The sequence below is a fragment of the Leucoraja erinacea genome, chromosome 5 (assembly GCF_028641065.1).
Source record: "Leucoraja erinacea ecotype New England chromosome 5, Leri_hhj_1, whole genome shotgun sequence".
Taxonomy (NCBI): Eukaryota; Metazoa; Chordata; class Chondrichthyes; order Rajiformes; family Rajidae; genus Leucoraja; species Leucoraja erinaceus.
In genome coordinates this window covers 10,052,870-10,341,227 of record NC_073381.1, presented here as the reverse complement: position 1 = coordinate 10,341,227, position 288,358 = coordinate 10,052,870, and the positions used below count along the sequence as shown (strand labels likewise).

The window sequence follows — 288,358 nt, the reverse complement described above, 5'->3', positions numbered from 1 at the left end:
TCCAAGATTAAACTGAATCGCCAGAAATGTGCAGAGCTTGAAAGTTCTAGTTGTGTCACTTTTTATTCAGTCCTGAACCAGGTACAAAAGTGCATCTGCATCGATAACGTTGTTGTGCTCACATTGGTTATCCCTGTGAGAAATGCTGAGGGTTCACTTTCGCACTTTCCTGAACTGAGTTGTTCATATCAACTGAACAAGACCTTGTTAGATTTCATCCATCTCTGCATCTCCCATATTTCATTTTCCAGTATTTGTACTCCTTTTCAATGGGGTTCGGTTTACTAATTGGAGGGTAGGAGGGTTGTGCGGCTGTAATCATTTGGTATTGATGACAGTATTATTTCTTTTATTTTGGATATGCCAAACCAAAGATCATCTTGAACAGCACCATCGATCATCCCAGATCAAGAGTTTTTGTAGAACTGGCCATACTAAAATGATGCCTAACTATCCAAGCACAGGTGATCTTGAGTTCTGTTTGGTTTGTGGATTTAGTGCTATTTTTGTTTCCTGTCTTGTTGCTGTCTTGTTAGAAACTCAGAACAGCAGAAGTCATCATGTAAAAGTGAACATATGAACACACGCATCAGTTAAAATACAATTAAACGGATTAATTAGAAAAACAGTTCGAGCAGTGGTAAAGAGAATCTTTTCTTCACAATAAAAGTTGATATGATCTTGAATACACTTCCAGGGAGGATGGCGGAAGCAGGGTTTAATAGGAACCTTCAGAAGGGGATTGGATAAATGTGTAATGCAAAATGTGCGGTGGTGTTGGGGAAGAGGGATAAATTGGATATTTCTCAAAAAGCAGGAACAAGCACGATGGACTGGATGGACATTTCCTTTTAAGCCATTCTAGAGTTCCCATTGCTCTGAAACCCTCCTTTATGTAACTTTAATGGAAAGACAATAGAGAGGGGAATTTAGCAGCCATGATGTTTTTTACTGAATGGCTAAACCAAAATGACTTCCTTTATATGTATTTGGAGACCAAAACTGTATGCAGGTGTGGTCTCACCAAGACCCCTTACCAGGACCCCTACATTTAGGTATAAAATCTGCAGTAGAACCTCCCTGCTCCTATACTCAAATCCTTTTGCTATGAATGCTCCTATACTCAAATTCTTTTGCTATGAATAAGGCAGAGCAGTCTCCAGCCAGGCTCTGCAGACCCTGATGTAGTCATTGCCTTCCTGCATGTCCTCTGCAACCTCCCGTACACTCGAGCAGCCTGCAGTCAGGTTTACTGCACCCACTAAGATGCCTATGCACAGAAGCACATGCGCTGACAAAGGCAGGATCAAGAGGCAACAAAAAGAGTAATAAGTAGATACTTGCCTAACCTTTGTCATAATTTAATGCCCAAGGATATCTTGTATTGTTTATTTGGTGTGGTATTGTGTTCGATTATTGGGAACGAGTTGATCAGCAGTAGATGATAGGTGGGATGGGAATTTCAGAGGATGGGAAAGTAGAGGACTGTTCATTGGAATCAAGGCCGATAAGTTGTTCACTAACTTGCCGGCCAGATGTGATCTCTCGATGTTGCATCTCCCTCCCTCTCACACTTACTCCTGCCCCAACACTAGATTAATACATCTTTTAATTCCTGCTCTGCATTTTATGGCAAGCTGTCTCCAAAACCACCCAGTTATTGTTTCTTAACACCCTTAGCCCAAGCAATTGGGTTACAGCTGGAAACATGGCTTCTAATGTATGAATCGTCTTTTGTGATTGAAATTCTAAGTGATAACCAGAGGATGGACTTTGTCCTCCAAATCTTTACGCCATGGTCCGATGTCCTCAAGATTTTGGACACACTAGATTGTCGCAGGATGGAGTCCTGACTGCTCTCTGTAATGCTGTGAAACACTGCAATGGAATAGGTTTGGGATAACTGTAGGCTTGAATACCCAGACACATGCTTTGTATCTGCCCTTCTCATGGGCTGTCTTCACGCAGTGTACACTGAAGTAAATTGATTTCAATTGAATTATACTATCAAAGATAAAACACATGCTGTATAAATATTGAGGTGAAGGTCATGTAATATCAATTTAAAAGTGATGAGATTTATTTAAATAATCTGCCGTGGTTGTTTTTACAATCCATTAGATCTGCAGCAGTGGAGTTATTTAACACTGAATGATCTTGTCAGAGAAAATTAAAATAATAAGTGATTCATTTTTGGAATAACCTATGCTCAGTGCAGCCCGAGATATGCGCAAAGTAAAAGTACCCTAGAGTATAGCTGTTTTTTTTGCTGAAAGCATTATATCTTTCGTATTTTTCAATTCATATAGTGCATACATGAATTCATTATCTTTTTATTCTTGCACTCAACAGACATTTTCAAATTACCTTTTTTTTTTACATTTAACGTCCATTCCAACTCGGCTGCACAAGCAGGGAAGTGTAGGAGTCCAAAGGTTTTATAGTTGGAGATTCAATGGTATGGAAAACAGGGAGTTGCTCTGGAGTCACATATGTTTAATTCAGATGTGTGTTGCCTCCTTTGTATCAGGGTCAACAATGTCACCGAACAGTTTATGGCATTATAGCCAGGGTAAATAGCATGTGTCTGTGCACCATTCTGGTACAGATGCAGGATGAAAGAGGAATAAGATCCTGTAAAATGAAATCAAAGAGCAAGGTAGCAGATGAAAGTGTTGGACCTCAAAGGCTGTAATCTCTGAATTGCTTCCATTGTCATGTGCGAGTGAGTAAAAGGATAGAATGACTCGGATAAATGTGTGTAATGAAATGTGTTATGATCTGTAAAAAGAGGGCTGTAGATTTCTGGATCATTGGGACCATTTCTGGGGAATGTGGGACCTGTACAAGATGTGCAGGTTGCACCGGAACTGAAATAGGTCAGTTGCAATATTGTTGCAAATGTCCTATGTTCCATGTGATACCCTTTTGAGGACAATAAGGGGAAGATGTGCATCATGAGAGGGACCTGCTCAGTATTAAAGAATAGGTGCATGATGCCTAACAGCCTTAAATGGAGGATGGGCAGTACCCGACAGAGGTACACAAAATTATGAGAGGCACGGAGAGCGTAGATAATAAGGCACTTTTCCACATAGCAGAGAGCAAAGATCTTATAACTCCGCTATAGGATCGTTGGCAGAAAGTAGGTGTTTAGGTTAAGGGATAAGAGATTGAGTGGGACCTGAATAAAAAAACATTTTCATCCGGAGGGTGGATGGAGTGAGGAACTTTGTATTGTATTGTATTCAAATTTATTGTCATTGTCTCAATTTGAGACAACAAAATGAATTTCCCTTACAGGCAGTATCATAAAAAAAAATGATCATTAAAAAAATTTGTGATGGTGGAAAACAGAACATGTGGATGGTGGGGGCAGATACTTACACCAACATTTTGTTTCCACAAGTATCGACACCGATAGTACCCACAACTATCGACACCAATACAGGTAGTACCCACAAGTATCTGGACAAGCATTTGAGTTGTCAAAGCTTAGAAAGCAATGGAGCATGGTAAATCAATTCAGACAATCAATGATTGCCATGGACTTGGTAGGCAGAAGTTCCTGTGCTGTATGACTTAATCATTTTTCTTCTGAATGGTGTTGATGCTGTTTATAGGAATGTGACGTAATGTTGCACTGTGGAATTCTCATTTCAGAACATTGGAATCACTGCAGCTATCCACTCCCTTTAGTTCCCTTCCCCTACTCGTTATGTGTTTGGACTTAACAGAGGCTTCTTGTTGCCGTATCATGGTCTATCGCTTATATCTGCAATTCTTCCATTCTCTCTACTTACCCATCCATGAGATGGAGGTCCCCACATACACTGCTGTAATCAACCACTCTAGGGTGTTGAATATTTTCTTTCTATAAAACAGGTACACCATTTGACAGGCAAAGCCCCTGTCTGTGACTGTTTTAATTTGAACAAATGTTCTTTTGTCCATGCTGCACCTCCAGTGGCACAAAGGGACATTATGAATTCTGGGGAAAGCGTACAAACGTGTCCTTATGATAAATGGTGCTGCATCTGGTCTCCTATTGTCAAACCCTGTGCCATTAGTTTCATTTTTGACAACAGCTGTCTGTACGGAGTCTTTACATTCTCCCCGTGACTACTGGGTTTTCCCAGTCTCCTCTCACTCTCCAAAAACGTACAGATTTTGTAGGTTAATTTGGCTTCAGTAAAAATTGGAAATTGTCCTTAAACGTAGGATAGTGCTAGTCTACGGGTTTCGCTAGTTGGCGCGGACTCGGTAGCACAAAGGACCTATTTCCGCACTATATCTCTAAAGTAAACTAAACTAAGTTACACCTTGAATTTGGCACAAGCTGGAACCTCAGCCTGTGCCTGAGCTCTCTCCTGCTTTGGATATGTACCTGCCCGTGAGGGAAAGTGAAAGAGGATGATCAGGGAAGATGGTCTTCATGATAGAGTGGGTTGAAGGACATTATTCCTGCCGCCTCCTGTACCTAGAATCAGCAGCTACCAGTAATAGTGCCAGTAGTTACAGATACATCTTTGAAACTCGCTAGAATTTAGAAGATTGAGGGGGGATCTTATAGAAAGTTACAAAATTCTTAAGGGGTTGGACAGGCTAGATGCAGGAAGATTGTTCCCGATGTTGGGGAAGTCCAGAACAAGGGGTCACAGTTTAAGGATAAGGGGGAAGTCTTTTAGGACCGAAGATGAGAAAAACATTTTTCACACAGAGAGTGGTAAATCTGTGGAATTCTCTGCCACAGAAGGTAGTTGAGGCCAGTTCATTGGCTATATTTAAGATGGAGTTAGATGTGGCCCTAGTGGCTAAAGGGATCAGGGGGTATGGAGAAAAGGCAGGTACAGGATACTGAGTTGGATGATTAGCCATGATCATATTGAATGGCAGTGCAGGCTCGAAGGGCCGAATGGCCTACTCCTGCACCTATTTTCTATGTTTCTATGAACAGTCGTGACATGGCATCTTTCATCTGCATTAGGTGGGAAGGTGGTGTATGATTTTGCAGGAAACATTGCAGGAAATCCAGTAGCACCTCATTCTAGCCATGACATTTGGTTTGCATCAGGATGAGAGGGTGGTTATCACAAGGAATGATTGTGCATGTGCAAGATTATTTTGATGTTTCCCCTGGGTTATATTGAGGAATGCATTGCATATTTTTGCCTCATTAAAGGCTGCTACTTAACCTTGATATATTGACTGAATGCATCTTTTTGACCCTCGCTGAAGCTTTAAAATTGAGATATGGCACAGTTAATGTTCATGGATGCTGATTAGCTTGTAGATTGAGGCCTTCGTTCTGTTACTTATTTGTGTAAACAGAAGTAAGGCCTCAGTGATGTAAAGTGTAAAGTTTTGAGCACTAAATCCACACTAACAAACAAATGCACTGCACAGTCAGAGGGCCATCTCTTCGATGAGATCTTAATTTAAGGTCCCGTCCCATTTTTCAGGTAAAAGTGAAAGATCCCTCAGCTCTATTTTGACGAAGATCAGGAGAATTCTCTCCAAGCCAATATATAAATTAAATATACTAATAATTAATCTTATGTTTGAACTTGCAGTCATTGTCTTTCTCAAAGTTACGCTAATCACCACAGAAGTATTGCAATGTCTGAAATGCTTCACAGTCACCTTGGCATTGTGAATGTCACCAGTCTTTACTTTTCCTTTCCACTTTTATGCAGAATGTGTAAAAATACTACCCTCAATAGTTCCCCATTGCTGAGATTATATTGAATACACGCAGGAAACATAGAAACATAGAAATTAGGTGCAGGAGTAGGCCATTCGGCCCTTCGAGCCTGCACCGCCATTCAATATGATCATGGCTGATCATCCAACTCAGTATCCCGTACCTGCCTTCTCTCCATACCCTCTGATCCCCTTGGCCACAAGGGCCACATCTAACTCCCTCTTAAATATAGCCAATGAACTGGCCTCAACTACCCTCTGTGGCAGAGAGTTCCAGAGATTCACCACTCTCTGTGTGAAAAAAGTTCTCCTCATCTCGGTTTTAAAGGATTTCCCCCTTATCCTTAAGCTGTGACCCCTTGTCCTGGACTTCCCCAACATCGGGAACAATCTTCCTGCATCTAGCCTGTCCAACCCCTTAAGAATTTTGTAAGTTTCTATAAGATCCCCTCTCAATCTCCTAAATTCTAGAGAGTATAAACCAAGTCTATCCAGTCTTTCTTCATAAGACAGTCCTGACATCCCAGGAATCAGTCTGGTGAACCGTCTCTGCACTCCCTCTATGGCAAGTCTCTTGCACAGCAGTCCCCACTTCTGTTGGCCTTTATTCTAACGCGAAGAGTGAGTGAATTATAAATTTATAATGTAATAAACAGAGAAACAGAAAATGGGTGCAGGAGTAGGCCATTTGGCCCTTCGAGCCAGCACCGCCACCCAACATGATCATGGCTGATTATCCAAAATATATACCACATGCTTGATTTTACATTCTGACAGCAGAAGTCTTGTTCATTATTCAGGGGTGGTGGTGGAGGCATATAGGATGGTGGCTTTTAAGAGGCTTTTAGACAGGCACATGCAAGTGCAGGGAACAGAGAGAGATATGGGTCATGGACCAGCAGATGAGATCAGTTTTAACTTGGCATCATGTTCAGCACAAGCATTGTGGGCTGAAGGGCCTGTTTCCTGGCAGTACTGCTCTATGTTCTGTTGTCTTAACGGGTTACATGGAGAGCTGAATTGGATTATCATTTCCATGGCACATGCCCCAATTTGTGGATTTAGACAGCTTCTACAATTATTCACCTCTCATGGAGCCAAAAAACCCAGAACAGAACCAAATGAATGACCAAACAAACTTGATATAGAAAGTTAGAAACACAGAATTGCAGTTGCTGGTTTATACCCAAGGCAGACACAAAATTATGGATTAACTCAGCGGATCAGGCAGCATCTCTGAAGAAAAAGGATGGGTACCGTTTTGGATCACTACTCTTCGGTCTGGAGAAGGATCCTGCCCAAAACATCACATATCCTTTATCTCCAGAGATGCTGCCTGACCCGCTGAGTTACTCCAGCACTGTGTTAATCTTCGAAACAAACCATATATTTACTGAAGGTGCCTTTGATCTGCTAGTTCCAACACCTACTACAATGGATCACGTGTGAATCGGTGCATAACTTCATGTCATCATGTGGCTCCAGTTCAGTGCGTTCTGATTTCAGAAATCGTGCTCAACTTTCACTTTTCTCCAAGAACTATCCCTCTTTTTCTCCAAGAACCATTGCCTCTTTGGGTCTCCAACAGACCAATAACTATTTAATGCAAGAGTCATCCTCTAATTTGGTGTCTTGCTTACCTGATCTCCACCATAGAGGAATTGCCTTTCATTACCCAGACCCTTATCTCTTGGAGAAAACTTCCCTGCACCTTGATCCCTTAATGCAAGATGCTCCTTCAAACCTACTACTATTTGTAAGTTTATTGTGACCATTCTTAATTTCACTTCCCAAATTTTGACATTGCATATTCAAGGGAGGAAGCTTCAGTATATTATGCTACAATAACGCTGTGAAGGTTGTAGAGTGAAGATTACCTGCTCAATAGATCCCTTATTTTTAATATACAACTAGACCAAGTGGGACCCGTTGGGTCCCTGTCACATGGGAGGCCTGGTGCCCCAATGCAACGCGTTCCCTCAACGCAATATTCCACCACTCACCCACAGCCCCCATGGAAAGCCTGGTCCCCCAACGCAACCCTTTCCCCAACGCAAGATTCCACCACTCACCCATTTGCCCAAAGTAACCTGTTTCCACCACGCATGTGTTACCCCAATGCAACCCGTTCCCCCAACGCAATATTCCACCATTCACCCATAGCCCCCAACTGCGCAGGCACGGCTCTTTTCCCCGTATCCCCCAGCACTCCCTGCCCCTCCTCTTCATCCTCCTTCCTCTTTCCCCTCTCTTTCTCCCCTCCCCAATCCCTCCCTCACCTCTCCCTCCCTCTCTTTTCCCATACCCTCAATCACTACCTCCTTCCCTCAATAACTCCTCTCCCCTCCCTACCCCCTCCTATCCTTCTATCCCGCACCTCCTCCACTCTTCACCTCCCTCACTGCCCACCTTTCCCTCTATTCCCCACTCCCTACCTCCCACACTCCTTCCTCCTCTCCCTCTATTCCCCCAACTCCCCCAGTCTTCCTCCTCACCTCCCCCACTTTCCCCCCCTATCCCTCCCTACCCACTCCTCTCCCCCACCTCCCTAGGATCTTGAGAGTGCCTTTCCTCACCTTCCTTGCGTGCCCAGAGCAGTAGCGGCGCCCTCAAATCCAGGCTCGGCGCACAGACCTCGGATCCTCGGCGCGGCCTATCACCGCCCTCGCAGGACACCGCGAGGGTCCGGAGCAGCGGCAGCAGCAGCTGTCGCCCTCAGAGCCAGTCTCAGCGTCCAGGTCCTGGACCCTCGGCGTGTCCTCTTCCCACCCCCGGAACCGGCCGCAGACGCAGCCCCAGCCTCAGTGCCAAGGCGCCGGTGGATAATGGCGAGGGGAAAATATATGGCGATCCGAAAGTGTGCAAAGGCGACGCTCAGGACCCATGGGGTGTCAAGGAAAAACGAGAGGGGCGGGACAGGTGCTGATGCTGGGGTTTTTTTTGTCAATAATGTCAATCATTTGTAAAATATAACTTTAATCTGAATGAAACTTGACACAAACCACCACAGGACAATTGTAAGCAAGGTGGTGCAAAATATTTAGCGCTATCATGTACCATTTTGGCATAATTCCGGGATCACAATTATAGACAGACAGACACGCCCACATGCATAGAAACATACAAGATGAGAGTTTTAGTAATATATAGATGTTTTTTATACATATTGCAATACACCATCAATTCATTCTTCAGAGGCATGATGCTGAGGGTTCCTTTTACATGGTTTTGGATTACCTGTTACTGGTTAATTAGCCACATCCTGTGGTTTACACTATGTAGAGTAGGAGATTTCATGCTGTGTTGCCCAACGGCACAGCGTGTTAATATTTTTGCATATTTGGCCAGCACACTATTTTCCCAGAAATGTTAAAACCAGATTATAGGAAGCTGTGAGAAAGATACACGTGGAGACTTCATCCTGATACAATCGTAAACTAACATTCAAAAATGTAATATTTACTGAACAAAATAAGAAGCAATTGCAGTAAACCTGCAGTTTAAACATCCAACAGATATTAAAGGGATAAAGGCAAGTATTAACATTTTTCAAGAAAAACATTTTATTTAAAAATCTAATGCTTGTTAAGGTAATTGTTTGTCTAAAATTATTGGCCCACTGAAACCTCGTGCAATGTTCCGTTCTGCAGTTTTGCATTACTTCAATTTGCCAAAGAGAGCTAATCCCATTGTGTAATCCATCACATTAAGGGAGACTGGAAACAGCAGTCTATTTGCAAGGGTCCAATGAGTCTATTTAACATACTCTCTTGCAAGTGACAGTAAACAGAATTCACGATTGAAAATAAAGCAAACACTCCCGAGATAAGCCGAATTATCTACTCAGCATGACGTACGTGATATCGGCAACAAATGCTGGTTTTGCTACTGATGCCGATCTTTGGTATGTACTTAAAAAGGTAAAGCACAGTTATTAGATCAATAACTTCACAAAAATGCAGTGAATGGACAATTGTAATGCACATTATATCAATCCTATGCATTTGCAGTGTTTTAAGTTCCAGGCACAGAGGATGGGGTATTATTACCCAACCATTCATTCTAGCCGGGAATATTGGTAGCATAATAAGCAATTATTTTCCCTTGATCATTAATATCAGAATATTACATACAAATAATTTATCTCGCCTTGTCCCTTCTGTACGACATATTTAAAGAGTAATTGTTTCCCACTACCAGGAGTGGATAAGCAACTGATGCTGGTGAAGATCATTAATGTCCCAGCCTTTATAATGAGAATTATTCATGAATCAAGCTTAGTTTCCTCAGGCTTCTAAAAAAAATCCCCAGGCTTTCATCGTTATTAAATTAGATGGCAGGTTCAACATCCTTAAAATCTCAGTGGCGTACAGTGCAGGACAAGGTGATCCTGCCCTCTGCTCGCTGCAGGACTCATTCCATAAGCCTGGTTTTTGTGTGACTCTTTGCGGTTAAGTACAACTCCATGTAAGAGATTATCTACAGAATCAGCTTTTCAGAGAATTCCCCGAATAAGAATATACTCTTTTCTTGCGCCAGCTGGCCAGTTTGTCAGAGCTCTTTAGACCTTCCATTATTGACCCATTCACCAGGGGGAATAGTGTAATCTGCTCTGACAAAATGTCTTGCTGTCCTGAACACGATATCAAGTTATATAGAAAAGAACGAGTCTCAGTACCAGCTCGCTACTGAAGTCCCTCATCCCTGATAACATTGTGGAATCTCTTCCTTGCACACGGTGTTGCAGTGCAAGGTGATTCTGCAGAAGTACAGGCTGCCCCCATGAAGTGAGCATTGGTCAGTAAAGTTTAGTGCTTAGTGTAAAGGTTTCAGTATGGTTTGAAACGCAGTTGTCTTGAAGGCATTAGGTTTAGGTTTACTATTGTGGCACATACTGATCAAAGCAGATAATACTGCACTCAAATGCAATTAAGCCCAAGTGAAGTACAATAGGCAGAGCAAGGGGAAAAATACAGAGTGCACCAAAGGGCAAAATACAAAGATACATTAGATTTTGACAGAGATTTTACCGTCAAAATATCCCATGCACGCATTCTCCCACATGGCTGAGTCCAGAGTCATAGAGTCAATTAGCACACAAACAGCCCCTTTGGCCCACCAAGTATGTACTGAACATCAAGCAGCTCATTACACAACGTCTACATTAATGCCATTTTATTTTCCTCGCATACCTCCAGACTCCACCACTCACCTGCATACGAGGGATAAATTACAGCAGCTAATTAACCTTCCAATCCACATATCTATGGGATGTGGGAGCAAACCAGGAGGAAACCCATGCAGTCAAGGGAGAATATGCCCGTCTCCACACGACAGCTCGGAGGTCAGGACTGGGTCCGGGTCACTGGGGGCCGTGAGGCAGCTGCTCCCAAGCCCTTCACTCTGCCATTGGAGTGAGAAATCTTCTGGCCTTTGCATTGGCAGCGATCCAACTCTGCTGAGATATTTCAGTGCCTCTGAGCTTTGATTGGCAGCAAGCCTCAGGCTGAAAGAGAAACGCTGGAAGAAACGTGAACTGCCTTTAACTTTATTATTTTACTTTCTAGTTCCTCTTGTGGCACAAATTGCAAATTTGCAAATTGCAAATGCACTGCCCATGATTTATTAATACTAAAATTCATAGTCAGCGGGCAAGCCTTGGGGTGGGTGACATGCAATCAGTAAGACCAAAAGCACCATCACTACTTGAGTTTAAATAGATAAAAATGATCGAAGGGTGACAAGTCTCTGAAAATTACTACCCCAGAGGGTTGTGGAGGCTCGACCAGCAAGAATATTTAAAGAGATGCACAGTGGTGCAGTGGTAGAGTTGCTGCCTTACAGCACCGGAGACCTGGGTACGATCTTGACTACGGGTGCTGTCTGTATGGAGTTTGTACATTCTCCCTGTGACCGTATAGGTTTTCTCCGGATGCTCCAGTTTCCTACGTTAATAGGTTAATTGGCTTTGATTAAGGATTATAAATTGTCCCCAGTGTGTAGGGTAATGCTAGTGTACGGGAATCGCAGGTCGGCGCGGGCTCGGTGGGCCGAAAGGCCTGATTCCGCACTGTATCTCTACTAAACTGAACTAAGATGATGGATACATTTTTAGAAGGGTCAGGGAATGGTGGACAGTGGAAAGCTGACACACACAGGAGGAGTTGAGACCTGGGGCAGATCAGCCAAGATCACGTTGAAAGGCAGGACAGGCCTGAGGAGCCAGGTGTCTAGAAACATAGAAACATAGACAATAGGTGCAGGAGTAGGCCATTCAGCCCTTCGAGCCTGCACCGCCATTCAATATGATCATGGCTGATCATCCAACTCAGTATCCTGTACCTGCCTTCTCTCCATACCCCCTGATCCCTTTAGCCACAAGGGCCACATCTCTCTTAAATATAGCTAATGAACTGGCCTCAACAACCTTCTGTGGGAGAGAATTCCAGAGATTCACCACTCTCTGTGTGAAAAATGTTTTCCTCATCTCGGTCCTAAAAGATTTCCCCTTTATCCTTAAACTGTGACCTTCCATTCCAGCTTCCTTGTGCTCTTGAACACTTCCTTTAGACAACGTTTCCTGCCAGTGTAAGGCCCAGTTGAGTAGAACACAGGATGATACGGGATCACGCTGTATGTCTCCTTCTCTGGCTGCACACTTGAGGTTGCTAAAATATTTCAACTTAAAAAGAATATGCGAGGGTCACAGGATAGAAACATAGAAATTAAGTGCAGTAGTAGGCCATTCGGCCCTTCGAGCCTGCACCGCCATTCAATATGATCATGGCTGATCATCCAACTCAGTATCCCGTACCTGCCTTCTCTCCATACCCTCTGATCCCCTTAGCCACAAGGGCCACATTTAACTCCCTCTCAAATATAGCCAATGAACTGGCCTCAGCTACCCTCTGTGGCAGAGAGTTCCAGAGATTCACCACTCTCTGTGTGAAAAAAGTTCTTCTCATCTCGCTTTTAAAGGATTTCCCCCTTTATCCTTAAGCTGTGACCCCTTGTCCTGGACTTCCCCAACATCGGGAACAATCTTCCTGCATCTAGCCTGTCCAACCCCTTAAGATTACGACATTCCTGTTTTATAAAGTCTGATGGCTGGCAGGAAGACAGGCAAGCAGACTATTGATAAATAGGTGAATAGATGGTGCTTAATGAAAACGAGCAGGCGTGCAACTCTTCTGGGAAAGGTGTTTGTGAGGTGAATGGATGCTGGCATGGGTTACTACAGTGAACCAGTAAGGAAGCTGTGGAAACGTTGAGTACAATGGGTAAACAAAGGTTCTGTTCACCACAACTTCTGTTCCTGGAACAGTATAAGTTACATCCACCATGGATGCTTGTGGATGGGGTCCTTCATGGGAATCCTTTATAATTCTGAATGTTGTATCTGAAGGATTGTAAATTTACATCTTGAAGTGGGTTGGAGAAGGTGGGGTGAGGGTTGTAGTCACTGTTATGATATTGTAACTGCATAATATCATCAAACATTATTTATATCCAGCCATGTTTCTAGGCTTCGAAATAGTAGTATTCCTCAAAGACCATGGACTGTTACAGTTAAGCAGAATGTTCCTCTGTACATGCGTGTTTAACATATTTCAAAGTAGCCGAGGCTGAGGAGTGACTTTATAGAGGTACATTAAACCTATGAAGGGCAAGAGAAATGTGAACAGTTTATGGTGAGGGGCAACTTTTTCCACACTGAGGGTGGTGTGTATATATGGAATGAGCTGCTGGAGACAGTGGCAGAGGTGGGTACAACTATGACATGCATAAGATCATGTGATAGGTGCTGAATTAGGCCATTCGGCCCATCAAATCTTCTCCGCCATTCAATCGTGGCTGATCTTTCTTTCCCTCCTGACCCCATTCTCCTGCCTTCTCTCCATAACCTCTGACACCCGTTCCAATCTATCTATCTCTGCCTTAAATATATCCACTGACTTGGCCTCCACAGCCTTCTGTGGCAAAGAATTCCACAGATTCACCACCCTCTGACTAAACAAATTCCTCCTCAACTCCTTCCTAAAAATAATTTAACTGACACCTAGTCTGGTACATGGAAGGGAAAGGTTTCATGGATAGGGGTCAGGCGCAGGCAGGTGGGACCAGCTCAGAGAAGCAACTTGGTCGGCACAGACATGTTGGACCAAAAGGCCTGTTTCCGTGCCGTATAGCCCTACGGTTCTGTGCCTCCTGCTTTAGAAGGAATTAAGAAAATCCAAGTGTCAGACATTGCCTGTGAAGTTGAAGGGCTTGTTCCATGTCAAGGCACGGAGTTAGACTGGTGTCCTCATCACACACAAGAGAAGATCACTCCTGGGTTCTGCAAGATTGCAAAGCATTTGCTGAATGCGTGCATTGTGATAGTTTTCCTCAATCAGGCACCCGGTGAGTGACTGGGGAGTGCAAGCAGTCAATCTCCATCCCATATGTAAAAACATATCTCTGCGCTTCCCAGCTATCAACGCCATCAAAGGATTTCATTCTTTCTGAATCATGTAATAAAACTGTTTCTAAATGAAATAATCACATAGTTTCAGTTAATAAAATTACTGAGGTTTTTACAAATTAGTTATAAAAAAACACATAACTTTTACAAATGGATCGTACCTTATTTTGCTCTTTCTTCCCTGCAATCGTTGATCCTCATTCGCTTGGCACAGAACAGATCTCCAGTTAGGAAACGCCAGCAGAGGTTGGTTGGCCAGGAAGTTCGGGATTTCCACGTTTGCAAAGGAATCCCAAATCCTGCTGACTCCCCGCTGAGCAATGCTCGTAGTTCCTTGCAGGATTGCCAACAGAATCTGAGCCAACATCCACAGTGGGTTTCAAGCTAATCAGTGTATCAGAGCCAGTATCCTATTGAAGCAGCAGCAGCAGCAGCTTTGGGTTAGAAAGGCCATGTAAATTAATACTTGAATTTGACCAAGTTTCCGATTGAAAATCGTAATAAAATATGCTAATTCATAAGTTCTTCTTTAAAACTTTCAAATTATATATTTATGGCCAAACCATAAATTGCCAAAATGTTCCCTTCTAATTTTTATATCACGCAAAGGCTGGGGAGCCCTCGAGCGTTAATTTTATTAGTATTTTTAGATTAATTATTTTCCACTGATAGAATAGAACTCCTGCACTTTGTGTCTTCTTCTGGGAAATTCCAGAGTTAGGAATACAAAGGTTGTGTATCACCATCATGATTCTCAAATTAATTATTGTCTCTTTGGGAGACAAGATCACTAAAACGGTTGCAAAGCACTCTGGAGGGGTGGGTGAACAGCAAAAGCTCAAGGTCCTTATCAGTAGTTGGATGAAGTTCCAAAAACTGCTTATGCAGTAAAGTCACAGTTGTGAGAAACTATGCCAGTTCAAAGTGAATTCAAGAGAATATTTTAGTCAATAACTCAACCTAAAAGTAGTGAGGCAAATCTGTACCTTAGAGCAGTACATTTGGTAGAGGGGATACCAATATCAGCGCAGACAGAGGGTTCAGGAGGAGATAGTGAGTCTTGGGAGGAACAATATTCCCGCAGATAGGAATGGTAATAGTCTCAAAGTGGCATGGATGATGGGAAGCAAACAGGGTAGCATTGGACATAAATCTTGTGTCTGAGCATTCAGAAGTGCAGAAAGCCTCGATAGATTTTAAAAAATGCATCAGACATTAAAGAGGGGATTAGTAAAGCCAAGCTTGAAAAATATATTGTCGACTAAAATAATTTACAAAATTCCAAAGAGCTAATAAGCAAGAATATAGGTAATGAAAGAATACAGTCTATGAAAGACCAAAATTGTAATGTTTGTGGAGGTAAAATATATGTGTGTGGTTCCTGATGAATATTTGTGATCAGCTTAATAATAGAATGTGGTAAAGGAGGAGTATTGAGAAATACTGGATGAGATGAACACACAAAGAAGGAAAGTATTAAGGCATTTAGCATCTTTGAAAACAGATTGGATGAAATGTATCTCAGCCACTGGAGGCCATGTCCATAATCATCCCAGTTGCTCTAGTTACAATTGTTGCCAGGAGACAAGAAAATAATTAACCTAGTATCATTGCTAAAATGGAGTAATGGATACAAAAGGCATTTATAGGACAGTCATATGATATCAGTGTAAGCAACTTATTGAGAGTAGTCAGCATGGCATTAGACTATAGACACTAGATGCAGGAGTAGGCCATTCGGCCCTTCGATCCAGCACCACCATTCAATGTGATCATGGCCTCTCGATTTGTTACTAACACCTATGAGAGAGAAGCGAGTGTCACCAAACTTCTGAATTCTCTGGGGTGGAACCCACTCCAAGACAGACGTGAAGTTCACCGTTTGACCTGTTTTTACAAAATGTTAAATGGTCAGCTCGACATATACTACAAGACCTACACCAACCCCAAACCAATTAGGAGCAGACGAGGGCATTCGATCCAATTTGTGATCCCAGCTACAAAGACAGATGTGTATAGCAATTCATTCTTCCCCCGCACGGAAAAGCATGGAATAATCTCCACCCTACTATAGTTACCCAACCAGATGCAACTAAATTTAAATAAGCTCTTTCTTCCCAATAACCCTTTCTGGCTTAATTCCTCCCTTCACCACCTCCAGTTTAAATTCCAGTTGGAAAATTTTGGAGGACCAAGTACCAAGAACCAAGAATCAGTACCCCGTTCCTGCCGTCTCCACATATCCCCTGACTCCGCTATCTTTAAGAGTCCTATCTAGCTCTCTCTTGAAAGTATCCATTGTTGAGCCAATGATTGCATATTTTGTGGAGGTTTGATAAAATTATGAGGAGCCTGGCATTTCTCTAAGTAGAGAGGCCAAAACCCAGAGGACGGAGATTCTATGTAAAGAGACTAAAAGGCAAAATAATTAAAGCTGACGAGTAATTTTCACCCTAAAAGTGCTTCGATTTCTAATTTAAGTATCAAAATGCAGTAACAGGAGAAAGTTCAATTGTATTAAGAAGTACTTGAATGAGCTAAAGAGCATTAAACTAAAGGCTACAGGCCAAGAATTGGAAAATGGAATCAGGCCAAAATGCCTTTTTATTGAGTGTGGACATGAGTGTGGACTAACTGAGTTCATTCTAAGTTGTAAATGCTTGTATTTTGAATTCTGAAATGTGTTCAATATAGAGAGGCTTGTTGAACTGATAGGCTGCGGGAGGATCACAGATGATAATCAGCTGGAGACTTCCTTGTCCATGTATGACAATAATCCCCCTGCAGGAACTATACATCAGGTGCATCAGTGCAACTCCAGGGCCAATAAAATCATGGGAGACCCCTTCCACCCCTGCAGCGGACTGTTCCAGCTGCTACGGTCAGGCAAACGCCTCCGTTGCCATGCTGTGAGAACGGAGAGGTTGAGAAGGAGTTTCTTCCCAGAGGCCATTCGGACTGTAAACTCCTATCTCATCAGGGACTAACTCTACTGAACGTTTTTCCTTCCAATATTTAATATGTAAAATAATATGTGTGTGTTTATGATTGTGTTTATAGTTTGTTTGTTTGTTTGTCCTTGTGCACAAAGTCCACGAGCATTGCCACTTTTCATTTCACTGCACATCTCGTATGTGTATGTGACGAATAAACTTGACTTGACATGACTTGACCTAATGTACTCGCTAGAATTTAGAAGATTGAGGGGGGATCTTATAGAAACTTACAAGACTCTTAAGGGGTTGGACAAGCTAGATGCAGGAAGATTGTTCCCGATGTTGGGGAAGTCCAGGACAAGGGGTCACAGTTTAAGGATAGGGGGAAATCCTTTAGGGCCGAGATGAGAAAAACATTTTTCACACAGAGTGGTGAATCTCTGGAACTCTCTGCCACAGAAGGTAGTTGAGGCCAGTTCATTGGCTATATTTAAGAGGGAGTTAGATGTGGCCCTTGTGGCTAAAGCAGTGGTTCCCAACCTTTTTTTTGGCCATGCCCCACCTAATCACCTCTAAAATCCTGATGCCCCCCCCCCACATGTGGTGATATATAATTGTGCATGAAGAGCGATGGCGCGGTGATTATGTAATAACTACACAATAAAGACCTGTTTTACCCCAAAAAAATTATTTACTCAAAATAACATCTGAAACATAAACTACATATGTTTACCTGATGGAAAATCCCAAAAAATAAAAATCGAAAATTTGGACCCAGACCTCCTCAGTCGCACTCAATTGCCCCCCTTAAAAATCAAATTGCCCCCCTGTGGGGCGTACGCCCCACGTTGGGAACCACTGGGCAAAAGGGATCAGGGGGTATGGAGAGAGGGCAGGTACAGGATACTGAGTTGGATGATCAGCCATGATCATATTGAATGGCGGTGCAGGCTCGAAGGTCCGAATGGCCTACTCCTGCACCTATTTTCTATGTTTCTAATGCACGAGATGCCATGGGGTGTGGAGTTAAAGCCAAGGAAACCATCTTGATCAGATAATACTGCACCGCAAGTCAGAAGATGCCCAGAGTTATGGAATTAGACTTGGTTTTTGACTGTAGGGTTTGAATTTTTACGGTTGACTATATCAGACTGCTAATTGCTTAATCATGGGTCACCTATGACCATTTTGATACTTCCCAGGTGTTAGGGAGGAGGATATTGAAAGGTACACTGGACATGATAGCTTTTTGGCCCGTCTGGAATCTAGGCTGATGGTGAGTGATTTACCCAGCTTTCTCAGCAGTTTTACGCAACGGAGTAGTTTGCCTCGTCGTTTCAGAGGGCACTCTTCTCTTCCAAGTAAAATTGCCACTTGGTTGGGACAATATTGCTGGATTTCCCATTGCTATCGGCTCTGCCTGGTGACACAAACTTACTTTCTAATTTTCAGCATTTCTGTAGCTCAGAAGCAAATGTGTGTGAAAGAAAGGGGAAATCAGGCACTTTTTTAAATGCCCTTATGCTTGCACTTTTCCTTTGAGCTGTTCACAGCCCTATCCAAAAGATTCATCATCTATGTCTGGATATTGGAGCAAGCCTGGGACTTTGGCAGCTTTATTTCCAGCATTCTGGTGTTTACAAGAATGGTAATACAAGAATGGTAATCCAGACTGATTCCTGGGATGTCAGGGCTTTCATATAAAGAAAGACTGGATAGACTCGGCTTGTACTGAGTGGTGGTGAATCTCTGGAACTCTCTGCCACAGAGGGTAGTTGAGGCCAGTTCATTGGCTATATTCAAGAGGGAGTTAGATGTGGCCCTTGTGGCTAAGGGGATCAGGGGGTATGGAGAGAGAAGGCAGGTACGGGATACTGAGTTGGATGATCAGCCATGATCATATTGAATGGCGGTGCAGGCTCGAAGGGCCAAATGGCCTACTCCTGCACCTAATTTCTATGTTTCTATGTACTCGCTAGAATTTAGAAGATTGAGGGGGGGTCTTATAGAAACTTACAAAATTCTTAAGGGGCTGGACAGGGTAGATGCAGGAAGGTTGTTCCTGATGTTATGGAAGCCAGAACAAGGGGTCACAGTTTAAGAATAAAGGGGAAGTCTTTTAGGTCCGAGATGAGAAAAACATTTTTCACACAAGGTAGTTGAGGCCAATTCATTGGCTATATTTAAGAGGGAGTTAGATGTGGCCCTTGTGGCTAAGGGGGTCAGGGGGTATGGAGAGAAGGCAGGTACGGGATACTGAGTTGGATGATCAGCCATGATCACATTGAATGGCGGTGCAGGCTCGAAGGGCCAAATGGCCGACTCCTGCACTTATTTTCTATGTTTCTATATTTCTAATGGTAGTCGAGGCAGATTTCATTCTAACATCCAAACGGGGGCAGGATATGTAAATGGAAGAAGTACGTTGCAGGTATACGGGCTGAATTGCCCTCACATATGGCCAGTACAGACTCAGTACGGAGTGGACTGGCCCCCTTCTGTGGCATGTTGCAATTGTATGTATGTTGGCTTCTTTTTCTTTGACCATGGTCATATCGGAATGTACTGTAACTATATTGGAACACACAGTGTCAGATCTGTACCAATTTCCACATAGTGAAATTTAGCCATCATTGAATAATAAACCTTGTAAAATGACATTATGGTGAAATAAGATGTGAAGTAAGTAAGAACTACTGCAATCCTTCAATTTCATGTTCTGTCAACCTGTTCTGTGTTATTTGTGTTCCTTAACTTCCGGCTATTAAATTGCTAATATAAGGAGAGGTATATATTAAATAAATGTGTTCCATCTTAATTTATGGGATTAAAGATGGATTTAAATTCAAACATTAACATATGAAGCATTATATTAAGCATCATCGATTAAAGTGACCAGAAGATAAATCTGTTTTTTGTTTCTAGCCACCAACCAACATGTTCTCACATTGTAATTCCAAAGGCAACCCCTGTACGTGGCACAGTTACATTCTAATTATGAGATTACTGTTAAGTATTAATGATCATTAGCTTGGAGTTATTGCCTTCGTTGAAGGAAAATGACTTGGTGAAATAAAATGAAACACAACGTGACAGTATGTTTAATGCACGAGACCGAACCACAAGGTCAATTAGAGGAATTTAGCAGTTGTTGAATTTTCATTTCTGACTGGTGATTCTTTGACCCACAGTCCTTCACAAGGATATGGGAAGCTGTCGAGCTGCTACCATTACAGGCGGCACCCTGTCAAGGATATCTCTGAACGATGATGAAGATGAGAAAGGGATGAATCCCAAAGGCATGAATTTTTCAACCCTCCCAGGAAATATGATTTCTAAAGTTTTGATACAACAGCCACCGACTATGCATGTGCCAATTGGAATGAATGAGTTGACTGAGCAGTGTATAAAGAAGGACAACTGTGAACTGCGACGGACAGTCTACTTATGCACTGACGACAATCTACGAGCTGGGGACGCTGAATTGGCTCAGGCCCAAGAGAGGATGATGGAGAGTGACTACATTGTCATGCCAAGAGGCTCTGCAAATGTCCAACCTATCATTAAGGATGAAAGCAAATTAAATATCAGCATGGAAGGCATGCCACACGATAGGTTAATGCATTTTAAGGTTAACCCTGAATTTAATACAAGTGCGCCCATGATGGATCACATCACCTTCAATTTAGATCAACATCTTGCCGCACAGGAACACAAACAGAATATACCATATGAATCCCGGTCAGCTGCAAAGAACTTCATTGTTTCAGAACTTGATGAAAATAACACTGCATTATCAAGGAGTGAAACAGGTTCAACAGTATCCATGAGTTCTTTAGAGGTTAGTAGGTCTGCATCAGAACAACACAGAAAATGTGAAGGTACACCATAATGCTGGAGAAACTCAGCGGGTGCAGCAGCATCTATGGAGCGAAGGAAATAGGCTACGTTTCGGGCCAAAACCCTTCTTCAGACTGAGTCTGAAGAAGGGTTTCGGCCCGAAACGTCGCCTATTTCCTTCGCTCCACAGATGCTGCTGCACCCGCTGAGTTTCTCCAGCATTTTTGTGTACCTTCGATCTTCCAGCATCTGCAGTTCCTTCTTGAACACAGAAAATGTGTGTTGGTGATGTCCGTGTGATGATCTCCCATTGAAGTGGGTTGTTTGATGTGCTTGTTTGTAGCAGATAATGTGTTGTGTCATATCATGGTGGTTGCATTTTAATGCAATATAAGCTCTATTTTAGTCGTCAAAGCCCTCGGAATGAGATAACCAAGTAAACTCTGTAAATCTTTAAATAACGTTTGCCAGAACTGACAGTCAACATTTCACCTTTTCTAGAATTATGTCTACATATTTCCATTATCTGTAATAGCATCGCTTCTGAAGTGGCAGGTAAAGAACACCATGTGAATGCATTAACTATCATCCACGAATATTGCCAATAGAAGTACACTGACTCTTCTAAAACAGACAGCGGATTAAACAGATTGGGTAACCTGTGTCAGATCATTTAGGACATCTAGAATTTAGGAGATTGAGAGGGGATCTTATAGAAACTTACAAAATTCTTAAGGGGTTGGACAGGCTAGATGCAGGAAGATTGTTCCCGATGTTGGGGAAGTCCAGGACAAGGGGTCACAGCTTAAGGATAAGGGGGAAATCCTTTAAAACCGAGATGAGGAGAACTTTTTTCACACAGAGAGTGGTGAATCTCTGGAACTCTCTGCCACAGAGGGTAGTTGAGGCCAGTTCATTGGCTATATTTAAGAGGGAGTTAGATGTGGCCCTTGTGGCCAAGGGGATCAGAGGGTATGGAGAGAAGGCAGGTACGGGATACTGAGTTGGATGATCAGCCATGATCATATTAAATGGCGGTGCAGGCTCGAAGGGCCGAATGGCCTACTCCTGCACCTAATTTCTATGTTTCTATCATTGTTGGAGAAGGTTATCATGGGTTTTCTAAGTGTAATTGAATTAATCAAAAAAAGGATGAATTGAAGATGGCAGAAGACCCCAGGGTCTGAGCTGTACATGGTGGTTCCCTGTAGGCCTAACCAGGAACCTTCAACTGTCCAACCAGCCCATCCCTTGCTACGACACAGGAGGTGGCCAAAGGTGGGATTCCCAGTCCAAGCCGGATTCTAGTTCCTAGACTATTATATTTAATACCATGCCTACTGTTGGTCTTCTGTAAGCCTAGACCTTGAGTAGACCTGGTTCCCCATAGCTTCCTCCCATCCCAAGAGTACAAGTTCAGAATTAAGACTTTCTCCTTATCGGGTTCTGGCCATCAAATATGTGTGCAGGCTTCTTCCCTGTCAAGAGAACATGAGGTGGGAAAAGATTACAACAGAATATATTATAAATTGTAGAGAATAGCTTGATGTTGCATGTTATCATCTGTACAAGATGTTTAAGGATCAAATGCGATAGTTTGTACAAGTTATTCAATTTGCAATTTTAGTGTGCACGGGATACCTTTAAATCACCTGTTTCTGGATTGCGGGGTTATTGTGTGGAGAGGTCTAAGAACTGCCTGTGGTTCCGTGTAGTCCCCCTGTGAGTCTGTGGAAGCTTGCGAATCCTACACAGACGCAGAGGTCTTGATCCTGTGCACAGCCATTTGCTGGGAGTTTCTGATTGCACTCCGGCACTGCCTCCTCATGGAGTCCAGTGGTGGAGTGTGCACTTCCATAGATTCCCAGCACCTAGATAAGGAACTGCGATTGTGACCCCTGCCTACTGTAAGGAGAGCAGATGCTCCCGTGATGAAGGGTAAGTGCATGATAATTTACCTTTGCAACATTTTAATTTTGAAATCAAATTGAGTTCATTGCCGTTGCTTTCCTCGATTCTGTTTATTTTTACGTCTTTAAAGGTTTGTATGTATTTTTAATTGCTTCTGAATGTCTGCGAATGACTTTAGCTCTGGCCACTAACATGTGGGTACGTCTTCCATTTAGCATCATGGGTGACTCCCTGTGTTGCACTGGGCTCTATTCTGGGCTGAAAGCTGGTCTGAGCTGGGGCCTATGCAGGGCCGGGCTATGCTATGACTGGGCTGTGAGAGGTGCTAGGCTGGAACATGCTGAGCTGAGTTTAGTGGAGGTCTACAGGGCTGGATAGAGCTGTGCTAAACTGAACCGTGGGCTGTGCGGGGCCCTGTGATACTCCAGACTGAACACTATCGCCAGTGTGTGGAGCTCCGTCCGGCGCGGTCAGTTTGGCTTGGAAGCCGCGGGCTCCGGTGGGAAGGCGGCCGTTCCTGGCACCTCAAGCCGCTGGGGGTTTTCCCGACGCCGGAGTACCATCACCCGGCGAGAACATCGGGCGCCGTGGCGGCGACTGTGGAGGCCTCAATAGGCCCGACTTTGGGTGGACAAGAGAATGGGGACTGGACTTTGTGCCTTCCCCCACAGTGGGAATCACTGTGGGGGGATGTTTGATGTTTGGTGTTGAATTTCTTCATGAATACTATGTTGTATTTTTATTAGTGTGCTGCAAGGACATCTGAATTTCCCCTGAATAAGGGGATTAATAAAGTTTAATCTAATCTATTGGGCTGTGTAGGTCCAATACTACAGGGATCCAATGAGCTGTGCTGGGCACAGTGCAAGGCCAGACTGGTGTATATTGGGCTAAGCTGGGTATGGGCAGCACAGTGGCACAACTTTAGACTTGCTGCCTTACAGCGCCAGTCTCAGGTTCGGTCCTGACTATGGGTACCGTCTGTACAGAGTTTGTATGTTCTGCCTGTGACCACGAGGGTTTTCTCTGGGTGCATCGGTTTCCTCCCACACTCCAAATATTGCGCTGGGTCCATTGCTTGATCAGTATGGTCTATATTGGGCTGTGCCCTGTTATGAGGTTTGTAGGTTAATTGGCTTTGGTAAAATTGTAATATTGTCCCTCTTGTGTAATCTAATGCTAATGTATGGGGCGATCGCAGGTCGGTGCAAACTCGATGGATCGAAAGTCCTGTTTCCACGCTGTATCTCTAAAGTCTGTGCTAGGCTGCACTAGTCTATCTTTGGCTATGGTGGAACCTGTGCAATATTGGAATGTGTGTCGGAAGGAATTGCAGATGCTGGTGTAAACCGAAGATAAACACAAAAAGCTGGAGTAATTCAGCGGGACAGGCAGCGTCTCTGGAGAGAAGGAATGGGTGACGTTTCGGGTCGAGACCCTTCTTCAGGGATGTGTGATGGCCGTTGTGCTAGGCCAGATTAGTCTATATTGTGCTGTGCCCTGCCCGGGTCCAGGTTGGACTGCTTTAAAATGGACAGCGCTGGACCTTGTATTAGGCCAGACTGGGCTGCACTAGGCCTGTGCCAGACCAGACTGGTATATACTGGGCTGTGCTGGGTCTGCGTTAGATCAAACTGGTCTATTATTGGGCTGAACAGTTATGAGGTGTGCTGCAATGGGATTTGGGACCTTAGCAATCAACCAAGTTGAGAGAATTCACAGCAGAGGACTCACTCCATTTAGGCTGTGGGCCGAGGAGCTTTATTCTGCAGTTTTGTGACCCAAGTCACCAAACTACATTAAATTTTCACATATTGTGTAAAAAAAATTATATAAATCACCCCTGAAACTCGATATGAAGAAGACTTGCACATTTTTATTAAATTAGAGAAAAAACGGAAAAATCTCGGGTATTTTTTAGTCCAATCAAAGAACGTTTAACATTGAGTTGTCTGCCAGTTGGCCAATCACGCGCTTTGTTTCAGGCTAGCACACAAAATGGCTGAGGGGGCTTCACTGATGCCTGTTTTACTGGAGATTCCGATTTGTTGTTCTGTGGAATAAATGTCGTGGAATCTTGCAGCAGGTAATTGTATTTAGTGGGAAAAGCATTAAAAAGTGAAGCCGCGGTCTCAATTAATAAGCAGCCGATTCGCGAACGCGGAGCCGCGGATCATCTCAGCGGGCGGGGGGGGGGGGGGGGGGGGGAGGCTGTACATAGTGCATAGGAGAAAAACGGAGGGATACCGATCGCTATTTATAGGCTTCCATTGCAGTGAGAAATGGTCAGATATCCCTCCGTTTTTCTCCCGTTATCGGGGTCTGAAAACGGCCGCTATAGACGGCACTATGTACAGCCTTCCCCCCCACCCTGCCCGCCCGCGGAGATGATCCGCGGCTCCGCGTTCGCGAATCGGCCGCTTATTAATTGAGACCGCGGTTTCACTTTACCGCGAGTACCTATGTCCCGCGATCGGAGCACCTTTTCCCGGTAAGTTTTCGCAGGCAGCTCCGAGATTAGCTGTTAAAGACTTATTACTCTACAACAGGCTGGCATTAGTGACAATGTTTAATTGACTGCGTTATTGAAACATATAGTATAGGCCCTCAACTTCATGAATGAATGAAGTAAGTGAATGAATGAAGTAAGTGAACGAATGAATTTATTCACATTATAAAAGGGTGCAATTAAATTAATTAAACTCCATACAGATAGATTTTCATAAATTCAGACTTTTCATCTTACCTTTTAGTTAGAGTTGGTTCCTGACTGTCTTAATCTTTGTGTTCCAGGACCTCAACAGGGGCTTTGCTTTCAAGGCTTTCTTCCAATTCTTCAACTTAGCAGCACTTTCTTCAGCCTTATTAATGCTTTTCTCACTAAATACAATTAACCTGCAGCTTTCCACAACATTTATTCCACAGAACAACAAATCGGAATCTCCAGTAAAACAGGCATCTGTGAAACCCCCTCAGCCATTTTGTGTGCTAGCCTGAAACAAAGTGCACGATTGGCCAACTGGCAGACAACTCATTGTTAAATGTGCTTTGATTAGACTAAAGGTTACCCGAAATTTTTCCGGTTTTTCTCTAATTTAATAAAAAAATGTGCAAGTCTTCTTCATATCGAGTTTCAGGGGTGATTTATATACTTTTTTTTACACAATATGTGAACATTTCATGTAGTTTGGTGACTTGGGTCACAAAATCCTATTTCTAGACACATTTTTGATGCTCGGCCCACAGCCTAATTTAAGAGCAGGTCTATTAGTGGGCAGTTGAAGAGCAGTAGGGACAGCACAAGACTTAGTGTACGTTTGCACATTATTAAATCCTGCTTAAGTTTTGATTGTACTTGGTGCTTACGGATGCATAGAAACCATTTGAATAATTAATTGCATCTTGTGTCAGGATTGTTAATTCTACAGATTATGGAAGTCAGTAAAACCAAGAGATTCAAGTCAGTTTATTGTGTCACATGCACCGGATCTGAACCAGAACAACGAGATTCGTACTCTCTGCAGCACCACAGGCACATTATACACGACAACAACAACAAATAAATATACAATAAATTATTTGTTATTCTCAGTAAACCAAGCCAAAGATCCTATAGTAAGCAAGATAGACCACTCCTTCTAAATGCAATGGGCTGACGTGTAGTACGCAACGGAGCGGAACGTGGGCCTTCTTTTCATCCATTTCAGTAACCCGACTAGACTCGCAGTGTAATCAGCGTTGCGGGGGAACAGTTTGTGTTAATAAATTATAATTCTGAAAATGAGAAGATTTTTCCCAAATAACTTTTATTTTTACGAGGATGTTTCCGTAACCGGCTTCCGTCTCCGTGGGATCTTTGGTGCGGAGATGGAAGCCGGTTACGGAAATGGGGCCGAAAATTACCCATGAATCTGCCCATGACCGTACTACGTCTTTTTTCGTCCAGTGATCTATCTTGGTTGCTATATTTGAACCAGACCATGATAGCACTACAATAGTGCAAAGCCTGTCGTGGTTTGGTGCTGAGGAAGGGTCATGGTTAGGATTGTGCAGGTGATTCAAGAATCTGATGATTTACGGGAAGAAGCAGTTCTCAGCCTTCTCTACCTTCCAATGGTGGCACTTCTTGAGTGCTGAGAACTATATTCTACACTCAGATAGACACAAAATGCAGGAGTAACTCAGCGGGACAGGCAGCGGCTCTGCATTCCCTCTCTCTCTCCATCCCTACCCCATCTACGTCACACCAGCTTTCATTCTCACCTAGCTACAGCTTTATCCCTTTATCATTGATACTTTTTTGCATATCTTTCATTCATTTGTTCTATATCTCTCTGCATCATCATCTATATATCTCATTTCCCTGTCCCGTGATTTTCAGTTTGAAGAAGGGTCTCGACCCGAAACGTCACCCTATCCTTCTCTCCAAAGTTGCTGCCTGTCCTACTGAGTTACTCCAGAATGTTGAGTCTCTCAACAGTTTAAACGAGCATCTGGGGTTCCTTCCTACACTTACACTATATTCTGCACTCTGTATTTCCCACTTTGCTCTATCTATTGTACTTGAGTTTGACTTGATTGTATTTATATGTAGATGATCTGATCTAGATAGCATGGAAAGCAATGCTTTTCACTGAACCTCGGTACACCTGTGCCTTTTTTATGAAGGGCGGCACAGTGGTATAGTGGTGGAATTTCTGTCTTCTGTGCCTTCCAATGGTGGCAGCAAGAAGTGAGCTTGCCAGGGTGGTGTGGGTCTTTGATGATATTTTCTGTCTTCATGAGGTAGGACATTGTATAGATCATTACAATGTTGAGGAGATTAGTACCCTCGATAGACCAGACAAGGTCTACCTTCACATTCTGTAGCCTCCTTCGTTCTTTGGTATTTGAGTAACCAAACCAGGCCATGATGTAATCAGTCACTATCTCTCTACCATATACCTGTGGAAGTTCAACAGAGTATTCAGCAAGGTTACACAGAAAAGCTGGAGAAACTCAGTCAGCGGGTGCAGCAGCATCTATGGAGCGAAGGAAATAGGCAACGTTTCGGGCCGAAACCCTTCTTCAGACTGATCAGGGGTGGGGGGTGGACGGGGACAAGAAAGGGAAAAGGAGGAGTAGCCGGAAGGCTGGAGGGTGGGAGGAGACAGCAGGGGAGCTGAGGAAGGGGAGGAGACAGCAAGGACTAACAGAATTGGGAGAAGTCGATGTTCATGCCCCCGGGGTGCAGACTCCCCAAACGGAATATGAGGTGCTGTTCCTCCAATTTCCGGTGCTGCTCGCTGTGGCCATGGAGGAGACCCAGCAATATCTCCGTGAACTGACAAGTAGAAGGGTTGGCGAGATTTCCTTGTGATTGCATCAATGTGCTGGGCTCAGCTGTAGGATAACACCAACTGGGGCACTTAGTGCCAATGGGGCAAATGGATATCCTCTGTTTGTATCAAGAGGGGAGAGAGCATATCAGAGTACCTCCAGGCTGATGAACATTTGCTTCCAACCTCAGAGCAATGATAATGGGCAGCTTCAGTCTGCTTGCTAATTAAGATTTAAGTTTATTATTGTCATGTTTGGTTTAGTTTAGTTTAAAGATACAGTGTGGAAACGGGCACTTTGGCCCACCGAGTCTGTGCCGACCAGCGTTCCCCATACATCGTCCCCCTACAGCTGTGTAGGTCCATCCTACTACACCCTAGGGATAAGTTACAGAAGCTAATTGTGCTACAAACGTGTACGTCTTTGGAATGTGGCAGGAAACTGGAGCACCCGGAGAAAACCCACACGGTCACAGGGAGAATGTGCACAGGGAAACTGCAACATCTGGAGAAAGCCAACATAGAAACATAGAAAATAGGTGCAGGAGTAGGCCATTCAGCCCTTCGAGCCAGCACCGCCATTCAATATGATCATGGCTGATCATCCAACTATGTATCCCGTACCTGCCTTCTCTCCATACCCCCTGATCCCTTTAGTCACAAGGGCCAGATCTAACTCCCTCTTAAATATAGCCAATGAACTGGCCTCAACTACCTTCTGTGGCAGAGAATTCCAGAGATTCACCACTCAGGAATCAGTCTGGTGAACCTTCTCTGTACTCCCTCTATGGCAAGAATGTCTTTCCTCAGATTAGGAGACCAAAACTGTACGCAATACTGTACCCTGTACAACTGCAGTAGAACCTCCCTGCTCCTATACTCAAATCCTTTTGCTATGAATGCTAACATACCATCTACTTTCTTCACTGCCTGCTGCACCTGCATGCCTACTTTCAATGACTGGTGTACCATGACACCCAGGTCTCGTTGCATCTCCCCTTTTCCTAATCGGAGACCATTCAGATAATAGTCTACTTTCGGCACGGACTTGTAGGGCCGAGATGGCCTGTTTCCGCGCTGTAGTTGTTATATTGTAATTGTTATATGGTTACTTTCCTGTTTTTGCCACCAAAATGGATAACCTCACATTTATCCACATTATACTGCATCTGCCAAACGTTTGCCCACTCACCCAGCCTATCCAAGTCACCTTGCAGCCTCCTAGCATCCTCCTCACAGCTAACACTGCCCCCCAGCTTTGTGTCATCCGCAAACTTGGAGATGTTGTATTCAATTCCCTCGTCCAAATCATTAATATATATTGTAAATAGCTGGGATCCCAGCATTGAGCCTTGCGGTACCCCACTAGTCACTGCCTGCCATTGTGAAAAGGACCCGTTTACTCCTACTCTTTGCTTCCTGTCTGCCAACCAGTTCTCTATCCACATCAATACTGAACCCCCGATACCGTGTGCTTTAAGTTTGTATACTAATCTCTTATGTGGGACCTGGTCGAAAGCCTTCTGAAAGTCCAGATACACCACATCCACTGGTTCTCCCTTATCCACTCTACTAGTTACATCCTCGAAAAATTCTATAAGATTCGTCAGACATGATTTACCTTTCATAAATCCATGCTGACTTTGTCCAATGATTTCACCACTTTCCAAATGTGCTGCTATCCCATCTTTAATAACTGACTCTAGCAGTGTCCCCACTACCGATGTTAGACTAACTGGTCTGTAATTCCCCGTTTTCTCTCTCCCTCCCTTTTGCCTTCTTATGAGTTTACTCTTTTCTCATGATGTTAGCTGGGGAATTGACATTGGCCAGACCATGGGGTAAACTTACCTAATCCCCGTCAAAATGGTGTCATGGAATTTTTTTGTCACCAACTCAGCCAGCAGATACCGGGTGCCCTTAGACAGGGCAGCACGGTAGCACAGAGGTAGAGTTGCAGTCTTGCAGTGCCAGGGACCCGGCTTTGATCCTGATTTTGGGGAGGTTGTTCCAAGATTTAAACCCAGCAACAAATTACAGGCTACATATTATTCAAGTACGATTGTGCTTGGAGGGGAACCTGATGGTGACGGCGTTCCAAGGCATTTTCTGCTTTTGCCCTTCTTGGTTTTGAGCCAATATGATCAGGAAGTACTGCTGCAGAAGCCTAGGTGAGGAACTAGTGCCTATCTTTAATAACTGACTCTAGCAGTTTCCCCACTACCGATGTTAGACTAACTGGTCTGTAATTCCCCGTTTTCTCTCTCCCTCCCTTTTTAAAAAGTGGGGTTACATTAGCTACTCTCCAAAGGTAAGCATGGGAAGACTTGTGAAGATTTTTCAACATGATGAAAAATGTCCACAAGAGCCCCGAGTCCTGACGAGTGGCCATTACCGTAAATCTCAGAGTTCGTATCAGGGCAAACTCTTGGAATGAACTTGTACCGTGGGACAGGGGTTTGAGGGGAAGAAGCTGTTTAAAGTATAGTAGGGCACACTTTCAAACTTCTGTCTTTTCTGCCAGATAGGAGCCGCAAAGGAAGTATAATAGAGGATGGAGAATGCATTCTTTTGGGGCACAGGCGTTGAGAATTATTTTGGAGAAAGTATTGTCACCCACCTTCACGTATTGTAGTCTGTGGGTCAGAAAGTCAAGGATCCAGTGGTAGAGGGGTTGCTGATTCCTAGGTGTTTGCAGGAGTTTGGAGATGAGTTTGGATGGGATTATGGTGTTAAGGTGGAGCTATAGTCGATAAATAAGGTACTACACATAGGTGATTCCGAGGCCCTGGACACTCTGGTTTCACAAAAACTACACCATGGTCTTAGGGATTCTTGCAGCAAAGGAGACGCACATCACCCTGGACCTAATCACAGATACTTTCCAAGATGCTACCGATTTCCTGAATGGACACTTCCTTATTGCAGGGATTATGTCTGATTGTTAGATCACATCTTTCAACGGAGCCAAAATGACAATAGGCGGGTGGGTTATTCACAAACCCTAGGCCAGACCCTAGCTCGGCCCTAGCCTGCCATTACAGAAATATAACAACAAAGTAATGATGTCTTGGAGCCTCTTCTCCAACTGCGAGTCTCACCTGCGGGCTTCAGCACCTTCTTGCTGAAGTTTGGTCCAAGGCTGTGATGAGTTCTAAAGCCTTATGTGGTATTATTAACTTCCAGCTCTTGCTGCCTGTTTCAGTGTACGTAATCATGTTCCTGGCCGGGAGCTTTGATATTCTCGTCAACACTCATTTATCAAGCCAAGGTCAACATGTCATTTATTCATTCGTTGCTTGTGGAATTTGCACAAATTTGCACCTCTGGGCTGAAATAAACCATTGCTTGCTAGCTTTCTGTCTTGTTCCTGCCTCATCTGCCTCTGTTCTCTTGTATCAGCCTCTGCTGTCTCCTTGTCTTGTACCATATTCTGTTGTCTCCATGCTGGTTGCACCACCCTCCACTCTCTCCTGATTTCTCATACGACCCTGTACTGTCTCCTGACCTTGTACCTTACCAGATGCTGGTTTATACCAAAGATAGGCACAAAATGCTGGAGTGACTCAGCGGGTCAGGCAGCATCTCTGGAGAGAAGAAATACGTGACGTTTCGGTTCAGAATCCTTCTTCAGCATTTTGTGTTTATCTGCTGTCTCCTTTATTATCTGGTACCACCCTCTACTTTCTCCTTGTTGGCTGGTACCACACTCTTTTGTATTCTTGTTATTAACCATCCTCTGGTGGCTTCTCCCAAGTTCTACTGTCTATGTGTTCTCTTCTGCCAGTCTCTGCCGTCTCCTTCTTGTCTTGTACCACCTCCCGCTGTTTCTGTGTTGCCTTGTACCACCCTCTACTGTCGTCTTGTTTTATACCAGCCTCTGCTATCTTCTTGTTTAAGAAAAAACTGCAGGTGCTGGAAAAATCAAAGGTTGTCAAAAAATGCTGGAGAAACTCAGCGGATGAGGCAGCATCTATGGAGAGAAGGAATTGGCGATGTTTCAGGTCGAAACGTCGCCAATTCCTTCTCTCCATAGATGCTGCCTCACCCGCTGAGTACCTCCAGCATTTTTTGTCTACCTTCTGCTATCTTCTTGTTGTCATGTTCCAGGTTCCACTGTCTCAGTGTTCTCTTGTAACAGACAGCACTATCTACTTGTTACTTTGTATCAGCCTCTGCTGCCTCTGAATAGTTGTACACCTGGCACTGCCATCTGAAGAAAGATCTCGACCCGAAACATCACCCATTCCTTCTCTCCAGAAATGCTGCCTGTCCCGCTGACTTACTCCAGCATTTTGTGTCTACTGCTATCTCCCTGCTGTTTAGCCAAATTTCTGGAGTGCACTTTGGAAAATGGCCATTGCCATACTTTGCCCAGTAACCAGCCACAACTTTTACAGAGCTAGGCAGGCTGCAACATTAATGTTCCTTCAAACGTTGCCAGCAAATCAGGTGACTATAATGTTAAAGGCTCCTGAAACCCATTTGTTGAGCGGATGTCACCCACATCCACTGATATGAGGATTCCATTGACTTCCAATGCAGAATATCCAGCCACATCTTTATGATGTATCCCTGCACTGTTCTGATTTTAGTGAGGTGAGAGGAGGAGGAGGTGGGGATATTTCACACAACGTACACTTCACTTGTGCACTCAGCTGCTCTCAATATCTCTCCTCCCATGTCCAGTAAGAGAAGGTTCTTGTTGGATTGTAAGGGTGCTCATTTTAAGCCTGCTAGTGCCATCCATTGGTCTCTGCTCAGACTGTTCCACTGCCTGATGTCTTTTCCCTGGCTCCTTGCAGGCCTGAGTCGGCTCTCTTTACCAACTTGACACGGCGGTCTTTTGCAATTCTTCCTCTAATCTGCTTTCAGCGGTTTATTATATTAAATCCCCCATCAGACCTTTAATCCAGGTTTTCATACACTCTCTCGGGTATCCTCTGAGCTTCTAACAACTATAAAGACTTAATACATCATGATCGACAGCCGTGGTATTGGAAGATTAAGTCGTGTAATTGGAGTGACCAAATCTCCTTTCCACAGATAACTCGGTTCAAATAGAAAATGCTGATGTCTTCCCCTACTGGTGCAATCAGAGAACAGAATAGGCATAGGGGAAGTTGCAGAGACTGGTCAAACACGCTGCATCTCTGACCAGACGTGTACAGTTGTGCTTGAGATCAAGTTGAAAACTGCCGGGAGCTTTATTTTCAAAATGATTGGCTATGTTTATCCTCAGTATCATTGTGCCAATATTTCACAATAAGAAACAATATTATTATTAATAACTGTGCACAATTTTCTGCAGCTGTCAAGAAGGTTCTCAGGCTTTGAGTCTGCTTGTCTACAATGGACTTGGAGAGCAGAGATATGGACTAGGGGGTAGAACCTTAGCCCTCTCAGTAGCACCTAAATAGAACCATATTGTTGTTGATTCTTCTTCTGATGTTTAGTTCTGTTAACTAAATCTCTGGCGTAAAGGAGTGCAGGTCACCTGTACTGAAAGAAAGCTGACCAAAACCAATTTCTGTCTGAGTGCTGTCTAGAGATGTCAGCTGTGTTATGTTGAAACATATTTGAAATCACTGTTTCTCAAAAGGGAATTCTGGAATCCCTGTACATGGCCTTCGGACTCTGCTAAAAGGTTTAAGCAGCGACTACAAAATAGACATTGTAACGGCAAGTTCCGTCACCATGGGTCTGCGTGATGTCGTCTTGGATCTGCGTTCTGCGAGTGATGTACCCCCCCCCCCACCTCTCCCTCCTCCCCCCCCCCTTATTCAAAAGACAAGCCCTCTCACCCCACTATTATCTCTCCCTCTCTCTCCCCAAATTTCAAACTCTTACTCCCCCCCCTACTTTATAAATGATTAACCCCCCCCCCCCCCCCCCCCCCCCCCCCCCCCTCGCCCCCCACCCCCCCCCCCCCCCCCCTCCCCCCCCTCTCATCCAGGGTTATAGGCCAAATTGATGGGTCATAGTTCCACATTCATTAGATTAAAGTCCATTTTCCTGGGTTATGTGTAGGAAGGAACAGCAGATGCTGGTTTAAACTGAATTTAGACACAATGCTGGAGTAAATCAGCGGGACAGACTCGCAATGTTATAAAATTTTGAGATTTAAAAAATCAAGTCTACAATTTATCCCATCAGATAAAGCATGAAAAGTACACAGCTTATAATAAAAATCCAAATTAAAATTAAAAATTTAAAAGAAAAGATAACACATGAAAAAAAACTTTAATTTGATACCTAATTCACTTTCATATCTTCAGTATTAAAAAAATTATTACCATTTTCATACTCGGAAATTAGCATTTTGTTCCCTATTGCTTTTCCATTGACTTAACACAAAAGCTGTGATCGAGGACAGTCAAAAGCCCATAACTTTCTTTAAAATTAAGAAAACTGAATGAAATTTTCAGTTATTATAGATTGAAGCAGTCTGAAACAAATATGAAACATCTTACTTGGATGACCTGAAATTAAAGCATATAATTAGTTAGTTACCTAATTGTAGCTAATTACAAAATTGACCGTTGTGACGGAAATAGTAATAAACCCCCAGACTGCCTTGAAAATTCAAAAATGTAAGTCCGTAACAGATAGGTATAACCATATAACCATATAACAATTACAGCACGGAAACAAGCCATCTCGGCCCTATAAGTCCGTGCCGAACAACTTTTTTTCCCTTAGTCCCACCTGCCTGCACTCATACCATAACCCTCCATTCCCTTCTCATCCATATGCCTATCCAATTTATTTTTAAATGATACCAACGAACCTGCCGACACCACTTCCACTGGAAGCTCATTCCACACCGCTACCACTCTCTGAGTAAAGAAGTTCCCCCTCATGTTACCCCTAAACTTCTGTCCCTTAATTCTGAAGTCATGTCCTCTTGTTTGAATCTTCCCTATTCTCAAAGGGAAAAGCTTGTCCACATCAACTCTGTCTATCCCCCTCATCATTTTAAAGACCTCTATCAAGTCCCCCCTTAACCTTCTGCGCTCCAGAGAATAAAGACCTAACTTATTCAACCTTTCTCTGTAACTTAGTTGTTGTTGAAACCCAGGCAACATTCTAGTAAATCTCCTCTGTACTCTCTCTATTTAGGTAAATAAATTACAATTTCTAGCAATAGACCAAGTCTTTATGGAGAAGATCATTTGCTAGCTGGTACATTGGCATATCATAATCAGTAGCATCATCATACTCCTCAGATTGTAACCAATAAGCAACTCTGTACACCATGTTTTTCCTCAACTTTTCAATTTTGGCATTGTAAACTACAAGTTTTTGCTCTTCAAACCACTCATGACATGCCTTTCTGCCCACTACTTTCCCATTAAGAATGTCCTGTAGATCATCACATTTGGAGTAGTCCAAATTCGGATAATCTTTGCGAATGCTGTCAAAATCAGTCTCTTTTGCTGGGCATTTGGATTGACAATTTTGCATTTCTTCTTCGGAGACATCTGTTTAAAATGTAAAGAAAAAAAACACTGAACAGCATTAACAGAAACAAGTTATTATTTGCAGTTTTAGGAAAAAAGGTAGAAATGATAAAGTTAAACACTAAAACAAATAGTAAATACCCAACAAAAAAATCATATTCATAATTTAATTGAATTAATCAATTCAATTAAATTAATCTAATCAATTAAATTCATCTAAATTCAATTACTAGATCTAAACATCTATCCATTTCTTAAGAAAAGGCTATTTTTTTTAAATAGCCTAAGTACCCAAATAACAAACTAATCCCATTCACACATGAATTGATAATATAACATGATTTTTAAATCTCACTGTCATGAACTTACATGCCAATTGGAAGGAATTTAATGTTTAATTCCCATAAATTAATCTAGAAACATCCACTCTCAATATAATCAAAATTATTATTTTTTGCACAATACATGTGACTAAAACTGTTGTGGATATTTAGTATAAAAATATTGATTATGGATAGACAATTACACAAAATATATACGATTTATGACATGATTGTCCAAAAAAAAAGATAATTTTAATCATCTTGCCAATGGGTGTTTCTGGAATGTGATCGATTGGAACATTGCCTTTGCCGTGAATTTTAACCCCATATCGGCAGGCAAAGACATGGCCAAATCGTTTGATGACTAAATAACATTTTGAGTCGTAAAATTAGACTAAAGCCACCCCAAGAAGCAAGATTATATGTGAAATACACGACTTACCCTTTGTTTTGTCCTGATATTACGATCCGTCACGTTGAAGGCGTTGAGGACGTTCAAAGTGTTTTTTTACTTTAATCCAAATATTAAATTGTCCAGCAAATAAAAAAAAGTTTTCACGGGAACTGAAGTACGATCAATTTTTCTTCATTGACTAGCAGCCCGAGGAAATCCCTCTCCGACAAGCGATACAAACCTGCATTTTAATCTCCCCCCCCCAAAGGTGCCGTAGTCTAGTCGCACACACAGCCAGTGGCAGATCTGCAGCGCCGCTGAAGGTAGGTTTTGTAACATCGCTACAACATCTCTGGAGCGATGAAATGGGTGACTCTTCTTCAGACTGGGCTATCACTGCTGTTGTACCTGATTTTCACCAAATCCTTCAGAAAGTCAGGGTTCCCCAAACACCAACTGAGCTAATCAGACTCCAAGGAGAATGTGATTTATCGCACCAGATCGTTTTCTAATTTGGGACTCATGAGCAAAGTAACTCTTCTGCTGTTGAGGTCTTGGATTTTTCAGAGTGAACCCATTGTTTTTTATTACTAGAAGGTCTGCCATCTTGTTGTCAGTTGATTGGGCTTCTAGGACCTTGAGTCTGAATAAAGTGGGGGTAATTTCCCAATCAGAGTAATGATACTGAGAGAATGGTACTTTACAACTTGGTTTCTTCATATCACAAAGATCTGGTTTTAGTGAGTTTCATAGTTTAATTGCCACAGAGAGCTTCTCAAAACATTTCCTGATTCACGATTCTGCGGTTAATCAATCCATATCGGAGAACACTCCCAATTCAGCTGTTATCAATTCTTAAGCTTTTTCACTGAACTTCACAGACCTAACTTTACTTACATGTGGCTTGTTCAAGTTGAAAACACTATAAATTTATTGGTCTACTTCTGTTCTCACTGTAAAGTTGCTCATATAAAGTTGGCTTGTGTTTTTATCATGCTTTTAGCTGTTGGCCAGTGGCGACAGAACTATCGAGCAATCACTAACCCATTGCTAAGCCAAGCAAAGAACTCCATTACTTTTTTTATAGATTGCCACAAAGAATCAGAGAATGTTATGCAGTTGTTTCCTACATCAAGGTCACTGTTCCCTTACACAGTTAGATGACTTTCATGAATGCTAGCATCTTGAAACCTTGCATCCAAGGTAATTTTGTGGCCTGGGGTGCATGATGTCAGGGAACTGGAGAATGGTCCTCTGCTGCTTGCATTTATGGAAATTTGGGCAACGTCGATAGGGGAGAACCAGTGGATGTGGTGTATCTGGACTTCCAGAAGGCTTTCGACAAGGTCCCACATAAGAGATTAGTATACAAACTTAAAGCACATGGCATTGGGGGTTCAGTATTAATGTGGATAGAGAACTGGCTGGCAAACAGGAAGCAAAGAGTAGGAGTAAACGGGTCCTTTTCACAATGGCAGGCAGTGACTAGTGGGGTACCGCAAGGCTCAGTACTGGGACCCCAGCTATTTACAATATATATTAATGATCTGGATGAGGGAATTGAAGGCAATATCTCCAAGTTTGCGGATGACACTAAGCTGGGGGGCAGTGTTAGGTGTGAGGAGGATGCTAGGAGACTGCAAGGTGACTTGGATAGGCTGGGTGAGTGGGCAAATGTTTGGCAGATGCAGTATAATGTGGATAAATGTGAGGTTATCCATTTTGGTGGCAAAAACGGGAAAGCAGATTATTATCTAAATGGTGGCCGATTGGGAAAGGGGGAGATGCAGCGAGACCTGGGTGTCATGGTACACCAGTCATTGAAGGTAGGCATGCAGGTGCAGCAGGCAGTAAAGAAAGCGAATGGTATGTTTGCTTTCATAGCAAGAGGATTTGAGTATAGGAGCAGGGAGGGTCTACTGCAGTTGTACAGGGTCTTGGTGAGACCACACCTGGAGTATTGCGTGCAGTTTTGGTCTCCAAATCTGAGGAAGGACATTTTTGCCATAGAGGGAGTGCAGAGAAGGTTCACCAGACTGATTCCTGGGGTGTCAGGACTGTCTTATGAAGAAAGACTGGATAGACTTGGTTTATACTCTCTAGAATTTAGGAGATTGAGAGGGGATCATAGAAACTTACAAAATTCTTAAGGGGTTGGACAGGCTAGATGCAGGAAGATTGTTCCCGATGTTGGGGAAGTCCAGGACAAGGGGTCACAGCTTAAGGATAAGGGGGAAATCCTTTAAAACCGAGATGAGGAGAACTTTTTTCACACAGAGAGTGGTGAATCTCTGGAACTCTCTGCCACAGAGGGTAGTTGAGGCCAGTTCATTGGCTATATTTAAGAGGGAGTTAGATGTGGCCCTTGTGGCCAAGGGGATCAGAGGGTATGGAGAGAAGGCAGGTACGGGATACTGAGTTGGATGATCAGCCATGATCATATTGAATGGCGGTGCAGGCTCGAAGGGCCGAATGGCCTACTCCTGCACCTAATTTCTATGTTTCTATGTTAATCAGCCTCCACGCTGAACTGGGGCAATACCCTGTTAATCCTCTGCATCTTTTCCAGTTTAATGACATCCTTCCTATAGCAAGGCAACCAGAACTGTACATGGTGCTCCAAATGTGGCATCACCAGCGTCTTGGACATAGTTTTACATAATGACCCAACTCCTGTACTCAATGCCCTGATGAATGAAGGCAAGCATGCCAAACACCTTCCATGCCCAGTCTACATGACTTGAAACTTCAAGGGACAATGTACCTGTACCCTTGGGTCTCTCTGTTCTGCAACACGCCTCTGAGCACTACCATTTACAGTGCAAGTTCTGCCCTAGTTTGTTTCACCAAAATACAAAGTTTGAATTTGCCTAAATTAAACTCTATCTGACATTCCTTGGCCCATTGGCTCAGTTGATGAAGATCCCATTATAATCTTATGTCAAGTCCTTCCACAGATGCTGCCTGACCCACTGAGTTCCCCCAGCAGATTGTTTGTTGCTCCGGAGTCCAGCATGTGCAGCCTCTTGTCTCTACATCTTAATTTGTCCCCTCTCTGGCCCAGAAATGTTGAAGCTCATTGTCAGGGTCTTATGCGACCCCTATATTTAGTAAGGGGGCACCTTTGTCCAGAGGAATTGTTCACAACATACGATGTTCAGGATAATAAGGTAGTACTGATAAAATAAATAATGTATTTCAATCGCAAGTTATTGGGTATTTTTAAAGTGGACATTGACAGATTCCTGATTAGTACGGGTGTCAGGGGTTATGGGGAGAAGGCAGGAGAAATTGGGTTGAGAGAAAAAGATAGATCAGCCATTATTGAATGGTGGAGTAGACTTAAGGGTCTGTCCCACTGTACGAGGTAATTCAAGAGCTCTCCCGAGTTTTAAAAAAATCGAACTCAAGATAAGCACGTAGAATGTACGTCGCGGGTACATCGGAACTCAGGACGTCTCTTAGCGGCTCGTAACGCTAACGGCAGGTACTTGGGAAACGTTGTAAGCTCGTGAAGATTTTTCAACATGTTGAAAAATGTCCACAAGAGCCCCGAGTACCTACGAGCGGGCGGCTATTACCGTAATTCTCCGAGTTCGAATCAGGGGAAACTTGTGAGAACTCTTGAATTAGCTCGTACAGTGGGACAGCCCCATTAATGGGTCGAATGGCCTAATTCTGCTCCTGTAACCTATGAACGTATGAAACCGGAACTTTATCCAATTCTCTATCTCCATCAACTGCATAATTGGAATGTGTCTGATACGGTAACCTGTTTTAACATTGCACCAGTGAAATGTATCTTAAAATACATTTTAACAAATGGGGCGAAAATTAGAAGATCAAGTTGTTTTTCAAAATCATTGCACACCTAAACCCATCTAATGAATCCTTTGATGTTTTGCAGAGAAGAAAGTCTCGTTATTCAGACCTGGATTTTGAAGTAAGTTTCGGGGGCCAAAAATAAAATGAATCTAAAATGCACAACACTTTCATTTTCCTAAATGGATTCACCCATACAACTAACCAACAATTATGTCAATCTTTGGTAATTCAGCAATACTGGTCAATAGGGAGAAAGAAAACAGCCTTGACCCCAGCTCCCAGCACCTCCCCAGCGATTACTCTGAGTGCACACAATTTCCCAACGACTTTTCAACAAGTATTTGAATGTCTGGAAGGTTTTTTTATTGCTTATTCTTCAATTTCCAGTATTGGTTCTTTTCCATATAACCATATAACAATTACAGCACGAAACAGGCCATCTCGGCCCTACAAGTCCGTGCCGAACAACTTTTTTCCCTTAGTCCCACCTGCCTGCAATCATACCATAACCCTCCATTCCCTTCTCATCCATATGCCTATCCAATTAATTTTTAAATGATAAAAACGAACCTGCCTCCACCACTTCCACTGGAAGCTCATTCCACACAGCTACCACTCCCTGAGTAAAGAAGTTCCCCCTCATGTTACCCCTAAACTTCTGTCCCTTAATTCTCAAGTCATGTCCTCTTGTTTGAATCTTCCCTATTCTCAAAGGGAAAAGCTGGTCCACATCAACCCTGTCTATCCCTCTCATCATTTTAAAGACCTCTATCAAGACCCCCCTTAACCTTCTGCGCTCCAGCAAATAAAGACCTAACTTATTCAACCTTTCTCACTGAGTATATCTGTGATTCAGACTCAAGGACTAGAAATTCATCCACTCTCACTTGCACTAAACATGCAACATAGTGGGGCAGAGTAGTGTACAACAGTCCCAACATCTAGTCCCACTGAAGTCAGTAGAACCAAATCTTAGTGGCAAATTGCCACTCTCAATACAACTGTCCTGCATACTTAACACAATCATGCCTTCTCATCATTTGGAGATAACACAGTCAAGGTTACACCAATTTTTTTACAAAGTCCGTACATTGACAATGCGTGTGCACTTATTAAAATTCATCGTGCGATTATTATTTTCTAATGTATGTTCCTGACATTAATTGTTATTTAAATATATTTCTTTACTTGTTCTCTCGGAAACTTTGCTGCAAAATGAGCGGATTTCCCATTTTTAATTACTAGGCTCATTCCTGTAATTGCATATTTTTGATTTGTACAATTTTTCATAAGTTCACAATGGCAAATGGTGTAATCTGATTTGGTTCGCAGAAAGTCATGCACACAAGAAAGCGGCACATGGAACTCTTTCAGGAACTCAATCAAAAATTCCAGACTTTGGATAGGTTCCGTGAGCCTCCAGGTACAGGCAGTGTGGTGAGTACAGATTTGTTTATGTACAGGACGACTGAAACAAGCTTTTGCAATATCAGAATGTTACAACACATCATGTACAGATGTATTCACTGGTTGTTTTGCTTGCTTCTAAAGAATGAGAAAACATGGGCCATGTCAGCAGCTATGTACGAAAGGGGTAGTGGAAGTGTAAGTATTGCAGCTCAAGTGATTCTGTCTGTTTGTATTGAACGCATCACAACCATGTGTGCATGTACTCCATCCCATCATAACTACATTATGCATCTCTGCTTCCCATCTTCCATACTTGATCTAAACTGGGTGCAGTTAGTTCATTAATGTGGAATAAAAGAATAGTTCCAGTAGATTTTTTTTTTAAGTTTTGTTTATTGTCACGTGTACAGTGAAAATCTTTTGTTGCATGCTATCCAGTCAGCAGAAAGACAATACATGATTCCAATCACATTTACAGTGTGTGTGAGTACATGATATGGGAATGATGTTTAGTGCAAGTTAAAGCCTGCAAAGTCCGATCGAGGATAGTCCCAGTCCCAATAACCACAGAGCTATCAGGTTGTTTTGAATGCCCCTCCAGGACTTTGAGAAAAAGAGTCTATCACCCTTACCTCAAACTGGCCTGGAAGTTATTCCAATGCAATTGACATTTAATTTCCCTCTGAAGTGCACAACCAGCCTTGAAGGCAGCCCACTGTTGTCTTCTCTAGTGCAATTCCCACAATACCAGCTTAGCTACCCAAGTGACATCCTGTTAATCAGTAAACCTTGATAAAGGGGCAGCAGAGGCAAAGGTTGTCTGGGGAAAAGTGGGTAAACACAAAAAATGTGCCAACATCAGTTTACATTCATAAAAACCTTTATGCAGTATAACTGGAACTTTATCAAAATGTTGTGTCAAAGAGGGAAGTTCGAAGGGACACCCCAAAGGGTACATGAGAGAGGCAGACTGCTTTACCATGGTGCAAGGCAGTAATGATCACTCCCCTTCTATTCACTTCTATGATTTGGTCTACCAGCAGGCACTTCAAAGCTGGAGAGACACCACCAGTTTGCTCCATATCTACAAAAAGATAAGCAAGCCCACATCATCACCACACAGACCCTAAATACATTCAGTTAGGCTTCAATGAGCTGGCTACAGAATCTGCATGCTCAATACCAGACTCCTGAAACAGACACCATTCTGAGCCCTATCACGAGAGGAGATTACTGGACAGTCAAAGGAAGATTCAAGAAGTCCTCAAAGCCTCCTTGGGGTAGTGCAACAACTACATTATCTCTTCTGTGAATTTCTGATTCATCTCACTCCATTTGGAGAACTTTCAGGATGGCACTGTGAACCTCAAGTGCTTGGAAGTACAGAAGGCCTGTAGAAAAATGCACCACGTCGCAAACAAAAAGCACCAGGGCACCTCCTGCCCCATGATCAGTGGAAATCTCTGCAATTCCTATATGGGTTCATCAGTCAACATTCAGCCAACAGCACTGGAGTGGAAGCAAGGCAACCGTAGTCCTGAGGGACTGCATAAGCAGGAGATGTTGATGTAGAAAGGAAATTCCAAAGCCTTTGCCTCAGTAGCTGCAGGCACAGATACCAATAGAAAAGCACTGGAGACCACAGCTGAGGAACAAGGATATGTTATACAGTTGTGGGATTTCAGAAATAGAGAGGGTAAGGTTATGAAGGGATTTGAATATTGGAATAAGAATTAAAAAATTGAAAACATCAGGAACATTCCCACAGGACACAAGCAGTGCACATAATTGTTTTAGCGGTACAATAGAATATTTGGTTAACCCCCACATGTTGCATCATTGATTCTTGTGGCAATTTGTTCCTTGAAATGAAATGATTGGCTGCTGGTTAGTTATTAGCTCCTTCAGCAAACACGTGGTTTGTCCAAGTTACAAACTTGCTTCACACACCACACAAACCTCAGTCCTCAGGGTTCCCTTCAGCAGATGCAAACAAACTGAAGCAACTAATAAATACAATAGTAATGCCCCTGTCCCACTTAGGAAACCTGAACGGAAACCTCTGGAGACTTTGCGCCCCACCCAAGGTTTCCGTGCGGTTCCCGGAGGTTTTTGTCAGTCTCCCTACCTGCTTCCACTGGCTGCAACCTCCGGCAACCACCTGCAACCTGCGTGAACTGCACGGAAACCTTGGGTGGGGCGCAAAGTCTCCAGAGTTTTCCGTTCAGGTTTCCTAAGTGGGACAGGGGCATTAGACACAAAGTGCTGGAGTAACCCAGTGGATCAGGCAGCATTTCTGGGGGGAAAAAAGAATAGGTGACATGTTGGGTCAGGACCCTTCTTCAGACATGCAATACAATGCATTTATTTTGACTAGCCACCCACAGGTTTCAAAGGGAAATCAATGCCCTTGGTCACACGTGGAGACTGTCAGTGAATAGGAATGCTTTTCTCCCTGTAGATTTGTAAGATTGCAACTGTGTATTTTTTGTTATTTTAAAGTTGGGGTTAATGGAATTAAGTCGTCATCTGTCTGAATGGTGGTACAGAGACAAAGGCAGGAACAGCCTAATTGTATTCCTGTATTATGCCCCACACACCATTCTGGAAGGAAGACTTGTGGGGCACTGAGCCACCTACACAATCTATTGTGATTGACTAGAGAGAAAGTGAACCTGAGGCCCTTTCATGCAGCTGCAGCAGTTGATTTGCTGCGAGCATTGTTTCTCAGCCATTCTGCAAAGTGCAATCCTGGAATCTCCAATGAGGCTTCTACGGGGGGAGGTAAATTAAGTCTTAATTGCTGAGCAGTGCTCTTGCTTGGTATCCGATACATAGCTTGCAGACATGAACGCCACTAGTTGAGTATAGAAGTTGGGATGTAATGTTAAAATTGTACAAGGCATTGGTGAGGCCAATTCTGGAGTATGGTGTACAATTTTGGTCGCCTAATTATAGGAAGGATGTCAACAAAATAGAGAGAGTACAGAGGAGATTTACTAGAATGTTGCCTGGGTTTCAGCAACTAAGTTACAGAGAAAGGTTGAACAAGTTAGGGCTTTATTCTTTGGAGCGCAGAAGGTTAAGGGGGGACTTGATAGAGGTTTTTAAAATGATGAGAGGGATAGACAGAGTTGACGTGGAAAAGCTTTTCCCACAGAGAGTAGGGAAGATTCAAACAAGGGGACATGACATGAGAATTAAGGGACTGAAGTTTAGGGGTAACATGAGGGGGAACTTCTTTACTCAGAGAGTGGTAGCTGTGTGGAATGAGCTTCCAGTGAAGGTGGTGGAGGCAGGTTCGTTTTTATCATTTAAAAATAAATTGGATAGTTATATGGATGGGAAGGGAATGGAGGGTTATGGTCTGAGCGCAGGTATATGGGACTAGGGGAGATTATGTGTTCGGGACGGACTAGAAGGGTCGAGATGGCCTGTTTCCGTGCTGTAATTGTTATATGGTTATATTATTATATGGTTAGACGCACATTCTAACTGGGTCTGTAAGTGCAGCTGATGACGGGAAAACTGCATCTCTGTGGATAAATGCACTCCAATAAACAAAAAAATGTGGATTGTTACTTTTTAAAGATGAGAAAGCAACAACTGAGACTATTTTAATTGTATAAGCAGTTTATTAGACAAGGGAGTCATGGGGAAGGGGAAGATGCAGGAAAGTGGTACTAAAGCCAACATTGAAGCAGCCTTCCTGTTATATAATGATACAACATGGGACTGAAGGGGTCTACTGCTCCGATTCCTGCATCCTTGCACAACGGGCACACACTTTTATGGCTTATTATCATAGACAAACATCCAAAGGTGCCCTACTGGATCATCACAAACAAAATAAAAAGATGCTGTGCCACAGAACCTTGTAGTTACACTCTCAATTTTATACACTAAAATGGTTAACGTATTTTAAAAGACTGCAAATTAATCTTGCCTGCTGCCTCTTAGGAAATTGATGTGGTGTTTAAGGAAGGCATTGCAAGTGGAAAGTGATGAATTTGGGGGTAAAATACCACAAGCAGGCAGTGAAGAAAGCGAATGGTATGTTGGCATTCATAGCGAAAGGATTTGAGTAAAGGAGCAGGGAGGTTCTGCTGCAGTTGTACAGGGTCTTGGTGAGACCACACCTGGAGTATTGCGTACAGTTTTGGTCTCCTAATCTGAGGAAAGTCATTCTTGCCATAGAGGGAGTACAGAGAAGGTTCACCAGACTGATTCCTGGGATGGCAGGACTTTCATATGAAGAAAGACTGGATAGACTCAGCTTGTACTCGCTATAATTTAGAAGATTGAGGGGGGATCTTATAGAAACTTACAAAATTATTAAGGGGTTGGACATGCTAGATGCAGGAAGATTGTTCCCGATGTTGGGGAAGTCCAGAACACGAGGTCACAGTTTAAGAATAAAGGGGAAGTCTTTTAGGACCGAGATGAAAAAAACATTTTTCACACAGAGAGTGGTGAATCTGTGGAATTCTCTGCCACAGAAGGTAGTTGAGGCCAGTTCATTGGCTATATTTAAGAGGGAGTTAGATGTGGCCCTTGTGGCTCAAGAGATCAGGTGGTATGGAGAGAAGGCAGGTACAGGATACTGAGTTGGATGATCAGCCATGATCATATTGAATGGCGGTGCAGGCTCGAAGGGCCGAATGGCCTACTCCTGCACCTATTTTCTATGGTTCTATGTTTCTACAAGAGTTTGTGGTTGTTGTAGCTAACGGCATGGTCACTATTGATGGAACAGTTAGAGAGAGTGCTGAGATGGAGGAGGGCATGAATGAAAGGAGAGACGAGGCCACAGAGGTATTTTACAACATCAAAATGAGTTTTTTTAATTGTATTGGCTGCCTGTCTGAAGTGATATTCCTTTGATGATACTTAAACGTTACAGCAAACTTTGTGAAGTTAAAATCAATAGGTACCACTAATGCTGCATTCATGTGTTTTTTACAGGATAACCCAACACCCAGCAAGCATGAATGGGACACTTACAAGAACCCTAGTGACTACCAACACTATTCGCCAATGAATGTATTGGATACAGACACAAAAGAAGCATTAGAATTGAGACAAGCTGAATGGGAAAAGTGTCTCTCTATACCCTTAGATGTGCAGGAAGGGGATTTTCAAACTGAAGTTTAAATTCAAGTCAATTATAAATGAAATCTCTTGCACTTGCACTTCAGAAATTTTTACAAAAAACCTGGTCTGTACGTCTGGACTCTCTTAGAGTAATTTAGGGACTTTATGCACCAGGAATAAGATGTCCATGTCTTTAACATTTCTCACTACCTTATTTAGTGAGAATACAAGATGTACAATTATTACCATCATGTGTTGTACGTTAATGTGGAATGAATTTGTAAGGTAATCTTTATAGATAAACCTCAAGCAAAGATACATGTTGTACTAGCTTCATTTGGTTTAGTTTTAAAAAGAAAACTTCACCATGAAGCGCAATGTATATATTTATGCAGTTTTTAAGATTTATAACAGTCTGTTTGGCCATTACTACACTTTTTACTTTATAATATAAAAGCAAACAATTTTCTGTCATTTAAATGAATGGTTGTTGAGCTACGTTCTTCATTGCTTTCAATGCAATAAAGTAATACTCTCACTTTTATATGAATAATATATTTCACATCTTTATTATTGCAGATCTCACACGAAAGCACAGAAATAGCTTTCTTGGCTGCAAACGTGTATAAAATATTTAAAATGTTGTATGGTGTAAATAAATTTTTGTCTACATATTAGTTTCATCTACTTCCTACATTTTATAGACCAGTCCACAGTTGATGCAGTTCCCGGTGATGTCTCAAATGTCCCTCAGACATTGGATGCAGCAGATATTGCACACTATTTTGTTTTAAACTTCAAATTCAGGTCAGCCTGAAGACCACCAGTGTACACGGGTTCCAAATAATACATGAGCTCTCAGAAGCTTCCTCAGTTTCTCGGGGTACTTACTGCTGCTGCATTTGCTGCTGTACTTACATTATTTCAAAATGGACATCCTTGGCCATACTGCACTATTCATGAAGTGAATTGAGTTAGATGTAGCTCTTAGGGCTGACGGAATCAAGGGATATGGGGGAAAAGCAGGAAAGGGGTACTGATTCTGGATGATCAGCTATCAGCATATGGAATGGCGGTGCTGGCCCGAAGGGCCGAATAATTACTCCTGCACTTACTTTGTTTCTAAGCACTGAGCTATATTAATACACGGTATCTTAATGTGAAAAATAGCTGACATTCATACCTACTTCATAAATGGCCACTTTCACCATTTGCCGTTTCCCTTCAGTCAATTTGACCTTGGTGACTGTAGAGAGTGTTAAGTTGGGTATTGAAGATGCTGGAACAGGTGGGAAGGAGATAAGCAGGTTTACCCCTAGTGGAACAGTGGGCCAATGCATATTGTGTGGCTGAGCCATTGTCAATGGCTAGAGGGTGCAGCTACGTAGCAGTGGCACTCAGCATCTTAGAGCGATAGACCATGGACCAGGCCCTTCAGCCCTCTGAATCCATGCTGACCATCAAGTATCCCATTTTACTCATCACATTTTATTCTCCCAACCTTCCCTTTGAGGAGATGGGACAAGAAGATGTCATTCTGCAGCCAGTGAAGATGGATATTCAATGTGTGTCTTAACTACAGTGGACTTCAACTGTAATCATAGTTTATATTGTACCTCTCTTTCTCTGAAGATTGATTTGCTACTCCGGGGTTACTGATGAGAGTTGGGACAACCGCTCCTATCAACTGCCTCTCGCCTCTCCATTGTCAGCTTCAAGCTGTGGACACAACTATCTTTCCTTACGTTATTAATGGTTCCCTTTGTTCATAACCACCATCGTATTCTTTAATCATCATCTTGACAATGGCCACACTCAACCTTCACTTCTTGCCCTTCTCCCCTTGCTCAACACCCCCCCACTCCCCTCTCCAAATGCTGTGTTTTCCAACAATGGAAAGCAGACACAAAATGCTGGAGTAATTCAGCAGGTCAAGTTCAAGTGAGATCAAGTGAGTTTATTGTCATGTGTCCCTGATAGGACAATTCTTGCTTTGCTTCAGCACAACAGAAAATAGTAGGCATTGACTACAACACACATGATAATGGGTTATTAATGTTCAGAGTTTTGTCCGAGCCAGGTTTAATAGCCAGATGGCTGTGGGGAAGTAGCTATTCCTGAACCTGGTCATTGCAGCCTTCAGGCTCCTGTACCTTCTACCTGAAGGTAGCAGGGAGATGAATGTGTGGCCAGGATGGTGTGGGTCAGTGATGATACTGCCAGCCTTTTTGAGGCAGCGACTGCGATAAATCCCCTCGATGGAAGGAAGGTTATAGCCGATGATGGACTGGGCAGTGTTTACTACTTTTTGTAGTCTCTTCCTCTCCAGGGCGCTCAAGTTGCCGAACCAAGCCACGATGCAACCGGTCAGCATGCTCTCTACTGTGCGCCTGTAGAAGTTAGAGAGAGTCCTCCTTGACAAACCGACTCTCCGTAATCTTTTCAGGAAGTAGAGGCGCTGATGAGCTTTCTTGATAATTGCATCAGTGTTCTCGGACCAGGAAAGATCTTCAGAGATGTGCACGCCCAGGAATTTGAAGCAGCATCTCCGGAGAACGGGTGACGTTTTCGGGTGGGAACTTCTTCAGACTTCAACCCTTTTTCTCCTGAGGCGTTGCCTGGCCCACTGTAATGGGAATCTGAAACACTCCACAAGAATGATATGGGACGATTTTCAAGACGGGCTGGTAGGTTTGTTTCCTGTCGGGTGAAGGCAGTAAGAGCATGGTTGCAGAACCAAGCTGGTTAAACTGAGTTCAGGCCCCAGATCAGCTGAAATCCAACTGAGTGATAGAGGTAGCGACAGGCAGTGACAGATTTGGACTTGAGGCCCTGGCATTTAAAGCATTCCAGCCCAAGCTGAACTTGCTGAAAAATAAGGCTTCGTTTGATTTAACATCGCAGCAATGTCATTTTTTGTTCAAACATACAAATCTGAGCACATAAAATAAGGAGTGTTGTCATTTTGACTTTGATTACAATTTCTGTTTATTTTTCCAGGAAGCCTGACCCTCCAGCCCTTGAGTGCACAGATCCCTCTGGCCTTTGCTAGATGGCCAGTCTCAGACTGAATGACCTTGTCATGTAGTCTGTGCTTCAGGATCAAACTTCATCCCGGTAGTCTGTGTGCATGCTGCTCACAAATGAATGTTACTGTGTTTTTGTTCTATAAACTTATGTTCCAAACATCTCCTCCTGCACTCAGACTGAAGTTTCTCCCCTGATGCACGTTCCTTGGTAAAAGACCTACCTCGAATGGTTACACAGGATAGTTCACCCTGTGCTTGCCACCAGTTAACACAATTGCCTCCAACAGTATTCAACAATTGTGTTTTCTCTGCTCCGGAAAATGTTGTAAAATGCTCAGATCCTGAAAGCAATACCATGCTGAGTTTAGTTTATTATCACATGACTTGGATAGGCTGGGTGAGTGGGCAAATGTTTGGCAGATGCAGTATAATGTGGATAAATGTGAGGTTATCCATTTTGGTGGCAAAAACAGGAAAGCAGACGATTATCTAAATGGTGGCCGACTAGGAAAAGGGAGATGCAGCGAGACCTGGGTGTCATGGTACACCAGTCATTGAAAGTAGGCATGCAGGTGCAGCAGGCAGTGAAGAAAGCGAATGGTATGTTAGCTTTCATAGCAAAAGGATTTGAGTATAGGAGCAGGGAGGTTCTACTGCAGTTGTACAGGGTCTTGGTGAGACCACACCTGGAGTATTGCGTACAGTTTTAGTCTCCAAATCTGAGGAAGGACATTATTGCCATAGAGGGAGTGCAGAGAAGGTTCACCAGACTGATTCCTGGGATGTCAGGACTGTCTTATGAAGAAAGACTGGATAGACTTGGTTTATACTCTCTAGAATTTAGGAGATTGAGGGGGGATCTTATAGAAACTTACAAAATTCTTAAGGGGTTGGACAGGCTAGATGCAGGGAGATTGCTCCCGATGTTGGGGAAGTCCAGGACAAGGGGTCACAGCTTAAGGATAAGGGGGAAATTCTTTAAAACCGAGATGAGAAGAACTTTTTTCACACAGAGAGTGGTGAATCTCTGGAACTCTCTTCCGCAGAGGGTAGTCGAGGCCAGTTCATTGGCTATATTTAAGAGGGAGTTAGATGTGGCCCTTGTGGCTAAGGGGATCAGAGGGTATGGAGAGGAGGCAGATACGGGATACTGAGTTGGATGATCAGCCATGATCATATTAAATGGCGGCGCAGGCTCAAAGGGCCGAATGGCCTACTCCTGCACCTAATTTCTTTGTTTCTATGTACCGAGGTACAGTGAAAAGTTTTTGTTGTATGCCTATCAGTCAGCGGATAGACAATACATGATTACAGGCGAGCCATCTGTCATATTCTATACAATATATATTAATGATTTAGTTGATGGACTTAAAAATAACACTATCAAATTAACAGATGGCACAAAGCTGGGTGGCAGTGTGAACTGCGAAGGGGATGCTAGGAGGTTACATGGTGACTTGGACATGTTTAGTGAGATGGCAGATGCAATATAATGTAGATAAATGTGATGTTATCCACTTTTGTGGCAAGAACAAAGAGGCAGATTATAATATCAATGGTGTCAGATTAGGAAAAAGGGAAGTGCAATGAGACCTGGGTGTCTTTGTACACCAGTCACTGAAAGTAAACATGCAGGTACAGCAGGCAGTGAAGAAAGCTAATAGCATGTTGACCTTCATAACAAGAGGATTTGAGTATCGGAGTAAAGAGGTCCTTCTGCAGCTGTACAGGGCCCTGGTGAGACCACATCTGGAGTATTGTGTGCAGTTTTGGTCTCCTAATTTAAGGAAGGACATCGTTGCTATTGAGGGAGTGCAGCGTAGGTTCACAAGATTAATCCCCGGGATGGTGGGAATGTCAGATGAGGAAAGATTGGACAGACTGGGCTTGTATTCACTGGAATTTAGAAGGATGAGAGGACACATAGAAATATATCAAATTATAAAAGGACTGGACAAGCTAGATGCAGGAAAAATGTTCCCGATGTTGGGGGAGTCCAAAACCAGGGGCCACAGTCTAAGAATAAAGGGGAGGCCATTTAGAACTGAGATGAGAAAAAAACCTTTTCTCCCAGAGAGTTGTGAATTTATGAAATTCTCTGCCACAGAGGGCAGTGGAGGCCAATTCACTGGATGAATTTAAGTTACATAGAGCTCTTAGGGCAGTGATGGAAATGGGGCGGTACGGCATTCCCCTAGTTTTCAATTTCCAGCGGGTTTAATGAGTACTGCAGAAAGATTCGAGCCGTTTCTCACTTTATTCAACTCGGACGAAAACGATTAGTTAACGGCCACTGTTAGCACTTGTTAACAGCCAGTAACTAACAGTAGTTATACAATGTGTCATCAATACATCGATCCACATTCCTCAGTAAATGTAATTGTGTTTTAACACTGTGTTCCTTTAAATAAAATGGAAGGGAGAATTTCTTAAACTTACTGTCAGGGCTACTGGACGGTGAGCACAGGCTCAGGTAAAGTCACATTATTTTATTTATTTATTTATTTTTTTTTTAAATCTTAATTTATTAGAAGCAAATGTACAAGAATAAAACAATCGGCATATAAAATTATACAGTTAATGTACAGCTTCAATTTTAACTTTTTAACTTTAAAATAGAGGTAAAGAAAAGAGAAAGAACAAGAGAGAGAAAAGGTGAGAGGCGCAAAGATAGGACCCGTAGACTACCCACGTAGTGTAGCCAACGCGTGGGTAAAAGAAAGAAAGGGAAGAAAATAAAGAACAAAAAGAACAACAGGAATTATTTTATTATTCCATGTTATTTTATTTGCCTCCGTGCCTCTCTGCCTCCGTTCCTCTCCCCCGCTCTCCACTCTCTGCCCACTCTCCACCCCGCTCTCCGCCCCGCTCTCCGCTCTCTCCCCCGCTCTCCACTCTCTGCCCACTCTCCACCCCGCTCTCAGATTCAGATTCAGATTCAGATTCAATTTTATTGTCATTGTCAGTGTACAGTACAGAGACAACGAAATGCTCTCCGCCCCGCTCTCCGCTCTCTCCCCCGCTCTCCGCTCTCTCGCCCGCTCTCCGCTCTCTCCCCCGCTCTCAAAAACACGATGATGTATTTTGGAGAAAGGAGATGTACATTTTAAAAATCAGGGTTCAGATATATGACATGCTACATTTTCAAATGGGAAATAATGCTTAAGAAGCTAATAGAAAACGTGTATAAATCATAGGTTGTGCCATAGTTAGAATATTGTGTTCAATTTTTCTGGAACGATATTTCCTTCGGCTAACAAAAATAATGAATAATTAGTCTGAGTTAGTCAATTAGTTAATGGTGCAGTAACGCTTGGCTAGCAATCACTGTTGAATGATATTCGATATACTAGTTAAGAGGGAGAAGGATGAGTCAGAAAACAAGGCTCTAAATTTAAGTAAACTTTGGGAAAGTGAGGCAGAAGAGAAGACTATGCAGAGCATTGACAAACAATGTGAAATATTCCAAGATCTTCTTGGTAATAGACCTGTACATTTTGAATTGAATTGAAATTATTTGTCATTCACAAATGAATGAAAAGAAATGAATGTTATCCCTAACAACTAAGTTCAGGTAGATAGTAACATGGATAAGGGAGAGCCAGTTGTTGTAGTGTACCTGTACTTTCAGAAAGCCTTTGATAAGGTCCCACACAGGAGATTAGTGGGCAAAATTAGAGCACATGGTATTGGGGATAGGGTATTGACATGGATAGAAAATTGATTGGCAGACAGGAAACAAAAAGTAGGAATTAACGGTTCCCTTTCAGAATGGCAGTTAGTGACTAGTGGGGTGCCTCAAGGCTCAGTGTTGGGACCGCAGCTATTCACAATATATATTAATGATTTAGATGAAGGAATTAAAAGTAACATTAGCAAATTTGCAGATGACACAAAGCTGGATGGCAGTGTGAACTGTGAAGAGGATGCTATGAGGATGCAGGGTGACTTGGATAGGTTGGGTGAGTGGGAAGACGCATGGCAGATGCAGTATCATGTGGATAAATGTGAAGTTATCCACTTTAGTGGCAAGAACAAGAGGCAGATTATCATCTGAATGGCAGGTAGACACAATGCTGGAGTAACATAGAAACATAGAAATTAGGTGCAGGAGTAGGCCACTAGGCCCTTCGAGCCTGCACCACCATTCAATATGATCATGGCTGATCATCCAACTCAGTATCCCGTACCTGCCTTCTCTCCATACCCCCTGATCCCCTTAGCCACAAGGGCCACATCTAACTCCCTCTTAAATATAGCCAATGAACTGGCCTCGACTACCCTCTGTGGCAGAGAGTTCCAGAGATTCACCACTCTCTGTGTGAAAAAAGTTCTTCTCATCTCGATTTTAAAGGATTTCCCCCTTATCCTTAAGCTGTGACCCCTTGTCCTAGACTTCCCCAACATCGGGAGCAATCTTCCTGCATCTAGCCTGTCCAACCCCTTAAGAATTTTGTAAGTTTCTATAAGATCCCCTCTCAATCTCCTAAATTCTAGAGAGTATAAACCAAGTCTATCCAGTCTTTCTTCATAAGACAGTCCTGACATCCCAGGAATCAGTCTGGTGAACCTTCTCTGCACTCCCTCTATGGCAATAATGTCCTTCCTCAGATTTGGAGACCAAAACTGTACGCAATACTCCAGGTGTGGTCTCACCAAGACCCTGTACAACAGCAGTAGAACCTCCCTGCTCCTATACTCAAATCCTTTTGCTATGAAAGCTAACATACCATTCGCTTTCTTCACTGCCTGCTGCACCTGCATGCCTACTTTCAATGACTGGTGTACCATGACACCCAGGTCTCGCTGCATCTCCCCTTTTCCTAGTCGGCCACCATAAATAGTCTGCTTTCCTGTTTTTGCCACCAAAATGGATAACCTCACATTTATCCACATTATACTGCATCTGCCAAACATTTGCCCACTCACCCAGCCTATCCAAGTCACCTTGCAGTCTCCTAGCATCCTCCTCACAGCTAACACTGCCCCCCAGCTTAGTGTCATCCGGAAACTTGGAGATATTGCCTTCAATTCCCTCATCCAGATCATTAATATATATTGTAAATAGCTGGGGTCCCAGCACTGAGCCTTGCGGTACCCCACTAGTCACTGCAGCGGGTCACTAGTAACTCAGCGGGTCAGGCAGCATCTCTGGAGCAAAGGAATGAGTGAGGTTTCGGGTCAAGACCCTTCTTCTGTAGCGTGTCAGGATAGGAAAAGGGGAAGTACAACGAGACCTGATTGTACTTGTACATCAGTTACTGAAAGTAAGCTTGCAAGAAGCAGCAGGCAGTGAAGAAAACTAATGGCATGTTGGCCTTCATAATGATGGGATTTGAGTATAGGAGCAAAGAGGTCCTTCTGCAGTTGTTCAGGGCCTTAGTGAGACCACACCTGGAGTATTGTGTGCAGTTTTGGTCTCCTAATTTAAGGAAGGACATTCTTGCTATTGAGGGAATGCAACGTAGGTTCACGAGGTTAATTCCTGGGATGGCAGAAATGTCATATGATGAATGAGTGGAACGACTGGGCATGTATCCACTAGAATTTAGAAGGATGAGAGGATATCTTATAGAAACATAAAAATATTAAGGGATTAGACATGCTAGATGCAGGAAACATGTTCCCAATGTTGGAGGAGTCCAGAACCAAGGCCATAGTTTAAGAATACGGGGTAGGCCATTTAGAACTGAGATGCGGAAAAACCTTTTCACCAGAGTGTTGTGAATTTGTGGAACTATCTGCCTCAGAGGGCAGTGGAGGCCGACTCATTCAAAAGAGAGTTAGATAGAGCTCTTAGGGCTAGTGGAATCAAGGGATATTGGGAGAAGGCAGGAATGGGGTACTGATTGTGGATGATCAGCCATGATCACATTGAATGACTCGAAGGGCTGAATGGCCTACTCCTGCACCTATTTTCTATGTATCTGTGTAAAATGCTGGAATAACTCAACGGAACAGGCAGCATCCCTGGGGAGAAGGAATGTGTGACGTTTCGGGTCGAGACCCTTTTTCATACTGATGTCAGGGATGAGTGGGACAGAGATAGAATGCAGTCGGAGACAGTAAGACTGGTGGGAGAACTGTGAAGGGGGAGGGGATGGAGAGAGAGGGAGAGCAAGGGCTATTTGAAGTTAGAGAAGTCAATGTTCATACCGCTGGGGTGTAAGCTTCAAAAGCGAAATATGGGGTGTTGTTCCTCCAATTTGCACTGGGCCTCACTCTGACAATGGAGGAGGCCCAGGACAGAAAGGTCAGATTGGGAATGGGAGGGGAATGGTGTGAATTCACAGCTTTATCCTGCGCTACTTAATCCAAGGGCGAGCGGACAGACGGACGAAAGCAACGATCATAGTGGAATAGATGACATTTGGGGTCGAGACCCTTCTTCAGACTGAGTCAGGGGAAAGAGGAACAAGAGATATAGATGGTACTAAGGACAAATGAATGGAAGATATGCCTATATCTCCTGTTTCCCTGCCCCTTGACTGTCAGTCTGAAGAAGGGTCTCGACCCGAAACGTCACCTATTCCACTCTATGATCATTGCATTCGTCCATCTGTCCACTCGTTCGCGCGCCCTTGGATTAAGTAGCACAGGGTAAAGCTGTGAATTCACACCATTCCCCTCCCATTCCCAATCTGACCTTTCTGCCCTGGGCCTCCTCCATTGGCAAGAAAACAGCTATGACATATAATACACAATAAACGATATTATAAATACACATTAAACAAGTTATGCATTCTTGTACTCTCACATGGGTATGACCGCACATAACCCCCCCCCTCCCCTCCACCCCCTTCTTTCCCAACCTCAGCCTCACGGACCTTAGAGTACCCCTAGTTCCTAAAACCCATTTTTATCATTGAGAGCTAGCAGAATCAAGGGGTATGGGGAGAAGGCAGGCACAGGGTTACTGATTGGATGATCAGCCATGATCACAAGGAATGGCGGTGCTGGCCCAAAGGGCCGAATGGACTCCTCCTGCACCTATTTTCTATGTTTCTATGTACAGATACATGATAAAGGGAATAGCGTGAGTAATGTTTAGTGCAAGATAAAGCCACTAATGTCCGATCAAAGACAGTCCGAGGGTCCCCAATGAGATAGATAGTAGTTCTGGACTGCGGAGCTATTATGTGGACACACCAAGATTTGAATGGATAAATTTAGCAGCTGTGTTCAAGGTCTGATTGATCTCATCTCTGCCAATTAAGTATGCACTTAAAAACTGATAATTAGAGCTGTTATTATTATTTTCATTTAAAGTTCCAATAGACAATAGGTGCAGGAGTAGGCCATTCGGCCCTTCGAGCCAGCACCGCCATTCAATGTGATCATGGCTGATCATCCCCAATAAGTACTCAGTTCCTGCCTTTTCCCCCTATCTTTAAGAGTCTTTCCCCCGGCTCAAATTTCACAAAATAAACGCTCACCTTAACAAAGACAAACACTGTGGATATTGCAAAACTGATACGAAAATGCTGGAAATACTCAGCAAGTCGTGCAGCAATGAAGGTGATAAACGCGGCTAAAGTCCAGGTCAATAATGTGCATTTGGTTAAAATGTCTATTGTTGGATGAATCTTAAATTCACACTCCTCAGTTGTCTGTTTCCAGTGCAAAGCAAAGAACTTTGGAGTGTTAGTTTAGTGCCCCGCTAGTTGACAGTCTCCCAAGGCTATTAATTTTGAGCACTCATAACACATTCGTCAGGGTAGTGTTGGCCTTAGCTGGTTGGAAATTGGCATCTTGGGAACAGTGCCCATTTATAATTAACGTGACTGAGAAAGTTCTGCTCATGATTGTTTTCAGATTGCTGAACCTTGAACCGGTCAATTTGCCTGGTAAATCATTCCCAATGCTTCTTGGTCTTTGAGGAAAGAGATATGTCCTGATATATTTCATTCAAGTAAATAGTAATGCATGCTTCACTGCCTCACAGTCCCTGCATTGCACTGTGCAGCCTCTATGTCAGAACAATCCAGCTTGTCCCAATCCCCTACTCTGCAAATCATTCCTTTCAAATAGCGACCCACCTCTGTTTTAAATGCTACCCTCCGACAGTGCTCCCCAGATCCCAACTATTCATTGCATCAAATACAATTTGCCTTGTTATGACTCATGCCATCCATTTGGGAGAATAGTTAAGAATTTTCCCTTTTATCTTGGCCAATAGTTATTCTTATGTCACAACATCACTAGAATGGTTTTCCTGTCTATTAATCATTTGGCCTGAATATTTGAATTTCCCATGAATAAAAGGGATGATATGTTTCCAGCCATTCCAGTGACTGCATGTAAACTATTTAAGGACCTGTGAATGCTTTAGAATATTTTCTGGAACCGTTAAGAGGACACTCCCCAGGTTTCTCCATTAAACATATTGCTGTACTGTAACAATTAATGCCCTGGAACATCCTTCAAACAAGTTGGGCGGCAAGGTGGTGTATCGGTAGTTGCTGCCTTACAGCACCGGGGCACGGAGTTTGTACCTTCTCCCTGTAATCGTGTGGGTTTTCTCCAGGTGCACTGGTTTCCTACCGCGCTCCAAAGACGTAAATTCTGAGTTATTCCAGCTTTTTGTGTCACACTCCAAAGACGTACAGTTTTGTAGGTTAATTGGCTTCAGTAAAATTGTCCCTAGTGTGTGGGGTGATTGTGGTAGGCTCAAGGGCCTGTGTCCACGTGTACCTCTAAAATCTAAACACAAACTCCCAACAAAATGTGGGTGTAAAGTCACAATTTGGCAACCTTTACTATTGCTGAATGCTTTAGGCTACTGGTCAAGTAATTCGTTTTTTACCTTTTCCAATTGACAAAGGGCACAAACTGTGATGCAACACCTCATTGTCAGCTGCTGTCTGAATATTTATGATCTGGAAAATGACGGTTTTTATCAACTCCCAGAATAACCAACTTTCACTAACCCAAAATGGACACAGGTAACCACAAATGCTGGATTCTTCAGATTCAATTCAGATTCAGATTCAATTTTAATTGTCATTGTCAGTGTACAGGAGACAACGAAATGCATTTAGCATCTCCCTTGAAGAGCGACAAGATTCTTGAGCCAAAGAACAAAGTGCTGGGGGGACTCAGCGGGTCGGGCAGCGTCTGTGGTTTGGAATGGATAGTTGACAATTCTGGTTGGGACTGATGAAGGAGGAAGAAAGCTGGGGGTGGGGTAGATGGGGAAAAGGGCAAAGCCTGAAGTGATAGCTGGATACAGGCGAGGGGAGATGTTTGCCTGATGGGTGGAGTAAGTGACAAACTCTAGAGTTGAAATGGAGACAAAAGGGTGTCAGATAAGGAAAGGAGAAGAATGAAATGTAAAGCCAGAGGGAGGGATACAGGTGAAAGGGTGTAGGATCAAGTAAAAGGAAGTAGGAGACTCTGGGATCAGAGCAGGGTGTCTGGAGTGGGGGCAAGGGAAAGAGAGGTGAGGGGTAGGAGGATATTACTTGGACAGAGAACATACCTCCTGTGTCCATTGTTCTTCACCAATCTTTCGACGTCCCTCAGACCACTGGAACACTTTCCCACCTCCACCATCACATTATCACAGTAACTCGTATTTAGCTTGGGCAGCTTACAACACAATGGTATGACTTTTGACTTCTCTAACTTCAAGTAACCCTTGCTCTCTCTCCGCCACTCCTCCACTGTAGTTCTCTGACTAGTTTCACTGTCCTCCCGATTAATTTTACTGTTCATAAGCCTCATTGTCAACAGTGAACCATTCTACATTTCCTTGATCCTCGTCTGTTTTGATCTGTCGTTTTCACACTTCACCTTTCCATATCTCCACTTTCCCTCTCCCCTGTCCCTCAGTCTGAAGAAGGGGCTCGACCCAAAACATCACCCATTCCTTCTCTCCAGAGATGCTGCCTGTCCCGCTGAATTGCTCCAACATCTTGTGATTATGTTCTGTATAGTAACACTTGTATTGCTGCATGTAACATTAAGAGCTGGCTACCCCGTATTGCAAAGGAGAGGCCAATTGCTGGTAGCTGCGAGGATTTGGAACGAACAACCCTGCACTGTGACTGCAGTTGCACATGGATCCAGACTGTCCAAGACTTGTTGTTTGGTTCAGTTAGTTCCCCTCACAATCCTCTGAACCTTAGAGACTACAAATCTCGAAAATCCTTTTTTTTTCCCCCTTCTCTATGACAGTCTTGTAGTATAGGTGTAGTGATATAGATATGCCATTTATTGTCACTATACATGTACAGTGAAACTGAAAGCTGCTCGTACTCAGTGCATACATACAATTTAGCACAAAAAACAAGAAACAGAAAAAACAAAAAACAGAAGGGAGATGGGGGGGGGAATAGGTGCACAAATTCTGCGGCGCTACATACATATATACAGATGGAAGTCCGTGTTGGGCAGTGTAGTCAGTGCATGTGTGAATTTGAATTTATAGTAGTTATAATTCTCGGAAAGCAACTATTCCTGAGTCTGTTTGTCCTGGATTTGATGCACCTATAGCGCCTTCCAGAGGGCAGCAGGTCGAACAGTCCAAACGCAGGATGGGAGCTGTCTTTGATGATATTCTTTGCCCTGCTAAGGCAGCGGGAGGTGTAGATGTCCATCAGGGAGGGGAGAGGGCAGCCAATGATCCTCTGTGCTGTCCTAGTTACCCTCTGAAGCCTCTCCCTGTCTGCCATGGTGCAGCTGCCATACCATGCTGTAATGCAGTATGTCAGCAGGCTCTCGATGGACGAGCGGTAGAAGGTCAGCAGCAGGTTAGAGTCCAGGTTGTGCTTCCTGAGGACCCTCAGGAAGTGCAGCCGCTGCTGAGCCTTCTTGATGACCGCTGTCGTGTTGTCCGTCCAGGAGATGTCAGCAGCGATATGGACGCCGAGAAACCGGAAGGTGTTGACCCTCTCCACACACTCGCCGTTGATGTGTAGGGGGGCTAAGTCGGTGCTGTGCCTCCTGAAGTCGACAATGAGCTCTTTTGTTTTCCTGGTGCTCAGAGCCAGATTGTTTTCTGAGCACCAGGTTGTCAACTTCAGGACTTCCTCTCTGTAGGCTGCCTCGTCTCCCTTTGAAATAAGTCCGACCACAGTAGTGTCGTCAGCAAATTTGACAATGCGGTTGTTGTTGTGGGCCGGACTACAGTCGTAGGTGTAGAGACAGTATAAGAGGGGGCTTAGCACACAGCCCTGTGGGGAACCGGTACTCAACCTGCGAGTGGAGGAGAGGTGGGGGCCGAGTCTCACAGTCTGGGGCCGGTTAGTGAGGAAATCCTTTATCCAGGCACATGTGACAGTGGGGAGGCCGAGAGTGACCAGTTTACCAATGAGAATGTCCGGAATGATTGTATTAAAGGCTGAACTAAAATCCACAAAGAGCATCCAGACGTAGCTCTGCCCCTGCTCCAGATGGCTCAGCACAGAGTGGAGAGCTACGGTAATGGCGTCTTCTGTGGATCTGTTTTGGCGATAGGCGAATTGGTGGGGGTCGAAGTCTGGTGGTAGGTAGTCCTTGATGTGCTGGAGGACCAACCTCTCGAAGCACTTCGTGATTACCGGAGTGAGGGCCACAGGACGGTAGTCATTAAGGCTGGTGATGGTAGACTTCTTCGGCACAGGGACGATTGTGGCTGATTTTAGGCAGGACGGAATAACTGCCTGGGCCAGGGAGAGGTTGAAAATTCTGGTGAAGATGGCAGTGAGCTGGTGGGCGCACGCTTTGAGCACCTTACCAGGGACTCCATCTGGGCCGGTAGCCTTCTTGGGGTTCACTGCCAGGAGCACCCGTCTGACATCGTGCTCCCTGACAGTGAGTGGAGTAGTACAGGAGCTGGGTGAGGGTGGAAACAGGGCTGTAGCAGGTGAGTGCTGCTGTTGTGATGTTTCAAAGCGGGAGAAGAAGCAATTTAGCTTTTCTGCCAGCGGCACACTCAGGTCTTCTGACTTTGTGGCACAGCCTCTGTAGTTGGTAATGTCTTGTATGCCCCGCCATACCTCCCGTGTATTATTGCTGGACAAGTGGGACTCTAGACTTTCTAGACTTTCTAGACTTTCAGAAAGCCTTTGATAAGGTCCCGCACGGGAGACTGGTGACTAAAATAGTAAGATTAAACGAGAACTTACCAGTTTGAAGTTTGATCTGTATTTTATGAGGAGTTACGATGAGGGATTACGTGAAGAACCCCGCTTCCACGCATGCGTGTCATTCTTCAAAGCAGCGGTGTGAGGTCACAGGAACCTATAATGATCTAACATAGTAAGATTATCAAAGAGATACCAGTTTTTGATATGATCATAAGAGGGTGGGAGCGGAGGGCACGTAATCCCTCATCGTAACTCCTCATAAAATACAGATCAAACTTCAAACTGGTAAGTTCTCGTTTAATCTTACTATTTTACTTCGGAGTCACGTGAGTGACTTCGTGAAGATTTCAAAGCTCTGTGACCTCATGCCGTGGAACGAGTCCATGCTTCACAACTGCCTTGGGTATTGGGAGAGAGCATCATTAGTAATTTTAAAACACAATTATACAAAGAGTTGTGTGGTATAACGAAAAAATATATAGAATTTTTTTAAATTTGAGAATCATAGCCCTGTAACCTTTCGGGCAAATTATTTTGTTGAACGTAAAATGTTTTCTGAATACAATGATGGCTCCAAAAAAATAACTGGTTTATTATAAAACCTGTGGAAAACCCTTTTGGATGACCATCCTGCGATTCTGAGGATTTGGTCTGTGGGTACCTGTACAATTTTTGCTGCGGATGTTGCTGCAGCCCTGGTGGAATGAGAGTTAAAAACATTAGTGTCTATTCCTGCCATCTTTAGGACATATTTGAGCCACCTTGATATAGTTTGAGTCGTGACCCTTTCATGCGGTTTCTTGTAAGAGATAAACAACGCCATTCTCTGACCTCGAATGCTCTTAGTATATTCTAAGTATTGTTAGATGTGTCTTGCTATACACAGTCGTTTGTCATATGGGTATAGCATAAATTCAAACACTTGACCCGATGAACCTGGTCTGTTTTCTTTTATTAAATCCTGTATGACCAACACCAGTTTCTCGGGTGAGATGATCTGGGAGTCCAGGCTCAGTTTGCTTAATGGCTGGACTCGTTGTGCGGTAAATAACACCATGAGCATAACCATCTTCCTGGTCCGTTGCTGAAGTGACAATGCTGTTATGAGCTCCAAGCTCCTCAGCATGTTGAGAAACGACACCCACGTCCCAGATTTCGGAGTACCTGGTTTTCTTACCAGGGGTGCGTTCCCACCGCGTGCCGCTCCGTTCCTTGTGATAGGTAATTGGAGAGTGCACTTGTGGCACTATTGATGGCACTGTAGCTCCATCGATTATCATAATGGAGGCTTGTTAAAATTCCAATACGGCCAGAATGTTCTTGGCCTTTTGGTCGAGGTTGTTGTCCAAGCAGTATATGCCCCATTTCTTGATGTGTCCAAGGCTTCCGTGTTGACAGTCTTAGTGCAGATGAGATGAGATTCATCGTCCTGTCTGACAGCCCAATGCCGTGTAGTGGGTCTTTTAGACTCTACAAATCAATAAATCCATAGTCTTATGGCATGGATGACTGCCTCCAGTCACTGGATAAATTAATAATTTTTGGCTATGTTCATTAGGGAACATGGTTCTAACACCATCCCCTGTATGACCGAATACCATGATTTAGTAGGCCAGTCGGGTACTCTGAGAATTCCAGATGCCGAGTGTAGTTGCATTTTCCCTAGTACCCCATTGATGGGGCCGAACGGGGGAAATACATCACCCTATGGCTTTGTTTACATAACAATGCCAAGCTGGTTTTAGAATTTTTGTAAATAATATTGGGGCTGATGATTGCCCCTTTTGTAAGCTCTATATTGCCAAAGTTCCTCTTTTGAGAAATGCCTGCCATATAGAAAAACCCAGCTGACACCAAGTCTTTATCAGTAATAAGAGTATTCATCTTAAAATGAATATCTTGAACGAATGTGTTTAGGGTTGAAAAATCAATGATATTCCTGCAACCCCACTCTATTTTATTTTTAATAAATATGTTTGATACAAATTCTAATGTTCCATGAAAAGTATGCTCAATCACACCTTTTGTGTACAATTTTTGTAGCACCATGTGGGTTTTTAGATTGTTTGGTTTATGTAAGTACAAAATGCCATTCTGGTGTATGTTGTACTGTGGTTATTGGGATGAGTAAATCCTATCAGATAACCCTGAATACTGCTGAGATTATATGAATCTGTAGTGATTATATACCATACATAACTGTAGTGTTGCAACCTCCCCTCCCCCACCATCGTAGGTCCCTTTTTAACAGAAGAAACCACACCCACCTATCTCCATGGTTACCGGTGGTTGTATTATTTCCTTGGTTTTTTGAAAAAGGAGGTTCTGGTTTGATATCTCTTGTTCGGGGTTGTGTGGGAGGTTGAGGCTTCCGCATCTTCCAGGGTGGCCGCCCTGGCCATACCCTAAAAAAGGATCCTGCGGGTTATATTGATTTCTGGCACTGCCACTGGTATGAGCCACATTTTTTATGGCCTTGCCTGTGGCTGGTATCGTGCTCCAAAATAGGCCCTTGCGCTGGCCTTGATGAGCCCCAGTGTCTTGGCTTCGTCCACACATGGTTCTTTGTTTGCAAATGGTAGCATTTTTGGGGTCCCAGTGCTGGCTGAATGGCAGCCTTCCACATGTAGTTCAGGTCATATTGCATATTACTAAACAGAGCTAGTGCGTCTTGATGGTCTTTGGTTACCTACGTTTAGTCCAGGGTGCAGGTGTATGCTATGATGCCTTCCGTCAATCCCTTTAAGGTTCTCTGGATCTTGAGGTCCTGGTTCCTGATGTTCGTCCCCATATGCTGCCAAATGCATTGGTTTACACTGGGCACCTGTAATGCCTCACCGTTGCCAGGTGGCAGATGTCTGGCCAGTCTCTGTAAATATTTCTTGTTGGCGTTTGTGGCCTGACATATAGTAATACTATTGCCATCCTGGATCCAAGTCTACCCATGTTTGACTTGGTTAAAGTAATCAGCCACCATGTCCAGCAGAGTCCCTGCTGTGTTAGGATCATGGGACGCTGTATTACCAGGCTCTGGCCCATCAGGGTCCTGCCTACTCTTTTTTAGAGTTAGAGATCTCTAGGGTCCCGCACGGGGTACCCATGTGGGGCTTAACTGCTGCCCACTTGTCTTTTGTTCTGCGGACCCCTCTTGCAGGTCAGCCCAGAACTGACCCATAGTGCTCCCCTCTGATGGGGTAGAAGCATTGTGCAGCCCTCAAAGAGGTACTGCTGTGGGTTTATCACGTTGGAGCAAGGCTCCATACACCGCTTCTCCCTGCTCCAGCGCTCTCGGGCGCTGGTTGCCGGCGGTTATGCAAAGTCGGACCCTTCTGAGTCCACTACCTTGTTTGATTTGTGTCTAGCCTTACCGCTCGGCCGCATGGATCTGGCCTGTGCGGGGCCGACATCGGGCACAGCTGATCCCACTACGGTTGATCCAAGTGCCGCTGGCTGCTGCTGGCTGCCCGCTGTTCCACGGTCCTCCTTCTCCAGCTTTGTCCTTCCTTCCGTGGAGTGGATATGGCCGGTGTGGAGGACATCTGGCACAGCTGATTCCATCTAGCCCATTTTCTTTGACCCGGCTCCAATGCTCTCAGCGCTCCTGGCTGCTTGTTTATCTCAGACCCCTGGGACCGACCCCCATACTGACGGTACTGGTCCCTTGCGGTCGTTGCAGCCGGTCAACCCCACTCCAATGCCCTCAGTTCTGGGCATTCCTGCTTATATGGTCCTTAGATAAGGGACGTATTAGATATTAAAACTGATAATAAACAGATACTATACTTGATCTTAGCCAAAAGGCCAAGAAGCGATCTCTGTAACTAAAAAACCCGCTGGGACCGACCCCGGTACTCACAGTACTGGTCCCTCGCGGTCGATTGCAGCCAGTCAAGTCCACTGCAATGTCCTTGGCCTCGGCGCTGGCCGGTAGCGCTGCTTGGCGCCAGACTCGCTTCCAAAGCGAGACTGGCATACTGGTCGAGAAAATGAATTTTTCTCCTGGTGCGGGAGCGAAGTCGGGCACAGGTGTTTTCCCTCTCTGGGAATCGATGTGCCGCTGCTGCTCCTGCCGCTGCTGCTGTTCCTGCCGCTGCTGCTGTTCCTGCCGCTGCCGGCTGCCGTTGCTGCTCTCCTGCCGGCTGCCTGCACTGCGCGGTTCTCCCGCCGGCTTTCTGCAGCTGACATGGACCCGGTCCATGTCTGCACTGGACCCGGTCCATGTCTGCACCTAAAGGGTAAGTGGAAGGAACGCAGAGTCTCTTACCTGCTGTTCCCGACTTTCAATTTACTCCTCGAAGTCAACGACTCTGATTATGCCTTCCTCTCCCGACCAGCCGTGGTCGGCGCGGAGCGAAGTTGGGAGCAAAATTCGGGAGGGAAAAACAGGAGCAAAAGTCGGGCCCGGGGGGGTAAGTCTGGCACAGTTATTCCGATTACGGGAGTTCAGCCTGTTCCTGCTGTCTGTATTCCCCCCCCCCCCCCCCCCCTGCCTCTGCGGTGCTCCAGCGCGGTCCAGCGGGTCCAACGCGTAGTCAGTGATCTCGGGCACCGACCGCTCGCCGCTATTTTTAGACCTGCGGAACCCCCGTTAACGCGCCAGTTCCGCACCTTCCAGCCCCTCGGACCCATGAAATATTAAATCCACTAAATGACTAGTGGGGCTGTTTCCGAATTGTCGGGAAAAACTCTGCTCCAGCGACCGTTGTCCTGGAGCTAAAGTCGGCTCCGTTCCTGTTTAAAAATAAATTAACGGGCCCCGGCCGCTGCTGGCTGCCTGCAGATCTGCAGACTCTCCCCAGCCAGCTTCATCAGCCTTCTTGATAAACAAGGGTAAGTAAAGAAAACAAAGTTCCCTTACGTACCTGTTGCAGGTTCCCCTGCCGATTTGGAGGAACGTCCTTCCTCCAGCGATGACGAGTTCGAATGCGTGTAGCGATATGCCACGCATGCGTGGAAGCGGGGTTCTTCACGAAGTCACTCACGTGACTCCGAAGTAAAATTAGAGCACGTGGTATTGGGGGTAGGGTGTTGACATGGATAGAAAATTGTTTGGCAGACAGGAAGCAAAGATTAGGAGTGAACGGGTCCTTTTCAGGATGGCAGGCAGTGGCTAGTGGAGTGCCGCAAGGCTCGGTGTTGGGGCCGCAACTGTTTACCATATATATATTAATGATTTGGAAGAGGGAATTAGGAGCAACACTAGCAAGTTTGCGGATGACACAAAGCTGGGTGGCAGTGTGAACTATGAAGAGGATGTTAGGAGGTTGCAGGGTGACCTGGACAGGTTAAGTGAGTGGGCAGATGCGTGGCAGATGCAATATAATATAGATAAATGTGAGCTTATCCACTTTGGCAGCAAAAACAAGGGGGCAGATTATTATCTCAATGGGGTTAGGTTAGGTAAGGAGAGGTACAGCGAGACCTGGGTGTCCTTGTACACCGGTCATTAAAAGTTGACGTGCAGGTACAACAGGCAGTGAAGAAAGCTAATGGAATGTTGGCCTTCATAACAAGAGGATTTCAGTATAGGAGTAGAGAGGTTCTTCTGCAGTTGTAATCTGAGGAAAAATATCCTTATGATTGAGGCAGTGCAGCGTAGGTTCACGAGATTGATCCCTGGGATGGCGGGACTGTCTTATGAGGAAAGATTGAAAACACTAGGCTTGTATTCACTGGAGTTTAGAAGGATGAGGAGGGATCTTATAGAAACATATAAAATTATAAAAGGACGGGACAGGCTAGATGCAGGAAAAATATTCCCAATGTTGGGCGAGTCCAGGACCAGGGGCCACAGTCTTAGAATAAAGGGGAGGCCATTTACGACTGAGGTGAGAAAAAACTTTTTAACCCAGAGAGTTGTGAAATTGTGGAATTCCCTGCCACAGAGGGCAGTGGAGGCCAAATCACTGGAAGGATTTAAGAGAGAGCTCTAGGGGCTGGTGGAATCAAGGGATATGGGGAGAAGGCAGGCACGGGTTATTGATTGGAGGCGTCAGCCATGATCACAATGAATGGTGGTGCTGGCTCGATGGGCCGAATGGCCTCCTCGTGCACCTATTTTCTATGTTTCTATGTTTACCAGGAATCTGGTAGATGCCCATTCCACTATTTCTGTGGCACTTATCTATTGTCTGAGGTAAGGAGATGCAAAATGTTGAGAAAATCACTTGTGCTAAATGCCAACATTTCATTTGCCTGAGTCATAGACAGCAGGGAAATAGTTTCTTCGGCCCAACAATCTTCACAGTTGAACTGACAATCCATTTAAAAAAAAACAATTTCTAGGCCAGTGAGTGTTTACTAATCTTGCAGCAACGCCCATCCGGCTTATTACCTAGGTTTTTCTCTTCACATTCACACGCATTTACATTTTATGTTAAAGAAGAATTATATTGCATTTACAGCAGTTCAGCTGGCCATCCTCATCGCTGTTCTCTGCCAGTGAATATGTTTAGTTTAGAGATACAGCGCGGAAATCATTTCGGCCCACCAAATCCGTGCCAACCAGCGATCCCCGCACACTAACACTATCCTACACACACTTGGGACAATTTACAATTTTACCGAAGCCGAATGTTGTTGGGGTGTGGGAGGAAACCGGAGAAAACCCCACGCAGGTCACGGGGAGAACGTACAAACTCCGTTCAGACAGCTCGCGCAGTCAGGATTGAACCCGGGTCTCTGGCGCTGTAACGCAGCAACTCTGCCGCTGCGCCGCCCCCCGTTCTGCTCTGACCTTCATCTCAGCAGGTTCCACTTCGTACTGTTTACTTACACCCGCTTTCCCTTCAATGCTGCTCGCCTCAACTCCTCCTTGTACTATTGTTGAAAATTCTCTGCAACCTTTGGAAAAGTGGTTTCTCTTCACGAAACTAAAATTGCATGCTCTTCCCAAGTGAGGCCCGATAATTGCATTCAAATCCGCAGAATAAACTCCACAGGCAAGTACTCGACAACTCTGTGTACAAAGGCCAACATTCTTTGATTTCTTCTGAACTTTGCACTAACTTTGAACGTGACAGCCCAGTTGCCCCTGAAATCTTCCAAAGCCACAACTTTTACTTTCAGATTTTTTTGTTGTCCTATTTGTACTTTCTCCAAGATACAATGATTTTCTTTTTAACAGTCTTTTTCTTGCCGTTCCCAAGGCACTCGTCACACACCCTGATCTCTTATCAAGTGGAAATCGCTTTTAAAACTTGGGGGGGGAGGGGGGGGGGGGGACACAATGAGGCCTAACATCTAGGACAGGGGTCGCCAACCTACGGCCCACGGGCTGGATCCGGAACCTAACCAGAAATAGCAAAAGGATTTGAGTATAGGAGCAGGGAGGTTCTACTGCAGTTGTACAGGGTCTTGGTGAGACCACACCTGGAGTATTGCGTACAGTTTTGGTCTCCAAATCTGAGGAAGGACATTATTGCCATAGAGGGAGTGCAGAGAAGGTTCACCAGACTGATTCCTGGGATGTCAGGTCTGTCTTATGAAGAAAGGCTGTATAGACTTGGTTTATACTCTCTAGAATTTAGGAGATTGAGAGGGGATCTTATAGAAACTTACAAAATTCTTAAGGGGTTGGACAGGCTAGATGCAGGAAGATTGTTCCCGATGTTGGGGAAGTCCAGGACAAGGGGTCACAGCTTGAGGATAAGGGGGAAATCCTTTAAAACCGAGATGAGAAGAACTTTTTTCACACAGAGAGTGGTGAATCTCTGGAACTCTCTGCCACAGAGGGTAGTCGAGGCCAGTTAATTGGCTATATTTAAGAGGGAGTTAGATGTGGCCCTTGCGGCTAAGGGGATCAGAGGGTATGGAGAGAAGGCAGGTACGGGATACTGAGTTGGATGATCAGCCATGATCATATTGAATGGTGGTGCAGGCTCGAAGGGCCGAATGGCCTACTCCTGCACCTAATTTCTATGTTTCTAAATCATCCGGTCCGCAGGCGTATTTGTTTTCCAATCCGTTTTCGTGACCTGGGAACTGCAGCCAGACCTGGGGCACGCAGGCGAACTGGGGCTCTACAGCCAGACCCAGGGCAGGCTAGCCGACATGGCCGCGCAGGCAACCTGGGAACTGCAGGTCCTGTGGCCCACCGTGTCCGCGCCAACCAGCAATCACCCCGTACACTAGCACCATCCGATGCACCAGGGACAATTTACCGAAACACTTAACCTACAAGCCTGTACGTCGTTGGAGTGTGGGGCATGCAGGCGAGCTGACCTGGCCGCTACAGCCAGTCCCGGGGCATGCAGGCGAGCAGGTTAGCATGCAACAAAAAGCGTTTCACTGTACCTCGGTACACCTGATAATAAACTAAAGTAAGCTAAACTATTGCACACCAACAATAATGGTAGGTATAGCTAACCGTACTGTAGCCATTTACTGCCCGCTGGTCTGGCAATACAGGTCATTAAATGATGGCTCCACCCAGACACTGCCCAGTAAGGTCCAGCTTTCATTTATAACCAGTTATTTAGATACAATTTCCTTAAAGATTAAACTGCAGTGACCATGACAAATGAGAATGATCCCTCCACCAAGGCCAATGCTTCATCTTGCTCAAGTGCTGTTAATAGTCCTATAAAAGCTGGAGGTGACAGATTTATCGTTGAAGTTAACTGATTATTTAGCACAAACCATGAGCAGTGCAATAAACTCAAGTTCATCAAAACTGTCTCCTGTAATTCAGCCGCAAGCTTATGTCAGTGTGGAAACATCCTTATGCCCCTGTCCCACTTAGGAAACCTCTGGAGACTTTAGATAGTTGCAATTTCCCACCCAAGGTTTCCGTGCGGTTCCTGGAGGTTTTTGTCAGTCTCCCTACCTGCTTCCACTACCTGCCACCTGCAACCTCCGAGAACCGCACGGAAACCTTGGGTGGGGCGCAAAGTCTCCAGAGGTTTCTGTTCAGGTTTCCTAAGTAGGACAGGGGCATAATTCACAAAACGTAATGTACTTTAAACATGTTATCATGTTGCCTATGAGTTGCAAACATCCCAAAGCCGGATAAACATATTTTAACCAACTAATGCAAGGAGCTATATTATTCAATTCGAATTAATTCCACCTACCAAATATGGATGTCAGGCATGATTTTCCCATTATGAAGTTGTTTAATTGGATTATTTTATTTACAATGACAAAATTTAAAAGACATTTGGACATGTACATGGAGAGGAAAGGTTTTGAGGGACATGGGTCAAACATGGACACATGGGATCAGCTTAGATGGGTCTTGCTCAGCATGTGTTTCCCTACTGCATGACTCTACGATTCCATGATTATTCAAATGTTCTTTCATTAATAATTGATTCTACCATTGTTCCATCAACAGATGCAATTGGAAAAATCATTCTTTTGTTAAATGCCTCTCAGCATTTTTGAACAGGGGCATCACATTAAGGGTTTTCCAATCCTCAGGTACTTTACCAGAATATAAGTTTTTTTTTAAATTATACGTGCACTATCAAGCTAATATCTTAGTACGCATTTCTTTAAGGAACATAGGATGCATATCCTCCTGGCCAAAAGATATCTCTGTCTCCAGACCCTTTTGTTTGCTTGGACTAATTCTCCATTGATGGCGATGGTGTATGATTCCTCCCCACCATTATTCAGAATTGATAGAATGTTAACAATATCTTCTATAAAAAGTAGTGGTGTTGAGAAGAGTCTGAAACTTTGCACTCTGAAAGTTAACGGCAAGAGAGTTTAATTAATACATTTACCAGCAGTGGAAGAATGGAATTCTCACTTGCTGCAGGACCATTAACACAATAAATACACAAAATAAATAAAGTATTCAAGAATACAATCGATTAATAATCAGTGACACCATGTAACCAGACTATTATGGTGCAAAACAATTGTGTACATCGATAGGTGTACACAATGCACCTCGAGCCACAGGAGAGTAATTTATGTTGTCCTTCTATTTGAGAAGCGAAGAAGAGAAAATCCAAGGACTTCTAGGCTGGTGGGCCTCACATTGGTGGTAGGGAAGCTATTGGAGAGGATTTTTAGGGATAGGATTTATCCCATTGAAATGGATTAATTATTGACAGTCAGCATGGCTTTGTACATGGCAGATTTGTGGAAGTGATCGATGAGGATAGGGCAGCAGATGTTGGCTTTCTGGATTTTAGTAAAGCAATTGAAATTCCATGGGGGAATTTAGTAAAGTCCCCCAGAAGTTAGTAAAGTCCCACCAGGAGATTAAGATGCACAGGATTAACAGTGACTTGCTTGCATGGATTCATAACAGGTTCACTGATCGGAGGAAGAGGAAGGACAATATTTAGGCTGGGGGCCATGGTGCAAGCAGTTAGTATGCTCTCTACTGTACATCTGTAGAGGTTTACTGAAATATCCATCATCATATCGACTCTCCTCAATCTTCTAGGGACATACAAGATACAAGATACATTTATTTGTCACGTGTGCCAGATGGCACAGTGAAATGTGATTACCATACAGCCATACACTAAAATAAAGAACACAACACACGATAGATTTAAACATAAAACATCCCCACATAGCAGAATCAAACGGTGAGGGAAGGCACCAAAGTCAGTCTATTCCTCGATGTTCACCCGTGGTCGAGGCCTCCGGAGCCCTCCACAGTTGCCGCTACGGGCAGCCTGCCACTCAGGCCCGCTTGCCGAGATGTTGGCTCTCCGACGTCGGGGCTGGAGGCCAACCTCAGTGCCTTGGACCTCCAAAACGGCCGCTTCCCACCGGAGTCCGCAGCTCCCGACGTCCCCAGGCCGCGCCGGGCGGAGACTCCCGCTGGCAGCCCTCGGCAAAGGGCCCCAGGGACTCTGTGATGTCGGTCAGCGCCGCCCGCGCTGGGAGCTCCGTGAACCACAGCTCTGCGATGTTGGAGCAGTGGGCCCAACCCTCCGGAGCTCCAAAACGGCGATTCAAGTAGTTATCACCCGCTCCGCGGTGAATCCAGCGCCGCGCCGCCGCTGCCGAAGCTCTGGTCCAGTCCCAGGTCTCCGGTAGAAAAGGCCGCTCCAATCCAGCTGGTAGGCCTCGAGGTGGGGGGCGAGGGCGCGACTCTGAGAAATAGGCGCATCCTCGCCAGGAAGCGACTGGGAAACGGTTTCCCCCTTACCCCTCCCCCCTCCCCCACATAGAAAAACTAACGAATCCCCAAAACAAAACTGTTAGACAAACATTGATGAGCTTTCTTTGTGATGGTATCATGTTGAGCCCAGGGGGGATCTATAGAGATATGCACGACTCTAGCCACCTAAGGAAGAATATACTTGCAATGAATTGAGTGAAGGAATGGTTTACCATCTTAATTCCAAGTATGCTTGTCTTATGTATCTAAGAGATTAAGCTGCCAGAGCCCAAGACTAATATCACTGTTCCAACTTCATAACAATGTTTTTGATGTATTTCATGAATACTAGATGGTACCAAGATAAAAGATTATATTGAATGGCAGACCAAGATGCAGAGCTGAAGGGCCTGCTCTTGCTCCTTTAAGAATTTCTATTTCTCCATTCTTCCATTCATTTCCCTTGTTATTCTTCATTAATCACACTCTTGTCAGTGTCATTGACTTATCTGCATGCCTTTGTAGACACTTTGTAGCCTCTGCACAGCTTATTTCCCAGTTTCTACATGGTCAGCAAGCTTGGGCACATTATGTTGTAACCTCTTTCCTTTACTATTGATACATTTGCACAGAGCTGATGCTTTTGGCAACTGACGTTCTAATCAATCATCCATCAATGGTTACTGTGGCAGGTCTAATGAAGAGTAAAACATCTCCTAGAAGCAGTGACAATATCATGATAGAAATTTGTATTTGGTTTTAGAAATCGAAATGGGTCATAAACCTTCAAATATGACTTAAATATCGGGATTATAATGGAATAAGGATAGAGTTGGTTGCGATGGACTAGGCAGATAGCTTAACAGGAAAACTATTGTCTGAAAAAGGGTCTCGACCCCAAAATGTCACCCATTTCTTCTCTCCAGAGATGCTGCCTGTCCAGCTGAGTTACCCCAACATGTTATGCCTCTCTTCAGTTTTACAGTTCTTTCATACACAAAACAATAGGCAAGCAGTGGCAAATATTTAAGGAGGTAATTGATGAACTCAGCAAAAATGTATCCCAGTAAGAAGAAAATATCCCAAAAGAGAAATTAACCAAAAATGGTTGACCAAAGAAATCAAGGGAGATATTACCGGTAAATTGCAAGAGAAATGTAATAGGACTTAAAATGTTTTGTGATGTTTACAAAGATTGGGGTAAATTCAGTATCCACCAAAGGAGGAGAAAATGGTAAGGAATAGAAAATAAACTGGGAAGAATAAAGAATATAGAAAAATAAGTGTCATAAATATATATAGAAAAAGAAGCATGAGTCTGAATTAACAGAGTGAATAGGAGAATTATGTCAGTAATGAGGTTTCAGGGAACAGAGAAATAACGGAGGAGTTAACCAAATATTTTGTGTCTGCTGCTATTTACACAAAGGCTCCATTCTCCTATTTTTTATTTTAAAAGATGGTAACATCATCTTATCACATCTGCGGCACCCTTTCAATAACTCCCACCATTTTCATCTGCATGTTTCTTAGGTGCATCCAAGCTATTTCTTTTCTTGATCATGGGCTAAGATCCAGTCTCTCCGCCATGTTATCTCACTCTTTATTACTTCAGCCATCCCTCCTTCACCATTTTGCACAGCGACACTAAAAGTTAATGTAATAAAAGTTCATCTCAGTTTTGCTGGTAATTAAACCCAGTTCTCCTGGTGATTTTTTGGTGCACCCTTTGAAACAAGCCTATTATTCCTTGAGGAGGTACTACAAGACCACACAGTGTGCTCTAGGTGTGGTCTCACTAAAGCCATCCACAACATCAGTAAGATCTCCTTACACTCATACTTCAACCTTCTTGTAGATGTTTCGATCTCTGCCTGATCCAATGGGTATATCCAGCATTCTGTTTCAGACTTCCACCGCCTGCTATTTTCTTTATAGACAATAGACAATAGGCACAGGAGTAGGTCATTCGGCCTTTCGAGCCAGTACCACCATTCAATACGATCATGGCTGATCGTCCCCAATCAGTACCCCGTTCCTGCCTTCTCCCCATATCCCCTGACTCCGCTATCTTTAAGAACCCTATCTAGCTCTCTCTTGAAAGCATCCAGATAATCTGCCTCCACTGCCCTCTGAGGCAGAGAATTCCACAGACTCACCACTCTCTGTGAGAAAAAGTGTTTCCCCATCTCCATTCTAAATGGCTTACCCCTTATTCTTAAACTGTGGCCCCTGGTTCTGGACTCCCCCAACATCGGGAACATGTTTCCTGCCTCCAGCGTGTCCAAACCCTTAACAACCTTATATGTTTCAATAATATATCCTCCCATCCTTCTAAACTCCAGAGTGTACAAGCCCAGCCGCTCCATTCTCTCAGCATACGAGTCCCTTGTAAACCTTGTAATTAACCTTGTAAACCTACGCTGCACTCCCTCAATAGCAAGAATGTCCTTCCTCAAATTAGGGGACCAAAACTTCACACAATACTCCAGGTGTAGTCTCACTAGGGCTCTGTACAACTGCAGAAGGACCTCTTTGTTCCTATACTCGGCTCCTCTTATAAAGGCCAACATGCTATTCGCTTTCTTCACTGCCTGCTGTACCTGCATGCTTACGTTCATAGACTGATGAACAAGGACCCCCAGATCTCGCTGTACTTCCCCTTTTCACAACTTGATGCCATTTAGATAGTAATCTGCCTTCCTGTTTTTGCTACCAAAGTTGTATTTCATGATCCCAGCATGTTTTTACCTCTTTTGCTACTCACATGTTATAGCAATGTTACAAAATTTTGAGATTTAAAAAATCAAGTGCAATTTATCCCATCAGATAAAGCATAACAATAAGTTTAATTTGACACCTAATTCACTTTCATATCTCAAGTAATAAAAAAGTTATGGCCATTTTCATACTCAGAAATTAGCATCTTGTTCCCTATTGATTTTCAATGGACATAACAAAAAAGCTGTGATCGTGGACAGTCAAAAGCCCATAACCTTCTTAAAAATTAAGAGAACTGAATGAAATTTTCAGTTATCATAAATTGAAGCATTCTGAAACAAATATAAAATAATCTTACTTGGATGACCTGAAATTAAAGCATATAATTAGTTAGTTACCCAATTGTAGCTAATTTGAAACTTCAATTACTAGATCTAAACATCTATCCATTTCTTAATAAATGATTAACATTTTTAAATAGCCCAAGTGTCCAAATAATATTCACAAATAATTCACAATAAAACATGATTTTTAAATCTCATTTACATCAATTTATAGGCCAAATGGAAGGAATTTAGTGTTCAATTGCTGTAAATTAAAGTCAATTTAAATCAGCTTTTTAGTGGGTTCCTGTGAACGCGCTGGTTTAGAACGTTCACATTGCGCTGGATTTGTGCCCTCAAGTGCCCAGAAAAATACTGCGGGATATAAAGAGCCCAAAATGAACTACTCGCTATAGAAAACTTTATAGACAGGGTTATACACAAACCCCATTTAATGTAAAAATAAGGTACATACCTTTAATTGTTTGCTTTATAAAACCCTGGGGCTGCGAGAGGTTGCGAGTTTAGAGAGTGATTTTTAAACTACTATAACTATTATACAAGGCCATAAAAACTAATAATACCTTTTGCGACGGGGTCTTTCAGCGATTTTCCGTTAATGATTTACTAGGCTGAACATTTTCGATTGCAACAGCCTAGTAAAAATCGCGTTTTAAACCCGCCCCCTCTAAACAGCGCCAGAATCGCGCACAAGGGGTAGGGCAGATTGAGCCACGATTCAGGTAGGTTTTGTAACATACCTACATGTTAACTTGACATCACCATAGGCTGGACAGTCTGCATCCTATTACCTCACCAATCACCATATTATCTGGAAGGCTACAGGCTCATTATTTACCACTTCATACTGCTTCTTTATCACGGCAAATAAAAAACAGAAAATTAATAGAAATTAAACAACTAGATATTTAGTGTGAATTCACCCCGTTTCTCATCAAAATCCAAGTAAACATGTACATAAAACAAGAATACTAATACTACAAAACGAAAATACTAATATGCTAGGGGCAAGTTTGAGATCAAGAAGGAGGTGATGATGGGATACTTGAAGAGCATTAAGCTGGATAAATCCCCAGGGCCTGACCGGATTTATCCCAGATTATTGAGAGATGCAAGAGTGGAGATTGCGGGGGTCAATAATTGACAAAGATCTTTGTATCTTCTCCAGCCACAGGCAAGACCCCAGAGGACTGGATAGCAGCCAATGCTGTTCATTTGTATAAGAAGGGAAGTAGTAAGAATTCAGGGAATTGTAGGCCAATCAGCCTCACGTCACTGGTAAGCTATCAGAGAGGATACTTCAGGATATAACTTATTTCCATTTGAAAGACAATGGACCAATGGATGTTATACTGGCTGATATCTGTGACCAGTACAGTTTTATAGCGATCTGTGCCGATACCTCTGTTATTTGGTTTATATATATATATAAATGATTTGGACGTAAATGTAGATAGGTTGTTTAGTAAGCTCACAGACAACACCAAGATTCTTGGAGTTGCAGACAGTGAGATAGGCTGCTGAAGTATACATAGGATATAGATCACCCTCAGAAATGTCGCAGAAATGGCAGATGGAGTTTGATCCGAGCAAATGTGAGGTGTTGCACTTTGGGAGGTCAAATGTAAGGATGCAATTAATGGCAGGACCCTCAACAGTAGTAGGAGTCCAAGTTCATAGCCCCCTTGAAAGTGGCAACACAAGTAGATAGAGCGATAAAGAATGTAAACCGTATGCTTGCCTTCTTTGGTCAGGGCATTAAGTGAAATGGTCAGGAAGTCATGATGCCACTTTAAGACTTTGGTTAGGCCACATTTGAAGTATTGCGTGAATTTCTGGTCACCCCTTTGCAGGAAGAAGCTTTGGAGGGGATGCAGAATAGAACAACTTTGTTCTCTCTGTTATAAGGCTTCTGAACAGTCCTTCCATAAGCTAAGGTACTGTCCGATTCACTTTTACACCATTATAGACATTGGACTTTGTGTATGGAACTAATGAGCTACAATGCTGAGAACTATATTTTATACTCTGTATCTTCCCCCATTGTCTATCTATTATACTTGAGTTTGATTTCATTGTATCCATGTATAGTATGTCTGACCTGTTTTTGTATAGCATGCAAAACAAAGCTTTTTAGTGTATCTTGGTACATGTGACAATAATAAACCTAAAGCTATTAGCTATCAGGAGAGTTTGGAAAGACTCGGACTGTTAATTGAATTGCCAGAGGTTGGACGGAAACCTGATATTATAACATTATGAGATGTCTAGATGGGATAGACACTGACCTTTTTCCCAGAGCGGAAATATCAGGGTAAGACAGAGGGTATAACTTTAAAGTGGGTGTCGCAAAGGTTAAAGAGATGCATGGGGCATTTTTCTAAGCAGTGGGTGGTGGGTGCCTGGAAAGCTCTGTTAGTGATGGTGGTGGAGGCAGATGCAATAGTGGCTTTTAAACGGGTACGTGAATACGAGAGCAGGCAGATGAGATTAATTTTTCTTGGCACCATGTTCTGCATTGGCATTGTGGGCCGAAAGGCTTGTTCCTGTGCCATACTACTCATAGACCTATGTTCTAAATATTATGCTGACTTATTGCAAGAAGGTTGAAGTATGAGTATATAGCTATCTTGCTGAAGTTGTGCAGGGCCTTACTGAGACCACACCTAGAGCACACCTAGAGTACTTCCTCAAGGAATAATAGGCTTGTTTCAAAGGGTGCATCAAAAAATCACCAGAAGAACTGGATTTCGCCAACAAAACTGAGATTAATTAACAATGAAGGGCCTGTCCCACGAGCATGCGGCAAGCGCGACCAAACCGGAAGCGGGGGCCGCGTGGAGGTTGAGTGATCCCCGTACAGGGCCTGTCGCACCAGCATGCGACTGCATGCGGCGAGCACAACCAAACCGGAAGTGAGGGCCGCGCGGAGGTCAAGTGATCCTCTACGAGTTGACGTGAAGTTCGAGCGAAGTCCGTGGGAAGTTCGCGCTATGTGTACGCCGTCAAGATGTTGTGTATGGCGTTGAGACGGCGCTTACGGCCTCAATGCGGCTGCGGGCTGGCAGGCCGTTGCCGCGCGGAATTTTTGAACAGTGTCAGTTTATCAGAAACCCCGTGCGATGTCGGGACCAGCTCCGCACAACTCCATACGGCTCCGGCAAGCGAAGTGGGACCGGCCCCGCGAGGCCATACGGCTCAGGCGACCACGTTAAGTAGCGCTTACCGCATGCAGTCGCATGCTCGTGGGACAGGCCCTTAAGAGTGTAGCTGTAATTTGAACATGAGGCTATGGCAAGCTTGTAGCAGCCAAGAGAGTTTTAATTTACAGATACAGCATGGAAACAGGCCATCCGGCCCATCGAATCCACGCCGACCATCAATCACTTGTTCACACCAGTTCTCTGTTATCCCACTCTCTCATTCACTCCCTACTCACAAGAGGCAATTTACAGATGCCAATTAACCTACAAACCCACACGTCTTTGAGTACCCAGAGGAAACCCACGCTGTCACAGGGAAAACATGCAAACTCTACACAGACAGCAGCCTAGGTCAGTATTTAACCCGGCTCTGTGAGGCAGCAGCTCTACAAGTTGCAGCACTGTGCTGCCCTGGAGTATTTCCTTGGTTTACAGAATTTATGGTTAAGACTTTTTTATTTTTTTACTTTATTTATTTTATTTTTATTTTTTATTTTATTTATTTATTTAGACATGGAAATATCTCTGGTCAGGGGATTGAAAATATTTCTATCAGTCGCAATTAAGCAACCAAAGGAGAAATAACACCAGATTCCTTAAGGAGAGAATGAGTGGACTGAAAATTGTATCAGAGCTTACTACCAAGTGTGCACCAACCACTTTAATGTGTTAGGAGCATCATGTTCGTGATATCACCCAATAACCAAAAATGAGCACCTTGTGTCCATCATCCCCTCAGCACACAGAGATGAAACTGGACCACTCAGTTTCACAAGGTCATGTTCACGTGACGTTTCTACATCATCACACCAGATCGATCTGCACGGGTTTTACAGCTGTGCTTGTAGAATTTTAATTAAAATAGAAAGCACTTTTATTTAACAGTGCTTTATGGCCATCAAGAAATGAACATTACTGGCAACACACTGGGTTTTACACACTGGAGAGTTTAGCTACCTAAGGAATAGATGAGTTTTCATAAGCATTAACTTTAAGTATTGAATCATATTAGCCTGTGTGATGGCATAGATGGCCGGCAATGGTGATTTTGGCTGTTGGGCATTTCATCCCCAAAATAGTCATGACTGCATCAAGGAGTTGTGGAGTGAAGCTGCAGATCAAGCAAGAGAGAGTCCACCCAAGCAGACAGAGACAGATGGCTCTCATTGATCCAAATGTGGATTAAGGGGATCAGTGTTGCAAGATTGGGAGTAGGACCCTGCAAACCGGAACAGCCCTGGCCAATTGAATATGCTGTAAAGATATCTGAGATTCGCACTTATCCTTTAACAAGAAAGTTCGGTATTTGTGCCAAAGAAGCACCACCACACTTGATTTATTTGTTTTAGGAAATAGCTTTTTCAACTTAGACTCAAACCCTGGTGACACTTTTTTGGTCAATAGCGGAACTTTCATTTGTGTTGAGGGTTCAAATCCTACTCCCGGGACATAATCACGCAATCTACGCTGATAGAAACATAGAAAATAGGTGCAGGAGGAAGCCATTCGGCCCTTCGAGCCTGCACCGCCATTCATTGTGATCATGGCTGATTTTAGTCACCAGTCCCCTATCAATAACCCGTGCCTGCCTTCTCCCCATATCCCTTGACTCCACTAGCCCCTAGAGCTCTATCTAACTCTTTCTTAAATCCATCCAGTGATTTGGCCTCCACTGTGGCAGGGAATTCCATAAATTCACAACTCTCTGGGTGAAAACGTATTTTCTCACCTCAGTCTTAAATGACCTCCCCTTTATTCTAAGACTGTGGCCCCTGGTTCTGGACTCACCCAACATTGGGAACATTTTTCCTGCATCTAGCTTGTCCAGTCCTTTTATAATTTGATATGTTTCTATAAGATATCCCCTCATCCTTCTAAACTCCAGTGAATACAAGCCTAGTCTTTTCAATCTTTCCTCATATGACAGTCTCGCCATCCCAGGGATCAATCTCGTGAACCTACGCTGCGCTGTGATGTTGTAAAGCAGCACTGAGGAAGTGTTGCACTGCCAGGTCATTTAAGGAATATGGCATCTCATGTTTCGAAGAGGATCAGAGTTCTCCAGTCGTACTGATGTGCGTGGGAACAGCTGCAGTGCCTGCTGCACAACTGTGCCATCTTTAAAGATAATTGATGACGTGAGGGGGGGGGGAAGCAGCAGGGAGATGTTGAGTGTGAGTGTGGGAGAGGAGTGGAGGTCTGAACAAGGGAGGTCCAAGGATAAAGGGAGGGGCAAGAGGTGTATGCGAGGGGGTGTGACGGAGGGTGGGAAGCAGAAGGCATGGAGGGAATGTGAAGGAGGGGAAAATGTGGGAGTGTGAAGAAAGGAGAGAGGCAGGATGTGAGGGAGAGAGAGGTGTAGGGAATGTGGGAGAGGAGCTGGGATGTGAGAACAATGCATTTTTAATTTAGGGCCACTTGCATCCAGGATATGAATGTGCATAGAATTCACTGGAACTAGAATCCATTGGAACGGAGACGAGGAAACACTTTTTTTTAGAACGGAGATGAAGAAACACACTTTTTCTCACAGAGAGTGGTGAGTCTGTGGAATTCTCTGCCTCAGAGGGTGGTGGAGGCAGGTTCTCTGGATGCTTTCAAGAGAGAGCTAGAAAGGGCTCTTAAAAATAGCAGTCAGGGGATATGGGGACAAGGCAGGAACGGGGTACTGATTGTGGATGATTAGCCATGATTACATTGAATGGTGGTGCTGGCTCAAAGGGCCGAATGGCCTACACCTGCACCTATTGTCTATTGTGCACATGTACAAGTCATTGGTGAGGCGGAGTTTAGAGTATTGTGCTCAGTTTTGGTCTCCTTGTTATAGGAAAGATTTTGTTCAGCTGGAAAGATTGCAGGGAGGATTTACAAGAATGTTGTCAGGATGTGGGGGGCCTGAGCTATATGGAAAGGTTGAGCAGGCTGGGACTTTATTCCTTGAAGCTCACAAGGCTGAAGGGTGATCTTATGGGTGTATAAGATCACAAGGGAAATAGATAGGGTGAATGCACAGTCCTTTGCCCAGAGTAGGAGAATCAAGAACCAGAGGTCATAGGTTTAAATTGAGAGGGGAAAGATTCAATAGGAATCTGAGGAGCAATTTCTTTCATTCAGAGGGTGGTGGGTAAATGGAACAAGCTGCCAGAGGAGGTAGTTGACGTAGATACTATACAGTCATACAGTGATACAGTGTGGAAACAGGCCCTTCGGCCCAACGCGCCCACACTGGCCAACATGTCCCAGCTACCTTAGTGCCACTTTCCTGCACTTGGTCTATATCACTCCAAACCTCTCCTATCCATGTACCTGCCTAACTGTTTCTTAAACAATGGGATAGTCCCAGCCGCAACTGCCTCCTCTGGCAGCTTGTTCCATGCACCCACCACCCTTTGTGTGAAAAATACACCCCTCTGATTCCTATTAAATCTTTTCCCCTTCACCTTGAACCTATGTCCTCTGGTCCTCGATTCCCCTACTGTGAGCAAAAGACTCTGTGCATCTACCCGATCTATTCCCCTCATGTTTTTGTACACCTCTATAAGATCTCCTCTCATCCTCCTGTGCTCCATGGAATAGAGACCCAGCCTACTCAACCTCTCCTTATAGCTCACACCCTCTAGTCCTGGCAACATCCTCGTAAATCTTTTCTGAACCCTTTCAAGCTTGACAATATCTTTCCTATACCATGATGCCCAGAACTGAACACAATATTCTAAATGCTGTCTCACCAACATCTTATACAACTGCAACTTGACCTCCCAACTTCTATACTCAATAATCTGACTGATGAAGGTCAAATTTGCAAAAGCCTTTTTGACCACATGCACCTTCAAGAATCCATGCACCTGTATTCCTAGACCCCTCTGCTCTACAACACTACCCAGAGGCCTACCATTCACTGTGTAGGTCCTGCCCTTGTTCGACATCCCAAAATGCCATACCTCACACTTCTCTGTATTAAATTCCATCAACCATTCCTCAGCCCACCTGGCCAATTGATCCAGATCCTGCTGCAATCTTTCACAACCATCTTCATTATCTGCAAAACCACTAACTTTAGTATCATCAACAATACATTGCTCTGTATAAACCATATAACATATAAACCATATAACAATTACAGCACGGAAAAAGACCATCTCGACCCTTCTAGTCCGTGCCGAACACATAATCTCCCCTAGTCCCATATACCTGCGCTCAGACCATAACCCTCCATTCCCTTCCCATCCATATAACTATCCAATTTATTTTTTAAATGATAAAAACAAACCTGCCTCCACCACCTTCACTGGAAGCTCATTCCACACAGCTACCACTCTCTGAGTAAGAAGTTCCCCCTCATGTTACCCCTAAACTTCAGTCCCTTAATTCTCAAGTCATGTCCCCTTGTTTGAATCTTCCCTACTCTCAGTGGGAAAAGCTTTTCTATGTCAACTCTGTCTATCCCTCTCATCATTTTAAAAACCTCTATCAAGTCCCCCCTTAACCTTCTGCGCTCCAAAGAATAAAGCCCTAACTTGTTCAACCTTTCTCTGTAACTTAGTTGCTGAAACCCAGGCAACATTCTAGTAAATCTCCTCTGTACTCTCTCTATTTTGTTGACATCCTTCCTATAATTAGGCGACCAAAATTGTACACCATACTCCAGAATTGGCCTCACCAATGCCTTGTACCATCCTCAGCCATCCAGAATTTTAACATTACATCCCAACTTCTATACTCAATGCTCTGATTTATAAAGGCCGGCACATCAAAAGCTTTCTTTACCACCCTATCTGTATTTGGTATTCTCGTCCAAATCATTGATGTAGATGACAATCAGTAACGGGCTCAGCACCGAACCCCGAGGCACACCACTAGTCACAGGCATCCACTGAGAAGCAACCTTCCACCATCACCCTCTGCTTCCTTCCATGGAGCCAATTTGCTATCCATTTAGCTATCTCTCCTTTGATCCCATGCGATCTAACCTTCCAGAGCAGCCTACCATGTGGAACCTTGTCGAATGCATTACTGAAGTCCATGTACATAACATCTACAACTGTGCCCTCATCAACCTTTTTGATCACGTCTTCAAAAAAATCAATCAGAAGGAGACACGACCTCCTTCGTACAAAACCATGCTGACTATCCCTAATCAGCCCTTGTCCATCCTATATATCCAGACTGTATATCCTATCCTTCAGAAAAACTTACCAACTACAGATGTTAAGCTCACCGGCCTAAATTTCCCAGCATTTTCCTTGAAGCCCTTCTTGGGAAGAGGTACAACATTTGCCACCCTCCAGTCTTCTGGCATCTCTCCTGTATTTAAGGCCGACTCGTAAATTTCAGCCAGGGCTCCTGCAATTTCCTCTCTAGTTTCTGAAAAGCACGTTTTTTTCTCAGGATTCTGAAAACCGGTGAGCTGGATCGACCGTCAGCGCGGAACACACACACACACACACACACACACACACACACACACACACACACACACACACACACACACACACACACACACACACACACACACACACACACACACACACACACACACACACACACACACACACACACACACACACACAAAGCATTGCAAAGGTGGGGGCCAGGGAAAGCGGAGGAGCGCTGCCTGAAATTCACATGGTGCAAAGCCAAGGTGATACTAAAGCTCTAACTTCCCGTTTCACGCTCTCTGATCTATGTCCAAATCACTGCTTTAACTGGGCTGTAAATGGGGATGGACCGCTCCAAGTCCTGCACTGACAACCAATGTTGATTTAGGACAATTCAGCTGGAGCTTTTTTATTGCTGTGGATTAGCAGGGCATGAAAAGAAAGTCTTGTGTTTCAACCACATCCTTCATGTCCTTGGAATGTTCTAAACTGCTTTACAGCCAATAAATGAAAATATATTGGGTTAAGCTCCGCCATTCTTAATCTGCAGCAATTTACTGTCAACTTCTAGGCTTCAGTGGAACTGAAGGTTGCAAATCTTTGTGGACAACAAGGAATCCTGAGAAACAAATGTGCTTGTGTTGGTAGCTACAGTGAGGATGGAGGCTGTGGAAGGAATGGGGCAGGCATACTTTAAATTCCAGATATAATCTCATAAATTGAATGACATTGACACTCCCAAGACCACGAGTTGATTAATCTTAGCAACGTTAATACACGTTTAGCAATTGGGAGTTTACACCTAATTCCCGGGGCAATAAATCAGGCTCCTAATTCTTAATCATAATGGCAACATTGTCACTGTGGATGGATCGATTGTAATCATGTATTGTCTTTTCACTGAGTGGTTGGCACGCAACAAAAGCTTTTCACTGTACCTGCGACAATATCTGACAATAAGCTAAATTAAACAAAAACATGTCACGGGCAGCGACAATGCTGTTATAATAAACTCCCATGTTTTCATTGAGGGGAGCGGCTCCAAACTGACAGCAGAGGTTATTTACGCTGCATTATTGGCACCATTCAAGAACCATGACAAATGTTCTTCTGAATAAAATATTGAAAGTGAATAGGTATCCAGTTAGATTTAGCTTTTAGAGCTAATGGAATCAAGGGTTATGGGGAGAAAGCAGGAACGGGCTACTGATTCGGGATGATCAGCCATGGTCATATTGAATGGCGATGCTGGCTCAAAGGGCAGAATGGCCTACTATTTTCTATGTTTCTACACAGCATGAGATTAAGAAGGGAACAACATGTTGGGTTTGGAATGCAAGGACAACGATCTGAGAAGTTTGTGAGGAAACCAGGAGTGTACAGTTTTACCCGGAGCAGAGTGATCCTGACTGCATTTCCAGACCTCGTAGCACAAATAGAAAATGTACATAGAATTTGCTCCAACATTGCTGACTGTGATACAAACAACTCAAACTCCGTTCTATATCAGACTATTTCAGACTGAATGCTCAGAATTAAAACTGATTTAATTTTCAGTGACTTTTCAGCGGACTGTCTGTGACCTTCAAGCTCGGGGGCACTCGCCTGAAAAGCGGCGAGCTGGATCGACCGTCAGCACGGAACACACGCACGCGCGCACGCGCACACACACACACACATCGAAATGGTGGGGGCCAGGGAAAGCGGGGGAGCGCTGTCTGAAATTCACATGGTGCAAAGCCAAGGTGATACCTGCGATGAATAGGAAGGTTAAAGATGGCTAGCACAGTATATGGTAAGTCCTATAAAAGAGCGGGAGGGGGGACGGGAGAAGGGGCGGGGATGAGAAGGGGGGGGAGAAGGGGGGGGAGGGGGGGAGGGGGGGGGGAAGGGGGGGAGAAAGGAGGGGGAGGGGGAGGGGAAGGGGAAGGAGGGGAGTGTGTGGGGGGATGAGGGGAATGGGAAGTGGGGGAGGAGAGGGGGGGAGGAGGGGGGGGGGGAGAAGGGGGGGAGAGGGGGGGGGGAGAGGGAGGGGGAGAAGGGGGGGAGAGGGGGGGGGAGAAGGGGGGAGAGAAGGGGGGGAGGGGGGAGGGGGAGAAGGGGGGAGAAGGAGGGGGAGAGGGAAGGGGAAGGGAGGGGGGAGAAGGGGGGGGGAGAAGTGGGGGAGGGAGAAGGGGGGGAGAAGGGGGGGGAGAGAAGGGGGGGAGAGGGGGGTAGAGATCAAGGGGGAGGGGGGGGGGAGAGGGAGGGGGGAGGAAGGGGGGGGGAGGGGAGAAGGGGGGGGGGGGGGGAGGGGAGAAGGGGGGGGGGGGGAGAGGGGGGAGGGGGAGGAAGGGGGGAGAAGGAGGGGGGGAGAGGGAAGGGGAAGGGAGGGAAGGGAGAAGGGGGGGAGATGGAGAAGGGGGGAGGAGAGGGGGGGGAGGAGAAGGGGGGGGAGAAGGGGGGGAGAAGGGGGGGAGAAGGGGGGGAGAAGGGGGGGGGAGAAGGGGGGGGAGGGGGAGGGGGGAGAAGGGGGGAGAAGGAGGGGGAGAGGGAAGGGGGGGGAAAGCAAGGGGGGAGAAGGGGGGAGAAGTGGGGGAGGGAGGAAGGGGGGGGAGAAGGGGGGGAGAAGGGGGGGAGAGGGAGGGGGAGAGGGAGGGGGAGAAGGGGGGGAGGAAGGGGGGGGGAGGAAGGGGAGGGGGGAGAAGGAAGGAGTGGAGACACTTTTAAGAAGCCAGACACCTTCTAATAAGCCAGAGATACACAGCTGTGAAGTTTAGCGGGCATTTAACATTACCAGTTGGTTTTCCTTGGTTCTGAAAACTCGTGCTTGCGATTTTTTTTGTCCCCAATGAGCCAATTAAAATGCCCGGTCAGCAAAGGAGATTTCCTACGGCTACCTCAACTGCCTACAACGACATGGCGACCCCACTTCCACTGCACTACGACTTCAAAAGTATCGATTTTCTCCATGGCGACCAATTTTTGGTCGCAGAAAATTTTTCAACACGTTGAAAAATGTTGCACGACAATACGGAGGCCGCGAATAGTTACCACCATGCGGGAACTCCTCGCAACCTTGAAGGAGACTCGCCAGAGACCACCTACGAACATTTGGCGACCATGTGGCGAGTGTAGAGTCTCCTGAACTCGCATATAAGGTCGCCTAAGTGGAACAGGCCCTTTAGGGTTCAATGCATCTGGGGGTATCTTTCTGGATTCAAAGCTTCTGCCTAATGGTATTGGTCTACACGACTTGCTAGATGCCAAAAACGCAAAGACTCAACAAATAAAAACACAACTCACGTTTGAAGAAGGGTCCCAAAAAATCTCTTATCCACCATTCTCCAGAGATACTGCCAGTCCCACTGAGTTGCTCCAGCTTTTTGTATCTGCTTTGTAAATCAGCATCTGCAGTTCCTTGTGCCTATAGTATTTGTCGATAATATTGCCAGCTTTATTTTCCACATCTGAGATAAGCCCACACTGTGGAGGGTGCAGAGTAGATCACTGGGCCTTGACGTGCTGCAGGAAGCCTGGTGGGCTGTTGTGCTTCTGCTGACACTAGCCCTTCCAATATACCCCACACCGCAGTCTTCTCCCCGAAAAAAAATGCACCACTTCTCCTCCAAGTGTGGGCCCAGTTTTTAAAAAGTGTCGATGAAATGTGGCAGTTTCACCTTGCTGCATCAAGTGTTGCGAACCTCAGTGACTACATTTTAATCTAATTTCCAGTCAAGTTCTTTGCAGAATGTATGGAAAATAAAGCTGGGCAATATTATCGACAAATACTATAGGCACAAGGAACTGCAGATGCTGATTTACAAAGCAGATACAAAAAGCTGGAGCAACTCAGTGGGACTGGCAGTATCTCTGGAGAATGGTGGATAAGAGATTTTTTGGGACCCTTCGTCAAACGCGAGTTTTGTCTTTATTTGTTGAGTCTTTGCGTTTTTGGCATTAGGCAGAAGCTTTGAATCCAGAAAGATACCCCCAGATGCATTGAACCCTAAAGGGCCCGTCCCACTTAGGCGACCTTACATGCGAGTTCAGGAGACTCTACATCACCATCTATGGTGGTTGATAATATGGAGATGAGGCAGGATAAATAATTCTCAGCACCAGTCAATCAGGTTGGCTATGGCATTGTCACTGGTGACAGTTTTAAACCACGGAGCGCTGGTTACCGAATCCAGAACGTACTTCTCCCAAACTTCTCAGATGAGAAAACAACGTTGATAGAACATCGTCTTATGTGGTGTAATGCATAGAGTAAAGTAGTTATCAGCCAGCACCAGAGACCCGGGTTCAATCCCCACCTCCAGTGCGGTCGGAGTTTGCACATTCTCTCTGTGACCATTTGGGTTTCCCTGGTTACCTACCACATCCCCAAAAGGAGCAGGATGATAGGTTAATTGCCAAAAACAATTGTCCCTAGTGTACAGGACATTGGTGGAAATATGTGGAGATTTAAATGTGTGGAGATTGAAAGTGGGATAACATAGAACTTGTGGGAACGGGTGATCGATGGTGGGCGTAAACTCCGTGGGCAGCAGGACCTGTTTCCGTGCTGTATCTCTAAACAAACACTTCCAAGGTCTTGCTTCCCACTGTTTCATTTCCATCTCCTTACTCACATCCATTGTTTATTAATCCCCTCTTGCCACCAGCCCTGCCCTGTCAAAACCTGAATTCCTTTTCCTTGCCTCCCCCCCCCCCCCCCCCACTACCTTTAGACTTTAGAGATACAGCGCGGAAACAGGCCCTTTGGCCAGCGCCGTCCAGCGATTACCCCTTACACTAACCCTATCCTACATATTAGGGAGAAATTACATTTTTTTACCTAAGCCAATTAACCTACAAACCTGTACATCTTTGGAGTGTGGGACGAAACCGGAACACACAGAGAAAACCCACACGATCAGAGGGAGAAAGTACAAACTCTGTACAAGTTGTACCCATAGTCAGGATTGAACCTGGGTCTCCAGCGCTGTAAGACAGCAGTTCTACCGCTGTGCCATTGTGCTGCCCAGCACCGGGTTCCAAAAGATCACTCAATGGCTTTTCCTTCAACAAAGTGTGGGCCTTGCAAACAGGATTCCATTACAGTTTTGACCGTGTCCACTGCCCAGGGCTCTCAGCAGAACACTCCTCATGTTATGTGTCGGAAGGAACTGCTGATGCTGGTTTAAACCGAAGTTAGACACTGGGACTCGAAACTCAGCGGGACAGGAGGCATCTCTGGAGAGAAGGAATGGATGACGTTTCGGGTCGAGACTCTTCTTCAGACGTTATTTCAACGTTGAAACAATTTACACTTAGAGAGTATTCCTACAGTTCCAAAAAAATCTACAGATTTTTGCTACTTTGCTACTTTGCATGTGGTTCATTTTCTACACAAAGAAAATATTTTGCCTCTTGGAAGGTAAAGTGTAAAAACATGTTGTATGATGCACAGTGTGAAATATCAAATTATGTTAATGTTGTTGGTGATGTATTTGTCTTATGCTGCGTACAACTTCCAGAGCAGGGGAAGCAAGACCACAAATCAGAATATGAAGCAGGGACTAGAGATATTTTTTTTAATTGGTAAAGGTTAAGAACTGTTCATTGCTGGAGCCACAATTGTTCACCATATTCACACATGATATAGATTCATCAATTAGAAGTACAACTAATTAGAGAACTCAGGCAAAATGCTAAACGTCTTTAAGGGTGAACAATATTCAAAAGAGTGATACTTTGGCAGGAACATTAGAACATACTTAACTTTGTGACCCTGCAGCTACATTCAACAGGATTGTGCTGGATTGAGGTATATTGTGACTCCATCAGCCACTGTGTAAGTATTGATGTACCTTTAACTCACGTGTTGTATTTGTCTGAAACTGGGCTAAAGACTAGAGATTGTGCCCTCAATACAAATGCACCGAATTACTAAACCTTTAAGAGGGAACTGCAGATGCTGGAAAATCGAAGGTATACAAAAATGCTGGATCAACTGCAGCATCTGCAGTTCATTCTTTGTCTACTCCACTGCGAAATCTCCTCAGGTTATCTCCTCCTACTTTGAAGAAGTTCTCCTCCTCCAAAGACGCCTATTTCCTTCGCTCCATAACAGAATGTCCCAATTTTTATACATAGTGTCCTGACTGCTGAAGACCAATGTGCCAGCTTGAGGACAGGCGTCAGACGCTATGGAGTAGTGATGAAGAGGTGGGGCCTGGTGGACAGCGCCTCCTGCGAGTGTGGGGACCCAACACAGACAGTGGAGCACATGGTCACCAGTTGCCCCAAACACCGGCCACTGAATGGTGAACGAGGTCTGATTGACGTGGACGATGACACGTTGGCGTGGCTCGCCTCAACGGAGCTGCAGGTCTAAAAGACATAAGACAGAAGAAGACCAATGTGCCAGAGCCTCTTCACCTCACTATCGACCTGCGATGCCACTTTCAGAGAACTATGTCCTTAAAGCAAAGAGTTTCTTATCTGTACCTTCACTGAAAGGTTTCAGAAGCGTTAATGTTTCTTGCAGATAATCAGCAAAAGTCTTCAAATAATATTCGATTTAAAACACGTCTCCAGTAATTTATATCTTGTAAATTATTGCCAGAGTTGCTCACAACAGCGGTCAGAAGATTAATCTTTATTTCCTGAAGGCTCCCAGAAGATTCTGGAGAGTCGGTAAATCTATTTCAAACCCTAGATAATTTTAATGAGCCAGAATGTCATTTGCTGTCTGAAAAAGCAAACACGGCTGAGCACTCCCCGTTCTGCCTACTGTGACTGCAATACTGCCAATTGTGCCCTCATTTTGCTCACAGATAGTGACTGATGTTCCACCCTGCTGAGCAAATTAGGCATTGGAGTAAATGAGAGATATAACAGGCCTTTCAGCCCACTGATCCCACACCTACAATCAATAACCTATTCACACTAATCCTACCCGAGACCATTTTTATTCTTCTCACAATCCTGTCAAGTCCATCTCCACCCCCACGCAAAATATTCTACAACTTTTGTACACACTCAGAGGAATTTAGTTTAGTTTAGAGATACAGCGCAGAAATTGGCCTTTTGGCCCACCGAGTGTAAGGAATCGGCGATCCCCTGTACACTAGCACAATCCTACACCCGAGGGAAAATTTACAATCTTTTAGCAAAGCTAATTAACCTACAAACCTGTATGTCTTTGGAGTGTGGGAGGAAACTGGAGATGCTGGAGAAATCCCACGGGGTCACGGGGAAAACGTACAAACCCCATACAGACAGCACCCGCAGTCAGGATCGAACATGGGTGTCTGGCACTGTAAGGCAGCAACTCCACCGCTGCCGCCCACTAGTGTGAACAGGAAGTTGGTGTTGTCCGATCCTTCAACTCACTGAGTTGATGCTTACCTTGCCTCTCTGGGCCAGTATAATACTATCATTGCCAAGTGTTAACCATACTCAAATCTTGCCTATGTCTGCAGGAGGAGCCACTCCGACAATCCACATCACCACCAAATGTGTTTTTTAAAAGCAACTTCAATGCCGCATTGATGGCAGCCTCTGCCTACAGTCTGTATCTTTTTTTGTCTTTTTTTTATTTTTTAGTCAGTTTTAAAATTTTGTTTTGGAGATTTCTTTAGCTTTTCTATGTGGGAGAGGGGGGTAGGGTAAGGGGGAAACTGTTTCCCAGTCACTTCCTTCGAGCCTGGACCGCCATTCAATATGATCATGGCTGATCATCCAACTCAGAATCCTGTACCTGCCTTTTCTCCATACCCCCTGATCCCTTTAGCCACAAGGGCCACATCTAACTCCTTCTTAAACATAGCCAATGAATTGGCCTCAACTTCCTTCTGTGGCAGAGAATTCCGGAGATTCACCACTCTCTGTGTGAAAAATGTTTTTCTCATCTCGGTCCTAAAAGATTTCCCCCTTATCCTTAAACTGTGACCCCTTGTTCTGGACTTCCCCAACATCGGGAATAATCTTCCTGCATCTAGCCCGTCCAACCCCTCAAGAATTTTGTAAGTTTCTATAAGATCCCCCCTCAATCTTCTAAATTCTGGCGAGTACAAGCCGAGTCCATCCAGTCTTTCTTCATGTGAAAGTCCTGACATTTAAATTTTACACCAGATTCCCAGGAATCAGTCTGGTGAACCTTCTCTGTACTCCCTCTATGGCAAGAATGTCTTTCCTGAGATTAGGAATATCCCATGATTCCACTAGCCCCTGGTCACACTAGCAAAATCTGTTAGTGTGACTGGCAGATTTTGCCTTTAATCTGCAGGTGGAGGAAGAGGAACCGTATAAGTTGCACCATGGGTGTGGGTAAAGGCCCAACACAGCGAGCGAAAGCTAACTGGCGGTGATCCCCAGATGAGATAGAACCTTGCGATTATGTCAAGAGCAAGATATCACCCTGAGCAGAACTGGCGATGAGCAATACTTGCTCCCTAGTGTACTAGATTTATTTGTGGTATTTACTTCTCAATATCTTAGGGAGCTGGATATGTCACATGTACATTGCACAGTTGACCCACACTCAGTCATGTAATTGACATGTATAGGCACAAGGGGCTATGTGCACACAAGAAGCAATGAGGTTAAGTCAGTCCCAAAGATTTTTCTTTGTCAGTTACATGTGGAATTGCAAGGGATCCTGGAGTGTCTCTTTGTAACCAAGGCAATAACTCATTGCCATAGAGACGGAACAGTCACTACTCAAGTGGGTTGCTTTGACCTGCGTGATGCTGAGCTTCCTGAGTGTTGTGAGACTAGCACGTCACGCAGGCAAAGGGAGGCGACTCTGTCACACAGGTGACCTGTTTCATGTGGAAAGGCGCCTACTGCAGAACATCCAGGTTTGGACCAACTCTCGTTGCCACAGTGTTTATATCGCTAGCCCAGGGATGTTGTGATCCCTGCATTTTGATACTGAAGGATCAGTGGAGCCATGGATTGCTGTGTGGACCTGATTGGACTCCAACTTGTTAAGATGGTCAATGCATGGCACGTGTGGTGCAGATATTTAAGCACCTAAGAACATAATTTGAATGTAGATGTTATGGAAACAGAAACATAGAAATAGGTGCAGGAGTAGGCCATTTGGCCCTTCGAGCCTGCACCACCATTCAATATGATCATGGCTAATCATCCAACTCAGTATCCTGTACCTGCCTTCTCTCCATACCCCCTGATCCCTTTAGCCACAAGGGCCACATCTAACTTCCCCTTAAATATAGCCAATGAACTGGCCTCAACTACCTTCTGTGGCAGAGAGTTCCAGAGATTCACCACTCTCTGTGTGAAAAATGTTTTTTTCATCTCGGTCCTAAAGGATTTCCCCTTTATCCTTAAACTGTGACCCCTTGTCCTGGACTTCCCCAACATCGGGAACAATCTTCCTGCATCTAGCCTGTCCAACCCCTTAAGAATTTTGTAAGTTTCTATAAGATCCCCCCCCCTCAATCTTCTAAATTCTAGCTAGTACAAGCCGAGTCTATCCAGTCTTTCTTCATATGAAAGTCCTGACATCCCAGGAATCAGTCTGGTGAACCTTCTCTGCACTCCCTCTATGGCAAGAATGTCTTTCTTCATATTATTGTGCATAAACCCTTCAATTAATTAAATTAAATGCAAGTGATTAAATTAGCAGGGAAAAAAACAATTTCAGGAGGATATACATTTTGAACACCAGAAATTAAGTCTATGTGAGGCCCATTATGCCCCATTATGATTCTTGACAGAACGCTTTCATCTTGATGATTCAAAGCTATGTTCAGCTTTCTTTCAAAGACGCGTTGATCATGATCAATATTGAGATCCACTTTGCTCCTGAGATGGAGTTATCTTTCTTCCAGCTCTCCCTGATAATGGACCCCTCATCCTGCTGGTCTCCCTTATTTCTGCTTTACAAATAAGTCTTGCGTATTTTAGAATTCTACTCAGACACCATTTCAGTCATACTGCTTCACACTTCTAGTGCCACTCTTCGCAGCCCATGTACTCACGTAGCAATGACGAGCCCTTCCCCAGCTAGACTTTTATCTTCCATCCTTCATAAACTTGAGTTGATGCTGAACTTTGCTGCTCATATCTTAACCCAATACAGCTTCCAACTCTCTGCTCACTGCCCTGCATCTACTCGGTCCAGGAAAGCTACAGAATAACAACCTTACTAACTTCTGGAAAGAGGTCAGAGTAATGAATAACAGCAAAACACCCCTACCGTCTGACATTGAAGGTGTTAGTAGCCCAGAAAAAATAGCTGAGAGTTGGCGTGAGCACTACTGTAACCTTTTTAACTGTGTTAAAAGTAGCCCAGTTAGAATCAATCATGAACATATTGATCTCTCTGTAGATATGGTAGTTAGGGCAACTGATGTCTATGATGCCATTAACATGTTGGATAACAACAAAGCCTGTGGTATGGACTGCATTACTGCAGAACATCTAAAATATGCCAGCTATAAGCTCTGCCCCTTGCTTTCCATGTGCTTTAATGGTTGTCTGGTTCATGGTGTCTTGCCAAATGATATTATGTCTGTAATGTTAGTGCCTGTGATTAAAGATAAGGCTGGTAGGCTCAACAGTATTGATAATTACCGACCTATTGCATTAGCCAGTATCTTATCTAAAGTACTGGAGAGAATACTGTTGACAAAGCTAGAAATGTATGTCCTTACTACTGACAATCAGTTTGGGTTCAAAAGAAAACATGGAACTGACCTGTGTATCTATGCTCTTAAAGAGATTGTGTCCAGGTACTCGAGCCTGCATTCATCTGTATTTTTATGTTTTATTGATGTGTCCAAGGCATTTGATAGAATCAATCATGAACAATTGTTTGTAAAATTGCTAAATAGAGGTGCCCCTAAATTCTTAGTGAGAATTTTAGTGTTTTGGTATGCCCATCAAACGTTTCAGGTTAAATGGGACAATGTTGTATCTGCTCCATTCTGTGTTAGTAATGGAATGCGGCAAGGAGGAATTTTGTCTCCTATTGTATTTAATGTTTATATGGACGAATTGTCAAATCAGTTAAATAGGCTAAAAACTGGCTGTCTTGTGGGCAACACTATTGTTAATCATCTGATTTATGCAGACAACCTGGCCCTGCTCTGTCCATATAGCGCTGGTCTGCAGCAGATGTTGAAGGTGTGCTCTCAGTATGGCCTTGGTTATGCCAGTAAGTATAACGCTAAGAAAAGCCGCATAATGGTAATTAGAAGCGCTGAGGACAGGGAATCAACTTTTCCGACCTTTTATTTGTCAGACAGTCCTCTTGCAGTGTGTGAGGAAATTAAATACTTAGGTCATGTCATATCTGATGACTGGAAAGATAACAAAGACCTCTACCGACAGCGCTGTAAAATTTATCTTCAAGCCAACATGCTTATAAGGAAGTTTTATATGTGCTCTGACCATGTGAAGTGTTCCCTGTTCAGAACCTACATCACACCGTTATATACTGCTCAATTGTGGTCTAATTATAAGAAAAAGAGTATGCAGAGGCTTAAGGTAGCATACAATGATGCAATGAGGTTGCTACTTCGTGTCCCTAGGTGACATAGTGCCAGTCAATTGTTTGTGTCCACTAGAGTGCCAACCTGTGAGGCACTCTTAAGACAGCTGATGTTTAGTTTTATGTGTCGCCTGGACAAGTCAGAGAACCACATAATTGAAGCCCTAGTCAGCCCTCTGAAAAGCTGCTATAGATTCACTTCTAGGCTAAGACGGCATTGGTGCACTAGCTTATATATATTTTAGGCTAATATGCAATTTTTTAATGTATCTTTGTAATTCTGTGTACTGTTTAATGTGTTATATGTACCCGTGTCTGAAATAAAGCTTTAATAATAATTTAAAAAAAGGCAAGGATTTATATATGTCAATTTTATTGTAAAACTCTGCCAATGCTTTTCCTCGTATAATTCAACCCTACAACCTTCTCCACATCTCCACTGTGGCCTCTTTCAAGTTACGGATTTTTTTAGTCCAGTATTAATGAAGGTGTCTTTTGGGCACAGCTGTGAATCTGTGCAGTGAATCTGTGGAATTCTTTGCCACAGAAGGCTGTGGAGGCCAAGTCAATGGATATTTTGAAGGCAGAGATAGATACATTTTTGAGCGGTACGGGTGTCAGGGGTTATGGGGATAAGGAAGGAGAATGAGGTTAGGAGAGAGAGATAGATCAGCCATGATTGAATGGCAGAATAGACAAAGAGCTGAATTGCCTAATTCTGCTCCTATCACTTATGACCTTAGGCACACTCAGTGGTCAGTACCTTTATATAGCTAACCATCACATCATCTGTTAGACTTGCTCTTGAAGCATCTTGCGAATATATTTTTCTGCATTAAATGCACTAAATAAATGCATTCCGTTACAATTGCTGTAAATTTCAATTTGATCTGGTACTGACATTGACATGAAGCCCAAGAAAGCCTCTACTTCCTTAGAAGACAACATAAATTGGCATATCCCTACGACTCTTACCAATTTCTACAGCTGCACCTTAGAAAGCCTCCTATTTGGATGCGGCACATCTTGGTGTGACAAATGCTCTGCCCAAGACGGCAAGAAACTGCAGAGTTGTGGATGCATTCCAGTCCATCACATAAACCAGCCTTTCCTCATCGACTCCATCTACACTTCATGCTGTCTTGGGGAACGCAGCCAAAATCATCAAGGACCACTCAAAGCCCAGTCATCAGAAGACGTCAAAGCTTCTAAGCACGTACGACCAGAATCACAAACAGCTTCTCTCCCGCTGCTAATATTGAACGGAAATCTCACAAGTTAAGGATTTCCTTAAGGATGAGCCTGCAGCACTATTAGCCGTGCCACCATGCTGCTATTCCTGCTCCTGTTTCCTTTCTTCTTTGACCAAGGTCATGGTCGTACTGAGCTCTGAGCCGATGGTTCTACTAGATCCACATTACAGATCCATTGTGTCCGAACCATCAGATTCATATGTGGTTCAATCAAATCCTCTCTTACCTTTCTAAATCCTTGGTGATATAAAATGAAAATTAAAATAAATAGCTGGTACCTGTACTAGGAATCTGAAATGAAAGCATAAATGACTGGAGACACTCAGTGGCAACTATGAAAGAGAAACAAGAGACAATATTTCAGCTCAAAGACCTTTCATCAGAACTGGTTAAAAGTGACAATTTGAAAGCAATTCCCACATCAATATCCATACACTGATGCTTCGCTGTTTATTTTTGTGTCCTTGCCTGTTTTATTGCCTCCTAAATACATTCCCATCTTCATCAAAGAAAATATCCTGCCAAAAGTTATGACATGAAATAGCACTTCATAGAGTTTCTCAACACAATTGGCATGGACAAGAGATTAGTTAGAGGGATGGAATCAGAGACTATGCACAAAGGGGTCATTTTCTAATGTTAAGTGAGGCTGTCACAAAAATCTGAATTGCACACTGTCAAAAAAAATGCATGAGTGAGTTAGGTGAATAGGCAGATTGTTTTATATACATGTTTGCTGATACAAAGCAAAGGCCAGATCTGATAAAGACTAAACAGATATTGGATGTACGGACATTAAGGTGGCAGTTGACATATCTTGTAGGAAAATGGCAGTTTATTTGTTTTGGTAACAGAAATAGTCAACTAAAATATTAAACGACAAGAAGTTAGTGGCACAATGGCACACCTGGGAGAGCTGCTGACTCAGGTTTAACCATACAACAAACCATATATTTCAGGTGCTATCTGTGTGGAGTTTACACATCCTTCCTGTGCTTGCGTGGGTTTCCTTCAGGTGCTCTGGTTTCCTTCAACTTTCCAAAGACGTGTGGGTTTCTAGGTTAATAAGGCTTTTTAAATTGCCCCTAGTGTTTCAGGATGTGGATATGAACGCGGGTTAAAATATAACTACTGTGTAGAGGTGTTCAGTGTAGACTTAGTGGGCTGAAGGGCCTGTTTCCATGCTGTATATTTTGTGAAAAAGGCTTGGTGTCAGGCGGTAACTCACAGTGCAGGATAACTGCTCCCATAGCCCCAAATGCCAATCTACTATATGATCATTCATGACCTCCAGGAGGTTGGTGTTGGGAGACTCTGTGATAGTAATGTCATTTAATGCTAAGAATGGGCGATTTGGCTCTCTTTATTGGTATAGCACAATTGCCTGGCATTTTTCTGGTGCCCATGTCACTTGCCCCATTTCAGTCCATGCCTGAATATAGTTGAAGTCTTGCTGTTTGCAAACATGGACTTCATTTGTTGAGAAGTTGCAACTTAAATTGAACATTCAGTAATCATCAGTGAATATCCCATTTCTGACCTAATATTGGAAGGAACATCATTGATAAAGCATCTGGAGATGGTTGAATATTGGACACTGTTCTGTAGAATTCTTGTCATCATGTCCTGGAGCTGGATGATTGACCTCTGCCAAGAACAACCATCTTCTTAGTGCAAAGTGCCCAACATACCTGGCCAAGTGCTGAAGACCTGAAAAATGATTGAGTAACTCAGCAATTCAGGCATCATGTCTGGAGAAAGGGAATAAGTGACATTTCAGATCCATCAGACTAAGAGTCTGCAGACCTGTGCAGATCAACTGGCTGGAATATTCAAGGACATCTTCAACCAAAGAATATCAGATTACCAGACTGGTTCCTGGGATGTCAGGACTTTCATATGAAGAAAGACTGGATAGACTCGGCTTGTACTCGCTAGAATTTAGAAGATTGAGGGGGAATCTTATAGAAACTTACAAAATTCTTAAGGGGTTGGACAGGCTCGATGCAGGAAGATTGTTCCCGATGTTGGGGAAGTCCAGGACAAGGGGTCACAGTTTAAGGATAAAGGGGAAATCCTTTAGGACCGAGATGAGAAAAACATTTTTCACACAGAGAGTAGTAAATCTCTGGAACTCTCTGACACAGAAGGTAGTTGAGGCCAATTCATTGGCTATATTTAAGAGGGAGTTAGATGTGGCCCTTGTGGCTAAAGGGATCAGGGGGAATGGAGAGAAGGCAGTTACAGGATACTGAGTTGGATGATCAGCCATGATCATATTGAATGGCGGTGCAGGCACGAAGGGCCGAATGGCCTACTCTTGCACCTATTTTCTATGTTTCTATGATTCTATATTTCTATCTATTGTTCCAGTGGCCACGAAGAGCAGTGACCTCTCTCAATGACTACCATCCAGTAGCACTTACGTCCATTGTAAAGAAGTACTTCAAGAGGTAGGTTATGGCGCAAATCGACACCTGCCTTAGAAATGACCTGAATATGCTTTGACTTGCCTATTGTCACAACTTATCAACTGTAGATGCTATTCCATTGGCTCTCCACCCTGCTGGGGGCCATCAGGATAATAGCATACTTCAAGCTGCTGTTCATCGACTATAACTTCAATACAATCATCCCCTTTAAACTTATCACCAAGTTCCATGACCTGGGCCTCCGCACCTCCCTTTGCAACTGATACTAGACTATCTCATCATCATGTCACACTCAATGCAGATTGCGTCTCCTCTTCACTGACCATCAACACACGTGCACATCAAGGCTACGTGTTTAGACTTTAAAATTTAGGCTTTAGAGAACCAGGGTGGTATCAGGCCCACCGAGTTCACACCGACACTAACATTATCCTACACACGAGGGACAATTTTACATTTTTACCAAAGCCAATTAACCTACAAACCTGTACCTCTTTGGAGTGTGGAAGGAAACCAGAGATCCTGGAGAAAACCCATGCAGGTCACGGGGAGAATGTACAAACTCAGTTCAGACAGCACCCGTAGTCAGCACCTATAGTCAGGATCAAATCTGTGGCCCTGCTGCTTTAAGGCAGCAACTATACCGCTGCGCCATTGTGCCGCACTTTGTGTACTCTTGGGAAAAGGAGAAGTATAATGGGATCTGGGGGTCCTTGTATGCAGGTACAGCAGGCAGTGAAGAAAGTGAATGGCGTGTTGGCCTTTATAACAAGAAGAAACCAATATAGGAGCAAAGAGGTCCTTCTGCAGTTATACAGAGCCCTAGTGAGACCACACCTGTAGTATTCTGTGCAGTTTTGGTCCCCTAATTTGAGGAAGGACAATCTTGCTATTGAGGGAGTGCAGCGTAGGTTTACAAGGTTAATTCCCGGGATGGGGGGACTGTCATATGCTGAGAGAATGGAGCAGCTGGGTTTCTAAACTCTTTAGTTTAGAAGGATGAGAGGGCATCTCATTGAAACATATAAGATTGTTAAGGGCTTGGACATGCTAGAGGCAGGAACATGTTCCCGATGTTGAAGAACCAGGGGCCACAGTTTAAGAATAAGGATTAAGCCATTTAGAACGGAGACGAGGAAACACTTTTTCTCACAGATAGTAGTGAGTCAGTAGAATTCTCTCCCTCAGAGGGCGGTGGATGTTTTCAAGAGAGAGCTAGATAGGGCTCTTAAAAATAGCGGAGTCTGGGGATATTGGGAAAAGGCAGGAACGGGGTAATCATTGGTGATGATCAGCCATGATCACATTGAATGGCGGTGCTGGCTTGAAGGGCCAAATGGCCTACTCCTGCACCTATTGTCTATTGTCTATTGACTCTTTAAGGGTCTTATTTGACTCCATATTTCAACAACGTGTTGGTAGCAAATCTGACTATAATAACTATGCTCTTAGAGTGGATTAACGTGAAAGAAATAGAAAAAGATAGACTGGTGTGAAATACGGTAAGCTATTGGGTTAGATGGGTATAAGCAGAGGGGAATGGGACTAACGGAATTGCTTCCGTGGCCAGTATCATTGCCTGAGGGGCCAAATAGGCACCTCCTCTGTGGCTGTAAGATTGTTATCAGTCATTGACAACTAATTGTCAAATATACTTGAGAAATGCTTGTTGCTGACGTGGCTTTTTTCTATCACATTAAACAAAAGCAGAGATGACCTTGGTGGGTGGGTGAGCGAGTGGAATTTGCATACTGGTATAATTTGTTTATAACCATATTGGTTGTAAGCAGCTGATATCTGTTAATAAGTGTTTGTGCATGGAGAAGCTGTTTGTTTAATTATCAACCTCAACTGTGGGGCTATAAATTGATTATCATGTTACAAAATGTGTTCGGGGGTATAGTAATTTGACACCAAAAATGTTTGCAAAATTATCTATAATTTGCATTGTGCAGTACTTGCAGTCTGTAGCTGTATTAAAAAAATAATAATTTCTGATAACTAAATGGCCAAATTATGACCATTACATTTTTTGGAAGAATCATATCAATCTTGTCACTATTTCATTGAAATACATTTCTTTCCAACAACATATCTAATTGCCTCGTACAATTGTATCCTGTGTGCTTCAGTAGTTTTCCTTATTAATTCACCACATAACCCTCAGTTTGAAAATCGTTCTACCTAATCAGAGGAAGGCAGGACATTTAAAAACATATATGCAGATTCAAAAATCAGTCCGAAGAAGGGTCCTGACCTGAAGCATCGTCAGTCCATTACATTCACAGATGCTGCCTGTCCCGCTGAGTTCCTCCAGCACTTATTGTCTTTCTCAGAAATAAACAAACCGAACTGCTTCACATAAAGAACAAATAATTAGTTGCCACTGACGGAATATGCAGCCCTTCTACAAGTACACATGAAACAAAACTTGAGGCAAAAAACAAAGTGCTGGAGGATCTCAGCAGGCAGGCAGCTTCTGTGGAGGGAATGGACAGATGATGTTTCAGGTTGGCTTCCTTCAGACTGAGATGCAGGCAGAGTGGTGCTCTGCGGAGGTAGGGTCACTCTGATGGCAACATCAGATCACTTCCCTCATTGCTCGCATTGGGGGTTCTGGAACCTAATTGAATGTTCTCAAATGGATTGAGTGCCAGTAAATGCTTTTTTTTCAGGATATACATAAACAAAGAGTATTAAACCGGTTTCAGGCTTCACTCAGAAATATAACCATATAACCATATAATAATTACAGCACGGAAACAGGCCATCTCGGCCCTACAAGTCCGTGCCGAACAATTATTTTCCCCTAGTCCCATCTACCTGCACACAGACCATAACCCTCCATTCCTTTCCCATCCATATAACTATCCAATTTATTTTTAAATGATAAAATCGAACCTGCCTCCACCACTTCCACTGGAAGCTCATTCCACACCGCTACCACTCTCTGAGTAAAGAAGTTCCCCCTCATGTTACCCCTAAACTTCTGTCCCTTCATTCTCAAGTCATGTCCTCTTGTTTGAATCTTCCCTACTCTCAATGGGAAAAGCTTGTCCACGTTAACTCTGTCTATCCCTCTCATCATTTTAAAGACCTCTATCAAGTCCCCCCTTAACCTTCTGCGCTCCAGAGAATAAAGACCTAACTTATTCAACATTTCTCTGTAACTTAGTTGCTGAAACGCAGGCAATATTCTAGTAAATCTCCTCTGTACTCTCTCTATTTTGTTGACATCCTTCCTATAATTGGGCGACCAAAATTGTACACCATACACCAGAATTGGTCTCACCAATGCCCTGTACAATTTTAACATTACATCCCAGCTTCTATACTCAATGCTCTGATTTATAAAGGCTAGCATACCAAAAGCTTTCTTTACCACCCTATCTACATGAGATTCCACCTTCAGGGAACTGTGTACAGTTATTCCTAGATCCCTCTGTTCAACTGCATTTTTCAATTCCCTACCATTTACCATAAATAGAGAAGTGGATTAGTTCAGTAATAGCTGTCCTATTTCTTTACTATCAGTCAAGAGAGGTCCCTCAAAGGTTGCCAATGTTGAGAAGCTAAGTGTATTTATTGCTCATGTCCAACAGCATGCTGGGTAAATGAAGAGAGAGGAGTTCAAGTGTTAAAATGGATGAATCTGTTGAGTGACTTCAAAGAAAAAGTATAATATAAATGTATTACGGGTTAATAAGAACATTTATTTATTGAAGGACTTATAGCAGGCATGTAAAAAAGACAATGCTACGTTGGCCATAGGAGATTTCAACATGCAGGTAGACTGGAAAAATCAGGTTGGTACTGGACCCCAAGAAAGGGAATTTGTATAGTGCCTCCGAGATGGATTCTTAGAGCAGCTGGTAGTGGAGCCTATCAGGGAAAAGGCAATTTTGGATTTTGTGTTATGCAATGAACTGGATTTGATTAGGGAACTCAAGGTAAAGGAGCCATTAGGAGGCAGCAACCACAATATGATACGTTTTATTCTTCAATTTGAGAGAGAGAGAAGGTGATATTGGATGTGTTGGTATTACTGCTGGACAAAGGGAACTATGGAGGTATGAGGGAGGAGCTGACCAAAGTTGACTGGAAAGCAACCCCAGCAGGGTTGACGGTGGAACAACAATGGCAGGAATTTCTGGGAATAATCCGGAAAATACAGAATCTTTTCATTCCAAATGATGAAGGAAGAAAGATTGTAGGGGGAGAAAGAGGCGACCGTGGCTGACAAGGAAAGTCAAGGACAGTATGAAGCTAAAAGAGAAGGCGTATACCATAGCAAAGATTAGTGGGAAGCCAGAGGATTGGGAAGCTTTTAAAGAATGACAGATGGTAACTAAAAAGAAAATACGGGGAGAAAAGATGAAATACGAAGGTAAGCTAGCCAACAATATAAAAGAGGATAGCAAGAGTTTTGTCAGTTATATAAAGAGCAAGAAAAAGGCAAGAGTGGATGTTGGACCGCTGATAAATGATGCAGGAGAAATGGTGCAGGAGATAATGGGGAATAAAGAAATGGCAGAGGAGTTGAATAACTTTTGCATCAGTCTTCACCGTAAACGACACCAGCAACATGCCTGAAATTCAAGCGTGTCAGGGGGTGGACGTTAGTGGCGTGGCTATTACCAGGGAGAAAGTGCTTGGGAAACTGAAGGTGGATAAGTCACCTGGATCTGATGGACTGCACCCTAGGGTTCTGAAAGAAGTGGCTTTAGAGATTGTGAAGGCATTGATAGTGATATTTCAGGAATTACTAGTCAGGAGTGGTTCCAGATGATTGGAAAATTGCCAATATTACCCCGCTGCACAAGAAGGGAGCAAGGCAGAATAGTGGGAACTATAGGCCAGTTAGTCTGACCTCGGTGATTGGTAAAATTCTAGAGTCCATTATAAAGGATGAGGTTACAGAGTACTTGCTTTGTGAAGGGGAGGTCTTGCATGACATATTTGCTGGAATAGAAACATAGAAACATAGAAATTAGGTGCAGGAGTAGGCCATTCGGCGCTTCGAGCCTGCACCGCCATTCAATATGATCATGGCTGATCATCCAACTCAGTATCCCGTACCTGCCTTCTCTCCATACCCTCTGATCCCCTTAGCCACAAGGGCCACATCTAACTCCCTCTTAAATATAGCCAATGAACTGGCCTCGACTACCCTCTGTGGCAGAGAGTTCCAGAGATTCACCACTCTCTGTGTGAAAAAAGTTCTTCTCATCTCGGTTTTAAAGGATTTCCCCCTTATCCTTAAGCTGTGACCCCCTTGTCCTGGACTTCCCTAACATCGGGAACAATCTTCCTGCATCTAGCCTGTCCAACCCCTTAAGAATTTTGTAAGTTTCTATAAGATCCCCTCTCAATCTCCTAAATTCTAGAGAGTATAAACCAAGTCTATCCAGTCTTTCTTCATAAGACAGTCCTGACATCCCAGGAATCAGTCTGGTGAGTTGGATGATCAGCCATGATCATATTGAATGGCGGTGCAGGCTCGAAGGGCCGAATGGCCTACTCCTGCACCTAATTTCTATGTTTCTATGTTTCTATGCCCTCTGTGGCAGGGAATTCCATAAATTCACAACTCTCTGGGTGAAAAAGTTTTTTCTCACCTCAGTCTTAAATGACCTCCCCCAAGACTGTGGCCCCTGGTTCTGGACTCGCCCAACATTGCAAACATTTTTCCTGCATCTAGCTTGTCCCATCCTTTTATAATTTTATATGTTTCTATAAGAACCCCCCTCATCCTTCTAAATTCCAGTGAATACAAGCCTAGTCTTTTCAATCTTTCCTCATATAACAGTCCCGCCATCCCAGGGATCAATCTCGTGAACCTACGCTGCACTGCCTCAATCACAAGGATGTCCTTCCTCAAATTAGGAGACCAAAACTGTACACAATACTCTAGATGTGGTCTCACCAGAGCCCTATACAACTGCAGAAGAACCTTTTTACTCCTATACTGAAATCCTCTTGTTATGAAGCATGCTGTTTGGCGTAAATTATGTGAAGGCCTGTTGTACTGATTGAGATAAAAGAACCTGATCGCATTAATGTTGTGTACAATAAAACACCTTAATATTTCATACTTCGCTTAGACCTTTCAACATTGACCTGGATTTGGCAGCAGCAATGATGGCAAAGCCAATAGTTTTGGCATCAATACTCTGCAAAACTGACAGGGTCTTTTAAGATTTCATAAGAGATTTTAAAACATAGAGCAGGAGTAGACTAATTGGTCCCTCAAGTCTGATCCAACATTCAGTAAGAAAACGGCTGATGTAATCTAGGTCACAACATCAGTTTTTCAAGCTCTCTCCCTATAGATCTCGGCTTCGTTACAGATCAAACATATGAGAAAGACACTGACTGCTGGTGTAACTCAGCAGGTTAGGCAGCATCTTTGGAAAATATGGGTAGGTGGCGTTTTGGGTTGCAATCCTTTTTCAGATTGAATACAGGGGCAGTGGGAAAGAAAGCTGGAAAAGCGTGTGTGGTGGGGGGGGGGGGGGGGGGGGGGGGGGGGGGGGGGGGGGGGGGGGAGGGGGGGTTTGCAGGAATGCAGGACAGAGCATTCGCCATAATAGGTGAACAAAATCGAAGGAGTTTTTTTACCTTCATCTTTTAAGATTTTTTGACTGACTTTATAGACAATAGACAATAGGTGCAGTAGGCCATTCAGCCCTTCGAGTCAGCACTGCCATTCAATGTGAGCATGGCTGATCATCCACAATCAGTACCCAGTTCCTGCCTTCTCCCCATATCCCCTGACTCCGCTATTTTTAAGAACCCTATCTAACTCTCTTGAAAGCATCCAGAGAACCTGCCTCCACCGCCCTCTTGAGGCAGAGAATTCCCCAGACTCACCACTCTCTGTGAAAAAAAGTGTTTCCTCGTCTCCATTCTAAATGGCTTACTCCTTATTCTTAAACTGTGGTCCCTGGTTCTGGACTCCCGCAACATCGGGAACATGTTTCCTGCCTCTAGCGTGTCCAAACCCTTAACAATCTTACATGTTTCGGAATTATATGTTTTATGTTATAGCAGAATTAGTTTTGGGAAGCCAACATCATCAGTTCAGGAACAACGATAGTTGTGAAGGATTGCCCTTCTGTCAATTTCCCAGCCTCGATCACAGTGGGAAAACTTATTTATATAGATGGTCATCTACTGCTGAATTACTGGTACATAGTAAGAGCTAGAGATGGCAGTTGAATAAGTTTCCTCAGTTAGCTGAACTTGGAGGCTGTTGCAAAATGCTCATCTCATTATAAGTTCTCCCAGGTATCCGTATTGGTGCAAGCAGATTTTCGTGGGAATTGATCAATGATTGGAGAAAGCACATTTCCAGGTTACAAAAATGTATGTTTATTGTAATAAAATACGGGCAAAAGAATTAATAAAGCAAAACATTTACACAAGGGTGGTGGTTATATGGAACGAGATGCTGGAGAAGAGAGTTGAGGCAGGTACTATCATAACGTTTGAGACATGCGAGGACAGTGAAGGTTTGGCCTGAAGGGTCTGTCTCTGTACTACAGGAGCAGTTTCAGCAAACAGATTGGAGTTTGTTTGCCACTCAGGCCACCTTTGACTCTCAAGTGGCCATTAATACATACACCTCATCTGTTTTGGACAACATAAAATCCTGCAAAGACAACGTCACAACCCACAAACAAATAAAGACATTCCCTAATCAGAAGCCGTGGATCAGCAGAGAGGTCAGACTCTTGCTGAAGGCTTGCGATGCCGCATCTAGATCTGGTGACGCTGAGGGATACAGCTCATCCAGGGCCAACCTGAAAAAGGGAATCAGGAGCGCAAAACTCAAACACAAACGGCAGATCTAGGAGCATTTTCAAAACAACTCCGACACCAGACGCATGTGGCAAGGCATCAAAGTCCATTAGCGACTACAATAAAGTTAACACCCCCCCCCCCCCTCCCAGGCAACGCCTCCCTTCCTGACGAGCTAAACCATTTCTATGCTCGTTTTGACCGGGACAACAAAACATCAGCCATCAAAGCTGCCCCACCCCCGAATGAACAACCCCTCAGTCTCTCCACCTCTGCTGTACAAGATGCACTGAGCAAGGTGAATGAGCACAAAGCTGCCGGCCCCGATGGCATCCCCGGGCGTGTGCTCAGGGCATGTGCTGGACAACTATCCCTGGTCTTCACTGACATTTTCAATCTGTCACTGGCCCAGGGTGTCGTCCCTACTTGTCTCAAGACCTCAACCATTGTGCCAGTGCCCAAACAGTCAGCTTCAGGGAGTCTCAACGACTTTCGCCCAGTGGCACTCACCCCCGTCATGGCTAAGTGCTTTGAGCGACTGATCTTGGCTCACCTCAAAGCCTGCCTCCCCCCCACACTGGACCCCCATCAGTTTGCCTACCGGACCAACAGGTCTACAGAGGATGCCATATTTGCAGCCCTTCACTCTGCCCTGACCCACCTGGACAATAACAACTCCTACATCAGGCTGCTGTTCATTGACTTCAGCTCCGCATTTAATACTGTCATCCCCGCCAGTCTGATCACCAAACTGAGCGGACTTGGCATCACCACCTCCCTCTGCAACTGGACACTGGATTTCCTCACCAACAGACCCCAGTCTGTTAGGATCAACAACCTCACCTCCTCCACTCTAACACTGAACATCGGCGTGCCACAGGGCTGTGTGCCACAGGGCTGTGTGCTCAGCCCTCTCCTCTACTCCCTCTTCACCCATGACTGCGTCCCTATATATGGCTCCAACGCCATCATTAAATTTGCTGATGACACCACGGTGGTAGGACTGATCAGTGACAACGACGAGTCAGCCTACAGGGAGGAGGTCCAGCGCCTGGCAGCCTGGTGTGCCAATAATAACCTCGTCCTCAACTCAAAGAAGACGAAGGAAATCATCGTAGACTTCAGGAAGACCAGAGGTGGCAGACATATCCCCATCCACATAAACGGGACTGAGGTGGAGCGCGTCTCCAACTACAAATTCCTCGGGGTACATATCTCAGAGGATCTGTCCTGGTCCCTCAATACCACCAAACTGATCAAAAAGGCGCAGCAGCGCCTCTACTTTCTGAGGAGGCTCAAGAAAGCCCACCTGTCCCCCCAGATCCTGACCAACTTTTACCGCTGTACCATCGAAAGCATCCTGACCACCTGCTTCACGGTATGGTACAGCAGCTGCACCGCAGCTGACAGGAAGGCACTACAACGGGTGGTGAAAACCGCGCAGTACATCATCGGTGTCCCGCTCCCTGCCATGGATGCCCTCCACCGCAAACGGTGTCTGAGACGGGCCGGGAAAATCATCAAGGACCCCTCACACCCTAACCATGGACTATTTGCCCTCCTCCCATCAGGGAGGCGGTACAGGAGCCTCAGGTCTACCACAAGCAGGCTGAGGAATAGCTTCTTCCAAAATACCATTACCCTGCTGAACTCACAGGCCCGACACTAGCTATCTTTTATACTCTCCTATCTGTATACATTTATTTGCCTATGTACCAGTTTCATTCATCCACATTGTACATATTGATTTAACCAGTATTTTTACTACTTTGCACTCTGATTAGATGCTAAACTGCATTTTGTTGCACCTGTACTCGTATTTGTGCAATGACAATAAAGTTGAATCTAATCTAATCTAATCTAATGTGGACAGGTACATGGATAGAATGGGTTTAGAGGGAGATGGGCCAAGCATGGGAGGTAGGACTCGTGTAGATGGGACATGTTGGTTGGTGTGGGCGAGTTGGGCTGAAGGACCTGTTTCCATGCTGAATGATTCTATAACTCTAAATCCCATGCCCTTCTGCTCGTCAAGGCTTCACTGATACAAGCAGCGGTTGGAAGCCATGAGTTTCATGGCCTTCTGCCCATCAGGGATTCCGGTTTGAGATGGCTGGTCTGAAGAACTCCAGGGTCCTAGCACTGGTCAGGATGATGGTCTATGTGATTTCCCGTGAGCTTACTAACAGCTCAATGAGCTGTGCTTCTTCCTTAATCCACAAACAACAGTCAATATTGTTTTAAAAATCTAAGTATCTTGCATAGTGACAGGAACAGCAGTTATTTATAACGTTAGGATTGAGCTAATCTCCAATGGCTCAGAGAAAAATGTTAGCCTTGTTTTACCACTATATTCCTTGAGGCTGCATGTTCTGAGGCCTTGGGATTTACTCATTCTTTCCAGTGTGCCCAATTATTTTCCTGAGCACTTAATTGATTTTCTAAGTGAGCCTACTTGCTTGACATAGGGAATATTAGCAGACAACCCGATTTTAGCTGAAGAGCCTGTAATAACCTTTAAATTACAATACCCCCATCCCTTCACATTTCATTGGCATTGACAGAAAATGTCAATAAGTCTGAAGAAGGCTTTCGGCCCGAAACGTTGCCTATTTCCTTCGCTCCATAGATGCTGCTGCACCCGCTGAGTTTCTCCAGCACTTTTGTCTACCTTCAATGTCAATAAGCGAGTTTGGTATTCTAAAAAATGCAAGGAGTCATGGGATTTGTCAAAGGTCACTCGCTATATAGAAAAAAGCTAACAAAACGCTGACTGCATAAACTGTGTATACATTCTAATCTTTATTCATGATTTAGGTGTAAAAATATATTTAATCAGAGCAACGGGGGTGCCAGGTAGCAGGAGAGTGGGGTGCAACAGCGAGGTAGAGGGGGCAGTTGCTAGTGGGAGAAGGGGGGGGAGACTGGACAGGAGAGACATTCTTGGCAGCAGTGCGCACACAGACCCACGCCTCATCCACAGCCAGGATCGAACCCGGGTCCCCTGTGCCACAAGCGCTGTCAAACTGCCACTAGACTGTCTTCGTTTTCTGCACTTTGAAGCTTCTTTATCCAAGATTCTGAAGTCTGCTTCTGAATGGTTACTGGGTGCTTTTAATCTCCCTGATATAGATTGGTCCACCAATTCTCTTTGTACTGGGGGAAGAAATACCGCATGTAGCAAGATTATGTTGGATTTGGCCAATGATTTTAACCTCACTCAAATGGTTGATAAACCCACTAGAGACATAAATATATTTGACTTGTGTTTTGTCAGCCATCCGTCCTTTGTAGAGAGTTGTGATGTGACATCAGGCATAAGTGACCATGATGCTGTTATGGTCCAAGCCAAGATGACAGCCAAAGAAGTTGGACAACCGAGAAGGAAGATTTTCCTCTACAAAAAGGCAGATTTCTCTTCCATAGATGAACTCATATCAGAATTTAATGGGAAATTAACAGATTATGTGGCAGCAACAGACATAAACACAGTGTGGTTAGATTTCAAACAAGTTCTTGTCGGGGCCATGGGCCGTTTTATTCCGTCAAAAATGTGTTCCGCCAGATATAATTTACCGTGGGTAAATTCATCAATTAGGCGTGCAATTAGGAAAAAACAAAGGCTTTATAACAGAGCACGAAAATCTGGGTCAACTTCCGCATGGACAGATTTCAAGAGATTTTGGCGTGCAATTGACAGACAAATCAGGAAAGCGCATAGAAACATAGAAACATAGAAACATAGAAATTAGGTGCAGGAGTAGGCCATTTGGCCCTTCGAGCCTGCACCGCCATTCAATATGATCATGGCTGATCATCCAACTCAGTATCCCGTACCTGCCTTCTCTCCATACCCTCTGATCCCCTTGGCCACAAGGGCCACATCTAACTCCCTCTTAAAAACCAACATCTCCAGCCTCAACGACTACCGGCCAGTCGCACTCACACCAGTGGTGATGAAGTGTTTTGAAAAACTGGTCCGGGGTCATATCACATCACTTCTGCCCCGAAGCTTTGACCCCCACCAGTTTGCGTACAGAGCAAATAGATCCACAGAGGACGCTGTAGCCACAGCTCTCCATGCTGCACTGTCTCACCTGGAGCAGCGGGGGAGCTACGTGCGGATGCTCTTTGTGGACTACAGCTCTGCTTTTAATACCATCCTTCCCCACAAACTGGTGGACAAACTGGGGGACTTGGGACTTCCACACTCCACCTGTACGTGGATAAATAGCTTCCTGTCGGGTCGCAGCCAGAGAGTCAGAGTGGGCCATCACACATCCACGGCCCTCAGCCTCAGTACCGGCTCTCCACAGGGCTGCGTACTGAGCCCCCTGCTCTACACCATCTACACACATGACTGCATCCCCGCCCACCACACCAACACCATTGTCAAATTTGCGGATGACACTACAGTGGTGGGACTCATCTCCGGGGGGGACGAGTACGCCTACCGGGATGAGGTGGAGCAGCTGACAGTGTGGTGCGAAGAAAATAACCTGCTCCTCAACACCTTAAAGACAAAGGAAGTAATAATAGACTTCAGGAAGAACAAAACGGACATGGTACCATTGACTATCAGAGGGGACTGTGTAGAGAGGGTGGCGGATTTCCGCTTCCTGGGAATCCACATTGAGGAGGACCTGACGTGGAGCGTGAACACCACTGCGCTGCTGAAAAAGGTCCAGCAGAGACTGCACTTCCTGAGGGTGCTCAGGAAGAACAACATCACTCAGAGACTGCTGCTGTCCTTTTATCGGTGCTCCATTGAGAGCATACTAACATACTGTGTATGCGTGTGGTACACCAGCTGCACAGCGGCTCAGAGGAAAGCGCTCCAGAGGGCCATTGACAACGCCCAGAGGATTGTCGGCTGCCCTCTCCTTACCTTGGAGGACTTACACAGTAACGCTGCACCAAAAAAAACCAGAATATCATAAAGGACATCTCCCACCCCGGACACTCCCTGTTTGAACTGTTGCTGACAAGGACAAGGAAACAGTACAAGGACAAAATGTAGCCGCCAAGGAACGCAGGGGCGATACAGACTAAGGGACTGTGGTAACTGTGAAATCGACAGAAGGATGGAGGGTTGGGTGTGCATGCGTGCTGTGTTCGTGATATTTATTTAGTTGTTTATCTTTATTATTTTACCGTGTATGTATCGTTAGCTTTTAGAAATGTTTGAATGCTGCACTGACTGGCTGACATTTTAAATTTCGTTGTACATGGTCCATGTTACAATGACAATAAAGAAACTATTCTATTCTATTCTAAATATAGCCAATGAACTGGACTCGACTACCCTCTGCGGCAGAGAGTTCCAGAGACTCACCACTCTCTGTGTGAAAAAAGTTCTTCTCATTTCGGTTTTAAAGGATTTCCCCCTTATCCTTAAGCTGTGACCCCTTGTCCTGGACTTCCCCAACATCGGGAGCAATCTTCCTGCATCTAGCCTGTCCAACCCCTTAAGAATTTTGTAAGTTTCTGTAAGATACCCTCTCAATCTCCTAAATTCTAGAGAGTATAAACCAAGTCTATCCAGTCTTTCTTCATAAGACAGTCCTGACATCCCAGGAATCAGTCTGGTGAACCGTCTCTGCACTCCCTCTATGGCAATAATGTCCTTCCTCAGATTTGGAGACCCAAACTGTATGCAATACTCCAGGTGTGGTCTCACCAAGACCCTGTACAACTGCAGTAGAACCTCCCTCCTCCTATACTCAAATCCTTTTGCTATGAAAGCTAACATACCATTCGCTTTCTTCACTGCCTGCTGCACCTGCATGCCTACTTTCAATGACTGGTGTACCATGACACCCAGATCTCGCTGCATCTCCCCTTTTCCTAGTCAGCCACCATTTAGATAATAGTCTGCTTTCCTGTTTTTGCCACCAAAATGGATAACCTCACATTTATCCACATTATACTGCATCTGCCAAACATTTGCCCACTCACCCAGCCTATCCAAGTCACCTTGCAGTCTCCTAGCACCCTCCTCATAGCTAACACTGCCCCCCAGCTTAGTGTCATCCGCAAACTTGGAGATATTGCCTTCAATTCCCTCATCCAGATCATTAATATATATTGTAAATAGCTGGGGTGCCAGCACTGAGCCTTGCGGTACCCCACTAGTCACTGCCTGCTATTGTGAAAAGGACCCATTTACTCCTACTCTTTGCATCAAGTACACATCCATGATATGATAGGGGAAAGTTTAAAATCAGAAGACACAACGCCTTTCTGGAATTACATCAAGAAGATGAGCCAGGAAATATTTGGAATCACAAGCCTTAAATCGATGGGGCGGACAGTACCTTGGAAGCAGACAAAGCCGAAGTGTTAAACCAGCAGCTTTGTTTGTTTTTTACTGAAGATAACCTAGATGAATTCCTGTCATTGAACTCACAACAAACTCCAAAAATTGCAGATCTAAAGGTAACAACGAATGGGGTGCAGAAATTATTGGAAGAAATAAAACAAAAGAAGGTATCAGGGCCAGACCCGATTTAAAGAATTGTGCAGCAAGCTTAGCTCCAGTCTTCCAAAAGATTTTTCAGAAGTCTGTGGATAGTGGAGAACTCCCAGAAGATTGGTTGAATGCTAACATTGTTCCCATCTACAAAAAAGGAGATAGGATAAATCCTGCAAATTATCGCCCAGTTTCACTGCCCTCCATACCATGCAAGATTCTCAAACATATAATCCACCGACATATTATGGACCATAATTACTTGCACAAGGTACTAACAAACCACCAACGTGGCTTTAGACAGGGTCGATCATGTGAAACCCAACTGGCCAATGGGACTCATCAATGAGTCAAGCCAGGTCACTCGCTAACAAGGTTCACACTGACCTGATTATATTAGACTTCAGTAAGGTTTTTGATAAGGTTCCCCATAAGAGGCTCCTGTACAAGCTCAACCATGTAGGAATAGACGGCAACCTCTTAAAATGGATTGAGATCTTTTTGACAATGAGACACCAGCGAGTTCTCTTGGAGGGAGAGACGTCTATTGAAACTTCTGTGACATCAGGTGTACCACAGGGAACTGTCATGGGTCCATTGCGCTTCCTACTGTATATCAATGACATTCCAAATGCAGTTTTGTCCAGAGTTCGACTTCGCAGATGATGCCATAATTTATAGAGAGATTAAAACACCAGTAGGTACACAAAAAGGCTGGAGAAACTCAGCGGGTGCAGCAGCATCTATGGAGCAAAGGAAATACGCAATGTTTCGGGCAGAAACCCTTCTTCTTCGGCCCGAAACGTTGCCTATTTCCTTCGCTCCATAGATGCTGCTGCACCCGTTGAGTTTCTCCAGCCTTTTTGTGTACCTTTGATTTTCCAGCATCTGCAGTTCCTTCTTAAAACACCAGCTTGTCCTTACAGAAGGATCTGGATGCTCTCTGCGAGTGGGGAAAAACCTGGCAGATGTCATTCAATACAACCAGATGTCATACCATGCATGTCTCACACAAGATCAAACCTCCTTTATCGGAATACAACATGGGTAGCCATACATTGCTTGCTGCCAACCATCACCCATATCCAGGAGTTGAACTAAGCAATGATTTAAGTTGGGTGACGCATATTAATCAAGTGGCCAACAAGGCAAATAGAACTCTCGGCCTTCTCAAGAGAAATTTTCACGCATGTAGAATGCCCTGGTCAGGTTCAAATTGGGGTATTGTGGAGCCGTATGGGATCCTTTCAACAACAACAACAACATCACCCTGGAGAAAGTACAACGCCGAGCAGCCCGCTTTGTATGTAATGACTACAAGCACAAATTAAACGTGAATAATATGCTGACTTCTCTCGGATGGGATATCCTAGAGTTCCGCAGAATCAGGCTAAGACTTATTGCAATTTACAAGGAGATTCACAAAATCACTCCTTCAAATCTCCCGTCATCCCAGAGCAGCGACTGCCATGAAACAAGACAAAATACCGGTCGCTACATCATCAGCTCGCTAAATGTCAATAAACGTTGCTACCAATATTCCCTTTAGTCAAGGACAATAAGCGAATGGAATATGTTACCACCCAACACATGCTCTGCTCCCGATGTTAAGTCATTTAAAAAGGTCAACCAGATCTCCTCAACTTGGTCAAAAAGGCCCACTTCAAAATGTAATCACTACTCTACTCACTCCGATCTGCATGAGATAACCACTGATGAGGTGTTTGCGCAGTAGTCAACCAGACTAAATGCCACCCCCCCACCCCCCCCCCACCGAGACGTCTGGATCGACGGGACACCGGCCTGTAGCAGCAGCCCCCAACCAGCGCGGAGAAACGCCAACCCCAGCTCGACTCCACCTGCCCCGCCGGGCCAACCGACAGCCCTGGACCGATGATAGGCGCCCAGCCCCTGCCGGCACCGAGGATGCCAACCGACATCCACTGGGCAAGGCGAGAGGTGCAGCTGATGGTCCCCAGCCCGCGGGGGAACGGGCCCCCCAGGAGCCCACCCGGACCACGCCGGCTGCCCCCCCCCCCCCCCCAGGGTCAACCACGCCAGCTGCACGTCCACCACCCAAGGACGGGGACACCCAGGGGGGGGACGGGACGGGGAAAAACACAGCAGCAACTCAACACCGCCCCCAGCGCTGGAGACCCGGGCCCGACCCCAACCACGGACGAAACGCAGGTCTACACCCTTGCAAATTCACAGCTACCGAGAATGTTTATAGCGAGTGACCTATGACCTGAGCATGCGCAGTCGGAATACCAAACTCGCTTATAACTCAGCTGCCGCCTTCATGGAGAGCACCCAAATGTCTGAAACAACAGTTTGAATTTATGGCACCATAGCTATGTCCCCTAACATGGACAGGAGAAAGGTGTTTCAATAACATTTCAAATGCACATTTCAAAAAAAAACTATGTGATATGCTCACTGAAATTAAAGTTTTCCCATGAATTTGAAAAATCTCATGGATTTTTATGGATTGGAGAGGGCAGTTCAAACCAGAGGGACAGACATGTCCTCATCCAAGCAAGCAACAATTGGTTGCAACTCAATAAAAATACTTGATATTTAGTAAAGGACAACACAAAGATTTGTCTGAAGAATAGTTCTGACCAGAAATGTCACCTATTCCTTTTCTAAAGTGAAACTGACCCGCTGATTTACTCCAGCATTTTGTGTCTATCTTCAGTATAAACCAGCATCTGCAATTCCTTCCTACACAAAGATTTAAAACAGAGACTGACGCTCTTCGTTAGAAAAGCTGCACATTAGATGTCAGTCAAAATAACTAGGGTGAATAGATACAGGTTATACTGCAATGAGTTCCGCAATAAAACTGCCACTGCATGTCGTATATTCTCACCAAGCACTGCTGTGGAACCATGTTTCTCCAGTGTACGTTCACTAAATCCCCTCTATTATTCCCTCCACAGACTGAAGAGTCATCTGACATTTGGTAAAAACTGGGAAATTTACTAAGCCGTCTTGCACCAAAAAGCTGCATGGATTTGACTGGAGCTACAATTTTAATGAGGTAAGATATTGCAGCTAGTTGTTAGTTCGTTCAACACATGTTATGAGTCTACCTATTGTGCGCAAGAGGACTTTCTTGTTTGTCCATCCCTTTAGAGTATATTTTTAGAAACCCCCCCTTGTGCACTCTAGATGTGCAAGATCTGCGGGTCAGTTTCACTTAGATATCAGACGGGAAAAAGAGTGGTTGTATTGGACAGCAGAAACGGTTTTTTAAAATGGTGGCTCATAAAGTAAAGCTCCAAAAGGGAGTTTCCCATACTTTTTATACAGATGATTTACAGGACCTTTTGTTTGTTCATTTGAAGATAATTTTAAGTGCATGCATTTTGCGTATAACAATTGCACAAAAGAAATGTTTTATTTGATGTACTAAACTTTTGATAAAGCTGTTCAGAATTGCCCAGAAAATTCACTTCTTATGTACAAGTATTCATGCTCAGTATCAAATTATTTTAATTCTAAATGAATGTAATCATCATGCAAAATCTAATTACCCTGAATTGTCTTTTTCTGCAGCTTAGAAGATGTCAAGTGAGATCCTTAATTATTTGAAATTATAAAGAATCACCTGGTGGAGTATAAGAAAGGCAGCTTGACAAGGTAATTTGTACAATCCCATTTCACAAAAGGGCTATTTTTCTTTTTTGCTGGGGGGGGGGGGGGGGGGGGGGGGGGAGGGGTGTTGAGCACATCATAAATGTCAGTGAAATAACAAGCAATTTTAGGATTTGTCACCAAACTTTACTGTGAAGCAATAAGGGCATATACTGACGATGCTAATCAGTGTGCTTTTTCTAGGTGCCATGAACTCCAATCCAGCAATCTCCAATTATATCTTTTATTTTTAAAGCACCGACCTGTAAAAGGGACGCTGGAGAAGGAAGTTTATAATTCAACAGAGATACAAGAAACATATGTTGGAATGTTGAGCGAAAAACAAACTGCTGGAGGGCCTCAGTAGGTTAGCCAGCATCCTTTGTGGGAAATCGTCAGGTAACTTTTTTGATTGGGACCCTTCTTCAGTCAAAGTATTCTTAAATAGGGAGAACCAGTGGATGTGGTGTATCTGGACTTCCAGAAGGCTTTCGACAAGGTCCCACATAAGAGATTAGTATACAAACGTAAAGCACAAGGCATTGATGTGGATAGAGAACTGGCTGGCAAACAGGAAGCAAAGAGTAGGAGTAAACGGGTCCTTTTCACAATGGCAGGCAGTGACTAGTGGGGTACCGCAAGGCTCAGTGCTGGGACCCCAGCTATTTACAATATATATTAATGATCTGGATGAGGGAATTGAAGGCAATATCTCCAAGTTTGCGGATGACACTAAGCTGGGGGGCAGTGTTTGCTGTGAGGTGGATGCTAGGAGACTGCAAGGTGACTTGGATAGGCTGGGTGAGTGGGCAAATGTTTGGCAGATGCAGTATAATGTGGATAAATGTGAGGTTATCCATTTTGGTGGCAAAAACGGGAAAGCAGACTATTATCTAAATGGTGGCCGATTGGGAAAAGGGGAGATGCAGCGAGACCTGGGTGTCATGGTACACCAGTCATTGAAGGTAGGCATGCAGGTGCAGCAGGCAGTAAAGAAAGCGAATGGTATGTTAGCTTTAATTGCAAAAGGATTTGAGTATAGGAGCAGGGAGGTTCTACTGCAGTTTTACAGGGTCTTGGTGAGACCACACCTGGAGTATTGCGTACAGTTTTGGTCTCCAAATCTGAGGATGGACATTATTGCCATAGAGGGAGTGCAGAGACGGTTCACCAGACTGATTCCTGGGATGTCAGGACTGTCTTATGAAGAAAGACTGGATAGACTTGGTTTATACTCTCTAGAATTTAGAAGATTGAGAGGGGATCTTATAGAAACTTACAAAATTCTTAAGGGGTTGGACAGGCTAGATGCAGGAAGATTGTTCCCGATGTTGGGGAAGTCCAGGACAAAGGGGTCACAGTTTAAGGATAAGGGGGAAATCCTTTAAAACCGAGATGAGAAGAACTTTTTTCACACAGAGAGTGGTGAATCTCTGGAACTCTCTGCCACAGAGGGTAGTCGAGGCCAGTTCATTGGCTATATTTAAGAGGGAGTTAGATGTGGCCCTTGTGGCTAAGGGGATCAGGGGGTATGGAGAGAAGGCAGGTACAGGATACTGAGTTGGATGATCAGCCATGATCATATTGAATGGCGGTGCAGGCTCGAAGGGCCGAATGGCCTACTCCTGCACCTAATTTCTATGTTTCTATGTTTCTATGTAAACCGTCTTCTTGCAGGTGCTAAACGATCTCAAATTTAATTCTGCAGTCGAATCTACAAAATGTTTATTCACCATTTACAAAAATTGAGTAATCAGGAAGTCATGTTGCAGCTTTATAAATATTTGGTTCTTTTCCCTGGAAAGTAAATCTTTTAGAACTAGGTGATGGGTGTGAATCGTTCTTGCTTAGCCTTACCTTTTTTAGATTCTTTACTTATTTTCTTTTTCTTTTCTTAAGGCCTTTTCTGTGGGGCCTTTCTTTTCTTCTCTTCTTTTCACATTTTCAAGCACGCAGTCTACTTAGCCATTATCATTCACTACGCCAACTACTGTGGACAACACTTCACCACTATCCTCACTTCTTTCTCTTTTTTCTTTTCTCTTTTTCTATTATAGGTTAAAGTTAAAAAAAAAAGAAGTTGTACAAGAAATGTAGTATGTTGCATATTATGAATAAGATGTATGTACATTGCTTCTAATAAAATAAAATAAATAAATATAAATAAAATAAATATTTGGTTGGGTCACATTTAGAGTATTGGGTACCAGTTGTGGTAGCCCCATTACAGGAACAATGTGGAATTGAATTGAATTGAATTCCTTTATTGTCATTCAGACCTTACAGTCTGAACGAAATTTCGTGCCTGCAGTCATACATACAATCATACAATAATAATCAACACTAAACACAAATTAACATCCACCACAGTGTATCCTCCAAGCGCCTCCTAACTGTGGTGGAGGTAAAAATGTTAGGGCTGCAGTCTCTTCCCTCCTCTTCTCCCTCTGCACTGAGGCGATTCCCCGCCGGGTGATGGCACAAACAGTCCAATAAAGTATAGAATTCAGTAATATAGATATAGTGGAGGCTTCAGAGAGGAGGCTGATGGGGTTTACCAGGCTGCTGCATGGATTAAGGAGAAATTTGGCTTATTTTATCTGGAACTTTGGACACAGATGGGGATCTGCTAGAAGAGGTGGTGGTGGAATAGCAGCATTTAGATAAACATATGAATGGACGTATATGGAGCATGTGCAGGGAAAAGGGATTAGTTTTACTCCGCATCATGTTCTGCACAACCATTGTGGCCACTTTGGGGAAACATAACTTTTTAAATAGAATGGGTTTCTTTTTGCCCAGCAGATTAATAATACGTTTGGAATTCTATACTTTATTGGACTTATTTTAAAAGAGATAAGGATAAGAATGTGATCTAGCAATAATTTGCACTGTTTTTGGAGTGCACCAATTTCAATAGACAATAGACAACAGGTGCAGGAGTAGGCCATTTGCCGCTTCGAGCCAGCACCGCCATTCAGTCTGATCATGGCTGATCATCCCCAATCAGTACCCCGTTCCTGCCTTCTCCCCATATCCTCTGACTCCGCTATTTTTAAGAGCCCTATCTAGCTCTCTCTTGAAAGCATCCAGAGAACCTGCCTCCACCGCCCTCTGAGGCAGAGAATTCCACAGACTCACCACTCTCTGTGAGAAAAAGTGTTTCCTTGTCTCCGTCCTAAATGGCTTACTCCTTATTCTTGAACTGTGACCCCTGGTTCTGGATGCCCCCAACATCGAGAACATGTTTTCTGCCTCTAGTGTGTCCAAGCCATTAACAATCTTATATGTTTCAATGAGATATCCTTTCATCCTTCTAAACTCCAGAGTGTATAAGCCCAGCTGCACTATTCTCTCAGCATATGACAGTCCCGCCATCCTGGGAATTAACCTTGTAAACCTATGCTGCACTCCCTCAATAGCAAGAATCTCCTTCCTCAAATTAGGGGACCAAAACTGCACACAATACTCCAGGTGTGGTCTCACCAGGGCTCTGTACAACTGCAGAAGGACCTCTTTGCTCCTATATTCGATTCCTCTTATAAAGGCCATTCACTTTCTTCACTGCCTGCTGTACCTGCATGCTTACTTTCATAGACTGATGTACAAGGACCCCCAGATCCCGTTGTACTTCCCCTTTTCCCAGCTTGACGCCATTTAGATAGTAGATATTTCAAAACCATGACATATACTTTAAACTGTTTTAACTTTTTTTAAATCTTGTTTCTCTGGGTGTCTACATTTTTAGCTAATGAAGTTATTACATCGGATGGAAGCGGCATACCAAATCTCATTGTACCTCTGTGCAATGACAATAAAAGATTTTATTATATTATTATTATTCATATCCATGACAACTGCCTTAATTTAATGTTTGAAATATTTTTATTAATATAGCAACCTGCCATACTATTTAGTGATGTCGTAACTGATAAGGTAGGAAGATTCATCAAGATGCTGACACTTAAATAAAATCCGATCCTACATAACTTTAAGGGTGGCGCAGTGGTAGAGCTGCTGCCATATAATGCCAGAGACCCGGGTTCATCCGCAGCGCTTGTAACCCTTGAAGGTCTGTGCAGCCCACGTGCCGACAGCGGTGCTTCAAGCCGTCAATTTCAAGCGGGGTTTTGAAATATGGATTGTCATTATTTTAAGTGTATCTTAGGAAACAAAGAGAGAAGAATGGAGTTCGTGTACCGATAATGTGGTAAGTACATTTTGTGTTTATGTTTTTAAATACCGTATTTCCCGGGGTGTGGGGGTGTGGGGGAGAGTTCCTTACACAGCGTTTGGGGAGTCTGGCCCGGGGTAAAGTTGCGGAGAGGGGAAGAATGTCGTGAAGGAGGGGATCGGGATCATGCCACTTGCGACGCTCCTTGCACAGAGGCGTGCAACTCCACCGCATGGAGGCCGGGGGGGGGAGAAGTAGCTCGGGTGGCTGCGAGTGGCCACCGGGCCAGACAGCGGAACCGGCCGCCACCTCAGCACCTTCTGCCGGCCCCCGCTCACCTCTGGCAGCTCTCCGTCTAAAAACCTCTCTCCTGCCGCTCGCTGGCCTCACTCATGTCAGCTTCCCACAAATCCTTAAATTCCGACAGCTCGGTTGAGTTTACTCGGCTGTGGGAATTTAAGGATTTGCGGGCAGCGGCTGACATGAGCCAGGTCGGCGAGCGGCAGGTGAGAGGTGTTCAGACGGAGAGCACTGCCAGAGGTGAGCGGGGGCCGGCAGAAGGCGCTGAAGTGGCGGCTAGTTCAGCTGTCGACTCCCTGCGGCCGCTCGCAGCTACCCAAGCTGCTTCTATCCCCGGCTACAATGCAGTGGCGCCCGGAGCGCTGCAGCAGTGGTGAGTGAGTTACTGGCATTATCCCCGATCCCCTCCTTCTCAACACTCCTGCCCTCCCCGCAACTTTACCCCTGGCACAGACTCTCCACACACTGTGAAAGGAACTCTCCCCCCCAATTGGTCCCTTGAACAAGTGTTGTCATTCAATTAGATGACAACTGATTCAACTTTTCCCTGTACCCGTTTTCCCCACCATCTCTCCACCTGCCATCACCCTTCACCCCCACACCCATTCAGTAATTCAGAATAAAGGAGACTTGGAAGCCTTGGGCAAATTGAATTGTTACTGTCTTTATTTTTATTTTTTATTTTTACGGAGAGAACAATCTGCGCGGTTTAATTTTTTTTTAAAGCCGACTGACTGCCTACCTTGAGTAATTACTCACGGCACGTGCCTGCTATGGATGCTGTCTTACAATTTGTACGTTCTCCCTGTGACTGCGTGGGTTTTCCCTGGGTGCTCTAGTTTCCTCCCACACTCCAAAAATGCACAGGTTTGTAGGTTAATTGGCTTCAGTAAAGAATGTAAATTGTCTCTCGTATGTAGGATGGTGTTAGTGTACGGGGATCGTTGGTCGGCCCAGACTCCATGGGCCGAAGGCCCTGTTTCCACATTGTATTTCTAAACTAAGCTCTCCTCCCATGATGCTGTTTGACCCACTAAGTTCTTACAGTACATTGTTTTTTTGCTACACATGACAATACAGGAATGAAAAAGTGCAGTGTAATATTTATAAAAAACAAGAAATTGTATTATGTGTTTAGTAGTTAAGCTAAACATTGCTTATTATGTACACAACATGATTGTTTGCATTAATGTTGAAAAATATTATAATGGACCACAATTAAAATGTCAATACATCTACATTGTACAAGTACCGTATCTTATCAGCGTGAGTTGTTCCAGGTTTGGATTCCTTCTATATATTACTTTTATAGAAGATTGCTTTTTAGAACTATGTTAACTGTTCTAGTTATTTTAATCCAGAGAGCAGAGGTGCAAATCATCTTTGTGACCACAGTTCAACTTCTTGTCTTCACTTTAATGGCACTTGTTGCTGCAATGAAAATGGGATGAATGAACCAGAGCCATACTGACATGCTTCATTTCTGAAGTGGAGTGCGACTTCCATGCAGCAATGATTCTCACCACAGTCCAGACACTCACGGCTTGAGCCACTGCACATGGGATATTAAGTGCATGAAAACCAAAATCAAAAATGAATCTCTTGTATGTTTCAATAATAGTTTTATTATAAAAGTAACTTCTATGTCACACCTTTTTTTAAATTGCTCAATTGGACCTGACAGTCAGTGATTACTTAAGTTAAATTCACAATGAAAACTGTTAACCAAAGCATACATTACAGTATTTGGTTTTGTATGTATCCACAAAATTAAAATGAGTCTGCAACCCAATGGTAAGAGGCAAAAAACATTTAATAGATGTAATTCCAGAGATTACATGCAGTGATCATCAAATTATTTTGGTAAATTAGCAGCTATTTAAAACGTTAGCAGCCCCTTCCAATGCATTTGAAAAAGGTTGCCTGCTTAAGATTTGAATGTAATACTTAACATTGCATGGATTTTTTTTAAATATACACCCCCACACATCAATTACCTGCACCCCTTCTTCAAAGTTTTCACTCAAAAGAGAAACAAATGCAACACATTTCCCCACACTGTTTGAAACACTGCAAAATAGAGATTTTTTTTCACACAAGAGCCAGAAGGTAAGCGTTGTGGAATTAAGCATGATGTCTCTCCATTAAATCGTCATCACTGAAGTCTGAGTCATCATCATCTATCTCCCCTTCAATGACTGATCGCTTTCCTTTGCAGCAAGAGATAATTAGTCCAATTAAGAAGACCTGCAGACAGAAAACAGTCCTATTAATGCCAACCATTAATTGTGAATTTTAAAAAGTGACATTTAAACCAAGAGTCAGAGTAACATTGCTCTATATGCTACAGAGATTGAATAAATGGAATTGAATAAATTGTATTAGCCAAGTATGTATACATACAAGGGATTTGCCTTGGTGCTTTACTTCTAAATGATAAACACATGATATACAATTAAAAATAAAACATTATAATTTAAACATATGAAAGTAAAATACCAGAGCAAAGAGAGGCACCAGACTTTTGGCTGTTGAGTAGAGCTACTGCCTGTAGAAAAAAAGAAGCTATTTTTATGTCTGGCTGTGGCGGCTTTGATAGTCCGGAGTCGTCTCCCAGAGGGAAGTACTTCAAAGAGTTTGGGGCCAGGGTGAGAGGGGTCCGAGATTATCTTGCCCGGTCGCTTCCTGGCCCTTGCAGTTCGTCAATGGGGAGGGGAAGGTTGCAGCCAACAACCTTCTCGGCATTTCGAACGATGTGCTGCAGCCTCCGGATGTCACGCTTGGTGGCTGAGCCGAACCAGATCATGATGGAGATGGTGAGGAAAGACTATGATGGTAGTGTAAAACTGGACCATCATTGTCTGTGGCAGGTTGTGTCTTCTCAGCTGCCGCAGGAAGTACATCCTCTATTGGGCCTTTTTGACTGTGGATTCGATGGTGGCCTCCCATTTAAGGTCCTTGGAGATGATGGTTCCAAGGTACTTAAATGACTCCACAGATGTGACTGTGGTGTTGTTGATGGTGTGTGAGGGGAGGGGAGGGGGAGCTCTCCCAAAGTCTACAATCAATTCCACTGTCTTAAGAGCATTGAGCTCCAGATTGTTATATGGCACCAGGAAGCCAGCTGCGTCACTTCCTGTCTGTAGGCAGATTCCTCCCCATCCTGGACCAGTCCAATCAGGATTGTGTCGTCCGCAAACTTGAGAAGCTTGACAGCGGAGTCTGTGGTGGTGCAGTTGTTGGTGTAGAGAGAGAGTAAAGGAGGGGAGAGTACGCAGCCTTGCGATGCTCCTAGGCTGAGAGTCAGAGATCTACTTTCCAAACCTCACATGCTGCTTCCTGTCAGGAAGTTGATGATCCCCTGACAGAGGGGTTCAGGCAGTAAGCTGGAAGAGTAGCTCTGGCACAATGGTGTTGAATGCAGAGCTAAAATCCACAAACAGAATCCTTGCATAGGTCCCCTGGTGGTCTAGGTGCTGGAGGATGAAGTGCAGGCCTAGGTTGACTGCGTCATCCACTGATCTGCTTAGTGTACAGGGATAGCAATGTTACCATCAAGCGCTCCAAGGCAAGGTAAGCATTGTCAGAGTACAGCTCTATGCTCCAAATCATACTTCCCACAAAATAGGGGTGGCACAGTGGCCCATCGGTAGAGTTGCTGCCTTACAGTGCCAGAGAACCGGGTTTGATCCTGACTGCACATGCTGTCTGTATGGAATTTGTACATTCTCCGCGTAACCTCGTGGGTTTTCGCCAGGTGCTCTGGTTTTCTCCCACATTCCAAAGACATACAGGTTTGTAGATTTATTTGGCTTCGGTAAAAAATTGTAAATTATCACTAGTGTGTAGGATAGTGCTAGTATACAGGGATCACTGGTCAACACGGATGTGGTGGGCCAAAGAGCTTGTTTCCGCGCTGCATCCCCGAACTAAATGAATTAAAAAAAACCTCTGGGGAAAAAAAAAATCTGAAAAAATGATTCAAGGACTAGTCAGAGATGGGTTTTAAGAAGGGGAGAGAGAAAGTGGAAAGATTTAGTCAGATAATTCCGGAGAACATCTGGAACAGAATGGGAAGTTTCCGTGAGTTATTTAATTCTGTAATTTAGATTACTTCTGTATTTAAAATTAAATTTATAATTACAATTCTCAACATCTTTCAGAATTTTAGTCAATAGTAAACTAGCTATCTGCAAGAGGCAGATAAAGTTGATTTAGCAGTCAATTATGACTGGTTACTTGAGTAGGTGGTAATTAGTCAGATGCCATTTAAAACTTGGCTAACTTGAGTGTGGCTTAAAGTGCATAAAAATATATAGGTTCATTCTCTTGCATTATATTCCATTTGAGTAGGGTGTGAAAGCCAGTAATCTGGTGCAGCCTCAGAAACTTGGTGCCCTTATTGTGGTAATTCATGTCAGCTTTAAACAGTATTTTTTCTATCCAACTTTTAACAGTTGGCATGTTTTTATCAAAGTATATAAAAAGACAAATATAGCTATAATATGGTCCTGGCCAACTGTCGTCTTCACAATCCTGTCCACTTGATTCACCACTTTCACAAGAAGGCAAAATTAAAGGATATAAAAGTGGAGTGGCTTAAAACGGTAAAGATGATTTGTAATCCACCGTTTAAAAATTTTAAATGACATTTTATTCCTTTGAATATCAAAAGTATTTTTGTTTATCTATCCACATTATTAACATAAATAGTTCTGCACATGTCATTTTGGGAGTCTTGCCAAATGCTTGATGATGAGATTCAACATTGATTGTGGACTTCTATCTCAACACTGCTCTTGGTCTACAGCTAATGCAAAAATTGTTGGTGCTGGGGACAGCAATCGTCAATAAAACAGTAAATGACCCTTGTCGTCTGACACAAATCAATTGGAATCTTTTGTTCTTTATGAATGCCTACAATATGGTGATTTAATTTAATTTAAATCCCTTATCACTTCTGTCAAGAAATCTCAAGGTGCCAAAATAAATTATTGGAGAGCTAGATATTTGGTTTCTGGTGCCGTTCGCACATCATTGTTTCTGGAGTTACATTGGATTCATGGAATATCTGCAGAAGAACATCTACACTTTAAGGAAAACACAAATGAAAGTGAGATTGAAGGTTGTCTACATGGCATTTGTGATGTAGGGTTGTAGGCTAAACCAGAAGGTTAAGGTGCATGGGATTTAAGGTGACTTAAGGGCCTGTCCCATTTGGGCGACTGCGAGCGTCAGTGACTGACGCCCGTAAAACCGTCAAGTTGCACGACATACATGCTGACGTATGGTGTCATATGGGTGACGCCCGGTTAGGGTTGAGGTTGTAAAATATTCTTCCTTAAATGCATGGATTTTAAACATTAATATGTTAAAATTAATACAATAAAATCAATTGTGCAAATGAAAAGATGTCTGAGTCGTTCAGTTTTATTTATAGATGTATTGGTCTGCTTCCAGATCTGATCACCAGTGATGGATTCAGTGAACTCCCCCCTCCCCACCCCCATCCCTCCTTTTACACTCCCCCCTACCCTTCTCCCCTCCCCTCTCCCACCCTTCCCCTCTTCTTCCCTTCTCCCCGCTCCACTCTTCTCCCCCTTTTCCACTACCCCCCCTCCACTCAGATCTATGCATTGCAGGAAGAATATTTTACAGCCCATCTGTGGTCCCTAACCCCAAACCTAACCCTAAGCCTAACCGGGCGTTACACACAGGACAGCATACGTCAGTGTGTGACAGGGCACTCGACATGATGAGACACCCAAACGTCGCCCCAGGATTTTGAACATTCAAAAATCCTGGGCGACAGGAAAGCACCGCGCATTACCGCATGTCACTGCATGCGACACCACGCGTCACGTGCGCATCACGACGCGCCAACCTATTTTTAGGCTGTTGCGTAAATGACGCGCAAATGGTGTCCAAGTGGGACAGGCCCTTTAGTCACAACAACATGCCCTTTAGTCATATGGATTCAGAACTAGCTTACTCATAGGGTTGTTGTGGAAGGGTATTCTGGCTGGAGAGTCTGTGACCTGTGGAGCTCTGCAGGGGTCTGTGGTGGGACCTCTGCTGCTTGTGATATATATAATGCACGGGTAAATTATACCGACTTTGACATAATGTGCAGAGGGAGATAGGTTGGTGAGTAGATAGAGAGTTTGCATTCGATTGGTCAGAGCATTGAGATACCCAACCTGTCCAAGTAGGAAGTTTAAGTTCTATAAGGCTTTTAGTTAGAACACATTCAGAATATTACATGCAGTTCTGGTCAACCCATTACAGGAAAGCTGTGGACATTTTGGAAAGGATGCAGAAGATGTTTTTCCAGAATGCTGCCTAGATGAGGGGGCTTTAGCTATAAGGAGTGGTTGGACAAGCTTGGATTGTTTTCTCTGGAATGCCAGAGGTTGAGGAAGGGGAGACAGTCAGAACCATTTTCCAGGGTGGAAATGTCAAAAACTAGAGCCGTAAAGGGAGAGGTTTTAAAGGGAGATGTGCAGTACAAGTAAAAATGGTGGACAGATAGTGAGAGTCAGATGGACATGTATGCGGGTAATGGAGGAATAGTGATACCTGGTAACTTTATCATGTAAGCCTTTGATAAGGTCCCACACAAGAGATTAGTGAGCAAAATTAGAGCGCATGGTATTGGGGGTAGGGTATTGACAAGGATGGAAAATTGGTTGGCAGACAGGAAACAAAGAGTAGGAATTAACGGGTCCCTTTCAGAATGGCAGGGAGTGGCTATTGGGGTGCTGCAAGGCTCGGTCTGGGACTGCAGCTATTTACAATATACATTAATGATTTAGGTGTAGGAATTAAAAGTAACATTAACAAATTTGCAGATGACACAAAGCTGGGCGGCAGTGGGAATTGTGAAGAAGATGCTATGAGGATGCAGAGTGACTTGGACAGGTTGGGTAAGTAGGCAGATGCATGGCAGGTGCAGTATAATGTAGATAAATGTGAGGTTATCCACTTTGGAGGCAAGAACGGGAAGGCAGATTATTATCTGAATGGTGTCAGGTTAGGAAAAGGGGAAGTACAACAAGACCTTATGTCCTAATACATCAGTCACTGAAAGTAAGCACACAGGTACAACAGGCAGTGAAGAAAGCTAATGGCATGTTGGCCTTCATAACGAGAGGAGTTGAGTTACGGAGCAGAGGTCCTTCTGCAGTTGTACAAGACCCTGGTGAGACCACACCTAGCGTATTGTGTGCAGTTTTGGTCTTCTAATTTGAGGAAGGACATTCTTTATATTGAGGGAGTGAAGCGTAGGTTCACAAGATTAATTCCCGGGATGGCGGGACTGTCATATGATGGAGCGACTCAGCTTTCATTCACTGGAGTTTAGAAGGATGAGAGGTTTCTTATTGAAATATATAAAATTATTAAGGGATTGGACAGGCTAGATGCAGGAAACATGTGCCCGATGTTGGGGGAATCCAGAATCAGGAGGCACAGTTTAAGAATAAGCGGTAGGCCATTTTAGAATTGATATGAGGAAAAGCTTTTTCACACAGTTATGAATTTGTGGAATTCTCTGCCTCAGAAGACAGTGGAGGCCAATTCACTGCATGCATTCAAAAGAGTTAGATAGAGCTCTCAGTGCTAGAGGAATCAAGGGGCATGGAGAGAAGGCAGGAACAGGGTACTGATTGTGGATGATCAGCCATGATCACATTGAATGGCGGTGCTGGCTCGAAGGGCCGATTGGCCTACTCCTGCACCTATCGTCTATGTATTGTTCTGTTCTATGTCTGTAAAAAAAAATCACCCATACCATAAAGCTATGAAGCCTGACATTCCTGCTTTTTTCATTTATCCACCATATTTTCTGCTGGCCTCAGATTCACTGTAAGTTTTGGAAAGATCAATTCAAATGTAAGAACTAACAAGCAGGCAAATTCTAACAATACTTACTGCAATAAATGCCCAGTTTCCAAAGTAGTAAACGACATTGAAGAACCAGAACTTGTGAAGGAAGAGGTATGTCCGTGTCACTGTGCACTGATCTAAAGTTCAAAATAAAAATAATAATCAATGGCTGGAAACCAAAATGGTCAATGACTCTTGTGAAACAAATCACGAAAATAACGATTTCTTAATTTCTCCCCAGCTCCAACGTTCTTCCCGAATTCTGAATTTGCTAATCCATTCTGAATTTGCTCCTTTGGGTTTAGTGTGCAAGTGTTCACTCAAGCCCAAATAGCAGGTTGTTTGGCTGCGCAATACCTTCACAGTCAATCACAATAATATGTTATTAGTCAAGTATGTTTTGCAACATATGAGGAAATTCATTTGTCAAGTCAGTCATACAAATAAAAAGCAACAGAACACACAAAATACATTTTAACATAAACATCCACCACAATGACTCCTCCAGTCTGAAGAAGGGTTTCGGCCCGAAACGTTGCCTATTTCCTTCGCTCCATAGATGCTGCTGCACCCGCTGAGTTTCTCCAGCTTTTTTGTGTAACCTTCGATTCTCCAGCATCTGCAGTTCCCTCGTAAACCCTCCATATTCCTCACTGTGATAGAAGGCGAAAAAAGTTTCATCTCTTCCCTTCTACGCTGTCCCGCGGTCGGGGACCTCGAGCCCTCTGCTGACGGGACGATCTTGACTCCCTCCGCATCGGGGCGATCAGCTCCTGCATGGGGGGGGGGGGGGGGGGCGGGGGGATGTCAGCTCCCCAGCGCCGGCGATCGGACCCCGGGTTGCGGCTGGTTGAGCCTCTGCGTCGTTGGAGCTTCCCGAGACTGCGAGTTCTTGATAGTAAGTCCGCAGGACGTGGTTGGAGCGATCCCATGCAAGGGATCAGCTCCAATGTTAAGTCCACGCCCAGCGGTAGGGCTCAAAGTCAGTCCGAGGAGGCCTCCAGCTCCATCGATGGTAGGCCGCAGAGCGACGGAGATGCGACCCGAAAATTAATCGCTTCTCCGGCAAGGTAAGTATCTGAAAAAAAGTTTCCCTCGACCCCCTCCCCCTCCCCCCACATAAAACAAACCGGTGAACATTTACACAAACTTTTAATACACTAAAAATAAAAAAAGACGAAAAACAGTTCTCTGTTGGCGGGGCTGCCAATCGTGCGGCTCAAACACAACTACAGGTGCACAACCTTTTATCCGGTGTTCCGGAAACCGAAAAACTCCGAAAACCGGCCATTTTTTCCAGGATGTCGTCTGCACACCAAAGCTCGCGTTTGGCGCCAAACTTGATCCGAAACGACCCACAGTCAACCCAGGTCTGTACTACTGTAGCGGCTGCCTCCTCCCCGGAGACCGGGGAGACACTTAAACATCTGTAAATCATTGCTTAAATGTTAGTCAGTTAGTTTGGAGGGCTTTTATGTGAAGGGGGGGGGGGGGGGGGGGGGGGGGGGTGAAGGGGTAAACTTTAATTCTTAGTCCCCTACCTGGTCGGAGAGGCGGGGAGCGGTCAATGCCTTACCGGGTCGACGTGCAGTAAGCTCCGCAGCGCTGTGGCCGCCAACTCCCAGCTGGGGCTGCGGGCGTCCGGCCGCGGGCGGCGCCAGTTGTAGCTCCGACCCCGGCAACTCTACCCCTGGCTGCGAGGCGCTCCAAATCCAGCGCCGCCCGCGGCCTGGACGCCCGCAGCCCCAGCTCCGCAAATGTTGGGAGTCGGCGGCGTCGCAGCGCTGGGATACCAGCGGGAAGCGGGCAATGCCTTACCGGGTCGCTGTGCGGTAAGCTCCAGGGCGCTGAGGCCGCCTTCTCCCAACGTTCGCGGAGCTGGGGCTGCGGGCGTCCGGCCGCGGGCCGCGCTGGATTTGGAGCGCCTCGCAGCCAGGGGTCGAGTTGCCGGGGTCGGAGCTACAACCGGCGCCGCCCGCGGCCGGACGGAGCCCCCAGCTCCGCAATGTTGGGAGTCGCCGACCAGGTAGGGGACTAAGAATTAAAGTTTCCCCCTTCACCCACCCACCCACCCCACCACCACCACCACATAAAATCCCTCCAAACTAACTGACTAACATTTATGCAATGATTTACAATGATTCCCCGGTCTCCGGGGAGGAGGCAGCCGCTCCAGACTTTTCAAGCCGCCCGCGCTACCTACCTAATCTACGCTAAAGATCTTCCATTCGGAAATCCGAAAATGTCCGAAATCCGACAAGTGTCTGGTCCCAAGGCTTTCGGATAAAAGGTTGTGTACCTGTACTTCTAAATACTATTTAAATAAATTACTTCTAAATAATATTCGGAATAGATTTCCCTCAGAAATGATGTAACTGTAGCCTTAAATTTAATGTCTGTTAATTCACATAGTTTTCAACATAAAACCTCAGATCATTGCAGAAACCAATATGGGAGCCAGCATGAGAGTCTTGTATCAATGCGTTTTATTTCCAAAGCAATTAAAAAAAATTATTTTGCACTGAGAATTTCATCAATTTAATTTGTGTTTAAAGGAAAAATTTGCATGGCTTATTTTCCTATCATATATTAATCACCGCTATTTCAAAAACAACCCATTAAATAATGTTTTATTATTACCAAGCTAAACAAACACAGCAACTCTGCATTAGAAATGTTAGCTTGTTGGGATTTGGTGTTGCAAATTCAGAATAAATAATAATAACGTTTAGCCTTATTTCAATTTGCTTACTTAATTTAGAATATTTACATAATGTGCAATAACATAAAATATAATGTAATTTTTAATAAATAATACATTTTTTGGCAAGACTCTTATACTCCAACTAATTTGAATGCTGAAAGGGAAATGTTGCCAGAAGTAATCTGAAGACAGCATTCTGCACATCCTCAGAAATCCAAACTTGAATCAAGTGCAGAAATCGCTAAAATTAACTTGCGCGAATTAACAGTAAAAATACAATAATGTTAACAAATCCCTCATTCCAGATGCTTTCAATTTTACATCCATTTTACTTGGCACATCGTCAAAAAATTGCAGAAGATTAGTCAAGCATGATTTCCCTTTCATAAATCCATTTTGACTTGGACTAATCCTTTTATTGCTATCCAAATGCCCCATTATTACCTCTTTAATAATTGACTCCAGCATCTTTCCCACCACCGAATTCAGGCTAAATGGTCTGTAATTCCCCATTATCTCTCTCGCTCCTTTCTTGAAAAGTGGCATAACATTAGCTATCCTCCAATCCACAGGAACTGACCCTGAATCTATTGAACATTGGAAAATGATCACCAATGCGTCGACTATTTCTAGAGCCACCTCCCTGAGGACCCTGGGATGCAGACCATCAGGCCCAGGGGACTTATCATCCTTCAGTCCCTTTGGCTACCCAATACTATTTCTCGCCTAATGAAAATTTATTTTAGTTCCTCTACCCCCTTAGATCCTCTGTCCTCCAGTACATCTGGGAGATTGTTTGGGTCTTCCTTAGTGAAGACAGATCCGAAGTACCTATTCAACTCTTCTGCCATTTCCTTGTTGCCCATAATAATTTCACCCGTGTCTGCCTTCAAGGGGCCCACATTTAACTTTGCTACTCTTTTTCCCTTAACATATCTAAAGAAGCTTTTACTGTCCTTCTTTATATTCCTGGCCAGCTTCCCTTCGTACTTCATCTTTTCTGCCCGTTTTGCCCGTTTTGTTTCCTTCTGTTGTCCTATGAAAGTTTCCCAATCCTCTGGCTTCCGACTACTCTTTGCTGTGTTATGCATCTTTTCTTTGAGACACAAAATGCTGGAGTAACTCAGCGGGATAGGCAGCATTTCTAGAGAGAAGGAATAGGTAATGTTTCCGGTTGAGACCCTTCTTCCGAAACGTCACCCATTCTCTATATATATATATATATATTCTCCAGTTTTCTATTTCCTACTCAATTGGTTCACACAACTTTTTATAATGGATATGAAGCTAATGAAATAAATGTCGGTGGAAGAGGGTGGGGTGGGGGAAGAGATTCTTACTACCTACTACTTACTACAGAGGGTGGTGCAAGCCGGCAACCCTCCCAGCAGCGGGTTAGTTTTTCTACTTTTTTTTGTTTTTTAGTGTGTCTTAATGTGCGTTTTTAATGTCTCTCTGTGTGTCTTGTCTGGGGGGGTGGTGTGGGGGGGTAAGGGGGAAAACCGTTTCGGTCGCCTCATCCTATGGCCGAACATCGAGGATCGATGCGGCCTTTCCCGGAGACATGCCTGGGGCTTCAGCAGCGAGGACGCTTTCGGCGCGGAGCGGGCGAGCCCTCGCTGGGGGTCGCCCGAGGGGAGCGTTCCATTTGCTGGCCCGCGGCAGCCTGAAGCCGGTCTGCGGAGCTCCAGTTGGTGCTGCGTCTGGAGCCTGGGATCCCTCGTTGGGGACCCAGGAGGAGAAGAGCTCCGACCGCCGGCCCGCAGCCAACTTCTACCGTGGGCGCGTCGGGGGATTTACCTTCCTGAGCAGGGTCCTTCGTCGGGGATCCCTGGAGAGGCGCTCCGACTGCCGGCCATGCAGTCTGCGGTGCTTCTTGCAGTGGCGCGGCGGGGACTTTAAATCTTCGATCGCTGGTCTGCGGCCTACATCAACCTGAAACCGCGGTCTCCGGTGGGGAGGCAACGATTCAGGACTTACCTTGTCTGAACATCTGGACGCCCGCAGCGGCGACTGCGGAGGGTTGTGGTCCCGACCACGGGGGAAAATGGAGGAGGACTGGCCAAATTCTGTACCTTCCACCACAGTGATGAATGCTGTGGTGGATGTTTGTGTTAAATTTTTATTGTGTATTGTGTGTTTTTTTTAATTGTACCGCTGCTGGCAAATTCATTCTTGCCAGGCTTTGTCCTGCCCTTTCCACTCTTCCAGCTTTCTTCTCCCCACCGCCCAACAAACAGTCAGAAGGGCCTTGACATACAGGTTTGTAGGTTGATTGGCTTTGGTAAAAAAAATGTAAATAGTCCCATGTGTGTAGGGTATTATTAGTGTATCGCTGGTCAATGCGGATTCAGTGGGCAGAGGGGCCCGTTTCTGTGCTGTATCTCTAAAGTCTAACAAATGGTTGGTGCGTGGAAATTACTGCCAGGGGAAGTAGAGGAATTAAATCTAATAGTGATGCTTAAAAGGCATTTTGACATTCACACAAATAGGCAAGGAATCAAAGGATATAGACCACATGCAGGTAAATGTGATTAGTTAGACTAGCATCATGGTCAGCACAGACATGGTGGGCCGAAGGATCTGTTTGTATGCTGTTCACTCTGGCACACACTATTTGATGCCCACTTTGAGAGCTGTCTTCAATTCTTTCTCAAATGATATTTAGAACCATCAACTATACAAGTCCTCTCCACTCTTTCACCCCCTGCTAAAAATCAGTTTTAGAATATTAACAGTTAATTGTTATTGCAAAGGAATAAAAGCTCATACTTTGGGGAACAAAGACAAATAGATTGCATTCCACACCATCTGCCGTTCTTCTGTGATTCACTTGAAATACATACCGCAGCAGCTAAATGCCATCTACAGATGGTTCACTATAGTGGTCTCAGTAATCAAATCATTACAATAAAGAGCTGACCTACCTAACCTTCATATGGCAGAACTTGGTGTTCAACAATGGTAAAAGGACACTCACTTTATAGCAATGGAATATATAGTTCAGTTAAAGTCATAATTAAAATAACCCAACAAGAAAATTAGCTCTTTTTGTGAGAAGTCACGGGTATTAGCATAACATTTTAAAACATAAAAACACAAGATGATGTGTTTAAAAAAATAATAGTTTAAGTTTATTAAATGAGGAAGGAAATGAGCCACAGCCAAACATTGGAAGACTTAGGGAGCTGTCCCACTGCGGCAACCTAATCTGTGAGTTTAGAAGAGTTTGCCCTCGACTCAAACTCGCAGCATGGTGGACACGTGGTCTTAGGAGATCCTATGAGGTCACTGGAACTCTCCTTCATTCTCGAGGGAAGTTCCTGCATACTCGCATGTTGAAAATGTTTCTGTGAGTAAAAATTGGTCGGCATGGTTCTATTTAACTCGTAGTGCAGTGGAGTGGGGTCGCTATGTAGTTACAGGCAGTCGAGGGCAGCCGTAGGCAATCTCCTTCGCCGACCGGGCATTTTAATTGGCTCATTGGAGTTTTCAGGACCAAGGAAAACCGAACGGTAGGTTAAACGCCCGCTAAACTCTATTAAAAGTGTCTCCACTCCTTCTCCACCCCCCCTTCTCTCCCCTCCCCATCCGCGCTCTCTAAAGGCTTAGCATACACTGTGCAGCTGTCTTTTACCTTCCTCTTCATCGTGGATATGATTTCAGACAGCGTTCCCCCGCCCCTTCCCTTCATCTAACACATTGGCTACTAACATAGTTACATAACACATGCTGCCAAAATAATTACACAATAAAGAATGCCACATTACAAATTTCCCCATCCCTCCCAATAGCTGCTACTTCATTCACAGGCAAGTGAAAAAGCACTAAGATTGATAGACTGAAAGTTACAGTACATTGTACACTAAATTCTCCAGTGCTGATAAACTGGTGCCTGCAAATTAAGCATACAAATGTGGGTAGAAGATTTATCATAAAACTGAATGTAAATTATTCTATTCCACATGTTATTTTAATGTATAATTATACATACTTTAGTACTGATATATGTCTAATAATTTATTAATTTGAATACCGCAGATGTTTTACTAGTATTTGAGCCTTTCCACGAAGAATACTAATACTTTGACTATATGACACATAAATGTACAGAATTGATTTGTAACATAGTTTTTTTAGGTATTCTAAAAATAAATACTAGTAAACAGGGATAATTTATCCAATCGTATAGGATATACTTGTATTTGGAAAAAGTTTAGTTTACAAGGAAAAACTCTGCATGGCATTGGCTGGGGCTGGGGAAGATCATGTCTTATCAAATTGACAGTTATTTTGAAGTAGTGATGAAGATGACTGATAAGGCGGATAGAGTAGCGGATGCGTCTATATGGACTTTCGTGTGGCGGCACCTGGTGGCTAGCCACGGGCATAGCGAACCCTCGGCTCAGGAGGGAGGGGTTGAGCAACTCGGAGCGGGAGGCATAGGGTCATGGGATCAGGCCCTGGGTGTTTAAGGTCAGGTAACGCCTGTGCACGTGTTGGAGTAGGGAGCAGCATTTCTTAAGGGGTTGGACAGGCTAGATGCAGGAAGATTGTTCCCGATGTTGGGGAAGTCCAGAACAAGGGGTCACAGCTTAAGGATAAGGGGGAAATCTTTTAGGACTGAGATGAGGAAAACCTTTTTCACATAGAGAGTGGTGAATCTCTGGAATTCTCTGCCGCAGAAGGTAGTTGAGGCCAGTTCATTGGCTACATTTAAGAGGGAGTTAGATGTGGCCCTTGTGGCTAAAGGGATCAGGGGGTATGGAGAGAAGGCAGGTACGGGATACCGAGTTGGATGATCAGCCATGATCATATTGAATGGCGGTGCAGGCTCGAAGGGCCGAATGGCCTACTCCTGCACCTATTTTCTATGTTTCCATGTTTCTAGTAGTAATAAAATACATTTCGTTCTCACAACTTTGTGTTCGACTAATTCTTGGAGGACTGCTGTGAGTCCCCACTACACTGGTGACCCCGACGACTAGGATTGTAACCCTGGAAACATTTCTGAGAAAAATGCACCTCGCTCAACCCACTGCTGCTAAACTCAACGCAGTCGCCCTGAAGCTACCTACCTTTTAGACCTCACAGCCAGGGGTATGGTTCCGTCAGGTTGAGTCACAGTTCCACGGCATAACGGTCGCCGAGACCCATGGTTAGCGCTCTCGACCAGGAAATGGCCAGTCAGGTTGTGCCGTACCTGGATAATCCCTCGGCGGTGGGGAAGTACGCAGGCCTCAAGGAGCTGCTGCTCCGGATCTTTGGGCCAAGCCGCATGGAGCGAGTGGCGCAGGGTCTCAACATGGGCGGGCTTGGCAACCGGAGTGTCGCTGCAGTGCCTTTGACCGGGAGTTGCTCGCCTTGCATCTCGCGGTGCTGTATTTCCGGTACTTCTTGGAGGGCCGGCACCGTGACCTTCACGGACCATAATCCCCTCACATTCGCGTTCGCCAAGGTCTCGGACCCTTGGTCCACCCGCCAGCAGCGCCAGCTTACAGCCATATCAGAATACACTACCAACGTACGGCACATCGCAAGTAAATGCACCTGGTGGCGGACTCCTTGTCCCGCCCGGCGATCGCAGCCAAGCTCAGCCCAGCCGTCGGGATAGACTACTCCGATTTGGCGGCGGCACAGCTGATGGATGAGAAAATGCCAGTTTTCTACTCTGCAATCTCCGGATTGGTGCTGGAGGATGTGCCGTTGGGTCCCTTGGGTGCTTCCATTTTATGCAACGTGTCCACGGGACTGCCGCGGCCAGTTGTCCTGGCTGCCTGGCATGTTTGAAGTGATCCACAGTCTGGCCCACCCGTAGATCCGGGCCACGGTTGCCATGGTGGCGGCAAGATTCTTCTGGCACGGTTTGCGGAAGCAGGTCAATCGCTGGGCAAGGGTGTGCATCCCGTACCAGTCCAGGCACTGATACAGGATTTTTCGGTGCCACACCGGCGGTTCGACCACGTGCACATGTGGACATCGTGGGGCCGCTGCCGCCATCTCGGGGTGTATCGCATCTACTGACGATGGTAGATCGTTTTACGTGGTGGCCGGAGGCCATCCTGCTCATGGACACTTCCTCCCAGTCATGCGTTCGGGCCCTTGTGGCAAAGTGGATTGCCCGCTTCGAGGTTCCCTTGGATATCACTTCGGACAGGGGCGCCCAGTTCACATCCGAGCTGTGGTCCGTAATGGCCCGCCTGCTGGGGACGCAACTCCACCATTCGACAGCATACCATCCCCAGTCGAATGGGTTGGTGGAGCGGTTCCACCGCCGTCTCAAGGTCGCCCTGAAAGCTCGCTTTACTGGCCCGGTGCGGATGGATGAGCTGCCCCTAAGGAGGATTTGCCATCATCCTCGGCGGAGTTGGTGTATGGCGCTCTGCTCACCGTCCCGGGAGAGTTCGTCCCGGCTGCTGATGGGTCCTAGGAACCGCCGTCCTCCGTGCTGGCTGCGCTTGCGGGAGAAGGTCGGCGCCCTGTCTCCCATCCCGACTTCTCGGCACGGCCCTTTTCCATGTGTCGCCGACGCTGGCGCACTGCCCTTTTGTCTTTCTGCCCCGCAACACCCACCGGTCGCTGTTGTAACGGCCCTGTGAAGGTCCCTTTCGGGTGCTGAGGCGCGGGACAGTGACATTTGTACTGGACATGGGGTCCAGCAAGAGACTGTGTCCGTGGCGCACCTTAAGCCGGCCCATTTGGACCTGAGCGAGCCGGTTCGAGTGGCCCAGCCTCCTCGTCGCGGGCGCCCGCCATCGCGGGTTCCTGTGTGTTCTTCCAGGCGGGTCAAGGACACTGTTCGGGTGGACGTGTATACGCGGTCATGCTGCCTCGCTTGGCGTCCGGTCCGTTTTGGTGCCGCCGGTTCTGGGGGGCGTGGGGGAGGGTCAGGTTGAGCAGCTTAACCTGGCAAACTCCTTCCGCATCCATCGTGGTCTTATTCCACATCATGAGCTTGGGGCTAGTGTGTGGTCTATGCCGTGTAAATATCTGCATGGCAAGATGTTCACGCTTGCTCCGCTTGGAAGTCGACCTGCTTCCCAATGACAAGCATCGATGCGTAGACATCATCTCTAGGCCGCACCATGTTAATTCTGAGCGTTATACTATCAATGTACTCCATGCTCGTGTCACTTCCGGCTTGGTAGTCCACTTTGTGCACTTCCTTCTTTCTGCACTTTGGCAACGTGGTTGCGACTGCCACATGTCCCTACACGTCTGTCCATAGGCTGGACATTGCTGCTTGTCCATTGCATGCTCCTTGCCTCAATACATGCACGCTTTCGCTTCTTGATTGTCCTTGCCTTGGCTTTTCTTAGGCTTAGCCCACTTGCTTTGCTTGTGTGGGTATTGCACAGCCGTGCCTCTCTGCTGCCTGATTTTGTGGACTACGGCAGCAGACCTGCTACTTCTGGTGAAAGCTTGGAGATGTGACTCAGCAGTCTCAGCACTCTTGCAGATGTCGATACTTCCGTTGAGAGTGAGCTTTCTTTCCTGCAGCAAACATCTCCTCATCTGCGAGTCGCTAATGCCCAACACAATCTAGTCACGGAGCAAGCTGTTCATCATGCACTGGCAGAAATTGCAGGTCTTCGCTAGTGAGGCTAGCAAGTAACGATTCAAAGTTCTCACCTGCTTCTTGCTCTGTCTTGTTGAAGAGGTATCGCTCATACATCTCATTCTTCTCGCCAATGGCGTAGCTCTCGAACGAGCGAATGATCTCAGCCAGTTCTTGGTTTTCCTCATCATTGGCGAACACAAAACTGTTGTAAATCTCCAGTCCTGATAGGCCAATTGTATGGAGAAACAATGCCGTCTGGTATGCTGGCGTTTGCCTGTCTAGCTGTGTGACCACGCTGTAGTTGCCCACATCCGACGCCATGTTTTCCAACCCTCAATTACTCCGCGGTTAATGGGGTCGCTGGTCGTATACCGTTCACGGGAGGTGGACCAGCAGCATGCTGTGGAGTGCTACCAGTGGCCGTCTGCGCAGGTCCCGAAGAGCACAGTGGCCTCCGTCATTCTTAAATGGAAGAACTTTGGAACCACCAGGACTCTTCATAGAGCTGGCTGCCCAACCAAACTGAGCAATCGGGAGAGAAGGGCCTTGGTCAGGGAGGTGACAGAGCTCCAGAGTTCCTCTGTGGAGATGGGAGAACCTTCCAGAAGGACAACAAACCCACCAATCAGGCCTTTATGGTAGAGTGGCCAGACAGAAGCCACTCCTCAGTAAAAGGCACATGACAGCCTGCTTGGTGTTTGCTAAAAACCATGAGAAACAAGATTCTCTGGTCTGATGAAACCAATATTGAACTCTTTGGACTGAATGCCAAGCGTCACGTCTGGAGGAAACCAGGCACACCTGGCCAATACGATACCTACGGTGAAGCATGGTAGTGGCAGCATCATGCCGTGGGGATGTTTTTTGGCGACAGGAACTGGGAAACTAGTCAGGATCGAAGGAATACTTGATGAGCGTTCTGGACCTCAGACCAAAGTGGTTCACCTTCCAACAGGTCAATGACCCTAAGCACACAGCCAAGACAACGCAGGAGTGGCTTCGTGACAAGTCTGTGAATGTTCTTGAGTTCACCCTGCCAGATCGCAGACTTGAAACCAATCGAAGATGTCTGGAGGGACCTGAAAATAGCTGTGTGTGGTGGCACCCGGTGGTTAGGCCTCGGCAGTCGGGGGCAGGGTCACATGACTGGGCAATGGTGGGAAAGAAGTGTCACGGGGTATAACGATGTGCCCTAGTATATAACGAACCCCGGGCAACCTTCCCTCTCTCTTGCTCTTCCTCTCTCTTCGCCCGAGTGTCCTGCCACCTCAGCAGGAGCTCAGCTCGAGCCAACGAGGCGACAGCCTTGCAGCAGCAACAATGACTTTTGTGTTAAAGGACTAAACGTGCATGTATATCTAACCTATTATTCCTGAATAAAGAAACCGTTATTCACGACGGTGTCTCTACATGTGTATCGACGCTTCCTATCCAACCTGACAGAGTTTGCTAGGAGCTGCAGAGAAGATTGGGAGAAATTACCCAAATACAGGTGTGCCAAGCTTGTAGCGTCGTACCAAAGAAGACTCGAGTCTGTAATCGCTGCCAAAGGTGCCTCAACAACATACTGAGTAAATTCACTGTAGTTAGGTCAACTGAGAGTCATTTAATCTGGACAAGTTAATCGCAATCTAGAAGGTTAAGGGGGGACCTGATCTTTAAAATGAACAGGGATAGACAGAGTGAGTGGAAAGCTTTTCCTGTGAGTTATGGAAGATCAACAAAATGACTTCAGAATTAAGGGACATTTAGGGGTAATATGAGGGGGAACTGGAGAGTGGTGGCGGTGTGGAATGAGCTCCCAGTGGAAGTGGTGGAGGCAGGTTCATTGGTATCATTTAAAAATAAATTGGATGGGCATATGGATGAGAAGGGAATGGAGGGTTATGGTACGAGTGCAGGCAGGTGGGGACTAAGGGGAAAAAATTTGTTCTGCATGGACTTAGGGCCGAAGAATGTACATATGGTTATAAGTGTGAGGTGAATGATCAGGGGGGGGGGGGGGGGGGAAAAATAAACTTAGGACAGCAAAAAAATGATCAGTTTGAAAATAATATACAGCAAAATTAAAGCTGTAATATATTAAAGAAATGAAAGTGTTTCTTATTTATATTTTATACTTTAAATATTTCGGCTCCATTAAGATTGGCCCGCTTGAAAAACTGACAAAACAGTGTCTTCATGCATACATAAACCTGCTTAATAAGTATTTTGCAATGAATCAGTCTATTTTAGGAAAATAAGGAATTAAAATTACATTTGTAAATACTGCCATTACTGCAATGCGGGCAAAAAAAAGGATTTTATCCTATCCCACTCAAATACTTGTGTTAACAGAATTAAATTAACACTTCACACAATAAACTGCTTGGTACTAAGCATCAAATGAAACCTTAGATCCATGACAGATTGTGATTTACTTCAGAAAGCAAGGATAAAATTGTCCAATGAAGAAGCTATCCAAAGCTTTAAGCTCTGGTGTTGAACTAACGAAAATAAATATTTTTAAATCAAAGAGTACCGACTACTTTGAAAAACAAAACCAAAAAAAAACAAAGTAAATAAGACTAATTTTAAAATCTGGAAGCTTATATTTTCTACTCCAGCTACTATTTCATCCCTCCACTGCTGGTACCCTATGATTGCAGTGGGCATGATCTTCCTAAAAAATTGGTAGCAATCCCCAAAGGCTTCTTCGACAAACATTACCGAACAGCTGACCTCCAGCACCCAAAAGGATAAAAATAGCATACTCGGGGCCAATATCTTCAAATTCCACAAATAACACACAAAACTAACTTTGAAATCTATCATACTTACTTTATAACCATTGGGGCTGAATACTGTCTCTCCCCGATCAACACAAACAAAGACTGAACAGACTATAGCTACATACTCATTGGGGTTCAGAAGAATACATGATGATCTTACACAAAATCCTAATGGACATTTACAGGGCGGATGCTGAATGTTTCCTTCACTTAGTGGGGGTACTGGAACTAGAGGACATTAGTTCACCATAAGGAGTTGCCCATTTCAGACAGATGAGGAGCAATTGCTTCTCGAGTCAAAATTGTACAGTGCAGGAAGTCCAAGAATGCTGGCTGATCCATTGAGTTATTCTAGCACTTGTCTATTTTTTTTTATAGCAAACCGTCATCTGCAGTTCTTTGTTTCTACTCTTCCTTCCTTTATCCTTGATGGTCCGACCTTTTCCATGGTTCTTGTTTTTAATGTACATTTAAAGGCCTTGGGATTTTCTTTAATCTGACTCACAAAGGCATTTCAAGGCCCCTTTTGGCCCTTCTAACCATCCACTTGAGTTATTTCCTACTTGGTTTATGACCAATGTGGAATTCATTGCCACAGAAGGCCGTGGAGACCATCAATGGGATATTTTTGATGAGGCGATTGATAGATTCTTGATTAGTACGGGTGTCAGGGGTTTTGGGGAGAAGGCAGGAGAATGGGGTCGGACTGAATAATTGAAAAATTACAAATGGTTGAGTTTTTAACAATAGGTGTTTGAAATTTACAAAACTCATTTCAGTTTGGGCTCTTCACAGCAGCTAGTCGGAGTCAGAGAAAATTCAGACCAAATTTCACATCTGTATTAAAATGAAGATCCCATTGATGTAATGCTATTCAATATTCAATTCTCACTCAAAACTATCCACCCACACAATCTTTTACTGCTAATTGTAAAATAAATTGCTTGTTCATGTGTATTGAATGCCATTCTGTGATCTCAATCTAATTTTCACAAGCACTAATAACATGATGCACTTCAGTGGGATGAATCAAAAGGTAGATATCAGTTAAGGGTCAAGAGACTGCAAATGGGTGGTGTACAAGGGGAATGAAATACAAACATTCAGCAGGCAAGCACAGAAAGTAATTAAAAGGACAAGTGGCACCTTGGTCTTTATTTAAAAACTCCCATGCCCGGAAATAGAGAAGTATTGCAACAATTGCACAGGGTGTCGGTGAGGTTGTACCTGGAGTACCTACCACGTCCAGTTTTGGTCCCGTTTAAGAAACCAGTCCAGGCGACATTCACTGGGCTAATTCCTAAGATGACAGGGGCATCTTAAAACAAAAGCTAAAAGCTAAAAACAATAGATGCTACTTTTACTTCTGTAGCTTGCAGCATTGTGTGCAGTTTTATTTTAAACTCAACCATTAACATCTGATTCCTTCTTGCTGCTCCAAGCACCTCCAAGGCCTTTCACATCTCAATTAAATTAATACAGACCCTCTTGTTTCCTGGCTGCTCTCTTACATTACTACAGATCTTCCTCTTCTCCTTCACAACTTTTGAATTACTGACCTTGAACTCAGAGAGCACCACCCCACAACACAACCCATTAATTCCTATTTCTGGTCTTCTAGCCTGCATGTTTCTGATGCCTATTCACACTTCCAGTACAATATATTTATTGGACTTGGACAGCTTTAACCTGTTAGTCATTATCTCTGGCTTGAAAGACTTGGAATCCTTCTTGACTAACCTCAAAACCTGTGAAATTTCCCAATACTATATGAGGAGAACACCACTTGAGTTTTCAAATATTTCTCAGCATTCGTAACATTTTCTGAAATAAATATTTGACAGACTATAGGGATGATGGAAATTGATCCACATAAATGTATTGAAACCACAGTGTGAACAGATATTGGAACTCAGCTTGTGGGTATTTCAGACTCACCAGTGCAAACTGTTCAAAAAGTGAAAACAGTAGCATTTGGTATAGATATAAAAATAACCATGAAACAACCAGATTGTCATTCACACCCGTCTGGTTATCTGTCGTCTGGCCTATATATACAGTTGACTCTTAACTGCTTCTTTGTTTCTGGCATTTCCACATACAGCAAACAAATAAATGAAACTAAAACATTAACAAAAGTTTGTAACCGTAAAAGACCTCGCAGGCCAAAATGGGTCCTTTTACAATAAAAAAATAGCTAGTTTAAGACATTTAAAAGTGTTTTCACAATTATAAAAGGAATTAATGGTGTAGAAATAATTCCAATAGTGATTAAATTGTTTTTACTAATAAATCTTGAAGGAGTTTGGGAGAGGTTACCTTATCCAGAAAGTGGTTGGACTGTGGAACTTACAACCATATCAAACTTGTGGAGTCAAAATGCACAGATGATAAAGATGAATTTAGATGGGGGACAGACAAAGACTGGGTGGTTGAGACTTAAGTGGAACATAAAACTAGCATTGGAAACTACAGAAAATTAAAATTGAAAATGTTGGAAAAACTCAGTAGATCATGTTTGAGATCTTTCATCAGAACGGAGAAAGATAAACAAATTAGGGAGCAGAGAAGGTGGTGAGGGCAATTGTAAAACAAAAGGAATTATTTTCATAGGGCAATGTAACTGTTAAGAAACATTTCTGCTCATTTGCCTGTGTAACATGCTCCTCATGGTGTAGAGTCTGTGCAATGTGGTAGTCTGGTCCACTGCATGGCCAGAATATACAAATGGAGGAGAAAGGATAAAAGGAGAGTAGCAGGCAAAAATGATTTTTTAATACAAGCAAAGAGAAAGTACAAGTTATGTAAATTTTGTGAATTTGATACCAGCAAAACTACAGTATAAATCATGGTTTAGTGGTTTGACCAGAAACATTGACCATTCCATCTTCCCCACTGATGTTGCTGGAGCCGCCGAGTTCCTCCAGCAGATTGTTTGTTACTCCAGATTGCAGCATTTGCAGTCTCTTGTGAAACTAAATGCAGCTTGGGAAATCACTTTGCAGAACACCGACACTCAGTTTGCAGAAGTGACCCCGAGCATCTGATTACCAGCCATTTGAAGTCACAATCCCACTCTGTTCTGCTTGCCTGTGACCTCTTGAACTAGTACATGAGGTCCAATGCAAACTCCCGGAACCCCACCTCATCACAGTGCAGCCCGCGGGACTCGATATACAAATTCTCCAAATATATATAACTTGCTCTCTGTTTCTGCTTGAATTAGAATTGTTCAATTCTTGCCTGCCAACCCCCCCCTTTTATCATTTTCTTTCCTTTGGACAGCATGGCCTGCTTGGCATAGTGTGTAGAGTTTGGTTCGCTTAGCAAAAGGAAGGATGTCATTAAGCTTGAAAGGGTGTAGAAGGGATTCTCAAGGATGTTATTGGGTCAGTACACAAGTTATAAGGAGAGACTGGATAGGTTGGAACTTTATTTCCTGATGCAAAGGAGACTAAGGGTCAATGTTATAAAGGTATATAAAATCATGAGGAGTAGAGATAAACTGAATGGTCATAATCTTTTCCCCTGAGTAGGTGAGTCTAAAATGTGAGGGCTTAGTTTTAAGAAGAGGATAGATTTAAAAGAGATCTGTAGGTTACTCAGATTTTTACAGTGGGTATATGAAACAAGCTACCACAGGCTGTAGGGGCAAGTACAACTACATGGGCCAAATACAGGCAAATGGGACCAGCTCAGATTGTGAATTTGGTTGGCGTGAATGAATTGGGCCAAAAGGCCTGTACAATTTTGAGTTGTGGAACTAAGGAATCTTAAATTTTTCAATAAAAAAATATTTTACTCGAGTGATTGATATGGTGAACCTCAGAAATGAATCTCGGCTGTGGCTTTAGTTGGGGCAGGGTTGCTATAAGGAGAGTCGAGAAACATCTCCAACTGTTTTACTGTTAATCAGTTGTGAGAACCAAATATCATATTTAATCTATGGGCAAAAGCAAGTCATGTGGGCTCTCCCATGTGCGAATGAACGATGGAATAAAATGCCCAGCTTGTTGAATTCAATCTAGACTTCCTGTCAATGGACACCTGGTTGTATATGTTGCAGCTGCATCCAATGGTGATTTAAGGGTGTTGCCTTGTCAGCTGAATATTCTGCTTCCTGACATTCTTCCTATGTGTTTTCGAACAAGTGGAAGTCCCAGAGGAGCAATATGGAAAAGTCTGTAACCAAGTCATGGTTTCATGATTTCAAATTACACTACCCTTCCTTCATCATCAGAAGTTCGAAGACTTGAAATACCTTATATAACACTACTGCAGGAGCACGATCATAGATTGCAGAATTTTATCGACTACCGAGGCTGAGTAATAATTGGAGCTCTGCCAGTAACCTCCATGTTCTAGTAACAGTTAACTTGGCCAACAATAAGATGTGCGGTCCTTTATTTGCCATGATATTCTTTTTGTTAGATTTCCTTCACTTTAATTAAGATTGACAAATCTCAAACAACAATCTATACATATCTAAAATGGGACAAACAGATCGGATGATGGATGTAAGAGAGATCCGGTAAACAATTTTGCCAAACATGCATCTAATTATCTCATCAATGTTGAGATAATTTTTTTGAAATCACTTACTACTAATTAAAACACCACTGCATTTTACAAAGCAATACTTTCTGAGACCAAGGAAATCTTGTAAATAATTTCCGTAAAATTCAGCCACTATCCCTATAGAAAGATCACATTAGATAGAAAACAGACTGTTTTAGATTCATAAACATGTAGCGTACATGAAAATACTAGAAGAATATATCACAGTTAAACACTCACACTAAGCATGAGGGAATTTACGAAGCAAATAAAATTTATGAAAAAAATGCACACTAGCATTAAAAACTGACCATCTTTAACAAGGCTTAAGTGCTACTGCCTGAAAAATAGACTGCTTTGGAGTTTGATATTTGAACATTTCAAACTGATTTGGAAAATAATTCTTATAAGGTGATATCAGAACACTTTCTTCAGTTTCAAAGAGCAAGCAATCCAATTTAAAAATAGGAAATAACTAGAAAAGAAAATTGAGAAACCTTTGTTCATAATTGCAAGAAAAAACAATTTGTAAAACAGAAGTAATTTTGACACTGCAATGAACTGTGTAAAAGAGGTAAGAGAGCTGGACAAAGTGCTTGATGTGAAAATGTAATGATGACAGCCTGAGATTGGTCAACCTGTGTTGAATGAATTAATGAATGTGTCCCAAGTGAATACATAGAACAGTACAGCATAGGAACAGGCCCTTTGTCCTGCAATGTATGTGCCAAACATATGGCCTATTTAAGCTAAATACCTTTTCCTGCGTGATCCATATCCCACCATTCCTTGCATAACCATGTATTCCTATATAAGTATTCCTATATAAGCCTATTAAACGCCACAATCATATCTGCTTTCACAACCACCCATCAGCATGCTCCAGGCACCCACCACTCTCTGTGCAAAAATAATTGCCCTGCATATCTCCTGTGAACTCTCCCCTTCTGAAGTTAAAGCAAAGTCCTCTCGTCTTTGACATTTCCACCCTGGAAAATATGATTTGACGGCCTACCATACCCATGCCTTTCATAATTTTATTTACTTTTTCACGCAGAGAATTGTAAGTCTGTGGAAATCTCTGCCTCAGAGGATGGTGGAGGCAGGTTCTCTGGATACTTTCAAGAGAGAGCTAGATAGGGCTCTTAAAGATAGCAGAGTCAGGAGATATGGGGAGAAGGCAGGAACGGGGTACTGTTTGGGGATGATCAGCCATGATCATATTGAATTGCGGTGCTGGCTCGAAGGGCTGAATGGCCGATTCCTGCACCTATTGTCTATAATCCAAACATTGTTCTGGTAAGCCTCATTTGCACCCTCTCCAAAGCGTCCACATTCTTCCTATAATTGGACGACCAGCACTTCACACAATGCTTCAACGTGGCATAACCCCAAAGTTTTATAAAGTTGGAACATGACTTCCTGACTCTTATACTCAATTCCCTGACTAATGAAAGCAAGATGCCATACACCACTCTATCTCTATGTGTTGGCACTTTCAGGGAGCTATGGGCTTGGACCCTATGTTCCTTCTTTACATCAATGCTATTAAGGATCTTGGCATTATCTTAAGTTTTTACATTGCATTTTGCCATTAATGCAAGTCAATTCATTTATTTGCAAAAATTGCCAAATGGGTGCAGATTGGAGCACTGTTCCAGGGACCCAAGTTTAATCCTGACCATCATTCCTATCTATGTAGAATTTGCTCCTTTGCCCTGTGATTATGATGATTTCCTTGCATCAAACCCCCAAAATGTAGATTGGCAGATTAACTGGCCACTATACATTTGCTAGTGTGTAGATGAGTAGTAGCAACTGCGGAGGTATGCTTTATTGCCACATGTGACTAGGCACAGTGAAATACTTTGCTTGCATACACAATGTATACAAATACAAATATATGGAGAATATACAGAGAATATGCTAAGGGCGGGATTAGTGTAAAATTACTGTATGATGATCAGAATGAATTCAGTGAGCTGCAGGGCCCATTTCTGAAATGCATCTCTAAATGTATCAGCTTACCTTCAGGTGCCTTTGCATCACACATCTTTGTTACCCAGGTTGTATTTGAATCTTCTTGCCTCGAGTTAGATAAATTCTGGTTCATCTGAATACACAAATAAAAACATAACCTTTATTGGCTACGTGTTTACAAAGCTTAAGATGGTATTCACAAACTCCTTTCCCACCCAATTATTAGGACAATACTCCAAGGTACTAATTTGCAGTAAAACTTATATCGTAGAAAGGGGCAGGAATCTAATTCACTATATCCCTTGGTGTAATACCTCAGACCACCAAGCTAATTTCTTCACCCGAACAGGTGATTCAACCTAGACATTTGGTGAAAACTTAGATTTATTAATGTTTTCCACCATCACATCACCTTAAAAGGTAGAACTATTTACCTTATTAATCAGTAGCCCCGGCATAAGGGTGAAAAAGGAACAAAGCACAATTTACTCATTTCAATCAACTAACAGTGCAGAACACAACTGTCCAGTTATCCACAACTGTCCACTTTGGGAGCGCCATCATCAGATGGTTGCAACAGCTCCAGAACATGGCTCAATCCACTTTCTTAAAACAATTAGGGATGGGCATAAGTGTGTTGCAGCCAATGATACAAGCAAAGAAACGCATTCCAATCTATTGTAATACACGCAGGCACTTAGTTGGAGTCTTCCTCTTCTAAAGCTCGATTCGGTCCTCTTCTAAATAAAAATCCGAAGTAAAATGCAGTTATGTTTAATGAGTTTAATTACAACTAAAACATTCTAATGTTATTCAAAACCAATGTCAATTCAAAAGGTTACATCAATAATCAAATAATGATTTGATTAATATGATGCCTTGATAAGAAAATATTATATATAATTTTTTTCAAGCAATGACAGAACAGACCACATGAAGCAGTCTTCGGGAGAATTAAGTGAGCAATGATGTACTCTTGCTATGCTAACATATTTGTTCAATTTACCACTTGCGAGTGAATAACGATATGGATGAAATGAACCGTCACTGTCCTTTTCCAGAGTAGAGGATTAAAAAACTAGAGGGCATAAACTTACGGTGGAATGGGGGCGATTTAAAATGGGCAACTTTTTCATTCCAAGGGTCTTCTGTATCTGCAAAGAGCTATCAGAAGTAGCTCCAAAAGCAGATACAATTTGATATATATAGAGGTAGGAAGGGTTTAGAGGGCTATGGATTATATGCAGGCAAATAGGACTAACCCAGTATGTCAACTTGGTTGGAACGGAAAAGGTAGGCTAAAGTGCAGGTTTCATAGAAACATAGAAAATAGGTGCAGGAGTAGGCCATTCGGCCCTTCGAGCCTGCACCGCCATTCAATATGATCGTGGCTGATCATTTCATTTGTAGTGCAGGTCCATGAATCTATATCCTCAGCAAGATATACTAATAGCTTTAGCAACATATCCATTCTCTCTTGTCTGGATGCAGTAAGTAAAATGAACACAAGATTTTGGAAAGATTGCAGGCTTGTCCAGATTACAGGATAGTATTCCAGGTGACACATTAGAAATTGGGAGATGGAACTGAAAAGGATTTACACTCTCAATGCCTGGCTGGTGAGCAACATGCACAGTACATCAAGGAGATTAGATTCTAACATCCAGATAAAAGTCACAAAGCTTTATTTTTTCAGGAGGGAGTAGAGATAGGTAAAACAAGTGGCAAACAGATGAAGAAACACAGCGGAGAAAATGATGGAGAGAAAAATGGTTACTCAGTATTAAAAAGGGTACAGCAATCAGTAAACATCAGAGATTACATTTCACTTGATGGAAAAGCTCCTTGTCATTTTCCATCTGTAACTATTAGTGCAAACTTCCTTTTCCCTCTTCCTTAAATGTATCTACTTACCTCAACCTCCACCCACCCCTGCCATTCTCATCACCAAATACATTTAATTTGAATTCCTTATTGGATTTTCAGCTTTTTCTGTCACTATTTTATTATGTCAACCTCTATCTTCCTGCCACTCTCACATTGTCTTCAGACTTGGTCATTTAGTGCAATTTATCAATTTGTTTAACCTCATTCCATTTGCCTTCCCTATAGCCGGGCCATTTGCCCACTGCCATTGCTTTTACTAAAAAGATCCTAATTGGTAATAGAAATGGCAGTACAGGAATCGGGAGTAGGGAGGAGGAATGAAAGATAAGTTGGTGGAGGAATAGGAGTGGAAGTGTGAGGAAGAATAAAGAGAGAAGGAAGAATGAGTGAAGGAACATAAATGGAATAGAACGGAGGTGGAACCGAAGAGAGGAGGAGCTGAGGTGGAGCGGAAGGGAGTAGGAGTGGAGAGGGGAGTGAAGTGGATGGGGGCAGTTCAAGGACAGTTCCTACGTGCTTTCTGTTACCAGATCCATTTGATCTTAATGCCAAAAACAAAAACAACACCATAAATCCAAGCTAAATCTATGTAATAAATAATACCCTATGCTCTATTAACAATAATTAATCAGTATGGGGAAAAAATGCCCTGCCCCTGCCAGTTAGAATAAGGTACTGGAAAAATAACAGATATCTTGTAAGTAAGAAACTGACAGTCACCAATAATTGAAATTATTTTAGATTAATGCATCAAAAGCCATAATCTCACATTAATTTAATTAGATACATAAAAGGGGAAATTCTAATTATAGTTTGTCTGAAATGGATTAGCTGAAATAAGCTAAATGGTCTACTTCAGCTACATTTATTTTGTCTTCTAGCTCTGTCAAAAAGAAATGACAAAAAATATGGCCATCTGACGGGATTGGATAAAGATATGATTAGACAATACTTACGTGCTCTTGATACTTTTGGCTTCCATACATAACATACTGTGGTGCGAGACTGTAGATCATATAACTTGTGTGAAGAACCATCAGGAGCAAAATCATACAAAGGAAAAGAAGAGCTTGGGGGCGTGTTCTGCCTGGTCTAATCTTATACAACTATTTGAAAGAGGCAAAAAAAAAGTGAATTAAACCACTTAGACAAACTAAAACACTGCATGGTGGTGCAAAACAAGTAATGGATTCACAATGTGAATCTCATCTTAAATTGTCAGGATGGAATCCAACCTTGAAGATTTAATTTCTCAAAACGCAGAGTTTTAGATTTTGCACAAAACTAAGGTCAGCAACATTGCTGCTGCGATAAATATACTTAAATTGTACGTGACTTACTGAATCATAAACCTGAACAATTACAATACAATCAAATTGTAAGTAACACATTTTAAAACATCTATTTTTCCTACTTCAAGATTTAATTATTCTAATTCCAGATTTTTCTAAAATATGTATACTTATCACATAGTTAAAACATTCTTAAATTACTAAAGTGAAAGACACCTTCAGTTCTGAATTCAAATCAATCCTAGACCATGAAATCTAAAATTAATAATTTCTACCATTATTATTGCTTCAGTTTCCAAAAATAAGCATTTGTCAAAATGCTACGTCAGCTACTTGCACAAGACCACACATCTCATCCACTGGATTTGAGCAGAATGTGATGGTTCAGATCATTCATTGCTTGCCTTATCATTAAAAAAATCTGTTATAATTGATGTTCTCCTTATCCTTCTCCCCCACACTGACTCAGACATGAAACACGTAATCAATAAATGAAATTACCCTTATCCAGAAAAACCAGATCCCCATGTTTCGGATTCCGGCCATGGATGTGAAGACTATGTACATTGTAATGATCGCAATCAGAATATAATCCAATGGGAATACCTGAGGAGAAAGTTTAAAAACACAAGGTGAATGCTGTGTTTGTTAAAACAATTTGCAACTTTAACTAGCATCATTAAACTGGAGCAAACCAAAGCATGCAATGTCCTGAATTGCGTCAACTCATTTAAAATTCTAATTCACAATGAATACAAATTCAGATTCTGATATCTAATTGAGAGAATTATATATCAGATGGACCATGCCTATCATACATGAGATTTTGTTAGAAAATAACAGTTTTATTATATGCAAATAACCATATAACAATTACAGCACGGAAACAGGCCATCTCGGCCCTACAAGTCCGTGCCGACCAACTTTTTTTCCCTTAGTCCCACCTGCCTGCACTTATACCATAACCCTCCATTCCCTTCTCATCCATATGCCTATCCAAGTTATTTTTTAAATGATACCAACGAACCTGCCTCCACCACTTCCACTGGAAGCTCATTCCACTCCGCTACCACTCTCTGAGTAAAGAAGTTCCCCCTGGAATAGAATTCCAGTGCACGTTTATGTTATGACCATCTCTACTAATCTGAGGCATGAAACGTTTTTCTCAAGAAAGCCACTCACTAGAGATTCACAGGAGTAAAAATGATAATACTGTAACAATGAAAATGTGAATAAATGGAGAAATACATAAGCATTGTAATCAAAACACTGCATGTCAAAATAAACATGGACATGTGCACCAAGGGGAGCTCCCTGCTGCATGTACTGCCATCAATTTGAACATTTACAAAGCCCAAGAATGAAATTGATAAATTAATCTACACCTTCTAGAAATATAATGCATATTCATGGACACATTCTATCTAAATAGCAATAGAAAAGAAAAGAAAATCTTATGCCATTTCAGACTCCTGCCCTCTGCTGAGTAGTGGGCATCTTTGGATGAGAGATGCGCATGTATGGAAGATCGTAGAAATAGGAACTGCAGATAACCATATAACATATAACAATTACAGCATGGAAACAGGCCATCTCGGCCCTTCTAGTCCGTGCCGAACACGTATTCTCCCCTAGTCCCATCTACCTGCACTCAGACCATAACCCTCCATTCCTTTCCCGTCCATATAACTATCCAATTTATTTTTAAATGATAAAATCGAACCTGCCTCCACACAGCTCATTCCAAACAGCTACCACTCTCTGAATAAAGAAGTTCACCCTCATGTTACCCCTAAACTTCTGTCCCTTAATTCTCAAGTCATGTCCTCTTGTTTGAATCTTCCCTACTCTCAGTGGGAAAAAGCTTATCCACGTCAACTCTGTCTACCCCTCTCATCATTTTAAAGACCTCTATCAAGTCCCCCCTTAACCTTCTGCGCTCCAAAGAATAAAGACCTAACTTGTTTAACCTTTCTCTGTAACTTAGTTGCTGAAACCCAGGCAACATTCTAGTAAATCTCCTCTGTACTCTCTCTATAGTCTACCTGCCGACCTAGACCCACTGCAGTTCGCCTACAGAGCCAACCGATCCACAGAGGACGCAGTCTCAACAACACTGAACCTCGTACTGTCACACCTTGATCGGAAAAATACTTATGTCAGGATCCTCTTCATAGACTTCAGCTCTGCTTTTAACACAATCATTCCGCAGCAGCTGGTGGAGAAGTTGGAGCTATTGGGGGTTGATGCTGGCACATGTAACTGGGTCCTGGACTTTCTATCGCAACGGCAGCAGACAGTCAGGGTGGGCAGTAGGACATCAAAAACCATAGCCGTGAGCACTGGCTCGCCCCAAGGCTGTGTCCTAAGCCCCCTGCTGTTTAGTCTGCTTGCACACGACTGTACTGCTAGACTCAACTAAGGAGATGGTGGTTGACTTCAGGAGGGCGGGAAAACAACACCATACACCTCTGCACATCGATGAAGCTGATGTGGAAAGGGTCAGCAGCGTGAAGTTCCTAGGACTCCATCCGTCAGATGACCTGACGTCCACGACCAACACCACAGCACTGGTCAAGAGAGCCCAGCAGCGACTACACCCTCTCCGAAGACTACGTAAAGCAGGTCTCCCCACTACACACCTACGAACTTTTTATAGGGGGACAATCGAGAGCACATTAACCTACGGCATCACTTCCTGGTTCGGGAGCTGCAAGGTGTACGGACGGCACCAACTAGACAGGATTGTGAAGACCGCCAGCAGGATTATTGGTGCTCCACTCCCTTTCCTGCTGGACATATACAGGAAGAGATGTATCAGCAGAGCCATCTCCATCATCAAAGACCCCTACCACCCATTGCATCACATATTCTCCATCCTCCCATCTGGGAAGAGGTACAGGAGCATTAGCTGCAAAACCAGCAGGATGCTCCTCAGCTTCTTCCCGCAGGCTATAAGACTGATAAACGGACTTTGCCCCCTGCCAAAGTATCGCGCACCAACCATCAACCTGGACACACTGCAGCAGAGCCACTGTCGTGCCTCTGCCGATCGGAACGCCTGTTGATGTTTAGTAGAGAGTAGAGTGTTTAATTTGTTCATGATATATGTATTTTTATTTCTATTTATTTTTTACTGCACACTGAATGGACACTGGTTGAGCAACGTTTTTTTGTTTCCTCTGGGTATGTGAGTACTCAGGAAAATGACAATAAAGATATACTATATTTTGTTGACATCCTTCCTATAATTAGGCGACCACAATTGTACACCATACTCCAGAATTGGCCTCACCAATGCCTTGTACAATTTTAACATTACATCCCAACTTCTATACTCAATGCTCTGATTTATAAAGGCCAGCACACCAAAAGCTTTCTTTACCACCCTATCTACATGAGATTCCACCTTGAGGAAACTGTGCAGTTATTCCCAGATCCCTCTGTTCAACTGCATTCTTCAATTCCCTACCGTTTACCATGTACGTCCTATTTTGATTTGTCCTGCCAAGATGTAGCACCTCACACTTATCAGCATTAAACTCCATCTGCCATCTTTCAGCCCACTCTTCCAACTGGCATAAATCTCTCAGTAGACTTTGAAAATCTACTTCATTATCCACACCACCACCTATCTTAGTATCATCTGCATACTTACTAATCCAATTTACCTCACCATCATCCAGATCATTGATGTACATGACAAACAACAGTGGACCCAACACAGATCCCTGTGGCACCCCACTAGTCACTGGCCTCCAACCTGACAAACAGCCATCCACCATTACTCTCTGGCATTTCCCATTCAGCCACTGTTGAATCCATCTTGTTACTCCACCATTAATACCAAACAATTGAACCTTCTTAACCAACCTTCCATGAGGAACCTTGTCAAAGGCCTTACTGAAGTCCATATATACAACATCCACTGTTTTACCCTCATCAATTTCCCCAGTAACCTCTTCAAAAAATTCAAGAAGATTAGTCAAACATGACATTCCAGGCACAACTCCATGTTGACTGTTCCTAATCAGACCCTGTTTATCCAGATGCTTATATAGATTATCTCTAAGTATCCTTTCAATTAATTTGCCCACCACTGACGTCAAACTAACAGGTTTATAATTACTAGGTTTATTCTTAGAACCCTTTTTAAACAATGGAACAACATGCGCAGTACATCAATCGTCCGGCACTATTCCCGTTTCTAATGACATTTGAAATATTTCTGCTATAGCCCCTGCTATTTCTACACTAATTTCCCTCAATGTCCTAGGGAATATCCTGTCCGGACCTGGAGACTTATCCACTTTTATATTTTTCAAAAGTGTCAGTACTTCCTCTTCTTTGAATCTCAAGTTCAAGTTCAAGCAATACTTGCTTTGCTTAAGCACACAGAAAATAGTAGGCATTTACTACAAAACAGATAAATGTGTCCATATACCATGATATAAATATATACACACATGAATAAATAAACTGATAAAGTGCAAATAGCAGAAAGTGGTTATTAATAATCAGAGTTTTGTCCAAGCCAGGTTTAATAGCCTGATGGCTGTGGGGAAGTAGCTATTCCTGAACCTGGTTGTTGCAGTCTTCAGGCTCCTGTACCTTCTACCTGAAGGTAGCAGGGAGATGAGTGTGTGGCCAGGATGGTGTGGGTCTTTGATGATACCATATAACCATATAACAATTACAGCACGGAAACAGGCCATCTCGGCCCTACAAGTCCATGCCGAACAAATACTGCCAGCCTTTTTGAGGCAGCGACTGCGATAAATCCCCTCGATGGAAGGAAGGTCAGAGCCGATGATGGACTGGACAGTGTTTACTACTTTTTGTAGTCTTTTCCTCTCCAGGGCGCTCAAATTGCCGAACCAAGCCACGATGCAACCGGTCAGCATGCTCTCTACTGTGCACCTGTAGAAGTTAGGGAGAGTCTTCCTTGACAAACTGACTCTCCGTAATCTTCTCAGGGAGTAGAGGCGCTGATGTGCTTTTTTGATAATTGCGTTACTGTTCTCGGACCAGGAAAGATCGTCAGAGACGTGCACGCCCAGGTATTTGAAGTTCTTGACCCTTTCAACAATCGACCGGTTGATATAAATGTGGCTGTGGGTCCCCCTCCTACTCCTTCCAAAGTCCACAATCAGTTCCTTGGTTTTGCTGGTGTTGAGGGCCAGGTTATTGCGCTGGCACCATATGGACAGTTGCTCGATCTCCCTTCTATATTCTGACATTCCCATCAGTGATACGCCCCACAATAGTGGTGTCGTCAGCGAACTTGATGATGGAGTTTGCACTGTGGTCGTACGCAGTCATGGGTATAGAGTGAGTACAGCAGGGGGCTGAGCACGCAGCCTTGAGGTGGTCCCGTGCTGATTGTTATCGAGGCTGACACATTTCCACCAATACAAGCAGACTGTGGTCTGTGGATGAGGAAGTCGAGGATCCAGTTGCAGAGAGATGCGCAGAGACCCAGTTCTGCGAGTTTGGTAACCAGTTTGGAGGGGATGATTGTGTTGAATGCCGAGCTGTAATCGATGAATAACAGCCTGACATATGAGTTTTTGTTGTCCAAGTGGTCCAGTGCGGAGTGGAGGGCCAGCGAGATCGCATCCAGCGTTGATCTGATTTGGCGGTAAGCGAACTGCAGTGGGTCCAGGTTTTTGTCGAGGTAGGAGTTGATTTGCTCCATGATCTGCCTCTAAAAGCACTTCATCACCACCGGCGTTAGTGCCACTGGTCGATAGTCATTGAGGCACGTCACCTTACTCTTCTTGGGCACCGGTATAATTGATGCCCTTTTAAAGCAGGTGGGGACCTCAGACCTCAGAAGTGAGAGGTTGAAAATGTCCGTAAAAACTCCCGCCAGTTGGTCCCCACAGGTTTTTAGAACACGACCGGGTATACCATCAGGACCAGGTGCCTTTCGGGGGTTCACCCCTCTGAAGGATTTCCTGACGTCGGCCTCTGTGACTGAGACTGAAATGCCATCACATCGAATGGGGGTTCGGGAAGGCACATCAGTATTCTCCCTGTCAAAGCATGCGTAAAACGCATTGAGCTCGTCAGGGAGTAATGTTTCACCGACATTCGAGCTGCCTCCTGGTTTCGCCTTGTAGGAGGTGATTACATTCAGGCCCCGCCACAGCTGCCGAACATCTGTCTCATCCTCCAGTTTGAAGCAGAAGTCCCTTTTAGCCTTTTTGATGGCCTTACCAAGGTCGTATCTGGACTTCATGTAGGCCACTGTATCATCGGACATGAATGCCGTGTCTGGACTTTAGAAGAGTGCGGATCTCATAGTTCATCCAAGGTTTCTGATTGGGAAACACTCGGAAGGTTTTTGTAGGGATGCAGTCCTCCACACATTTCTTTATGAAGTCTGTAACAACTGTGGCGTATTCGTTCAAGTCCGTTGCCAAGTCCTTGAACATTACCCAGTCTACAGACTCCAAACAGTCCTGGAGTTATTCTTCTGCCCCCCACCCCCCTCCCGACCCGCTCTGTGCTGTCCTCACTTCGGGGGGTGCGCTCTTCAATTGCTGCCTGTATGGTCGGACTTACCGAAGTGAGGGCGAGGGATATAACTATAGGCATTCTTGATGGTGGTGTAGCAGTGGTCGAGGGCGTAAGGTCCTCTGGTGCAGCAGTAGACATGTTGGTGGAAGTTGGGGAGTGATTGCTTGAGGTTCGCCTTAATGAAGTCCCCAGCAATGGTGGTAAATTCCTCGGGGTAAGACGTCTGGTGTTTGTTGACCACGGCGTGCAGCTCCTCCAGTGCCAGACGGACGTCTGCCTGGGGTGGGATGTAGACCGCGGTCAGGATAACGGAGGTGAATTCTTTTGTGAGGTAGAAGGGATGGCACTTCACCGCCAGATGTTCGAGGTGTGGAGAGCAGGAGTTGGACAGGACTGCCACATCGGAACACCACGCAGAGTTGACCAGGTCCTCTCACTTTCCCAGATGCCAGGGTATGGTCCATACGGTGGATGGAGAACCCTTCAGGCTGGACCGCTGAGTCTGGGGAGCTGGGGTGAGCCATGTCTCTGTGAAACAGAACACAGAGCATTCCCTCAGCTCCCTTTGATAAAGCAGTCTTGCCCTTAAGTACTCCACTTTATTTTCAAAGAACTGTACATTAGCCAGTAGGATAGTAGGGAGAGGGGTCCGAAGTCCCCTGCGCTTCATTCTGACCTGGAGTCCTGCCCGTCGGCCACGTTTCCGGTCACAATGGAGGCTTCCCCTTTGTTTCCAGGTACTGTACTTGCTGTACCTGCTGTTTCTGCGGACCTGCGCTGGAACGGGGAATTCCTCACAGACGGCAGCTCCAGCTCCGTAACGAACAGGGGTTCCCTAAAAGTCGGCAGCTCTAGCTCCGTTGTTCTTGGGAGATCCAGCCCGTCGGCTCTGGGGGTCATCCTGGGGTCTCCAGCTCCGTTTTTCTGATCCATGTAAGTTGCTGGAAGTTGTAGTTGAGCCTTTTATTTTCCGGAGCTCCGCAAAAGTCGCCGCAGGCAGGCGCCATCTAGCAGTCATCTAAACTATGCAGTCATAGTTTCCATAGCTTCTCTACTTGTTTCCCTTACCTCACATAATTCAATATCCATCTCCTTGGTGAATACCGAAGAAAATCAATTGTTCAATATCTCCCCCATTTCTTTTGGCTCTGCAGATAGCTGTCCACTCTGACTCTCTAATGGACCAATTTTATCCCTCGTTATCCTTTTGCTATTAATATAGCTGTAGAAACCCTTTGGATTTACTTTCACCTTACTTGCCAAAGCAACCACATATCTTCTTTTAGCTTTTCTAATTTCTTTCTTAAGATTATTTTTACATTTTTTATACTCCCCAAGCACCTTGTTTACTTCATGCTGCCTATAATTAGATGCTGGTTTATAAAAAAGGTAAAGTGCTGGAGTAAATCGGCGGGTCAGGCAGCAACTCTGGAGGATATTAATTGGTGATGTTTCAGATTGGGACCCTTCTTCAAATATTATGCTTTCTAAGTAAATATGCCTTCTTCACAAAAACAAAATACATGTCACTGTCTCAATCTGAAGTTGGAACCTTCATATGTATTGGACGATTCAATTGCTCAATTTAAATATTTATTTATAATTTAAGTACGCTCATTCCATTTTAATGAAGGGTATTCAGCCATGGTATTCAACCGTGATCATATTGAATGGCGGTGCAGGCTCGAAGAGCCGAGTGGCCTACTCCTGCACCTATTTTCTATATGTTTCTATGTTACAATATTCATTACGTTTCTCCCTCCGCAGATATGTCTGACCTGGAGAGTGTTTCCAATCATTTCTTTTTTTTTGAGATTTCCAGCATCTTATAACAATTTTTAGATACTTGTAAATGAGACCAAAATACCAAAATTAGATGTTTTCCATCCAAGCAAATTTAAAGAAATGGCACAAAATGATAATCAAATCCTTGGTACAATCTTCAGGGAATCATTTGAAACTGATGTTAGAAATTAAAATAGCATTATATTTTTAAAGTAACATTAAATCATCTAAAGCATCATTGAATCGTGAAGCCATGGACAGGTATTGGAAATCACCATGGACAGGCATTAACTGATGAGGAGTCAGCCTGTGAAAGGAGGGAATTTTTGTTTATAAACATTTTGTTTGAACTAGCATTCAATGAAATGAAGGAGTCTGGGTATCTGTGTACTGTGAAAACTATTCTTAATTCAGGGTTGGTTAATTGAAATGAACTGATCACTTAGTTGTTAACATTTTTTTTGCTGTGTTACTAAATATAATATACATGTCACAATACAGCATAACTCATCTTCTAAAACACAAAATATACAGTATATACATCTACCAGTGTTCTGGATTTAATTCCAGGGAGGCACCTGATATGTGCAAGTTATTTGAGGGTAGGTTGGGGAGGGGGGTGAGAACATGTTGGTAAACTTATGTTCTACTTCACACATATATTTTGCACAAAAGCTAAATTAAGAGACCAGAATGGGGGAAATTTGAAGTACAAACAACAGGAAGCATGCAAAAATACATTAACATCTAAGGAGTGGGGAAGTAGATCGATGAGATGCAACTTAAATTTCATGCAGGAGTACAATAATAGTGGAATATAACATCTAAGGCAATAGTATTATAGGATTGAGAGGAACAGTGGATTATACATTGAAGTCAATACCACAGAGAGATACTGGTAAGGATCTAAACGCTCAATAGAACTATCAGATAAAAAAATCGAATGTACATTGCAGCATCTTATTCTGCTATCATCTTGTAAAGTTACGCAATTTCATACTTACTGTCTGTAGAATAAGTAAGAGTTCATTTAAAGGATTTCCCAAGTTAGTTTCAAATATTATAAATCCAGAATCAAAACCCATTGAATGGAGTGCTTTATCCAGGCTGCAAAATATTTTGAGAGATAGAGTGAGAGAGAGAAAGAACAGTTTATGTATCTCTACAAATGATTGAAGGGGTCTGTTTATAGTACAAAAGTACATTCTGGAATAGATGTACATTCTACACAAGTAAGTAGATGTTAAACACAACGTGAGATGCTGATGAGTTAGTGAAGCATCTGACAAAGGAGCACGGAGAATTACCCAAAGCTTATGTTTATTTGCTGCACACAGGAATTTAGGAACAGGTGTGGACTATTCAACTCTCAAGCTTGTTCTGCCATTCAGTGTAATCATGGCTGATCTGCCCCGGGCATCATCTCTTCTCCTATTCTCCTAGCTTTTAATTCCCCAATCTTTAAAAGATGCTTCACTAAACGTGAGAATATAGGTCAAGTTAGCTTAATCACTTCTCATGGGACAATCTATCATCACAGGAAACCAACATCTCCCTTTTCAATTCCCTCCTTTGCTTAGCTCATACATCCTCTTGGTCTTTTAACCAAGAAGTTTCCCTCCTTCTTGCTCCCTCATTGCTTCACAAATGGACCTCATTCTGTTCCGTTCCTTCAAATAATAAGGGTCATTACTACTGACAGCTCAAATCAAGAACATGTAGTGAATAATTAAACATTTGCAACGCTGAATACTTTTTGTGTTCTTTGTCAATAGCAGCAATTAATAAAAGTATAGAGGGGGTTAGCATCCTTTAAAGGTCGATACATTCATTGCCAGGCATAGCACAGACTGTTAAAAGCAGCAACGTATAGAATCGCAAAACCTATAACAACGATGTTTCTGTCTTCTGCAGCCAAAAAAAGTAGGGAACGGTAAACATTATGCAGATGTTTTAAAAGGGAAGAATGGATATACCACGTAATTAGAGTTTAACTTTGACAAACTTTGTTTTTTCTGGGGTGTCGGAGATTGAGGGAATGTTTTATCTAATTTTGATGATCAGCACATTACTGGAAAACTTTAAAATATATATTATTAGGCACTTAAAAGGCAAGATTAATGATGTACAGCTTCTTCATTAATCTTGCGTATTTATGGTTTATATTATTTCATATACCCAGTAAGATTTTATTTTCTGAGGTGGTAAAAAGCAGTATTGACATTTGATGTTACATGTAACAAGCCCTTTGTGCGCATTATCCCACTACCTTACTCACCCCGTCACCATGCTCTTTTTCTTCCTTTGTACCTTTCTATGTTCCTAAATCCCCCATTTCACTTTTATTCCCCCTCTTCCTTCACCCAAAGCCCTCACACTGGCTTTACAATTCACTCCTCTTTTCTTATCTTCTATTTCAGTTTCATTTCTTCGTCACATACTTCACCCCACTGCCAAAACCCAACCATCGCCTGTATCCACCCATCACATGCTTCACACGCAATTTACGATGATCAGCTTACTTTGATAGAAAGAGAGCAACAATGAATAGAAGAGCCACCAAGATGAAAAACGTCCCCAGTGCAATCTGTAACATAAGAAACATTCTTAACTTACTGCCACAATGGATACTTTAAATACTTCATACAGAATATAAACACATGAGAGAATCTGAGGGAAAAGAATGAACAAAGGTAACTTGGAGGTCAGAAAAAACAAAAACATTTTGAAGTATAATTTCTTCATGATGAAACGATTGTCATTTTAAAGACTATAAAGCAAATATTTCAATGACAGTAATTAATTCAGCAGCAAATGAGAAAAATGATTAGCCAGTGAAAATTGCAGTCTTCTGTTTTATTTTAACAAGTTAGGGTGGCACAGTGAGGTGCAGCGGTGGAGTTGCTGCCTTACAGTACTGGAGACCCGGGTTCCATCCTGAATATGGGTGCTGTCTATACGGAGTGTGTACGTTCTCCCTATGACCGCATGGGTTTTCTCCAGATGCTCCGATTTCCTCCCACATTCCAAATACGTACAGGTCAATACTGTAAATAGGCCCTGGTTTGTAGGATAGAACTAATGTACGGGTGATCTCCGGTCAGCGCGGACTCAGTGTGCCGAATGGCCTGTTGCCACACTGTATTTCTAAACTACACTTAGTTAGCATCATATATTTATAATACAGGAAGGAAGCCATTTATCCCAAGGTGTCCATGTTGGTCAAATGGAATAGCACTTGATTTGATTCCACTTCCCAAATCTCAGCCCATCATCATTTAAGTTATGGTTCGACTTGTTGTGATTTCAAACTTAGATATATATAGGGATTGGAGTGCTGCAGATCACACAGCCGCTGAATGAGAACCTGCTCACAAGGCTGCCAAAATAAGGTTATATATAATATAGATAGATGGATATATGGGACTAGGTGAGAGTAAATGTTCAGCACGGACTAGAAGGGCTGGGATGGCCTGTTTCCGTGCTGTAATTGTTATATGGTTATTAGATGTTTAAATTTATCATCGAACAAACTTTTCCTTTTTCCTAACCCTTTACTTTCAATAGACACAATGTGCAGCAATTTAACACTCGTAAAGTTACTCATTGAACATGATACGGAGTATTCAAAAATTGTAAGTTGCTGCGATTAGCAATAATATTCAGGAAAATTTGCATGCCGAAATTCAGTGAGATTTTTTATAATGTGAGATATGTTGCGTTGTTTGAATTATATCACGATGGAAAAATCTCAAAAAGATTTCCAGATCGTATAAACTAAGGTCATAAGTGATAGTAGTCATTGATAGTCAAGGTTTATGACATCAAATAATACCGTCAGAAATTATTAGCTGGTGGTATAACATTTTAACTGATAACGCAAACAGATCAAGTTGCGAGTGGAAGCTGTAGTTTTTATTAGAAAATTTTGACATACGACCTATTATTATATTTATTATACATTTGATTTTTTTTTCCTATCCATTTTGCTAATCCTTAACTCAGGTAACAACCTTAATATTGAAACAGTTCTTCTCAGTTTGGATAATATTACCGCAGGTGCTACCCATGACATTCTCCTCTGCTGCTATGTATGATATGATATTAGAAATAAAATGGCACCAGAGATAGAGGGAATTAAATATACTAAGTCTGTATGGGAGTGAGAGCAATGAGGAAAAATAGACATTGATTAACAAGCAATCACAAATAGCGTAATTACAGGTTAGAATGCAGATACTATTTTAATATTTATTAGTTCCAGCTGCATTGAAGCAGCAAATTAATTTTCCAGTTTTACCTCATTAAGGTTTACCCTCATTCAATGCATGCAAATTTTTGAATAAATATCACATTAAATATTGTAAAATTTCAAGATGTCCATGCGTATTAAAAATATTATATTGATACACTTGCCAGCAGCTAAATATTGAGACAATTCAATTTTCATGAAATGTATCTTCTTGTGGCTATTGAGCCTTTGTGAGGAAGGGGGAAAGAATGCATTATCCACTATTTTGATCAGCATTATTGCATGGCAGTTGGCATTATAACCATCAACATTTGTAACCCGGCCTACCATGTATTTATACGGAGGCCTATGGTCTAAATCACATTAATAACGTATATTTATTAGATCCAATGTATGCACCTTAAAAGGTCGTAAAGCACAGCAAAATTTCAACCAGCAACTTTTTTCAGCAGTTTCCAGATGTCTGTCTCTTCTTTTAAGTGTTCGCAACTTCTCCTCTAGTTTCTGTAAAGATTTTCGGTCTCCTGTGGCTAAAGGGCGGCCATCCTTACACTGCTGAAAAAATCAGGGACATGCATACGAAAAGATCAGGTAATCGTTTTCTCATTTAAGTCAACAATTTGAGAATAAAAATGTGCTCTCAAGCTTTAACAGGTGCTAAGCTAGTTTGTAAATTGAATTAGGATTTCGTAAAGATTCATTCAATTTCCTTGGGTTTTGAACTGGAAAAATAACTCACACGTTCTCCTTAAAAGTAGGAAAATATTCTGTGTGGCCACAATGTACCTGCATCTGTTAGACACCCGTTAATGGTGTTGAGAAGATTCTTTAATATTTGCGTTGAGCATCTCTATAATACTATAGACAGATAAATTATGGTTGATTGTATCACACAAACAAAGAGCCACATTACCATTTCATTTTGAGAATAAAGGCGACAATTGTTATCACAGCTCATGGCCATACTCATCATTACATTAGACATAGAAGCAGGTGATCTCTTTCGGCCTCAGGTGTCTGTTGCGCCATTCAAAAAGGCATGCATGACATCTTACCTCATTTACACTCTGCTGAACTAATCCTATATTTGTTGATTTCTTTCATCTTCAAATATATCTCCATCTGCCTCGAGTATACTCACTTGGGCGGAGAATTACAAAAATTCATGACTTTCTGGATGAAGAAATGTATTCTTATGTCAGTCCTAAATAACCTATCCCTTTTTTGAAGACACTGACTCCGTTCCGATCATTCCATCAAGGGAAAATATCCCTTTAATGAATATCTCGCCAAGCCTAGTGCAGCATTTAATGATATCATGTCTTTTTTTTTAGATAATGTAGGCCTTATTTGCTTATTCCCTCCTTGTGTGGCGAATATCTCCCATTGCAGGAATCAAACTGTTGCACTACCTTTATCTTGTCCATCCTTCTTTACGTCAAGTTACTAGACCTACATTCAATATTCTAGGTGAAGGCCCTTATGTAATTAGGTCTAATCTTCCGTACTCAAATTATTTTGCATCAAAGGCTAACATTTTAATATTTAAAATGCTAATTTAAAAATTGCTCATTGCAGTTTAACTCTCTTAATTGATTTGTGTACAAGGAAACCTAGATTCTTCTGAACATCTTTCACATCTCATTCCAAAATGCTCCATATTCCTACTTTTGTCCTACCAAATCTTTCAACATCATGTCAATTTGCTTAGATGTACCTATATTGGCCTCAAAAACCCTTCTTCATTCCCCTCCAAACTTACCATTCAGCTATGTTATCATCACTTAATAATCTTCTTCAGTTTTACAACGTCACGATTTAATTACTTGTTCATAAACTTTTTTATCTGAATTAGACAACATTCTATGTTATAAGTTGAACAGCAGAGGTCGAGAATTGATTCATGAAATTTGGGGCAGTTAACTGATATGACAACTAACTAGAGCAAAGAGTATGCACTGGCATATCTATATAATGGGAAAACAAAGAATGGATTAAGTGGAAGCAAGCTCATGTAGTGGAAGTGGAAGGAGGCTGCAATGTGACTTGGACAGGCTGGGTGAGTGGGCAAATGTATGGCAGATGCAGTATAACGTGGATAAATGTGAGGTTATCCACTTTGGTGGCAAAAACAGGAAAGCAGACTATTATCTAAATGGTGGCCGATTAGGAAAAGGGGAGTTGCAACGAGACCTGGGTGTCGTGGTACACCAGTCATTGAAAGTAGGCATGCAGGTGCAGCAGGCAGTGAGGAAAGCGAATGGTATGTTAGCATTCATAGCAAAAGGATTTGAGTACAGGAGCAGGGAGGTTCTACTGCAGTTGTACAGGGTCTTGGTGAGACCACACCTGGAGTATTGCGTACAGTTTTGGTCTCCAAATCTGAGGAAGGACATTATTGCCATAGAGGGAGTGCAGAGAAGGTTCACCAGACTGATTCCTGGGATGTCAGAACTGTCTTATGAAGAAAGACTGGATACTTGGCTTATACTCGCTAGAATTTAGGAGATTGAGGGGGGATCTTATAGAAACTTACAAAATTCTTAAGGGGTTGGACAGGCTAGATGCAGGAAGATTGTTCCCGATGTTGGGGAAGTCCAGGACAAGGGGTCACAGCTTAAGGATAAGGGGGAAATCCTTTAAGAGCGAGATTAGAAAAACATTTTTCACACAGAGAGTGGTGAATCTCTGGAACTCTCTGCCACAGAGGGTAGTTGAGGCCAGTTGATTGGTTATATTTAAGAGGGAATTAGATGTGGCCCTTGTGACTAAAGGGATCAGGGGGTATGGAGAGAAGGCAGGTACGGGATACTGAGTTGGATGATCAGCCATGCTCATATTGAATGGCGGTGCAGGCTCGAAAGGCCGAATGGCCTACTCCTGCACCTATTTTCTATGTATCTATGTATGTAAAGGATAAATACAGATAAAGACTGGTCTGAGAAGAATTCTGTTTCTGTATATAAATTCTGTACAAATTAAACCAATCTAATTCACTGAAGTTTACTACCATCACCTAAAGTCTTTTAGTTCTACCAGTTAGGCTGCTACAAAGTATGGGTAAGTTTAAAAAATAATGGAGTTTTCTATTAGGATCCCATTCCACATTATTAACCATTGGGAAATTACATGGCATGCATATTATACGCATAATTCATACATTTTTAATTATTGAACTCCCTGGAAACTACCAATCTGTACTTTGAGAACATTTAAAAAATGCTGGAAATACTCAGCAGGTTATGCTGCATGTGGTGCAAGAGAGATATTACTTCTGGTCAACAGCCTTTGATCAGATCGAGATGAGAGTTTTGATGGGAGGTCATCAGCCTAAAGAATTAATTCAATTTATCCCACTACATGTGCTGCCTGCCTGCTGAGTATTTTCAACATTTACAGTTTTTATTTCAGACCAATCAATTCTTAGCGAACCCTTTGTTAAAAAAGTTAAAAAAGTCTAAATTATATATATTTTTATTGACATTTAACATTATAACCTTGAATTTAATCTTCTCCATTTGCTGCTCCACTTCTTCAAGGTCTTCAGTATTTTGCAGTCGTTCATACACCACATTCTTTGTACCTTTTATCAGGTTTAATGGCAATGCAGACATACCATAGGCCTTGAAGAAAAAAATGCAAAGAATAAGTACACGAGGAATACTAAGAACACTACTACAAAGTCAGTTGAAAATGCTTTCATAACTAAATTTATTCTTCATGTAATTTGAAAGGAGCTACCTATGCTGGAAATTCATGTAATTAATGTATAACAACGGTAATACATAATTAAAGCATCCAAAGCCGTGCATACAACTTTTTCCCCCCGCACTTAGCAAAATATTATTTCAGATAACTATAGAGATTGAATTATGAAAATCACTATAACTATTATAAATCACTATTAATGAGTAATTCCCTGTCATGATGACTAATCACAAGGAGATAATTCAACAGTAAAATTGCATCACTAAACTGGTTCTTATTGGAAACCATAACAATATAATGTGGAAGATAAATAACTTGGAAATTTTAGCAAGAGATCAAAAGGAGTGTAGGGCTATTTCTTAAATTGCATAATTAAGCATACACTTTGCAAAGATTTGTAAAAGCTTCCATAATTAGCACTTACGGATGGCAACTGACATTTATCAGACTGGAGCATTATTTTCATCACAAACACAACTTCTATCTTGCTCCATGTAATTTTAGTTAATCCTGTTGGAACGGTAGCCTCTCATCAAGCCTTTTAGTCCGTGGGTCCGTGTACCCCCCTATGATTCAACTTCTTGGGTGTCATTTCGTTCATTGGCATCTCTTCCGACGGAAAGACTATGTTCCCAAGAAATAAAACTCATTTGGACTATGTTTTTTAACCCCATATCGCAATCTATGTCAAAATTGTGTTTTGTCACACTTTGCCCTCTTTCTTGTGGCCCTCTTCCATCATCCTATGTCAACCGGAAAGCAAATCCAGATTTTCATGTGCAGCACTGGAAGCGTGATGATGGGGATGAAGCATTCAAACAGTGTACAAGAAAACATCTGGCATGGATGCTTTCCCGGAAAGCGAGTAGTGAGAAAGGTCAAGAGCTTCCAGCTTGGGCTGGATTTGTCTCAGCCACAGGTGAAGTGCCTTCAAATGTGGCCACAATTGACTACTATCCTGTGATCAATCATCCTTTCACGGAATTTAGTACAGTTCAAGAGTGTTTACGAGCTTCAATTTGGGTGTCTGCATGAAGGCATATCCCCTCCTGTGGAGTCATCCTGCAAAGTACAAGAAACATAGCAAAGAGGCTACACGGAAAGAAGGTGATCTTCATTAATGAAGGAGAGGCCACACTTATTACCTGAGAATGGGAAAGAGACACTGCAGTCTGAGATTCAATCCCTGAAGTCAAACCAAGAAGAAACAGACTCAGGAGTCATCTTATACCGCAACTATGGCAAAGAGCAAGGATATGACCACGTACAAGTCAAAAGCCCAGACAGCGATATCTTTTTCATATTGCTTCACTATGTAAACAGCATTCAAGACACCAGTGTTCTTAGACACAGGGAGAGGCAACAGGTTTTTTTTTGTCCTGTTGTTTCAGTTTATTTTAGTTGTGTATGTGTGGGGGGGTGGGAGAAACTTGTTTTTAGTCTCTTCCTTCGGGGGGGATTCAACCTTTTCTTGTCGTATCCCCCGTCTCCATCTGCGCTGAGGCCTAATGGCGGAGCTGGTGGCCTCCAACTGGGACCGACCTCGAGGCTCCGGAGGCAGAGCCAGGACTTACTCACCATCGAGAAGCTGGCCGACTTCGGGGCTGTGGTGGCCTTGCGGCGGCGGCGACCCGACTTCGGAGCCTCGGCCGTGGGCCCAGTGGACTCGGCCGCGGGCCCAGTAAACGACAACGTCGGGAGCTCGCAGGTCCCAGGTTGGTGACCTGTTCTCTGGAGCTCCTGCAACGACAGCTTCGTCCGCTGGACTGGAGGGTGGCAGCTTCGACCGCCCCGGGCCGCGGAGTTTGAACCGGCCCGTTCGCGGAGCTCGGATTCAGGCGCAGGACTTACCACCACCCGGCGGGTTCACAACATCGCAAGCCTGGATCGCCTCAACGCAGAGGGAGAACAAGGAGGGAAGAGACAAGAACTTTAAGACTTTTGCCTTCCATCACAGTGAGGAGGGCTTGGTAGACACACTGTGGTGGATGTTAAATCTGTGTTTATTGTGTATTTTGTTATTTTTGTATGGCACAAAATTTCGTTCAGACTGAAAAGTCTGAATGACAATAAAGGATACTTTATTTTACTTTACTTTTATAATCTCAACCAAAGAATAGGATCTTTGATCTCAACAGTTTGTTATAAGCAACACTGGACATAATTTCAAAATATCAACATTTCTTAATATCTAGCACAAGCAGACACACTTTGAACACAAACAGGGCAGAAAAATGAAATAGCTATTCATGAATCCAAATGGAAATTGATTTTTAAAATAATTAAACAAATCCTAAAGGTACTTAAAATAACAGGCAATATCAGAAATGCAATCAACTTTATTGATCTGTGTGCAGAGTAGTTTTCTGCAACCTTATGAACTGTTAGTAGATCCATAATTTCAACCAATCAAGATACACAAGTCAAAAAAAATGTTAATTGAAATGATGAGAGAAATGCAGGAATTTTTGCAGTAATTAAAAAAAAAACTGGAAATGCAGGACCTAAAATCATCAGCTTGGGAATTCTTTCAATGGATCATAGGCTTTGACGAACTAAATTGAACAAATTATGGAAGCATATCTTCAAGAGATATATTTCAACTGTGAACCAGTGCAAATTCCAAGAGCCACACCTTTATTCATATTTAGTTCATTTTGATTAAGAACTATAGAACCTCTGAAACCCCACATACATGGGTAATGGGGTTATTTGGCAACTTGGATAATCCATTTAGATTTCCTTCTCTCTAGGGATTGTTTTGTGAATACAAGGAATACTGAAACTACAGCATACTTTGGAGTCACTCCTTTCCAATATAATCAACTGCTGCAATCTGGATAGAAGTAACCTTAGGCCAAGTACAAAATCTCAAGTGTGGTTATGCAAAGGTGGATCAAATCAAAAGAATTAGACTTACGTTTTTACTAAGCTATTTTACAATATTCTAACTGGTTAATCAGGCATACAATCTTTTCTTTCCTATACTGACGAAAAATAATCATATCTTCATATGTTTTGCTTCAATTGCGTATTTCATTATATTTAAGCACTAAAATACTTAGTTTATTCCAGATGGTGAAAAAGATTATATTTTGTGCAGAATAATACAACAGACATATTTTACAGTCTGAGATTGGATGATGCATTTAAGGATTACAATTACCCTCAATCAATCCAGACCTCCGTGGAGCAGATATAGAATGCAGAATCAAATGGGTTTTTGCATTTCTGAGAACTTTAGCTTTCTGTATGATCATTTATCCTGTGTTCATCTAGTGGTGCATGGTCAGAGAGTCAACATTGTTTGTAAGTGAGCATGTTAGTTAACTTCTACCAACATAAGTAATTGGATTTTGGATTGAAAAGATTAATTAAAGTATTCTCTCCCCTATAAAATTGCAACGCGCCAATTCCACCAGACCAGACTTTTTGTTTTCTGACCATTTGTTTTCAATCGATACTACCTCGGAGCAATTTAACAAACTTAAATATTAAACACAGGTCATCCTTAAGAGTAAATGCATTTACTAGTATTACACTTCCTAATATGCAGATTTATTCCAGGAAACGTATCCAATATTACATTTCTATTGGCAACGTAGATTTATCGACATTCAGCAACAAGAAGATAATTATTATGGACTGCATCCTCCACTTTCCCATAAGTGAGCCTGCATCACCAAACATCTGAATAATAAACTCAAAGCCTATAAACTGCTCGTCAACTGCTGCATGCAACTCTTTCTATACACTAAAATGCCCCCCTATTCTCATATGCGTTAAGCAACTCGGATCAACTCTCAAGTAGTTGTAACAAATAGGATTTCCCTTACAATATTTCTTCAGGGTGTTCAGATTCAGATTCAGATTCAATTTTAATTGTCATTGTCAGTGTACAGTACCGAGACAACGAAATGCATTGCAAAAGTGTTCAATTTTGCACCCAGTAGTATTCTGGAATATTTTAAGTAAAAATATCAAATGTGAGAGAAATTAAAATAGTGGAAATCAAAAGAGAAATCAATCATAATTTACAGCTGATATTCAGTACTTTGAATACTTCAAATGTCAGAGTAATAAGAAACTTTTTTTAAATTATACATTAATTTTGCTCAGTTCAGAAATTTGTTGGAAAAACTGTTTTTGGAAAAGCCAACAGTAAATTCACCAACTTTCTCAACCCAATGGGAATACTGCAATTTTGGCTGTTGCACACTATTTGGACTCACAGTAAGACACCTCTGAATAATAATTCATACTTTTATGGATGTTCAGATTTAGACCAGAGTGCTGTAAGTATAATAATTGCTTTCACCAGTAATTGTGCACTAGCTATGCAGGTTGTCCAGCACCTAAATGTCTACATTAATAATCAACTAAACATTTGGCAGCATTTATGCAAAAATGAACATCTGATTTATATACACAAATTATGATTATGCACTATTCCTTAAAACCAAACTGCAAAAAGTTCATGGATCATTATGAAAATTTCTACAGATAAATCCAAACTCATCAACAGAACAGGACAAAGTAATAGTTAAAATAGTGGAAGCAAAAGAAGGAGTTACAAATATGCCAAACTTGCTTCTTTAAACAACATCCTCATCCTAGCCAGACCACTTGCAGCCGATAATAAAACACTTTAACTGGTTTAATTTGTCAAAAAGGTTTGGAGTATTTTAAGATTTCACTTGTATTTCAGGTAAGTTTCAACAATGCACCTCACCTAAGCAAATACTTGTCACTAAGACAGTGGGACATCCTCATAATAAACATTGAGCAGCAAATGGCTCAGAGATTCAACGCTTATGTTCCCCGTGTACAAATAGGTGCTGGACAGCTCTTTTTTTTTTTCTTCTCTCCCTCTTTCAGAATTAATCCACAGCGCTACGAATTAAGTTTATAGAACATGGCACTATGAAGAATTCACGCGAAAACAGACATAGGAACTGAATGCAAGATGTGACTTTTTCACAGGAGCAATGTTTACAGGAATGAAATAAATGTAAATGACTTTTAGATAACTATGAGTAAACCATGCTTACAGTAAATAAATCACTCTTACGGCAAAATGGAGTTCAGAATAATATAATGCCTTGTATGCCCTGGAAATTCAAACTTGGAAGGTAGCTGTATTACAGCTCCCTCTACTGGTAAAAAGTGATGCAAATTGAGCAGAAATTAGTAAAAACTTAAATTAAATCCAGTTGAAACTATTTCATTTTAAATAATCATTTACAATAATTTGAATCCATAAGATTAAGCTCAACCTTAGCTTGCCTTGGTTTCTTCATTTGCTTCACATGTTTTGGGTCCATGTTCTAATAACCCTGAAGCTGATGTTTCTTAGATTCATTGAGATGAGCTATCTCATGCTTGTCTGATAATACTCTATCCAATGTTACTTCCTAAATTAACACTGGTAGCAAGCTTGGATAGGGTCCACAAACTAATTATGCATAACAATTCCAGTGAAAACCAGGGATTCTGATCAAGAATAAATTAGCCCCAACTTGCAAACGAGTTTAAGTGTGGTTGTGTTACTCCTACATGGAGATATCTCTCTAGTTTTTAGAGCAATGCAATCTTGCTGTTAATAAGTGCTACAGAGAGAAATTTTGTAAAAGGTCCAGAAGGCTGTCATTTGCCAGTTCAGAAAAGGAGCTTACACTGAATTTTGTTGAAATAGCATGGGAAGCCAGGAACAAGGGGGTCAGAATGAGTGTAACATGGGAATTAAAGTGACAGGTAACATAAATCTCAGGATAACATTTACAAACCGAATGGGGGTAGGAGAGTGTGGGAAGCAGGTGGTGTTGGACTATAAAAGAAAGCACAGAAGCAGAGAGAAAATCTAAAGGCTGTCGATGCTGGAAATATGCAATAGAATCAGAAAATACAGGAAACACTCAACATTTCCAACCCAGCACTTAGCATTCCCAACCCACCTGGCAATCCTTATCCAAGTACAAATACTTGTGCGGAGTAGAAATAATTATGGTAGAGACATATCAACGCTTCCTGCTGTATATAAGAACTGCACCAAATGACAATGAAATTCATCCCATGGGAAAGAAGCCAGCAACCAATTCCTCATTATGAGTCAGCACAATTTTTTACAGAACCAAAAAAAGAAAACCTTCAAGGTCCAGCTCCAGTGTGTACTAAATGGAGGCCTTCATTAGAACAAAGTTCTGTATTGCTCCCTGGTAACAGAGTTTGACATCAGGTAAAAATAAGTTGTTAGCTGTTTGGGTAGCTGTGAAAAAAATATTATGGGTATAAATTGGTATACAAATTATAGATGGAATACAATTATAGATAGATACAAGAAATAGCAATGATGGAACATAAACTGCAAGGCAAAAAGGACAAATGTAGCCCAGCAGCACAGGCCAGGAGGAGCAAAAGACCAGCACCATGGACAGCACCTTACACCCTGGACAGCGCTCTGGTCTGAGCTAATGCCACAGCCAGAGGATCAACAGCACTGTCCAATTAGTGGGGATTAGATTGGTTTATCTGCACCTTGTTAACTTCACTCCATAAAAAACAAAGCTAATTGAGCCACAAAGAGAAACAGGTAGAGGGGAAAGTGAAGCAGGGGAGGAAGAGAGACGAAGGAGAGAGAGGAAGACAGACGGAGGAGAGAGAGGAAACAGGAGAAAGATAAGAAATAAAAGAGAGGAAGGGAAAGAAAGTGGGGTGCTACCCTACTACCCTTTTGCAGGCCTGGAGAAAGAATGAGCCTGGGACAAACAGGACTGCCAAAGCCCCCTTTGAGGTCAAAACCGAGCTGCCAGGCAACTCTACCCATGGCTGCGCGGCGCTCCAAATCCAGCGCCACCCGCAGCCGGACGCCCGCAGCCCCAGCTCCGCGATGTTTGGAGTCGGCGGCGTCGCAGCGATGGGATACCAGCGGGGAGCGGGCAATGCCTTACCGGGTCGCCGTGCGGTAAGCTCCGGAGCGCTGTGGCCGCCGACACACAACATCGCGGAGCTGGGGCTGCGGGCGTCCGGCCGCAGGCCGCGCTGGATTTGGAGCGCCGAGCAGCCAGGGATAGAGTTGCTGGGGTCGGAGCTACAACCGGCGCCGCTCGCAGCCGGACGCCCGCAGCCCCAGCTCCGCGATTCAGCCAGTTTTTGATTATCAAGGATTCTGCGCTGACTCTTTACAAGTACAGGTGCACAACCTTTTATCCGACGATCCAAATAACGAAAACCTCCGAATAGCGACATTTTTTCGGTCCTTGAAAACGTTCACCGAGGGCGGCCCGCAGAGGTGACAGCGGAACCTCCGGTCGGTCCTCGAAGAAAGGGGAACTAAATCCCCATTCATAAAAGAGGTGAGGGTATATTGCGCGGGAGGGTTAATAATTGACAATATGCTGCTGTCTGCCCGCTGGGTTAAAACGTTCCCACGGTAGACACGATACACAGTGTATCGTGAGTCTTGCGTGGGAACTTTTTAACGCAGCGTGCAGACAGCAGCAAATTGTCGCTCCCTTCAGTTTCACCCCACCTACACCCCTCTGCTTCCCGGCCATGTGTGTGACCCCTTCCCTCCCCTCTCCAGCTCCCCGCTCATTGCACCGGCGCGGGGGCTTTGCACTGTCTTCACGTCGGCGATTCTAGCAGCGCAGTGCAGTCACCGGAGACGTCAGGACCAACGGGACACCGACCCCCAGGCCCACTGCAAGCACGGAGATCCAAGAGACCCGCAGCCAGCAGCAGCCCAGCCCCGTTCCAACTCCAGAGGAAAACTGCAAACTGGCCGGAGACGTCAGGACCACCAGAAGCCGCTCCCCGATGGGCCACTACGGCAACAAGTGGCAGTTTGCCCACAGCCCGAGCTGCGCCCTCTCATCGGGACACCGACCCCCAGGCCCACTGCAAGCACGGAGATCCCAGATCAGCAACTCCAGCCCAGCCCCGTTCCAACTCCAGAGGAACACGCAGTGTATGGGCAGAAGCTGATAGTGTGGAAGGAACTTCTTGTTCTTGGGGTGGCGCAGCTCGGGCTGTGGGCGAACTGCCACTTGTCGCCATAGCGGCCCATCGGGGAGCGGATTCCTCTGGAGGTGGAGGGGGGTATTGTGCTGTTTGATCGCCCTCTGCTATCCCGGGGACAGGGAGACCGGACGTTCACCGAGGGCGGCCCGCAAAGGTGACAGCGGAACCTCCGGTCGGTCCTCGAAGAAAGGGGAACTAAATCCCCATTCATAAAAGAGAAGGTGAGAGTATATTGCGCGGGAGGGTTAATAATTGACAATATGCTACTACCTGCCCGCTGAGTTAAAACGTTCCCACGGTAGACACGATACACAGTGTATCGTGAGTCTTGCGTGGGAACTTTTAAACTCAGCGTGCAGGCAGCAGCAGATTGTCGCTCCCTTCAGTTTCACCCCACCTACACCCCTCTGCTTCACGGCCATGTGTGTGACCCCTTCCCTCCCCTCTCCAGCTCCCCGCTCATTGCACCGGCGTGGGGGCTTTGTACTGTCTTCACGACGGCGATGGCAGCAGGTCAGTGCAGTCACCGGAGACGTCAGGACCAATTGGACGTCGACCACCAGGCCCACCGCAAGCACAGAGATCCCAGAGACCCACAGCCAGCAGCAGCCCAGCCCAGCCCCGCTCCAACTTCTTCTGCCGGGATCAAGGCGCAAACTCGCGACCTTGCGGATATGAGCCGAGCACTCTACCACTGAGCCAGCCATTAAAATCTACGCAAAAAAAATTCCATTCCGAAGACCGACAAATTCTGAATTACGAAAGGTGTCTGGTCCCAAGGCTTTCGGATAAAAGGTTGTGCACCTGTACCTTTATAAATTTCTATCTGGCAGTGTTTTCTGTCTCAGGAATTTCAGCCCTTTGTCTGTAGTTACTGTCATCAAATATAGACAAAGGGCTGAAATTCCTGAGACAGAAAACACTGCCAGATAGAAATTTATAAAGGTGGGGATCTGTGGTACTTCTGAAACACACGTTGGAAATTTAAACTTGGGCGCAACTAACATCGTCTAAGTAATGTGGCATCTTCCTGCAGTAAAGTCACGGCATCAGTACAGGCATGTCTCCAAATGAGCCAATTCAACCAAGGGAGGATATTTATAGTGTGTGAAAAAAAAGTGACATAATTTGTGCCACGTGACACTTCACAGTTCACAATGTTCATTCAAGATTTAACGGGAAAGCTCGGGAGACGGACAAGTCACTCGCACAAATAACAGAAATGCCGAGTACCGTGGGAACTCTTTATCTACCCCCCCGTTATATCGTGTGATATCGTGCTAGACAGAGATGGTTGAGTAAGTTAGGTCTTTATTCTCTGGAGCGCAGAAGGTTATGGGGGGACGATAGATGTCCTTAAAATGATGAGAGGGATAGACAGAGTTGATGTGGACAAGCTTTTCCCTTTGAGAATAGGGAAGATTCAAACAAGAGGACATGACTTCAGAATTAAGGGACAGAGGTTTAGGGGTAACATGAGGGGGAACTTCTTTACTCAGAGAGTGGTAGCGGTGTGGAATGAGCTTCCAGTGGAAGTGGTGTCGGCAGGTTCATTGGTATCATTTAAAAATAAATTGGATAGGCATATGGATGAGAAGGGAATGGAGGGTTATGGTATGAGTGCAGGCAGGTGGGACTAAGGGAAAAAAAGTTGTTCGGCACGGACTTGTAGGGCCGAGATGGCCTGTTTCCGTGCTGTAATTGTTATATGGTTATATGTTATATGGTTATAGACCACGACCACTTCACTCTGGTTACATCTTGCATCAAGTCGCCCCGTGAGAAAGTGCTTTAAAGGTGGTGCTAACCCACCGAATCAAAATTCCTGTAATTTGGTTGACTTAAAAACAAAAAGATCAAGTGTGAAACAAAATGGAACAGGGAATCGGACAACAGACTATTATATAGGCCTTGTTTCCTACAATTTAAGAGAGCTCAGACTGCAGGTAGTAAAGGCATGGATAGTTTCAACAGCAGATAAGACAATGGCAATTATTTTTACGTACAAATTTGAAAAAATTATTATATTTGCTTCTGGTTAAATATGCTCTTCACATCTTTGGGACAAATAATGACATATGCCACCTAATAGCCATACACAGGTTTAGTGTAAGGGGTAAGAGATTTAGAATGGATATGAGGGGAACTTTCTTCACCCAAAGAGTGGCAAGCATCTGGAATGTACTGCCTGAAAGAGTGGTTGAAGCTGGGTTGCTAACATCATTCACGTAGTATCTAGGTGAGCGCTTGCATTATGTGCACATAAAGGCTATGGACTAAGTGCTGGGAGATGTCATCAATACAGAGTGCCCTGGCCAGCGTTGGCAAGTTGGAATGAATGGCCTGTTTCCACGCTGTTCAATTCTATGGCTCTATATCATACTAAATCCACAGGTATTTTTAGATGAACCTAAACATGGTTTCTTCTCAAACTATTACAGTATTGTTCCTCCTCCTTCTTATCGAGCCCACACACAAGATTAGAGGTTGTTCAGTAGACCTGAACACATTTCTCGGCATCTGCATACAATGGTGTCTGTCCTGCGCTTTTTGTGCATGGTGGTGGAAAGATTGATGAAAACAGGGCCGCAACGAGAACGCTCTTTCCTTGACCTCAGTAATGTTCCTCAAGTACTGGTATTGTATTCAAATAAAATCCTGTATTTCCCTATCAGAACGAGCACACTTTAAGACTTTCCAATAAACTTTTACAACTCCATGCAGCCAAAAGAAATGAAGCATTGTCATAACAACTAAAATTATGGAGCTGTTCATGGAGCTTAAATAAATTTGGGAAAGCTTTATTAGAACAGCAATTAAATTTACAAGTCATGAAGAGTACACGTACCAAAACCCTTTCCAGCTAGTAAAAAGGTACAATTTTATCAAACCAGCAATATTTGTATTTAGATGGCAAATGTATTCTCCAGTTATCAGGGCAAGATATTCCAAAAACACAACTCACTGAGAGAAGTCTTAAATGGGCAAATGGGCATCTCACATTCTGATCCTCGACTCTCCGATGCATACTCCCAGCATTTACGGGGTGCAGGCCTCCAAGAATTTTACATGCTCCCAATTAAATGATCTCTGGCTCTTCCAAGTTAAAATGACTGCAGAACCAATTAATTCACCCTTTCCTCACAAGCAAATTCCCACATATGTAGAACTCCCTCCAACAATAATTTATTTCCAAAATGGGGACCAAAACTGCATAGTACTCTAGATATGGTCTCACTACTGTCTTGAACGGATATAAAATAAAATTCTACTTGGTACTCCACAACCTTTGAAGTAAAAGCCAGCATTCCATTAGCCTTAAGTTACCCACGGCACCTGTATGCTGGCTCTCTCCCTCTCATGTTCAAGGACATCCCAAGCCCCTTTGAATACTGCTGTCTGCAGCCTATCGCCATTGAAAGAACAATCTCCTCCGTCATTCTTCCATCCAAGTGAACAACTTCATATTTTCCTTTAATACTCCATTTGCCAAATTTTGCCCACATATTTATCTTATTAATATCACTCTGTAATTGTTTGCTATGACCTCATAGCTTTCCCCTAGCTTTGCATCATCTACAAATTTGTCAACAGAATAGCAACGGATCAGAATATTTCTGTGGTTATCTGTTATTCAGTGTTCCATCGTTATCTAATTAATAAATTATTCTACTAGTTTTCCAACCAAACTAATAGTTACCCACTTTTAGTCTCATACTTTTTTCAATAAGGATATTGCAACTGGTAATTTTCAAATTGTTTGGTACCTGCCAACACAAAAGATTTTTTTAAAGATTGTGACCAATGCATTCACTATCTTTGTGGCCAATACTTTCAGGATCCTAGCATGCAAGCCATTAGATCCAGTGGATTTATTAATTTAAGCTGTTAAATTGAAGCTGTTTTATATTAATTCACATGTTGGGCCCGGTAATTAATTTTTCATATTTTTCCTTGACATCATCTTATGTATGGTTGCATTTGCGCTGTTATTACACACTCATCTTCAATAAGTCTTCTTCTCCGAGATGCCCCAAGAGTCTAACAACCAACTGTATTTTTTTGAAGAAAAAATGATAAGATGCAGCTGTTAGAATTTGGCTGTACATGACTGGCACCATCTCCAATGTCATTTCGATTTCCCCCCCGAGTAAATACTGCGGAGATCAACATCAGTGTATTTCATCCACAGATGTACATCGTATAACCTATTTAAAAAGCAAACATGCAACTTTGGATGAAAATGAAAAAAAATTGCAAATGCTGAAGACATGAAAGAAAAAATAATTCGAAACATTCAGCGGATACGGAAACATTTTCAGTTCTGAAAAACATAAAATGGTTCTATTTCTGTAAAAGCTACCTGAACTGTTGAATAGTTTCAGATTTTTTTCATTTTTAGTCCATCTCTATGTTTCCACAAGGATCTTTCTGCTGGGAATACAGGCGGCATAGTACTGATATTTGGGGGGGGGGGGGGGGGGGGGGGGGGGGGGGGGGGGCAAGAGGATGACCATAATGCAAAGCTGCTTCATCTGTGCATGCGTCAAGGGATGCAAGTTGAGAAAAATTAAGTTGACATTTATTTAAATTGTTTTCTTCCTCCCTCATAAATTTTGTGCATGAATTTTATTCCAAATTTAAATTTTTGCTACTGTGATTTATAAATTATGTGACGGATGTACCCAAATGGTCATAATGTTGGGGGCATTTGTGTTGCACAGGTTATAAGTTGTCAAGTACCTTATAGTGCTAGTGGAACCGCATTACCAAGGTAAGTGGAGAGGGTATTTTATTTCTAGACATGTTGTTTAGATTGCTTTAGGCACCAGAGTGCTGTTGGATATAGAATTCCAATATTCAGACTATGTCGATGAAAAAAGTAATACAGATCCACCACTGATTTTCCGGCACTTTTGGTTCAATAGCTGTGCTGTATTATCCGTTTTGCCGGATCAACAGAGGTCATGGCCTTGGGAGAGGAGGGGGGGGGGGGGGGGCTGAGATACCAGCCTGCAAAGGCGACTGCTGATGTCAGCCATGGGAATGGAACTGCCGGTTCTGACCGGGCCAGAGTTCCAGAGCCCCAGCCAGCAAATTCAATCCACCGTTCGGCCACGGAAGACAGCTAATGGGAACAGATCTGCTGGCTCTAGCCGGGCCGAAGTACCAGAGTTCCGCAGCACCCAGAAAATCTGACCTGTCATTTGGTGCTGAAGTCCCAATGAGGTCGAGATCGACTGCCTCACCCAGTCGAGATGCCATATTTTCATGGGAACTTACATATCATTAAACTGGCATCTCGGACAAAAAATGAGCTTGTACGAGGTACATTGGAACAGCACAAGCTCGTTTTTTGTCTGAGATGCCAGTGTAATGATATACACCTAGAAGTACTAAGATGCCAGTTTACAGAAAAGTCTGTTCCTTTCAAAACTCTCAGTAGTCTTTGTTAAATTGCTGCTTTACTTTTTATAGAAAGATACCTTACTCTTAGGAGAGTAATGATTTTCAACTTCTTATTCAAAACTTTTTATTAATATAGCCATATAACAATTACAGCACGGAAACAGGCCATCTCGACCCTTCTAGTCCGTGCCGAACACATATTCTCCCCTAGTCCCATATACCTGCGCTCAGACCATAACCTTCCATTCCCTTCCCGTCCATATAACTATCCAATTTATTTTTAAATGATAAAAACGAACCTGCCTCCACCACCTTCACTGGAAGCTCATTCCACACAGCCACCACTCTCTGAGTAAAGAAGTTCCCCCTCATGTTACCCCTAAACTTCAGTCCCTTAATTCTCAAGTCATGTCCCCTTGTTTGAATCTTCCCTACACTCAGTGGGAAAAGCTTTTCAACGTCAACTCTGTCTATCCCTCTCATCATTTAAAAAACCTCTATCAAGTCCCCCCTTAACCTTCTGCGCTCCAAAGAATAAAGCCCTAACTTGTTCAACCTTTCTCTGTAACTTAGTTGCTGAAACCCAGGCAACATTCTAGTAAATCTCCTCTGTACTCTCTCTATTTTGTTGACATCCTTCCTATAATTAGGCGACCAAAAAATTGTACACCATACTCCAGAATTGGCCTCACCAATGCCTTGTACAATTTTAACATTACATCCCAACTTCTATACTCAGCTATCCAAGGCAAAGCAAGCTAATTATCTGAAATGGAGCCCGATCCAAACTGCCGCCTGTCCACGTCCAGAGATGTTGCACCAGCAGCACTTTGTGTTTTACTAAAGATTCCAGCATCTGCAATTCCTTGTCCCCAAGCAAATTATCATGTTATACCCAAAAGCTGCGCCAAACAAATTGTAAATTCAGTTATATTTCTTGCACTAATTATTGGCATCATAACTTTAGGATATCCTAATTAATCATCCCACCTTATTAAATATTCAAGTTCAAGTTCCTTTCTAGTCTTAATGAGGACACTGATTCAACACCCATTCATCATTTATACTACGCTCATTTTGTTTATATAGCCATATTTTTCTTTACTGGAAATCAATTTTAAAAGTTACAAATTGGATAGAGAAAATGAAATAACACTCATTTATATGCCATTTAAAAAAATCTTTGTCTCATTCCAAAACATTCATTGAGGTCAGAGATAAAACACAAGCACATCAACCAATTGTGGAGAGCCATGATCACTAGCAGTCAACAATTTAACTGACGCGTTAAATTATTGTTGACAGGACTGAAGAGAAAGAATGTTGGTCAGACACGAGGAATGCTTTTCTGCAAATATTAAACTGGATATGTTCAACATTCCTCAACATAACCTGAGGAATTTGGAGATTACTGTGAGGTGTCTGCCTGATTGTGCACTGGAACCACGCAGAGTTCGAACTACAACGGTCTGATTTTACGTCAGGAAGGTTACCAACTGGGTCAACATGAATTTCCTTTGCTTTGGTGGGTGGGGTGTATTGGAGGATTGTCGGTTCAGTTTAGTTTAGAGATACAGCACAGAAACAGACCCTACGGCCCACTGGGTCCGCACCCGCACACATTAACACTATCCTATACCCAATAGGGACAATTTTTACATTTACCAAGCCAACCAACCTTCAAACCTATACGTCTTTGGAGAGTGGGAGGAAACTGAAGATCTCAGAGAAAATCCACGCAGGTCATGGGGAGAACGTACAAACTCCGTACAGACAGCACCTGGGTCTCCAGCGCTGCATTCGCTGTAAGGCAGCAACTCTACCACTGCGCCACCGTGACCGTGGGGAAAATAATTTCCAGAATTTTGTACTGCTTTGATTTGGGCTATTTATCACATTTTGTATGGTTTGTCCAATATTAGAATCAGTAATCTGTCAGATTACATTTAATTTAATGACATTTTGAACAAGTACACATTTTGTAATGTTCAATTTGCACACTTTCAAACCAAGGAGCAAAAGTTTTGAGATTTTGTGCTAAACAAATGAGCAGAAACAAGTTACAGAAAGTGAAATTTCAATCACAGTATGCAGAACATTACCAGATCCTAGTCTAGAAAATCTGCTTGATTTAAAAATTAGCTACAAAAATGAAAATCTATCACAGACCTTTATCTTCAAAAAATGATGAAACTGCACTCCCCCCTCTAACATAGCCCAAATTATTTTTAGAAACAGTTCTAGTCCATGCTAGCTCTCGGACCAAATCCATCAATCCACTTGTTTCCCTGCAACCTATTCCCTCTCACATGCTCCCACATAATCCAACCCAAGGGGACATACAGTGCACTCCATAATGTTTGGGACAAAGACCTATCATTTATTTATTTGTCTCTGTACTCCACAATTTGAGATTTATAATAGAAAAAAAATCACATGTGGTTAAAGTGCACATTGTCAAATTTTAATAAAGGCCATTTTTATACGTTATACAACATGTAGAAATTACAGCAGTGTTTATACAGTCCCCCCATTTCAGGGCACCATAATCTTTGGGACACAGCACTGTCATGTGAATGAAAGTAGTCATGTTTAGTATTTTGTTGCATATCCTTTGCATGCAATAACGACTTGAAGTCTGCGACTCATGGACATCACCTGGGTGTCTTCTCTGGTGATGCTCTGTCAGGCCTGTATTGCAGCCATCTTTAGCTTATGCTTGTTTTGGGGGCTAGTCTCCTTCAGTTTTCTCTTCAGCATATAAAAGGCATGCTCAATTGGGTTCAGATCAGGTGATTGACTTGGCCACTCAAGAATTTACCTTTTTTTAGCTTTGAAAAACTCCTTTGTTGCTTTAGCAGTATGTTTGGGATCATTGTTTTGCTGTAGAATGAACTGCCGGCCAATGAGTTTTGAGGCATTTGTTTGAACTTGAGCAGATAAGATATATGCTACTACCATCAGCAGTTGTATCATCAAATGATGTGAGCCAGTACCTTCAGCAGCCATACATGCCCAGGCCATAACACCCCCCCACCAGTGTGTTTCACAGATGAGATGGTATGCTATGGATCTTGGGCTTCTCTCCTCCATACTTTGCACTTGCCATCACTCTGATATAAGTTAATCTTCGTCTCATCTGTCCACAAGACCTTTTTCCAGAACTGTGGTTGCTCTTTTAAGTATGCCTTGGCAAACTGTAACCTGGCCATCCTATTTTTGCAGCTAACCAGTGGTTTGCATCTTGCAATGCAGCCTCTGTATTTTTCTTGATGAAGTCTTCTGCGGACAGTGGTCATTGACAAATCCACACCTGACTCCTGAAGAGTGTTTCTGATCTGTCGGATAGGTGTTTAGGGATTTTTCTTTATTATAGAGAGAATTCTTCTGTCATCAGCTGTGGAGGTCTTCCATGGCCTGCCAGTCTGTTTGTGATTAGTAAGCTCACCAGTGCTCTCTTTCTTCTTAATGATGTTCCAAACAGTTTATTTTGGTAAGCCTAAGGTTCGGCTGGTGTCTCTAACAGATTTATTCTTGTTTCTCAAACTCATAATGGCTTATTTGACTTTCATTGGAACAACTTTAGTCTTTGTTGATGAACAGCAATAAAAGTTTCTAAAGGTGATGGAAAGACTGGAGGAAAGACTAGGTGCTGAGAGCTCTCTTGTACCTGCATTGAGAAGGCAATTAAAACTCACCTGAGCAATTACAAACACCTGTGAAGCCATGTGTCCCAAACATTATGGTGCCCTGAAATGGGTGGACTATGTATAAACACAACTGTGATTTCTACATGGTGAAACCAAAATGTATAAAAATACCCTTTAATAAAATCTGACAATGTGCACTTTAACCACATGCATTTTTTTCTATTACCAATCTCAAACTGTGGAGCACAGAGGCAAATAAATAAATGATGAGTCTTTGTCCCAAACATTATGGAGGGCACTATATACCATTCAAGATTCAAGATTCAATTTAATTGTCATTTGGACTACTTGAGGTCCGAAACGAAATGCCGTTTCTGCAGCCATACATTACAAACAAATAGACCCAAGACACAATGTAATTTACATAAACATCCATCACATTGCTGTGATGGAAGGCCAAAAAAACTTATCTCTCCACTGCACTCTCCCCCCCCCCCCACCCCCCCCGATGTCAGAGTCAAAGTCAAAGCCCTCGGCTGGCGATGGCGACTGTCCCGCGGCCATTAAAGCCACGCCGGGTGGTGCGAGGTCGCACACCGGGTCTTGGTGTTAGAGCCCCCGGCGTGCGCTCGCAGAGTCCCACGGCCATTCCAAGCCGCGCGGGGCGGTGCTGTGAGGCCCCGCTCCAGGAACTATTCGACCCCGCAACTCGGGCGGGAGAAGTCGCCGTTGCGGGAGCCCTGAAAAGCGGTCTCCCTCCAGGGACCCGCGGGCTCCCGGTGCCGCCGTCCGCCAGACCCGCAGTTGCAGCCTCCGAATCTCCGGAGGTCGGGCCGCAGCAGCAGCAGCGCTCCACCACCGCTCCACCCGCTCTGGACTCGGCCAGCTCCGCGACGGTGAGGTGAGTCGTCGGCACCAGAGTCCCCTGGTCTTCTCCTGTTGGAGGCCGCTCCTCGTTGCAGCCCCAACGACAACGGAGACACGACAAGAAAAGGTCGGGTCTCCCGTGCAGGGAGAGATTTAAAAGTTACCACACACACACACCCCAACAAAAAACAAAAAAACTACATAGAAACATAGACAAAAAATAATAAAAACGCGGACGGGCTGCAGAGGCCGCTGCTGACGAGAGTCGCGTCGCCTACCTAGATTCATAACTAACCTCGCCTCCAGGTTAGTCTTTGGAATGTGGGTGTAAACCAGAACGCCTGGGGGAAGCGCACAAAGTCATTGGAAAAATGTTGAAACTGCAAACAGAACGGATGCACCCAAACCTGAATCATTAGCGGTGTGAGTTATTGTTATTGTTATTGTTATTACGTTATTGACAATACCATTAAACTACTTCTGAATTTGCCTATCAACTGAACAGGGAAACTGCAAGCAGCCTGACCACACTGACTGCTGTCTTTTTATATTTAGATCCTGAAAGAATAATGATCAACTTTTAACACAGTTTCAGTGAGTAAATCCAGAACCAAGTAATGGACAATTTGTTAAAATGTCAGCCAGGATCTAAAATAAATCAAATCTCAATTATCTTCAATGAGAATATAGATCATAATGCACAAGTATAACCATGGTTTTGCAAGGTAAATACCAGTATTAGAAATTTAAGATGATAGATTAAATTACAGATTATACCTTACTTTGAAAGGTAGATTTGTATATGTTTACTAGATATCAGAATCATAAAATTAGACACCGTTTAGAGCTTATTAAATGTCACCCAATGCAGCAAAAAAGTGAATCTAAGAAATGTTATGAATGATTAAATCCTTAATATTATTAATTAAGTCTAAATAAAGTAAAAGGGCTCATACACTTTGATGGAATAGGTTACAGGGACGTTGAAATACATTTTTATATTCAACAATTTCATATTTTGGAGGTTCATAAAATCAGGCAAAGCTACATATCAGTAGGTGTGGGATAAAGCTAATAAAAAGACACTGTGATTATTTATTGACTGTGATATTCTTGGTGGACGGTTCAGTAGTGGTTCGAAGTGAAAACATGCATGAATGTAAAGTTCAATTCTGCACAAAAGGCGTTAGATGTTGGCTAATGCTACCAGAAGTGCTGTCATTACGCCACTAATTGGAAGTAAACTCAGCAACAGACCCACAATTCCAAATCTGTCGTTTGCTTCCAAATAGAAAGCAAACAACAGATTTGGAATCCTGGGTATGTCCATGAATCCACTCTGAGACTCCAGAAGGAGTTTGGAAACTTTCCCAATATTTAAATATGGGGAAAATCACCTCTCAGATGCTGAGCTAGGCCGTGTGAGGCAATTCTTCAGGATCTGAGATCCCATGGATTTCAAGGACTGTGGCGAAAGATGCAAAGTCACATTTTTATTAAAAACAGAATCTATTTAATGTTTATAATCATTTATAATTTTGAGGATACTTAAATAACTTCTCAATGTTTTTTTAAATGCCTCGATTTATTTAATTTTAATATTTTTTAATATCTGAATTCAAATTGTCAGATGATCATTATATCTTTTACAGCTGGCAAAAATGGGCGTGGAGTTTTGCAGCTGTTTCAAACTGGCAGATGCATTTTGGGATACACTGGAGGCCAGGAGGCTTTGGATCAGAGCCCTCATCAAGCCAGGCTAGTAGAGCTACATGGTGAATGTAGGAAGAAATTCCAAGTGGCAGATTCTTTAAAACTTAATGAACAGGTATGATTTACAACTCTAAATTAGTATAAATTAAGCAAATTCTAAATTTTGTAAAGTGTATTATCCATTATTTAAATTGTATGCTGGTTGAATTTAGGAACTTCAAGAAATGTGGCAAGGATAGGAGAGAATTACAAATCTGGCACCTGCAGTAGTATAAGAGACAATGGAGATGGTCATCAATAATTACAGCAGGATCATGACCAGGGGTTCCCAACCTTTTTCGTTCTGTTTACCCCTGGCAACTGGAATAACACATAAGAATGTTATTGCACTTATTTATGCACAACTAATGATGAACTGATACTGGTATACCAGAACCAAACACAGTCAGTCAATGAGAGAAAATAATGACAAATCCAGAATTGACAAATTTACCCCCTGGGTAGGCGAAAACTTCACCCGGGGGGGTAAATTTACCCCAGGTTGGGAACCCTTGATCTGGACCAAGAGGAATAGATAATGGAGCTTTCTTCAGATAATTAAGGTGTTACATTTTGGGGAATCAAATCTGGGCAGAAACCACAGTTAACGGTAGGGCCCTGGGGAATGTTGTAGAGCAGAGGGGTCTAGGAGTAAAAGTACATAGTTCCTTGAAAGTGGCATCACAATTAAATAGTGTGAAGATGCTTGGTACAATGGCCCCTTCAGTCAGGGAATTGAGTATCAAAGTTGAGATGTTATGTTGCAGTTGTACAAGACTTTTGTGAGGAAGCGCTTAGAGTATTGTGTTCAGTTTTGGTCACGCTGGAAAGGGTCATAGGAAAAATGCCATTAAGCTGGAAAGAGTGCCGAGAAGATTTAGGAGGAAGTTTTCGGGATTCAAAAGCCCGAGTTGCAAAGAGAGGTGGGGCAGGCTAGGTCTTTATTCCTTGGAATGCAGGAAGCCAAAGGGTGATCTTGCAGAGGTGTATAAAGTAATGAAGCGAATAGAGAGGGTGAATGCACCTTGTTGTCCATTCATTTATAAATTTCTTGGCATGCATACATTGTGGAGGATTGTATGAACATGTCTGTGACAGAAAATTGGCTGACAGATAATGCTATCTGCAACCTAAATGAAACCTCCATTCTGACTTTTCCTTCCATTACTTTTCTGTTCAGATCTCAGACCACCATTAACCTTGCTCATGCATTAATAATTCCATTGTCTCAACCATAGATCATCGCCATCCATTTGAATACTCCCTTATATTGATTCCTCTTTCTCAAAGCCACAGAGAAGTAATCTGCCCTTCCTCATGCAACTTTGTTTGCCTCCAACTCCTCCCCGTCAACATTCAGCAGGGTGGAACTATGCCGATCTGGGTCAATTCTCACACCTTAGAATTCCCCTGCAGGCTAATCGTCTAATGTTCACAACATTATTGCTGGTGCCATCCAAGAATTCATTGTTGCCCCTTCCTTGATTTTGTTATCGACAGGCTTCCCTGTGGCATCCATCATCTAAAAACAACGTGTCACCATTTTCTATAACTATATGTTGTAAAACTCAAACTAAACATCTTTTGTCATTAGCCACAGCCTTCATTGTTCTCTTTAACAATTGTGCAAAAACAGAATCAGACTGTTAGCAACCCGAGTCATACTTGACCATGAGATGAACTACAGGTTTTCTTTTACTAACTTCTCTGTAAAATAACTTGACATAGTTCGCTATGCTTAAATCACTGCATAAGTAATACCATTGTTGAATCTGAAGGGCCTGTCCCACTTGAGCATCATTTGCGTGTCACACAGGTGGCGCGCAAAGATTTTGTGATCCCCAAAATCCTGGGGCGCTGCGAGCGTCTGTGCGTCACTGCCTACGCCACCACGCGCCATGCGCGCATCACGACGCGTAAATGATGTCGCGTAAATTACGTGCAAATATCGCCCAAATGGGATAGGCCCTTAACATTTCACCGGAACTGAATGTTGATGACTCAGTAAGTACTTACTGTGTACGTTATAACTGCTAGCATCCCAATCAAGGTCAATGTGCTTATGGAGAAAGACAAGGCAGCCAAACCATCTGTGAACAAAAAATTCAAGTATCAACTTTATTAACAGCAGCTCATTTCTTGATGAGATCAGCAGGTAACAAGTTAAAATGTACAGCGCTTTAATCAGTAATATGGGAAAGGTAAACTGGCTTTAACATTGACCCAAATTTTGTGAGCAATAGAAGCACAGGGCTGAAAATCTAAAACCGTTCTGACAAAGAGTTTGGGACCCAAAACAATAAATGCTACTCTTTCCACAGATGGCATCTGACCTGCTGAATGTTTCCAGCATGTTCTTCATTTACTAATGAAGTAGACTCTCAGCTGTTTTCAAGAAAATGAATACAAATTTAGGTATAAACACCCAAGTAATTAAAAAAAGCAAAAAAACTTTTAATTCATGGACATTTCATGGTATTTTGAAGGTTTGTCAGTTCAAATGCACAGAAACAACTGGTCCTAACTTGAAAAGTTGCTCATTACAACTAAGACATAATAAAACATTAAAAACACATTCAACAAGGCTTCTGTTTATTTTAGAATAGGAATAGTATAAGTTGTTGGATTTTGATGGTGTCGTGCATCCACTGCAAAATCTGCAAAAATGTACCATTTGGGAAGTAAGGAACCATGATCTCTGCTTCTGCTGTGTGGAGTTTGCATGTTCTTCCTAAGATCGTGTGTTTCCTCTACATGCACTGGTTTGCTCTCACATCCCAATGTTGTGCAATTGATGGGTAACTTAAGATGGATTTAATGGGAATTGGGTGGATAAAATAGGGTTAGTAGGATTAGTGTGGAGGGCGCATGATGATTAGCATGTTCTTTGTGGGCAAAGGACGTGCTTCTACATGATCATTAACAACAATTTTTGATATCTGCTTTCAGCTAGGCTGCACAAATTAATGATGTTTTTGATTTTTCAAAGAAGGTGATATTCACAATTTCATCGCAATTAAACTTGCAAATTCAATACAACTGAACAAAAAAATCTTGAGAACATATTGAGGTTAAACCATTTTTAAAATAGGGAAAGAAACAGGAGCAGTCCATTATAAAATTAAAAAGAGGCTGTAGTATTAATATTTATTAATATTAAAAAGGCTGTAGTATTAATATTTATGCACCAAGTAAAACACTATGGTATCAATTGCATTTCCATGCAACTTGATTGAAACAGTAAATCGTCTGCAGGTAGATTTTAAGCAATCGTCAAACACCAGATTGCACTTCCAAAATAGAAAATGGGACACAAAACTCTTGAAATAAGGTCATGCAATAAATCTGGTTATATTAATAGTATGATAAATCAGTCGTAACCTTTTTTTACTCCTCACTGAAATATAGATTTCGACATTTGGTTAATCACTTTGCTTAATTATGATTCTCTTCCATAATACATTGGGCCCAAGACTGCTCTTCCCCTTCTCACCCATCTCAACAATCCTTCTGTATCTTACATCAGCCTCAATGACGGTTTATGCCAAAGCATTACTTTATCTATAGATAGACACAAAACGCTGGAGTAACTCAGTGGGACAGGCAGCATCTCTGGAGAGAAGGAATGGGTGACGTTTCGGGTCGAGACCCTTATTCTGTCTGAAGAATCTATATTCGTCATCCATTCCTTCTCTCTCGAGAGATACTGCCTGTCATGCTGAGTTACTCCAACTTTTTGTGTCGATCTTCGGTATAAACCAGCATCTGCAGTTCCTTCCTACACATGACTTTATCTATATTGAATAGAGATCCAGCAGAGATGTTTAATGTATTAAAGATTAAACAAGTTTTGTTCATCAGTGCTCATGTTTATCAGTCCTCATATTTATTTAGTAAGCGTGCAATAATCACCAGGCGCAATCACTGATCAATTCGCATTGATTTTTAAATACTAAATCCAATACACTATCCACACTTTCATGTTGTATTGGGAAATTAGTACGGATTACATTTTCTTTTGGACTTCCGAGTTTTTACCTTTATACCTCTAAATTAAATCCACTGTTTATGAAATAATTACTAATACCATTTAATTATATCATAACAGCAGAGAGATTATTGCATTTAACGTATATTTAAAAATAGACAGTAGCCGTAGTGTGCAGTTCCGGTTGCCAAAAATGTGATTTCTCCGAAGAGGGTCCAGAAGAGATGCGCCAGTTGCTGGTTTGGAGTATTTCAACCATGTAGACAAATGATGAACACAGTCTGTTTTCTTTGGAAAGGAGGTTGGGGAGCAGAGAGAGAGACACAACTGAGGTTGATAACGTTATGGAGGGCATAAAGAGGGTAGATAATAAAAAATACTTCCTCCAAGCAAAGATGTCTATAACAGAGGATTAAGTGGCAAGAGATTTAAAAGAGAAATATTTTTTTTATCCATATGATCTGGAATACTGTGGGGATAGTGGATAGCGTATTATTAGTAAGTCATAAAGTCGATGTTATGACAGTTCGGGTAATGGGAATTCGCCCTTACAAAATTCACATATCACAAGCAAAATATTGGAATATTGGGGTACAGAATAAAAAATTGACCGTAAAAAATTGATGTGAACAAAAGTAAATGAGCAAACACAAAACGTGTTTTTGTTTCAACTCTTATTTCTTGATACATGCACAGAAGATATCGCTTCACAATAAGGAAATAAATTATGCGAACTGAATCCTTGGAATGGAGCACACACCCCTCCTCCGAAACCGTAACGTGGGGCAGCATGCATGTAGATGGACACATGAAACGTCAAGGTATCAAAAGCTACAATCAGTGTGCTGAAACTGCTAATCATTTCATAAATATGTGGACATATGTCAGCTTTGGATAAAACAAAGAATAACCCCAAGAGATTCAACAAGTAGGCAGACATTCATCAAGCACTGGAGGAGCTGCATGGTGTGGTCAAACACCAGTTGGCATACCCCAATGCCTTTCCTGTCCTGTCACAGCCAGGGATCTCAAAGCCAGCTTGAAGAAATCACTCCCTAACAACCACCAGCTCATGTCCTGCAGCACTAGAGGATCAGATACCCTTGACTACTGCTATTCTAACATCGTTGATGCCTGTCGCACGATACCTTGCCCTCACTTTGCAAATTCGGAATACTTGGCTGTGTTTCCTCTTCCTGTGTATAGGCAGTGACTGAAGAGTGCAGTCCCAGTGCGTTGAGGACGGCACAGAGCTGGTCAGGGGTGGGGTGGAGGGGGGGGGGGGAGGGGGGGGGGGAGGCAGAGGAATGACTCTGGGATTACTTGGTGAACTGGGCAATGTTCAAACATTCGGCAACAGACCAAATGCATGAAAGTTGTTACTGACTTTATAGGGAAATGTGTGGTGGGGCGTATCCCCATGAAAACATTCCAAGTGTTCCCCAAACTAAAGCCTTAGATGTAGATCAGTGACACATGTTACGAGTCATATTTTGTAGCTACGCCCACTAGTTTAACAGAAAGCCTCCCTGCCTTTCTCTCTCACTTTTAGAGTAACGTGCTAAGATGAAGTTACCTTTGCTGTAACATTAATAAACTCTTTGGATCTTAATCACGGTGGTTATTCCAACAACAGAAGTTTAACATGGTGTCAGAGTGTACAGCCTAACTCCTTGGTTAATTATATTGCTTTTATTTTAATTTGTTGTTTCCTCCGGTGATATTGCAAAGGCCTCTGCTCTCAGACAACCAGATATCCTGGTGTTTAATGAGGACCTTGCAGAACGGCGGTGCGTATTTGAAGAGGATTTCTCAATTTACATTGAAGCGGCTCACCCTACTGCTGCTCCCGGTGTTCGAGCGTCAATTCTTCTAAATCTGGCAGGCACAGAAGCTGCTCGACGTGCCAGAAGATTTCAGCTAGATTTGAATCGGCTGGTGTCCAGATCGCTCCTGCTGAATCTATCCGAGAACCTGACTGCCTACTACGCAAATTCCAACAGTTATGTGAGTTACATACTAACTTGGTCATGGAGAGGCATTTGTTCTTTATCGGAAGCCAGAAACAGGGAGAACCTGTGGAGATGTATTTCAGTGCATTGAAGCACGTTGCCAATCGATGTGATTTCAGGGATATATGTGATAGCCTTGTCCGTGACCGTCTGGTTTATGTAGTCCACAATGATAAATTACGCGACGAGTTACTGCTGGATGCTGAGCTTACTCTAGAGACTTCTGAAAACCGCTGTAGCATTGATGAAATGGCTGACGCTCATTCAAATATTTTAGGACACTCTGCTGGTCGTGAAATTAATGTTGCCGGTATATCTTATCAAATCGCTGTTCTCAAGTGCTCGATACCTCTATTGTTAGATTAATAGACAATTGCTTTAACTGTGGGGGTTCACATGCTGCTGTTCGTGACCGCTGCCATGCGTATGGAAAATTATGTCGTTTTGCAACAAAATAAATAATTTCTTCAAATACTGTCTTTCACATAGCAACAGAGTTCAAAACAAGACAATTTGCTAATTCACTTGGCCGTGAAAAGTTGCTCTCAGAATGCTCTCGTCCAGCTCCCATGAATTTGCAGGCTGCTGGCGAAGGTTTTGACTTCGATGCACATTCCTTGTCTGATTTAATGCATAAACAACTAGACCCCAAGGTTTGCTCGTTACTGGCAAGAACATTTATCTGAAAGTTGACACAGGTGCCAGAAGCAATGTTATCTGTTTAGCAGTGTTTAAAAAGTTACGAAAAACAGAGACAGTCACTCCAATGGCTGCCTCCCTTATCCCATTTGTGGGAGGTCCAGTGCACCCTATCCATCAAGTTGAGTTACGCTGCTGTCTTAACACGTGTCCACGACCTGTGTTTCAATGTGGTTCGTGAGAATGTGCCATCTCTACTAGGTGCCAACGCACGTCAAGACATGGGTCTTGTCTCTTTCAGCCCTTCTGTTTGTCATCTGACTACAGCCTGTGATTTTAGCCACCAAATCCTGACACAATACAAGATTTTGTTTGACGATAAGCTGGGCAGGTTGCCTGTTAGGTACACAATTACCATTGACCCTGAGGTGATTACAGTTGTTCGTCCAGCTCATGAGATTCCCCATGCTATGCGGGACCGTGTTCAAAGTGAACTTAACAGAATGGTGTCTCTAGGTGTGATTGCTCCCGTCGCTGACCCCTCGGATTGGGTTTCCACCGTGGTCGTGGCAACGAAGAGGAATAAAGACGAAATACCGATTTATATTAATCTTAAGAACTTAGACACAGCCATTAAATTACCTCACTATCCCATGCGCACTGTGGACGAGATTGCAGCGCAGATGGCTGAGGCAACTGTATTCACAATACTAGATGCCAAGAGTTCATTCTGGCAGATTTCGCTGGAACACCACTCCTCCAAGTTAACCACTTTCAGCACTCCATTTGGGCGTTATAGATTTCTTAGCATGCCTTTTGGCATAAGCTCTGCTTGTGAAGTATTTCAACAAGCTATGGAGCAGTTGTTTGCAGGCTATCCATGCCTATGTAGTGGATGACATCCTCGTTGTGGGACGAACTGTCGAAGTACACGGTGCTAATCTGATGAAGGTCCTGGATCGTGCCAAGGCCATCAACCTCAAGCTGAACCCTCAAAAATACAAATTCAGGGTAAGTGAGGTGGAATACATAGGCCAAGTGTTTACTAAAGACGGCTTAAAAACTGATCCGGCGAAAACCAGAGCTATCAACGAGCACCCACAGACGTGCTCGGTCTACAAAGGTTCCTTGGCATGGTTAACTACTTGAGCAGATTTATTCCGGACTTCAGCGAAATATCAGCGCCGTTGCGTCAGCTTACACACAAAGACATTGCTTAGACCTGGCACGAGCAACAGCAGAGGGTGTTCGACACTCTTAAGCAGCAGATGTCATGCTCCTAATCTCGGTTACTTTGATCCTAAACGACCGGTCACACTGACTTGTGACACTACACAACACGGACTAGGCGTAACATGTCTTCAAAATGACAGTAGCGGCCATAAGCCTGTTGCCTATGCCTCGCGCACTATGACTGACACAGAACAACGATATGCCCAAATTGAGAAAGAGTTGTTGCCGGTTGTTTTTGCCTGCAAGAAATTTAATGACTTTATTTCGGACATACGGTCACGATTGAAACTGACCACCAACCTCTGCTCAGCATCTTTATCAAACCGATTCATGCCTCTTCAGCCCACCTACAGCGGATGTTGCTGCAACTTCAAAAATATGACATTGTTCTGATCTACAAACGTGGTAAGGATATGCACCTGGCTGACACTCTCTCACGTGCACCCCAGAAGACCTGTGAGGGTCGGTCCTCGCCGGATGATGACTTTGTCGTAATGACTGTGTCTTTTATTCCCTCGTCCTGTGTGGAGGATTAGGTTGCCCACACTGCTGCTGACAGTACTTTACGGTCACTTGCCTCCGTCATTAAGCGCGGCTGGCCAGACAAACACTACAACGTTCCGCTGCCATTTCGGCCTTTCTTTGCGAGCTAGTGCTGCAGGATGGCATTATTGTAAAAGGACACAAGGCTGTGGTCGCTGTTTCGCTGCACAGCAAGTATTTTAACGCTGTCCATGCAGGGCACCCAGGTGCTGAAGCTACTGTCCTACGGGCAAGAAACATGTTTTACTGGCCTGGCATGGCCGAATACATCACCGAGAATGTGGCGTCCTGTGCTGTGTGTAACAGCTTGGCACCTCATCAACAAAAGCAACCACTTCTTTCACATCCAGTTCCTGCACTCCCGTGGTCTACAATGGCAACTGACATATTTGAGTGGCATGACAAGCAGTACCTGGTACTCTTCGATTCGTTTTCAGGATGGTTTGACATTGATTTTCTCAGCAGCCCCACTTCTCGCGGGATGGTTTCGAAACTTGCTCGCCATTTTTCAGTCCACGGTGCTCCGGGCATACTGATAATGGCAGTCAATTTACCAGCCAACACTTCAATGAATTTGCTGCACACTGGAATTTTCGCCACAATACCAGCAGCCATGAATATCCACAGTTGAATGGACAAGCTGAGCGGGCTGTCAAGAATGCCAAACAGCTCATGCACCTAATTTCTATGTTTCTATCTCCAGCGACCCCATTTTGGGTTCACCTGCTCAACGTTTATTGTCGAGGCAGACCCGAGCCATGGTGACTGTGGCGGATCAGGCATTGATCCCACGGGTGGTTCCACCATTGGAAGTGCAGTCCAGGTTATAACAAAAGCGTGACATTCAAAAACAGTGGGATGACAAAATGAGTAGGCCGCTGCCACCATTAACCAAGGGGCAGGTGGTTAGTTTCCAGACTGACAAAGGCCATGACCGTATCGGTGTTATTTCTGGAACTGTTTCTGAGCCACGCTCATATCTGGTCAGTGCCGATGGCGGCACCTACAGGCATAACAGACAACATATCCTGCCTGTGAATGAGCCAGCTCCACCACCGTACTATCACGACTGTACAAGTGTACTTCCGTTCGTGTCCAGCGGCATTGATCCGCCTACACCAGCACAACAACCCACTTCTGCTGCTTTGCCAGTGGCGACGCTCCCTCCGCCTGCGCCACCATCTTCATCACTGGGAATGTTGGTTCAGTCTCCCTCACCTGTGAAACCACCCACCCTGTCCCTGGTGGGGAAAAACGGAGATGGTCTTTATCGCACATGTGCTGGTTGTGTTTGCAAGCCCACTGAAGTACCCGGGCTATGTTTGACTTTCCTCCAGCTTATTATCAATTGCTATGCATGCCTTATTTAGTCAATGGTTTTGTACTGACATTTACTTCTTTAAGAGGGAGGATGTAGATCAGTGACTCATGTTATGAGTCTTTGTAGCTACGCTCACTAGTTTAATAGAAAGCCTCCCTGCCTTTCTCTTTCACTTATAGAGTAACGTGCTAAGATGAAGTTACCTATGCTGTAACGTTAATAAACTCTTTGGCTCTTAACAGCAGAAGCTCATCATTAGATAAACCAAGAGATCCGCAATCTTCTGAGGACCAGCCCTTGGGTATTCAAGGTATTCAAGTTCCAACATTCCAGTGCCAGGTAAAACCTCAAGTTTTCATTCAAAATTCTATCCATATCCCCATTTCTACATATTCACTGAAAACAAATCTCTACGTGGTGCTCAATATTCTTTAAACATTACCTCTCAACTCCCCAATACTCTGATTATTATTGCACAATTGCCACAGAAACCTAAAACATTTCAATCTCAGTCTCAAGACACAAATGGCAACTTATTCAAAATGTTATCTTTGCTTATAACCAGTTATTCACTATCTTGCACTGCCATCATTTTTGTTCAAAATGACTTCCTGATGCTGTCTCCTGTGCATTAATTTAAAATGTACGTATCTATGTTCCTCCATTACTTTGCTCCACCTTAAATCAAGCCTTCCATTACTTCATATTCCAGACTATACTTTCGATCTTAGAATCTTATCACCTACTCCATTATTACTGTAGTTTCAAATATTTTGTTCACATTCAAAGCCTTTTAAAAAATCTTGCAACCCATATTTGACCATGTTTGCCTCACCTTTACTGCCGCAAAAAAATAGTTGGTTTTTTTTTACAATAAACTTTACATCTAAAATTAGATGCTGTCTGACCTGCTGAATTACTCCAGCGTTGTGTTTTATTTTTAATATTTATAAAGCTCCTTTCTTATCTCCCAGAAGTCTAAACAACTTTGCAGCAATCAAGATCAAGAGATCAAGAGACATTTATTGTCACATGCACCAATTGGTACAGTGAAATTTGGCGTCACCATACAGCCATACGAATAAAATAAAACACAACACACGATAGACTTTACTTTCAAAATATACATTTATTTTCAAAATATAGTTACTGTTGTAATGGGGAAAAATACAGATCAACTGACACTCTAAGTTCCTCAAATGGAAATGAAATAAATTCTTAGAAATCTGTTTTTGGTATTGCTTCATGATTGAAATGTGCACTGAGAAACAGTGAAAAGCTTTGTTTGCATACTATTCAGTCAAAGCAGACCATATACGAGTACAATTGAGCCTTACACCAGTACATGTCGTGCCAAGAGAAAAATATCAGAGTGCAGAATGTAGTATGACAATATTAGGGCATTATAATTAAAGAGAAGACGTCTAAGGTCCAAAAACAGGTAGGTTGAAAGATTAGGACTGCATCCTAGCTAATGGGAAGATTGTTCAATAGTCTGATAATAGCACGGAAGAAGCTGTTCCTGAGCCCTATGGTATGTGCTTTCAAGCTTTTGTATTTTATGCCTGACAGCAGGGGAGAGAAGAGGGAATAACCAGGGTATAAAAGGCCCTTGACTATGATGGCTGCTTACCTGAGGGAGCATTGAGCGTATATGGAGTCGATGGTAAGGAGAGCATTATGTGTACATAATGGGGTACATACACAACTCTCTGCAACTTTCTACAGTCTTGGGAAGATCTGTTTCTAAACCAAACTGAGATGCATTCTTAGAGAATGCTTTGTACGGTGCATTTGTAGAAGTTGAAAAGTGCTGCTGTAGACGTGGCAAACTTCCTTTGTATTCTGAGAAGTTCAGACATTGGCGTATTTTCCTAAGCTGTAGCTTGAATGTGGATCTTTACACCTGGGAACCTGAAGCACTTGATTATCTCCACTCCAGCACCATTGACACTAATTGGGGCATGTACTCAACCTCGCTTCCTGAAGACAATAACTAGCTCCTTCACCTTAAGGAGGAGGTTGTTGTCTTGACACCATGTTATCTCGCTGTCTATCTCCTACCTGTACTGCATCTCATCATTATTAGACATTCAGCCCACTACAGTGGTGTAATGTATAAACTTGTAAATGGAGTGAGAGCAGAATTTGGACACACAGTCATGCGTGAGTTACGAGTATAACAGGTGAGAATGCATCCTTGCAGGTTACTGGTGTTGAGAATTATCATGGAGGATGTTTTGCTGCCAACTGTGTCTATGAGTCAGGGGGTAATGAATCCATTGGCAGATGGGGGTGTTGAAATCTATTCCAGGAGCTTAGAGATGAGTTTGGTTGGTTTTCTAGTGTTGAAGGTGGAGCTCTATTCAAAAAATAGGTGCATTTATTAGGTGTTTTGTATGGTTTGTAAGAAAGATCATTTTGGTATCATTATTATGTAACCTTCATAACATTTTATATTGTAAGGCAATTTAGAACTCCAACAATTCTTATCAACTTCTACAGAAGCACTGTAAAAAGAATCGAGATAGAGCATAACTTGGTATGGTGACCACTCTGCCCAAGACCAAAATAAATTTCAGAGACGTGGATGTAGTCCAGTCCATCACACTAACCAACCTCCCCTCACATCCACACCATCTATACTTTGTGTAGAAAAGAATTGCAGATACTGATTTATACCAAAGATAGACAGCGTTGTCTCTCGGAAAAGCAGTCACCAAGTACACCTCGGTCATTCCCTCTTCCTCCCTCTCCCATTCAGCAGAAGATACAAAAGCTTCTAAGTATGTACCACCATATTCAGGAATAGCTTCTTCTTTGCAATTAACAGATGACTGAACAGACCGTAGTGTCCTGTTCTCCCAACTGGCCTCATTATGTCCATTGCCCTTTTCTAAATTTGCATTTTCTCTGTGGCTGTAACATGCTATTCTACATTTTGGTATTTTACTCTTTGCACTACTTGTTATACTTGTGATAGACACAAAATGAAGGAGCAACTCAGCAAGTTAGGAAGCATCTCCCGAGATGCTGCCTGACCCACTGAGATACTCCAGCATTCAATAGACACAAGACAATAGGTGCAGGAATAGGCCATTCGGCCCTTCGAGCCAGCACTGCCATCCATTGTGATCATGGCTGATCATCCCCAAGCAGTACCCCGTTCCTACCTTCTCCCCATAGCCCCTGACTCCGCTATCTTTAAGAGCCTTATCTAGCTCTCTTGAAAGTATCCAGAGAACCGTCCTCCACCACCCTCTGAGGCAGAGAATTCCACAGACTCACAACTCTCTGTGAGAAAAAGTGTTTCCTCGTCTCTGTTCTAAATAGCTTACTCCTTATTCTTAAACTGTGACCCCTGGTTCTGGACTCCCCCAACATCGGGAACATGTTTCCTGCCTCTAGCGTGTCTAAACCCTTAACAATCTTATATGTTTCATTGAGATGCCCTCTCATCCTTCTAAACCCCAGAGTGTACAAGCCCAGCCGCTCCATTCTCTCAGCATATGACAGTCCCGCCATCCCGGGAATTAACCTTGTAAACCTACTCTGCACTCCCTCAATAGCAATAATGTCCTTTGTCAAATTAGGGGACCAAAACTGCACACAATACTCCAGGTGTGGTCTCACTAGGGCTCTGTACAACTGTAGAAGGACCTCTTTGCTCCTATACTCGACTCCTCTTGTTATAAAGGCGAACATGCCATTCGCTTTCTTCACTGCCTGCTGTACCTGTATGCTTACTTTCATAGACTGATGAACAAGAACCCCCAGATCCCGTTGTACTTCCCCTTTTCACAACTTGACGCCATTTAGATAGTAATCTGCCTTCCTGTTTTTGCTACCAAAGTGGATAACCTCACATTTATCCACATTAAACTTAATCTACAATGCATCTGCCCACTCCCCCTACCTGTCCAAGTCACCCTGCATTCTCATAGCATTCTCCTCACAGTTCAGACTGCCACCCAGTTTTGTGTCATCTGCAAATTTGCTAAATGTTACTTTGAACCCCTTCATCCAAATCATTGATGCTGCAGTCCCACAACCGAGCCTTGCGGTACCCCACTAGTCACTGCCTGCCATTCTGAAAGGGACCCATTAATCCCTACTCTTTGTTTCCTATCTGCCAACCACTTCTCTATCCATGTCAGCACTCTACCCCCAATACCATGTACCCTAATTTTGCCCACTAATCCCCTATGTGGGACCTTATCAAATGCTTTCTGAAAGTCCAGGTGCACTACATCCACTGGCTCTCCCTTGTCCATTTTCCTAGTTACATCTTCAAAAATTTCCACAAGATTAGTCAAGCATGATTTCCCCTTCGTAAAGCCATGCTGACTCAGACCGATCCTGTTACTGCTATCCAAATGTTCGGCTATCTCATCTTTTATAATTGACTCCAGCATCTTCCCCACCACGGATGTCAGGCTAACTGGTCTATAATTCCCTGCTTTCTCTCTCCTGCCTTTCTTAAAAAGTGGGATAACATTAGCTACCCTCCAATCCACAGGAACTGATCCTGAGTCTATAGAACATTGGAAAATGATCACCAATGCATCCACGATTTCTAGAGCCACTTCCTTAAATACCCTGGGATGCAGACCATCAGGCCCTGGGGATTTATCAGCCTTCAGCCCTATCAATCTATTCAATACCATTTTGTGGATTTCCTTCAGTTCCACCATCACCCCAGATCCTCTGGCCACTACTATATCAGGAAGATTGTTTGTGTCCTCCTTAGTGAAGACAGATCCAAAGTACCTGTTCAACTGATCTGCCATTTCCTTGTTCCCCATAATAAATTCACCTTTTCCGATCTACATTTCTCCCTCTCCAATTGTAGATTAAACCTGACCATTCCTTCCTACACATTTGTTACACTTGTTAGGGGTTGATTGTACAGTATGATGTGACTAAGGTTCAGATTTTTGTAAACTGTTGTATGTAATCAAACAATATAGAAGTATGTTCATGGTACACCACAAGGTGCAATGACATTGTAATTGGACATCTGTATGGAAGACTGATAAATTCAATTGCAATCTGTTGATCTATGTTCACAAGCATAAAACATGTGGGAACAAAATAAAATCTCATACGTTTTATTTTACAGATTCTGATCTAAGTTGGTAATTATTCATTGAATTGGTGACAGATGAGGTATATTACTTATTATTTTTGCTTTGAGCGGAAGTAAAAACATTCTATAATCAACCACAATCTGCTGAATTAATTTTGTACACTAAAAATAATCTGCAAATAGCAATAGCATGGTTAATAACATTGTAAAAATAGAATGGAGATAATGCAAACTATCGACCATTTCAACGCCCACACCCTTTTTGACGGCATGATGGTAGTCATAGATGTGGTAGGACGAAGAGTCAGTTTCTATGCTGTTCAAATCTATGACTGTGAATCTATATGGTAAAATGAATTTTCTACTTACGACTAGTTCCTAGCTCTTCAAAAAGAAGTTTCACCTTTTCCCATTCTGTGGAGTTTTGATTTGCTGGAACATTCAAAGGAACAAAAGCACTGCAATAAAAAAAAGATTAATTTTAGACATCATAACATATTTTGAATAATGAATATAGAAAGAACTATTCTAAGATGAATATATATTTTATTAAAAGAAGTTGCCTCAAAGTGTCCTGGATAATTGATTTAAAAATTATCTTTAATCTTTCAATTTCATGACTTCAATGGTACAACTTAACGGTCTTTGGGAAAATAATAATTAACTAACAGGAACTAATTGTACAGAAATCTTTATGACATCCAATTTACATCATATTTTAAAATTATAGTTCACAGAAGTGAAACAGTTTTTCAACAGGAATTATCTAAATCATAAAAACCTCAATATTTTTTTATCACCCTCACTCTATTGCAGAATAACTGCAGTTATGTTACTAAATGAAAACCATTTGAATTTAACCAAGTGCTATCCATTGAATTTTCAAAGTGTGGTGAAAAATAACTAGATGATAAATCCTTTATATATTGAATCAATTGAAATATAATACATTAGATTAGGCAAGTTTGAGTTTAAGAATATGATGTCAATTTAAATAAAACTTGAAAAAGCATTAAATCTAGTTTCCATTTAAGAGGGTATTTTATTTCCTAAACTCAAATTGTTCATTCTATTTTATTCAGTTTTCCCTTTGTTAATTTCAGGACTAATAGTTGTTTCCCCTATCTTCACACAGTCCACAAAGGAGCATGCTGTCCAATAATTCAGTCAGCAACTGCATCCAATGACAAAACATGCTAGATTAGTGTGTTTGTTACTTGACCATTGGTCAAATGTTCTTCAACTTTACCCTCTAAGTTATTGGCTGGAAAACAAAGTGAAAGTAAGTATAATTACAAGTCAGAAAAATAAGGTGTATCCAAAGAAACTAATAAAAATCTTCAGTGATGCAGCAAAAAAACATCGGTGTATGCAATACAATAATCTTTAATGAGAGCAAAGCAAGTCTCAAAAAGCAATAGGAGTTAAATATCAAATTTTAGAAAGAAAGACACATTGTTCAAATACAGGACTATAATACTAACTTAAAAAAAAATCAGAAATTGGAGTACCATGTACCGCCATGCTAGAAAAACGTCAAGATATTGAAAAGGATGAAGGGAATATTTACCATAATTATGGGACTCCAATTAAAAAGAGAGAAGGAAATCTGGGACAGCTTTCAGATCATAAAGATGGTCGGGGTTTTCAAAAGCTGGAAGGGTTTTAAAGCAAGAAACTGGGACATCTTCCAGAGGCCTACCGGCAGCTTCTACCAAATTATCAGGCACGGACAAGTATTCCTCGCAGAGATGCCAGCAAACTGGCTTTGTAGCCTTTTACTTGTCTTCTCTTGCAGGACTCTAGTAAGCATACCTACTGAATTGTGTGCAGTTTTGGTCCCCTAATTTGAGGTAGGACATTCTTGATATTGAGGGAGTACAGCGTAGGTTTACAAGGTTAATTCCCGGGATGGCAGGACTGTCATATGCTGAGAGAATGGAGCAGCTGGGCCTGTACACTCTGGAGTTTAGAAGGATGAGAAGGAATCTCATTGAAACATGTAAGATTATTAAGGGCTTGGACACACTAGAGGCAGGAAACATGTTCCCGATGTTGCGGGAGTCCAGAACCAGGGGCCACAGTTTAAGAATAAGGAGTAAACCATTTAGAATGGGGACGTGGAAACACTTTTTCTCACAGAGAGTGGTGAGTCTGTGGAATTCTCTGCCTCAGAGGGCGGTGGATTCAGGTTCTCTGGATTCTTTCAAGAGAGAGCTAGATAGGGTTCTTAAAAATAGCGGAGTCAGGGGATATGGGGAGAAGGCAGGAACGGGGTACTGATTGGGGATGATCAGCCATGATCACATAGAATGGCTGTACTTGCTCGAAGGGCCAAGGTCCTGCTCCTACAAGAGATACAAGATACATTTAATTGTCATTTGGACCCCCTTGAGGTCCAAACGAAATGCCGTTTATGCAGCCATACATTACAAACACATAGACCCAAGACACAACATAATTTACATAAACATCCATCACATCGCTGTGATGGAAGGCCAAATAAACTTATCTCTCCACTGCACACTCTCCCCCCCGATGTCAGAGTCAAAGTCAAAGCCCCCAGCTGGCGATGGCGATTGTCCCGCGGCCATTAAAGCCACGCCGGGTGGTGCGAGGTCGTACACCGGGTCTTGGTGTTGGAGCCCCCGGCGTGCGCTCGCAGAGTCCCGCGGCCATTCCAAGCCGCGCGGGGCAGTGATGTAGGCCCCGCTCCAGGAGCTCTTCGACCCCGCAACTCGGGCAGGGGAAGTCGCCGTTGCGAGAGCCCTGAAAAGCGGTCTCCCTCCAGGGACCTGACCTGCTGTTGGAGCCTCCGACTCAAGCAGCTGCAGCAGCGCTCCTCCACCGCTCCACCCACTCCGGACTCGGCCAGCCCCGCGACGGCGACGCTGAAGCAAATAGTCGGTCTCTTCCTGTTGGAGGGGATCCTCGTGGGGCCCCAACGAAACGGCAACCCGACGAGAAAAGGGGTACTCCATTGCAGGGAGAGATTTAAAAAGTCCCCCCCCCCCCCCTCCCACCCACCCCCGCCCCCCCCATCACACCCCAACAATGGCTGTACTTATAAAAAACACAGACAGGGCCAATAAAACGCGGAGACTGCTGCTGCAGAGTCCGCCGCCACCTATTTGTCTATTATCTCCCACCCCTAGAACTCATTGGACACTATGTCCTCAGGAATTCAGATGGCACTGATCTCAGCCGACTCATCTGGACTATTGGAATAGTAAGTGGCACATACACTATTTTTTCTCTTTTGGCAAACTTATACTTTCATTTGTATTTTCTTTTGTACATTACCTTGGAATTTAACAATCACAATGTTTCATCGATGTGAACTCAGCCAACATTGAAAACCCATTTTCTACCAATGCTCCTTTCTTCTCCTTTATTGAGGGTCAATTATTATATTCCCAGTGACTTTAACTGTACAATTGCTTCTGAGAAGTGTTGGTAGATCAACCCATCTTTAATTGATTAATCAATACGCTTCTCTTGGTGACCTTCAGTTTAGACTATGGGGTGCCTTTATTCTATTTGCAGGTCCTCTGGTATCAGAAGAGCCAATGTCAGATTTCATATGAACCTTGATACCATCCATATGCATATCATCTATATGCCACTTTCAAATGTCAAAAACATCAACTATCACCCTTAACATCTGGAAGATAGCAGCAGCATCACAGACACAGGCACAAACACAAATTAAATTATAAACAAATTATATATAGATTACACATAACATTTCTAACTGTGCAAAAAAATAAGACATTAGTGCAAAAACATGATTAGCAATAGTCCATGGTAGTGCACGAGGTGGAGCTTAGTGTTCCATTGTCTCGGTAGGATTAGTGTTGTGCAGATTGGTTCAAGAACCTAATATTTATAGGAAGATACCTGTCCCTGAACATAGTGGTGTGGGAATTCAGGCTTCTGTATCACCAGCCGGATGGTAGCAGTGAGAAGAGGGATTGACACGGAAGATGGGGATCCTTAATGATTGGTGCTGCGTTCGAAAGGCAGTGTGTTTTACATGCTTTTGATGGAGGACAGGGCTGTCCCTATGATGAGCCAGGTTGAGTCCACCACGCTCTGCAGCCTCCTGAGATCCTGTGCGTTAGAATTGTCACACCAAGCAATGATGCAACCAGTTGGGTTTCTACTGTACATCTGTTGAGGTTTGTTGAAGTATTCAGACATTCCTCATGCTCCACAATTGCTAGTTGGGTTGAACCTTATTAATTGAGGCAGACCACAACAAAACTTGATTTCTGCTTTGCTCTATCAAGCAAACACATTGCTTGAAGATGTCGATCAACCACCCTATAAGCTGTCGGTGTCAGGATAGACATCCAGATAATGCCTAGTAAAATCATCTTCAAACTCATCATTCATATAAGAAAATAAGAAAATAGGAGCAAGAGAAGACCATAACATCGATCAAGTCTGCCCTGCCGTTCAACATAATCATGGATATCTATGCTGGCCACAACTCTCTTCTGTGCTTGTTCCTCATAACCATCAATTCCTTGATCTGTCAGATATTTATCGTAACCTTAAATATATCTCAAGATATAACCCCCATTATCCTGAGAGTTCAAAAATTCTAGAGATTCACGACAATCGCAAAATAATTTTAAAATGTAGTTTTTTTTAAAAATGTTCAAGCTCTTACTTTACAGTAATGTCCAATGTTTGGGAATCTTCTATGACTGAAAACATCTCAACATCTACCCTGTGAAGTTTCCTTAGGATCTTATACTTGAATAAGATTGTCCCTCATCCTTCTAAACTTCAAGGAATACAGAACCAAGCTATCTTGATAAGACAATCCACTTATCCAAGGAATGTTTCCCAAGTTACTATATCTGTATATGTTATACCTACTGCCACCAATGTTACTATATCTGTTTTAGGTAAGGGGCCAAAACTATTCACACTATTCCAGGTGAGGCTTTGCCAACACCCTGTATAATTGTAACAAACACCCCTATTATTAAACTTGCCTTCTGTGCTACCTACCTGCTAACCTTTTGAGATTCATGCACCAAAACACTGAGATACCTATGTTGTTTAAGAGGGAACTGCAGATGCTGGAGAATTGAAGGTTACACAAAAAAGCTGGAGAAACTCAGCGGGTGCAGCAGCATCAATGGAGCGAAGGAAATAGGCAACGTTTCGGGCCGAAACCCTTCTTCAGACTGATCGGGGGCGGGGGTGGGCGGGGACAAGAAAGGGAAAAGGAGGAGGAGCCGAAGGCTGGGGGATGGGAGGAGACAGCAGGGGGACTGAGGAAGGGGAGGAGACAGCAACGACTAACAAAATTGGGAGAATTCGATGTTCATGCCCCCGGGATGCAGACTCCCCAAACGGAATATGAGGTGCTGTTCCTCCAATTTCCGGTGCTGCTCGCTGTGGCCATGGAGGAGACCCAGGACAGAGAGGTCCGAGACGGAGTGGGAGGGGGAGTTGAAGTGCTGAGCCACCGGGAGGTCAGCTTGGTTATTGCGGACCGAGCGGAGGTGTTCGGCGAAACGATCGCCCAACCTCCGCTTGATACCTATGTACTTCACTCATTCACCGTTTCTCTACATTTAGAAAATAATCTACCCTTTGAATCCTCTTACCAAAGTGCATGACCTCACACTTCCCTACATTAAACTTTATTTTCCAGGTTTTTATCCACTCAATCTTTATATATCCCACTGCAGGGTCACAGTCATATCATAATCATCATAATACTCCTTCCAATTATTTTTTTGTAGCGTCGGCAAGAGTTGAAATTTGAAATGGCATTCCCTTTCCCAGTTCATTAATATGAACAGGAAACAATTGGAAGCCAAGAACCAACCCCTGGGGTACTCCACTAGATATGTTCCTCCATTCTAAAAAGTATCAATAACGAGGTCTTAACATGCATCAGGCGTATTATGGCACCTTGTCCAATGCCTGTTATAAATCTAAATACACCACATCTGCAAGTTCCCATCTATCAACTCTCCCTGTCACATCCTCATAGAATTTGAGGAAATTCGTCAAACACGATTTAACTTAACTTACTGTTGAACTAGATTTAATGCTATTCAGCCTTCCAAAAAGGTTAGCTATAGATTATTGACTCCAAGTAGTGGGCAAAAACAGATATTAAACCAAGTGATCATTAGTGGCCTGCCTTGTCTTCCACCCTTTTTAACCAGGGAGTATTCACACTGGATGCTTTCAATCTTCTGGTATCCTCTCGGAATTTAGTATGTTTTGAAAATTATCAATGGGTTCAGTATCTCTACAGCCACTTGCCTTGAAATCATTGGGTGCAGACCAATTGGATCCTGGCAATATATCTCCATTTATCAATAGACAATAGGTGCAGGAGTAGGCCATTTGCCCTTCGAGCCAGCACCGCCATTCAATGTGATAATGGCTGATCATCCCCAATCAGTACTCCGTTCCTGCCTTCTCCCCATACCCCCTGACTCTGCTATTTTAAAGAACCCTATCTAGCTCTCTCTTGAAAGCATCCAGAGAACATGCCTCCACCTCCCTCTGAGGCAGAGAATGCCACAGACACACCACTCTCTGTGAGAAAATGTGTTTCCTCGTCTCTGTTTTAAATGGCTTACTTCTTATTCTTAAACTGTGGCCCCTGGTTCTGGACTCCCCCAACATCGGGAACATGTTTCCTGCCTCTAGCGTGTCCAAAACCTGAACAATCTTATATGTTTCAATGGAATCCTCTCTCATCCTTCTAAACTCCAGAGTGTACAAGCCCAGCCGCTCCATTCTCTCAGCATATGATAGTCCCGCCATCCCGGGAATTAACCTTGTAAACCTACGCTGCACTCCCTCATTAGCACGAATGTCCTTCCTCAAATTAGGGGACCAAAACTGCACACAATACTCCAGGTGTGGTCTCACTAGGGCTCTGTACAACTGCAGAAGGACCTCTTTGCTCCTATATTCGATTCCTCTTGTTAAAAAGGCCAACATGCCATTCGCTTTCTTCACTGCCTGCTGTACCTGCATACTTACTTTCATAGACTGATGTACAAGGACCCCCAGATCCCGTTGTACTTCGCCTGTGAGTTTCTTTAATACTTTATTCCTTCTGATTGACATTTCTACAAGTATATTTCCGTCATTCAAAATTAGTCCATCTGTTACGTTGGTCATATTTGCAGTGTTCGCTATGCTTCATTCATCAGCTTCATTTTATAGAGATCCCAGATATATCTTATCCACCTCCTTGCTCCTTACATGTCCATTGAAACGCTGAATGTGGTTTTGATGTTATGCACAAATTTTCTCTCAAAATCAATTTTTTCCTTTTCCCATGAGCTTTTTGGATCTTTACTAAAAACATCAGTCCCCTGGCTGACCAGCAACTCTTGCCACTTTGTATGCTTTACTTTTAAATTTAACTTTAACCTCCTTTGTAACCACAGATTGTGTCTCTTTCTCATGTTCGCCTTCTTTCTAACTAGGATCAATTCCTGCCAAGTGTCATGGACCAGCTGCTTGAATATCTACCACTGTTCATTTACTGGCATTATTTACCTTATTTTTCCCAATCCATTTTAGATAACTCCACCTTCATACCATTATAATTACCATTGCTTACATTGAGGAGAGTGGTTTTGGCCCTGTGTTGTTCATTCTAAAACTGTATCTGGAAAACATGTTGTACTCACTAGTTCATAGGGAATCTTTGATGCCAAGAGTTCTTATTCGCCATTACTCATGACCATACCTTAAAAAGCCAGTCCCTAGGTAGGGCTCCATAACAATAACATTCTATGAAGCAAATCCCAGACACACTCCACAAATTCTTATTCTACAGTACCTTTGCCAGGTGTGTAAAATCAATACATAGATCAAAATCTACCATGGCAATTGCAGTTTGGTTCACACATGCCCTAGATATTTCCCCATTTATGCTCTGACGCACTGAGGGGGTCACACTTTATGGGGCTATAAATACAGGTGTCTTCTTTCAACCTCAAACCTGTTACGATTTTAACCCAAACCATTTGTACATTGTCATCGACCAGCTCTATATGACAGCACCACCGATGGCCTTCCTTGATTAACAAGACTCCTCAGCCACCTTTCCTCTTTGTTGAGAAGCATTTCTAGTCATCCACACAAAGATCCACCTCCAAAGTATTGCCTGACTTCTTACACTAAGCTTTATTACTTCAGAACCCTCTTTCTTGGCCACTCAATTTCCAACTTTCATAAACAACAAACACTCTGATACCCCGTTATACTAAGTTGCATTGTCCATTCAGCTATATATTCTTTAATCTACACTGGATAATGAAAAAGCTCCCAAATTATTCTTCTCATTTTGTTTACAATTTGCTCTATTATTTCAGTAATCCTATTTCTGAACCAAACAATAACTCCCTCTGCTTTCCTCCAATTCTGGCCTCTTATGCGTCCCTGTAGTCCACTCCTGATCCTATTGTGCAACATTGCACATTTAATCTTTCCACCACCAGTTGCCAACATCTTAAAACTCTGAACTTCACTCTCAAAATCTACCTTTTTTCCATTTAGATGCAACTATTGATCGTCAATGCTAATGTTTATTATTATGGCTTGAAATAAAATGTTGTTTGTTAATGCTCTCGGGAAGAAGTACAGCACTTTGCCGGCATTATATAAATGCAAATTGATCCATTATAATCTAGCCAATTGACTACTAATTAACCAAATGATTATGGTTCCTAATTCAGTTACTCAATTTTTAAAGTTACAAAGAACTGTGCAAAAAAAACTATGTAAAGAAAACAAAACTCTTTAGCACATCCTGAACACTTTGCATCAATACATTCAATAGGATTAAACAACATTTTAGAAAGGATATAGAAATATTTGGATTGAAAGTACAATTTCAGGGACAAACTAAAGGTTAACAATTAATTTAAATTGAGGCAGCAATTTGTACCTCCATGCCTTTAACATAAATTTTAGATGTTACTATCCTCAGCTGCCTGATCATGTCATCTAAAAAAAGCCTTGAAAATTCAATGCCAAAGTTAATGACCTAGTTAAGGATCAGCAGTTACTTGCAACATTTCATTACATAACTTTAATACCTATAAAAATTAGAATTTCATTTCCTTTCAATGTCAAGAGCACAGTCCGCTCTAACCTGTCTTTTCACCAACATTATTAATATGAATTCTAAACTGATAATGACTAGGCTCATTGCCCTGTCACATCATTGGTAACAGTATGAAATATTACCAGGTTAACTTAAAAATTATTGATATCTTCCATTATTTTTCCTCGTCTTTAACCAACCCTTGATTTGCACTAAAATTGTTAGTGGTTTTCATTCATTTACCCTACCAGGAACATCCTCAAAAGAAACCTACAAAATCTGTCAAAATATATCTTTCTTTCATAAAACCATGCTAACACTGCCTATCTATAATTGTAATTACAAGTGCCCCGCTACCACATTGTTAATAACGGACCTCAGCATTCTGGGGGTCTTTGTTCATCAGTCTCTGAAAGTAAGCATGCAGGTAGAGCAGGCAGTGAAGAAAGTGAATGGCATGTTGGCCTTCATAACAAGAGGAGTTGTTACAGGGCCCAAGTGAGACCACACCTGAAGTACTGATCTCCAAATTTGAGGAAGGACATTCTTCCTATTGAGGGATTGCAGCATAGGTTCACAAGGTTAATTCCCGGGATGGCGGGACTGGCATATGTTGATAGAATGGAGTGGCTGGGCTTGTGTACTCTGGAATTTAGAAGGATGAGAGGGAATCTTATTGAAACACAAGATTATTAAAGGTTTGGACACGCTAGAGGCAGGAAACGTGTTCACGATGTTGGGGGAGTCCAGAACCAGAGGCCACAGTTTAAGAATAAGAGGTAAGCCATTTAGAAAGGAGATGAGGAAATACTTTTTCACACAGAGAGTTGTAAGTCTGTGGAATTCTCTGCTTCAGAGGGCGATGAAGGTCGGTTCTCTTGATGCTTTCAGGACAGAGTTAGATAGAGCTATCTTTTAGCGGCGTCAAGGGATACGGGGAGAACGGGAGTACTGATTGTGGATGATCAGCCATGATCACATTGGATTACGGTGCTGGCTCGAAAGACCGAATGGCCTACTCCTGCACCTATTGTCTAAATGTGATCTTTAAAGTTCTGCAGTTCTCTATTTTCTCTCTCACTCCTGTCTTAAATAGCAGTATTACATTTTCTACTTTACAGAGTCTAGAGAATCAAGTAATATCATTTCTGATGTAACCACTATCTCTGCAACATCCTAATTTAAAACCTTGGAATGCACGCCATCAGGTCAAGGGAATTTGGTGGAGCACACATCATTTCAATTTATCCAGCACTTTCCCTTCAGATATATTACTTAAAACTTTTTCACCATCAATAAACATTTTATTCCTCTTCATTTCTGTTGTCTTCTGTATTGAGGACAGAAGCAAACTAACTGCTTAATAACCCATTCACTTGTGCAATTCCTCATTTAATCTTCCTGCCATTGCCTCAAATGTGGGGCCCACATGTATGTTTTCAACTCTCTTTTTTTTTCTAATTGTAAGTCTTTATAATTCTTGTTAAATTACTCATTTGTTTCCTCCCCTTTCAATTTTCCGTTAATTAGATTCTTTCTAAACTTGGTTCCTAAACAGCTCACAATCTTCATTCATAATACTCCTTGCATATCCAGCCTCTTCTTTTAACATTCTAACCTTGATCAGCGTTAGCCATGGATAGATCCTTAGAAATTTCAATTTCTCAATTCAATGTTCATACATTGAGAATATTTTCAAGACTTATGTTTCAATCAGGAATCCAGATTTTTCCTTTATCTTTTTCCAATCATCATTTCCATTCACTACATCTGCCTCTGTAATAGAATGACATTGCAAGAACATGCCGAATGATTAATGCCAATGATAAGCTCCACTCATCCCACTCAATCTCTTTCATTCCTTTCTACTTTGTGACTTTCACTTAAATATAGCCATGCAATTCACCTCAACTTTTCCTGGCAATAGTGAATTCCAGCATAGTATCTCACTGGAAGATCATACAGAGTGAAAGCAGTCTTATGGCAGTCAGAGGTCATTAAAAGTAAAGTAAAAATTCTAATTATACCAATGATCATTTATTAGAAAATTAATGACTAATTATCACATCAAAATTAGCACAGAGATGTTTGTATAATAACTTTATTAAAAGATAGATGTAGTACACCAGTACGCAGATTATGTAAAAAATGTAACCTGGCAGCAGCCATTAATCAAGGTTTGCAAGAACAGATGGATGACAAAAAATCTTCTTGCCTCACTAGATAAAGTTGCTCTATTGAATGTGATGAAGTACTTAAGCCCGAACTTGAATCTGGACGTTTTCTGTCTGTCTCCAAACAAGATAAAAAGCACCATATTTTCTAATGTTATCATATATATTCTGCAGCTATTTTGGAATGGCGATATGTAACTGAGGCAGGTGTGTGTGGGGTGTGTGTGTGTGTAAGTGTGTGTGTATGTATGTATGTATGTATGTATTGAGAAATGCAGATGCTGCTTTAAATCTCTCACCCACTGAGTTACACCAGCATTTTGTGTCTATCTTCGATTTAAGAGATGCTGCCTCACCCGCTGAGTTACTCCAGCATTTGTGGCTAACCTCGATTTAAGAGATGCTGCCTAACCCGCTGAGTTACTCCAGCATTTGTGTCTACCTTCATTTTAAGAGATGCTGCCTCACCCACTGAGTCTGCAGTAATGTGTGTGTGTGTGTGTGTGTGTGTGTGTGTGTGTGTGTGTGTGTGTGTGTGTGTGTGTGTGTGTGTGTGTGTGTGTGTGTGTGTGTGTGTGTGTGTGTGTGTGTGTGTGTGTGTGTGCGCAAGAAAGAACTGCCAATGCTGTTTTAACTCAAAGGTAGACACAAACTGCTGGAGTAACTGAGCGGGACAAGCAGCATCTCTGGAGAAAAGGAATGGGTGACGTTTCAGGTCTGAAGAAGGGTCTCGACCCGAAACGTCACCCATTCCTTCTCTCCAGAGATGCTGCCTGTCCCGCTCAATTACTCCAGCATGAGTTAACATTTTTTCCAGTTCGCCTATGATTTGAATTATTTACTTTCTGTATTTCTATTCTTAGATAAAATTAATGACATTTTTCAGCAAATAGCTTGTTTCTTGTTTTGCATCCTTGGGTCTTTTAGCTCAATATTTCCAAATAGAGCATTTCTCTATTGCACTGTTTGGCATTGTCCAAACATAGAACAGCGCAGCACAAGGACAAGCTCTTTGACCCACAATATCTGTGCTGAACATGATGCCAAAACCAACTCTTATCAACCTGTGCATAATCCATATTCTGCATTTCAAATGTGAGCACAGGCAATACCAAATACACAAAAGAGTGCACAAAAGCTGAATAGTTTAAAGAACCTGAAATGTCACTAATTCACTTTCTCCAGGGATGCTGCCTGACCTGCTGAGGTACTCCAGCACTTTGTGTCTTTCTTTGTAAACCTGCATCTACAGTTCTTTGTTTCTACACAAAAGTTTATTAGTTTTGCCTGCTGAGATGTGACAGGAACGTAAATTTTATTTCTGTGATGAGGAAAAAACTGGAAAAATTATAGAACACTGCAGAGGAGATTCATTGGTATGTTGCCATGATGGAGTCTTTAAGCAATGAGGAGAGACTGGATTGGGTGGATTTGTTTTCCATTGAGCAGAGAAAGCTGCATTAGGCTTGAAGAATACAAATTATAAGGGATACAGGGTGAAGAGCAACATTATTTCCTCCAGGGAAGGTGTCTACAACCCGAGATAATAGATTTAACATAAAGAACGGGAGATTAAGAGAGGATTTGAAAATAACTTTTTTATCCAGATGCTCAGGGAGCTATAGAAATACACAATCAACATTTGAGAGTATTTAGGGGAACATGTGAAATACCATGACTTAAATAGCTATGGGCTGAGTGCTATGAAATGGAAATTTATAAATGAGTTTTTAGGCTGAAGTGCCTGTTACTATGTTGAAAACTCTATGATTTCATACCTATTTAGACAACAATTTATCATTCCAAACATGAATACACATTGCTCCATGTCGCATATTTTGACCTTTATTGTAAAAAAACTTACCCAATTAAGAGAAGAATGGAGCAGACAAACACAAATCCCAGAGTATACTTCAGTGCATTCTTCACTTGCTGCAAGAAGCACAACAATGACAGTAAGAGTGTTACAATGACCATAACAGTGGGATGTATAGAAACACAATTTTATTTATAGATGTAGAGAGCATGCAACATCCTTAAATTCAGCATTTTGCTTTAAAAACACTATTTAAAAGGAAAGGTTCAACGAGCAGAAACATGAACATTTTTACTTTCTAAAGAGGCTTCCAGGTCGACTGAATATTTTTTAAATTTTATGTGTTTTTTGTACAGCATAATTTTTATTTCTATTCCATTCCCTATCACATCACATTCCTTCACAATTTACATATTAATTAAGAATGTAGACAATTGCAGATATCTGCATTTTTATAGCTCAGATTAGCTCCATTGAAGAATTGATTTTAGCGTCATCATCAAGGAGACATGTCCTTTGCCAACTGAAAGACAACACTCCTCAAATACCGAGCAGAAGTCATTCTGATGCACAGGATAACCTCACATTGATGCAGCTGATGTAAACATCTCATAACAATCCCAGAGTATCATGTCCAACTGCTATGGAAAGACTACAGTTACAAAGTGCAGATCAAAAAAAGTGCAAGGACCATAATGAAGTAGATTGGCAGATGGGAACTACACCCTTAGATTATGAGGGGACCATCAGTATCTGCAAACATAATAAAAAGCTATTCCTAAATCTGGTGGTATGTGCTTTCAGGCTTTTGCATCTTCTGCCCAACAGGCAAAGGGAGACGAGGAACGACCAGGGCGTAATTGGTCCATGATTATGTTGGCTGATGTCCCATGGTAATACAAAGTGTAGATGGAGTTGGTGCAGATGGAAGCTGGTCGCATGATCCACAACAAATGTTTTGGTCTTGTGCAGAACAGTTGCCAAACCATTGTGATGCATCCCAATAGAATGCTTTCTACTGTGCTAGTTCAGAAGTTGGTAATAGTTGCTGGAGACATGCCTAATTTTCTTGGAGACTCAATAGCAGAGTATATTCAAGACAGATTTATAGTTTTGTTTGTATTAAGTGAATCAACAAGTTTGAGGTTTGTGTAATGTGGCGTGGATGTAAACACAATAACTTTTACGGCAAAGTTGACCCATGGGATAAATGTCCTATTTCTGCTTCTATGTTGTATGTAAACATTAATGGAATATTATTAGAAATAAATGTAGACCAATCATGTATGAGGAACGTCAGCAATTTTATTTTACACCCTCAAACTTGTTCATTTGTTCTGTAACACAATTCCATCCATTCACCTTGCCACATCCTTTTATCCATTCATTTAAGCCAGAAGGCACATCAACAACTCTACTCCCTTAAGAGACAAAGGAAAATCTGCATGTCTCCAATGCTTTTTACAAACTTCAACCGATGCACCATCGAAAGCATACTGTCGGGTCGCATCACAGCTTGGTTTGGGAATTGCTCCGCCAAGGACTGCAAGAAAATATAGAGAGTCGTAGATGTAGCCCAATCCATCATATAGACCAGATTCCTTCAGAGAGTCAGAGTCAGAGTCAATTTAATTGTCATTTGGACCCCTGGAGGTCCAAACGAAATGCCGTTTCTGCAGCCATGCATTACACACAAATAGACCCCAGACACAACATAATTACATTTTTACATAAACATCCATCACATAGCTGTGATGGAAGGCCAAATAAACTTATCTCTCCACTGCACTCTCCCCCCCCCGATGTCAGAGTCAAAGTCATAGCCCCCGGCTGGCGATGGCGACTGTCCCGCGGCCATTAAAGCCACGCCGGGTGGTGCGAGGTCGCACACCGGGTCCTGGTGTTGGAGCCCCCGGTGTGCGCTCGCAGAGTCCGCGGCCATTCCAGCCGCGCGGGGCAGCGATGTAGGCCCCGCTCCAGGAGCTCTTCAACCCCGCAACTCGGGCGGGAGAATTCGCCGTTGCAGGAGCCCCGAAAAGCGGTCTCCTTCCAGGGAGCCGCGGCTCCCGGTGCCGCCGTCCGCAGACCTGTCGTTGGAGCCTCCGACTCTCCGGTAGCAGCAGCGGCAGCAGCAGCAGCAGCAGCAGCGCTCCTCCACCGCTCCACCCACTCCGGACTCGGCCAGCTCCGCGACGGCAACGGTGAGTCGGCACCAGAGTCCCCGGCTTCTTCCTGTTGGAGGCCGCTCCTCGTTGCGGCCTCAACCACACCCGAGACCCGACGAGAAAAGGTCGGGTCTCCAGTGCAGGGAGAGATTCAAAAAGTTTCTCCCCCTCAGTTGTCAGGCTTTTGAACAGCCCTTCCATGAGCCAAGATACTGCCTGATTCATCTCTACTCCATTGCGGACATTATATTTTATCTGTACAACAGATGCACTACAATGATGAAAACTATATTATGCATTCTATCTGGCCCTTTACTCTACCTATTGTACCTGATTTTGATTTGTTTGTATTTATGTATAATATTATCTGATCTCATTGGACAGCATGCAAAACAGAGCTTTTAATTGTACTACAGGTGCACAACCTTTTATCCGACGATCCAAATAACGAAAAGCTCCGAATAGCGACATTTTTTCGGTCCTTGAAGAAAGGTCCTTGAAGACGTTCACCGAGGGCGGCCCGCAGAGGTGACAGCGGAACCTCCGGTCGGTCCTCGAAGAAAGGGGAACTAAATCCCCATTCATAAAAGAGAAGGTGAGGGTATATTGCGCGGGAGGGTTAATAATTTACAATCTGCTGCTGCCTGCCCGCTGAGTTAAAAAGTTCCCACGGTAGACTCACGATACACAGTGTATCGTGAGTCTTGCGTGGGAACTTTTTAACTCAGCGGGCAGGCAGCAGCAAATTGTCGCTCCCTTCAGTTTCACCCCACCTACACCCCTCTGCTTCCCGGCCATGTGTGTGACCCCTTCCCTCCCCTCTCCAGCTCCCCGCCCATTGCACCGGCGCGGGGGCTTTGCACTGCCTTCACGTCGGAGCCAGTGCCAGTCACCGGAGACGTCAGGACCAACGGGACACCGGCCCCCAGGTCCACTGCAAGCACGGAAATCCCAGAGACCCACAGCCAGCAGCAGCCCAGCCACGTTCCAATTCCAGAGGAACACGCTCCCCGTAGGGACCGAAGCTGATGGTGTGCAAGGTGCGTCTTGGTCTTGAGGTTGCGGATGAGGGGGCGCAGCTCGGGCTGTGACGTCTCCGGCCACCCCCCTGTACAGGAGCTGAGACTGGGAACTGTGGGGTTGTGTTTGCAGTTGCAGAGGGAGGGGGCAAGGGCGGTAAAGTTCCCAGTCTCAGCTCCATTCCAGGGGGTGGCCGGAGACGTCAGGACCAACGGGACACCCGACTGCAAGCACGGAGATCCCAGAGACTCACAGCCAGCAGCAACTCTAGCCCAGCCCCGCTCCAACTCCAGAGGAACCCGGGTTGCGGATGAGGGGGCGCAGCTCGGGCTGTGGGCGAACTGCCACTTGTCGCTGTAGCGGCCCATCGGGGAGCGGGTTCTTGTTGGTCCTGACGTCTCCGGCCACCTCCCTGGACAGGAGCTGAGAGACGTCAGGACCACCAGAAGCCGCTCCCCGATGCGCCGCTACAGCGACAAGTGGCAGTTCGCCCACAGCCCGAGCTGCGCCCCCTCATCGGGACACCGACCCCCAGGCCCACTGCAAGCACGGAGATCCCAGAGACTCACAGCCAGCAGCAACTCTAGCCCAGCCCCGCTCCAACTCGGGTTGCGGATGAGGGGGCGCAGCTCGGGCTGTGGGCGAACTGCCACTTGTCGCCGTTGCGGCCCATCGGGGAGCGGCTTCCTCTGGAGTTGGAGGGACAGGGAGACACAGCGGCTTTTGAGAATGGTGGGCAATCACTTCCAAAGTTCTGCCCACACAGTCAGTACACCTCTCCTACACTTGTCTCCCGCACTAAGATCATCTCGCAGAGAATGATCCCAGCCTAACCCTCCCTATTCTCTCCTATTCTGCAAGAAAAAACTACATTGAAGACTCAAACTCGCGATCGAGTAACTGCCGGGATCGAGGCGCAAACTCGCGACCTTGCGGATATGAGCCGAGCACTCTGCCACTGCGTCAGCCGTTAAAATCTACGCTAAAAATCTTCCATTCCGAAAGCCGAAAAATTCTGAATTACGAAAAGTGTCTGGTCCCAAGGCTTTCGGATAAAAGGTTGTGCACCTGTATATATCAAAACAAAATCTGAAATTAATTAACTGAACCAGCATGTACTTTTTTTTTGTGGAACAGTATTCTATATTTACACCACCTTTCATAGAAACATAGAAAATAGGTGCAGGAATAGGCCATTCGGCCCTTTTGAGCCTGCACCGCCATTCGATATGATCATGGCTGATCATCCAACTCAGTATCCCATTCCTGCCTTCTCTCCATACCCCCTGATCCCTTTAGCCACAAGGGCCACATCTAACTCCCTCTTAAATATAGCCAATGAACTGGCCTCAACTACCTTCTGTGGCAGAGAATTCCACAGATTCAGCACTCTCTGTGTAAAAAATGATTTTCTCATCTCGGTCCTAAAAGACTTCCCTCTTATTCTTAAACTGTGACCCATTGTTCTGGACTTCCCCAACATCGGGAACAATCTTCCTGCATCTAGCCTGTCCAACCCCTTAAGAATTTTGTAAGTTTCTATAAGATCTCCTCTCAATCTTCTGAATTCTAGCGTGTACAAGCCAAGTCTATCCAGTCTTTCTTCATATGAAAGTCCTGCCATCCCAGGAATCAGTCCGGTGAACCTTCTCTGTACTCCCTCTATGGCAAGAATGTCTTTTCTCAGATTGGGAGACCAAAATTGTACGCAATACTCCAGGTGTGGTCTCACCAAGACCCTGTACAACTGCAGTAGAACCTCCCTGCTCTTCTACTCAAATCCTTTTGCTATGAATGCTGACATACCATTTGCTTTCTTCACTGCCTGCTGCACCTGCATTCCTACTTTCAATGACTGGTGTACCATGACACCCAGGTCTCGTTGTATCTCCCCTTTTCCTAATCGGCCACCATTCAGATAATAGTCTACTTTCCTGTTTTTGCCAGCAAAGTGGATAACCTCACATTTATCCACATTACACTGCATCTGCCATGCATTTGCCCACTCACTCAACCTATCCAAGTCACCTTGCAGCCTCCTAGCATCCTCCTCACAGCTAACACTGCCCCGCAGCTTCGTGTCATCCGCAAACTTGGAGATGTTGCATTCAATTCCCTCATCCAGATCATTAATATATATTGTAAATAGCTGGGGTCCAAAGACTGAGCCTTGCGGTACCCCACTAGTCACTGCCTGTCATTCTGAAAAGGACCCGCTTACTCCTACTCTTTGCTTCCTGTCTGCCAGCCAGTTCTCTATCCACATCAATACTGAACCCCCAATACCGTGTGCTTTAAGTTTGTATACTAATCTCTTATGTGGGACCTTGTCGAAAGCCTTCTGAAAGTCCAGATATAACACATCCACTGGTTCTCCCTTATCGACTTTACTAGATACATCCTCAAAAAATTCTATAAGATTCGTCAGACATGATTTACCTTTCATAAATCCATGCTGACTTTGTCCAATGGTTTCACCACTTTCCAAATGTGTTGCTAACCCATCTTTAATAACTGACTCCAGAATTTTCCCCACCACCGATGTTAGATTAACTGGTCTGTAATTCCCCGTTTTCTCTCTCCCTCCCTTTTTAAAAAGTGGGGTTACATTAGCTACCCTCCAGTCCTCAGGAACTACTCCAGAATCTAAAGAGTTTTGAAAAATTATCACTAATGCATCCACTATTTTTGCAGCTTCTTCCTTAAGTACTCTGGGATGCAACTTATCTGGCCCTGGGTATTTATCGGCCTTTAATCCATTCAATTTACCTAACACCACTTCCCGGCTAACCTGGATTTCACTCAGTTCCTTCATCTCATTTAACCCCCGGTCCCCTGCTATTTCCGGCAGATTATTTATGTCTTCCTTAGTGAAGACAGAACCAAAGTAGTTATTCAATTGGTCTGCCATATCCTTGTTCCCCATGATCAATTCGTCTGTTTCTGACTGCTAGGGGCCTACATTTGTTTTAACTAATCTTTTCCTCTTCACATATCTATAAAATCTTTTGCAGTCAGTTTTTATGTTCCCTGCCAGTTTTCTTTCATAATCTATTTTCCCTTTCCTAATTAAGCCCTTTGTCCTCCTCTGCTGGACTCTGAATTTCTCCCAGTCCTCTGGTAGGCTGCTTGTTCTGGCTAATTTGTACGCTTCATCTTTTGTTTTGATACTATCCCTGATTTCCCTTGTTATCCACGGATGCACTACCTTCTGATTTATTCTTTTGCCAAACTGGAATGAACAATTGTTGTAGTTCATCCATGCAGTTTCTAAATGCTTTCCATTGCATATCCACCGTCAACCCTTTTAGAATCATTTGCCAGTCTATCTTGGCCAATTCACGTCTCATACCGTCAAAGTCAACTTTCTTTAAGTTCAGGACCCTTGTTTCTGAATTAACAATGTCACTCTCCATCCTAATGAAGAACTCAACCAAATTATGGTCACTCTTGCCCAAGGGGCCACCCACAACAAGACTGCTAACTAACCCTTCCTCATTACTCAATACCCAGTCTAGAATAGCCTGCTCTCTCGTTGTTTCCTCTACATGTTGGTTTAGAAAACTATCCCGCATACATTCCAAGAAATCCTCTTCCTCAGCACCCCTGCCAAATTGATTCACCCAATCTATATGTAGATTGAAGTCACCCATTATAATTGTTTTACTTTTGTTGCACGCATTTTCTAATTTCCTGTTTGATGCCATCCCCAACTCCACTACTACTGTTAGGTGGCCGGTACACAACTCCCACTAGCGTTTTCTGCCCCTTAGTGTTTCGCAGCTCTACCCATATCGATTCCACATCCTCCAAGCTAATGTCCTTCCTTTCTATTGCGTTAATCTCCTCTCTAACCAGCAACGCTACCCCGCCTCCTTTTCCTTTCTGTCTATCCCTCCTGAATATTGAATATCCCTGGATGTTCAGCTCCCAGCCTTGGTCACCCTGGAGCCATGTCTCCGTGATCCCAACTATATCATATTCATTAATAACTATCTGCACATTCAACTCATCCACCTTATTACGAATGCTCCTTGCATTAAGATACAAAGCCTTCAGGCTTGTTTTTACAACACTCTTACCCCTTATACAATTATGTTGAAAAGTGGCCCTTTTTGATTTTTGCCCTGGATTTGTCTGCCTGCCACTTTTACTTTTCACCTTGCTACCTATTGCTTCTACCCTCATTTTACACCCCTCTGCCTCTCTGCTCTTGCACCCATCGCCCTGCCACATTAGTTTAAATCCTCCCCGACAGCACTAGCAAACACTCCCCCAAGGACATTGGTTCCATTCCAGCCCAGGTGCAGACCGTTCAAGTTCAAGTGAGTTTATTGTCATGTGTCCCTGTATAGGACAATTACATTCTTGCTTTGCTTCAGCACACAGAACATTCAGATTCAGATTCAATTTTAATTGTCATTGTCAGTGTACAGTACAGAGACAACGAAATGCATTTAGCATCTCCCTGGAAGAGCGACATAGCAAACGATTTGAATAAATAATAATAAGTGTCCGGGGGGGGTGGTGATTGGCAGTCACTGAGGTACGTTGTTGAGTAGAGTGACAGCCGCCGGAAAGAAGCTGTTCCTCGACCTGCTGGTTTGGCAACAGAGAGACCTGTAGCGCCTCCCGGATGGTAGGAGGGTAAACAGTCCATGGTTGAGGTGAGAGCAGTCCTTGGCGATGCTGAGCGCCCTCCGCAGACAACGCTTGCTTTGGACAGACTCAATGGAGGGGAGCGTGGAACCGGTGATGCGTTGGGCAATTTTCACCACCCTCTGCAATGCCTTCCAGTCGGAGACAGAGCAGTTGCCATACCATACTGTGATGTAGTTGGTAAGGATGCTCTCGATGGTGCAGCGGTAGAAGTTCACCAGGGTCTGAGGAGACAGATGGACCTTCTTCAGTCTCCTCAGGAAGAAGAGACGCTGATGAGCCTTTTTGATCAGAGTAGAGGTATTGTGGGTCCAAGAGAGGTCATCGGAGATGTTGACTCCCAGGAACCTGAAGCTAGAAACACGTTTCACCTCCGTCCCGTTAATGTGGATGGGGGCGTGCCGCCTCTGGACTTCCTGAAGTCTACAATGAGCTCCTTGGTCTCCTTGGAGTTAAGGGCCAGGTTGTTGTCAGCGCACCATGCTGCTAAGTGCTGGACCTCCTCCCTGTAGGCCAGCTCATCGTTGTTGCTGATGAGGCTGATGAGGTTTACTACAAAACAGATAGGTGTCCATATACCATGATATAAATATATACACACATGAATAAATAAACTGATAAAGTGCAAATAACAGAAAATGGTTATTAATAATCAGAGTTTTGTCCGAGCCAGGTTTAATAGCCTGATGGCTGTTGAGAAGTAGCTATTCCTCAACCTGGTTGTTGCAGTCTTCAGGATCCTGTACCTTCCACCTGAAGATAGCAGGGAGATGAGTGTGTGGCCAGGATGATATGGGTCTTTGATGATACTGCCAGCCTTTTTGAGGCAGCGACTGCGATAAATCCCCTCGATGGAAGGAAGGTCAGAGCCGATGATGGACAGGGCGGTGTTTACTACTTTTTGTAGTATTTTCCTCTCCAGGGCGCTCAAATTGCCGAACCAAGCCACGATGCAACCGGTCAGCATGCTCTCTACCGTGCACCTGTAGAAGTTAGAGAGAGTCTTCCTTGACAAACAGACTCCCCGTAATCTTCTCAGGAAGTAGAGGAGCTGATGAGCTTTCTTGATAATTGCATTGGTGTTCTCGGACCAGGAAAGATCTTCAGAGATGTGCACGCCCAGGAATTTGAAGCTCTTGATCCTTTCAACCATCGACCCATTGATATAAATGGGGCCGTGGGTCCCCCTCCTACTCCTTCCGAAGTCCACAATCAGTTCCTTGATTTTGCTGGTGTTGACGGCCAGGTTATTGCGTTGGCACCATATGGACAGTTGCTCGATCTCTTCTCTATACTCTGACTCATCCCCATCAGTGATACGCCCCAAAACAGTGGTGTCGTCAGCGAACTTAATGATGGAGTTCGCACTGTGATTGGCTAAGCAGTCATGAGTATGGAGTGAGTATAGCAGGGGGCTGAGCACACAGCCTTGAGGTGCTCCCGTGCTGATTGTTATCGAGGCTGACACATTTCCACCAATACGAACAGACTGTGGTCTGTGAATGAGGAAGTCGAGGATCCAATTGCAGAGGGATGCACAGAGACCCAGTTCTGCGAGTTTGGTAACCAGCTTGGAGGGGATGATTGTGTTAAATGCCGAGCTGTAATCAATGAATAACAGCCTGACATATGAGTTTTTGTTGTCCAAGTGGTCCAGAGCGGAGTGGAGGACCAGCGAGATCGCATCCACCGTTGACCTGTTGTGGCCATAAGCGAACTGCAGTGGGTCCAGGTTTTTGTCGACGTAGGAGTTGATTTGCTCCATGATCAGCCTCTCAAAGCACTTCATCACCACCGGCGTTAGTACCACTGGTCGATAGTCATTGAGGCACGTCACCTTACTCTTCTTGGGCACCGGTATAATTGATGCCCTTTTAAAGCAGGTGGGGACCTCAGACCTCAGAAGTGAGAGGTTGAAAATGTCCGTAAAAACTCCAGCCAGTTGGTTTACACAGGTTTTTAGAACACGACCGGGTATACCATCAGGTCCAGGTGCTTTTCGGGGGTTCACTCCTCTGAAGGATTTCCTGACGTTGGCCTCTGACTGAGACTATTTAGCGAATGCAAAGTCCTTTAGCCAAGCAGTTGCCTCTTGATTTGCTGTATGAAGGGTGACGTCCTCCTTTGAGTCTTTGTTGAGGGCATGCTTCAATGATGTGTTGCATTGTTTGCTGCTCTCCACAAGCACACCATGGGGTTGGACTGCTGCCCCATTTGAGAAGGCTGGCCAAGCAGGGGCCATGTCCAGTTCTGAATCTATTCAGCGTCGTCCACTGCTTCCTTGGGAGATTACTGAGGAGATTGCTTCTGGACTTCACCTTAGCTGCTGTTCTTTTGAGATGTTCCTTGAAGGATAGGGTCCTGACAAGGGTCACTCCGAGGTAGGTTGGAGTGGGGGCATACTTCAGTTTGGTCCTGCTCAGATAGATGTTTGGTTCTCTTGGGGCTTCTGCATTATGGAGGTGTAACACACTGGAGACCGTTTTTTCTGGGCTTGGTTTTAGGCGCCAGGTTTTGCAGTACTTGTCCAGTTTAGTAAGGTCTTCATTGAACACCTGTTCCAATGTACCAAAATCTGGTGCTTGGAAGGCCAAACAGATGTCATCTGCATAGATGAATTTGCGGGATTTGGTGGTGGGTAGGTCATTTGTGTAAAGGTTGAACAGGGTTAGGGCTAAGACTGACCCTTGCGGGAGCCCATTGACTGAGACAGAAATACCATCACAGCGAATGGGGGCTCGGGAAGGCACATCAGTATTCTCCCTATCAAAGCGTGCGTAAAACGCATGGAGCTCGTCAGGGAGTGATGTTTCGCCGACATTCGAGCTGCCTCCTGGTTTCGCCCCGAACATCTGTTTCATCCTCCAGTTTGGAGCAGAAGTCCCTTTTGGCCTTTTTGATGGCCCTACCAAGGTCGTATCTGGACTTCATGTAGGCCACGGTATCATTGGAAGTGAATGCCCTGTGTCTGGACTTCAGAAGAGTGCGGATCTCAAAGTTCATCCAAGGTTTCTGATTGGGAAAGACTCGGAAGGTTTTTGTAAGGATGCAGTCCTGCACACATTTCTTTATGAAGTCTGTAACGACTGTGGCGTATTCGTTCAAGTCCGTTGCCGAGTCCTTGAACATTGTACAGTCTACAGACTCCAAACAGTCCTGGAGTTGTTCCTCTGCCCCCCCCCCCCCCCCCCCAACCAGCTCTGTACTGTCCTCACTTCTGGGGGTGCGCTCTTCAATTGCTGCCTGTAGGCAGGAAGAAGCAGCACCGCGGTATGGTCGGATTTACCGAAGTGAGGGCGAGGGATAGAACGATAGGCATTCTTGATGGTGGTGTAGCAGTGGTCGAGGGTGTTAGGTCCTCTGGTGCAGCAGGAGACATGTTGGTGGAAGTTAGGGAGGGATTTCTTGAGGTTTGCCTTATTGAAGTCCCCAGCAATGGTGGTAAATGCCTCGGGGTAAGACGTCTGGTGTTTGTTGACCACGGCGTACAGCTCCTCCAGTGCCAGACGGACATCTGCCTGGGGTGGGATCTAGACCGCGGTCAGGATAATGGAGGTGAATTCCCTTGGGAGGTAGAAGGGACGGCACTTCACCGCCAGATGTTCGAGGTGTGGAGAGCAGGAGTTGGAAAGGACTGCCACGTCTGAACACCACGCAGAGTTGACCATGAGGCAGACGCCCCCTCCTCTCCCTTTCCCAGATGACAGGGTACGGTCCATACGGTGGATGGACCGCTGAGTCTGGGGAGGTGGGGGTGAGCCATGACTCTGTGAAACAGAACACAGAGCATTCCCTCTGCTCCCTTTGATAAAGCAGTCTTGCCCTTATGTCCTCCGCTTTGTTTTCAAGCGAATGTACGTTGGCCAGTAGGATAGTAGGGAGAGGGGTCCGAAGTCCCATGCGCTTCATTCTGACCTGGTCCTGCCCGTCGGCCTCGTTTCCGGACACAATGGAGGCTTCCCCTTTGTTTCCAGGTACTGTACTTGCTGTACCTGCTGTTTCTGCGGACCTGCGCTGGAACGGGTAATCCCTCACAGTCTGCAGCTACAGCTCCGTAACGAACGGGGGGGGGTTCCCTCAAAGTCGGCAGCTCCAGCTCCGTTGTTCCTGGAAGATCCAGCCCGTCGGCTCTGGGGGTCACCCCGGGGTCTCCAGGTACCGTACCTGGGATCCTTAGTTGGGTCGGGAGTTCCACAGCCAGCGTGGAAAAATTTAAAGTCCGGGGCTCCCGCAGCTGCGGTGAGGCCTTGAGGTGCTCAAGCAGCTTGTCCAAAACGGCACCGATTTGTGCCGTTTTTCTGATCGTCCTGTTTGTACTGGTACCACCTCCCCCAGAACCGGTTCCAATGCCCTAGAAATTTGAATCCCTCCCCCTTGCACCATTTTTCAAGCCACCTATTCATCTGCAATATCCTCCAATATCCTCCTAGCCCGTGGCACTGGTAGTAATCCAGAGATTATTACCTTTGAAGTCCTACTTTTAATTTTATCTCCTAGCTCCCTAAATTCACCTTGTAGGACCTCATCCCTTCTTTTACCTATATCGTTGGTGCCAATATACACCACGACAACTGGCTGTTCACATATGGAATATTGTCTCCTATTTTTCTTGTGGCATGTCTTTGATATTAAGGGAATATCTCCTGGTTTCCAGTACCTTTCTCAAAAAAACCCAAAACTTTCTCACTGCCAAAGCTATGAAATACATTGAAAATGTTAAGCCCTTAATCATCCTTGTACTACAGAAAATTGCAGTCTACCTCTGATAAAACCATGTACAATATTTCATATATTTCGGAAGAACTTACTGAGCATTTGTTCGGATCAATATCCTCCTTCTCCTCATAGTAGAAGTAGACAAACGGGATCCACAGGAAGACACAGAAAAGAATGATGGAATACAAGGCTGTTAGGAGAGAAAAGGAGATACAAAATTAATCTGCAGAAACTAAAAAAATAATGTGCACGGTACAGAGGCTGCTTTGCCTCCATGTGATCTTTTGAATATCACCAACCTTTTCATTGGTTTACAATTAATCTGATTAATACGATTAATCAATGTTTTTAAGTTAGATTTTTCAAAGGAAAGCAGAAGAACTCTGAGTGGTTTCAGCAAACATTATCCCTCAATCCACTTCATTTAAACATGTAAAATAGATAACAAATGTATTATATTACATCGTAATTACATTCAAAACTAAAACTAAGGCTTGTTTATAAGAAATTTCCGTTGGAGAAGGAAACAATATTCTGTCTCTTTTTGACCCATTTTGTTCATTTTCCAGGGTCTAAACAAAGTTGGTCAGGCCAGTAATTATATTATTATTTTCATTCATAACTGACATCAATATGATCATGGTCAGCCACATTCTTGATTAGTTGCAGTCATTTTGAAGGTACTGCTGAAGTTCGAGGAATTGGACCCAATGATGATTAAAGATGTGTGATATATTTCCACGTCACATGGTGTGCGAGTTGGAGAGGGACCTGCAGGTGGTGGTGTCCTCATGGACCCGAACTTGTACTTCTTGGTGGAAAAGTACACAGGCAGTCACTGAAAGTAATTATCGTGTGTTCTGTAGATGGGATACACTGTTGCCATCATGCTTCAGTCATGGAACTGATGGATGTTGACATTGATGGGTGGGGATCTAATCAATCCCAGATGGTATCAAAGTTTCTCAAGTCTTGTTGGGTCTGTACTTGTCCAAGCAAATCAGGGGTGTTCCATTACACTCCTGAAAACCTTATGCCTGTTGAAAAGGCTTTGGATGGGCACAGGCACAGAATACCCCATCTCTGACCTGTTCTTGTGGACCTAATATTTGCCTCATCAGTTAAGTTTCTGGTTAATAAAAACTCAAATACGTGGATGGTTGGAGACATGAAAATGGTAATACCTTGGACAGTCAAGATAGCTGGACCTCTTATGGAAATGGTCAATGGTTTAGATTTATTATTGTCACTGCAAAAGCTTTGTTTTATATGCAATCCAATCAGATCAGAAAAGGGAACGATACAGAGTGCAGAATATTGTTCTCAGCTTTGTGGCACATCAGATCAATAGACAATGTCCAACATCTGCAACAGGTGAATGGGGCAGTGACTTTGCTGATGCCAAGAACAGAGGGTGGACCGGTGCGGTGCCCGTGACTACATGCTGCGACAGGACTGGTTCACCGCTATGAAGAGGCAAGTGTTCAATGAACTTTTTGTACTGTCCAGGTAAGGTCTGTTGTATGATTTTACCGGATTATAAGCAAGAACAAAGAATCTCACTGTACTTGGGTACATGTGACAATAAAGTATAATTGAATCATTGAGGCGGAAGTTGTACTGATATCATGTTATTAAGTTCTCTATCTCCTTCCTGTACACCATCATGTCATTGTTCGTGATCCAGCCCGCCTGTAGGGTCATCTGCACTGTCTGGTAACTTTGAGGCACAAATATTACGAACTACGGTTCAGCTCTTCACTAGCTACTTTTCAGCCAATGCCTGAATATTATCTAGGTTTTCCTGTATGCAGGCATGAACTGCTTCAGTTGCTTCAGAGTTGTGAATAGAACAAAGTTGCCTCATCATCAGTGAATGTACCCATCCCAGATTGCAAGATGGAAGATCTGTGATAAATAGCTGAATATATATACCTACTATGTTGAGCAGTGATATGCTGGGGCTAGAATGATTTACTACTAATGACATAACCATCCTCATTTGTTTGACTCCAGCCATTGGAATGTTTTCTCCTTGATGCCTGTTAGCTACAGTTTTACCAGGGCTACTCAACATCACACTCCGTGAAATGATGCCTTGATGTCAAGGGCAGTAGTTCCACATCACCCCAGGAAAGCAGCTCTTTTCCATGTTGGTATCACAAAGACCTAAGAGGTCTGGAGCCAAATGGTCCTTGCCAAAAAATAGAAATGATACGCAGGTTTACTGGAGGGTAAATGCTGCTTGACAGTACTGCCAACAGCTTCCATCACTTTGCTACCAATTGAGTTTAGGCTAAATGGGAGGTTGTTAGCTGGATTGCATTTAATTTGCTTGTTTTGAACAGGGAACATCTGGGCAAGTTTCCAGATTGTCAGATAGATGACATAAATACAATTGTACTATAAGCACTTCCTTTATTCTGAAACATAGGCCTTTGTACCTGCAGTCTTCAATATGTTTACCCTATCATGCTCACATCCCAAAAATGGTCAATTGAGTAATAGAAACATAGAAGATAGGTGCAGGAGTAGGCCATTCGGCCCTTCGAGCCTGCACCGCCATTCAATATGATCATGGCTGATCATCCAACTCAGTATCCTGTACCTGCCTTCTCTCCATACCTTCTGATAGCTTTAGCCACAAGGCCACATCTAACTCCCTCTTAAATATAGCCAATGAACTGGCCTTACCTACATTCTGTGGTAGAGATTCCACAGATTCGCCACTCTCTGTGTGAAAAATGTTTTTCTCATCTCGGTTCTAAAAGATTTCCCCCTTATCCTTAAACTGTGACCCCTTGTTCTGGACCTCCCCAACATCGGGAACAATCCTCCTGCATCTAGCCTGTCCATTAAGAATGGCCTAAGAATTTTGTAAGTTTCTATAAGATCCCCCCCTCAATCTTCTAAATTCTAGCGAGTACAAGCCGAGACTATCCAGACTTTCTTCATATGAAAGTCCTGACATCCCAGGAATCAGTCTGGTGAATCTTCTCTGTACTCCTTCTACGGCAAGAATGTCCTTCCTCAGATTAGGTCCAAAACTGTACGCAATACTCCAGGTGTGGTCTCACCAAGACCCAAGACCTTGAACGAATACGCCACAGTCGTTACAGACTTCATAAAGAAATGTGTGGAGGACTGCATCCCTACAAAAACCTTCCGAGTGTTTCCCAATCAGAAACCTTGGATGAACTTTGAGATCCGCACTCTTCTAAAGTCCAGACACAGGGCATTCATGTCCGATGATACAGTGGCCTACATGAAGTCCAGATACGACCTTGGTAAGGCCATCAAAAAGGCCAAAAGGGACTTCTGCTCCAAACTGGAGGATGAGACAGATGTTCAGCAGCTGTGGCTGGGCCTGAATGCAATCACCTCCTACAAGGCGAAACCAGGAGGCAGCTCGAATGTCGGTGAAACATCACTCCCTGACGAGCTCAATGCGTTTTACGCACGCTTTGACAGGGAGAATACTGATGTGCCTTCCCGATCCCCCATTCGCTGTGATGGCATTTCAGTCTCAGTCACAGAGGCCGACGTCAGGAAATCCTTCAGAGGGGTGAACCCCCGAAAAGCACCTGGTCCTGATGGTATACCCGGTCGTGTTCTAAAAACCTGTGCGGACCAACTGGCGGGAGTTTTTATGGACATTTTCAACCTCTCACTTCTGAGGTCCCCACCTGCTTTAAAAGGGCATCAATTATACCGGTGCCCAAGAAGAGTAAGGTGACGTGCCTCAATGACTATCGACCAGTGGCACTAACGCCGGTGGTGATGAAGTGCTTTGAGAAGCTGATCATGGAGCAAATCAACTCCTACCTCGACAAAAACCTGGATACACTGCAGTTCGCTTACCGCCACAACAGATCAACGGTGGATGTGATCTCGCTGGCCCTCCACTCTGCACTGGACCACTTGGACAACAAAAACTCATATGTCAGGCTGTTATTCATCGATTACAGCTCGGCATTTAACACAATCATCCCCCCAAACTCCAAACTCGCAGAACTGGGTCTCTGCGCATCCCTCTGCAACTAGATCCTCGACTTCCTCATCCACAGACCACAGTCTGTTCATATTGGTGGAAATGTGTCAGCCTCGATAACAATCAGCACGGGAGCACCTCAAGGCTGCGTGCTCAGCCCCCTGCTGTACTCACTCTATACCCATGACTGCAAAGCCAACCACAGTGAGAACTCCATCATCAAGTTCATTGACGACACCACTATTGTGGGGCGTATCACTGATGGGGATGAGTCAGAATATTGAAGGGAGATCGAGCAACTGTCCATATGGTGCCAGCGCAATAACCTGGCCCTCAACACCAGCAAAACCAAGGAACTGATTGTGGACTTTGGAAGGAGTAGAGGGACCCACAACCCCATTTATATCAACGGGTCGATGGTTGAAAGGGTCAAGAACTTCAAATTCCTGGGCGTGCACATCTCTGAAGATCTTTCCTTGTCCGAGAACACTAACGCAATTATCAAAAAAGCTCATCAGCGCCTCTACTTCGTGAGAAGATTACGGAGAGTCGGTTTGTCAAGGAAGACTCTCTCTAACTTCTACAGGTGCACAGTAGAGAGCATGCTGACCGGTTGCATCGTGGCTTGGTTTGGCAATTTGAGCGCCCTGGAGAGGAAAAGACTACAAAAAGTAGTAAACACTGCCCAGTCCATCATCGGCTCTGACCTTCCTTCCATCGAGGGGATTTATCGCAGTCGCTGCCTCAAAAAGGCTGGCAGTATCATCAAAGACCCACACCATCCTGGCCACATACTCATCTCCCTGCTACCTTCAGGTAGAAGGTACAGGAGCCTGAAGACTGCAACAACCAGGTTCAGGAATAGCTACTTCCCCACAGCCATCAGGCTATTAAACCTGGCTCGGACAAAACTCTTGATTATTAATAACCACTTTCTGCTATTTGCACTTTATCAGTTTATTTATTCATGTGTGTATATATTTATATCATGGTATATGGACACATTTATCTGTTTTGTAGTAAATACCTACTATTTTCTGTGTGCTTAAGCAAATCAAGAAATTCATTGTCCTATACAGGGACACATGACAATAAACTCACTTGAATTTGAACCCTGTACAACTGCAGTAGAACCTCCCTGCTCCTATACTCAAATCCTTTTGCTATGAATGCTAACATACCATTCGCTTTCTTCGAATATTGACTACTGTATTATAAAAGTGGCTATGATGTTTAAAAATAATAACACGAGGGATAGAATTGAGCGAGAATCCAAGAATGAAACTTAGAAAGCTATATCATCATCACATTTGCATTGAGATAAAGATATCCAACACTGTCCAAAAAAACCAACACAGCGCATATTATTTCAGATCTCCACAACACCAACATATCTGGGAGATAGAAGAACCACCTGCTAGAGGAATTCAATGTGTTGAGCACCATCTGTGGAGTGAAAGGAATTGTCAATATTTTGGGTCGAAATGCTGCATCAATTCTCTTCCCACCCCCCTTAAAAGGTTCGTAGACCCACTGAGTTCCTCCAGTAGATTGTGTGTTGCTTCAGATTTCACCACCTACATTTTTTGTGTCTCTCCATCGTAAAATAAATATCACTACTAACACCAAAGGGCTAGATGACAGCAAATATTTAAATAAAAGTTAAGCAAGAAAGATACAGGTCAGGATATTTAATATCACTGCTATTAATGCTTTTATAAACAAGAATCCAGAACAAAAGATCTTAATTCTGGCCAAATTGGAGATGACAGGACAATAACATTGAATAAAGGTTTCTGTGCTGTTAGGCCATTTGGTCAATTTAAATGTGCCTTCTGCAAAATGGGACAAGCTGCAGCATGGTGCCAGCTTGTCTAGAGCCTAGATAAGAGTTACAGGGAAAGAATGGGACATCTACAGATTCTTACAATTAGGTGTAAATTGCATGAAACGGATTGGGTGAATGCAAACCAAACATGCACATTGTAAATATTGTTGCAAAGCTTTACTTTGCTAGATGTTGATTGGGTTAAGTGTTGTGCCTTGTCTGAGTTTCTTGAAAATCTGGGCAAATGTTGCGATGTTTGCTTCCTTCCAGAAGCTCAGTTTGAATACAATGTATTAGTCACTGTGTTATTGGGTTAGGGAAATGTCTATCATGTATTGTGTTAATCGATAGTTGTTATTGGACTGTAAAGAGACCGCCCCTATATGGTTCGGCCCATAAAGGTTCGGGGACCTATAAAAGGTAGCTCCCACGAGGTCCTGTATCGATCTTCTGGGAAAACGCTTGGGACTGCGTGACCTTTTGGAGTGTCTCTGCTTGCACAAGGCTAGAAAGGCTTGGCCAAGCAGTTCCAAGGATCGAACCCGTGGTGGTTAGGTGTAGTAGTGGGGAACTGTTATTGTGTTTTTCCCAAAATAAAGTTTAGATGCGCAAGTGCTTGACTCAGTATTTTATTGACTGAAACTAGACTGGGCGAAAGCTTGGAATGAGCTATTTACAAAAACATCTGCTATATCTAATATTTGGGAACCAAAACGTTTTTAAAGGGCAAATCAAGTTGACTTATTTGAAGAGGTTACAGAGAAAATGGATGACAGCACCATGTTTATAGATTTTCCAAAAAAACGACTGATAAAGCACCTGTTATTAAAGACCTGTTCATGGAACCGAGGAGCTCGGAAGTGGCAAGAACACCAAGGATATAAAATTAACTCAGACACAAAAAAAACATGTTATACTGAAGAAGGGTCCCAACCCGATATGTCACATATCCACATTCTCTCTAGATGCTGCCTGATCTGCTCAGTTACTCCAACACTTTGTTTATTTTTTGGATTATAATGGTTGATTAATTTTCAGACTAGAGTATTATGCAAGTCTATTTGAGTGTTGAGCGGCTATTTTATTTGTCATATGCATTGTATCGTAACTGGGGTAATGGAATTCTTGGAGATAAGGAATTGCAGATGCTGGTTTACAAAAAAGTTCACTATGTCCCAGCGGGTCAGACAGGTGATGGTCAAAGGTCAGAGATGAAAAGCAATTGGATGAAAAGACAGAAGGTGTGAGACAAAAGGATTGAAGAGTTGTGAAGTGTGAAGCTTAGAGGATTAAACGTAGGTAGAAGAGGAGGGGAGGGAAGAAATAGGTGTGATTCCAGATGGAGCACAAGGGGAGGGGGGTTTGAACGGGAAGAAGGGAGAGTGGGAGGGTATTGTAGTTACCGGTTCCTAAAATTGGAAAGTTCAATACTATTGGGTTGTAAGTTACCCAGGATGAACAAGAGATGTTGCTCCTCCAATTGGCCTCATCCTGGCAATGGAGGCGACCCAGGACAGAAAGGTCAGTTTAGAAATAGGAAGGTGTTAAAATAGTCATGATATTAATATACAAAATTAAATGGACCTACTATGCATGTTTTTAATCAAAACTTGAATCTTGAATTGACCTTTATGTACAAGTAAATTCCAGTGCTTTGGCCCTGCATTACATAGAAACATAGAAACATAGAAATTAGGTGCAGGAGTAGGCCATTCGGCCCTTCGAGCCTGCACCGCCATTTAATATGATCATGGCTGATCATCCAACTCAGTATCCCGTACCTGCCTTCTCTCCATACCCTCTGATCCCCTTGGCCACAAGGGCCACATCTAACTCCCTCTTAAATATAGCCAATGAACTGGCCTCAACTACCCTCAGTGGCAGAGAGTTCCAGAGATTCACCACTCTCTGTGTGAAAAAAGTTCTCCTCATCTCGGTTTTAAAGGATTTCCCCCTTATCCTTAAGCATTGACCCCTTGTCCTGGACTTCCCCAACATCGGGAACAATCTTCCTGCATCTAGCCTGTCCAACCCCTTAAGAATTTTGTAAGTTTCTATAAGATCCCCTCTCAATCTCCTAAATTCTAGAGAGTATAAACCAAGTCTATCCAGTCTTTCTTCATAAGACAGTCCTGACATCCCAGGAATCAGTCTGGTGAACCTTCTCTGCACTCCCTCTATGGCAATAATGTCCTTCCTCAGATTTGGAGACCAAAACTGCACGCAATACTCCAGGTGTGGTCTCACCAAGACCCTATACAACTGCAGTAGAACCTCCCTGCTCCTATACTCAAATCCTCTTGCTATGAAAGCCAACATGCCATTCGCTTTCTTTACTGCCTGCTGCACCTGCATGCCTACCTTCAATGACTGGTGTACCATGACACCCAGGTCTCGCTGTATCTCCCCCTTTCCCAATCGGCCACCATTTAGGTAATAGTCTGCTTTCCCGTTTTTGCCACCAAAATGGATAACCTCACATTTATCCACATTAAACTGCATCTGCCAAACATTTGCCCACTCACCCAGCCTATCCAAGTCACCTTGCAGTCTCCTAGCACCCTTCTCACACCTAACACTGCCCCCCAGCTTAGTGTCATCCGCAAACTTGGAGATATTGCCTTCAATTCCCTCATCCAGATAATTAATATATATTGTAAATAGCTGGGGTCCCAGTACTGAGCCTTGCGGTACCCCACTAGTCACTGCCTGCCATTGTGAAAAGGACCCGTTTACTCCTACTCTTTGCTTCCTGTTTGCCAGCCAGTTCTCTATCCACATCAATACTGAACCCCCAATGCCATGTGCTTTAAGTTTGTACTTGCATTACAACTACGTCGAACATGTAATCGCCCAGATTATCACCAATTACTATTTGAGCAAGAAGTCACAAATTGGCAGTACGGGTCCTGTACAAAATGCATATTGAAATAATGTACACAAGATTGCAAAGACACCAGTCAGATGCAGCATACTAAAAAAATCCCAATGGGATTGTGCATTATACAGGCAAACCCTGTTATGCAGAGGAGAGAGAGGGGGGTTAGAAGAGATGCTTTACACCACTTAAAATGGTCCACATCGTGATTTTGCATAACACAAAGCAACATTAACTGCATGCACGTCAGGAAGTGAATTTAACAAAATATATTTGTTAACATTTTTCCCCCATAAATTCCATAAGAATGAATTTAATGCCGCATCTCAAATTTATGGGTAGTGATGAGAATCCTGGGTGAATTCTGGGTGAAAACAAGGGTGAAACATAGAAACATAGAAACATAGAAATTAGGTGCAGGAGTAGGCCATTCGGCCCTTCGAGCCTGCACCGCCATTTAATATGATCATGGCTGATCATCCAACTCAGTATCCCGTACCTGCCTTTTCTCCATACCCTCTGATCCCCTTGGCCACAAGGGCCACATCTAACTCCCTCTTAAATATAGCCAATGAACTGGCCTCAACTACCCTCTGTGGCAGAGAGTTCCAGAGATTCACCACTCTCTGTGTGAAAAAAGTTCTCCTCATCTCGGTTTTAAAGGATTTCCCCCTTATCCTTAAGCTGTGACCCCTTGTCCTGGACTTCCCCAACATCGGAAACAATCTTCCTGCATCTAGCCTGTCCAACCCCTTAAGAATTTTGTAAGTTTCTATAAGATCCCCTCTCAATCTCCTAAACTCTAGAGAGTATAAACCAAGTCTATCCAGTCTTTCTTCATAAGACAGTCCTGACATCCCAGGAATCAGTCTGGTGAACCTTCTCTGCACTCCCTCTATGGCAATAATGTCCTTCCTCAGATTTGGAGACCAAAACTGCACGCAATACTCCAGGTGTGGTCTCACCAAGACCCTATACAACTGCAGTAGAACCTCCCTGCTCCTATACTCAAATCCTCTTGCTATGAAAGCCAACATGCCATTCGCTTTCTTTACTGCCTGCTGCACCTGCATGCCTACCTTCAATGACTGGTGTACCATGACACCCAGGTCTCGCTGCATCTCCCCCTTTCCCAATCGGCCACCGTTTAGATAATAATCTGCTTTCCCGTTTTTGCCACCAAAATGGATAACCTCACATTTATCCACATTAAACTGCATCTGCCAAACATTTGCCCACTCACCCAGCCTATCCAAGTCACCTTGCAGTCTCCTAGCATCCTCCTCACACCTAACACTGCCCCCCAGCTTAGTGTCATCCGCAAACTTGGAGATATTGCCCTCAATTCCCTCATCCAGATCATTAATATATATTGTAAATAGCTGGGGTCCCAGTACTGAGCCTTGCGGTACCCCACCAGTCACTGCCTGCCATTGTGAAAAGGACCTGTTTACTCCTACTCTTTGCTTCCTGTTTGCCAGCCAGTTCTCTATCCACATCAATACTGAATTTCCAATACCCAAATCGCCATAACATGGAGTTTGCCTATAATCTGCAAAATGTAACCACTTTTCAACCCAAATTATTTGTTTCAAATTTACAGCTTTACACATTAAAGTCATAATTAGACAATACACAATAGGTGCATGAGTAGGCCATTCAGCCATTCGAGCCAGCTCCGCTTCTGCCTTCTCCCCATATCCCCTGACTCCGCTATCTTTTTAAGAATTACAATTCAAATTCATTCTATAATACTTCATATTTGTGCAATCTCAGTGGAAGATGTAATAACACACAAACAAACACACACACATTCAAGAGTTTTAATAGTTACTAGACCAAGTGGGACCCATTGGGAGGGGGGGGGGGGCGGTCTTCATTATTCATTCGTGCCTTTTACTCCACTTAATTGGAGACCAGAAAGAGCTCTTTGCATCAAGGACGGAAAATATGGTAGCTCGTCCGATCTGTGCCGCAACGTCCTCGACAGGCCTCATAGGATAGTGAGGGCGCCTGATGGCAGAGTTCAAATCTTTCGGATTGATGCACACACGGAGCTCATCTTTATCCTTCTTGAAAATAGCAACCATGGTGGAGACCCAATCAGTGGGCTCACTGATCTCTTCTAGCACGCCTAAGGATATCATGTTTTTTAGTTCAGACTCAATCCTGTCCCTCATGGCATGTGCCACACGCTCTGCCCTGGACATCGCTGGCGGCAGACATTTTCGAATGGCACGATAAACACTATCTTGTCCTGGTCGACTCTTATTCTAACTGGTTCGAACTCGACCTACTGACCTCCATCACATCAGAAATGGCCATTCAAAAGCTAAAGAAACACTTTTCCACATTCGGCGCACCCGTCCGTTTGCAGACCGACAACGGAAGACAATTTACCAGCCACGCTTTCAAGCTCTTTGCCAACCGATGGAATTTCCACCATGTCACGAGCAGCCCAGAGTACCCACAGAGCAACGGGCTCACTGAACGAGCTGTCAGAAGCGCAAAACATCCAATGGAACGTGCACACGTTTGCCAATTCGGACGTGTACCTCGATCTCTTAAAACTCAGGAACATTGGGGGCGAAGTGAGGGCGAGGAATGGAGCGATAGGCATTCTTGATGGTGGTGTAGCAGTGGTCGAGGGTGTTTGGTCCTCTGTTGCAGCAGGAGACATGTTGGTGGAAGTTAGGGAGCGATTTCGTAACATTTGCTTTATTGAAGTCCCCAGCTATGGTGGTGAACGCCTCGGGGAAGACGTCTGGTGTTTGTTGACCATGGCGTGCAGCTCCTCCAGTGCCAGACGGACGTCTGCCTGGGGTGGGATGTAGAACGTGGTCAGGATGATGGAGGTGAATTCCCTCGGAAGGTAGAAGGGACAGCACTTCACCGCCAGATGTTCGAGGTGTGGAGAGCAGGAGTTGGACAGGACTGCCACGTCTGAGCACCACGCAGAGTTGACCATGAGGCAGACACCTCCTCCCAGATGCCATGGTATAGTCCATACGGTGGATGGAGAACTCTTCAGGCTGGACCGCTGAGTCTGGGGAGCTGGGGGTGAGCCATGTCTATGTGAAACAGAACACAGAGCATTCCCTCAGCTCCCTTTGATAAAGCAGTCTTGCCCTTGAGTCCTCCACTTTATTTTCAAGGGAAATATATATGATATATGAAAGAGATTTAGATTTTTTTAAACAAATTTCGAAATCCGCAGAAATCCACGAGTCCATGGAGAAATCTCATGCCTGAACTGTTCTGGCCTGTTTTAGCTAATTAAATATTAGTTTTAATCTCTAAATAAAACAATTTAAATGTAATTCAATGTAAATGATAATTTAATTGCAATGCAAGTTGGTTACTCAGATTTTATTGACACACCGCTATGGGGTTCGAGGCAGCCCTCATGCACATTCCATTCCATCTGTCATAGCACTAAGCCTTCTGAACAACATGCTGGATATTAAATAAACTGACATTCAGCATTCTTTGGAGAAAACGTGTTCTCCGCTGTTAATAACCTTCTCAATCCCAGCTGACTCATTGGGGGAACAAATGGGATACTAAAATGCCACACAACACACCAGTACCATATGGCTGGGGGAGTCTAACAGACGATATTCATCATGCAAGCATGAATATTTAGGCGCAATGGGAATGCATAAAACAGCATGAAGTCCTGCTTTATCCAATATACCAAAATAACAATAAAAGCTTAGGAGACCACATTTGACTAGAAAAAATGTATTTAATTAATTCCCTTTGGCAATACGAGACTCAAAATTCAAAATGCTGAGTACAGTTTTCGAATACATTTATCATTCACAGCTGCACTCCAGCTGTTACTTGGAACTCACCTCAAATGTTGCTGGTCTTCACAAAACAAAGTGTAAGACTGGCTGTGTACAGAGCAGCCAAACCTTCAAAGATTCCAGACTAAATTCAAAAATAAAATGTACAATGCTTCTTTATTCAATAGGCAAATAAAGCAGCAAATGGCAGAAATACATTTTGATGAATCCACATAACAATACAAATAAAGTCGATTACTATTCCACAATCATCCATCTTTTGATTTCTTGGTTGTAATCAGTGGCAATTTTACAGACCAGGTATCATGCTGAACTGCTTTATCACAACTGGGAGCACTTTAGTTTCAGTACAGAGATGAGACTGCTTATTTAACTGCTTTTACAGAGATGACATACCATGATTGCCAATTAGCTTTATGAACATGGTTTAATTGTACTTTGCTTATAAGATTGTCATCGTTTATCTTCAGCTACAAAAATTAAATATTAAACAGAACCAAAATTTAAGATACTAAATTGAAACTAATTTTCTACACTCTGCATTTTTTCCCAACACTTGTGACATCGACAGTTCACAATTGATGGTAAAAAATTAATAAGTCACTGGTCTTTAAAATCACAATGAAGAATGCATCACTACATCTCCCTATTCTTGGTATCTGTATGTGCATCGGTACTTTAAATCCAACAGAAATCAACATATTTACAGCAAAGTCAAATACTCACTCTGGCTAAATGCCCATAATCACATAGGCCTTTCGTGCTGTTCTTTCAAAATCTTAATATCCAATCTAATCAAACTACTGCAGAATATGTCAATGAAGATCAATGAGAGAATCATGGAATCATAGAGCACAGAAGCAGCCGTTTACTGCCCACCTTGTGCAGGCGGTGATTCTTTGTGATGCCTTCTATGCTAAACCCTTTTGCCTGCATTAAGTCCATATTCCCCTTATGTTTTTTTCTAACCTGGGAGCTGCCCAAATGCCTTTTAAACATTGCATCTGCTTCGACCATTACCTCTACAGCTCGCTCCAAATAACCATCAACCTCAATGGAAAAACCCATCAAAGGTACTTTAAAATTCATCCTCTCATCCTCGATAATATGTTCTTCTATATTCCAGTGACAGAAAATCCAGTCTATCTAATCTATCCTTATAACTCCAGCTTTTCATTTCAGGCACCATCTGGTGATTTGCTTCTCCAGTCTCTCTATTGACACCAGATCTTTTTCTGAAGTGTGGTAACCAGAACTGTACATGGTACTGCAAATGCTGTCAAACCAATTTTTGTAGTTTTGATGGGCTGAATGGCCTACTTCTGCTTCCAGAACTTATGAATTTACAACTCCACCAACTTCTGTGTAGGCTGAAAATCTAATCAGACCGCCTACATTCCCAAAGTCATTTATATGTATTACAAATAATAAACGTCCCAGCACTGATCTGGGACATTACCTGTTACAGACATCTATCATTAACACTGACTTCTTATCACTAAGCCAATTTTCTTTTTAGTTATCCAACGTGCCTCAGATCCCATGTGCCTTCTGGAGCTGCTCACATTGTCAACAGCCTTACTGAAGTCCATCTCAAGCACATGTTACCCTTCTCAAAAAACTCAATTAAATTAGGCAATATGATTCTGTAAATTTATGATTTCTAATCAGTGATTTAGGCATGGAAACAGGCCCTTCGGCACAACTAGCTTAGGTAGGTAATTTGGTCGACATAGATTAGTACCACTTGCCTGTGTTTGTCTCATATTCCTCCAAACCTTTCCTATCCATGCACCTGTCCAAATGTCTTTTAAACCACTTCCACATATCCACTGCAGTCTGGATAAAAAGATTGTCAATTATAGTCCCTTTAAAATCCTTCCCTCTCACCTTAAATCTATACTCTAGTTTTAGACTCAACAACTCTGGGAAAAGATTGTCACCGTTCATCTTATTTATGCCCTCTGTGATTTCATAAACCCTTCAGCCCCCTATGCTCCAGGGAAAAACGCCCCAATTTATCCAGAAATCCTTATAACTGCAGTCCTTATAATAGTCTTGTAATCTTTTCTGCACCTTTTCCAGTTTAATGACATCTTTCTTATAGCTGAATTGCACACAATATTCCACATGTGGTGTCACCAACATTTCGTACGGATTTACAGGTGCACAACCTTTTATCCGAAAGCCTTGGGACCAGACACTTGTCGGATTTTCGGATTTCAGAATGGAAGATTTTTAGCGTAGATTAGGTAGGTAGCGCGGGCTACTTGAAAAGTCTGGAGCTGCTGCCTCCTCCCCGGTGACCAGGAGAATCATTGCATAAATGTTAGTCAGTTAGTTTGGAGGGATTTTATGTGGTGGTGGTGGAGTCGGGGTGAAGGGGGAAACTTTAATTCTTAGTCCCCTACCTGGTCGGCGACTCCCAACCTCGCGGAGCTGGGGGCTCTGTCCGGCCGCGGGCGGCGCCGGTTGTAGCTCCGACCCCGGCAACTCTACCCCTGGCTGCGAGGCTCCAAATCCAGCGCGGCCCGCGGTCGGACGTCCCAGCTCCGGGAATGTCGGGAGTCGGCGGCGTCGCAGCGCTGTGGCCGCCGACACACAACATCGCGGAGCGTCGCTGGATTTGTAGCCGCGGAGCTGGGGGCTCTGTCCGGCCGCGGGCGGCGCCGGTTGGAGCTCCAACCCCAGCAACTCTACCCCTGGCTGCGCGGCTCCAAATCCAGCGACGCTCCGCGATGTTGTGTGTCGGCGGCCACAGCGCTCCAGAGCTTGCCGCACGGCGATCCGGTAAGGCATTGCCCGCTTCCTGCTGGTGTCCCAGCGCTGCGCGCTGCCGACTCCCGACATTCGCGGAGCTGGGGCGTCCGGCCGCGGGCGGTGCTGGATTTGGAGCGCCTCGCAGCCAGGGGTAGAGTTGCCGGGGTCGGAGCTACAACCGGCGTCGCCCACAGCCCCACCGGCCACAGCGCTGCGGAGCTTACTGCACGGCGACCCGGTAAGGCATTGACCGCTCCCCGCCTCTCCGACCAGGTAGGGGACTAAGAATTAAAGTTTACCCTTTCACCCCCCTTCACATAAAAGCCCTCCAAACTAACTGACTAACATTTAAGCAATGATTTACAGATGTTTAAGCGTCTCCCGGTCTCCAGGGAGGAGACAGCCGCTACAGTAGTACAGACCTGGGTTGACCGTGGGTCGTTTTGGGTCAAGTTTGGCGCCAAACGCGAGCTTTGGTGCGCAGACGACATCTGGAAAAAAATGGCCGGTTTTCGGAGCTTTTCGGTTTCTGGAACACCGGATAAAAGGTTGTGCACCTGTAGTATGACATTCCACATCTTATGCTGTGTCTTGGCCAATGAAGGTAAGCTTGTCAAACAACGTTTTCTTTGGAGGGGATACCAGGGGAGGAGAGTTCTGTTGGGAAGGGATGAGTGAACCAAGGAGATGTTGGACAGGCTAAATGCAGGAAGATTGTTCCCGATGTTGCGGAGGTCCAGAACAAGGGGGTCACAGTTTAAGGATAAGGGGGAAATCTTTTAGGACCGAGATGAGAAAAACATTTTTCACACAGTGAGTGGTGAATCTGTGGAATTCACTACCACAGAAGGTAGTTGACGCCAGTTCATTGGCTATATTTAAGAGGGAGTTAGATGGGCCCCTTGTGGCTAAAGGTATCAGGGGGTATGGAGAGAAGGCAGGTACAGGATACTGAGTTGGATGATCAGCCATGATCATATTGAATGGCGGTGCAGGCGCGAAGAGCCGTATGGCCTACTCCTGCACCTATTTTCTATGTTTCTATGTGGAGGAATGATTGTTATGGAAAGGGGTGGGGGCAGGAAGATTGGACGTGGTGGGATCACGATTCAGGTGGCAGAAATGTTGAAGAATAATGTGTTGGATGAAGAAGCTGGTGAAATGAAAGGTTAGAACCAATGGATCTCTACCCTTGTTTTATCCAAGGGGGAATGAGAGCAGGATTATTAGACAGAGGAGACACAGATGAGGGCTTTATCCATGAAAGTAGAAACTGTTTTTACTGAAAAAAGAGCATGGCTCAAATGGCCTGGGAGGAGATACAGCAGAGACGGAGAAATTTAGTTAATGATGGCATCCTTGCGAGAAGCAGAATGGGACGAGACTTCAATATGTGTTCTGTCCTGTGGTGGAGACAAGAGTGATCAAGCAAGGGGAGATGTCAAAGATAGTTCGAGTGAATCCGAAGGCAGGGTGGAGGTTAGTTGGAAAATTGATAAAATTAACGAGTTCTGCATGGCTGCAGGAGGCAGCCCTGATGCCACCATCAATGTCGTGGAGAAAGAAAAATGGTGTCATGGTACGTTTGGAACAAGAAGTGTTAAACATGACTAACAAAAAGACATGCATGGCTTGGGCCTTCACAAGTGCCCATGGTTACACATTTGAAGAAAGTGAGAAGAGTTAAAATAGAAGTTGTAAAGGTGAGGACAAGTTCCATAAAGCGATGGAGAGATTAGAGTAGAACTAACTAATTGGATCTCCAGTCAAGGAAGAATTGGAGGGCTCTGGAACCTTCCAGGTGGAGTAAAAGGACTGGACGTCCATGGTAAAGATGAGGCAATGGGGGCGTGGGAAATGAAAATTATTGAGATGTTGGGGAGCGTGTGAGGTGTCTCAGATGTAAGTTAGAAGGGACTGGGCAAAGGTATATCTGATAGAATTGAGGCATTTAGAAAGGAGTTTGGTTGGGCAGGAGCAGGCAGAACAATGGATATGCCAGGGTAGTCCTGCTTATGAAGAGGGAAAGGGGAGTGGAAAAGTTGAGATGGTTGATGTTGCGGCTCGACTTGAATTGGCCATAACATTTCTTCCACCCCGACTCTCAACACTGGTGCTCTACAATGTTGCGTGCTCAGTCACCTACTCTACTTTTGTAGACCCGTGACTGTGTGACGAAGCATAGGGCTAACTCATTCTATAGGTTCTAATAATCCATAAGAATGAAAATGCCCACCGAACAAAAATTAAGGCAGCTGACTAAAAGTTTATTTAAAGAGCTAAGTTTAGGAAAAAAAAGACCTTGAATACTCCTTTCAGTGGGTTGGACAATTAATAAAATTAAATAGATTGTCCACCAAACTGATTCAGGTAAATTGGAATCGGATACGTTTTACTTCACTTCTGCCAAAGTTAACCCATTGTACACAAATATTGATATATTGTCCCCCCCCCCCCCCCCCCCCCCCCCCCCCCCCCAAGTAAAAGAGGGAGTCAAGATATCAGTGTTATATTTTCTGGTATCTGTAAAGTTAACTGTAATCCTGTAAATTGACTACATTGTGCCAAGGCGAGGATCTCTTCAATACCAGGTTTTATATTTGAAATTAAAAATCGTAACTTCTCTAAAAGACAATGAACAAATTAAAACAATGGTCAGGACAAATCTATTCTGCTCCTCCCCTTCCTTCCATCCTAAGGAGAATGCATAATTCACTGAGCATGTAAAATTGCCATATTTTCCATATAGTGTGTATAAGCTTACTTTGTGAAACAGATCTAAAACTAGCTCCAAATATCATAATATTTCCATGATGTGTTGTTGCAGACCTGAATGACAGATTCCTCGCCTCACACAGAGGTAATTAGAAAATAATATGGGTGGTTTATATTTTTCCCCATGGTATTTTAGTAATTGAGATTCACTCCAAACAGGTGGGTGCTGAAACAATGCCTTTGAAATTTCTCTACAAATTAACAGGTTGCAAATCACAATTTTGTGATTTTTTTTCAAAACATTTATATACTTGATCAGTTGCTTCTGAGCTTTAAGTTCATTATTTTTACAGGACTGGTTTCTGAAAATATTGCTGATCAGCATTTAAATATCAGTATGCTCTTTCGAATAATTACAACAAAAATGACTCAAAATTCTTTGCAATATTCGCAGCAAAATAAAATGAGACACTTATTTCAATAAGTGTGTGGAATTTTACCAAAAGCAATGTTTATTGATTGTAGATTGATGGAATTAGCATCTCCTCATTTTAATTCAATACTTACAACGAAATTTTAAAAAATAATTAATTTAAAACTTACCAAAATGATACGGTCAAATAGTCTAGCCATAATTTACTTACTTATAAATGGAACTGTCAAATAATTGAAAGTAACAGTGATCTTCAGCATTATATATATGTGACTTCTGGCGGCAATTCAAAAATGCTTTTAAAGAATGAAGGTATTTACAAAACATCAACTGGAGGTCACTATTTCTGATAATGTTATAACTCTTCAAATGTCTCCTTAGAATTATAGTCAAAACTTAAAATTCTTTATAAAATAACACTTGAAAACATAACCGTGTCCTGAATTTATTCCCAAATCTATTGATTGTCAAGACTACGAATACACATTTCATAGCCACAAACGTCCTACTCTCTTCCTGACCAGCCGTTCATGGCGAGTTACAACTCAATGGGCTTATTTCACACATGGCTAGCATCTGAAAGTGAGCCAAGGTAAATGAGACTTAGCAGTTCACTTATGAATGACATATACTGGAGCTGTGCTTAATTGTATCTAAATGCGTGCACATACCCAGATTGAACCTAATGAATATTCCTATGTAAAGGCATCAAGACATCGAGATTGTTAAGGCCCTGTACCACTTACAAGTCCTTGGCACGCAAATTACGCGACCTCGTCATCGCGTTGAGGCGCACGGGCATCATGTAGCTGTGCGGGGCCAGTCCCACCGAGAAGCGCAGTGGGGTATGTAGTTGTGCGCGGTATCGTGCGGCGCTCCGAAATTTTGTTGCGAATGAAATCTTCGCACGCCACCGGCCTGTCGAGTAACTGACGGCCAAAGTGGGACAGGCCCAAGACCCTGGCACGACGCAACGTCTCACCTCCAACAGCAGCAGAAGCAAGCAAGCGATCGTCAAACTCAGCCTGGGGCTCGTGGCCGTTGCGTTCTGGATCCGCCCCCACTTGTACTCCCAGAGTGGGGCCAAGAAAATTGAAGATAGACACAAAATGCAGGAGTAATTCAGTGGGACCGGCAACATCTCTGGAGAGAAGGAATGGATGACGTTTCAGGTCAAGACCCTTCTTTCAGACTGAAGAAGGGTCTCGACCCGAAACGTCTCCCATTGCTTCTCTCCAGAGATGCTGCCGGTCCCGCTGAGTTACTCCTGCATTTTGTGTCCATCTTCAAATGACGTCACGCGCTCCAGACGGCTGTGCGGGAGCATGAAGTCGCGTGCCACATTCGCGGGACCGTCGCGCCTCAACGCAACCACGAGGTTGGGTGATTAGCGTGCCAAGGACACGTAAGTGAGACAGGGGCTTTACTCTTTCAGAGATGCAATTTTAGGCTTTACAATTCTGCAATAAGTCCCATTAATAAAATAATGCTTACATCGTCAGAAAATACCATTGAAAGTGATCAGTTAACAAACTTCTGGCTCTTGGTATGAACAGGAATAATCATGGTTATTGATGATGCAGGATTTCAATCCAAACCAGTAGCTGAATGATCAGTTCAACATAAAATTGATTAGCATTGCGCTTATGATTGAGAGCACAGAATTAAGACAAGCAAAGGTGAGAATTAGTTTCAATGAAATAAAGATATACTACTCACGTAAAGAGATATTAGAGAAATGAGATCAGAGATACAAGTTATTCAGCATAAAGTAATGAAAGCTTCAATTACTGCCCAATTCGAATGAACTATTTGCAAAGGTATTTCTGCTTCGATGCTTGGCTATTCAGTTTTTCCTTAAAAGACTGGATGATCATTAAGCACAAGACAGAATACTTCACCTAATTTAAAAAATGTGATCCAAATTCACCATCACAATTTAAATTAAACGGGTGAGCTGTTGAGATAAGTTGCCATCATATTTTCACAGTGGTTTCAATTGGCTTGGTAAATAAAACATAGGTCTTTCATGAAATTGAAGGACTGACACTGATTGGTGTTATGTCAGTCTGCATGTGCATCTGCGTGATCAAACAGCATATAGCATAAGGAAGGAAAATGGATATAAACATTTCATGTCGATCATGTTAACTGACAATCAACCTGAATTTATCTTATCCACAATTCCCAAAATGAAAGACAATCTAACCTACAAAATATGGTAAATACGGTCAGATGAATGCACCATAATAAACAACACAATTATTTTGTTTTCATGCTGATCTGTCCCTTCCTTGCCAATGTTGAATTTCACACGCATCTCACTTCTTATTTTTCCTCTTCTTGCATATGCCGTGCACAGCCTAAAGTTGTAGGTCAACTTGTTTTATTTGATCTATTTGTTTGTGCACTTCGGGTTGATTGCATTAGTCGAAACAGGGTGGACCACGTGAAGATTCCAATCTCACACCACACGCATCTCACTATTGCGACCTTAATTAAGCAAATGTGTGACGGGGGGGGATGGGGAGGGTGGACGGGATGGAGGAGTGTGTGACGGAGGGGAGGGGTGTGTGTGTGGGGGGGGGGGGGTGTTAGTGGGTGGGTGGGGGGTTAGGTGTGGGGGTGTTAGTGTGTGGGGGGGGTTAGTGTGTGTGGGGGGTTAGTGTGTGGGGGAGGGTAAGCGCGTGTGGGGGGAGGTTAGCAAGTGTGGGGGGGGTTAACGTGTGTGGGGGGGTTAGCGCGTGTGGGGGAGGGTAAGCGCGTGTGGGGGGAGGGTTAGCAAGTGTGGGGGAGGGTAAGCGCGTGTGGGGGGAGGGTAAGCGCGTGTGGGGGGAGGGTAAGCGCGTGTGGGGGGAGGGTGAGCGCGTGTGGGGGAGGGTAAGCGCGTGTGGGGGGAGGGTTAGCGCGTGTGGGGGGAGGGTAAGCGCGTGTGGGGGGACGGTAAGCGCGTAAGCGCGTGTGGGGGAGGGTTAACCGCGTGTGGGGGGGGGTAAGTGTGTGGGGGGGGAGGGTTACCGCATGTGGGGGGGGTTACCGCATGTGGGGGGGTTAGTGTGTGGGGGGTTAGTGTGTGGGGGGTTAGTGTGTGGGGGGGGTTAATGTGTGGGGGTTGCGTTGGGGGACCAGGCCTCCCATGTGCCAGGGACCCAACGGAATAATGCACGATAGCGCTTACATTTTTGCACCACCTTACTCATAATTGTACTGTCGTGCGTTTTCAACAAGTTTCGTTCAGATTGATGTTACATTTTACAACTTATCACATTTTTTAATTTACAAAATCCAGTTTGAGAAAGATTCAGCAGTGACAGTTGGAGCTAAGACATCACAATGGGACCTGCCAGTGAACAGTCTTCCACAATGTCATCACAATGGGATCAGCAGCTTCCACCGTAAGGAGGGAGTGAGAATTTTTTTTTTTTTAAATACACTTTAATCAGATTTGTGGGGAAAGCTTTCCTTTATTAAAACAAATTCCAGAATTTTCCTTGTGCGGGGTGGGATAGGGGAGACGTCCACGTGGGGGTTTCCATTGTGGGGGGGTGGAATAGGGGAGAGGTTTTAGTTCCATAACTTTCCTTGTGGGGGTGGGTGGGATATGAGCGCCGCCGACACCCCCCCCCCCCCCCCCCCTTGGGGGAACGGGTTGCGTTGAGGGAACGGGTGTGTGGTGGAAATGAGTTGCATTGGTGAACGGCTGAGTGATGGAATATTGTGTTGGGGAAACGGGGCCCAATGGATCCCACTTGGTCTAGTATGTATATTAATAAGGCCTTCTACACCTGCACCTCCAGACTCAGGAAAAGGTTAATTCCCAGAGCTATAGCGCCTCTGCGCCGGACCTGCTGAGTGCCCCCCACCCCCATGGACTGTCTCCCTCGGATGGTCACGTCGCACAGACACATCTGCACTTTGGTCTGTTTTGACTGTTTTAATGTTCTTTTTACAAACCATGTTCTCGGGGTATCTAAATCTAAATTGTATTAGTTATTTAAGTTATGACATCGGATGGAAGCTGCATACCCAAATCTCGTTGCACTTATGTGTAATGACAATAAAAGATATTATCTATATATATATAAAACTCAAATCCGTCCGTCCGCCTGCAGTACGGATCCCTTCCTGCCTTTCGATTCGTGCCCGATACTCGCAGATGTCCAATTGGAATGGCCGATGCTCGCAGATGTCCAATCGGAATGGATTCATTTGCATGTACGGCTGCCGGCTGCATTTCTTCCTTTGATTCATTGCCACTCCCAATCCAGACGCTCAGTCTCCGAGATATTTTCCATTTCGGTAGAGATTTCGCTTTTCTTTCTAAGTATCCGCTCCTCATTTCATTTCGTCGTGTTGAAGTACATGTTTTTAATCCAATCCTTCTCCCCCCCCCCCATCTGCACTGACAGTTATCAGATTATGACGTCACAATGGGATCCCAAATCTCATTTACATAAAAGATTGCTCTTTTCAAAAAATTCCGCTACAATGTTAACAAAGAACAGGACCCAGTGCAATGAAAGATTTGTTACTTTGTTGTGAGGAGAGGGCGAGGATTGGTGTTTAATGTTATTTAAACAAATAGAGGGAGAGGAGGGAGGTAGGGAGGGGAGAGGGGTTATGGAGGGAGGAAGGAAGTGACTGAGGGTAGGGGAAAGAAGAGGGAGGGACAGGTGAGGGAGGGAATGGGGGAGGGGAGGAGAAGAAAGGAAAGAAGAGGGAGGGTGAAGAGGAAGGGGAGGGAGTGCTGGGGATGAGGGGAAATGATCCGAGTTTGGGGCTATGGGTGAGAGGTGAAATATTGCGTTGGGGGAATGGGGCCCAACCCGGTCCCACTTGGTCTAGCATATCACTAAAATCAAGGCGTGCTACCCAATTCCCCTAAAATAACATTAAGGCTCAAAAGGAGCCTCTTTCATAATCTCCATTCAACTATATCAACACCGTTTAGTTTAGAGATACAGCGAGGAAACAGGCACTTCTGCCTACTGAGTCCGTGCTGACCAGCAATCCTCACACACTAACACTATCCTACACACACCTTTACAATTTTACCAAGCCTAGCTTACTAACCTGTACGTCTTTGAAGTGTGGGAGAAAACACACGCAGGACACAGGGAGAACATACAAACTCCATACAGACAGCACCCGTAGTCAGGTGCCACCGTGCCACCCCTAAGATGCGTCCAGATATTTCAATTAGAATTCACTCTATACTGTGATATGTGGAACACGGATTAGTTTCTTATTCACCAGCTCACAAAAGAATTTTGCCACAAGTTAAAAAATCATACTAAAAGGAAGGTAGTAAAGATCCAAAAATGGGAAGGGACTGTTAAGTTCAACCCCAATGCCACTGATTTACATGAATAATTAATTCTGCTGCATAATCAACTCAACTCAATCTAAGGTTTGAAGAAGGGTCCCGACCAAAAACATCATCTGTCTATTCCCTCCACAGCTGCTGCCCGACCCAGTGTTTCCTCAGCACTGTTTCTTTCCTCAGCCCCCAAAGCAGACGGGAAAATTGCAATGCACAATTATTCTGCACTTAATAATGACTATGTCCAGTAACATACTGATTATGTTACTGGACCGTGAACCAGATCCAAAGACATGGGATCAATTCCTATGATGACAGCTGGGAAATTTATCCTAATTAATTACATGAACCTGGAATTTAAAGCAAACACAGTCTCAATCAAGGTTAAAATCAAACGACTTCATAGCGCTGAAAATTCAGCTGGTTCACCAATATTCCTCAGGAAAGGAAATCTGCAAGACTTTACGCAAATTGAACAATATGCAACTCCATCTCCACCATGCGGTTGATACGTTACTCTTAGTTTCAAGAAAAATGATGGACATCAAATGCTGCTGCCCCCTGTGCTGAGCACATTCAATGCATGAAAAATTAAAAACATGTAAAACATAGTTTAGGCTTAGCCTAGCAGTTGAGTAATTTGTTAAAACACATAAACACTTTCAGGTATAAAATATGCAAGATCCTACAACTTGCGTTACATAATGAGAGAGAGCTGGGAAGGTGACACAATATGCCTTGTGAACTACTGTACTGCTTTGGAATTGCTTGGCTTCAGGCATGAGCTCAGCTTTAATTTTTGCTGATAGCTATTATCAACTATTGTGAATCGTCAGAGGCAAACACTATTTAAGGCTAATCTCCACATCATTGCAGCTCTTAAAACTTTATACGAACCAGACTGCACAATGCTTACCACCACCTATTTCTGTCTTTTAAGGCAAAGCCGTGAACAAGTCAAGAGTCAAGAGTCAATTTAATTGTCATTTGGACCCCTGGGGGTCCAAACGAAATGCCGTTTCTGCAGCCATACATTACACACAAATAGACCCCAGACACAACATAATTACATTTAACATAAACATCCATCACATAACTGTGATGGAAGGCCAAAAAAACTTATCTCTCCACTGCACTCTCCCCCCCCCCCCGATGTCACAGTCAAAGTCAAAGCCCCCGGCTGGCGATGGCGATTGTCCCGCGGCCATTGAAGCCACGCCGGGTGGTGCGAGGTCGCACACCGGGTCTTGGTGTTGGAGCCCCCGGTGTGCGCTCGCAAAGTCCCGCAGCCGTTCCAGCCGCGCGGGGCAATGGTGTTAGGCCCCGCTCCAGGAGCTCTTCAACCCCGCAACACGGGCGGGAGAATTCGCCGTTGCAGCAGCCCGAAAAGCAGTCTCCCTCCAGGGAGCCGCGCGGGGTCGTCCGAGCCGTCCGCAGACCCGCAGTAGCAGCCTCCGACTCAGCAGCAGCAGGCATCGGCAGCAGCAGCAGCAGCAGCAGCAGCAGCGCTCCTCCACCGCTCCACCCGCTCCGGTCTCGGCCAGCTCCGCGACGGTGAGGTGAGTCGGCACCTGAGTCCCCGGCTTCTTCCCGTTGGAGGCCGCTCCTCGTTGCGGCCTCAACGACACCTGAGACCCGACGAGAAAAGGTCGGGTCTCCAGTGCAGGGAGAGATTCAAAAGTTTCCCCCCCCTCCCACCCCACCCCCCCCCCCCCCACACACACACACCCCCCAACATAAAATAACAAAAACTACACAGAAACACAGACAAAAAATAACAAAAACGCGGACAGGCTGCAGAGGCCGCTGCTGGCCAGAGCCGCGCCGCCTACCCACAAGCAGAACAAGCAGAAAGTGCAGCAGTTACTTCACAGAAGAGTGGCAGACGAGCCACACTTAACCCCAAGAGGAGATGATAGTTTGCCAGTTTTGAGGTGGCATGGCAGAGGCATTGCCAGCACAGTCTAATCCAGAATTACTGAATTTTCCAATTATATTGGACCAACTGTGAACTTTGTACCTCAGATATCTGGAGGGGCAACTAAACCCAATGGTAAAGGTTCACAGGAAGAGGGCAATGCTGAAGTCAAACTACCACCATTTGATTATATACTTGCTGACAAAACAAAAAAAATATTAAGCATCCTCAAGGATAGAGCCACAGAGGATATGCACATGATGAAGCACAGGACAGTGGCTTATACTCATCAAGAATAATGCAGGTCAAGAATAATGCTGATACCAGTACAATGGATATCGAAGATTCGCCCAATTTTTGCTGAACATGTTGCAATCTGCTGCCACACCTCCTAGGCCACAGATGTGATGTCACCTTAAGTATCCTTCACTGAAGATCGGTAGCCTTTCATCTGCTACACTGCAAAGACGCACTATCTTTCACACCAGCAAAAGGTTGACAGAATAGAAAAAGTATGATGGGTTGACAAGTATACAAAGTGGCCTGCTTTCGTTAATAAATGTAGTTTGGAGTGCTTAGTTTGTGCCAGGAAAGGTTTTTCACGATTAAGGAGCATTTCTAAATAGCACTTTGGCTCCATCTACTGCTAGAACCCATAACTGTTGAGGTAACAATCTATTTCAATCCAGCTTCAGAATCACTATTCAAACAATTTTTACCAAATTCTTATTTTAGGGTTAGTTGAGGCCGGTCATGGAGACTTGCTATTTTTCTATTTATATTAGCGATGTTACAAAATCCTACCATCAGTGGCGTTCCAGATCTGCCCACTGCCTGTGAGTGCGATTCCGGAGGCTTTGGTGGGGGGGGGGGATTAAAATGCAGGTTTGTAATTGTTGTCGGAGAGCGATTTGCTCGGACTACAAGCTAATGAAGAACATTTGTTCTGCGCTTCCGCCCCTGTTTAAAAAAAAAAGTTGCTGGTCGATTGCATCGCTGGATTGAAGTTAAACGCGACTTCAAACGCCTTCAACACCTTCAACATCACGGATCGCAAGTGCAGGACAAAAAAAAAGGTATTTTGTTAATTTAACATCTTATCGTGCTTTTTGGTATGGTTTCATTTTAATCTGATGATGCCGAATATGTTATTTAGGCCCCGATATCGGCCGTGTCTTGCCTGCCAATCGGGTCTTAAATCATGGCAGCAGCCACATTCCGATCTATCACAATCCAGAAACATCCACTCTCAAGATAATCAAATACTTTGTTTTATTGCACAATCATGTCATAAGAACACGTAAATATTTTCATACTAAATATATGACTGAAAACCTCCACAGTACAGTTTTAGTCAGATGGATAGTATGAAAATATTGATCATGGATAGACAATTACACAAAATATAGATAATTTAGATGTTCTTATGACATTGTGCAAAAAATAATGATTTTGATTATCTTGAGAGTAGATGTTTCTGGATTTTGAACAAATATCTGTGTAAAACGACCCTTGACTGCTGCAGTTTATAAACCAACAGTTACTTTGACTTTGCTTAAAGTTTCAAAGACTCAGCAATCCCAAGGAACTTGGAACGTTTATGAAAATTTGTGATGAAACTTTTAAACTTCCAGAAGGCAGTCAAATTATGGGAATTAAACATTCAATTCCTTCCATTTTGGCATAGTAATTTGTGACAAACTGAGATTTAAAAATCATGTTATATTGTGAATTCTTGTGTGAATGGTAGCAGTTTGTTATTTGGATGCTTTGGCTATTAAAAAATATATTTTTAGCCTTTTCTTGAGAATGGGATAGCTGTTTAGATCTAGTAATTGAATTTAGATTGATTTGATGACACTGATGAACATGATTTTTTTGTTGGGTATTTACTATTTGTTTTAACGTTTAACTTGTGTTAGGCATTTTGGTGAACAAAATAATTTCTAAAACTGCAAATAATAACTTGTTTCTGTTAATGCTGTTCAATGGTTTTTTTCTTTACATTTTAAACAGATACGTCCGAAGAAGAAATGCAAAATTGTCAATCCAAATGCCCAGCCTGGCATAGCTAGAGCTCACCTTGAAGTGAATTTCTCTGTCATGCCCGAGTCTAGGAAGGATCTTAAAAATGGACACATCTTGTATACCTCGTCTGGAAAAAGACCGTCTGAAACTGAGAGACGGCTGAGTTCACATTTATCTTTGTCGGATGCAGACGACTATTCATTTGCTGCTGTTAACTCAAGGATGAGGACTCTCGTTAACTGGACTTTGCTTAAAGTTTAAAAGACTCAGCAATCCCAAGGAACTTGGAATATTTATGAAAATTTGTGATGAAACTTTTAAACTTCCAGAAGGCAGTCATCAGATTTCTTTAGATGATATTCCACCGCCTGGTGCTCAAGATCCTGAATCCTTGACATCAGCCGAAAGCCAAATGCCCATATTTCAAGGCACTGAGAACATGGGCGATGACAGTCATAGTCTGCATCCTCCACTGAATCTAGCAACGCCAACAACAGTTGCTGCCTCTCCTGAACCAATGTCATCGACATCCAGTGTTTCAACAAGATGTAGCAGAGAACTTCTAAGTCTTTCACCAAGGAAACAGAAAATGAAGAAAAGACTAAACTTTCTGTCAACATCCAAGGTCGCTCTTGCACTAAAGTATTGCACAAAGATCAGTGAACTTAGGGCACAGTTGAAAACTCCCAAACGTGTAGTTAATCAAGCCTAAAAGAGAAAGCAAAACTGAATAGATTTAAAGGACAGAAAGATTCAGGAACTCAAAATCAAATTACGTGGGGATACTTTGGCACGAGAGATTGCTGAAACCCAGGCAGAGTTTTTGAGACTTAACAAAGCACACAGTTTCGAGGCAGTAAGAAAAAGAGGAAAACTCTTTCAATTCACCACTACAGAAAAGTTCACGAAAAACTAAAAGACAGGGAAGAGGATGTGAGACACCTCGAATATGACAATCTTGTCCTCAAAGAAACAATCAAAACTCTGGAGGCTGCCAGTATTGTCAAGTCAAAGTTGGACCAGAAGGCTTACTCCTCAACAACAAGGATGCATGTGTTTGATTGTATTGTAAACAAAACTCCCACAGCAAAATTCCAATCCTGATAAGCCAGTTCTACAAGCGGAGTGGACTTAATCTGGATCGTGTTCCTCGCAGAGCGCAGTTGAAGTTATGGCCCGAGAATTGGGAACTATTGCTGAGTTACCGACAGCAGAGATGATCCTAGCAACAAAGGATTTGACTGTTGGTTTTGATGCAACCACCCAAGAAGAGACCCATTAACAGTGTACACTTCACTCCACAAATTAATGTCTTTCTGCAGCAGTCGATGAATTGGCTGGTGGGACTGCTGAGGACTATGCGCAACATATTTACGATACTATTGATGACAATTTGTGTGAAACTTACACTTTTTTCAATGAGCAGCAAGCGGATTTCCAAGACACCAAGCAAAAGATAATAGATATTACAAATACACTGAGTGGCAGGTGTGCAGCTAATCATGCTGCTATTAGGATTGTGACAGTGAGTGGGATAAATCTTTGAATGAGCTCTACTGCCATTTGCATCCTCTTGACTCCATCGCAACATCAGTTCGCTCAGCCCTCAAAATGCACAAACAATCCAGAGGCCAATTCGTGTTTGGGAAGGACTGTCTAGCAGGAAATGTCATACTGCAGATGAACAATCTTCGGTACAAGAATGGAAAAGTGGACCCAAAAGGATTTGTTGCATTTTTGGATGAAAGGAACATCCCCCGAAGTGTCCTTCCACAGTACCGTGGCAACAGATTACATATACTTTTCCATATTAGTGGCAAGCTCATAGAACATTAAAATGACTTTGTTGCCCTGCTGAATAGCGGAACATCCTGTGTGGGGGGTTGAGAAGCGCCATCCTCCGTGACTTCATCCAGGCTGAAGCAAAAGTAGAATTTCAGTCAGACTTACTTGGCAAATATCTGACTGAGCCTTGGATGAAGAGCTTCTACACATCAAGCCAGAATCAGATCAACCACGTTGATGGCATCAAAGTGGTTAAAGGTGTGATTGCTGCTCTAAAAGGAAGCCACAGAAAATCCAGAGAACTTGATATTGGCAAGGGAAGATTTCTTCGGTGAGGAGGTGCATCTTGATGCCACGTTGACAAAACTTTGGGAGCTGCCAGTATATTCCACAGTTCAGTTCAAAGATGAGAAGCTGTCTTCAAGCTGTCATCATTGTGTTGGAAAGGCAGTATAGTAAATACTTTGAACTTGATGTAACTGAGAAACTGAAGGAGGAGACTACATCAGGAAGATCATACAACATTTCTGCGGAGGAGATAATGGGGATGTTTAGCTCATCAAAACAGAAATCTCCCAATGCCACCATGTGTCATTTGTCATGTAGGATGCGGGCAAGAATAGAACAGTCAACTTCCTTGATAATCTCGAGGAGCAACGTAGGGAGGAGATGCTCTGTAAGGCAATGAAATTGGGGAGAATGCAGAGGAACAGACGGAAGAAAAAACAGAAGGAATTGAGAGCAGAAATCATCAGGGGACAGAAAGACAAGGAGCATGCTCGGGACTCGAAAGAGGAAAAACTAGGAAATAAATTGAAAGAGACTGATTTAGACAGCATTCGCAGAGTTATCCAAATTTGGTCCAAATGTGATGATCTACAGGACATTCTTAATGGGAAAGTAGTGGGCAGATTAACAGTTAACAGTTAATTTTGTACTTAGTTATAATTAGGTAACTAACTAATTATATGCTTTAATTTCAGGTCATCCAAGTAAGATGTTTCATATTTGTTTCAGAATGCTTCAATCAACAATAACTGAAAACCTAATTGTTCTCTTAATTTTTAAGAAAGTTATGAGCATTTATGTCAATTGACTGTCCTCGATCATAGCTTTTGTGTTAAGTCAATGGAAAAACAAAAGGGAACAAGATGCTAATTTCTGAGTATGAAAATGACCATAACTTTAATACTGAAGATATGAAAGTGGATTAGGTATCAAATTAAAGTTATTTTTATGCTTTATCTGATGTAACATTCCTATTTATATATTGTAATGTGATCCTTCAATGAGTTTAAGAGAAATAAAAATCACTAGCAGCTGGGCCGCTTGTTCTTTAGACTGATATCCAAGGGAAACAACAGCAGCTCAAGTTGTTGTCATGGAAGGAAGAGAACATTCAGAAAGATCAATTGCAAACATTTAACAGAAAAACTTCCTCCACTAACCATCAGCACGAGAGCATCTCAAGACTATGTGCACAGCATCCTGTTCTGCTCACTCTATACTCATGACTGGGTGGCTGGACACAATTCAAACTCCATCTATAAGTTTGCCGATGATACCATCGTTGTTCAACGAATTGCAGGTGACGACGAGTCAGAGTATAAGAGGGAGATCATTCGACTGACCAAATGGTGCCAGAACAGCAACTATGCTCTCAATGTCAGTAAGACCAAGGAACTGATTGTTGTCTTTGGAAGAGGAAAGAAGACGATCCGCAAACCTTGGGATGCCGGCGGCAAAAGTCAAAAGCATAAACATTCCTGTGTGTGCATATCTCTGAAGATCTGTCCTGGACCCAGCACATTGATGCAATCGTAAAGAAAGCCCACCAGCACCTTTATTTCCTGAGAAGATTGAGAAGATTTGGTTTGTCAACAAATTCTCTCTTTCATTTCTGCAGGTGTACAGAAAGCATATTGACTGGTTGCATCACGGCCTGGTTCAGCAACCCGAATGCCCAGGAATGATTACAAAAAGTGGTAAACACTGCTCAGTCCATCACGAGTACGGACCTGACTTCCCCACCATCGAGGGGATCTATAAAAGCCGCTACCTCAAAAAGGCAACTAGCTTTAACTAAGACACACAGCACCCTGGCCACACTCTCATTTCACTCCTATAATTGGAAATAAGGTATTGGAACTTATTTAAATAAATAAAATGTGTGTATGATCATTTTTTAGTACTATGTTTACATATCTGTTGTTTTTATTGTTTTGCTGCATGTAAGAATTTTATTGTTCCATTTCGGGGCATGTGACAATAAAACACTCTTTATTCTTGTTCTTAAGTATGATTATGCATATGTACAATATAATTTTACTGAATTGAATGCAAAATAACGAATTTCACTATCTCGGGACATGTGCCAATTAAGTGTCATTGAACTAATGATTATGTTTGGAGATAACACTAAAGTGGATGTATGAAAGCGCATATCAAAGTTACAGCAAGTTCTTGATCAGCTGGGCCAGTGGGAAGAGGAATGGCTAATGTACTTTAATGCAGATAAGTGCAAGCTAGTGCATTTTGCGAAGTCAAACCAGTGCTGGGCCCTTCACAGTGAACAAGGACTTTGGGGTTTTGTTTTGCCACACATAGGTTTAAAAAAATAAATATTTTGTCTATTTTGTACTGTGCTTTCAAATCCATTGATCTTGCAAGTAGAAATGTCTTTGTTCTGCATCAGTACATATGATAATTAAACACTCTGACTCTTGAGTACTGTGTTGATTTGGATCCTTTGCACCAATCCTCATGTTACATCACTGGCTGCAGCAGGTACTGGTTCACTTATCTTCATTGATGATACAATTGCTGATGGTAGTAGAATAATGAATTCTGAAATGTATAGACACATCCTATCTGATCAAGTTCAAACAAATGCCTCAAAACTCATTGGCTGGCAAAACAATGTTCCCAAACATACTGCTAAAGCAACAAAGGAGTTTTACAAAGCTAAAAAATGGTCAATTCTTGAGTGGCCAAGTCAATCACCCGATCTGAACCCAATTGAGCATGCCTTTTATATGCTGATGAGAATACTGAAAGGTACCAGATCCCAAAACAAGCATAAACTAAAGTTGGCTGCAATACAGGCCTACCAGAACATCACCAGAGAAGACCTGAAAAATCAGTATTTTGCTGAGGAAATCAGTATTTTTATGCTGTGCCATTTTGCTGAAAACCTAGAACCATAGAAAATAGGTGTAGGAGTAGGCCATTCGACCCTTCGAGCCTGCACCGTCATTCAATATGATCATGGCTGATCATCCAACTCAGTATCCTGTACTTGCCTTCTCTCCATACCCCCTGATCCCATTAGCCACAAGGGCCACATCTAACTCCCTCTTAAATATAGCCAATGAAATGGCCTCAACAACTTTCTGTGGCAGAGAGGTCCACAGATTCACCACACTCTGTGTGAATTTTTTATTTCTCATCTCGGTCCCAAAGGATTTCCCCTTTATCCTTAAACTGTGACCCCTTGTCCTGGACTTCCCCAACATTGGGAACAATCTTCCTGCATCTAGCCTGTCCAACCCCTTAAGAATTTTGTAAGTATCTATAAGATCCCCCCTCAATCATCTAAATTCTAGCGAGTACAAGCCAAGTCTATTCAGTCTTTCTTCATATGAAAGTCCTGACATCCCAGGAATCAGTCTGGCGAACCTTCTCTGTACTCCCTCTATGGAAAGAATGTCTTTCCTCAGATTAGGAGACCAAAACTGTACGCAATACTCCAGGTGTGGTCTCACCAAGACCCTGTACAACTGCAGTAGAACCTCCCTGCTCTTATACTCAAATCCTTTTGCTATGAATGCTAACATACCATTCACTTTCTACACTGCCTGCTGCACCTGCATGCCTACTTTCAACGACTGGTGTACCATGACACCCAGGTCTCGTTGCATCTCCCCTTTTCCTGATCGGCCACCATTTAGATAATAGTCTACTTTCCTGTTTTTGCCACCAAACTGGATAACCTCACATTTATCCACATTATACTGCATCTGCCATGCATTTGCCCACTCACCCAGCCTATCCAAGTCACCTTGCAGCCTCCTAGCATACTCCTCACAGCTAACACTGCCCCCCAGCTTCGTGTCATCCGCAAACTTGCAGATGTTGCATTCAATTCCCTCGTCCAAATCATTAATATATTGTAAATAGCTGGGGTCCCAGCACTGAGCCTTGCGGTACCCCACTAGTCACTGCCTACCATTCTGAAAAGGACCCGTTTACTCCTACTCTTTGCTTCCTGTTTGCCAGCCAGTTCTCTATCCACATCAATACTGAACCCCCAATACCGTGTGCTTTAAGTTTGTATACTAATCTCTTATGTGGGACCTTGTCGAAAGCCTTCTGAAAGTCCAGATATAACACATCCACTGGTTCTCCCTTATCCACTCTACTAGTTACATCCTTCGAAAAATTCTATAAGATTCGTCAGACATGTTTTACCTTTCGTAAATCCATGCTGACTTTGTCCAATGATTTCACCACTTTCCAAATGTGCTGCTATCCTATCTTTAATAACTGACTCTAGCAGTTTCCCCACTACCGATGTTAGACTAACTGGTCTGTAATTCCCTGTTTTCTCTCCCTCCCTTTTTAAAAAGTGGGGTTACATTAGTTACCCTCCAATCCTCAGGTACTACTCCAGAATCTAAGGAGTATTGAAAAATTATCGCTAATGCTTTTTTAATGTTTTTTATGTGCAGTCATACGCATGTAAGAGTACAAGAATGCATAACTTTGCTACCAATTGACATGTCTTCTACGCACCTTACTTGACGGTGCCATTACATTGCCATCTCTGTATACTTCTGTTTGAATGGCTGCTTTCTGCTTTTAGCACCAGTTGATGATGTAGAACCAATTTTGGAAGCCTCCCTCTCCCTCCCTCGCTCTCCCTTCCTCCCTCCCCCTCCATCTTCCTCCCTCTTTTTCTCCCTCCCTCATTCCCTCCTTCTCTCCTCCCTCCCCGAACAATCTGTGACCCATAGCGCTGTGGCCATAGCGCTATGAGTAAAGCCCATAGCGCTATGTGTAAAGGCAATAGCGCTCCAGCTGGTATCACTATAATTAGAACCCATAGCGTTGTTCATTTAAATTCCCATGCACTAAACCGACAGCGCTGTTTATACCTGTTACGGGTCAGGCAGATCAAAGCTTACAAAAATAATCATCCAGATCTTGAAATTTTTAGTTACAGTATGACTTTTTATATCCTTGCATTTTTAAAGCAGCTAAATGAAACAGGAAGTTGGGCCGATTTAAAAAAAATCCGTATTTTATGAAGCAAATCCATACATCCGTATTTTCTAGCGCAATTCCGTACAAAATATGGAAAATCCGTACTACTTGGCAGCTCTGTTATGGTGCTGTGAAATGGGCAGACTATGTATAAATACTGTTGTAATTTCTACATGGTGAAAGCAAAATGTATTAAAATGGCTTTTATTAAAATCTGACAATGTACACTTTAACCACATGTGATGTTTTCGATTACAAGTCGCAAGTTATGGAGTACAGAGGCAAATAAATAAATGATGGGTCTTTGTCCCAAACATTATGGAGGGCACTGTACATGCTACATTTTCTATTTTTACTCATTCACAGGACATAGATATTTATTATTCTTTCCCAAGGTGTCCAGTTTGATATTATCAGAAACCAGTTAAAAGTTCAATAGTTGGTGTGTCTGGGGTGACAATGATTCCATATTTCCTTCCTGGTAAAACATTTGTGAACTAGATGGGCTTCATATGACAATCGTGGAGCATCCTGTTCATTATTACCAATAATTTGCCGTCATGGTGCACTTTCAAATTGTGTCTGTGACTCAATAATCCAAGCTTCTGAGTGTTTGTCTCGTACTTTAACTAAGGTGACCATAACCTTTTACATTTTGCTGCATATAATACAAACAGAAGGGAAATGCTTGCATCTAATCTTTTCCAAAAGCAAGAGATTATTTAAGACATTAAATAGTTCAAATAGCAGGTGGTAATCCGCTTTCAGTTTTGCTAATACTGTAATACTGAAAATTTACACTTCAATTCCCTGAATGGAAAATAAAAGATAGGCTGATACGAAAAGGCAAACAGCTAATAGGATTGATCCTCTTCTGAAAATCAAACCTTACAAGAATAATTTTGACTTTTGGTAATAGATTTAAATGGTCAATATTTGATTCTACAGGCTGCAAAAGAAATTTGAAAGAGAAATGCAAACATGTGGCTGGATCAACAGCCCTTAGTTTACACCATCACCAAGTCAAAATTACTTCAATCCCTTTCCATTTTTGAAGAATCTCTAGACAAAGAGAACAAAGCTATTTTGTGTGCATTCTTTAATTTCTGATTGTCAGATTAAAAATAGTGCCGTAATGCATTAATTATTCAGTTAAACTCAAAGACTGAAAGCAACAATAATCATCAGAACGCATAATGATACGAGTTTGGAATTTGTTTTAGACTTTTAAACTTTCATAAAAGATTAAGGAAAGAAATAATGTGGCAGCTGGATCAACTAATTTACAAATTTGTGGCATGCAAAAGTAACGCAAATAAATACAGCAAGTGACATTGTTTTAATTATTATTCAATCATGGGATACTAATGTTGCTAGTGAGGCCAGCATTTAATGCCCTATCTTATTCTTATGATTCTTATGTTGTGACAATGAAGTAACTGTAACCAAGGTGCTATGGTTGTCACTTAGGAGGAAAATTGTATATTATATTATGAACAAGCTGCTCCAATCCATCCAGGTGGTAACGTTTGTGTATAGGAGTTAAGGAAATCAGTCATACAGCATATAAACAGTAGCCCTTGGCTACTGTAAATTGGCCCTAGTTTGCAGGTGAGTTGTGTGGTATGGGGGAGTTGAAGAGAACATGGGAGAATAAAATTGGTATTAATGCAGGATTTGTTACTGAGAACCATCAACTTGGTAGACCAAATGGCCCGTTTCCATACTGGATCGCTCAATAACTCTTACTTTATGATCTGGACCATCTACAGCAGGCACCATAAGGCACTGCCAAGAAACTATCAGTGTTATCTCCAATAAAAACTGTGAAATACACTAGAAGAATAAGTATGTCTCCCTGACCAATACCATCAGTGTGATGGTTCTTTGTGCACTTAGTTGACTCTGTTCGGCAGGACCAAGAACAAGCTCTCAATATTGGTACTCTCTACTGGGCTCTGTCACAGGAAGCGATTAACGGATAGACAGATGTTTGAAACCACCTGAAAGAAATCCCTAGACCTCTGCCTCATGACCAATCAAAATGAATGTGGAGCATTAGAACGTTATTGTAATCTCAAATGGGTAGATATATGGGTAGATAACATATCAAAGGATTAGTGGTGTTAAGTAAGAAATAACTATTCAGAAAGGTATGAAATCTGAAAACCTGCTTAAAATGTGGTCAAGAAACAGTAAAAAAAAATAGTACCCGATTCACTGCAGAAAACTTTTGATACTATGAACATGGAATACATTGACTGAAAAAGTAGTGGCAGTTTATAGAATTGGATAAATACTTGAAAGTCAGAAAATTGAATGTCGATGGGGAAAGATCAGAAGGACTAAATAAATAGCGTTTTACAAAGTGCCAATATGTTCAAAATGTATCATTTACCATTCCATCATCCTATAGATTTCAGCAATTGATTTTGCATTTTTACTTATTTTTTACATCTCTTGGGGCATTACACGCATGATTGAAAAATAAAGAACTGTAGAAAAATGCTAGTAGTACTCAGGACAGGGATCATCTCTGGAGGGAGAAATAAAAAATCAAATATTTCAGATTCATGGTTGCAGTTAGAACATTTTGTTTGTCTTCAGAAAGATCGCCACATTAATGATATTTTAGAATAATAAGGGAAGGTCACTAGAGTATATTAGTTTTTTTATATTTGAAACGGCGATAGGTCACTAGCATAGTGCTCTAAATTATTGTGAGTTCACTCAAAGACACTATCAAGAATGAAGGACTTTCATTCCATTTTCCACTAATAAATCTAAATTATCTTGAAGATTCAATCAATTATAGTTATCTCACAGGGAACACCTCTACAAGATACAAGATACAAGATACATTTAATTGTCATTTGGACCCCTTGAGGTCCAAACGAAATGCCGTTTCTGCAGCCATACATTACAAACAAATAGACCCAAGACACAACAACACAACATAATTTACATAAACATCCATCACATCATTGTGATGGAAGGCCAAAAACACTTATCTCTCCACTGCACTCTCCCCCCCCCGATGTCAGAGTCAAAGTCAAAGCCCCCGGCTGGCGATGGCGATTGTCCCGCGGCCATTAAAGCCACGCCGGGTGATGCGAGGTCGCACACCGGGTCTTGCTGTTAGAGCCCCCGGCGTGCGCTCGCAGAGTCCCGAGGCCATTCCAAGCCTCGCGGGGTGGTGCTGTAAAGGCCCCGCTCCAGGAGCTCTTCAACCCCGCAACTCGGGCGGGGGGAAGTCGCCGTTGCGAGAGCCCTGAAAAGCGGTCTCCCTCCAGGGATCCGCGGGCTCCCGGTGCCGCCGTCCACAGACCTGCCGTTGGAGCCTCCGACTCTCCGGTAGCAGCAGCAGCAGCAGCAGCATCAGCGCTCCTCCACCGCTCCACCCGCTCCGGACTCGGCCAGCCCCGCGACGGCGACGGTGAGTCGTAGCACCAGAGTCCCCGGCTTCTTCCTGTTGGAGGCCGCTCCTCGTTGCGGCCCCAACGACAACGGAGACCCGACGAGAAAAAGGTCGGCTCTCCAGTGCAGGGAGAGATTTAAAAAGTTCCCCCCCCCACACACACACCCCAACAAAAAATAACAAAAACTACATTAAAACACAGACAAAAAATAATAAACCGCGGACAGACTGCAGAGGCCGCTGCTGACGAGAGTCGCGCCGCCCACCGGAACTGTCATCAAATCGAACTGTCATCAAACTGTCATCAAATTGAAGCAGGCACTGTGTTACCTGTCTTTATAAAATTGTTACTGAATATGTAGAAAAGGGCAAGATAATAAAGCTCAAGTCAACTGATGTCCATGTTTTGTGAATGAATAATGAAGTCAAGTACCTAATTTGTCAGACTAAAGTCATCAAGAATATTTGATTGAAGAATGGATGGTCCCCAACACACATTGGTTTGAATTCTTTTGAACAGTAATCATCATCTCCATGGGTAATTGTGGTGAACTTAAAGGGTTTAAATTAAATCAGTACAAAAAAATGAAAAAAACAAATACATACTGTAATATCCATATAATACTGTGTCTTCAACATTCTTCCTTGTGGTGTTATCTGCTGCCCATTCCTTAAAGAAAAACATATACAAGGTTATTAGGACATATAAGTTGCTCTGGTAAGCTTTATTTCATTCCAAAGCTGACGCATTATGTGCCTGACATCGTCAGAAAAGCTTATGTGACATGCAAAACTGCACACATTTTCTCTATCAAAAAATGGAGTGATGCCTGCCATATTTCAGGTGCACCTTTTGCACATTTGGATAAGCTGGAGCAGAAATGGTTAAGTGTGGACCTAATTGAGGTACACAATATTATGGAAGGCATAGATAAGATAGAAAACAAGACCCTTTTTCCTTTGTTGGTTTACTAGACTAAGTGGGCCCTGTTGGGTCCCTGTCGGGTCCCTGTCATACGGGAGGCCTGGTCCCCCAACGCAATATTCCACCACTCACCCATAGCCCCAACTGCGCAGGTGCGGCTCATTTCCCCTCATCCCCAGCACTCTATTCCCTTCTTCATCACCCGCCCTCTACTTTCCCCTCTCCTCCCCTCCCCCAATCCCTCCCTCACCTCTCCCTCCTCCTTTTTCCTACCATCAGTCACTCAACCCCCCCCCCCCCCTCTCCCCATAATAACTCCTCTCCCATCCCTACCCCTTCCTATCCCACTCAACTCCCACTATCCATCCTCACCTCCCCCACAGCCCTGTACTTCCATTCCCCACCTCCCCCCTCCTCTCCCTCTATTCCCCCTCCTCCATCTTCTTTCCCCTCTCCTCCTACCCTCCCCCAATCCCCCTCCCTCACCTTTCCCTACCCTCAGTCACTACCTCCCTCCATAACTCTCTCCTCCCTACCCTTCTCCTCTCCCTCTATCCCCCTCCTCCCCACTCTCCCTCCTCACTTCCCCCACTTTCACCTCCCTCTCTACCCCCTCCTGTCCCTCAATCCCCCCCAGTCTCCCTCCTCACCTCCCCCTCTCCTTCCCTTCCCCACCTCTCCCTCAATCCCCAGTCTCATAGAAACATAGAAACATAGAAATTAGGTGCAGGAGTAGGCCATTCGGCCCTTCGAGCCTGCACCGCCATTTAATATGATCATGGCTGATCATCCAACTCAGTATCCCGTACCTGCCTTTTCTCCATACCCTCTGATCCCCTTGGCCACAAGGGCCACATCTAACTCCCTCTTAAATATAGCCAATGAACTGGCCTCAACTACCCTCTGTGGCAGAGAGTTCCAGAGATTCACCACTCTCTGTGTGAAAAAAGTTCTCCTCATCTCGGTTTTAAAGGATTTCCCCCTTATCCTTAAGCTGTGACCCCTTGTCCTGGACTTCCCCAACATCGGAAACAATCTTCCTGCATCTAGCCTGTCCAACCCCTTAAGAATTTTGTAAGTTTCTATAAGATCCCCTCTCAATCTCCTAAACTCTAGAGAGTATAAACCAAGTCTATCCAGTCTTTCTTCATAAGACAGTCCCGACATCCCAGGAATCAGTCTGGTGAACCTTCTCTGCACTCCCTCTATGGCAATAATGTCCTTCCTCAGATTTGGAGACCAAAACTGCACGCAATACTCCAGGTGTGGTCTCACCAAGACCCTATACAACTGCAGTAGAACCTCCCTGCTCCTATACTCAAATCCTCTTGCTATGAAAGCCAACATGCCATTCGCTTTCTTTACTGCCTGCTGCACCTGCATGCCTACCTTCAATGACTGGTGTACCATGACACCCAGGACTCGCTGCATCTCCCCCTTTCCCAATCGGCCACCATTTAGATAATAATCTGCTTTCCCGTTTTTGCCACCAAAATGGATAACCTCACATTTATCCACATTAAACTGCATCTGCCAAACATTTGCCCAATCACCCAGCCTATCCAAGTCACCTTGCAGTCTCCTAGCATCCTCCTCACACCTAACACTGCCCCCCAGCTTAGTGTCATCCGCAAACTTGGAGATATTGCCTTCAATTCCCTCATCCAGATCATTAATATATATTGTAAATAGCTGGGGTCCCAGTACTGAGCCTTGCGGTACCCCACTAGTCACTGCCTGCCATTGTGAAAAGGACCCGTTTACTCCTACTCTTTGCTTCCTGTTTGCCAGCCAGTTCTCTATCCACATCAATACTGAACCCCCAATGCCATGTGCTTTAAGTTTGTATACTAATCTCTTATGTGGGACCTTGTCGAAAGCCTTCTGGAAGTCCAGATACACCACATCCACTGGTTCTCTCCTATCCACGCTACTAGTTACATCCTCGAAAAATTCTATAAGATTCGTCAGACATGATTTACCTTTCGTAAATCCTTGCTGACTTTGTCCAATGATTTCACCACTTTCTAAATGTGCTGCTATCCCATCTTTAATAACTGACTCTAGCAGTTTCCCCACTACCGATGTTAGGCTAACTGGTCTGTAATTCCCCGTTTTCTCTCCCCCTCCCTTCTTAAAAAGTGGGGTTACGTTTGCTACCCGCCAATCCTCTGGAACTACTCCAGAATCTAAGGAGTTTTGAAAGATTATTACTAATGCATCCACTATTTCTGGAGCTACTTCCTTAAGTACTCTGGGATGCAGCCTATCTGGCCCTGGGGATTTATCGGCCTTTAATCCATTCAATTTACCCAACACCACTTCCCGACTAACCTGGATTTCACTCAATTCCTCCACCTCCTTTGACCCGCGGGCCCCTGCTATTTCCGGCAGATCATTTATGTCTTCCTTAGTGAAGACGGAACCAAAGTAGTTATTCAATTGGTCCGCCATATCCTGGTTCCCCATGATCAACTCACCTGTTTCTGACTGCAAGGGACCTACATTTGTTTTAACTAATCTCTTTCTTTTCACATTCTATAAAAAACTTTTGCAGTCAGATTTTATGTTCACTGCCAGTTTGCTTTCATAATCCATTTTTCCTTTTCTAATTAAGCCCTTCGTCCTCCTCTGCTGGTCTCTGAATTTCTCCCAGTCCTCCGGTATGCTGCTTTTTCTGGCTAGTTTGTACGCATCATCCTTTGCTTTGATACTATCCCTGATTTCCCTTGTTATCCATGGATGCACTACCTTCCCTGATTTATTCTTTTGCCAAACTGGGATGAACAATTTTTGTAGTTCATCCATGCAGTCTTTAAATGCCTTCCATTGCATATCCACCGTCAACCCTTTTAGAATTAATTGCCAGTCAATCTTGGCCAATTCACGTCTCATACCCTCAAAGTTACCTTTCTTTACGTTCAAAACCATTGTTTCTGAATTAACAATGTCACTCTCCATCCTAATGAAGAACTCAACCATATTATGGTCACTCTTGCCCAAGGGGCCACGCACAACAAGACTACTAACTAACCCTTCCTCATTACTCAATACCCAGTCTAAAATAGCCAGCTCTCTCGTTGGTTCCTCTACATGTTGGTTTAGATAACTATCCCGTATACATTCCAAGAAATCCTCTTCCTCAGCACCCCTGCCAGTTTGATTCACCCAATCTATATGTAGATTGAAGTCACCCATTATAACTGCTTTGCCTTTGTCGCAAGCATTTCTAATTTCCTATTTGATGCCATCCCCAACTTCACTCCCTCCTCACCTCCCCCACTTTCCCTCCTCTCCCTCCCTACCCAACCCCTCCTCTCCTACAATTCCCCCACTCTCCCTCCTCACCTCCCCAGGATGTCGAGGTTACCATTCCTCTGACCAGAGGTTGCCTTGACCGGAGGCTGCGCATACTGGAGGACACGCAGAATGGAAGCCGCGCCGACCGGTAGCCGTGCCGGGCAACGCCGGGCAGAGGTGGGCGCCGACGGTGATTGACAGCGGATGCAGCCAATCAGTGCGGCGATGGTGCAGGATGGAGCGTTGGCGTCCCGGCAGTGACAGACAGGAGAGAAGACCAATCTCTGCATGCACGTTTTTAAAGATTTTTAAACCTAATAACTTTTAAAATATACCACAGATCGAAACAAAACTTGTTGCACGTGCAGCAAAGGACAATGGTAAGTAACGTGGTGGAAAATCATAGCGTTATCGTGTACCACTTTTGTGTAAATGTAAAAACAATGCAAACCAGAAGATAACAAGATGAGCGTTTTAGTTATGTATAGATAACGAGAAGACATTGGTTTGAGCTGCGGGATAGTAAATTTGAAGGGACATAGGGAAGGTTTATCTCCCTTCCATGTCAGTATCATGCCTGTTGTTATTTTGTACGTTATTTTGTGGTTCACCTAAAAGTTACATCTAATGTTACACGATGTTACACCAAAGGTTAAACATTTTTATCTCGATATTAGCTTACAGGTCTCATCTATAGAGCCCAAATTTTGCTTTTTATTTTCAATGGACAAGCTAGATGCTGAAAAAATGGTCCCAATGTTGGGCTAGTCCAGAACCAGGGGCCACAGTCTTAGAATAAAGGGGAAGCCATTTAGGACTGAGGTGAGACAAAACTTTTTCACTCAGAAAGCTATGAATTTGTGGAATTCTCTGCCACAGAGGGCAGTGGAGACCAAATCACTGGATGGATTTAAGAGAGAGTTAGACAGAGCTCTAGGGGCTGGTGGAATCAAGGGATATGGGGAGAAGGCAGGCACGGGTTATTGATTGGGGACAATCAGCCATGATCACAGTGAATGACGGTGCTGGCTCGAAGGGCTGAATGGCCTCCTCCTGCACCTATTTTCTATGTTTCAATGTTTTTATGTAACCTTGAATTTTGCTGATTGCCAATCTTAATAATGCAAATTGTTGATTTCAAATTCTAAAAGTCAATTAAAATATCACAATCTGCAATAGCAATCAGTACCCCAGTAACACATTCAGAACCATATCTTAGAATATTTCAGCAACTCAAAGACATGCTGTGTGTTCTTGATAATGAATTAGCAGTGAACATCTTAAACTAGCTCAGCTGTACTGCAAATCAAACCTACCATAATGATTCTCCGAGGTGTGAAGTACAACTAATAAATTGACAATTTAGCAATTTAGGAAGTGGGTGTGTACTCCAAAGGTGTCATGTATCTTCCACAATATTTGTAAAAGTGTCTCGTACTGACAATCTCCACATTATTGGGGGGGGGGGGGGGGGTGGTTACTAGAAAATGGTCCCTCATCATAATTTTCTGCAAGGTGCATCATCTGTGCATGCTTCAAGAGTATACAGAAAAATAATAAATGTTGGTTATATTTACTTTCTTTCATATCAATTCAATGAGAGCAAGTTTTATTCCACATCTCCATTATTTTGGGCAATTTCAGGCAATTTCTGCAAGGGTGTAATGTTCATTACCCAAACAGCAGTTACATGGGGGACACCGGCAATTACAACACTTTAAGCCATGCACAATTACCTCATGGAAAAATTAATTATAAAATATCAAGCAGCTGCCAATCAGGTCAAGGATTGTACATGGAAAATGCACTAGATGACACAAACATGGATTTTCAGAAAGCATTTAACAAAATTGGACACCATTATGGTTTACAACATTGAGGCCCAGAATTTTAAGCATTCAGCAGCAACAACCATCAGCCTTCATGTCTACACCCAAACACCACCCACCCCTTGCCTCCCCACACTCCTCCCTGGTTACCCAGTTCCATCTGCCTTTAATTTTTATCCCTAGTTTAACTATGGGAAGGGAAAGACCACTCAAGGATAGATGAGGACATTTATGTTTGGGGCCTGAGAATGTAGTTGAGATACTAAACTAGTAGTTTCCAATGGTAGTTCACGAGGAGAAGGACCTGGATGATAGTGAGATCAATGGGGCGGGTCTACCTTTATGCCAGAGCATTGTGGGATCACCAAGGAGATGATGTTGAGGTGAAAGGCCGAATAAGTCCCCAGAACTTGATAGGGCCTAGAACAAAACACAAAGTGCTGAAGAAGCTCAGTGAGTCAGGAAGCACTGGTGGTGGAAATGGACAGATGTAGTTTTAGGTTGGGACCCTTCTTCAGATCCTAACCATCACCTGTCCATTCCATCCACAGATATTGCCTGACCTGCCCAGTTCCTTCAACACTTTGTTTTGCTGAAGATTCTAGCATCTGCAGTTCCTTGTATCTGCTAATGGCATCTATCGCATATCTATTCTCCATGGCCTTGGTAGACCAGTGAGGTGTTGAATTGTTTATTAACTTTATTTGCTTGGTTTTGCTGCGTTGTTCGTACTCGTGTTTTATGTTTTTTTAATTTATTGTTTGGATTTTTGTATGTAATTTATGCGCCTCGTGTTAGTTGTATGTTCTGTTGTTCTGCCTGTTTTATGATGTCTTGCTTGTTTTCTTTTTTCTGTACAGCACTTTGGTCAGCTTTGGTTGTTTTTAAGGTGCTTAACAAATAAAGTTATTATTATTATTATTATTATTATTATTGAGAGCGGTACGTGAGGAGGTTACTGGGGTCTTGATCTTTCTATCTTATCTAGCCAAAGGCAAGGTCCTGGAGGACTGGAGAGCAGACGACTTTGTTCCTTTGCTTAAGGGGGGGGGGGGGAGGGGGGGAAGGATAATTCAAGAATTTTTAGGCTTATTAGCTATAGTGGTAGGAAAGCTATTAAAAGTTTGGATTCAGGACTGGCTTTCCTATAGAAGCCAAGGCTGAATGGTTTTCTTTGGAGAAGAAAAAAAATGGTTTGATCTGACTAAATTGAAGGTTGGCAATAATTATTTAACTATCTATATTACTAAAAGTCTGATCTTGGCCACTTCCTGGTGTTTTGTATATTGATTTTAGAAAAAAAGCTGTCAATTACGGCTGTGATTTTTGGTCAACTTACTCAGAGTCCCCCTCCGCTGCGCAGGACAAGAGGATTTTTCTCATCGATGAAAAATAAAAGAGTTTAAAAAAATTTGAGATTCTCTCTCCTGAAGGCCATGCCCCTTCCGGAGGGACTATAAAACCCGGAAGTGTTGAGTGCCTCAGTCAGTCTCTGCAAGATGGGGGAGCGAGTGGGTCACGTCTCTCAGTCTGAGCTGTGAATAACACTGAACACATTTACTAACTGTGAGTGCTTTTACTGACCTGTCAGTGCCCTTAATGTGGTTTGAAAATATAGTTTGGAAATGCCAAAGCTGTGTTGCCTTTGGTTTGGAAATGCTAAAGCTGTGTTGCCTTGCCTAATTAAAGTTGCCTTGCCGAATTAAAGTTGAGTTGCCTTCTATATAATTAAAAGTCTTTATATTTATTTTAGAAAAAACACTACCACGTACGGCTGTGATTTTTGGCCATCTTACTCAGTCCCCCTCCGCTCATCAGGTGCCGAGGATATTTCCCATCGATGAAAAATAAAAGAGTTATTAGTGTTTTAAAAATGTTGAGATTCTCTCCCCTGTCAATCACGCCATGAAGGCCACGCCCCTTCTGGCGGGAGTGGGAAGGGACTATAAAACCCAGAAGTGTGGGTGTGGCTCAGTCTCTTCAAGATGGAGGAGGGAGAGGTCACAACTCACTGTCTTTAGTGGCCTTGCACCCTGCTTGAAATGGTATGAAACTGCACTTGAATTTGGTGACCTTGCACCCTGCTTGAATTGGTAAGAAACTGCACTTGAATTTGGTGGCCTTGCACCCTGCTTGAAATAGAATTTCAAGAATAGCCGTGAGTCAACTGCCAGCCCATCAGCCGTGAGTGAGTAAGCTGCCAGCACAACAAACTTGAGTGACTGAGCCGCCAGCCCAAGAATCCATTCGGCCCACAATGTCCACACTGGCCCTCTGGAAACCTGCCCCTTCAGCCCACAACACCCATACTAGCGCTCCAGAAAGCGCCTCTCCTCCCCCCTCCCACTGGCCACCAATATTGTAATTGGTGGAGAGGCAGAATATTGCGTTGGGGGACCAGCCCTCCCGTGTGATTCTAGGACCCCAACGGGCCCCACTTAGTCTAGTAAAAGTTATAATTCCAGAATTCTATCTAAAGCACTGTACTGTCAATGTTCATAGATATTGATAGATTCATAGATATTTGTTAAACAAACTTGATAAGTAATGTACCTTGTAAGATCCTTTGGAATCCTTCATGTAAGATACAAGGAATATATCAACAGGCAACAACGAAGAAGTAATCAGTGCAAGTGCAAGTGCACATATAGCAGTTATGGTGGAGACAACCTCACTTTCTTGATGACTCTGGTATCGGCGGATATATATCCAGCAAAATATTAGAATTGCCTGCAAAACACAAAAAAAAAATCAATGGAAATTATGTGGTCTTCTTTACACTAAATGCAGATTGTGTGAACACATTGCAAAACAAAGGTGACATTTAGCTTCCAGTCACCATGACAATGCCCTGTCCCATCCTACAGAGCTCCAATGATGCCCAACATAAATGGATGCAAAATAACTTTACTATCTATCTGGTTATTTTGCAGTCCTTGGCCTCTATATTGAATTCAACAATTCAGATAACCAGCTAACTGTAAATTTCTAGTTCAATCTGTTGTTTTATTTTTTTTCTTTTGTAAGTGTTTGAAGTAATAACCACCTTAATGACTTCAGGCCACACTTTATCATAGATATTTACATTGTCTCTACACTTCACTGCAACTTACAATATACTTGTTTGCTCACTTTTCCAGTTTTGAAGAAGGGCCATTGACTCAAAATGTTGATACAATTTTCACCCCAAGGAAGTCACCTAATCTGTTAACTACTAATATTTCCTGTTTTGTCACTGGAAATGATACAGCACATTGACACACTGCATCTAATTATGTGGTCTCTGTAGAGTCTGGACGTTCTCCCTGGAGTTTTTCATCCACATCCCAAAGACATGCTGGTATGTTAAATATCCACTGCACTGCTGTCTGTGTTTTTAACTGGCCTGGTATTCTTTTTTTAACCCAACGATCTACCTTGTCATATCACTAACTAGTGTAGGCCACACCCGTTATTGAATTCCTAGTAAATGGTTCGTAATCATAATTTTCTGTAATACAAAGCGTCCTCATCTACACATGCATCGAAAAGGATGCTGATTTTTCAATTTGTAAGGGCAAATTTCCATTACCCAAATGGTCATAACACTGAGGTTGCTTGCACACTACGTGCCCACAAATAAACATGCTTGTTCGTAGCCTACGCACAATACCTAAATTTAAAATGATGCCTTCTTAAAAAGAAGTATTGCCAGTAGATTTCATATCGGTAAAAAAAAACATTTGAATTTGGCCTTGAGACTGATTTGTCTGGTGTTATTGGTAGAAATAAAAAATGATTCATTCATCATTCCAATTTATTATCAACCTGCATTGTATCAGCATTTGTTCGAACTTAAAATAATTTCTATCAATTGCATTGGAGACAAATTTTTCACAACTATAGTCAGTTGTTCAGCCTATCTGGTCTATGCCAACCAAGAAAGCTTTCTGAACAAGGTGCATTCGCCCTCATTTCATTTATGTCCCTCCAACCAATCCTATTAATGCACTTGTCTGCATTTTGTTGTCTCTACTGTACACTGCACAATGACAAAGTTTGAATCTGAGTCTGACTTGTCCAAATGTCTTTTAAATATTGTTATTGTATCCATCTCTTCTACCTCTGGGTGCCCCCTCCACCATCCTCAGTGTAAAAAACTTGACCCATAGATTCCTTTTCAACATAAATCCAAGACCCTCTTGTTTTAGACTTCCCTATTATAAAATACTGACCATTCTTATCTATACCCTTCATTATTTCATAAACCTTGAAGATGACCACATAGGCTCCTTCCTTCCAGAGCAAGCAGTGTCAGCCTATCCAATCCCTCCTTGTAATTCAAATCCTCCAGTTCTAGCAACATCTTTGCAAATCTTTTCTACACACTCTCCAGCTTAATCACTTCCTTCTGGCGATCTGCATAAAATATTATAGGTGCTCTATCACCAATGGCATGATACCATTATATTCTGATGTCCCAAATCATTGTATTCAAAGCCTCCTCCAATAAAGGCAAGCATGCCAAACATCTAATTAATCAGTCTGTCCACCTGTGTCATCACTTTTAGAAAACTATGTTGTTTTAGGCAGGTGGGATGTTTGAAATCAAATACAGCATATTCAGTAGACAGGAAATACAGGGGCACAGCAAGGAGTGGGAAAGGGTTGAATTAAATTACATTTACTTCAATGCAAGAGGCCTGGCAAGCCTCTTAACTCAAGATGTGGATGGGTATGTGCACCTGGGACATTATAGTGATTATGGAAATCAGGGTAAGGGGGAGAAAGGCCTGGCAGCTTAATGTTTCAGGGTATAGCTGCTATTGACGAGATAAAGGCAGGGATAAAAGAGGGATAAGTACGTTATTGATTAGGGAGAACTTCAATTTAGTAGTCCAAGATGAAATAACTGATGGATTGTCCAGTGAAGTTATATAGACGGAGCTGAAAAATAAAAAGATTATCACCTTGTTTTGAGAAATATAAAAGTGGATAAGTCTCCAGGTCCGGACAGGATATTCCCTAGGACATTGAGGGAAGTTAGTGTAGAAATAGCAGGGGCTATGGCAGAAATATTTCAAATGTCATTAGAAACGGGAATAGTGCCGGAGGATTGGCGTACTGCGCATGTTGTTCCATTGTTTAAAAAGGGGTCTAAGAGTAAACCTAGCAATTATAGACCTGTTAGTTTGACGTCAGTGGTGGGCAAATTAATGGAAAGAATACTTAGAGATAATATATATAAGCATCTGGATAAACAGGGTCTGATTAGGAACAGTCAACATGGATTTGTGCCTGGAAGGTCTTGTTTAACTAATCTTCTTGAATTTTTTGAAGATGTTACACGGGAAATTGATGAGGGTAACGCAGTGGATGTTGTGTATATGGACTTCAGTAAGGCCTTTGACAAGGTTCCTCATGGAAGGTTGGTTAAGAAGGTTCAATGGTTGGGTATTAATGGTGGAGTAGCAAGATGGATTCAACAGTGGCTGAATGGGAGATGCCAGATGGTGGATGGTTGTTTGTCAGGTTGGAGGCCAGTGACGAGTGGGGTGCCACAGGGATCTGTGTTGGGTCCACTGTTGTTTGTCATGTACATCAATGATCTGGATGATGGTGTGGTAAATTGGATTAGTAAGTATGCAGATGATACTAAGATAGGTGGGGTTGCGGGTAATGAAGTAGAGTTTCAAAGTCTACAGAGAGATTTATGCCAGTTGGAAGAGTGGGCTGAAAGATGGCAGATGGAGTTTAATGCTGATAAGTGTGAGGTGCTACATCTTGGCAGGACAAATCAAAATAGGACGTACATGGTAAATGGTAGGGAATTGAAGAATGTAGGTGAACAGAGGGATCTGGGAATAACTGTGCACAGTTCCCTGAAAGTGGAATCTCATGTAGATAAGGGTGGTAAAGAAAGCTTTTGGTGTGCTGGCCTTTATAAATCAGAGCATTGAGTATAGAAGTTGGGATGTAATGTTAAAATTGTACAAGGCATTGGTGAGGCCAATTCTGGAGTATGGTGTACAGTTTTGGTCGCCTAATTATAGGAAGGATGTCAACAAAATAGAGAGAGTACAGAGGAGATTTAATAGAATGTTGCCTGGATTTCAGCAACTAAGTTACAGAGAAAGGTTGAACAAGTTAGGGCTTTATTCTTTGGAGCGCAGAAGGTTAAGGGGGGACTTGATAGAGGTTTTTAAAATGATGAGAGGGATAGACAGAGTTGACGTGGAAAAGCTTTTCCCACTGAGAGTAGGGAAGATTCAAACAAGGGGACATGACATGAGAATTAAGGGACTGAAGTTTAGGGGTAACATGAGGGGGAACTTCTTTACTCAGAGAGTGGTAGCTGTGTGGAATGAGCTTCCAGTGAAGGTGGTGGAGGCAGGTTCGTTTTTATCATTTAAAAATAAATTGGATAGTTATATGGATGGGAAGGGAATGGAGGGCTATGGTCTGAGCGCAGGTATATGGGACTAGGGGAGATTATGTGTTCGGCACGGACTAGAAGGGTCGAGATGGCCTGTTTCCGTGCTGTAATTGTTATATGGTTATATGGTTGTTGGAATTGTACTATAGGCCCCCAAATGGTCAGTAGAAATTAAATGGACAAACATGATGGGCAATTGCAACAGGTGCAAGACCAATTCGGTTGTTACAGCTGTGGAATTTAACTTTCCCAACATTATAGGGTCTGCCACAATGTTAAGGGCTCAGATGGGGGTAGAATTTGTCAAATGTGATCAGGAAAGGTTGCTAGGCAATATGCAGAGACTCTTCAAGGGAGAGGGCAAAGCCTGACTTCGGGAATTGGGCAAGGTAAGTAACTCTTCCCCTTTCATCATCCAACATGGCCAGGGCTATATTTAAGAGGGAGTTAGATGTGGCCCTTGTGGCCAAGGGGATCAGAGGGTATGGAGAAAAGGCAGGTACGGGATACTGAGTTGGATGATCAGCCATGATCATATTAAATGGCGGTGCAGGCTCGAATGGCCGAATGGCCTACTGCTGCACCTAATTTCTATGTTTCTATGTTTCTATGAACGGTTGAACGCCAAAATGCATTGCAATTTGTTCGTACAAAGAGTGTTTTACAGAACATTAGGTTGAATTGTGAGTGATCATAGCCTATGTGTGTCATTATTTGAGTAACTATGAACGTTTTTTTGACAAACCTTTTGTGTTCGATTGTGGTTTAAATCCAACTGTCTACGTAATTAGTGTCTTACAAAGTATTTTATGATCTGCTGCTGTATCAGTCAGTAAAAAGGGTAAAAATCCTCGATAAATATTTCAAACATTAGCACTTTCATGGAAATATGCTACAAATTGAGAATCATTGAACAGAAACGTGCATTAACGTACTAACAATCATGCATACTTTTACTAAATCAAGTTGAATCTGTTGTACCAGCTCTTTTTGGTTCAAGCTGATTCATGGTTGTAGTTTAGGATTGAATAAGGCATATTAAAGTATCATTTGTAGTCCGAATAGTTTTGTTTCCCGTGGACATATTGTCTAACAGGTCTTATTGTTCACACTACATGGTAAATTGTTCAGTTTATAAGATCATATTTCAGCTCGCAGCAGCATGGGCTTGCCTACCAAAGCAACCCTCCCTTCACTAGTTACAAGAATGGGAATCGGGGAACCACCCATATGGTAACATGCCTAAAACAACAATGTAAATGTGCAAGTTTTAAATTTCTTACGTCAGCAAATTCAGACTCGGACATGCAACAATAAAAGTTTATTTCTTCCCGGTCATCTTCTAACATATTGATTGAATGCCTAAATGCATTTTGGCCATGTTTACCCACTACCCTTGATTTGCTGAGGTACTTTGACTACCAATTCCTAATTTCCTCCAGCACTGTGGTCCTCAAGATGTCTGCACTATCATGTTCAATCCCAGGCACATTCTGGGAATCATTCCATCCACCACATCTGCAGTGCCGTCACCGACCAAGATTCTAAAACTCAGTAAATTCCTCCAAAACAATCGGGAGCCACCAGTTTATATAATTGATTTGGATGAGAATGCGCAAGGCATGATTGGTAAGTTTTCAGATGACACTAAAGTGGGTGGTAGATAGCAAAGATGGTTATCAAAAATTACAACAGGATCTTGATCAGTTGGGAAAGTGGACTGAGAAATGGTTAATGGAGTTTAATGCAGTTAAGTTAAGGTGTTGTGTTAAAGGAAGTCACATCAGGGCATGATTTTCAGAGTGAATGGCAGGGGTCTGGGGAATTTTGTTGAGCATAAGAGTGCAGGTACATAGTTCCTTGAAAGTGATGCCAGTTAGATAGGCTGGTCAAGAAGGCTTTCGGCACATTGATCTTCATCAGTCTGAATATTGAGCATAGAAGTTGAGATGTTATGTTCCGGGTGTACAAGACGTTGGTAAGGCCACATTTGGAATATTGTGTTCAGTTTTGGTCACCCTGCTATAGAAAAGATGTGATTAAACTGGAAAGAGTGCAGAGAAGAGATATGTGGACTTTGCCAACACTTGAAGGCTTGAGCTATAGGAATAACTTGGGCAGGGTTTATACTTTATACCTTGGAGCACAGGAGGATGAATGGTGATCTTATTGAAGTGTATAAGATCATGAGGGGAATTGATTGAGTTGATGCAATAAGTAGAGTCTTATATGAGAGTAAGGGAATCAAGAACCAGAGGACATAAGTTTAAAGTGAGAGGGAAAGATTGAACACAAATCTGAGAATCTGGAACAAACTGCCAGAGGAGAAAGTTAATGTAGATACTATAACACAATTTAAAAGACATTTGGACAGGTAAATGGACAGGAAAGGTTCAGAGGGATTTTGGCCAAACACAGGCAGGTTGGTCAGGTTTAGGTGGGGTATCTTGGTCTGCATGGCCAAGTTCAGCCAAAGGGCCTGCCTCCATGCTGCATGACTATGACTCTAAGACAGAGAGTTGTGGTGGAATTGTGTAATTCTGACTGACCAGTAGAGTTCTGCATAGATCTGTGCTGGGGGCTCTGTTGTTTGAGATAAACCACTGTTGTAAACGTAGATGGGCTGGTTAGCAAATCATTTGCAATCTGCACCAAATTTGGTGGAGTTGTAGACAGTGAGCAAGGCCGTCATTGTATACAGATCAGCTAAACAAATGGGCTGAAAAATGGCAGATTGAGTTTAATCTGAGAAAATGTGAGGTACTGCACTTTGGAAGGTCAAACGCAAGGGGAAATAAGAGATCAGATTAACATGGCATCGTGTTCAGCACACACATTATAGGCCAAAGAGCCTTCTTCTGAGCTGTTCTATATTCTAATTCTTGACTTTCCAAGTGTAGATTCATCCCATCCATCAGGATTCTTGCCAATACATTTCCTATCAATGCCATTTATAATGTGTAGGAAGGAAATGCAGGTGTTGTTTTATGTCAAAGATAGACACAAAATGCTAGAATAACCGTGTGGGTCAGGCAGCATCTCTAGAGAAAAGGAATAGGTGGCATTTTAAGTCGAAACCCTTCATACCACGAGTTGGGTCAGAACCCTTCTCCAGTCCATTATATTCATCGGCCTGTGGTCCTCTGCTTATCCTGCTGCCATTCTCGACTAAAGGAACAACATTTGTGCCCCCCAGTCATCATGCATCTTTGCTGCGATTCTCTTTCAGGACCCCAGCAATTTATTCTTCTGCCTCCCATAGCAACCAGAGTTACATCTCAACAGGCCATAGGAATAAATCCAACTTTAAGATCACATCAACACCTGATATCATTTCCTTTATAATGTTAGTATGTTCTAGAATTTCACTGCCCTCTCTCTTTGATCCTCTAAATTGGCCTCAAAGCTCTTGAAGCTTCCTCCTATTCAGGAACCAGTCCAATCTGTAGAGCACCAATGAACAGCTAGATCAACTGACTTCAGTACCAAAAGAATCATAATCGACAATAATTGGCAAATATTCCTGAAAATTATCTTCCCAAACACATTACGCAAAATGGTACAGATTGATGTAAACCAAAACTGTCAATAAGTTATTTCCAGTTAATCAATGTCACAGTGTTCTCTTCGCTCGGTTGTGAATATGCCATCAATTCAGCACACGTCAGTGACAGAGATAGACAAAAATGCTGGAGTTACTCATTGGGACAGGCAGCATCTCGGGAGAGAAGGTAAGTGTTATGTTTTGAGTCAAGACCCTTCTTAACAGACATCTTAGTCCAAGGAGTGGCACAATGGCGCAGCAATAGAGTTGCAGGGAGAATGTGTAAACTCCACAGACAGCAGCCAAGGGCAGGATCAAACCCAGGTCAAGTCACGTCAAGTTTATTTGTCACATACACATACGAGATGTGCAGTGAAATGAAAGTGGCAATGCTTGCGGTCTAGTACTGAGGCAGCTGCTCTGCCAGTTATACCACTGTTAATCCCCACAATTCTTCTTGCAAGTTGACATCTCCTCTACATTTGGAGAGATTGTGGTCATTGCAATGTCACTTGCAACCTTGGATTCAATACATGTGGCCCAGGTTATTTTGCTTACAGTACATCCTCTTGCTGCAATTTTCTCCCACCTCCACAAGCATTTCTATTATCTCCCCATTATTTATACTGAAACACATTTAACATCTTTTAATAAACACTGAACATATAGCATAGGCCATTCAACCCATTGAGTCTACATCCTCTCAGAGAACAATCCCATTCTCCCATTAAATTTCTTCCTCCAGATTCCAGCACTACCAGGGCAACTTAGTGGCCAATTAACTTACTGACACATACAGCATAGGAAGACAATGCAGATAGTACGGGTAGGCAGGATGTCAATGCTGTGCACCACTAATGCATTCAAGTTTAGATGAATCATTCAACTATTGACAGAAAATTAGTTATCAATCTCAAACTTATTTTTATACAAACATACACCACAATTCTACACTCCCCTCAAACATATTTTACATTTGAATTATACGAAAAAGCTAATGCCATTGGAACCCCAGGGCACAGAAGGGAAGTTTCCCAGTAGTTTTGCCAACACACTTCATGAGTAAAATACCTTTGAAAATTATTTCGCAATTCATGTTTGCAAGTTTAATTTAAAGGGCACCTTTTTAAATGCAAACTAAATTACAAACACAAATGTTGCCATCGCCACAATATTTATGTCAATAGAAGTGATGTAAAGGCCATTACAATATTAGGGGTAAACTATTTCACAAATACCATTGGCACTTCCGGGGAAATGTATTGAATTATTAAGAGTGATTAACATTGATGTATTGCAATAACCTGCGACCACAATAATACGATCCGAAAAACTACCCTGTTATTTCTTGGCCAATAGGTTCTTGGAAATATTATCTAATTGTTTTGTGTATGTTTGGAGAGTTTATGTGTAGCCACAATTGACTGTACATATTATTGGAAGTTCCCCCAATGGCAATTTGGATTACATCTAATTAATAGTTTTTGATTAGGCAACTGTTTAAAAGGCAAATTGTTGCAAAATAAGTCCGACAAAAAAAAACTATTCAGCCCTTTGTAAACTACTCCACATTCAATCGATTCTTTCAATCCACCTCCCCACCAAGTGGAGTGCGAGAGAATATTTACCGGTTACGGTATGGTACTTTATTTGTCACAAGTACCACCGAGGTCCTCCCGCCTCAATTACTGCAACTCCCATTTACACTGACATCAGCCAATCTTCCCTATCCTGCCTGCAACTGGTCCAAAACGCCGCAAGACTCCTGACGGGCACCCGAAAAAGGGACCACATCACCCCGATCCTGGCCTCTCTCCACTGGCTCCCTGTGCGGTTCGGAATAAATTTCAAGATCCTTCTTTATGTTTACAAAGCCCATAACCAGACTTAAAACTCATCTTTACTCTCAAGCCTTTCTTGACGTCCTCTGAGGAAGGGCTATATGTATGTATTTATGTATGTACTTAATCTCTGAACCACTGTTGTATAATATTAGTACCGCCACAAATGTAAAGTACTTTGGTCAACAAGAGTTGTTTTTTAAATGTAGGTATGTTACAAAACCTACCTGAATCGTGGCTGAGCATCTGCCCCACCCCTTGTGTGTGATTTTGGCGCTGTTTAGAGGGGGCGGGTTTAAAACGCGATTTTTACTAGGCTGTTGCAATCGAAAATGTTTAGCCTAGTAAATCATTAACGGAAAATCGCTGAAAGACCCCGTCGCAAAAGGTATTATTAGTTTTTATGGCCTTGTAAAATAGTTAGAGTAATTTAAAAATCACTCTCTAAACTCGCAACCTCTCGCAGCCCCCAGGGTTTTATAAAGCAAACAATTATTAAAGTTTTCTATAGCGAGTAGCTCATTTTGGGCTCTTTATATCCCGCAGTATTTTTCTGGGCATTTGAGGGCATAAATCTAGCGCAATGTGAACGTTCTAAACCAGCGCGTTCCACATGAGCCCACTAGAAAGCCAATTTAAATTGACTTTAATTTACAGCAATTGAACACTAAAATCCTTCCATTTGGCCTATAAATTGATGTAAATGAGATTTAAAAATCATGTTTTATTGTGAATTATTTGTGAATATTATTTGGACGCTTGGGCTATTTAAAAATGTTAATAATTTATTAAGAAATGGATAGATGTTTAGATCTAGTAAATTGAAGTTTGAAATTAGCTACAATTGGGTAACTAACTAATTATATGCTTTAATTTCAGGTCATCCAAGTTAGATTATTTTATATTTGTTTCAGAATGGTTCAATCTATGATAACTGAAAATTTCATTCAGTTCTCTTAATTTTTAAGGTTATGTGCTTTTGACTGTCCACGATCACAGCTTTTTTGTTATGTCCATAGAAAATCAATAGGGAACAAGATGCTAATTTCCGAGTATGAAAATGGCCATAACCTTTTTATTACTTGAGATATGAAAGTGAATTAGGTGTCAAATTAAACTTATTGTTATGCTTTATCTGATGGGATAAATTGCAGACTTGATTTTTTAAATCTCAAAATTTTGTAACATTGCTATTAAATGTGCTGTAGAAATAAAAGTGACTTGACTTGACAGTGAAATAAATTGTTTACAAACATCGGGTTACATGGATTCTGCAGCCTTTCGGTTCTACATGACACAGGCGTTTAAAGGGCAGTTATCAACAGTTCTATTCGATGCAGAATCACTAGTTCTGAGTGGCTGTAAACCTCCAGTAAACCTATCCTGTAGCAGCCAGCTGACACCCGCCTCCGAGCCCGAGGGTGCAGAGTGCGCTAGACCCGGGCTTCTGGGCCCCCACGGGCCTTGCCTCCGTGCCCAAGTTTAACGTTCACCGAGACAGTCGTGCACCGGCGTCGCGAGGAAGGAGCGGCTGCCTACCAGCAGGACGAGGGTGAATATGGACCATCCCCACACGGCCTCGGTGAGCACCGACCCCATCTCCACTAAGTCGCCGCCGCCGACGCCTCCTCCTCCTCCTCCCAACAACCGCGTCGCGCACGCAACCGCTCCACGACGTGCTCGCGCCCCGCGGACCGGCGTCGCGCGTGTAACCGCCGCTCGCTCATCCACGCGCCGGGTTAACGGTCCCCTCCTGTGGTCTCGAGGCGCTCGCTCACGCGCCCCCAACGTGCGAACACTCGCCCTCCCTCCTGACCAAAGATTCTAGAAGATTCTAAAGCTCCTCTATAATCTTTGCTCCTGACCTGACCTGACCTGACCTACCTGCCTGCCTGAAGACGTGGGTGCTTTGAAGACCACGAATTCGTGACAAAATATATCCAAGTATCTCAAAGCCACAGAGAAAGTAACACACCGCTTCGGTGTACAACGTCCTCCACATTCTCTAGAAGATTAAATGAATAGTCAGGGCCTCTCTCTCAGGCCAACATCTCCACCATTGCAGTCTTAGTTTTATGCGGTTGATTCCAATGGACAGACCATTTGGTTCACTTGCCTGAATCAAATCCAACGCTTTCTGCCCTTTTTGTAAAGCCGCATCTGCAATTCCTTGTGTTTAAGACCGTCTGAAGAAGGGTTTCGGCCCGAAACGTTGCCTATTTCCTTCGCTCCATAGATGCTGCTGCACCCGCTGAGTTTCTCCAGCTTTTTTGTGTAATCTGCAATTCCTTGACTCCCCAAAAGTAATACTGTATTACCAGCTCTATCATGAGAACAGCTTGTTACTGGGTAGATGAAGGGATTTAACGATATACTCAGTCTCCTGGGAGAAACTACAACATCCCTACACTCCTCCTTGTCCATGAATGCTCCAAATGGAGAAGGGACATTGGGGATGTTATTAAGGACATCATCGATTCATCAGAAGCCCTATGTAAACAGCGGACCACTCAACATCTACCACTGCCTTTTAGCGTCAGCTGCCTTCTCTGTGGAACAGTGTGTGGATCTTATAATGGAATCATCAGTCTCCTCAGTACTCACGGAAATGGAGTGGAAGCAAGTCATTTTCCATCTGGATGAACCATCTAACACATTCCAGTGCGAATCTCAGGGGATCCTTAGAGCTAAACTGTTAATTAAGTAAGTGCTAGTATCTATAGCTGGAGTATAAGCCTTTTGAAAATAAAAACTTGTGATGAGTCTTCTTTGCCCAACTTCTTGAGATTAAATATTTTGTTTGAAAGTGATATTTAAATTATGATAAAGGAAATCCATAAGACAGGAGATGCAATAATGTTTTTATAAAGCCATATAAGCAAATTACAATACTGCTTAAGCAATATCACCACTGCTGTCTGCTTTTCTACTAAAATGGAGTTGTCTGTTAACAGTCGAGCAAAAACAATTAAGAGTTTAGGAAAATAATTGGGCATACTTGGAAGAATTAGTAAATCATGAGGCTCCAATCATACAGCTGCAAGGACATTGTAATAACATAAGACAAACCTTTCTTCCCAGCAACATCCGAGATTAGATCAACTGACGTAATAAATAAGGCCTGTTCCCATCACTAAGGGGGATACCTAGTTTTCCAAACATATTTGAGTGTTGTTTAGATTA

At 43.3% G+C, this 288,358-nt stretch overlaps 2 protein-coding genes and 1 pseudogene across 3 annotated transcripts in view; 1 reads left to right on the top strand and 2 right to left on the bottom strand.

The window, feature by feature from the left end:
* adgrb3 (adhesion G protein-coupled receptor B3) overlaps positions 1 to 47,380 on the top strand; it is a 711,502-nt gene extending 664,122 nt beyond the window's left edge. The window contains 6 exon segments of the mRNA XM_055635039.1: positions 375 to 464; positions 20,295 to 20,944; positions 40,260 to 40,295; positions 41,510 to 41,614; positions 41,729 to 41,782; positions 46,553 to 47,380. Of these exon segments, the coding sequence (XP_055491014.1) occupies positions 375 to 464; positions 20,295 to 20,944; positions 40,260 to 40,295; positions 41,510 to 41,614; positions 41,729 to 41,782; positions 46,553 to 46,741 (1,124 nt within the window). The 3' untranslated portion in view covers positions 46,742 to 47,380.
* An 18,109-nt stretch (positions 47,381 to 65,489) lies between these two features.
* LOC129697739 (U2 spliceosomal RNA) lies at positions 65,490 to 65,594 on the bottom strand (annotated as a pseudogene).
* Positions 65,595 to 123,869: 58,275 nt separating this feature from the next.
* Positions 123,870 to 286,873, bottom strand: lmbrd1 (LMBR1 domain containing 1). 2 transcript variants are annotated; one of them, XM_055635037.1, is made up of 16 exons: positions 286,715 to 286,873; positions 275,929 to 276,105; positions 267,928 to 267,991; positions 229,260 to 229,357; positions 216,656 to 216,723; positions 203,875 to 203,963; positions 190,697 to 190,770; positions 168,773 to 168,898; positions 165,675 to 165,830; positions 163,546 to 163,610; positions 162,028 to 162,130; positions 153,215 to 153,319; positions 152,378 to 152,527; positions 149,583 to 149,667; positions 130,007 to 130,098; positions 123,870 to 124,321 (listed from the first exon to the last, which is right to left on the bottom strand). In XM_055635037.1, the coding sequence occupies exons 1-16, from the start codon at positions 286,772 to 286,774 to the stop codon at positions 124,199 to 124,201; spliced, it is 1,635 nt and encodes a 544-aa protein (XP_055491012.1). In that variant the 5' UTR covers positions 286,775 to 286,873; the 3' UTR covers positions 123,870 to 124,198. The 2 variants fall into 2 exon arrangements, with proteins under 2 accessions (XP_055491012.1, XP_055491013.1); XM_055635038.1 differs by having other exon boundaries at positions 165,675 to 165,827; positions 286,715 to 286,872.
* Between the last annotated feature and the right edge of the window lie 1,485 nt (positions 286,874 to 288,358).

Excerpts from the sequence above, each read along its gene's own strand:
- lmbrd1 (XM_055635037.1), bottom strand. The coding sequence starts at position 286,774 with ATGGGGTCGGTGCTCACCGAGGCCGTGTGGGGATGGTCCATATTCACC. Across the intron at positions 162,131-163,545 it reads GTTGCTCTCTTTCTATCAAA|CCTGGATAAAGCACTCCATT; the intron begins GTAAGCTGATCA and ends AATATTTTGCAG. Across the intron at positions 124,322-130,006 it reads GAAACTGGGCATTTATTGCA|GTCTTCTTAATTGGACTAAT; the intron begins GTAAGTATTGTT and ends TTCTGTCTGCAG.